This window comes from Lingula anatina, chromosome 4, assembly GCF_051362555.1.
Source record: "Lingula anatina isolate TDL-2025a chromosome 4, LinAna3.0, whole genome shotgun sequence".
NCBI lineage: Eukaryota > Metazoa > Brachiopoda > Lingulata > Lingulida > Lingulidae > Lingula > Lingula anatina.
This window is the reverse complement of record NC_141770.1, coordinates 10,051,465-10,338,579: the sequence shown is the minus strand read 5'-3', so window position 1 is coordinate 10,338,579 and position 287,115 is coordinate 10,051,465. Positions and strand designations below refer to the sequence as shown.

Genomic DNA, 287,115 nt, shown 5'->3' with positions numbered 1-287,115 from the left:
TGCTTATAGATTTTGTATATATTTTCTAAATAAAGTTGAAGTTTTGTGAGTAACAGTGCGTCTTTCTGACATTTTGTTTTGTATATGAAAAACTTAATGTGTATAGTCATGATTATATTGGATACATTACGTTCATTAATGTCAATTAAAATAAACTGTATATTACTGAAATTTAAATATATATTACAAGAAATTAACCATGCTTCTACTTGGCATAAGAAGTTTTGTACAATATTACAATCCCAAAGTATATGATATATAGTTTCTACCTCCTCGTGGCAAAAGGTTAGCTGCAACTTAACAGACATTTCTGTTTAAAGGACCTCTCATCAAGAAATATTTGTTTATTATGGAAATCCATATTTCTGTACTAATTTGTCTATTCTTACATTTAACAACAAAGGATGGCAGATTTACCTCATTTTACCCTGGTGAACAGAGCTATTATAGTAGAGCTTATTTTACTTCTAGTGTGATGTTTCCTTGGGCAAGTTAAGCTGCTGATCTTAGCACCTACTTAACATTACGAATATTGCTCCAACATGTCAACTCACCTCTCTATTGTACTGTTTTGCAAAGTTTTCTAAATCCTTTCCAAGTCTTGTATCCTTAGGGAAATCTGTAAGTTTCACGTCCTAAAGCAAAAATATCCCAACTTACTGGTAATGTCAGAGGCAACAGATATAAAAAAGCTAATTCAGACGATGAACAAGATTTTTTGGCACTGCCAAGACAAACATTTGCAAACTGCATAAAACTGAATTTTCATTTGATTTCAATCACACAAACATACTTTCTGACATAAACCACTTTCTTTAAAACTTCTAAGTCAGCTATTACAAGTTTTACTATCTAGCAAATTTTTTTTCTGGAAGCGTTTTTTTTCCTGATTTAGTTTATTTAAATTTAAAGAGAATTACTGCACCCAAATGAATAAATTGTCCCCTCTTGGTTCTCCTACCACACCAAACTTTCCATTTGCATCTTTCATATTTTTCAGATCTGAAAATAAAACATATAAAAGTCTGTGTTTGAGAATTATGAGGAAAAAAAACATTGCAATAAACATACATTTACTGCAGCTTTTAAGATATTCAAAAGTTGTTATCTTATCTATATCAAGTAAAACAAAAGCAGATATTGAGCTGGACATCTTAGGCTGTATTCCCAGAGCTTTTAGATCAATCTATCCCCGCGGGGAGTCTCACTTGATTACTGTCAGATAATCCGGCTTAAATGTCCGTCCAGCCTACTACAAGCTGTAAGGGGGTAATTCACTTTCGTGTCCGCTTGGCTGACAGCTATTTAGCGTGAACCCCCAGGGAGTTAGGTCGATCTAAAGTAGATCGATCTAATCTCTGGAAATGGGGTCTTAATGTTACTACAGCATTAAACTTTCCTACCTACCGTACTAGGATTTAGAATGTGTACATTTACCCCGTGGACCATTTGAAGATTACACTGCGATTAATGCGGTGGAAAATACAATAGAGAGAGTGTATAATGATAGGGTCGCTAAACGATTGTTGACGGCATATAGTAACTAGCCTAATCCCCTGGTCGCCTGGGTAGCCACGCCCCCTTAGAGTACTTATGTAAACAAACGGTCTCCCGTAGCGAACTATCCTTTTGTTCAACAGCTTCGCGCGTGCAGCTGATTATGTATGTAGTGACACTATAGCTACCGTAACTGCATATAAATTTGTGCTAGCTGTTATTTGATTCATTCTGCTGTGTCGGATGTTGTGGATCAGCCCACTGGTTCGTTGACTTATGTTTTTCTGAAGATTGGTGGTGCAGATTTTGAGTGCTTAATTATTTGCCCTCCTTCTAACAAGAGAAAGGGGAAGGGAGATAAAAAGAGAGAGTGTCAAATGAAACGGGTAATGAGTAATACATTACATTAAATAAAGGGACTCGTGGTGGAAGAAACGATAGACTGTTTTGCATCAAGATATGCCATTACAATCCGACATGGCCCATAACATGATCCATGACATGACTCATTGTTGTATGCCTTATTATATTTGTGCCGACTTATATTTAACTCTCGTTCATTTCGTGAAACAATTTCCTTGAATAAAGTTTTGCCTGTATAAATTAACTTTGTGACATGAAGTAATTAATAAAACGCGCCTGTTGAAAGGGGGCTTTTCGTAACTAATAAAGGTTCACTATTCGTCGCCGCTACCTTCAGGAAAGCGTACCCTCCGCGTGGATCACCGGCATTTTTGATTATATGACAAATTAGGGCAATTTACGTTTTAGCTAATAATTCTGAATTTACTAATATTTTGGACTAAATTCGATGTCAGATTCATAGCAATGACGGAGAGCCGCCAGAGTAACTGTTTAATTTTCTAAACTAATCAAACTAGAACGCGTGGCGATAAAATGTGTCGCTAGATCTTGTAAACACTCAGCGAAATGCACCTAGTGACTATATTCAATGTGCCGTCACTTAATTGTTTTCTCGATTTCATTAATTGACGATAGTAATTGCAGATAACAAGGAAGAGGAAATGCTGAAGACAAAACAACGTCGGGTCTTTGTGTGACTTTCTCCCTAAACACTTTTTATGTTGCTGTCAAAGAAAAAGGAGTCTAGATAGCGATTATTTAAACCACTGCTGCTGCTTTTGCAGGTAGACTTCCTCGTTTATCATTTAAATGCCCCCTCCCCCAGCAGACCCAACTTGATGCATGTACCGGTACGTCTTGGTAGCTATAGTACAGATCTTGGTTCAAGTAATGAAATTTGAGGCTATTTTTTCATTCAAGACAAAATAAAGTATCTATGGTGTGTGACAATAGGGACTTTACAAAGCTTAATTTGTCCTTAAATATATATTCCAGTAGCATAGGCGAGCGACGTAATTGTAACCTTAACTTGAGGTATCCTCGATGAAAGCGGAGTACAAAAATTAACTTTTTTAAATATCGATAACAACATGCTGTACAATGATATTGAGACTAAAGGGTTTAATGGACTTCTTTGCCTTAAAAGCAATTCATTTCAAAATTAAAAGAAACGGGGAGCGCGGGAAGACAGTTTACGTCAGGTGATTCGTTAAAGTCGAGGAGTGTTTCACTATCAAATGTGTAAATCATATATGTCATAAAACTCTATAAGAAAGTTTTTTGTTACGATCTGCAACATTTGTTCATTTATATAGCAGGGCGAAGTTAAAGCCAGAGGTAAATAGAACCTAATACCGTAATCCTCCTCGTCCATTTATTTAAATCGTATCAAAACGTTTGATACACAATGTTCATGAAATTCATAATTTTGGCGATTTATTAAAACCATATTGGTACATAAAAGATAAAGATTAGCATAAGTTAAGCAACAACCACTATGAAGAACAGCACCCTTTTTAAATGAGGCAAGACACCCTCTTCACACTGATTATAACCCTGAGAAAGACATTATGCAACTTAAGGCAAAGGAGTTATGCAAAGTTCTTTCAACTCGTGTGTGAATACAACACATTCTTTGTCACTTTTACAAGACAATGGAGGCGAGCAAGTAGAGTAATTACAATATACAATAAAAAGGACATTAGTATAGAAAGCTTACTTCGGGTCAGCCCTTTGCTTGTTCGAATGAAAGAGATAGATATCGCGCCGCGACTCCCTTTATTAAACCTTCGTGTGTTTGTGTAAAAGTGTGAAAGACAGGCAACGGTCTTTAGTCGCTGTTGATATTGTTCGCGATTAATATTGAAGTATAACTCCTTCGCCTGCATGTAAACGTGTTACTTTTCCTCATGTACTCTATATTTCTTTTAGGTGGTTAAGACAATGGGATGAGATCGATAAAAGTAAAGGTTAATCTAAACAATTAGGCCACACTTTTTTATTTTTATGGATGACATCCTCTGGGTACCCCAAAATCGGTGCGAGAGGGCGAAAAAAATAAAAACAGTCCAAAAAAAAAAATACTGCTTAAGTAAAGGAATGCTGTCAGTACACAGCTGGAAACGCAAATTTAACCACAGAAACACGTATCAAACTAACAATATGTCTTTATCCATGCTCTCAAAATATTAAAGCATTGTGAATACTTCGTAGAAATGTAAAAAAGTCATGAATAGATATACTTCATATTACCAAATCTATTTAAGGTTATTTCATGCATTCAGTTGGTATAGCACTCAATAAAACAAATATCAATCAAACAGTGTCTTTATTTGTATTCTCAGAATATTAAAGCATTTTGAACACTTCACAGAAATGTTTAAAAAATGATGCAAAGATATGCTTAATACTACCAAATCTATTAAAGGTCATTTCGGACGATGCCATTTTGTCTACTTCAACTGAACAAAGCAGCCTTACTGTCAGGTGGCCTGTCCGACCTTCAGCCTACCAAATACCTCGACGCCCTTGTCGACCCTTTTTTCGCTACAGAAAACCTGGTATTAATGTGCTGCTTTGTACAGAATGTCACAGAAATGTTTCAGCCGCCGCCAGCCTTTCGCACAATTGTAAAAAGGTGATATCTCCATGCCCAATATCAATGGCACACCAATCCAAAACGATGGCGCCCGTTCTCTTTATGACTTTTATTGTTGTGTAATTTGAAAGTAATCCTAGAGATGAATTTGATAGCAAAGTGGCCGCATTTCCACGTGGCGAAAATACGCATGCGCAGAAAGCTCATTTCCTTGCAAATTCAATAACGACGTTTGCGACAACCGACTTCGTTGGGGGCTGGGAGGGTTTTTTTTTTTTTTTTTTTTTTTTTGGAGAACGGGCGAAAATCCGTGCGCGCGCAGGATGTCATCCATAAAATTAAAAAAGTGTGGCCTTAGATGCAATTTTTGTGAAATGACTTATTAAGTGATGTGCATGAACCTAGCATGTTTAAATTCTTGAATTTCTAATTTGTTAAATCTTTCATACACGGCCTCATATATGTATTACTCTCAGGCCTTCGATATTATTGTGTTACACGGGACTCCTGGAAACCTGAAGCACATGTCTACGGAGTCTTGTTATCCTTCATGCAGTTTTATGGCTGGGATGAACACTGTGAAGTAGAAACAGGCTTTACTTAGCTTTACTTGATGCACGACAGTTTAAACAAAACCAGTCTGCAAGGCTTGCTTTGATTTGGCGTTAACCTTAGACTGGTTTTAAAAGAACAAATATAAATATGTTCGATGGATTAAATGCCGGCTACTATTAATGGATCAGATGCATACTTGATTGTTTTCCTCTGGTGTCGCACGTATGCATCCTTTCTTGAGTGATCTAAAACAAGTCGCTAGTACTGTACCATGTTTCTCACTGTAGCAAAATATGTTCGACATGGTGTTTCTGAACGGCAGCCGGAGACACAGTAATTATATAGGCATGCTTTAAGCTTGTTCGAGAGATAAAAACAGTCGGGTTTAACAATAGATAGCGAGCTATAGTAAGACCCCCTCCTCTTTAACTGATGATTTACACTTTTAATTGACCGTACTTTCGTATATTGTATGATCAAAGAGCCAGACTTCCCCCTGTTGCACGTTGTAGTTGGATTGTCATTGCGCCTATGTCAATGCACCTCATTTAATTTCAATATTATAATATAAGCATAATATAAGTAATATGTTATTTCCTTATTCCTCTTTCATTATCATTCATGTTTTATAAATACTTGAACGCTTGAATGCAGATATTTCAAATTAAAACGTAAGTACATAAATACATTATACATTTATAAATTAATGCAATAGGAATTTTTTGAGACAGATTGATGCTGACGCTCATGCATTTCAACCAAACAAACAATAATTAGTTCAATTTTTGACTGCGGAAATTTCATATAGGATGAAATAACTGATAACAAATTTAACTAGCAGTTTGTTAGCAACACTGAAAACCAGCTGCGCGTGCCAAACTAGTGAACGAAAGGACAGTTCGCTTCGCGTGGCACGCCTTAGCATGGGTTTAGCCTCTTCAAGCTATAATCCTATCGCCGCAACAAACAATAGGGACCTTCTGGCTGATGTATCCTGCTGTTAATTACACCTAGTTACAGCGGATTGTCACGCTCGCGCTGGGCCCCAGAAACCGGCGTCATGGGGTTCACTCGTATTAAGTATTGTGTTATTCCACCTAAGCTATTGTGTTTGTGCGTTCGAATTTTGAAGGGATTTATACGGCCCTCCATTGTTTGTCCGCCCCCTTCTATTCACAAGATAGGGATTAAAACATTTCGAACGTTGTTACACCGGTGTACAACGAAAACAAAATTATTCCGACCACTGTACATCCCTCAGTGACAGACGAGACTTAAAAATTCAAACACCTCTCTTTATCCAAAGATTTTAACCACTGAATATTAAAAATCTTAATTCACTCAATTAAACCAAAATTCTGACTTCAACCTAAGATCTAATAAACAGAAAGATTGGACACTCGGTGATTCTTCAAAGGGTAATCCGATTAACTGTGGAAAGACGTTCGTACGGCGGAAGTAGTCAGTCGCGTTGTGATCTTGCGCAGGTAGAGCTCTGTTGCATGTGGGCGATTTCAAGGTAGGTAAATTACCTCTTTTAGTCTTGTAGTTTCTCTGAGAATGTATGTGCAGAAGGGAAAACTAACAGGGTTCACTTGTGTGTAAAATATGCAATATTTTGGAGCAGATATTATCGTGAAAATTTGCCTTCAATCCGTTGTTGCATTCAAATTAGCAATATGGCGACAAACAAGCGAGTTTGAATGCTTTGTTACCTAAGGTCTAACACGGGGAGTTTAACTTTATGTACGTTGGTTTTTATATTACTGATGACTGAATAACACTGTCGTTTTATTGGTTGATAATTTAATTTATAGTAGCTTCGTTTTCTATGAAAATTTAAACAATACTTCGGGCAATAAAGCAAAATGGCGGTGCTGATCATAATCGCCGGGGTTAAAATGCACAGCCGAACACGAAAGTGGATCTATACAATGCGTTGCCAGTTTAACTGTGTCCATCTAAAAAAGTAGTGGAAGGTCGTAGGGTCAAACTTAGCTAAAATTTAGCTTTTTTTCTTAGGAATATTTAACGGTAAAAATGACAATAACACAAGATGGCGGCGACTTTTGTTATCGATGGGCTTCAAATGCACAGCCAAACACGAAATTAGATCTGTACTATGCATTGGCAGTTAAACTGTGTTCATCTAAAAAAGTAGTAGAAGGTCGTAGGGTCAAACTTAGCTAAACTTAAGCTTTTTTTCTTAGGAATATTTAACGGTAAAGATGACAATAAAACAAGATGGCGGCGACTTTTGTTATCGATGGGCTTCAAATGCACAGCCGAACACGAAATTAGATCTGTACTATGCATTGGCAGTTAACCTGTGTTCATCTAAAAAAGTAGTGGAAGGTCGTAGGGTCAAACTTAGCTCAAATTTAGTTTTTTTTCTTAGAAATATTTATCGGTAAAGATGACAATAAAACAAGATGGCGGGGACTACAACTGGTGATATTTTTATCCAGGATTTATACCTAAGTAATGAGGAGATTGCGTGAAAATGTGCCTCACATCCTTATTATTATTATTTTTTTTGTTTTGTTTTGTTTTCAGATGCCATTAAAATGGGTCAAGGCCCGCAGGAGAAAAAATAAAGAGCAAAATCTGGCAGCAAAATCAAAAGGTAAGCTTTCTGGTCTATAACTAGAACTTTTTAGTTTATGGAGTTGAAAGTAAAATGTCTTACATACATGGGCACTATCAATCTATCCCTTGTGTGTCATGCTCAGTAAGATATTTCCACTGTTCCGACAACATTATTACAAGTATCGGATTTCCACTGTACCAACAACATTATTACCAGTATCGGATACAAAAAGGCAGGTGCAATCACCACAGTGGATTGAGTGGAATTATACAAATGACAAATAATAAGAGACTAGCACATGTCAGAACCTTTTTAACAGTAAAATATTATTTTATTATTTTGGGTGAATGTCATAATGCAAGTGTTGCAGATGATTTAGATGCACCACTGTCAAGTTTGCAAAGTGATTGTAAACAATCAAAAAGACACACAGATGTATTAAATAAGCAAAATGGTAAGCTGCCCGAAATTAAATATTTAATTTTTGCTCGATAGTTTTACAAGTGCACGAAAAGCTAGGTCAGTGTTGTCCATACAGTGGACTTTAACATAACATGAGCAATTAACACGTCAGCATCTTTTTAACTGTGTGATAATATTTTTTTCAGATATATGTTGCAATGGAAGTGGTTCTGATGACGACGTATCTCTGTCAAGTAATTCGGTGCTACTCAAGAACCTGACAGGCACATTGATATTTCAGCAAATGGACCACCTTGAAACTAGCCATATGTTGTTCTTCATGAAAAACAAATATATCACTATAAATTGTCTCCCTTCTGTAAACTCTGAAGTTTAGTTTACTGTCAAGTCTAGGTTGGAATTAGTCAGTAGTGCTCTTAACAATAGATAAATATTATCATCACGAGCATAATTTTTATTGAATGAGATATTAATGTTGAAACAAGTCAAAATAGGGGGAAAATGCTATAATTCTTTGTCATGTGAAACTAGTACTCCTAAATAAATTACCTATCTGTTGTGATTGTGTAACAGTCAGTGGTATCTAAAGGTGTTAACATTTTTATTTGCATTTCAATATCTGTGCCTTATTAAATCAATAATAAAATGCTTATGAACAGAATATGACTTGTATTATGTTACTATATCAGCCAGAAATGAATGATCAGTTTTAAATGCTAAATCTGATGAAATATTGATAATTTTTAGCAATCATCTTTTATTTAGTCATTTTTAGTGAGATGGCAAACAAAATTGTTACACATATTATTCTTCCAATACATTCTGTGGAAGATGTTCAAAAGACATATGTTTCAAAACAGATTTTGCAGTTTAAATATATGTGCATGATTATGCAGTCGCAAGGAAACTATATTGCATGTGTTCTTTATAAATATGAAAAAACGAGTTTACTTTTATTTGATTGTCAGTATAAAGATATGTCTTACCTTTCACTATCATTATGAAGTAGGTACCCAAATTAGTGTTTGTGAAAGTGAAATTAAAAACTATTTTACTTAAAGGATTTTTTTTCAGTCCTTTTTGTTTCACTGATTTGCTACGAATATTCTGGTGAATTTGAATTGATTATGCTCTAAAAGAATGACCGCTAATAGTGACAATGTTTTACAAACATGCATAATAGATCAAGTTTCTGTTTTGGTGTAGCTTCACCATTCAGTTTCTCCCAGTGATTAGCATGACCTTATTGTCCAAAACGGCATCGAATATCACTATCTGTTACGTTGATGATCTCGTCACGTTTCCGGCTATATCTCCACGTTGAGTCAATTTCTATAAAATGGCAGCTGTTGTTACAGGTAGTGCGCTATTGGGTATTGCCTCCTCTGAATATAAAGTATTAAGACAACTACGAAATGTAAACAAACTGTACATCTTTAGAACTTTTTAATAAAAAAACTCCACGTGTGCCATTGCTTATCCAATATGGCGGATCTACTTGACGACGATGTGGCGTCTGCGAGAATGCACGAGAAATCACGCTATTCGCTAAACACGGGTTTGGTACAATGGGGATTAAAATTAAGCCCGGCTATCAAAACAACTTAAGGGGAACAATAGAGCAATGTTTACCCGTACGAACGTCTGGTCAAAGGGAAAATGCCGCTGTCCAATCTTTCTGTTTATTAGATCTTAGCTTCAACCAAACTTATCCTTCATCATTTTCGGATAAAAAGTAATTAAAACTTTAGATAAACTCGATAATTTCTTTCTTCTAATTTTGGCAGAAAGTATTACAGTAATTTCTATACCTATTCAACAGGGGAGAAGTTCTGAATTGTACATATACTGCATTTCTTAGGTCATAATTTCTTAAAACTGGAACACTGCTATTGCATGGTATTGGTTGCAAAAAATTCAAATGCAGGGTCCTCTCTAGTTCTATTCTATGTAGTCAAAGAAACACAGGTGTCATATAGAGATACAAGTTTGTGATTATTAACTGTTCATATTGGCAAAAAAAATGAATTTTCCTGGGGTAAACAGCAATTTTCCCATACTTAACAATGGTTAATGAATCCATTTCTACATTCAAAGTTAGTCCCTGATTTTTTCTCAAAAGTTTGTTTTTTTTTGTAATAATCTCTTAAGAGATAAGTACAGAGTATAGCCATCTATGGAGGTCACATGACCCAATGGCATGCACAGATTTAAGATTAATTGCTATAACGGCTGTTTTTTGTGGTAGAATAGAATATATTATATTATATAGAATATATTATATTTCTATTTATTGTGAAATATAGATCTCATACGAAGAGTTGTTATCCCTTTAAATTATGCACCTGAAAGTCTGGTAATTTTTGCCCATTGATAAGATACATGTACTGTATATCATTATCCCATACCTTTGACTAGCCTGTGTACTGCTACTGGATTTCCCTGGCCCATAAATTGTCTGTCTAATTCATCTTCTTCATCACTAAATCAAATAAAGATAGCATAAAGATCACTGGATAGAATTTAAATCACCAAATTTAAATGGAATATCTTAACATGAAAGTTGAGTATATAAAATGCACCTAATAAAGTGATAATGGTTTTGAAACTTTCATGGAGCAGTTATAAATTACTAGCAGTTGTAAACTTGTGATGGTTGTACTAAGTGAAGTACTGGCTCACAATGCATTTTGCATAATGTCGGGTATCGGCCCGATTTGATATTAACTCGACGCAATGGTAGCCGCCGCCGATCGATTACGATTGCAGTTCAATTCGTCCAAAGTTCGAGGTTTGAATATACGCAAGTAAACGCGTGAGAGAACGAACTCAAGTCCCGTGTAAAGTTTCTAACTATCAATAAATATTTAATTCTGATGTGTAACAAGTATTACAATCGTCGTGTCTCATTGAAGTCTAACATCAGTTCTCTCGAATAACGTTCCCCACCTGGCTTATATACAGGTATACAAGTAACATGGTTAAATCAAATTACCGGTCGCTCCTCGACCGTCTGAATAAAACTTAATTAAATTAGAGGTCACTTGGCCACCTCCACACCTTTCTAAGCAGTGACTGATCAAACTGGCTTCGATAAAACAATGACAATAAACTTCATGAACAAGATTCTGCCTACACTCTTACGGAAGTTCTAAAACTGCATTAAGACATTTAGGGGTCCCTGACACATTCCTCCTTTTCCGGGACCCCTAAATGTCTTAATGCAGTTTTAGAACTTCCGTAAGAGTGTATGCAGAATCTTGTTCATGAAGTTTATTGTCATTGTTTTATCGAAGCCAGTTTGATCAAACAATGACAATAAACTTCATGAACAAGATTCTGCCTACACTCTTACGGAAGTTCTAAAACTGCATTAAGACATTTAGGGGTCCCTGACAATAATCACAAGTCAAACTGCTCTATTTTCACATATGTCAACAATGTCAATTCGTTCAATCGGGTCCAATATTGGGAACAGTTAGAAGCCATTAAATGATCTCAGTGACAGCTAAAAGAGTATAACACTAGGCAAGGGCAGCTAGACTGGATTTTGAATGGATTTTTGAAACTATGTTCAACCCCTCAAACATATTCACTAACAAAGAAAAACAGATTGCAATGCAGACCTCAAATTACTTCACCCCCCCCCCCCAAAAAAAAAAAAATTAATTAATTAATTAATAAAATATACATCATGCACCTTAATGTGACTTTGTTTGCTGCACTTGCTTCTCCTTGACAGGCATCAATGTCATCATCTTCGTAATAATTGTCATCGATATCTTCTTCATACTCGTCTTCATCTTCCATATTATCATCATCTGCACCCCCAACCGACTGAAAAGAGGCAATAAATGATTTTTCACAATTTTAATAATACAAGACTGCACAAACCACTGCACCAGGAATAAAATTACACACGCTATTGATAATTTAAAAGTGCATATGGGACAAATTACATTTGAAATGCTTCCAGCCTCAAATTATGGCACATAACATCTCTACAAGGGAGATTAACACCTGAACAACACTGTTTAATAGTTATGAAATGTTTAGAAAACGGGAGTGATTTTTTGAGGCATCCGCATGTTTTCAAGCATGGTACTCCCAAAATTGTGCTGATTGAAATTATAGTGAACTTACTGGCTGCAGTTTCTTCTTTGTGTAATTCAAAACTTCCTCCACAGTATGCTGTTTGCATCCAGACAGATAATCTGTGACCTCTCCCAGCATTTGAATAGTATCTTCTTGATCACTCCATATAAACTGAAATTTAACAAAAAAATAACATTTCAAATTTATAGTTACATTTCAACTTTACAAGATATATTGCACCTCAATATGAACAAGTTCTACTTTCCCTGAGGCTGTCTTTTCTTGCAAACTGACTTCCATAAAAGAAAACTTCTGTTGAACTACTAGCACTCTAACTGTGCAAATATACATGTAGCTTTAGACACTATATAATATCATGGGAACCATATGGTTTCTTGTGCTCTTTGCAATATATAAAACATATACTGAATGTATATATAAAATATTTATAAAGATAAAGTTAAAATGAGGGTAAGTTAAAAATATGCCTTTAAAGAAATTGTATACGAGTTCAGGGTATATAATGCAAAAAGCATTTTTTGGATGTTATCTAGAGATTTAGATTGCTGCACAACAATTCTAGCATGCTATAGTTGGCAAACATACTCCTAAATAAAGTCTGGATGCTGCTTTTGGAAAGAGCTTTTTCTAGTCAGTTCGAAGACATACTTTTAAGACAGAAGAGAGATAAAAATAAGGGAGAACAACACAAAACTTGCACAAATAAAAGTAAGATTATAATAGAGAGGACAATATCATATCAACAGAGGTAAATGTGACGTTAAATATATGGAGACCTTGCAGTAAGACAACATCAAATGATATTACAGCTACACTGGCTTGTTCTGGTAAGGTAGCCCTGATAGTATTAGTAGTAAAAGGTGCACATGCATAAAATGGCCAAAAACCGAAGTTAAAAATCGTGTTTTGATGAATAATATACACAGCTAGTGGTGATGATTATTTAAGATACATAATTTTAGACATTGTTTGTATATCATCTCAACAACTATGGTAGCACTCCCCTTCGGTTTGTATTCCTCTTGAAGAGCTTTGGAATGTATCAATATAAATTTGTATTCAATCATTACCCATAGCCTTTATTACAGATATACAATGTTGCAGTGCCAGTTTTCATACATAAATCAAAATTTAACACAAATGTTATATTTCATACTTATAAAAAGATGGGCTTATTCATAACATTTTATGATAAAATAACAACCGACTGTTCTTGTTTTGAAAGGTGAGTTGGTCAGCTTCACCTTACCTAAAGCCTGTATCAGGGCAGACAGCTGACTACTAGCCAGACAGGTGTTAGCATGCTATTTCTAACTAGTATCTATCTTCTTATAGTTACATACATGATTGCCATGTTGGGTCCTGTTCCACCTTGAAATTAGATAGCTTTCTGTACAGTTTATATGCTGTATACATTTTCTGTAACTGGACTTGGCCACACAGAAAGCTGACCTAGCTGTCTGAAGGTCCCAGCTCTTAACCAGGAACCTCCTGACTGTGTGAAAGTACCTAATAAGTCAATCTTGCTTGTTTATATTCTTGGACAATATTGAAGGGGTGGATCTTATCCCCAAACCCACTGTGATACTAATTATGTTGGTGACATGAATTATTGTGATAAAAAGCTTTATTTTCTGTTCTAAAGTCTGTCTCTATGTAGTTGAGTACGTGTCATAAACAACCAGACATCTCTGAGTCTTCCATCTAGATAAAAAAAATACACTTTGTAGTGTAAAATTAACATTTACAGGATTCTAATCCCAAATCACATAGCAGAATTCTTTCAGCACATATCTGCTTCGTTTTGATTGAGCATTTTTTTATATAGAGGGTAGGTTTCTTGTCTGGTGCAGCATATAAGGGTGAATTTAACATGCAAATATTGAAAACGAAAGTACAACTACCTATGTCATGTGAAGCAATATTATACACCCGATAGCAAGTAACTAGTGACCAAAACTGGCACTGTAAGAATAATGGATGCTGCGTGGCTCTTTCAGGAGCCTACGTTGAACCAAATAAACTGAAGGAAGACTAAAATAAATACATTTTCTGCTTTATAAAAATGCTTACCCAATTTTTCTTTTCTCTTCCTGGGCACGTCAAGTAGAATGTTACAGATTTTACTTTAAAGTATAAACGTTCGTCTTTTTCGTCCGTCTGTGTGAGTTCATATCCATCGTTTAACCTTATCCAGGCTTCAGCGTCTTCTTTGAAACTATTAAAATCCATTGTGAGTCCTTTTTTGAAAATCAGACTGCTGGTCTTGCACACGAAGTGGACCTCCTGCGTTTTGGCTTCACTAACCTAATGGACGCATGCGCGAGGATTATTAGCCAATCGCGCATTCGCATCTTATGTCGTTGCGGTCTTATTCAAAAGGTGAAAGCATGAGATGTGGGTGTGCCTTATTTTGATATTTCTAAAATTTAACGGTGCGCCTGATTTGGTCTTGAATTGCATTTTCAGATCACAAACAATCTTACATGGTCTTAAACCACGAGTATGACCATTACTGGACTCACTTCCAATTTTAAAACTTAAAAGTTGTTATGCATTTGTCTCCCCTCACATGTTCTCCGATTGTGAGCAGGGCTAATCCTTGAAACTGGATGTTGTGAGCAGAGGTATCCTCCATTGTAAGGAGAGGTATCCCCCATCGTGAGAGGGGGAAATTGCTTGACCATTCAAGTTGATGTTATACAATTTTTGATCTTAAAAGCAGATTCAGTACTTTTAAAGACTATTGCTGTAATGGTTAAGACCGTGTAAGATCATTTGACATATTATCTAAAATTGCACTTTAAGATCAAATCAAGCGAACTAATGATGACATAGTGCGATCTTAATTGAAGTAGCGCGTGTCTACTAGTTGATATTGGCAGTTCTTTTAAGATCAAAGATGTCCAGTATGCAAGTGAGGTCGAATTTCTTGTCTTCGGCACTATGCTTAGTACATTTTACATAAAAGAAAAAGAAATGTAAGGATATAAAAAGTTCCCTTTTAATACATGCTATGTACCAGCAGACAGCCATTATATTCAGCTAAAATATTAAAATGTACAGGAAATATTGATTTCTGTATCAACCTCTTGAAATTCATGTTACATGTCTGTTAAGAGTGTGTTTAAGACATTAAATGAAGTAAATCACTAGTAAACATTAAACATATGAGTTAGAATTAAAAATTATTGAAACATACATGTACTGCTCACCCAATGAGAACAAACTCCCCTGAATGTTCTGTGATAATATAATTACAGTAAATGCATTATCATTTATGCTTTTGCAGGTAGCATGTTTTCAAAGGCATGTATGTCTGCACCTGTTTGCCTCTTGGTGGCCATTCTGGTGAGACTTGGCCTGATGTTGTATGGAGAGTGGCAGGATAGGACCATGCTAGTCAAGTATACAGATGTGGATTATTATGTTTTCACTGATGCTGCAAGGCACATTATTGAGGTAGAGGGGATGGGGTTGAGTTGAATAAGGTACACCTGTCATGTTCATGGCCAAAAAGAAAGTCCATATACTGTATATAAGAGTCTGTACATAAGGTTATAAACAATTTAACCAAAGTACCACAGTTGTACAAATGAGAGAATTACGCAGCAATAATGCCAATGTGGCATATGCCAATCTTAAATAGAATTTGGGATGTGAGAGGTAACCTGCATGCTTTTTTTAAAAAAAGTATGAATGTATAGGTACATTTAGTTTGTATGTATATGGTCATTGGATCACCCTGTTTTTTTTTTTTTTGTTTGTTTGTTTGTTTTTTTTTTAACGTATATGCATTGGTTTGGTTACTAAAGTGTTTGTTATTACTATTTCAGGGAAGATCTCCATATGATAGAGCTACCTACAGGTACACCCCCTTCCTTGCAATATTGCTGACACCCAATATATATTTGACAGTCTTTTTTGGAAAGCTCATCTTTATACTATGTGATGTACTCACAGGGTGGCTCCTATATAAAATACTGCAGGCTCAAGGAGTGGATGGCCAAAAAGCATTGTGGTATTCATTACTTTGGCTATTCAATCCTCTGCCTGTGACGGTATCAAGTCGGGGGAATGCAGAGTCCATTATGACAACATTGGTACTAAGCACAATATACACACTTATGAAGAAACAGTACGTGTTGTCTTCCATACTGTATGCTGTATCGGTGCATGTCAAGATATACCCCATTACCTATGCACTGCCCATCTATCTGTTGCTCAATAGAGATTATCTTCAAAAGAAAACTGCAGGAAAGGACCAAAGAAAGCGGACAGATTTTTATGAGCTCATTATTCCCAATGCAGCAAGGATCACATATTTTGTGATAGCGGGAAGTGTGTTTGTTGCTTTAACTGGAGTGTGTTACTTTTGGTAAGGGTTTGATGGTATGGTTTTCTTTTTACTTGCACATAATAACATTATTAAGTGTAAAGATTTTGTTGCGGTGAATGATTAAGAATTCTTGCCTCTACAGTTTTGTCCTTTTTGGGATTGAAATTGACTTGCAGGCTTTGTTCCATTAATGTTCACAAACACTTTAAAAATTAACTAACAGACGGGATAATTCATTAACTGTGATGGATTTGTGAAACTTGAAACTGGTTTTATTTATAAGAAAAAATGTTTTCCTTGCTTAATGATGAGCTTTTGATAGAACATGGTCTGTTTCATTTTTATCTGTGCAGGAATTTGAAATTTTCTTAAGGTTTACTATTGCTTACACTGAATGGATTGTATTTTGTAAGCTTTCAGCTGCAACTTCACTTTTCTTCACAACAACAAGACCCAGGCATACCCAGCTACCAGACTCGGCACCGAATGATCCTGAATTCACCAGTAGATCGGACCATACTACCCATTTTCAAGGTGTGCCTCAGTAAGTGCTTATAGAAGTATCAGACGCAACACCGCTCTTGCCTAGTACGTTACGTGATAGCAATGCTTCTGAGCGGGTTGGAAAGCAGTGCATCTCATCTCAAAATTTGTTCCAGATTATGATACAGTGAAATGCCTACTGATGCACACCTTGAAAACGAGTAGTGTGATCTGATCTAACTGTGAATTCGGGATCATTTGGTGCCGAGTCTGGTAGGTTGGTAGGCCTAAGACCAGACCAAAAGATTTGGAAGCTTAATAGTTCCTACATGTTTGATTTATGACAATAATTTATTTGATTTTTCACAGGTATGGAAACAAGTTTCTTTACGAGACCTACTTATACCACATTACAAGAAGAGACATCCGTCACAACTTCTCAGTGTATTTCTACATGCTGTACTTATTAGAAGGATCCAGCTACTCCTTCTATTTAGGACTGGGTGTGTTCTTGCCACAGATGTTGTTACTGCTACTGGTATCGTGGAAGATGTATCACAATCTGCCACTTTGCTGCTTTGTCCACACTTTTGTTTTTGTGACATTTAATAAGGTGGTAACTTCTCAGGTAAGTTAGGAGTATTGTTTGTGGTGAGTTGGTTTGTATGTGTATGAATATCAGTGGCGGATCCAGAGATATTTTCTGACAGTCTTCCATATTATCTTTGTTGCGCCATCCCCCATTTTTGACCATCTTCCGACAGAAAAAAATAGATACCCGTCAATGTAAACATGAAAATCTGACCGTCTTCTGGAAGACCCAGAAGACGGCCTAAATCCGCCCCTGAATATGTATGTGAATGCATGCATTCATGTTAGGTGCCTGTGCTTTAACAACAGTAAAGTTTGCAATATATTGTAATAGTCAGTGCTTTCTGCACACATCTTAGTACTTCTGTGTATTCATTGGGTTATCAGCCAATATTATATTGAGTCACCTGACAAGTTTTTCATATGAAAAGCAAATTTTGTTGAGACATCAGCTGTACTGAACTGAAGAGAAAAAGCGTCATTTTAAACATTTTAGCATCCATACAAGAGATATTGCATTATTGCATGTAAAATTTTGTGCTGTAAAATAGCAGTTCTGTTCCTTTATTTAGTACTTCTTGTGGTATGGCTCCTTGCTGCCTCTGGTAATACCCCATTTAACCATGAAGAAAACTACAGGTGCTGGACTGGTCATTGCTTGGTTTGCTGGACAGGTCAGTCTTAAATTGCGATAGATGTGACAGTAGCAGATTTGGTTATCACATGAGTTATTGGTCAAGTTAAAACATTTTAACTCCTAGCAAAATAGATAAATAAATAAATAAATAGACTGGCACAAGTCTTTTAAGTTACATTTCCACAAGTTGAAAAGCCCAAGTCTTAGATTCAAGTTGCTGTTTCACCATTAGTCAACAAAAAATGAAGTTTTTAGACATTTTAATAATAAGGTCAGACTTTTCAAACCATTAGTACCTGTTGTGAGATTTCTTCTGAACAAGAGTGCATTTGTGGTAGATAACAGACAATACTTTTGCAACTTTCATCCAGGGCCCCTTTTTTGGTCCGTCATCGTCATTGCATGTTATTGAATTCACAAGACAGCTAATGTGAAAGTAAATTTACATGTAAATCTGTTGTATTCCAGGCATTGTGGCTGACACCAGCCTATTATTTGGAGTTCCAGGGAGTGCCGACATTTCTTTACATCTGGCTTGCTGGCCTGGTATTCTTCACAGTCAACATAGTGATACTGCAGCAGATAATCTTGGCATATAAAAGGACTAATGATCAGCTTGAATATTACAAGCCAGATTGAAAGGCGCTCTCTTAGTATGAAGCAGTATATACAGTGGAAACGACCAAATAAGTGGATCCCACTGGAACCACTGTGGCCTCCCAGTGTCCAAAACGCTGCAGCCGTGTGAATGGAATACTCCACAACTACAGGTTGCTAGCATTTTAGGACCTGTGTTGAATGGCCCATATTGTGACACTTCAAATATAGCCGAGCTGAATAAATTACAAATTTTAAACATAAACAGGAGTAAAATTCTGTCCTTGCCAGGTGCAAACTAGATAACAACTATGGTGAAGACACAATCTTTTCAATGGGGAAAAAATTTAAATTATTCAGACTCAGATTTTCTTTATCATTAAAAATTATATCTCTGATAAGCAGTTGTGGTGCTTTTTATGTGTAAATTAGAACCATAGTGTAGCCTGCTTTTCAATTTTGTTGCAATCACTCAGTAGCCATGTTCTAATCTTGAGAATTATCACTAAAAAAAAAAAAAAAAAGTATCTATAAAATTAACAATTTTCCCCTTGAAAAGATCAAGTCATTACACTATTTAGGTTAAGACTTTATACAATATATTTCATGATTGTAAAGGACAACAGAATAACCATGAACTTCAACTTTCTTCGTTTTTTATTGTCAAAGAAAGCAGTAAAGACTCCACAAACATAACAAGACGGGGTTGATAATGGCATGAATTACAGTTAACACGAGAGGCAAACCATACAAAAAAAAACTATCATGGCATTATAGGTTATTGGAATTATTTGAAGATTTATCACAAAATTCAGTATATCTGTAAATACAGGGACATATGATGTACTTTTCTAAGGAGTGCTAACATGCAGAAAGTTCTTGAAGTAAACTGTGGAGCAGCACCTGTTTACACAGGAGTTAAATCATTTTAGGACTCATATTCATAATATATATTAATATATATAATAGTGAAAAAATAGCTACATGTTAAATAGTTTTAAGGTGACAATTTCTAAAATATTTAAATCCCGCGACCTGAAGAGGGTTCACACACATAGTACAGATTTACTGGTATGCTTTTTTTCTAACATACCAAATTAAACAAAATGCATTCAAGTGCACAAAATCGAAATCATGTGATGAAAGTAAAACTCTGGTGCTAAGAAGTTCAAAATAAAACTGAAAATTGGTCCTGTGCTTCATGTGCTCTGTTAATTAAGCCTCTACTCTGTAACGGAAGTATTAGCTGTTTTTATCTCCTTTGCCACAAAAGAAATATAAAAACAAATGTTGAATGCAATACATCTAAGAGACACAAATGTCCATGGTGGTAAAAAAATCTAAATATCTTTTAAAAAGACAACTAAAGGAAATTAACTGTTTTGAGACTTCTTTTCCAATAAGCAAATTTCACTCAAAACCCTCTACTGACAAATTGGCTTTGAAGCTCTTCATTTGCTGCCTAGAAACTAATTCATCTCATTCACATGAACTTGGACATGCATCTTTCAGGTTTTCTGCTTTTCTTTAAAATTTCATTCACAACAATAGAAATCTTTAACTACCCCTCTTCATGCCTCAACCATGTAAGGTAAAGCCATTAATCTTAAAATGTAAATCGATCACAAGATTTTATCTTGATATAAGAAAATTGGCCCTTATTATTATACATCTTGTATATCTATCATTATGTATCTTAACTCATCCACATCAACTCCAGCCAATAATGTTCCCATCATGATCAAACTGTCACCAAATCAACTGGTGAAGAAAAATAATATTAATAAATAAACCCCTCCACACTTGGCAAGACAAATATTTCCTGGCATATCTGTCTAAACTAAGTCACTATGACTACCCTATGTATTATCCCGCTTAAGATCCCTATGGAGCAATTTCACTTCTTTCTCCCCTTGGGTTGGTCCCAGTTGATGAAAAGCCAATTCTGCATCCGACGATTCTGGGCTTCCCGCAGCACTCGTCTGTGTCTTGATAAGCTGGTGGTCGGGATGCTCCCGTTTATGATCTTCGAGCATGTCTTTCTCGGCAAATTGTTTGCCGCAGGAAGTGCAGCTGAGCTGGAAGCCACCATGATGGCGTTTGACATGTATCTTCAATGTACTGTTCTGAGCTGTTGCATACTCACAATGAGTGCACTTGTATGGCTTCTCCCCTGGAAAAAAAATTAGTTTCGCCTTAGGCTAATATCTTCATCTATCTTTACAACTATGATTAAGAGTAGAGGTCTAAGGATGTAAAAAATAAAAAAAAGTCAGTTTTTTTTTTTTTTTTTTGCGTCTATATTCAATTAACAACACTGTTTCCTAAAAAAATTTAAAAGACAATGTAAACATTGACAATTTTGCCAAGCATACCAGTATGTATCCTGATGTGGACTTTCAAATGGCTGCGTTCCACTGTGGAGTAATCACACTGCTGGCATTTGAATGGCTTTTCACCTGAAAATATGGGCATTGCACAGTGGAGTTGAAAAATATCGCAAACACATCACTTTTGAGGAAAAAAACTTGGCTCATTTTAGTAAAGTAAATTTTATCCTAAGAAAATTTTTAATATCTATTTTCTTTAAAGCCATCAGCGATCTGGTTTAAAATTTTGACATATTATTTATGTTTAACAATGACAACCTATTCAAAAATTACATCTTAAAGTAAGCTCACCAAAGGAAAATACATCTAAATTTATTCACATACCATAATATTTAATAAACAAAAATATGAAACAAAACCATTTACTTTAAACAACACCATACATTATGAAACTAAAACTGTAAGTAAAACAATGAGCTTTATTTAAATTTATAAAAGCTACCTTGATGCTTGTACAAATGCTTCTTCAAATGTATCCTTTGGTTGAAAGAATTTCCACATTGGTCGCACTTGAATGGACGGGAGGTTGGGTAGCGCCTCTTCCTCTGTAGTGCTTTAGACAACAATGACCTAGACATCTGACTCGATGCCTCTCTGCTGCTTCTCTCCAAAGCTGCAGACGTCGCGCCCTCTTTTGAATCATCAACAAATTTGCTTTTGTCTGCATCCTGTGAGATATCCGATTGATAGCTATCACTGTAGGGGGCACTGCTGCTGAGTTCAATCTGAGGCTGAAATCCTGTAGTCGAGGAATGCTGAGATACAGATGTTTGCATTGGTTGAGATTCTCTTGATGAGAAATATGTGTCCCCCTGGTGGTGCATGCTAGAGTAGGAAACTGGAATTGAATAAGTCGTACCTGGCTCCATAATAAACGACCCTCTGTTACCATTAAACGGAATGAATTCTTGGGTTGCCTGGTCCCCAGCAGTGGTTGTGGTATGAGCTGTGTGAGATGTGCTCATGGCAGTGGTAGTGCCCTTTACTGGAATACTGAAGCTTGAGGTCACCTCACTGGGATCATCAAAACTATCAGGGGAAGCCTCCCCCTCCTCCTCTTCATTTTCATTGGAATGCTCAAAGTCAATATAAATAGTACTGGCAGTCTGTGAGGAGAAAGATCTCTGAGAGGTTTTCTTCCCTTTTCCTGTCGCATGCATGTGTTTTGTCTCCATGTGCCTTTTCCTCTTTTTTGGAACAACTGACGCACAGCACTTCTTTGGAGAAAAAACGGTATTAGCAGGGCCAAGATAGTCTCCATCATCAGTCTCAACAGGTTTTCTAGGTAGAAATCCCACTTTCCCAGTTGACTTTTTCACTGTTTTCTCTTTTTTATTACTAATTTGAACTTGTTTTCCAGAAGACAGTCCCTGGTCTGATAAGTCAGCCTGTGCTTCTTGTACTTCCTCGCCTAACCTTACTCTGACGTCTTGGATCCCCAGACTAAAAGGTCCTTGATCCAGGTATATTTTCATGCGATGATTGATCTGGGCATGTTGTAAAAGACTGACAGCAGCAGAGAACTGCTTTGGACATGACTGACATAGATATTTGGCCACTGTGATGTCCTGACCTGTGAAAAAGACAAGATCATAGTAATTAAGATAAAATGTGTAAAATGTAAATTCACTAAATAACCCCAGATGTTTGAGAGCTGCAATTTCAGAAAATATTGTCCCATACATAGCCTGTATATGCAACTAATACATAAAATATTGTTGAATTTTCACCAGTGCTCAAAGTATGTAGTAACTTCCACAATTAAACAATTTAACACTTTTATAATATGAATGAAAAGGCGTGTCTTTCACTGCTAGCTCAGTTAAAAAACAATTGTTTAAAGAGACATTGTTACTGTTGAGCAAAAATGTTCATTACCTTAGTAGCTGGATCATACATGATAATTATCAAACACAAGTCAAAATATTTTCATACCATTAGCTGACATTTATATGAGGGTCCTGGCCTCTATACTACCTTGTGGTCAGTAACAACATCTACTCAAGTCAGTCTAATGAAGGCCTACGTCCAGGGTTGGCCATAAGTTAACGGCATAAAAATGTGTTTGAAAATTATTTTATATGATTGTTATTGTTGTTTATTTAAAGAACATTTTTTTTTATCCATAACACATGTTGTTTTAACCCTTCATCACCCCCTCCCTGTGATTTACCCATATATGCAAGTTCCTGAGCTCACAATGATGAATCAATCATGTCATCAGGCCCTTCAACAAATTTCACATATAACAAAATAGTTCTTACCTTTGATTGTAGCTTGTTGGTCCGGGGTATCATCACAGTTATATTTCTTATGCTGCATAAACACCACAATTTCTGACAAAGGAAATTCAGACTGGCAGGAACCACAGGTTAGGTAATCTACATCTGGGACTGACATCATGAACCTAAAACAGAAACCATACCCCAATATATACATTTTTTTAATCTAAAGATGCATTCAGTAAACAAGTTTAGTGACAATAACTAACATGTCCACTTGCTTCAGATGTATTTTTAAAGAATGAAGAATACTCTGTTCCAAACACAGGTCAAGTTTAAAGTCATGAGGTCACTGCAGCCATACCACTTGTTCTTATAGTCCTGATTGGCAAGCTAAACTTTCATACTAAGGTTTTAAAATAGTCAATATGATTGACAACCAGATAAACATATACAAGTGTGAATATTCCTTTTTTAATCCATAGCCAAGGGTGGGAGCGGTATAAATTATAAATTAAAATAAGAAGGGGAAAATAAACATATAGATGTGTGAATTTTCCTTTTTTAATCTTTTTAAAATTTTTTTAAGCCATAGCCCCAATATAGCCAAGATTTAATGACTGTACCCCCGCAGGGACGACGCATGGGGAGGTGTGTAAGAGGTGGAGAGACTATTAAAAGATTAGGCGGTTTTCCTTTTATGTACGTCCGCCATATTTAGGTCTTGGCTTTGTAGATCCTTGGCTCTTCTCGATGTGAATGCGGCCTAATACATGCAGACAAGTGAATTCAAATCAAGACATACCTCCGAGGTCTTGGCAATCAAAACTATTTGTGAAACCAGTTTCAAACATTGTCTAGCTCTGATCTAACTCATTTGGAAATACAGTTACTTAATCATCTTAATACTAAGTTATTCTTTTTACCATAAAATGTCTTTTCTATATTTCATTTTATTATTTGTACTTCACATTCTTTCTGGTTCAGGTTGCCTATTTTGTTACTTTTGGTGCAAATTTTTGGTTTGATAGTTTGCAGTACGTCTTGGTAGTTATGGTATAATCACACAATAATAAGGAAAACCAGTTAGAAATATGAATGTCAATAACAAAGATTAAGTGAACTGCCACACTCGAGTCAATAGCCTTCCAATCTTCATAGTGTTACATAATGTCTGTGCCATATAGCTGTCCACTAGTGCCTCGCTCTCTAGCTACACAGTATCCGCTCTCACAGGATATCAATGGGCACCCAAACCCAAAACGAGGTCGTTATGTGGAGAATGAAATCGTCGTCTGCACACGACACACAACCAATTCAATCCGGTGTCAACAAACACATTTAATGCGGCAAAATATCTTCAAATCCACAAATTCAGCATACCTTTTAAAGATAAGGGAATGCCTTGGACACAGCTGTTTATGAACGATGCTGTTAAGTGAATCACACTTTCTTAGTATGCAAAATAACGCCGTTAAAAGCAGAGCTCCTCTGGCAGTGAAACATGTCCGAAGTCTCGTAATCAAGGAATCATGGGAAATGAATGGGGAGTTTGGGGGGGGGGGGGCGGGGGCGTGGGAAAGTTTATACATAAAGTGAATTGATAAGTAAAACGTTTCTGAGTCGATGGAAGCTAATGATCCAAAGATTTACAAATGTTTTGAGTAGGAATAATGGCATAATTTGTGTTTTTTTGAAAAAGAAATTAACCGACAAGATTTAGTTCGCGAGTATTCACGAGAGGTGAAGGTCAAACCTTAGAAGCCGGTGAGTTTTTGTTTTTATTTATTCAAAGTGTTTATGTACAGTTTATAGTAAATTGTTTTACTGGAATGATATTTACTATGACCAATGATAAAATTTTTTTGCCATGCAAGATATCCTCCCTAGAAACATATGTTTATAGGTAATTGGATGCTTGAGCATGGTCGAATCTGGTCGGATTGATTACCGTGGAATGACAACACATGGACAAAATAACCAGATATTTTCTCCATGGATATGCACCGGGTAAAGAACCGGGGCCTGCCCTGCAGTGCTATTACGAAAAATGCCGTGATTACCGTGGAATGACAACACATGGACAAAATAACCAGATATTTTCTCCATGGATATGCACCGGGTAAAGAACCGGGGCCTGCCCTGCAGTGCTATTACGAAAAATGCCGAAAAATGCTCTAAATCGACTAAGTATTTTAGGACCTCTGAAATCTGGGGTTCGCTATTCCAAAGTCTCATGGTTCGCTATTCAGAAGTGTTGTCTTACAAAGGTTAATTCACGGTCTAGTGATAAAATAGAAGCGCTTCATGAATTGCATTTGTTGCATAATTTGACGTGCTCGGTCTTTCTTTCTTTCTTTGCCCTAAAACGTATTGCAGAAGAACGAACTGTATTTCGAAATAGCAAACCTTCAGAATGATGGCAAACCGCCGGAATAATTAAGTAAGCGCATCCAAGGAATCATGCAACACTTAACAGCCAACATTATGCAACATTGTCCCAAGACACATTTGGTACACATGTTCAGTAGAATATGCACAAAATAGCATTCATGTCAACTCTCCCAGATAATCCGGGAATCTCCCAGATACAGAATGAGTCTCTAGGTCTCCTATACAGGACTGAGGTAACCAAATATCCAAGATTAAAACGAATTTGAAAATTTGCACCACTATCAGCTTCTTAATTTTCGCCTAATTGTTTCGAGGGGGGAGGGAAGGGTTGAGAGAGTGAGTGCTCTCTCTTTCCTCCAACCAATGAACACATCAGCATGTCCCCCCCCCCCCCCCTCCCTTCTCCCACTTGGCAAAATTTTAGAATCTCCAGATTTTGGATTTCCAGAGGTTGGCATCTCTAATATAGTAATGTCTCATCTATGTATTCAACTAAATAAATGCCAAATAAAGTGAAGCTGTTCAATTTTTTCTGTAGGAACACCAAAATCATTATTTGTAGTTCAAACTATGCTGCTCTACTGTAGAAAGTTTTGTCAAAATGTCTTGAATTGATACACTAGGTAATTGAAAGTAGATATTACTGTACTCTTAAGTTCCAAATAATTGTACTGTCTGAATAATTGTACCATGTGGAAAAATATTCAAAAATTAATAATTGTACTGCCCAAGTAATTTTTACATATCGAAAAATGTTTGAAAATTAATAATTGTACTGCATGGACAAATCTTTCAAACGGAGTAAGTGCAAGGAAAAGGTAGGAAATTCCATTGTGTATTGTGAAAAGAAAAAAAAACATTGCTTTGAAAAACATTTTTTTTTTAAATATTTACATTTTCTTCAACCCTGAACATAAGCAGTGATCTAAGCTGATCTAAGCAAAAGAAAGTGATTTTGTGAGATGGTCCTGTTCTGAAAATACTTCTGCACTAATCTTAATCTCAGAGGTGGCCAATTATAAACACTAACATATGCCATGTTTTAGTTTTCAACATTTGAATTTGAAACTATTGGTTTGAGTGAAACCAAAACTCAAGCTTAAAATACTGTCAATTGATCTATAAATGAAAATAGAATGTTGATGTCTACTCAAAACAATATATGAAAACAGGCCCTTTGTTGGGTTGTTGTATGGCATGTGCTTATCATTTTCCAGATGGACCACAATTCCCACTTCTTCAGGTTTTGTAAGATTTCTGTTTTGCAAATGACTGGTAAACTCAAAATGGTTCAGAACTAGTTCTTTATAATTCAGATCAGTGTACTAGTACTTTTGCAGGACAGTTCTCAGAAATTATTTGTGCTTCCAGTCTCTCCTCCATTCTGATAAAGTCATTCATTCATTCAATCATTCATTCATTCACCCACCCATTTACTCACCTATGATCCATCCATCCATTCTTCCATCTATCCAAATCATCTTATTCATATGTTATTTATTGTATTTATTTTGTTGCTCTGAAGGTTGCTGCATAGTTATCACAATTAGTGGCTTCAAGGAGAGGTTGGGGATATTGAAGTTCTAGTGTGCTCAATTTTTTGCAAAAAAAAAAAAAAAAAAAAAAAAAAGAAAGTTGAATGAATGAACATATAAAACAAGCGTAATTAGCAAGTATAAGTTGATGATGGATTTTGTACTGCAAAAGTGACTAATTAACAAGCCTTACATTTACATTAGCAGTCAGTCCCTAATGATCTATACCTTATGCAGTGAATTAAGATTAATAGTTTTGTATTAAATGTAAATTAATTTAGTCACTGAACACTAAAGGTTTAAAGAATGTATGTTAGGCAGGTAATAAAGAGTTTTTGGCAGACACCTACAGTATGCTTAAGGATTCAGTATACTTATTAAATTTTGTCTTTTTAGCACCGAAAGCAATCATTTTCTTATCCAGTGAGCATTCAGAGTGTTTAAATCGAGCTAGCTAGACAGGTGTTTTAAACTAAAAGTATGGGAAGAAAGATTTTAATTTACCTGTGTATTATGGGCCTGATTTTTTTTTCACCAGAAAGTTGATAATCATGGGTTGCATTTCCATTGAAGCTATGGCAGTTTAACTTACTATGTATTTCAGTAGACAACTGTGATTACTATTTTGCAATCTAAGGAACTGTGCATCTAAATGAAACTATGGCTTCGTTCACATGCAATGTCTATTTTCTAAATTCTATTTTCTATTCGCGCTATCTTATGGTCACGGTCTGTGCCCTGAATATCCCGCCGCGTAATTACTGGCAGCGCGAGCCAGTTACTTATAGTAACTTATAGTAACTGGCTCGCGCTGCCAGTAATTACGCCGCGGGATATTCAGGGCACAGCCTGTGATCATAAGACATACCGCGAATAGAAAATAGAATTTAGAAAATAGACATTGCATGTGAATGAAGCCTATAGTTCTACATAGATTGATCCAACTCTGCTGCGGGGGATTCTTGCTTAAGTCCAATCAGTAGAATCAGCTTAATCAACACACTATTGTTAATTACAGTCACACTCAGCTGTCACCTTGATTGGTTAGAAATGATTGTCGTAAAATTGCTACATTATTAAAAATATTTTATTGACTCTATGGGAGCCTATGGGGATTTAATGACAGTCGTTTTGAATACTTTAACTGATTTTGATCAGAGAGTTTTTTTTACTTTATGGTAGACCAGTATGGCACTCTAAGATCGTTTTATGTGGTTTTAAACTTTATGCCCATTTTTTAAATTATGTAGCAATTTTTACAACAAATGTTTCTAACCAATCAAGGTGACAGCCAAGAGTCATTACGGTCCCCTAGCTGCTTGAGTAGGCATGTCAGACAATGAGGCTGATTCCACTGATTGCACTTTAGCGAGAATCCTCTGCAAAAATGGCCCAACCCAGCTGGTAGAACGTGTGAATCTGAATGCAGTCCAAGATGACATTTTGTGAAAAGGTGAAAAGGCCCATTGTCTGCTTGGACAGTACTACTAGTATTTGCAAAGTTGGTCCGTCTCAACTTAAGTGGAAATGCGCCTCCAGTTGCCATGGCAAACTCAGGTGGTTACACAGATTTACAGCATCTGACTTAACGAATTATAAAACAAAAACCAACGGAAGCAGGATGATAAATAATGAGACCCTCTCAATCCACAGGTGCATGGGATGGTTTAATGATGCCAAATATTCAACAGCTTGTATTTAATGTTACATCAAAGGTACATTGATTTAAAGGAAAACAGGTGAGAAAATTTCAATGGAATACATAACAGGATCATTTATTATTGATATTAAGGCCCTTATGCAGGATTATTAGTTTAATGCTGAGGCAATGCATGTTAAGGGCCCTTGTTTAGCATACCAGTGCCCCTGATGTTATAAGCAGTATGGTGCACTGATTAAAGGAAAAATCAATAGTTGCAGCAGGTGATGGTTTGGGATTCTATTGAAAAAGAAACCACAAGTTCTTTTGGTAATTGGGGGTAGATTTTTCTTTTCTTTTTTTTTTCTCCTTGTTAACATTAATGAACATCAGAAATTGGACTTTGTAGAATGTGTGTTAACAAGGAATATGCTGTTGTTATAGTATTATTTTGCATCGGTACCTTTAAGCTATAAGAGAATAAAAGAAGAACTCTCTCTCTCAAAAAAAAACAAAAAAAAAACTCCTTTTCTAGTCTGTCTAAAATTTTAGTCTTTCTTGGCCCAAGATAAATCAGTAATAGTACACTAGTGAGAATGTTAAGCCTGTTTTATAATAAATAAATAAATAAATAAATAAATAAATAAATAAATAAATAAATAAATAAATGAATAAATAAAAATAGCTAATTAATGTTTTACTTTATTTGACTGGATTGCAGTAGCCATAGATTTATCATATATTAAAGTTGGCCATATTTTTCAGTCTTTATTTTAAGACCTACTTCAAAACTTCTGTCTATTAATTAATAATTTATTAATGTAGTGTTTGTGAAATTGGACTAAATGCAGTTCTGGGGCTACTAGTAACTAGTGTACCTGAGCTAGATTCATATGAAATCACAATGCTGAGGGAGAGAGGAGCAGTTAGAGGTTAGGCAGGTCTGGTGTTTTAGTAGCCATAATGACACATGCTGATGTATGAACGCAGTTTATGTTTTATTTTTCTTTGAGTAATTACTATTATTATTATTATTATTATTATTATTATTATTATTATTATTATTATTCTTGCAACTTTAAGTTGGATTGTACATGCACTATATAGACTAGTAAGAGTGTAAAGTTTCCACTAAAAACATAAAAGAATTAGATGATTAAAATGTCAAATCAGTCAATTTCTTCGAGTATTTCTTTAAGGTAGTTCAATGCAACTAAGTTTATACATATAAATTCTTTGAGTCCCCATTTTTGGGTTGAAAGTCTTTGCAGATCTGAGTTTTGGAATTTAAAACTTCAGAGTGTGCTTTAGGGCATGTGGTATATATATTCTTTCACTTTTGGCCATAAGAGGTTCATTTTATGTCCCTTTGTATATGTATATGTACTTTCAAGCATTTTAGAACATGGATCTTTGTATCTGCTTTGTAAAGAAAAAGAATTTTCCATTTGTATTTCAGATTATATGTCTATGAACCCTTTTAACTTAAAATAATTAATTGTCCTTGTCATGAATGTGAGTTTCCAGTGATTTTGCTGTTTTGATTTAGTTTTAAATTGTTAGGGTTATTCGTTTTAAAGATCCTTGTTCCTAATGTACAGTGGATGCTTTTGTCAATTTCGGAAATATGAAAATCATTTGTGATGAAATGATAAAGGATATCAGTACAAGGATTGATCTTTCTGAACCAAATGGGTCTTTAAAAATGTCTCCATTTTCTGCTAGTTTGGTCGTAAAGTGTAGCATTAGCTGTGGCATATTGTGCTTATTTTTCTTGCTCAGGTAAGTGACAAATGCACAATGTACAATCATAAATGTTGCTTCCATCTGCTTGCCTGTCTACAGTTTCATCTCTTGTTTTCTTCAAACAGTCTTTTTGTCTGCCATCCCTTGTGAAATTAATTTTAGTTCAAAACTGCGGTGTTGGTATCATGCCTATTCGAGTCTTTACACAAAAACATTAGACTGATGGGTTTTTACAAAGAGAAATATATTGTGTGGTTATTGATATATATTGTTATCGTTCTGATACAGATCTGTCTTGGCAGTTGGATAAACAGAACTTTCTGTACGTTATACATGCCTTGATTGTTCACTGAAATAATAGTTACTCCTTGGGGTCCTTTCACTTTCATTCTTAACACCTGTCTGGTAACTAATTGATATTTTGGTGTTTAATGTTCAAATCGATTCAGTCTCTGTTTTTGCTGTTAGAAATAGTTCAGTTATTGCTGATTATGAAAATGTTTCATTTATAAATCAAAATTATGAATCATAATCAAGGTGTCGTGCTATATTTTTAGACACATCTTTCTACTTCTTCCCCCCCCCCTCCCCCAACCTGATAGTCTGCCTAAGTTATATTGTTTTGCTTGCACTGTTTTTCAGAGATCAGCTTTTTTTAAATCCCAAAAATATCCCTCAGTCTGTTCAGTCTCAAAATCCTGATATGCTTCATTCTTACCAAGTAATGTGATCTTGCGGCATATTCAGAGTGCAGTTATCTTCTTGTGCTACCTGTTGGACCACTGTTGCATCCCCGCCCCCCCCCCCCCCGCCCCCCCCCCCCCCCCTTCTTGAGCTTCTGGGTAACAATAATTACTTTCCAACATCCAGAAGGCACTGAAACTCACGTTGTTCTAGCTAGACATATCTGGCGTCCTTTTTCACAAGAGAACCTTTAGCTAATAATTTAGACTAAACCTGTATTCAACCAAATCTAGCCTAATCAAGTTTAAGATAAACCCATAATAGTTCACTTAAAATAACTTCAATGCCTCTTTTGTTTTTAAATCCAGTGCAATATTTCATTTATTAAAATAATCAAACTACTAATTATCTATCTTGTGTTGAAATACAAGTAGACTATAATGTTTGCTCTAAAAGTTTAGATCAGTCTTTTGTGAAAATGGCTGCTGATCAAACCTTTGTTTGTTAATCTAAATCCTGTCTTAGACAACCTGTTAGATCAGCTCTGATTAGTTTTGTCATTATATCAGAAAATTATCTTTAGGGATGATATTATTGTTATAAATCCCTGGGCTGCTCTTGCAATTAAGACCTAAAACTCTTGAGACAGGTGAATTAAGGGGTGTTACTTGATGGGCCATGGGTCGAATTTCTTTTTATTAATTTATATATATTTTGAAAAATGCTGCTACTTACTGTCAGTTAGTTTACCTAATATCTCTATTGTGAAAAATGTCTTATTTCCCTTGCCAAGACTTATGTACAGTTTATTTATTTGTTTATTTTGTTAAAAAAGCCAGTAACTCTAATCATTTATTAGTTCTTCCTAAATTCATGTTAATTTCTATATTAGTATATATTTGTTATTGATGCATAACAAACACTGATGCACAACTTAAACTATAGGGTATGTACAGTACATGTCTGTCCTATTTTTAGACAAATTGATTTAATTTCAACAATTGGGTGAAATTTTGCACGCTCTAGTGGTTAGCCTGCACATGCCTCAGTGTAACTGAGTCGAGCAGGTGGTGGGCGCTCTCTCTCATTTCCATTTCATTTCAATATTTGATAAGGTTATGGTAATTTCTCTAAAAGTTTAGCGCTTAAGTTCGTATACCTTTGTTATTCCATTTAAAAAATTTTTTTACTCTTAGTTGCTTTCAAAATGAAAAGTATTACACACAACCATACTTTCCAGATCTTTTGAATGATGATTTTCAGATGGCACTATTAAGGATAGTTTTGGAGAAAGGATGATTTAAGTTTGTTCAAATTTTGTGAGCAGTTACCATACTTTCCCTTAAATAAATATTAGGTACTAGGTTAGTTGACCCACCTTATTTTCTGTCCTGGCCATTCCCAATTCTTCATACTACGAAAAGAGATGTTTGTAAAAAATTGAGGACTCTAGTGGGTAGATGTGGAAACTTCTTTTTATAAAGGAGATTTGCTTCACTTTTGCATTGTCTGTTTTGGTTTTTGGTTTGGTATTTTATAAAGTAGTTACTTTTCAAAAAGAAAACTACCATTTTATATTTAAGCAAAGAATAATTTTTTTTTTACTTTTTATCTTTTATTGAAATCAAATTGAAATGAGCATTTGGTTAAAAATTAAATGCTAAAAATGGAGCACACAATTAAAGCCAGTGGTCTCTTGGGGGAGGCAAACTCACTGCTAGAACAGCCACTTATTTCCCCATCAACAAAAGCTGCTGCCTGTCTTTTTGATTGACATATGTTGAAGTGGAAAGCCTTGGGTGACATCTGTATTTAGATTGCACCATCAAACACAGTTAAGCATTCTAAAGTTGTAACTGCTATTGTGAAGTACCCTAGGCAAGAGAACTTGGGGACATTAAAGATGAAGGGTTCCTGAGGGATCTTTAATCTATGGGATAACTCGCTGTTGACAGAAAACGTTGTTGAGGTTGCAACATTTTTTTTTATTGAAGGATTGCTAAAGCTGCCTAAAGATCAGAAGCTTTTTTTTTTTTTTGGAAAATTTAAATATGACAGACAGGAGGGTTTTTTTGATAGAAAAAAAAAAAGAATCCATCAGGCTTCTTTTAATTTTTGACATTGCTGATTGGTCATAGGAATCCTCTGTCAATTGATGGAAACTACATGTGCCAGGAAAGGGCCTTAGAAAACTGGATTCATGAAGAGTAATAAATAGTCGACTTTCTTTAACAAAACTCACTTCCCATAGTTGTTGGAAGAGAAAAGTGTAACTATGAGATTAAGAGGAGTGTAAGCAGGTAGAGCAGTTCTAAGAGTGGACTAAAGAAGTTATTTGCAGTGGCCTTCTTCAGTGAATTTGAAAGTGTAATGCATGTATCATTTTGGACTCTTTTTGAGAAAACAAAATGCACAATGTCGCTGTTTGGAACTATGAGAGACAAGGTGATTGTAGTCTCTTGAATGGGTGGCCTCCACAAAAGGTAATTTTTTTTTTACCATTTATGTCTACTTTAATTATTCATGAAGTTATTTAGTGTTAGTGTTAACTTTACTAGTAGTATTAGTGTTGGGTATTGATCATGTACTAGCCAAGGAATTTTTTAAGGCACACGCCGTGGTGAGTGTTAAATTTTTATTCATCACTTTCAGCTTAATCAACAAGGTATACCTGATCTTAAAGTTACATTTCATTAACCTGTTGAATTGAGTCTTTTTTTTTTTTTTTTAACAATTACTCCTGTAATGGAGATGGAGATTGATGCATTTCAAACATAATGGTAAAATTAAATTTAGAATTCGAAAAAAAAGTTAATAAACCATCATGGTTTTCTCAGCTGTTTTGGATAGGATATATATAAATACCATGGTGATTTAGGAGAAATTGTTGAAATTTCTAGGAACTTATTTATATATTTGATTGTTTATTATCATAATATTATTATTGGTATTGTTTTAATGTGAACATCATACATACATTTTCATATTCTATTTTGATTTTAAAAAAAAGCCTGTAAAAGCTTGATGGCACTTTCTTTATTCTTCTCCATAATAATAACTCATTTCTATCCTTAAATGTGATGTTCACATTGAAGCTTTTCTCACGTGATTAATTCTATATACATATATGCAGTTTGATATGAATTCTTTTTTCTAAGATTTATCAAGTTTTTTTTTTTTACCCATATGTACAGTTGAAGTATATCAAAAATTTAATTCACTTAGTGTTATGCAATTTTTGATGTGGGTTCTACGTGTCTCCTGGTAGCAGTAGTCTATATCTGCATGCACATGTGAGGCGTACCAGCTCAGACTCGACTGCGTCACTTGATAGTAAATCTAGCCTTTAATCGCTTGGATTTTTAGACCGAGAAGGTAGGGAAAACTGATGCCACCTGTTCTGTGTGTATGTACTATGAATATGTTTCTGTGTGTGTTTGTGCATGAATTTGTGGTGATCCAAAAAGGGTTTGTATATATATATATATATGTGTTACCACATACAGTGCAAACAAATCAACAGGTGGTTAATGTAAAAGGTCACAAAAGAAAAGGTGATGATGATTTCAGGTAACATTTTATTTTATAATTCAAAGACTACTACAGTTGACTATTTTGATAAAGATTTACATGGATTTCAGCTGCATTACAGCATTTTAGGCAACGACGCCAGTGATATATGTGAAGTTTGTATTTAAGATTCCATCTCAATATACATTTGCCAGTGCTAATAATGTTATTATCATTTTGTACGGATATTGTTGCAGACCTGCAAGCATTTATATATTGTAAAAATAAATGTTATTTTCTGTTTGTACCTCTGCTCACTAAGTATGATTCAATCAGACAGAACACAAAATAGATGTCTTACTATCTGTCTCTCTCTCTCTCTCTCTATATATATATATATGATTGTTCACAGACCCTTGGGAGAAAATAGCCAGATTACTAGTAATGAGTTTTGACCAGGTCAGAGTGAAAGGTCCCCAAAGGGCCATTATGTCGTCCAAGGGGTGATAATGACAAACTTAATTTGCAGGTAGTGTAGGTAGTGTACTAGAGTACTAGGCCTCTTGGGAGAGCTGATGTTTTACAGGAATTGTGCTGACTTATTGCTATTTGGAATGAAAATAAAACAAAATTTTCATGATAGTTCTTTTTTTCTTCATCTTTAAATTATTTAATATTCAAAGTAGCATCTGTCTGTCTTACAGAATATAGTTATCAGAAACTAATGCATTGGAAACAGTTGAGAAAATTTAAATAAATTAATGCAAAATGTAAGTCATTTGAGAACATGCACAATAAATACCTGTCTAGTATATCATATTTTTTGAGAGAGAGAGAAAGGGAGAGAGAGAGAGAGGTAGCTTTACTACATGATGTCTAAGTAGCTTTGTTACATAATGATGATTATCATAATGCACCGTGTTATGGAATAATATATAATGCAGTCTTAAATGTGCCCCCATATGTTTATCTTTGTTCAAATGGGATCTAATGTAGTAATATAAACCCAATTATGTGGAATTTGTCTTGGGATAACTGAGTAATTAGCATTACCAATACTTAGATTGCTATGTTGGATGGTGTATTTGATCTGGGTCTGTTATTGTACATGAAACATTAATAGTATTTAAACCCCTGTGCTATCTGATGTTGGTGTGTATATATATGTGAATTATGCAAGATGTGATGCAATACATAAAATAAAATTGTGGATGTGTGCCAAAAAAAGATTTGGATCATTTAGTAATCAAAATAGAGTTAACAAAAACTCAGTGCCAAATAATCTTACAGTGACACTATGTTTGACTAGTCTAAGTTTTTTAATTAATAGGCAAAACCATGTATATCCTTAGAGTAAACCCTCTACAATATGGTAGAAGGTAGAACCCTCCCCCCCCCCCCAATCACACACACACACACACACACCTCCAAAAAAAGTATCACTGAAATAACTCCTATTGCAATTTCTAGTCAACAAGAATTCCTAATAGGATTTGATATGGTGCTGACTAAATCAATCTTCTCATTGAAGTCAGCTGGCAATTTTGGTCCATAGTAATGACTGAATAATGGGAAGATTAGATGATTTGACTAATGCCAGAATGGGGACTGGAGAATTGGCAATTATTCTTTGTAATTTCAGTTGGTAATGGTACATTTTCCATTCACATGTTATCCAGACATGATTAGGGTAGGTTTGGGGTGCAATCGCGTGAGATTTACATTAGTCAGTTCTGAATCAATGTTGTCAAAGAACTATTATCTCAGTAAGTAGTTCTACCACTGGAAGAGAAAAAGAAGGGGAAAAAGTTAGGAACTTGAGCAACTGTGTTGCTTACATGAATTTATAATCTGAGTCTGTGGTCCTGAAGGGTTAGAGCCTTTTCATTGTGATGTGACATTCTCTGTGCTTTCCGTAAAGGAAGACTGTCTACCAGGACTAAATCTTAATTTTAATGAATTACAATAAGGTGAAGTGTTTTTGTACAAATGAGGTAGAGCATATTGCTTCTTACCATCAGTATGTAAATGTTTGTATTTAATTTTAAAAACAGATCAAGATAAAGCCAAACCATATTGCTTGGATGACAAATGAAAAAGAAAAAAGAGAAGAAAGAAATAATTTTATATGATTATTCCACAGCATGTACTTCAATCAAGTAATAAGTCAGAAATCAGCAGATTAAATGCTAGCAGTAGTGCTAAAGCGTACCAAAACTGATCCAGTCAAGAAGATATCATATTTATGACTGACATGAGTAGAGTAATGTGAACTTGTCACTGTTCTTTTCTCTACCGGACACTGTGTCAGTTATTATTCTGTGAAAACACCACCTGGGACTAGAGAGGGTTCTAAGGACAAGTTAATCTAGGGGAAAGAAAGATGGAACAATTTCTATTCGCATGATGTATGTTAATTATTAAATTGTTATATATTCACCACAGGGCCATCAGAGTAAGACTTTTGTTGAGAAGTTGCTTTAAGTTGAAGAGATTAAGTCCCTGGTATGGCATGGATGGGTTTTTAGAAAGATTGTGGTTTTAATTTGTGGCAGAACAGTATGAAGATTTTTCTTTCATTCACGTGTTTCCAAGAAAGAACATGATTATGGTAATTCCCCCCACAAAAGACTTAAATGAAGGTAATTTTGGTTCATTTTAAGATTTTTTTCTTATTGATAACCAGCTTTATGGGGAAGCATGTGGCTGTAGGTGTAATCATATATATATATATATATATATATATATATATATATATATATATATATATATATATATATGTTCTGTTCTTGTCTAAAATGCTGGTTGATTCATGGTGGCATGGGTGGGTTGGGAGGGGGTTCTTTAGCTCCTCTCTCCTTGAAAAAAAAAAGAAAAAGAAATTGTAAATTGAATTAGTGCAACTAAGGCACTATGCATTAACTTCTGTAGGACACATTCATTTTCTTTTTTTTAGTGAAATAGGGTTGAATTTGCCATTTTGTTTTGGAAATAGTTGGGGTGGGTGGGGGAGGCTCGAGGGTCTACTATGCTATTTGATGTGAAGTTTAGTTCCTCTAGTTCAATAGATCTGCTGCTTTTGCGACTGTCAAACTTTTTCAAAGACATTCTATGAACATTTGGGTTTTGGAGAATGTGCATGATGATGTAAAACGATGCTGGTATATTGAATAACATGAATGTGTACATAGATGTCTAGATGTAGATTTATTAGCACCTCAGTTAATATAAGTATGAAATTTTGGTTTAAAATATGACAAATTATTTGACAAGTATTACACAGTGGACTTGGATTTTGTGGGACAGACGTTGTCCATTTTAGTTTTTCCATGATGAGAATGCGTGGTCTGTAGTACGTTCTAAGGATTACCTTCTGCTACAGATATTTCTGTATCTCAACTCCCATGTTCAGGGGTGATTATTTTATAAATATAGATATTATCAATGATATTTTTTAATTGTTATTCTTTTATTATAAGGATGATTTGGAAGTTCTTCCCACATTGACATACCCGAGTCCTGCATTGGCAATAGACTGGTTCAAAGCCTTCGAGATAGTCAAAAATTACTTTGTGAATATGTGAATCATATATATTTTTTATTTGTTTTTTATTTACAGATGTACTATGTACCCAGCATAAATGAGGAAGAATTTGATGCGCTGCCAATTGACTATTCAGTCAACAGTGAGGCTTGTCTTGGAAATCAGTTGTCACAACCAGCACCATCTACGTCTCACCAGCTGCAATTGAACAGTTTTATTGGCAATTATGCAGACAACAACAAAGGCTTGACTTTTAACCAGACACAGCAGGTTTACTATCAACAAGACCATCACACAGATCACGCGTTTGAGACACCACCAAACGCAATCATAGCTGCAGAAGTCTCGGCAAATCACGATGATTACCAAAATGGTGGAATTGTAGAGGTGACGCCTCAGTTCCCACCCCAGACATTAGACATTCCTGATATCATCTTATCTAATAATTTTTCAGCATTTCAACCACAAGACCAGTATCAGACAGGTAGTATAGCCACCGGCTCTGAAACATACTGTGGCCATATTTCAGCATTTACGACAAGGTCTGTGAACCAATCAGCACAGGCTTTCCATTCAGACCACTCGTTTGGCGGTTATTTTAAAGTCCCCCATTTACCTGTAAGTGGAGGCGGACATTACCTTCACCCGCCAGGGCATTGTTATAATAGCTATTGTCACATGGAGGGGGGTGTGGTGTCACCAGCAGGATCAACGCATTCGTCCCCAAGTCGACCTGACACTAGTGAGGATAGCGATGACTGCCTGCCTTTGTCACAGGTTTGTATATTGTTTAGGAATAGTGTTGACACTGTTTTAGTGGAAATTTTTTAGGATCAGAACTACACCTTCTGGATGATGCTTAATTACTAAACGTGAACTACGTAGATATTCCACAATATGGCTTCTCTTTGCAGCATTACATTTCTCTTCATAAAATCTCATCAAAGCTTTGCAATTCTAACCGATAGATAAATTCTGAAATATGACTGGTATTTGGCATACAGTTTCTTCAATAATTTGCTTTTGAAATGGCTGAAGTTGGCTGGTTTCTTTAAAAAAGGCCTCTTCACTGATCTTGTAATACAAAAATTAAGTTTAAGAAAGCAATATAGATAAATTCTCTAATATGACTGGTATATGTTGTAGAGTGTTTTGTTAATTTTCTTTTTTTTCAATGGCTGTAGTTGGCTGGTCCCGGTCACCAGAGGGCATCACCTGTGCCAGCTACTGATCCAGGACTCCCAGTGAAGAAGAAAAGGGGAAGGACTCCCAAGAAGAAAAAGAAGAAGGATCCAAATGAACCCCAGAAGTAAGTCATATGGAGGATGTAAAATAATTAAGAAAGCAGAGCAGAAACATGGTTGTTAGAATTTTTTTGGACCGGTCTCACTTGAATATGGTGATCAAGATTCAAAAGACTGCCATTTGTTTGATTTTTACTGTGATATGATCTGTAGGTTATAAACCCTCGGTGGAGTATTCAATCCTAGCTCAGACCAGCGCATAGACATTTTGCTAGGTGCTGAAGATAATTCATTATGGATGAATAATTTCAAAAATTTTGATAATTTCCTCAATTTGTCATTTATTTAAAGACAGTTATCAGTGTTTGAAAGAAATTATTTTGTGACCCCAATGAAAGGGTTTATTTATTTATTTAATTATTTATTTACAAGTGTCTCAATTCTTTTGCAGGCCAGTATCAGCATACGCCCTCTTCTTCCGAGACACACAGGCAGCAATCAAGGGCCAGAACCCCAGTGCAACTTTTGGGGAAATTTCCAAAATTGTGGCTTCAATGTGGGACAACCTTGACCCAGATAGTAAAAATGTGAGTTTGGGGAGGATTTGCTTTCATCTGCAATTATTGTTATAATAACTATTTTACTGAACACATATGTGAGAGCACATATATACAATCATACACATGCATGTTGGCATGTGCATGCACACATACACACACATTATTAAGGCTGAAATCACATAACACTGTTCCTTTTTATTAAAAAAAAATAATAACTTGCCACAATAATTTAGACTTGCATAACTTCTTCAAGGAAAATCATCTGAGAAAGCTCAAAAAGGAGGCTGTCGGCACTGCATGACATCATATATGACTAGAAAAAGTGCAAGAATTCACAAGAGGTTGGGTTAACTAATTAGCTGTATAGGTGAAACACTATGCACTGGGAATGACATCTTAGAATGCAAAAAACAAGGTGCCACAGAACATACAGTGAATTAGTACTGTTGCGCAACAGGCTGTAATTTGACCTAAGTTAGGAAAAAAACAACCTGGAAAATATCCTTCGATACATGCAGTCAGCTTTTGTTCATGGCATGCTCAGCTGTCACCTTGATTGGTTAGAAAACAATTGTCCTTAGAGTGCTACATGATTTTAAAAAAGGGTGCCTTATCTTTAAAACCACACAAAACAATGTTAAAATGCCATACTAGTCTACCGTAAAGCAAAAAAAAAAAAACATCAAAATCGGTTAAAATATTCAAAACGAATGTCGCTAAATCCCCATAGGCTCCCTTAGAGTCAATAAAACAGGGAGAGCTTGTGAAACAAGGATACCCTCTACACACATTTAAAAATTTAAAAAATAGAGACAGTTGTCAAATTACAATTAAACTCACTCCACTTGCATTAAACTAACCCGTCGGCTACATCGTTTGTAAATCCCACTTCGACATCGGTAGAAATCCACGATAAATGCTTACGAAACCCTCGTCGTTTTGGAGTCTGACCCCACTCTCCTCCAAATCCTGATAAATTGGATTTGTGAAATTGTCATTATTATTTAACATGCAGTCACCAGACTTTGGGCCAGTTCCGGTGATTTCCATTACTTGTTACTAGGCAGAGGAGGTTGAATGCCAATATCCAGAAAAATGAGGTGACCTGGAGTTGGACATATATAGAGGGAAGTAGGGCTATCAGGCAACCCCTTTCCCATGGCCAACTAGGACTCTCTCTCTCTCTCTCTCTCTCTCTCTAAACAATTCCTTCCCAGACAATCTCCCCCTCCCCCACAAAAGTTTATAGAATAATAAGCATGAACTTTATTTTTTAGGAAATGATGATATGGTACAGTTGAGTAAAATCTTGTTTGTAGTGGTTCATGTTTATGCATTTTACATGTCAATGAATGATTTTGCCCCAGAACCGGGAACAGGTGGTGAGTGATAACATAAACTAAACTGGAAGTAAAAATGCCTGGGGAATTCTACACATGTCAGTGACCAATTATGAGTTGAACATGTTGAACTTAAAGAGATTAAAAAAAAAAAAACTCAAATCAAGCTTACATTTACCTTTAGGCTAGTCAGGATTGTTAAGGCAGAGAGTACAAGTCAGGTTATGCATTTGCATTACTTGCTTTTTGTTTCTACCCATGGTAGTTATTTCGGTACTATCAGCATATTCTCACCTGTATTTGATGCACTGGGCACATCTGTGTGGGGACACAAATAATACAGGCTTGCGTGTATGGAAAAAGTGCAATCACATTTTTTTTCCTTTGCTGCCTATTTTCCTATGATGTTACCGTAAAGAAAGTTGTAAAGTATTATAAATTTAGAAAAGGTTTTGGGTGTTTGCATGATGTTTTTCAGATGGGATTTGCCTTACAGCCTTTTTGCTGTGAGATGAACATGACTCTTTTTGTTACTTAAGTATGATTTTGTACTTAAAACTAAATGTCAGAGCAGTTGTCACATGATATTTTGCTAATGGAGCAAAGGAGGGATATTTTCACATGGTTTCAAATAATTATATATGTCATTTTTTTTTTCTTTTCAGGTGTATAAGCAGAGAACAGAGACAGCGAAAAAAGAATACCTGAAATTGCTTGCAGCCTACAGAGCCACTCAAGTATCACAGGTATAATTAGAGAAGAAATATATGCACACTTGGTCGATGAAAGGGGTGGGGCAACATGGGTGTTGCCTTTAACCACCCTTGCTTCCCTTTACAAACAAATTATGTAAGTCCGGCTTCCCTCTTTCTCAAAAGGAGGAAAAATGCCTCACATTGAGGCCCACATGTCATCTGACAAATATTTAAATAATTTTCTCATTATGTTCTCAGCTTGGCAAAGTTGTTCATACATGGCTGGGATATGAGACCTCTCATTTTTTCTTTTATTTTCTCTCAAAATTACTTTTATCTCACTCAGGAAGGAGCAGAGCTGCACACGCCCCCTGTCCCAAAGAAAAAGAAACCTTCCCCTCCACCACAGCAAAAGGAGGAAGCAGAAGAAGAGGCTGAAGGGGAGGAAAGCTTGGGTCAACAAAGTCCAGATGATGATGATGGTGCTGGTAAAGAAGGGGAACATGCAGTTACAGCAGAACAGAATTTTAAACAGCAACAACAACAACAACAGTCTCAGCAACAGCAACAACCAGCAACAGCTAAGGTATAAAGTGTTCTAATAGATGTTAAATATTGAAAGCCCATTTCATGTGTGGATTTTTCTTTATTTATTTATTGCCTAAAACATGTTTTAATTTTGGTTTTTTACCATGTTTAAAAGTAGGGACAGTTTTCGTCAAAACTTTGCCTAAAATCCAACTAAAGCTAAGCATTTGGTTTATAAAGGAAGCTTTAAACAAAATTTAATTTTACTTAAGTGGTTTTCATATAAAGCTAAGTTTAAGGCTGAGATAGCACTTTGAAATATACCCCAAGTTGTGGAAGTGGGAGTGATTGTATTCATACATGTGGATGAAATTGTGAAAAGGGAACATTGAGTGGTGGCAGGTCTTTTGCAGATTAAATTGTGCCTAAATAGGTGTTAAAGTAGGCGGTAAACCAAATTTAAGCCCTACTAAAAGCAGACTGAATCCAGAGGAAAAACAATAGACATGAGTTCAGTCATGAAACTGATCAAAATTTGCTCCACTTCAAACTACTCAATCAAATGACTAATACATTTGTTTCTATGCCATATTCATAAAATAATTGTTGGAGAAATACACATGATTTTTAAAAAACATCTCAGTGTCTTCATAACTGTGCAAAAGAGACCTTTTCTGTTCTTTCTGTGATTTTATAAGTTTAATGTATTTCTCTACTTTTAGATAGACTTTGCGGATAGCCTTTTGATTTCAAATTTGTTAAAGTGTTTTTAAAATCCATTTAGACTATGCTTTATTAAGAAACAGTTATACTTTTTAGCATAATCATGGTCTAAGTCTTCACATTTTACACAATTTTTTTTTAATAGGACAAAATGGCACATTTCTCAGGCTCCAGAGTACATATGAAATAACTTGAAATTTCAGGTTGTATTTCCTGGCAAAGATGGAAAACCTATTACACTCACCCTGACACCTTCCTCCCTCCTGGGTCACAAAAATTTAACCCGAGTTTTGCCAAAAGCAGAGATTTTAACCAATCAGCAAGAAAATGTTCCAGCAGAGGGTGTTGAGAGCGGAATGAAAGTGATCACAACGACAAGTGGGAAAATTACAAAGAAGATTATACAGGTACACACTAATTGTATTTTGGGGTAAAAATTATAAATTTGGTTGTTTGTCCAGTATATGGAATTATTGCTAAAATTGGAAAATAATTTCCATGTGTGGAAGCATTTCAAATTTTGCAATAAAAACCTCATCAGGTCAGTTACTGAATACATATCACCAACCACTCCCATGTTAAACAGAAAAATCTTTGTTTCAGATGTTTTGTTGTTTTCAGAGTAGCAAACAATTATTTAGCACTGAAAATCTAAAAAAAAAAATAGTTTTCAGGTAGTTTTTATTAATGGGTTTGTGTTTCTTTTGTTATTTTGTGGTTAGCTCCATGTCAATCCTGACCAGCTGAAGCAATTCCAGTCAATTGCTCCAAAGACAACTACCACAATTTCAGACCCTCAGCAAGTGCTGGCATCTAGTGGTCAAATGGAAAACCAGGTACAGGATATTTGTTTTCTTAGGAATGTGATGTCTTACAGACTTTTTTCAGATGTTCCGTGCTTATTACACAACCATTTCACTAATGGGACAGAGCATTTTATGTACCTTCTAGCTGTAATGTTTTTTGTACAGCCTCTGGCTGTTTGCCTTGCTGTACGTATGCCCCCATTGTGTATGTGGATTTTTTTGTGTCCAACTTTACATTTATATCCTTCATATACGCAGTGTTCTTTTTGTAGTACTTCTGTCATGCATGTATCTAAATGTTTTGTTATATATCTCTGTTTGTATATGTGGGCTTAAAATGTATTCTTTGCATTTGTAATGCACTTTGATGCATCTTAGACAAAAGCAGATTAGAGTGGTATATCTGCATTTCAGCAAAAGTAGTGTTTAGTAGACTCGTGAGAGATTTGGCATATTAATTTTCATCATTTCCTTTTATTTTCAAAATTAAAAAAGAAAATATTTAATTTTTTTCTTTTTTTTTCAGCAAGATAAATTTGTTTCATTGGGTGGTAACATTTTTTCAAAGTGGCATGAAGTCAACATGATAATTTTTTATTTGTGTGTATTTAATTCAACAAGGGTCAACAGAATCAATTAAAAACCTAATTGTCTTTTATTTTGTCCACCATAAATCAATAAAATGTCATTTGGTCATTTCAGATCCCTGCTCCAGAAGCCCCCAAAGAAGAGCCCTCTCCTTTGCCAGTGTGTTTACGAGATGGCTGCAATAACCCGAGTGTAGAAAACCCACAGTGGGACCAAGAATACTGCAGTAGTCAGTGTGTCGTTAGTCATTGCAGGTAAAATTAATAATGAAATATGTATGGCTATATTGTATACTTCAGATATAATGTATCAAGTGATCAGGTATAGATAGAGTGATAATAGGTATGCAGATTTATACACAAACTTATAATGAATTATACACGAAAATATAGATTGAAAAAAATCTACCTGTAATTTTATGTTTTGATACCGTTTGTTATTCTAGTTTGTAATTGTACCTGACCTTAAATGGTTTCAGAATGGCCCAACAGAAAATTTATTTTAAACTGGATATATTTGAAAATGATATATTTTTTGTTGTTGTTGTTCTTTTCAGGGATGTGTTCACAGCTTGGGTGGCTGCACGGCAAGCATCCTACAATCAAGCTTGATAGCAAAACTCTCACTGATGGCACAAGATTTTTCCAGTGGCATGAAGGCAATACTCTGAGAAAGCAAGGGAAAACCTGAATGATGCAAGCATTTAAATGGAGACAAGATATAATATAATATAATTGAAAATGATCCAAGAAATCTAAAAAAAATATTCAAGACACAGCCCGTTTTGACTGTCAAACTTTAGATTTGTTCTCAATGTTCAGTTTGACAATGTCATTGACCTTGGTCTAGTGTATAATGACAATTTTATAGTACTAAGAGCTGTTGTTCATTTTGATGGGTTCTCCTGAACAGTTTTGTTTAAAAGGAGAATTTTCAACCCAGGCCTCTTGCAAATATACACACTGAAATTTCATGCTTGATATTGCCCAGTGTGCTGAGAAACAGTGATCTAGCTAGTTGGAGTTCATTCTGACAATCAGGTGCTTGACATTTGTTAAGAACCTTACTGAGTGTCATTAACCTTAATGACATATGGTCCACAATACTAGGGCAGAATTGCTTTAGTGTCACTTGGCTGGAGGCCATCATTGTGGTGACAGTTCCCTCCAGAGTATGATATCATTGATGAAGAAGTCAGTCTTGTAATTGACTGTAAAGATAAAGGCTGTTTAAATATTGGGGCCCAAGATTATACAGATAAATGATGTCTATAGCATGTACTTCAGGGGCAGATTGAGGCCGTCTTCTGGGTCTTCTGGAAGACGGTCAGATTTTCAAGTTTACATTGAAGGGCATCTAATTTTTTTTGACGGAAGACAGTCTAAAATGGAGGATCCGATGGATCAATGAAGATAATTTGGAAGACTGTCAGAAAATATCTCTGGATTCACCCCTGTAGTTAATTAAAGGAGGTTGCTGACGAGTTCAAGCTACAACAAGAGCAGTTTGAGGTTGGTGGCTGTTGGGGTGGAAGGTAGGGGTTGAAATGACAGTAAGATCAGAGTTAGTGTCGCTGTTCATATATATATTATACAATATTTGGTGAAGATAAAAAATTTGAGCTGGTTACAATCTTATCTAAAATGAATTTAAAGTGCGGAACGGCTGGTTAAAACCTTGAGGTATCAATTTGAAAGCAGGTAATGAAAAGCAAAAAAGCTACAACTTTAACAGATCTGAAGGCATGAGTTTTGGGCTGAGCCAATCAATGTAATGAAATTTAAGATTCTAGCAGATGCAAGTAGTTGCACGAGGGTGTTTTAGTCTTACCTTATTCCCTCGATCTAATTGTGAAGACTGATCACCTTTACCTGATTAGGTCATTTAGTTGTGAGTGAACAGACGAAACAGGCAACAGATAAATTAAATATTTGTGGATCTATCATAAATTAAAAGGTGTTAACTGATCTTCAGTTGTTTTCCTGAAGGTGTCTTGTGAGATTGCAATATTGGAGTGTAATTAACTTCAAGTTAAGCTGTTGTTTCGAAGAAAAGCTACTACTGTAATTCTAATGCAGAGTGGTAAGGTGAAGTCAAAGTATTGTTTATTGTCATATAATCATGTTAATGCGACAGGTAGCTTTGTTGCCATCATTATTGATTATAATGATAACAGTATTTTGTCTTGTGATTATATCGTCTTGTATATTTTTATTTTGTGTTGTAGCGTTCTGAATGGGACTTGGTTATAGGTGAGACGTATTATCAAAGTAGAGGTCTTTTTCACAGAATGTAATATTTTTCTAATAATAACTGCACATTGTTGGTGCTCTTGCTGTAAAACAGATTTAATACTACATAACATGTTGCCTAAAAGCTTTCTTTTATGTACATCAGTCAGGTTGTGCAATAGACGGTAATAAAGAGAAATGTTCAAATGTGAAGCCAAGTTTCTGTTTAGATCTTTTCAACTATCAATGAAACAAATATGACGAAATATGTTATATATTCATTTATTCTCCATATCTGATGAATTATGGATAGCAATCAGGAATGATGGGATTTATTACTTCTTTAAAAATATGTAAAGGAAAAAAACTACAAACTTATTTCTAAAACTTATTTCTACAAGACGCATATAACAATCCACTATATCCAATATAATACATATAATATAATTTATTACCTCTGATGCTTAAGACTTTTCTTGGCTAAATGTCAGTCTTACCTTTAAGTTAACAAGCAAAACCAGACAAAATCAAACAAATTTGCATTCCCTACATGTTAGAGTAGAATTAGAGTAAACTTGTCCACACCCTATATATTCCACCCTCCCACCCACCCACCCACCCAGCAAAATCCTGGATCCCCCAGCAATTATATGACATTGTTCACCTTCAGGAGTCGCCAAAAGACAGTGACATTTTGCTACAACCTGTATCACAGAGCTTTTCAGTTCGTTAATCTCAGTGCATTCTCTTCATTTTTCTTTCCATTTTCTTGGTTTTCTTCTCATCAGGCTCTTCGGGTGCTTCTGCAAATATCCATGGACCTAATATGTTCACCCACAGCATGTATAGGGCACGTCCAGGGGCCTGAAAAGGACACGATACAGTCACCCGTAAATTCCAAGCATCTTACATTCATACCAACATATGTTCTTTTCAAGTTTGTAATCAACAATAACATATTATATATGTATATGATATGGCAAAGAACTTTACTTGAATAAAGAGAGTGATTAACACAATGTGTAATGTGCACAAACTGAGACCTTCAAGATGAAGAGACAGAAAAATATAGCAGCTTTAAGTTAACCTTCAATGAGTAAAATCAGATGCAAGTTTTGCCTTTTCAAACTTTCACAAATATCTCAGTTACCATTTTCAATTTGATCTACAAAAAGTTCAGTCCCTGAGACACTGAATGTGCCACAAGTTGATTTTGAGATGTCACTTACCAGTAACCATAGCAACCAAAAATAATTAGATATTAAAGACAGGCTCTGTGTAATAGCAGTGAGAAGTATAAGGTCTTTAATATGTCTGAAAAAAAAAAGAAACAGATTTTAAATTCAAATTACAACAGGGCATGATATACTGGCTGAGGTGCCAGCAATGTTACAAATTAAAAGTAAAGAAAATGCTCGAAAAAAATTTTTGTGTTCACATATTTCTTCTACCTAAAGCATATTTCATACCAAAACACAATGAAATTATTTATTAGGTGGATATGTAATAACTCTTACTCGCACAAATTTGCTTGAGTCTATTTTCTCAGACCTGCAAAGCTATGACTATGATGACATTGCTTCCTCCTCATTTATGCTAATTAAAAGTCTTTCACTCTTAGTTTACCTAATGGTTTACCTGAGCAACATGTACTCACTCTGCCATGCCTTGCTCCATGTTTAAATCTAAAGATGACTTCATCATACTGGACATAAACTGATAGCTGCCACCATACACTATTAATGTTAATATTGTTAACACCTGTGAAAGGTAAAAAAACAACTATAATAATTCTGTAAGCTGAAATATATAAATATATAATTATATATTAATATGAAGTGTATTACAATAAATCAAAACCTTGTATCACAAATAAAAACACATTTTCTCAAGGTTGCACAATATATAGTCTTAAATTCAAACATTAGATAAGTTTGTATTTTTTTGCTTCTATGGTCATATCAAAATTTTCCTTGATACATTAATCAACCAAAGCAATAGTACTTCAACACATCAAACCTCTTTAAGAATTTATCTTTCAAAGATTTTTCTCAACAAAGACACCATTTCTAAGAAAATACTCTCTTGCTTGAAACTTACCCAGTACATTGTTGTAAATGAGTCCCAGAACAATAAGAAGGTTAACAACATGTATACTGCCTGTAAAAAAGTTATTATAAATAGCATTTAAAATAAAGTTTGAAATAAAGTATGATATTAATTGGCACTTTTTCGATTCATTGCAATTATGGCAATTGTTTCTGTTTTAAGCTTTTAAACAATAAGACCAATATTGCTGAATTACATGCACCTTTCTTAAAAGCTGGTTATTACAATTAATGCTGAGAGAGAGAGAGAGTGATAGAGAGACATATATTTAGTGTGAGTGTATTAGTGTGTGACGGTGTATGTATTGGAAGAAACAAAAGATAGAAAAAGGGGAGAAAAGGTTATTTACTTACAGACACTCCTAATATAATATAGCCATAAAACTTGAGGGTTGCTTTATTCTCCTCATCAATTTGTTTTTGGCCCTTGGTGCCTTGCTTTCCTTTGGGCTGGAAAAATAAATGAATATAGGACTTGGCCATATGCTGCAACCAGATACACAAATTGAAATTATTCTTTGTCCAGAGGTAAGGGTTTGAGACATTGTTGCAACAAGAATAAGCATTTATTCTGAACATTGTGTTTAACTGTCGAGTACTGTTGTGCTGGACTGTGGACAACATTGTATCCCGTTCCCGAATAATTTGCAGGGTTTTTCCGGGCATGAACACGTAGGCTTTTCCAGTTCACAAATTTCTTTTCTTAGTTTTTTTCAAATAGAACAATTTTAGTGCTTATTTTCATTTACCTGCAGGTCTGCTTTAGTTTTAATCGAAAATGCAAATGTAAATCGTCTGCTGTTGTCTTGTTAGAGCCATCATTTTGGCAGAGAATTTGTACTGATACGCCCCTCTTTCTTCGATTATTTTATAAAACCTTTTTAACAGATAGAGGAGAACTACGTATGGTAAGTATGAGGTGGTCTTTATAAACTTACCGGCATGTTTGTGTTAGAAATTAAAGCCTGTGCGTAGCAGCTGCCACAGTACGACCACTTTCGCGTGTACACCAATGCAATCCCGCAGTAAATGGAGGCGCAAAAAGATTGCGTTTGTCGCAACAACCGCAATCACAACAATTTGCTAGACTACTCTGGGAGAAGAAATCAACATCAACATCACCTTTGGTTTTGTTTGGATCAACTCGTGAATTTGTAGTTCAGGCCCGTAGCCAGCAATTTCAAAAGGGGGGTTCTTTTTCTAAAAAAAAAATGGACCTTTTACCATGAAACCTTGGTGTATGTAGATAAAAATTTTACCCAGAAAGGGCCTTTTCCTGGCAAAAAGGGCAGTTCTTTTGACCCTCACCCCCACCCCACCCCTGTAGTTATCAGTTTGTCACATGTAGTGATTTGTGGACATAAACATACAACATGTTGTTTATCCCAGGAATGAACAGCTGTTATCCCTTAAATGTTTATTATTCACATGCAGGCAATTTGAAGTAAAAAAGAATTGTCTTTACAACACCAGTTTTTATCTTCCTTTTCTGTTGTTTTTCACGTTATGTTTATGTCCACAAATCACTATGTGACAAACTGATAACAATGATTCTTTTTAAAAGCATTGATCTCGATGAGATTATATCAACAAGTCTAAGCATTAAATGAAAAGCATATACATTTTACTAGTGTCATAATCTACATGAAAATTACGTTAAATACAACTAATCTACTAACAAAAGCAATGTTGCCACCTTAAAAATTCTTTTTGCAGAGGGAATAAACAATATAAATTGTTATTATATTATTGGCATAGAATTCTATGTTATAATTGGGGATTTGCCATGTGATAAAACTAAATATATTGACATCCTGGTGTCATTAAAACATAATATCAACCTCTATGATGCCTTCAAACATCTTCACCCCATTCTTACATAATGAAACAATCAGCCCCGTATGGCCTTTACCCCCTTCTTTCATTAAGATTGAACCAGTCGTAGACATGTTGTGAGTGTAAATTTATCGTTTTCTTGTTGCTTTCTGGGGGATAATGTCGGCATGCCATGTACAATACACGTGATATGTATAATATTGTATATGAAATCATCATACCAATAATTTCAACAAATTCATTTCCCAAAGTTACCAACAGACTTATTAAAACCAGGAAGAATTAAACCTCTGTTTAAAAATACTTTAGAAAAAAAAGCCTATGCACAACATTTTACATAAACATTACCTGACTGTGCTCATGTCTGCTAGATATATACATCAAGTTTAGTTGCCAAGATTTCAAAAACAAAGCTTATTGCCTTACCAATCAAAATGCAATGTAATCACTCAGTTAATTCAAACTATTAGATGGCTATATCCAAGAAAGTATTTTTTGATATTCATGAAAATATATCTGAAAATCTAAAGCCTAAGTGGGGGGAGGGAGAGGTTATGGCATAAAAAAAAAAACCTCAGTGAATTGGTCAAAATAATAATTATGAAAATATTAAATACTGGTATAAATGACATATCTAAAATCATTGAATAATTATCATACATTCAGTTCAAAAATTACACACTACATCAGTATATAATACTTCTCTTTGTACAATTGATACATGATATTAATGAATAACTAGCTATAAACTCACCCCCATGAGCTCATTACATACCACTACTATATTTATAAATAACACATATTCAAGCAAAACAGGGCAAGTGTAAAGCACAGTTTTAGCCCAATCTCTCTCTTTACATATATACTGTATATATAATGAGTATATAAACATGCAAATCAAATTACTCTTTAGCAATAACATCAAAGCAAATACATGCACATATCAATTTTACCAATGAAAAAACATTATTTTGTTCCCAATACCCGAAAAATATTATTCTGATGTTTCAGGAAGCAAATGTTCATGACAGAAAGTACTTTGATAAGTCACCAAAACTGACACATTTTGATAACCAAAATACAGAGATTAGGGACTTAGCTTGAAATGTGCGAGTGATACGTAGTCAAATTTGTTAACTGGATATTGTTATGGAGTGTGTTCACCAACATACTATCAAAATTTCATGGTAATAATGCAACACTCATTTGCAATTACAAGTGATTCAAAATCTAGTGAAAGAGCATCAATGGTTTAAAATACCCCAAGATAAAACAAATAACTGAACATGATGAACTACATATTTATGACAATGTCCACCAGAGAGTCAGATTTTGACCAATTTTTGTATAAAAACAAGTGTTAATAGAATTTCTTAAAGCAAAATATAAAATATGCAATGAGAATAATCAAATGTAATTTTCTGTAAAATTAATATTGTAAAAGTGTAATGTAAATCGCATATACCTTTTTTATTAAAAGAAAAGAACATTGTATAGTTTTGGCTTCACTATCTTCATCTAGAAAATTGCAGTCATCTATCTGCTCCACTAAACATGTCCAGATTCACCACCAGGGGGCAGGCAGTATGTATAACCATTGTTTGACCAGATCTCCTGTGGAGGGTGGGGCATCCCCTCAGACTGTGTGTTCAGGATGTTATGGACCCCAGGGGGAGGGATATATTGGGGAGGTGGGCTGGATTCTGTAATGGGCGGAGCATCCCCATCGATACCAGTCAGACTGACAGGCACTGTGGCATGGAGATGGGCAAGATTGACAGCTGTCTGCAGAGTTGCTTGCAACTGTTGGACTGAGCTGAGATGTGACGGCAAAGGGGGGGCAAGACTAACTGAAGGCATCTGCAAGGGCGGGGTCCGAGGATGACCACTGGCGTTGGCTTGACCAATGGTGGTGTAAGAACTGGACATGTTCTCATTTGTCATACTCTGCATATTGTGAATGTTTTCCGACACTGGGCACACTTGGTCATAATAAATGTTTGCATAGGCAACATGACTAGATGAAGTACTTTGCACCTCAGGGCTGTCTGTGCTTTCAAGGCCCTGTATATAAGGGTCTTTCTTGTGAACAAACAAGTGTCTGCGTAATATTGAGGTGTCACTAAAGCGCTTGTTACAAAAATGGCAAACGTATGGTTTTTCACCTGTGTGGATACGCTTGTGTCGCAACATGGCCTGTTTTTGAGTGAAACGTTTTCCGCACTCTGAACATGCATGCGGACGCACTGTGGAGTGAATAGTCATGTGCATTCGTAACGCACTCTCAGATTTCACCTTAGTTCCACACACTTCGCATGAGAACTTTAACTCCGTTGTCATGTGGACCATCTGTATGTGTTTTTTCTTTGACGACTTGTATGTGAAACTCTTGAAGCACTGGGGACAGTGGAAGCGTTTTTCACCCCTGTGTGTAAGCTTGTGTTCCTCCAACGAATGCTTATGGTGGTACGCACGCCCACACTCTTCACACTGATGTCTCTTCATGTTCAGATTTCGGTGGATTTTATCCTTGTGAAACGACAAAGCAGTTTTTGAAAAGAAGTCTTTGTCGCACTGGTCACAGGGAAACCGCTCAGGTATAAAATTAGGATCGTGTCTCTCCATATGCTTTTTCAAGCCAATTTCAGATCCGTATGACTTTCCGCAAGTTTCACACAGATGGACTTTCCCACTGTGTTTTCTCTGGACATGCTCTGTAAGATCATGTGCAACACCAAATGTTTGAGAGCAATGGGGGCAATAGATGCTTTTAGGGAGGTGTTTCCTCTTAACGTGAATGATCACATTTCTCTGATAGTCTGTTTTAAAATTACATGTTTTGCATTGAAAAGTTCCATTCTTGATGGTGTAATGCGACTTCATAAAATCATCCTCATCAATTCTTTTCTTTTGATCCATCTTTGAAATAACAGAGGAAGAACTTTTCCTAACTTTAAAGTCTTTATCTTTCTTGTCATCTTCTTCAATGTTAATTTCATCCTCATCATCTTCCTCATCCTCACTTTTTACAGCCCCTGCATGTATCCTCTCAAAATGGGTAGAAAGGGACTGGCTGGTCATGAATTTCTTATAGCAAACTGTGCAGGTAAATTTACTTTTCTTTCTGTCTGGCTTGCACCTGTGAACACGCAGGTACTCCTCTCTCTTGTACGCTTTTCCACATTTGTTACAAGGATAGAGAACAGCTGAGTGTTTTGGAAGATGTTTTTGGAGCATGAATTTATCAAATGCATTTTTACTACACAGGGGGCACTTCCACTTTTTGGTGACATGAACATCAATTAAATGAGCCACATACTGCCGGAGTTCTAGAGATTCATGCTCACATATGTTACATTTGAAGGTCTTTTCAAGAACAAGAGACTCATCATTTTGGGGTGGGTTGTTTGCTGTTTGGTCACTTTCTGGTGAGGTTTCAGTCTTTATAGTTACACCGTTTCCCTCATGAGAATCTCCTCTCATTCCATACTCCTCTACCACTTCTATTCTCTCCGTCTTTCTTGGACGACCCCTCTTTCTTCGTTGCAGCAATTTCTGTGGATGCACTGCTTTTCTGTGCTGTGCAGATCTGGGCACACTTTTCACAGAGGCAGGTTGGGTAGATGAATCTTCTCTCAAGGTTTTATTTACCTCAGGATCAGAAATCTTCTCCGCATCTGCACCCTCTTCATCCCTTGTATATTCATGGGCTGCTGAGCAGGAGGTATTCACTGTTTCACTGCTTTTGTTGTTCTCTTCATCTGCCTGACTACAGGAATCAGGCAAAAACTCATGGTCTGTATCTTCATCTACATTTAGATCTCCTTCTTCATCATCATCATCTCGATCTGATTTATAACGCCTATCATCTTCCTTAGCAGTTGAACCATTATTTGTTTCATTGCCATCTGAAAAGGGGTCACTGGTGTGCATCTCTTCCAGCTCTACACATTCGGTTTTCACCGTTTTCTGGTATGCATCTTCTAGTGAATCATGCAGCGTTTTAATTGCATCCCATGTGCCATGAACTGACCACGTCCATTCTTTTGCGTCCACATTAGGGTCACCCTTAGCTTTGGTGACCCTTTCACGTTGCAGTCCAAATTCGGACTCGGCTTTAGTGATCAACGCATCAGCATAGCTCACCTTTTTTAAAACAGATGGCTCCAGTTCTGCGGTCACTATCCTGTAGATGGTCATTTCTATAGTTCAAGTGCTTACGGTGCGTTAAAATTGCGCAGTGATGTGGTTTCATTCATTTTTCAGTACAACTTATTGTCAAAGAGCTTAAAAGCCTGGCACCGTTTTCAGTCTCCTTTTGGAAAGAGTAACATGTGCAAGATGAGCCATAGTCTACACTTACGTCACAACTGATGTATTGGAGGTTGCATGCTTTTAGGACATGGATTTAAATTACACAGAATTTTCCGTATTCATAATATATATGTAGCAAGTAATTACCATGACAAGAAGTTGTTTATATTTTTTGATGTATTACCAACAGACAAGACAAATTTACATTTTAATCAGCAATGGTCTTTGGTACAGCATATCCAGTTTAATCTAAGCTTTATATATTTACATTATGTACCTGTATTTAGCATCAACCAAAATTTCTTCTTAGAAGCTACTAGGTTCATTTGATTCACTTAAATCATGAACATTTTCAAAATTTTTTTTCAAATGCTGTTCAAATTTAATCAGCGTTCCCGTCACTGGTATGCAATGTTTTTCTTTTACATACACAAAAAGTGAGACACTAACAAATTATGAAAGCTATAGGAGGCAAATCACTGGTGCAAAATACTCCAAACCAACATGGATTTACTTTTCTTTATTCCTTCCTAAATGAAAAATGAACCAGATACTTTCAAACAGGTTTTCTAGAGTAATTTTACAATTTCATTCAGTTTTACTAATTTCAGTGCCATCTCTGCGAGTACCTATCACTTTCTTCTTATTAAATTTGTATTACAAACATAGTGGGCCTGGCACATTTAAGTTTTACTGTCCTAACCAATCACAATATCCCTTTAGAAAATAATCCAGGGCCTTTAACAAGATGCAATGACCACTTTACATAAAAGACAGAATACTTGAATTTTACGCTCAAGACTTCAATGTATGAATCAACTCTACTTGAAAATCTGAAAATAGTGGACTTACAGAAGTGAACCTGTAAATATAACAGATTTCTTCTCTTTTCCTTGTTTGGCATATTTTATTAGATGAGACTTTTCACATTTGCACAATTGTATGGTGAGTTCTAAAACAGATACAACTTATAATCAACAACTTTATATTCTGTGTGTACTGTCTCATCATATCACCTATTTGCAATTTTTATTCTTTTTCTCAAAGTTTTACAATCACTTAACTGGATTAAAGGTGGAGCACTTTTCACAAAGCTGGGAGATATGCCGCTGTCCTCCCTAAAAGTAACAAATTGTCCTTTTCCAGCCCACCATCATAACAGAAGAGCGATAATACAAGAGAAAAATTAAAAAAAAAATCCTTCTTGGATCCAATAACAGTCCATCAAGAAGCATATCATGCACTAGTTGCACATGAAATTGTGCTGCATCGATTTGAGTAATCACAAGCTAAGATACTCAATAGTTCGTCTTTCAGATTTATTACTCTGTAAGACCAATGTTTCTGTCTAAATTGAAGTTAAGAGGATAAAAATCATGTTGGAAGAAAGGGGGTTTGGGTGGTGGGTGGGTGGGGTAACAGAACAAAAATCTGAATTTGATATATTTCTTTAATATATGTATGTGTGTATGTATCAGTTCTTTCTCATTATGTGAGTGTCACAGTTTGAACATGCCCTTAAATTCTGTGAGTAAAAATCAACTTTGGACAACTTGAAGCTCACAGTTGTAAGCAAATCATTTGCTGTATATATTTAAAAAAAATTGACATCTTCATTACCAGTATCATAATTGTAATGAACGGCTCAATAATATGCCACGTGAAACACTAACATGTATTCAATGCATGTCAATGTCTGCAGATGTATATGCAAGTGTGCACATGCATGTATGTATATTTCCATATACATAGGCTCACACTAGCATAATTCTTTTCAGCATCATGATGCTTTACAGTCCTTATCAAACATTTGAGGCGAAGCATTGACAAAATTGTGACATATACCAACACAGTCTCCTTTTCTTTGGTTACGTCAAATCATTTTAGTCAATGACAAAAAAAAAAAAAAAAAAAAAAATTCTTAGCATAAGCCCCTAGGTATGTATAGGCTATGTGTTTCAGGACATCAATGGTGGGCTTTTCTTGTAATATCTTTAGAACGAGCTGCCCTCTGGGGGCTGAGAAAGTTTACGGTTTTCTTTAGAAGTCATTGCGTTGCGTATCTCTTGCAAAACTCCATTTATAGAATAAGGGGAACTGTTACTCCGAGACTGCATATGCAATAGCCTTAGATCCACCTGAAAAAAGAAAGAAAAAACAATGTGAAAAACATTTGATTTCAAATTATGGTGTTAATAACCTGATTTGAAATTTAGGAAGTCAAAAATTATTTTAAAAAAAATTTCTGGGAATCAAATACAACTCAGGGTAATAAATTATGTTAATCCATTTAGTTGGGGAAAATCCCTGTAATTTTTCATGATAGTCTTCTATGTTTAATCATTCTCTATATACAACTCGTCTTTGTCATTCAATATTTCATATTAACTTGCAAATTTTTTGTCCGCATGCTGTGAAAAAAAATACAATGATGGGAAGGAGCAGGTTACAACAGGTGCACATTCTCTCCCCCTTCCATCCTCCACTTCGTTTTTTTCATAGTACCCTGGTCTGTAGGGGATTGATCAAAGTAATAGTAGGTTTTAGGATCATAGTTTTTACACAGTACGCATTGTAAAAATACTGAAGTCACTATGCATCTTGACTTATAGGGGTTTAGTGCTGGATATCTAACATCAAAACTTTCTTTTTTTGCAAGTGTAGATCAATTGTAACGCATGGTACAGCAGAGTGATGACAACTCCCTGGTTTTCTTATTAACCCATGATGTCATCAAAATGCACATCAAAATGACTACAAATGACTAGAAATTATTGTTAGTCATTTTGAAGCCTCAGAAAGTGACTTTCTTCTTAAGATAAAGCCTTGCTCATAAAACACTCACCACTCCAGTCTGGTCATTGACCTCCTTCATTCGTATTTTTGTTACAAATTTGGCAGAAGGTGGCTCGATAGGGTAATTGACACCACATTCCAAAATCAAAGTGTACACTCTATTTTCAAAATTAGTCTGGAAGATAAATAAAATTATGTCAAATATATCGATGTAAATCTGACACTGTATACGTTAATAATACTTTTTTTACTGAGGAAGGCATTTTTTGATAACTTGTTTCTCAAACTCTGCTGGAGTTAAAAATAAAGTGCAAGAATTAGAAAAATTAGCAGTGCTGTTACATGCTGCTGTGATATTGATATAAGGAAGAAAATGTTGTTTGAAATGTTTTCTTTTATCATAGTGACAAAAAGTCATGATTTTGAAAAAACATTTTTTATTTTACCCCTTTCCGACCTCTTCTACTTATCTTATCAAATTTGCACAGTATTTCATAACTATGTGCAATTGTGCATACTGGAGAGATTTCTGTCAGAATTTTGTTTAAAGAACCCGCAAACGTACTACTACTAATGAAAGTTGAAAAATTCAGTGCTCAATTAATTATCAGATGATCAAAAACGTGCTTACTCCTGGGGGACCTATAATCAGACATGACCAGCAGTTCAACTGCATGTCATCTGCATGAAGCAGTCCCCAGCTTATGCTTCCATCACCACATCCTTTTTCCGCCTCTTCTAACTCACGTAGTAGCTGGAAATTTCTAGGAACTGGAAGACAAAAATGAATATTGTGAGTTATATTGTGCATTTGAGAACGAATGCAAGTTTTTTTTTTACCCCATTTAATTTTTTTCTTGAACGAAAACAATAAAATGAAGGTTATTTGCTTTTGAAGAGACTTAACTTTTTTCACTGAGCCTGAAATATCATTACAACAGTAGTCTACTCAAGAAAGATTCATTTTCCCAAATCTGTTTTAACTTATTTTAAATATGATAACTTCAGTGGTCTGTAAATCTGTTTATAAAGCAAAACTGCACATTGTAGCTTAAACATCATCATGTCACTTTAAGAAATGTATTGTATATGCTTTTTTTCCATATATTTTAGGTGTGCTAATAATTCTGAAACTCTAACTTTGGAAACTGTAAAGAAAACTTCAGTTTATTATATGAAATGATAAGCCCCTGTAAATCAGCAATTACAAGAAAGAAGAAGGCATCTGAATCGGAAAACACCGTTCTGCCAGAAGTAAAAATTACCTAGTTTCGAAAGAACTACTTCATTTGGTTAAACTTTAGCCTACTAGGAAAAGATGTGCTGTCATATCATTCATGATAAAATATATATTATAATCTATCATCAAATACACTCGTTATGAAGATCTAAATGGGCATTGTTTCGTATCTAAACAACTGTTAACTCATGTGGCATCGCTTCAGGTAAAAAAGGTAACCAAATATTTTGTTAAGAATAAAATCCTGTGACATTACCTTTGTACGAGTTGCTCGCCATGTTTGACTCGCTCTGACGACCAACCCAACTATGTTATTTTTTATTCAATTAAGTCTAAGGGAACTAAATGAAGAATATCAATTTTACCGTTAACCTTATGGAATTGTCTATAAAAAATATCAATTGAAACTAGTAGTTTTAATTATGCTCGCAAAAACGAGAAAACGGGTAGAGAAGGAAGTGACGTCAGTATAAACAAGATGGCGGGCACCTGCAAGTGAATTATCTTTGGTAAGTCTAAGAAACTTTTGTATGCATATTGAATGTGCTACTGTGAATGCATTAATGATTCAGTATGTATGTTTTTAGTTTTTACTCTCATATGTATGATAAAATACTGTGTCTTACGTGGAAGTACCTTACATTATGATGAGGTGCCAGTTGTCAGTGTTACTTTGAACAGTAAGCAAATTTTAAAAAAAATTACTTGTGGTTATTAGTAAGTAGTACTGTGCTGGTCATAAATGAAACATTTTGGGGCGCACTGTGACAGTTACTTACGGCATTATGTAGGTAATGGAAAAGAGGAGATGCAATCATTTTTTCATGAGGTAGACAACAGTTATTTAAACTTATTATACTACATTATTCCCCATTTTACTTGATTTGTGATAGCCTTAAATAAGCATTCTGAGTCATCTAGCATACTGTATGCATTCCTAACCCAATGCAATGACAATAGAAAGTATTTTTAATGATACATAGGTCCTCTGGACTGTATAGAACTTTTAAGGCTGCATCAACATTGGACATGCCAAACAACTAAATGGCACCCCCATGCAAGTGCAACCTTTCATTGTTTTATTAATCTAAATGAAGCTCAAGTTATGAATGTATACCCTTGTAGTTCATGAGCATATTTAGAACAGCGTACTAACAGATCCAGGGATCAAATGTGGTGACCCACTAAAAAGGTTGACGCTTCATTTGCAATTAAACACTGAGTACATTCCCCACTGGGATTACGCAACAAGCATTCCAGTGGGTTGGCCATATTTGATCCACAGATCTATTATTCCGCTGTTCTGAATGCGCTACATGTGATGATTTGAAAGGCTGTATGCCAAAGTTTATGCTTAAAGAAATACCATAAGCTTTATTGGTAATGATCCATGGTCTGTTACGCCATTCATAATATAAATAATATTAACACATTAATGCATGGACCCTCCAGCATCCCACAAATATAGATGGTGACAGCCAGGGGTAGAAGGAGTACAAAATATGAATCTGCAGTTTGGTCAATGATTTACAAGGAGTCTAGTATAGCCAAGTCCACAAAATATACCGTGAGCAGTGGTGGTGGGAGTGGGGGGGGGGGGGGGGGGGGGGAAGGAGTTGAGGGGGGGGGGGAAGGAGTTGAGGGAAGGATGTGTTGATGGATTAAATAACTTAAAAAATCAATATTAAAATCAATAAGATTAAATATTACCTAAAATATTCAATTAATTATTCTTCACTCTTTATGTTAATAACAATTAAATTTGGGGGGGGGGGGATTTTATGCATTTAATTTATAATACTAATTATAATTCCTCTTTTCATTATGTATGTACATGTAAACTGAAAGCCTGTTTTTTTTTCTATTCATTTTTATTAGTTTGACACATTTTAAACAACAAATTTTTTCGTAACATCAAAATCACACTGGTATATAACAGCACTGCCAGTTTTTAAGTCTTATTCTTATGCATTGGCATGGTAAATACACCATGGCATGTCTATAAGCCTTAACAGTGCTACCATTTTTATTCTGCAAACTGTAAATGTGTAAAATTTTACGGGTTGGCAATCGCCACCATTACATGTAGGATCAGGATTTTTTAAATATCCACTTAGTGTAGTTAAGTGTTAAATACAATGAAAGTTGCTGTTTCTTTCTTTTTTTTTAATTTCAAATCAAATCACTTAGATAGGGGACTGCATTGCCCATAAATTGTATTCAAAATTGCCATTGTAATCTGCACACATTAGAATGTAACCTTTATCTTGAATCATTCTTCTTCTTCTTCTAGATCTCTTTATTGAGATCTATTTTTTCTTTCTGCTCTTCAAATAAATGATGTTTTCTGCACAGAATACATTTTCTTTCAGATAAACTTTGCCCATTTATAGATTGTATATTAGCAGCATACTAGTCCCTATACAATTACAATATTAATAGATAACGGAAATTGATTATATAAGAAACCTAATCAGATTTTCAGTATCTGGGGTTTGCAATGTTGGTCATCCTGTTCATCAAATTGTCAATTATTTATAAGAAATTATGGATGGCACTTTTACATGGACTGCTCAGGCACTGAGTATACTGATTTTGTTCAATAGTGATAAGTGATGTTTGCTTTCTTAGGCTTTTATTACACAATCAGTTTTAGTTTGGATGATTTTGTATTGGTTTATAAAGAGTAATCGATCAAATTGACATTTTGATGAAATCCTTGGTTTTGTTATAGAATGATATAACTTTCTTTGTTACAGACACCAGATTCATCAGTTCTGCAATGCCATGACAAAGGATTGTACTTATTGTCAAGATTTTCACTTAGAAGAACCAGATACTGTTGCTGAGATGCTTCTACAGTTGTATATGTTCCAAACTAAAAAAAACCAGATTGAATCACAGTGACAGTACTGCTGAGAAAAAGCACAAGGGAAAGTTTCCAAGATGGAGGAGAAATCAGGAATGCTGTCAAAACTGAAGCAGGCATCGTCTGCTGAAGAAGAACTGAAGATTCTGCAGGCTGTCCAAGACAGGCTCCTTCCCAGTCTGACCGAGCCTCTCATCTCTGATCTAGATGCGGATGTATGTGAGAAACAATTTCTAGAATCGGGATTCCTCGAGGATGATACCCCATTTCCAGGTCACAGTCCAGAAATGTTATATTCCAAACAAAATGACTTGAATGATTTTACATACTACCTCTTGAATCGGAGGTATGGTTGGTCAGAACTGGAAGGGAAGCCTGGGAGCAAAGCCAGAGCGCGGCCTGCGAAGGCAAGTGTCATGGCAGGAGAAGTGAGGCACAAGGCATTACTGAATGACCTCTTGGATGACTTTATCAAATGGTGAGTACCAGTATGGACAATTTGTTTTCTGTAATGTTGTTATCAAAAATCTGATCAGTTGGAGACATTTATTTGTGTGTGTGTGTGTGTTGCATGTATGTGTGTGCATGTCTGTGTGTATGTTTATATTTTAGATAATTGGTTTAGAATTGGAGGCAAAATTTATTCACTTTTATCATAGCTCCTGTATCCTAAAATTATGTACTGAAATTAAAGCCACAGAAAGTAGGAGTTAAAAGGCATTCAAAATGCATGGATTGCTTCTTGTTGACTTTATCTGAGGACATTGAAAACTTTTAATACATAAAAATGACAGATAAAATTAAATGACCCTAATCAGTATCACAAAAATTACTTGCAATCATATTTATCGTCCCCTTTCAAATCATGGTAGTCAGCCATCTTGACATAGTTTGAAAAGAGCGGGGTCTATGGCATCATAGTCTCACTTTATCTGGAAGTGCAGTCAATAAAAATGAAAAACCTCAGCTTATGCCACTTATGCATGGGTTTTGATCTTTGCCTTTATCCAGAACTGTTACAGAGCTATGGCGAGTGTCAGGGAAGGGAGATTTAAGTTTGGTAAATGCAGGGAAAATGCCATTTACCACAAGATGATTCGTTAAGTATGAATTTTGGCGCCAAAATCCTCTTTTGTGTACCTTTAAGTTAAGGCCAATAATATTTGGCATATTTTGTCAGATCACAACTAAGTGGCCATCCAGTTGTAGAACTAAGGAAGCTTGGTCTGTTTTGGTACCTAGTTTACCTAGCTCCTGTGCAATGCAATAGATAGACCCTTCTTAGTTTTGTCCAGAAATCTGCACTGGTGGAAATTAAATGATGCAGTCAGATAAGGGGATGGGGTAGACCTTTGATGTTTTGTGGCTTGTCAAGTTTTTATCTTGATTGAAAGGAAAATGGCAAGTGAGTTGGTACCTTGTTGTTTACTCCCTATTGCCTTGTATTGATTTTTATTTCGTGTAGTTATTGCTCACGTGGATTTGACACTTTAATTAGCTTACAGATAACCCACATCTGTCACTCCGGGTGCATTTCAGTCGGCTTAGGATGGCTTAACTTACGATGAATTATCTCCGCAAACTGTGATTAATATGATTTCTTACTATAGAAATCTATAGAAATCCAGTCTTACTACATGCAGCATACTTCAATGATGCTGGCCGTGGAAAAGATTAAAAGAGAGATAAAATCCAGGCACCCCTTGGTCAGAAGTCTTAATCAGTGGTCAGTGTAGAAAGAGCATTTTTAAGCTAAGGCATTGTAACTGGATTGTGAATGAGGTTTTGGATTTATAATGGAAGGTCAAAATCTGGGTTTGTTTGTATTAATGTTTTTATGCTGTGTCACTGCTTCTTTGTGTGAAGTAAATGAAATATTTTAACCTTTAAGAAAATTCAGAATCTTTTATTGATCATCTGTTGTAAGAAACCATTCATTTTGATATACTTGTAGCTGGATTTATTCAGATTAAAGTTGCATTTGATTTATTTTTCATGTTGTAAGTCCATTTCTTTTTATGCTATTATACAGTCAACTAAAAATTAGCTTGTCACGTCTGAATGCAGGTAAATTTAACACCTTTACAGGCAGGGAGTTTTATATTATTATTTTTATTATATGCAAAAGAAAGAAAAAAAAGTAAAAAAGAGAAATTCAAAAACTCGGTCAATATAGCAGTAGGGTTGATATATGCCCTGCAGCGGTAGTTATTCCACATATTCTGGTAGCAATCCACACACATTTGGACTGGATTGTACACACAGAGTACTTTTGTCTGAAAATTTCAGTAGCAGAGCTGCTTTGTTATTTTATTGATTAACCCATGAGTAAATATATAGTGTAGGGTCATTTGATACCAGGGCCTCTATAGCAATTATCATGTGCTGTATAAAGATCCTTTTTTTTTTTTTTTTTTTTCAGAAAAATGGAAATTTTATTTTTCTAGGACATGAAAAAATCATTAATGCGTATGCATCTCATCAATTTCATCAAAGCAACATATCACATCTTATGAAAAAAAATGAATTTGTAGAAGTTGCTGGAGAAACTGAGGAAGTCCTCCCCCATCCACATTGACTTAATTTATTTTTTGCATTTTCTGTTTCCATCCCTGTTGATTCTTATGATTGTCTAGACTCTGAATCATAAGAAGAGGGGCCATTCCTATGACTGAGTCACCTTACACTCTAGTATCTAAATGTACAAGTTTTCTCTTGATCCTGCAAGGAAAAAAAGTTCTGTTTTTGTTGCAATTTTCTTATTCTGCCTCTTTTGCTTCAAACAATTCAGTCTACAATGAACAGTGACGTGTTGTATTGGTAATGCACATTGGCCTAATCTTATCGATTAAAATGTACTTGAGGTCGTCTTCGCCATCATCCTCCTATTGTATTTCGGAACAGTGCAGTAGATCTGATATGACAAACTGTGTACAACTAGAGCTGAGAAGGAGTCAAATATGAAACAGCAATTGTATTTATGCAGTGCAAACATCACTGTTACAGTACTGAATAGAAAATATTTAACCAACAGAACATTGTGAACTGCATTTTTATTCTACAATGCCGACAGTTTGTCAAAAAAAGGTTTTTCCTGTGAAGGATGTAATTGTTTGCGATTAATAATTGAAACCTGGATTGAAGCAAATTTAGTGCAAATTTAGTATGTACACTTCACTTACAAAAGACAAGGCGAAGGACCTCCCAACTTTGAAAAAAAAAAGAACTATGACCCAGAAGTACATGTATTGAACCACCAGTTTGGCTTGTCTCATCACATCGAAGAGATTTATGTATCATCTATTACTCATTGGAGTGCTGCAGGAAGTTTTGAGACAAAAAAGGTTTGCCCCTGCTTGTGAGGAAGGGGGGGGGGGTTAATGTTAGTGAAAAGTACGTGTAAGTAGGTAATATAGGGTATTATATAGGAAAGTCCTGTCTTTTTAATAGAAATATATACAACTTCTCAGTGTATATAAAATCATGTACCAATTCGTAATGCTAGTAAGTAACTGTTAATTGAACCTTTGTGTTAGTACTAAAAAGTTTGATTTATCAAATGACAGAATGGCTCCTGCATTAAATGTTTTGCATCACTGTATCGCCTTCACCACTGTTAACGTTGTCAGCCTGCCTCCAGGTGACTACAATAACAACTGACGCAACAACGTGGTTAACTGAGGTTATTACTAATTATATTCTCCCCAGGCTTTTAAAATTTGCTTTCCACCATCCATCCATTTCATCACCAGACTAACAAATTTTTGATTTGGCTTGTTAGTTTTCTGAGATCTGCTAGTGTGCATTCCCAGAGATTTAGATCGACCTAACTCCCTGAGGGTTCTTGCTAAATTGCAGTCAGCCGAGCGCGCACCATAGTTAATTACCCCCTTACAGCTTTTAGTAGGCGGGACTGATGCATAAGCCGGCTAAGCTGACAGTAGTCTAGTGAGACTCCCCACAGGGATAGATTGATCTAAAATCTATGGGAATGGGTTCTTAGTCAGGGTGACCAATCAGAATAGGGTGCCTAGTTAATAAAGGCACGGAGTTTGAGTGCTTCTTACTGTGTCAGGTGCAAATGTTGTCAAGTAATGCCAATTAGCAATTTCACAATTGCTATTGTCCAAGAGGAGGATGTATGAATTTTATTATGTGTATTGTTAACCAGTGCCCATGGCGACATGACTTTGTACAATATGAGCAGCTCTTATTCAAAATATCACGATGTATTCTCGTGTGACATTATACTATGCCACTTGATAATCTTTATTCTGTTGTTTATGAATATTTCATAAGATTCGATCAAACAGTTTAGAGTTGTTGGCTTTCATGGTTAGTCTTTCAGATATGTGATATGTTGCTTTGATGAAATAGATGAGATGTATATGCATTAATGATTTTTTTTTTGTAAATAATGTCATCATTATTGATTTCAGGTACATGTGCCAGAAGATGACAAAAGCTTTGCTTGAAAGTTTGATGTATAGTATACAACAAGGTAACTCTCTCTCTCTCTCTCTCTCTCTCTCTCTCTCTCTCTCTCTCTCTCTCTTCATGTGTTCTGTATACAAAGCACTTTCGTTTTCCACATTATAGATCTGCTTCTAAATCAAACATTTTCAGTATATATGATATGGTGTGATACATTTGTAGTCATGGTAATTGTATTCATAAGTATTTACCTAACATTTGTATTACAACTCATCATCTATTTTGGCAGCTAGATGACATGAATATGTTATGAAATAGTCATTAATATTCTTATCGATCCTTTTTTTTTCACAGCTACCAATAAGCCTGTAGTCCGTAACCAAACTATAATCCATGCCATGAATTGGATCAAGTTGAACCTTGATAACTTGGAAGAGGAACACTTCAATCTAGTCAAGGTAAAATAAACCTTTAGAATTATTATAATATCTAAGTCCATCAGCAGAAAAATGATTATAGGTTTGAAATGTTCTTTTGTCACATGTTTGATGACATCTTGTTCTGTCTGCAAAGATGTCACTTGGTTGACACTTGGATCCATTGTACACATTATATATATGTATGATGGGTCCAAGTTTGGCAACATGACTGACGTCTAGTGACATCAGACTGAAGTAAGATGTCAAACTGACATTGGAACATGTCTGTGAGTAATATAGAATATTAGTTTGGGACAAAAAAAAAGAAAAAAACATTTGAGACCTATCGTATTTAGCACTGTTGATATATTCTAAGCTGCAATAATTATTGTAAATCACAAATTTAACAAATCTCCCTTGTTTCATGCATTTTATCAATTCTAGATGTGTGATTTTAGTTTCTTACAAAAAAAGGTGAAAATATATGGTAATCTGATTTGAAGCACCTAGACCCTTGAATCTCGTTATTCACTTCCATGCTGACTTTCAGAGGTCATATCAACAGTTATCAGCTTCTGCCTGCTGTTTCCTGCTGTATCCTATGACAATGATAAGGAAAACAGGTGATGATTTATATTACAACTTCTAAGAAGACACAATTTATTTTATTTTTTTTTCTAGGACATCATCCTACTAGGATTAACAGATGTTTGGTCAGCTATCAGGAATGCCTGTGTGGCTCGACTGAGTGGGATCATAGAACATATCACTCTGGACCAGCTCCAGTCCTTCTTCAGCAATTTAGCCGCTATTTGTAAAGGAGAGGATTCCTCATGGCAAGCAAAAGAAGGGGCCGTTATGGGTTAGTAGACTGTGTGCGTGTGTGTGTGTGTGTGTGTGTACGTGCGTGCGTGCGTGCGTGTGTGTGATGGGTAAGTAGATTGTGTGTGTGTGTGCGTGCATGCGTGCGTGTGTGTGTGATGGGTAAGTAGATTGTGTGTGTGTGTGTGTGTATGTGTGTACGCACGTATGTGCATGCGAGCATGCATATTCAGCCAGACTATTGATCATATAACTCCAGTAATCTCCAGTCTGTATTTTAACCAACCCAAAGTATGTACAAGTCATAGAATACACTGTGGAAGATAATTTTATCTTTTATCTACTTATTTCAGGTATCAATATAGTCGTGAGACGGTTTCAGTGGATTGGGTTTGACATAGAGAACAGCTCTCCGCGTGACACAAAGAGTACTAGAACAGAGTATTATCTCAAGGTAAGAACAGAAACTGTTTGGTGCTAATTATACTGAAAAAAAAATGAAAAAATATTGCTGAATCAATATCTTTGCTTTGAAATATTTTTGTACTTAACTTTGGGCTCACTATGGCATGCTGAATTTCAGTCAAATGCCAAACATATTGTCATTTAGTTCTACAAGTCAAATATTTAAGTTTTTGCAGGGAATTTTCCTTTTATATTGTGCACAACATTGATTTGATTGATGTTATCAGCTATTTTGTTTGAGTAAGCCCTATTTTTTTGTTAATAATGAAATAGGCTTCTAAATGCAGTAGCTTGTATGTAAGAACTGGAAATATTCTATAAATTATTATTAGGATTCCCCGTAGGGGAATACTATTGTTTTTGGTAGTATTATAGTTATTATTATTATTCTTTCCGCGCGTTTTTTTTCGCAAAAAATCTGAAATAATTTACATAGGTAGCCTATGGTAAGAATATGCCAAAGACCCAGTTTCAGTGACCTTGACCTACTTTTCAAGGTCACAGGAGCTTTTAAAGGCAAAATTTGTAAAATTTGAAATTGCCATTAGGCCTAAAGTATAAGCCATATGACTAAGGGGCTTATGGCCAAAGATACTGAGCCAAATCCACAGATAATGACCTACTTTTATGCAAGTAGGTCAAGGTCAAGGTCGCTAATGGCCAAACGTGCACAAAAAAGGTTTGTTTCCGAGATCTCAAAAACCGGAAGTCCCAGAGCCCCGATCATAGTAGCAAATAATGCCCTATATATTTATCTAAGGTTAGCCGTACTTTGGTAGCGACTGTCTAATTAATTTTTTTAATATAGATTTTTAAATATTTATGACGTTGCAGAAATCTTGAGTTTGGCAATTTCTCCATGAAACACTGGTTTTTGGTCATGGCATGCTGTAGTAAACTACCCCAAACATATACCCAAAACCCCCAAATCAAATGTAAAATTTGACCTTGACCCTCATTTTCAAGGTCATTCGGCTATTTCATGGAGAAATATTGAAGTGGGCTAAAATTGATGTTTTGTTGCCCCCCCCCCCCAATTCGCACATGCTCTTTCAGAATATGGGGTCAAATTTAAGCCATGACCTTCACTTGACCTTGTAAGAGCCTTTCCACACCTATTTTGCAGGGGAATCCTCTGCCACTGGCTTCAGCCAGTTGCAGTCTAGTTATTATTATTATTATTATTATTATTATTATTATTATTATTATTATTTACAAATAGTTTGGAAAAGAGGAGATGTCAGAGATGCCAGTGTTTATCACGAGTCAGATGCACACAGTGATCTTCCCACTGCTGGCCCATCCACAGCTCAGTATCAGAGAGAATGCCACCAAAGCTTTCTCATCTTTCTTATCCAGATGTGAATTTAAGGTAATTTTCTTCTAAAATGGCACCACAGTACAGGGCAGTCAGGGTGCAAGTAGCTCCTGGCATATTTTTTCATAACATCTCCATTTCAAGCTGACTTGACAATGTTGAACAATATTGTCAGAAAGTTTGTTCTCTTCTTTAATAAGCATGATATGAGATGTTTGGCCAGAAAGTTCTTTCTTTTCATTTTTCCATAATACAACATTTGGTATATTGTGGGATGGCTTTTCTCTTAATTTATCACAATACAGTTTTAATTTAATTATTGTCTTTCTCTGTATGCAAAATTCAGAAATCTATCTTTTATGCTTGTTTGTTTTGCAGAACATTTGACAGCTTTGAAAAAAGTGTAAAGACTATTTCTGCATGATATCATAAATAAATCATTTTTATTTTAGGAAGCTTTGACGGCTTTTCGAGATCTGATCAAGCAACTGTGCCAGGGAATTAATCTCCCCAGTTATGAAACGGCAAACGGAAACTTGGTTAGAAGAGTTATTAATGATGGTTTTATTTCATTCAGTGTCATTCATTTCACTCATCAAGTTCAAAAGTTGACAGTAAAAATCAAAAGTATCGACAAAAGAGAAAAATACCATGCCTAATAAGTGGGTCTGTAATTGCAGAAAACAAATGTGACAGGTCACTTATACATTATTCTTAAAAGCTTGGCAGAAGTTGACTTAAACACCATAGTGATTAACTATCTTGTCCATTTCAGCCTCTTCCTCATGCAACAGTATTAGGTTCTGGGTTCAGATTCATGGACGCTTATGCTGCAGAAGGTTTGCTGGGCGTCTGTGTGTTCTTAGTGAAGGTAAGGCTGGTTTAGGAGAATAGAACTGCCAAAAATATGTGTCCGTCTCAAATGTCAGATCCTGAATTAGTTTAGAATATTACCTCATGAACAATATGACTATCCAACCATTAATGGTGCTATTTTATAAAATTACTTTTTCAGATAGTGTGCACTCTGCACAATTTTTTTTTTATCCCATTGGGTTTTACAGTTTAAAACGTTTGTTTCCTTGGTAAAATGTGGGGGAAATCGGAGAATAATGATGATTACCCCTGCCCTTTCTAACCTTTTCTGCTCCCATCTTTATAAAAAATTCAGAGAAACTCAAGTGTGAGGAAGATTTTTTCTCCCTTTCTCTAATATTCTCTGGGGGAAAATCAGGGGAGATTGGTAATCTTTTTTTTTTAACATTCTCTTGTCCCTTCCCTGTATATTGTATTTTATATTTTGTTTGTTTCTAGCACATCCCTCCTGGGTTCCTGCTCCCAAACTGGCCCCTGTATTTCTCTACATTCAGCCTGTACCTCATGCACCCTGCCTCCACAGTGAGACAGGCAACCAGCACAATATTCAAGTACCTCGGTGAGTAGAGTTGAGCCAAATGTGGCCATGAAAAATAGGGTGTTTGGTATGCAAAAGTCTTATCATGGCAACTTACAGGTCCATGTTATTTGTAGGAGGAGGGGGGGGGGGGGCAAGAATGGAAATCAAGGAGGAGTGAAAAGCATTTGCTGAATGCCTTGTCTGAAGGCAAAATAAAAAGAAAAAAAGAACCATGCACAATGTTATTGATAACACTTTACTTAAAAGAAAATAAGAAAAGCTTCTTATTATATGTATTTACTTCTATGCAGTTGCCAAAGATAGCAGTAATCCCACTCTTCTAAAGCTGGTATTACAAAACCTGAGCACTGACTGGAAAGTTAACATGGACCTCTTACTCCAGCCCTGCAACCTTCAGCATTTCTGCCACTTTAAACCTCTCAAAACACGAGGAGAAAGAAAGGACAGCGGAGGTAGCCCAAGGTAGGAGAAGTTGAAAAAATGTGCATTTTGATAAAAAAACAGAGAAAATAAAAATACAAACAAGCTGTTGCTAGAGTAAAGTTAATGAAGTTAGGAAGTATGCGGATGGTGTTATTTGCTAATATTGCTGCTACAAGAGATCCTTTCAGAATCTGAAGAATTTGGTGTCCATCTTTTTTATGGAAGCCATTTTGTATTATAACAGGTCCCATGACAGCCATCCTTCATTAGGTCCTTCAAGGACTAGATCCTACTCCTGGACGTGCCCCAGAGGGCGGAGAAAAAGCATCACAAAGTTAGACGAAACTGCAAGTAAGTCGTAACCACCTTGGATGAAATTAATAATCTATCCAGATTTCTCTATAATGATTGAATCATCAGCTCTTTTGTATAAATCAGAATTGACAAAAACCAAAGATTAAGTCAATATTAAACTAAGCCATAAAAGCCTTCTTCTTGCATATAATGTGTAAATTATGTGTGTTGTGCAAGCACTCATAAGATAGAGAAATATTATATTACATTTAATGCTTTAATGTTTAATAATTGTGGTCATTTTTGTTGCTGTCAAAAGTGGTCATTAGTATGTGGTCACTTTGTTATTTTATTATGCTGAATGGATACAAGGTATTAGGACCAGTGCCAGGAATTATATTTTTAAAGAAAAAATATTATTACAAGTGCTAGTAATAATTAATTCTTAAGAAAGAAACATTTTTATTTATTTATTTATTTATTTATTTATTTATTTATTTATTTATTTATTTATTTATTTTTTAGATTTAAAAAAATTACTCATTTGCTTCTATTTTTTTTTCTTTTTGAGAACAGTTAGTATGTATTTAGTGTGGTATCACACATGCTGAACAATGATAGTAGAACATAAAAGGTCTCAGCCAAAGAAGCGTTCAGAACTAGACTTACTAAAAACAGATATTTCCCTCCTATTGTGTTGTAGATCTTTTGCTTTTAAGTATTCTGGCGCCATTTTCAAAAACCTGTTTGCTTATGTGACTTCTCATCACAGGCTTCATGTACTAAATCTGTGTTTCAAATACCCAGGTGAATTCAGCAAAACACATTGTAATCATGAAGCCTAGATTACATTTGAAATGCGATGCCCATAAGGTGCACGTATACTGCCCGTATTATCATTTTCGTACAGCCTTTGAATGGAGGTAGACAGTGGCCGTGCGAAATCGCTCCTTACGACTTCAAAAATAAAAAAAAAAGAAAAAAATTTAATGCACAGTGCCCGTGTAAATATAATCTAGGCTTAAATGATAATTGGGGCCATTGTCACACAAAAAGAACTTAAGACCAAAATTTTAGCCTACTGTATTCCAGGGTACATTAGTAATAGTTGACTTACTATAAAATTAATTCAATATGGTGCCTGTTTTATAACAAGAAAGAAACGACTCAAATTTAAGACCAAGAGTTACAGCATGGTAGTCGACTTCTATGGATGTATTTCAAACATAATTACACAAAATTTTAAGTCTAGAAATTGAGACCAAATTTGGGTTTAAGTTCTTTCGTGAAATGTGTCCCAGTAGGGGTTGATGGCACTATGAAAGCAGTCAGGTGGCGTAAGTTAAAAAAAGAAACATTAATATTCAGCCATTTTTGTTCAACTTCTCTACACAGGCATTGCAGAGCACGTGGAGACCCATACTCCAAGTATAATGGATGGTAATATATGGCAATGTTATTATGCAATGTTCAATGTAGACTTTGTGTGCTACATGGCTCTTCTTATTAACATCACAGAATACACTACTTTTATGTACATTTATTGACCTTCAGATCAAATTTTGAAGGTCAACTTGAAGGTCATCCTTACTTTGGATCCAAATTTTGGAAGTCAGCAAAAGGTCAATTTTCCTTGAGATCGAATTTTGAGGTCAACAAAAAGGTCATCTTTCCTTGTTCATCTTCATAAAAACTTAAAGTATACAAGCTTTAAGCCACCTTCTTCCTAATCTGAAATCATATAGACTTAATTCTTAAATAAATATTTTGGAAAATAATCTGGAAACTAAATTTAAAAAAACAACTTATGTATGATCAGTCACAATGACTCTTCAGATTTAAGAATATATTGAAAATATAAGAACATTTGTGATATGCTAACAAGTTTTGATCAATGGGTGAAGGGAAACAGCTTTGGAGGATGAATTATAAAACTAAATGTTTCTTTTACTAACATATGTGGGATTTGCTTGTGATTTTGGTAATTGTTTATGGTGATGGGTGTTTGCCAAAGTTTTTTACTTGTAAATGTGCCTCAGCACTTTTATATAACATTTTCTTTCGGATGGCAAAATATCTGATTTGAGATGAATTCTCCTGCACAATTATTCTTTTACTGGTTACTGTGCAATGTTCATGCATAAACTTTTAGACAATTTTCTCAAAAGATTTTTAGGTAATGGCTGTCTAAAATGATGTTGGTGTTGTTTTATGTGTTGTAGTCTTGTCAGTGTAAATGGCAGTGGATTTTTTAAATAGAAGAGAATAAGTGTTGGTGCTAAACTTTCCATGAAATTTCATATGGATTGCACTTAAGATAATTTCCCTTTTTGCACAGCTAAATGTTAACTACATCAAATTCACTCATTCAAAACACTGTTGAAAATGCATTTATTTAATCTTCCATATTTTTTGTTTTGTTTTATTTTTCATCATCTCTCATCATCATAAGCCTCCATACATGATCTTATATTTTAATTCTTTTTCACAGTAATTGAAAATTGAATGTTTAAAATACAGCATAATTAGGTCATGTAATAAATGAACAATCATATACTTTAAGTATGATACACAGTTGTCTCTCACTAGCCGTTAATTATTGTTGTCCTAGATGCTAGTTGTTCTTATGATGTTGCTCTGTGTAGATTAGTGTTGGGATGCAGGCCCGTAGCCAGGGGGGTTCGGGGGGTTCGAAAGAACCGCCCCTTTTGCTGGGAAAAGGTCCACTCTGGGTAAAATTTGATCTAGGTACATGAAGTTTTCATGGGAAAAGGTCCACTTTTTTAGAAAAAGAACCCCCCTTTTGAGATTGCTGGCTACGGGCCTGGGATGGCATTTCTCTTGGGCAATTTATAGATCTGCAACTGTCGTATTAAGGTCATTATGAATCGATATTATAAATGTGTATTTTTAAGCATGGAATGTTTTTGCACAATGGTACCTTTTTGTGGAAAGCACTATTTTAACAGAGTGACATATGCATTTTTTTAAAAATTTTGTAGTATTTCATATACACTTTTTCTCTGTTCTATATATAATCACATTTGATAAAAAACACTCTGATTAAATTTCTCTCTCAAGTTCTATCAGCTGTGTTTTGCATGGGCTTGATATAAGATTACTGCCCAAATATGTGCAATGTTTTCAAACCAAATGGATGTTTTGACTTTGGAATGTTTCTGCCTAGCTTTTCAATTGCCTGCATTTAGAGTACCTTGGTTATATATATATGTGTGTGTATGAAATGGATATATAAAGTCAGCTAAATAGGTATAGAAAATCTACTAATTTGATGTTGAATTTGCTCTAGGTGTAAAGTAGATTTGAAAAGTTGATTTGAACAGAGTGTATGCTTGCTATTTTTTAAATGCAGATGCAAGTTCCTGGCAACAGCAGATTTATTTTGAGGACGTTAAGTTGTCACATAATTAAGTACATAAAAGTAACATTATTATATGGTTTAATTTTTGTCAATCACTTTCAGTGAATTCTATTCCTCTGTCATATATTGCAATTTTATTCACTTCTCTTTCATTTGGCCAATCATTTTCATTTGTCCACTTCAACTGAATATGGTTTACTTCAATTTTACCACCTCCATTTTCATCATTTTCACTTTCATTTTCACTACTTTCACTTTCATTTTCACCACTTTCGCTTTCAGGTGAAGCCACCCTTGCGGAGACATGGGAATGGAGGGAAGGCAGGCTGTTTGCATATGAACTCATCTTTAGGTTCCTCATTAAGAACCATTGGTTATACACCTTTGGTTTGGTATCACAGCAGTCGGTGCCCAGGCTACCACATGGACAGTCTATAGATGAAGGCAATGATCACAAGTAAGAGTGAACTTTTTTTAAGATTTGTGTAATTTTTTAATATTAATTATCTATTTATTCAATTATGTATTTCATTTTTTCTAAATTGATTTGAGCTTGGTTACATGAATATGATATTATTCATTTATTACTTTTTTAAAAATTGAGAATATTCAAATTGTACCTATATCTTTATTATACATAGCCAATAGTTTAAAGATTTTTTTTTATTTTCTTCCATATTTTAAGAGAATAGGTATTTAAAAATTAATTTCAATAGAAATTTTTCTTATGTCTATACAGTAGTTGGAAATTTTTTCATTTCAAATTATTAGATGAATTAAATTTCCACTTTCAGGTCTCCTCGAGACAGTAAACATGCTAAGCTCCAGCACAGCCAAAGTTATGGTGGTCAGGCTCTTAGGAACATGATGCCAAGGTCACCAGGAAGTCCAGATAGTGGGAGCTCGGGGGTGAGTATGGGTAGGAAGTGCCCTTTGTGACAGTGTGTTAGATGGGACAGTGTGTTGGTTGTGATGGGGGTGCCTCGATAGTCCGAAGGTTCATTGGTACAAAGGTTCATTGGTCTGAAAAATCCTAACATTTTCACCAGTTTTTAAAACAAGGGTGCGTTGGTCCAAAGGTTCTACAGTGAACATTCGGACCAATGAACCTTTGGACTATTGCAACAGTCCCAGGTGTGATAGTGCTAGTGTGACAGAATGGAGGATGAGACAGTGTATTAGGCATGACAATGTGCGTTGTGTGTCTGGTGATAATTTATACATAAAATGACATGTTACTTGCATCTTACCAGTTTGATAAACAAAGGGGCCATTTTATATTGCATTTACATAAATATAGAAAAAAATCTCACTGCACATACTGACAGTCTTGGGTACTTTTACTAATAAAAACTGATTTTCAGGTCCATTTCAAAATCAATATAAACCATAATTCAGAAAGGAAATTTTAATTTTTTTGTGTTAAAAACTAGCATAATAAGTCTTCTAAGATTGTTTCTAATTACTAGTACATGCAAATGCAGTTATATTTTGGATTGTCTGGTGATGAAATATATTTATAAGCTGGTGTTAAGTTATAAGTTATATATAGTCCTATATAGAACTTATTTCCCGACCCAGGACTCACTTTTACCATTCAACATAATTGCTAACCTCCACAATTTAATATAAACTTGAAAAAACAATAACCATCTTTGCATACTATATGCATAAGTTTTGAACATACTAAATCATTTCATAGCATGTTTTTGCCCTTGTTGAAGTGTGTTAACAACAAATATTAACATTCAGGGCCCAGTTTTATAAAGGACGTTTAGCACTAACCAGTGGATAAGCCTAACCAGTGGATAAATTCTCCTAACACCCATTAACTAAAAGATGGTTAAATTGTGTTTCATATACAGTCTTCTGACGGAAAACAACCAATTAGTTAACTGGCCAGTGTTTAACTGGATTAATTAATTATTTAAAGGTCAGTTAACTAACAGACTGTTAAGGTCTGGTTAGAGTTAAACACTGGTTAGTGCTAAATGTCCTTTATAAAACTGGGCCCAGACTGTTAACACTTGCACTCTTCACTGCAGACAAGTACAAAGCATGGTCACAGCTATGCAGGAACCACAATGGATAGTCTGTTGGTTCAGTTGCCTAGAAAGGGCAAAAAGGTAGGGGGCGCCACAGTACAGGTGCCTGTTATTCAAAAGGGTGCTTCTCCTTGGAGTATCAAGGATGAATATAGCGTGATTTCCTTAGTTTGATCTACAGTCCTTTGTGAAGTGTTTTTGTGCATTATCTGGTGTGAAAAAGTGTTTTTAATAGAAATTATTATAGTAACCAACTCTGTTAAATGAAACAGTCTGGCATTCTTTGCCATTTTGAAACAGTCTTTTACCAATTTTTGGTATAAATTAATTTTTGTTCCAAAGTGTTAAGGGGTGTCTTTAAGTTCATATTTATGTCTTACAGTGTAGTAGGTTTTTCCCTTGGTTGCTTATTGACCAAAAAATACCAAGTTCATCTGCATAATGGTCTAGTTTGATCAAAGCAAACCAGTGCATTAGCTAAGGCCTCTTTGATACTCATTTTATATTTAACAGTTGTAAAAACAAAGGTTAGCATTGCTCACTGTTCTGATCTTAACCTCATCTCTGGCCTTGGCCTTGTTTTAACCTTGTCCACAAATTTGAGCTTAAATCAGCTGTTCCTTTGTGCAAGTCTGTATTTGGCCTTGATGCCAGATGTGACCTGACTACCTCTGTTTCCTACCTCATTCCCAGCATTGAACTTTCCCATGCTTATTACCTTGACATTTCTTATAGTCTTTCTCATAGAACCTTGTCCATTAAAAAGCTGACTGGAGCCTTGTTTTTCACCAAAAGTTAAACCCCTTATAGCATAGTATGTCTGCTTGATTTCTTCATGATATCTCAATCTCAGTAATTGAAATAAGTTTTACTGGTTGCTTCAACTCATTTTGCCACTTTCAGGTGTGCTTGTTTCATTAACTAATTTACAGTGTTGAATTCTATATTCTGTTAACCTACAAAAAATCAAATTAATTGCAATTTAGAGTTTAATACTATAAATCAGGTAATTAAGTGAAATGTATATAATCATGACTTAACAAGTTTATGTAGAGAGTGTGAAAAAAAATCAATTTAACTATTTTTCAACAGTCAGCGATAAAATGCAGTACAAGCACTCTTCAGTTTCAAATTGATAAATTATGAAGCACATGCCATTTTTTTTACAGGAGTGCAATACAGTAGCCAATGAAGTGGATGTAGATATCCGTAGTGAAAGTCCTCTGTCCACATCTGGCTCCAGTGCAGGAAGACCACCAGCTCCAGTAAGTGTGTGTGTGTGTGTGTGTGTGCGTGCGTGCGTGCGTGCATACGTGCACACGCGCGTGTGTGTGTGTGCATGTGTGTGTGTGTGAGCGTGCATGGGTACACATGCATGAGTGTCTGTTTATTAAGTATATGATTCTTTAAGTGTATGTTGGTACTTGCAATTGTACTCATCAGTGTGTTTATGTAGGTAGGCATATCAGTGTTTATGTGGGTGTGTGGGCATGCGTGTGTATGTATGGCTGTATGTTTGCATACGTGTGTGTTTGTCCATTTCTCTGTGTATTGTCTTCAGAGCAGTTTGTCTTTTACATGTGTAAAAAGTTACATATATTGTAGTGTATATGGGGATTTAAACTAGACAAAGGACTCATTCCCAATTTAACTCGCTCTATGTAGATCGATCCAACAATCTGCAAAGTTGAATCGATCTACATAGAACAACAATTTTGTTGAAAATGAGCCTTAACTCTTAAATTACACATTAATAGATCTATAAACATACCCCATAACATCCTTCCCTAAAAATCCTCCATGTCAAATAACATAATAATGTTGATTCTACTTGCGCATGCACTCTTTTCCTTATCCTGTATCTGTCATTTCTCCCCTCCAGCCACTGCGTAGGGTTATGTGGGCGAAGGTAGCGTATGCACTCACTGTTTGATGAAGACAACAATTACAACTAGATGGTCTCAGTCGTACATGTCACTCTGCTTCATTGTCTTTTGAAATTATTTTTTGTTTTTGTGTTATTTACGATGTTGGCATACTGTTCTTATTTATAGTAAGGAAAGATATGAGGCTTAATATGTTTTGTCTTTCTTTGATAATAGTTATTATTTTTGTTATTTATTGTATTTTATTATTTAAATTGATAATATTTTCTTTTGCTATTTTTTGTTTTAATGCTTTTTATTTCACTTTTTTGGCTTCAAATTTTAAATTTCTATCAGCCTGGTTGTATTGTTTCTTAAAACACTTCTGTCATCTGTGCTTTCATCCCACAGAAATATTTGGTATCCTGCAAGCTGAGAATTCTCTCAGCCCTAAAGTTAAAGACCTTGGTGTTATAAATAGGGGCAATTTTCTAGAGGTGGACGTAAGTCTTGTGATTAATATTCTTCAGTAGATCCTTTTAGACCATAATCCATCCTATGTCGTATATAGCAAGGGCTGGTATGGTTTGCAATTGAGAGATAGAGATTTTTGTTTTCTTAAATGTTTTCAGTTTCTTTTCAAATAGTTAGTAGTCATGTCTTGAAATATGTTGCATCCTTAATAGAAAATACAAGTAATGCAAAGATTTCCCTTGCTGAATATACTAAAATATAAATTCAAGAAGTAAAAGAAGTGATGTTTGCTCCTCGCATTGCCCTTGGAGTTTGGAATTTGGTTGAGTAGTGGTTGGTCCATGTAAGTAGAAGAAATGTGTCAGAAGTGCCCAAACTTGAGAATATAACTTTAAGAGGAGAAATATGGGGATGAAGTATGTTCTCTGTATTGACACTGTTTAAATATTGGATTGTAGTATTTTATTATGATTATGGAAGCCAGAAAAGATATTTTACTGTAAGAATGTATCTGTGCAGAAACAGATAAAGCTGTGTCAGGTATGAATTATAGGGGGCCCAAAACTGTCCTTTTCATTTCACTGTAAAATGTTTTGCAGTTGTTTGATTGATGGTCATTGTCTTTGCAGCAACGTGGTCAAACAGTAGGCAACTTCTACGTCCCTCAAGTACAGACAGAGCCACCTGGTGGCCAGATTAGAGCCAGGTAAGAATTGCAACATTATAACTTTAACAATAGAGTCCGACCGATATGTTATAGAGACAAAGAGTGATCCCAGTATCGTTGTTATGTCTGAATTTCCCTGATGATTTTAATATGAAAACTAATGGGTTGATAGCTCAGCTTTAAATATAAGTTGAGGTACCATGCTCTAATATATTGTTTGCATACTCAGTGTTAGAAATTAAGGCTGGACCGTCTGCCCGTGGCTGACAACTTTTAGAACAGGCTGAGAAGTTTTCCCACCGGGCAGACATTCAGTCCAGCTACTTTTCAAGATGGCTGGACTTTCGGTCCAGCAACTTATTTTCCTAAGAGGCAAACACTGTGCATACTTCTTCTGTACTATCAATTACTAGTAATACATCACATGTTTTCTCTTTACGCTCATATCTCACATTTTGTGTTTTCTTTCAATAGGTCAGGCAGCATAGAGCATCACTTGACGTGCCCATCATTACGAAGCCTGGTGCACCAGTACTCGTATTACGTTAAACCAAATGTCCCATTCCGTCCCCCGGGAACGCTGTCAGGACCACAGGCCTCGTCGCTTCTCACACACACACGGGTTATTGACAAGAGGGTTAGAAGACTGTCACTCTTAAATGGCATTTGATTTTGATTTTTAATTCATTTTCTGGCATTTTACAGATGTATGCATCTTGAAAATTTAATCATTTTGAAGTTTCTGTATTTGTATTATAAAAATGAAAGACCAACTTATCGGATAAAGTTTTAGAATGAATAATCAATATTCAGTAATTACTCTGTTTTTTTATGGGGAAGTTGTGAATTTTACGGATATTGAATTTTTTATGTCAAAAATTCTTAAAACTAGAATAATACTATTTTAATGTTTGAAAAAAAAATTAAAACAGGCATACAGTAAAAGCATCACAAATGCTTTATAGAAATATATATGTATAGATTATTTTCCCCATTGAAAAAATCCAATCATTGATGTAGTTATTTGAGTTTGTCACTTAGTTTTGACCTCATATTGATTGGGGATGCAATATATTAATCATTGGCTTTTATATGATCCTATAGTTTGATTGTTGATTTTTCTCATTCCTTTACTGTATCTCCCATAATTCAATAATTCCAGGCCAAGAAGGAGGCACCTAGAAGGCCCAGTAAAGAAGAAGTTGGTCTGATTCCAAATAAAGACCAGAATATGCAGAGGTCATCCCTGTGTCCCTCTCCCCTAAGGTAAGACCATTGACCTCTATGTGTCAGTGTGTCGACGTAATTTATTTTACAAATATGAAGAGATGGCTTATGTCATTTATGCTCACTCCCAACTCTAATTTTTTGATAATTTTTAGTACTTCTTAGTTGTGTGATTTTTTTATTATTACTTTAAATTAATTTTTTTTATATTGCGCCAAAAATTTGTTATTTGCATATATAAGTTAGACCTGTGACAGGCAATTTGGTGGGGGCTGTGTCCTATAATTTTCTACTGATCTACTGACCCTAAGCAGAAATAAAGTGGTCAGTAACCAACCAGATTTACAAGATTTTACTTTCCTTGATTCAATTTTGACTAACACATGACTCGGGGTCCAGAAGTTAGCATCACATACTCCATTACTCATATTTTACATATGTTTATATTCACACCAGCACTGCCACTGACCAGGGCTTTCCAGATGACCGGGAGCCAGCTTGGCTGTCCAACCTAGAACTGAAGCCATTGTCCACTCTGTTGAAGAACATGCTGTATCAGACTGTGGAATGTCTGGCTGACACACGCTGGGAGCTCAGGAGGATGGGACAGCAGGTATGGGTGGGATTGGAGGGGGCGGGAGGAGGGGGGTTGGGGGGGGGGGGGTAAGGACCAGGAAGGGGATGGGGTTAGAAAGAAGGGGTTGGGTAAAAAGGGTAGTTGATTTATGCAGGGTGGATCCAGAGATATTTTCTGACAGTCTTCCAAATTATCTTTGTTGATCCATCCTCTGTTTTTGTCCCTCTTTCGACAGAAAAAAAAAATAGATACCCGTCAATGTAAACTTGGAAATCTGACCATCTTCCTGAAAACCCAGAAGCCTAAATCCGCCCCTGGGTATGGTTGGGATTGGAGGGGGCTGGGGGGGGGGGTAGGGACCAGGAAGGGGATATGGCTAGAAAAAAGGGGTTGGGTAAAAAGGGAAGTTAATTTAAAGCTGGCTGCTATATATATTTTGGGAACCAGGAAGGGAATTGTTTTAGATAAAAGGGGTTGGGTGAAAAGGGTAGTTAAGTTAGAGCTGGCTGCTGCATATTTTTCCACTTGTCAAGTCTGGCATATGGCAAGGTAAAAGTCCTGGTATTGATAAAAGATAGACTAAAACATACTTGGTGAGTTGAAATGTCCACCAGAGCATAATCTGCACCCTGTAAACTACTACCCATAAGTCATCATTGCACATGGCAGATTATTTCAGGGATTACAATTAACTTTTATTTTCATATAAGTAGGATTGATCCAATTTGCATTGAAAAAGGCAATAATTCAGGGATCTCTTCTCACCTTTTTTTCAGGTGCTCCCTTGTGTAGTCGAGGTGATAAGGTGGTATGACATGGCAATACTGGAGGAGTTATGGAACGAACATCTCACCCCCAACACCACTCTACTCTGCTATGGTGCCTGCATTGCTTTTAAATATTCCCTGTCTCATGCTGCCAAACTGGCCCCTATGTTATCTGATCCACCAGTCACATGGCAGGTTTGTATGCAATTTGAGGGCATGCTGTTTCATTGTATTAATGCTTCATACAAAATATCAGATCAATAAGAAATTGCATAGAAAAAGCAGTCAGACTTTATTTTTTTTAATTAATCAAATTTTTTTAATTTTTTGGATTTTTTAAAAGATCATTACACTCTCTCACTCTCATTCACATAATTTTTTTGGGCACAATAATTATTCTTGATAGAGAAGATTAAATTATCTGTATATTCTATCTTTGGATTTGTTTAACAATAGACTTAATAGATTAAAATTAGCAAATTAACTTTTCGATGTTTCATTTTTTAGGATTCAGAAACCTGCAAACGAACAGTTCATGCCATCACCACCTCCGTCACTGCTCATCTGGCGCTACGTGTCACATGTGCCAACAGTCTTCTCCATCGCCACTGTTTTGATAGGCTGTCCCTAGTTGCCATGGAGATACTGATGTTGGTGCACACACACTTTACTTTACCAGCTGATCAGGTGTGGACTTTGAATAATGTTATAATACTTACTAATAATAATAGTTATAAAAATGTTGATAGTAATAAGGATATTTAGACTTAAGTGTTATAACAGTGAAGAAGATTATGATAATATTTATTTATTGCACCCTAAATCAGTTAGAATGCACAATGTTAAGTTTGTTTGTGCTTTTTATTAACCAGATATCCTTAATGTGTTGATTAAGTCTCAGTCTCATTCTTATTGTGCTTATGAGCGAAAAATACAGTACACTTATGTAAAATATAAATAAAACAATACATACCAAAATTTAAGAATGATGGAGTTATAAATAAAAGTTGTCTAGCATTTGTGATCAGAAGAAATACTGAAAACCATCGTTTCAGAAATCTAGAGAGGTTCGCACCATAGTGAACTTCTGCCAGCAGATGTTCCTTCACGCCCACTCTGACAGCAAGCTGGGGACAGATCTGGCCAAGGTGGTTCAACCTGTCACCTTTGTCACCCCACTGGACGGGTTCCTCAGGTACAAGAATAAAGAATTAGAATAAGAACTTATTTTTTTTATGAATTGCTTTAAGCCATGACTTACATTATATGGTCAAGTTATACTGTCACTTAGATGACAAGGTATATATATATATATATATATATATATATATATATATATATATATATATATATATATATATATATATATATATATATATATATAAGGGTAAGTAGTATAACAACAGATAATATGACAACTTTTGGATGGATTCCCAACTTAGATAAAGAATTTTATTGATTTTAACCATGATAACATACATGGTGTGATGAAGCTATAGACATAGAAGACTGTATGACGATTTCTTAAGGGGAACCTAGTTTTATTACAAATAAAATATATAAAGTGAGGCATTACAGAATAGACAGTGTACAACAGAAGGGAAAAATGTATAAATTATACATGCTAAATTAATTTACTTTCTGTTTATCAAAATTCCCATTTAATCTTAAATAGTTTCATCATTTTACATTAGAATCTTGGATACTTATTCAATATCTAAACATTATATTTTTTTCTTCAGTTTCTCCCCAAGAGAAGAGAAGGTCCAGCACTGTGCTAAGCAGGTGGAGAAGCATGTGCTGTCTGAGCTGCAGCAGGTGTTGGTGCCCTTCCTCAAGGTCACCAAGGTCACAGATGTCCTGAGCTTACTTCCTGTCACAGTGTTCTATATAGGAGAATATGTTGATGACGAGAAGGTGGCTAATACAGTTTTGCAATGGTAAGTGTTTACCCTGGTTATCAGGCTATAAATTGTTACTGCACAAGAGAATATGTTGATGATGAGAAGGTGGCTAATACAGTTTTGCAATGGTAAGTGTTTACCCTGGTTATCAGGCTATAAATTGTTACTACACAAGAGAATATGTTGATGATGAGAAGGTGGCTAATATAGTTTTGTAATGGTAATTACTAGTAAGTGAGCAAATGTTACCCTGTTGATCACAGTGTTAATTATAACCTATTCCACCAAATGGCATATTTTGTGATTGAGTAACTTAGGCAAGTGAAATATACACTGAACATTATCACTTTAAATTTATAATTATGTTAAAATAACGTTTCTCTAAACAAGACTTGTTATGCTTTTTCTTAAGTGTTCAGACAAAAATCTTACTGAAATGTTTTATTTATTTTTTATTGATTGTTTCATTATTGATAAAATTTTAGTAAGATCTCACATTTTTGTATGTTTGGCATACAATGCTTGAGGACAAAGTCTGCCAGGACTCAGTACACCTAAATTAAACAAGTTGCTTTCAAGTATTTTTATTTACAAAGTCATTTTTATCATTTAGTGTCCAAATCATGACTACAAACCTGATAGAGCAGGTCAGACAAGAAGGACTGAACGAGGACAGGGCAGTGGAGGTGAACAGATATACAGGATGGGCTCTGCAGGAGATTGCCAACTTGGTGTCATCAAGGGTGAGTCCTCATTCGTTTTCCAGCCTCAGTTTGAGCAAGAGGTTAGCAATGTGATTATGATTAAAATGAGTCTTGTTCTGTACGATTTAAGATTAACATTAAGCTGGTGTTTGTTGTTTCCTTGGAGTAAAATGTACATTTTGACTGGACTTTTAATATGTCACCCATAAAGGTATCTTTTATCTTCAATTTTTATTTTTGCAAAATATTTTTATAACTTATAATATATACTTCGTATGTAACTTTAAAAATCTTATTCATATGCATTGATGATAAAGGTAATAAATGTATAACCACCCAACTTCTTATTCTAAACTAAAAAAAAATCCTCAATGTTAAAATAAACTGTTTAAGTTATAACTCAAGCACTAAATGTCTTTCAGAGTACGGAGCTCCACATCTTGCGCCACTTGTTGGAGTTACATACCAGTTTGAATAAGTTTGCCTCTGGTCCTCAACATCTCAAGTCCTTGTTCCAGGCTGTTTGCTCCCGCATATCCATGGTGAGGCCATAATAGTCTTTCTACCTTTTTTCTTTCTTTCTTTCTTTCTTTCTTTTTTCTAAATTTCTTTCTTACTTTCTTTTAGATTTTTATATTTTATTTAGTCAATTTGATGATTATTTCATGCAGAATTATATTAAAACTGTCTCAGACCTTTTAAAAAAATTCTAAAATTTGGTTGCCTACAACATTATTCATTGAGAGTTGTCCCAGATCACCCTGGGTTTCATAGGTAGTTTTAAAAGCAGAGACATGATGATCATGATGGCAGTGAGTTTCCTGTAACCTCTGGAACTTGGGGCATCCTAGATAGAACAGACACGTGATGAGTAACCCTCTGTTTTTATTCCCAGGTTGACACAACAAAGCCAAATTTTCCTGCCCATGAGAATCTCGTCATCTTATCCAATGATATAGCCTCTCCTGTTCCCTTCACTGACAAAGTGGAAGATGACACAGACTCTGAGGAAGAGGAAACCAAGCTCTTGGGTGAGTTCACAGTAGGAATTCTAGAATGGTAGTTGGTCTAAACTTTTAGACTGGGTTCCCATAAACCTATTGTGCAAGTAGGATTGATCTAACTCAGAGGGAATTCTTGCTAAATTGCATTCAATTTAAGGAGCTTAAATGTCTGTCACACCCACTGAAGCTGCTAGGGGGGTGATTAACTTTCATGCACTCTTTAACTGAATGCAACTTAAAGAGAATCCCCTTGGAGATAGATCGATCCTGCTAGCATGATGGGGTTATGGGAATGGTCCCTTAGAATATAATTTTAGTCTGCATTGACCCAAGGTCTGGCAGTGCAGACACTCAATCAGGTAGTTGCAATATATCTGTGCATTAAGAAATTTGTGATACTGGATTGGAAAGCAATCTTTTTTTTTATTTCACAGGGATTTATTTTTTCATTAAAATGAAGTTCAGTAATGGGCCAAATCAAATTAATTCTTACATTTTTATTATGTTTTTGGTAAATAAAATTTCCCTTGTTTCACTTGAAGCTGAGACAGTGTCGGACACCATGTTGCAAGAATCCCTCATTCTCAATGGCAGCAACAACAGCGGAGGTCAACTATCTGGCCGGCAGAGCGCCATGAGTGGGTGCAGTGTGCCCTCTGGTGGCCGTCAGAGTGCCATGAGTGCAATAAGTGGCGGCTCAGTAGAGGGCGGCAGTTGTCGTCTGATGTCACAGATGTCAAATCCTTCAGATGCTGGGTCTGACTGGGACAGCTGGAGTGAAGATGAAGAGGTAGATTTGGCTTGGGATTTATGTTAAGATAATTATCCTGGCCCTGGTTTCACAAAAAAAACTTAAGTCAGGTTCCTGGCTAAGAACTTAATTACCAAGGTTACATGATCACATGGGCACATCTTATCCTATCAGAAGCAATGTAACAGCACTCTCATGGAAATCCTAGTCAACTAAGCCAGGGAACTGACTGAAGTTTTTTTTTTTTTTTTTTTTTTTTTTGTGAAACCAGGACCTGAATTGAGGTTCAGACCTGTTGTGTGTTGTCTGTATTCTCAAATCTCCTTATCTGCATGGCATCACAGATTTCTGAGATTTTACCTCAGTTTTGATGGGGACTCGGGTAACCACAGCCCCTCAGCCAATTAAATTTTTAGATCCATAATAATTGCTAGGGATGTTTTTAAGTCCAGTTCCATGTCTGTTATACTACATATTTAAAACACAGAAGTTAGCATGCATGGAATATGAAGCTTGTGGGTAAATGAAAAACTTGAAAAAAAAAATTTATTTATTCGCTGTCTTATTTCACTTCAGGTGAATGTATGAATTAGTTCCAGCTTCATGAAAGGTTTATGTGACTTTGGCACCTGCTGTGAAAAAAATATAATTTTAACTGTAGTCAGATATTGGGGAAGGTATTGTAATTGTTGAATGGCTATTGGAAACCGATGGATATTTTCAATATTATATATATATATTTCATTGAGATTTAAATTTGTTTTTCAGGATCAGCCTGTTTTGTATAGTTTGTTCTCCGAGTTCCTGGACAATCTACATAAGCAGTACAGTAAACTGCCTATTGAGGGTGAGCTCCTCTCTCTCTCTCTCTCTCTCTCTCTCTCTCTCTATATATATATATATATATATATATATATATATATTAGATTTTAAAATATACAAATGCTTTCTTTGATATGTTATTTTTTTTACTTTTTATGTATTTTTTATTTAAAATGCAAATCATTTTATACAAAATGCAATCTTGATTTTTTTCAGAGGACAAAACATCTACATTTGCTGCTGAATTGAGAAAAGTTTCAGAGAAGGACAGGAAGCTTCTTAAAGGCATCATGGGTAAAAGCTGAGGCATGCTGGGAGATTGCCCAGTGGTTTACATCCCACTTCTTGTGGATAGGAAGACAATAATTCTTTCAGCTGTGCCAAATCCAATGCCGATGACAATACTTGTATATGTTAGTGACATTCGCAGTCTTAACAGCAGGGGTCAATTTCATTAAAAGAATTTTAAACAGAATGTTGGTCTTTACTTAATTTTTTTTTTTTAATTTTGGTCTATTTGTATGCAATACATTGCTGAAACTGGTCTAAAATTGCAGTCCTTTTTCGTTATAAAACAGTCCCAGTGGGAGAACTTTAATTGGACTACTGCTAGCCAATGTAAGATCATATAGACTAAAATTTTGTTTTTTTCGGTCTACGGTTGTTTTGTGAAAAGGACTCCAACAGCTGTTAATATACAGCTGAAGATGTTCATTGATAGTAAGAGGACTTGGCTATTGCTAGAAAAGGCATGTCAAGCAAAAGGATGCCAACTTAAGTAAATTGAGAGAGATTATGTGGACATGTCATTTAAACTTTGAAATTTTCCCAGATTTTGGGCATCATGCATTTTGTCTTTTGATAAGCTATAATAGTTATATACATATAATGATGTGTAAGTTATTCATTTAATTTTTTTTAATAAATTTAAATGATAATGTTATATTTCAATCATGTTTATGGTGTGGTATTCATCAGCACCAAAAAATATGTATCCTCTCCATTCATAATTAATTTTTTTATATATTAAATTGTTAGACTTGACCATCTGTGAATCTCTTTAGACTCAGGGATGAGTTACAGGTAGTAAAAGTAGCAGACTGTTGAAAAAGAAGCTGTCAGGCTTTGTACCGTCCCAACAAGCTTCATGTCATACCTCAGAGAGACCAAATGTCTCAGTCATATAGGGAAAGGGCTGGTTTCACTTCAGACTGAAAGTTGGTCTGAACTCTGAGATCAATATCAGGCCCGTAGCCAGGGGGGGTTCGGGGGGTTCGAAAGAACCGCCCCTTTTGCTGGGAAAAGGTCCACTCTGGGTAAAATTTGATCTAGGTACATGAAGTTTTTATGGGAAAAGGTCCACTTTTTCAGAAAAAGAACCCCCCTTTTGAAATTGCTGGCTACGGGCCTGAATATGGTGATTAATGTGCAGTGGTTCTTTAAAATAGAATAGACATCAGTCCAATATGTTCACCATTCTCACCTTGTGATAAAACTGGGTAATTTTCATTTTAATTTGACAACTGCTGATTAATCTTGGGATGTAGTAGATTGAAATTTGGTCTAAAATCTTATTTTTGTGACATGGGCCCGCCATGTTGTGTTTGTTGTGATTGGTTTTAACTTGGTTTTAATATCATATAAGGATGGAACTAAAGCCATCTTAAAATTTATGCTGTTTGCTTTAGTTTGTATGTCACAAAAAGCCTTCAGTTCTTGGATTGAACTTAGACTGCTAAAATCAAATACATGTAGCTCCCTACGTGAAGTTTTTACAATGTAGGTTTAAGAGCTTTAAAGAATGATTGACCCAAAATAAATTTGCTTGACATTCTTAAGTGTGATATTGAAAGATCTTCATCAAGACAAACACTGTTCAGTTAGCTTATTTAAGAGACTGAAAATAGAGGTAAGCAGCCTCAAAAGTTTCTTTCTGCAGCTTAGTCTGTTAAGGCTAAGTAAGCTAAAATATTAGCCCCAAGACTTACTAATTATTTTTGTGAAACAAGCCCTTTTGTTCAAAATGGATGTGTTATGTTCTCCAAACTAGATTTGGTCATTTCTTTCACATCCAGCTAGGACCATTCCTAATATACTGAGCTATGACATTCTGGCATTTGATTGGCTTGCATGTATGCCTTTTTTTTTTCAAATTACATTTGTATTTTATAAAAATTGTACTATGTTACATGTAGCAGACATTCCTGTCTTAGAGCTTCAGTTCATAAATTGTTGGAATCTTTATTTTTAAGATAAAATGTAGTCTGAATATTAGTTAGGTTGTATTTTTATTTATTATAGTCTTTATTAAATTTTTTTATTGCACTTGTACATTTGTTCACTAAGTTTCAGATTTTTTAGAATTATTTTGAAAACAAAATATTGTATATCAATGATAAATTATGTATAAGAAAAAAGAAAACTGGAGGTTGTATCTGTAAATAAATGAATCTGAAAGGGTAAATTTGCATTTGTTCTGTTATAATTGTATTGTGAATGAGTAATGATTTTATTGAAGACTTAGAATTGGACATTTCAATACACAAAACAAGTTTGCAGTTCAAAGTTAAATTAGATGAGCATGGTTTGGTGTTCTCACCCCACTAAGTGAAAAATATTTGAAGTCTGAAAACCTTAATTAAATTTCATTATCATCCCCACTAATGCATTCTACTGAATGCTTGTATAACTTGATGGAATTTGCTTGTATAACTTGATGGCACATTAAATGCACTGCACTAATATAAAAAGGTTAATACATTCAACTGTAAATGAGTATAACTACTATATTTTACAGTAAATTACATTTGTGTCAGCTCTGATTATCAGTGTGGAATGTGGGTATGTTATGTGGTCCGAAAACTGATCCGCGTTTACGTGTACAAAATAGTTTGGGTCAAGATAAAAATGCCAAAACCCTGACCTCTAAAGATAATGACCTATGGCAAGCGCAAAACAAAAAAAAATAAAATATTTACAACGTCATCATTGTAAATACATCAAAGTTTAAGCATATTTTTACACTTATGTCCTTTGTTGGATGAAGCGACAGCAGGCTCTCACACGTGCACATTTTTTTTAACATTTTGGCAAGCGTCCAAGAAAGCTGAAGGGGCTCGTCACGTTGAACGATATTTCAACCAATCAGAACACAGAATTTGTACCCCTCCTCCCTTCATGACCTTGAACAACGGCGAAGACTTCTCAAACCCAAGGCTAACGTTGACTGTAGAAGGTTCGGAGCATTCTTAAAGTAATAAGTGAAGATTACATCTGATCATTCTGAAGTTTATTCCTAAAGGTGAGTAACTTGTGTAAGGTATTTAATTTGGAGTACTAAGTTAGTATCTTTAAGCTTAAGTGGTTGTCAAGACGAATTTAGGGACTGAAAATTCCGCGCCCCACGTGGCGGAATGTTTACTTTGTGAACTGCTTTGTGTGTTTGATTTTTTTAATTGTATTTTAACCTTGACGAACAAAACGGGTTAAAAGGGATTTCTTTTCATTAGTAGTTGAGTGTTGTTGCACATTCTGTTTATGATTTTTTATTTTCATAAGTATATAAGATGCTAATTTATTATAATGAATATTACTCAGAATTGATAAGGTCATTATATACATGCATATACTTAATTTTAGTATGTACTATAAGGTCATTCATTGATCCAGTTACCACAGCAGAATTTTTTTTTTAAGAACGGACTGAAATAGAACGAAGTCAAGTCGCAATATTGCTGTAACTGACCACCGCGTCATTCTGCTTGAAATGCGTTAATTTGGCAAAAACCCAAACATTTGTGAACAGAGGCAGAATTACAAATACCAATACAATACCCCAGCGTTCCCTTGACATTGACAGTAGAGTAAGCCCATATGAGTGATCACTTTCTGAAAAAAAATTATAAACCAGTCCAAGATTGTAGGGTGAATTCACATTTTCAGTAATTTTGGAATACTAATAAATGGCGTTTTTCCTAAAAAGGACAATGGGCAGAATTTCGTCATTGTTGACATTTTTCCAGTCCGCTGAACAATTATGCAATCTTTATTTATAGACACTTGCCAAATGTTGGCCTCTTGCCAAGAACTGAAAGATCATTATCAGTTGCTACCTTGGGTTCAAATTTTTGAACAAAGAATGCCTAAATTTCCTGCATTCAGCAGTCCATTTCTCCTATCTTTATGGATATCTAGTTCATTAAGGAATGGCATGTGTTGATCTTAATCTAAATTCTTATGAGGCAAGTAATATCTTTGCATGTATAACGTCCACTCTGTGAATGACCAGGGGACCTTCTGTATGCAGCCCACTGCAGTTAGTTATCAGATGTTGACCCCCCGTGTTGTGACCACTCCCTTCCATTTAGCTTGGTCATTTGTAAGTTACTTCAGGGCAGTGATGAGATCAGATAGGTAAATATATGGGGTGGATCACGTTAAAGTGACGCTAATTGAAAAAAAGTACAAAAAAGGTATTTTCCTGTATTAACTGAATTCTTTATAGTTCCCCTTAAAAAAAGATCTCTGGAAGACGTACCATAGCCATTGTTTTACATGTGATGCCCCACAGAAGGACCTTGCCTGATTACGTAACTTTCAGGTAACAATTTTTTTCGAAAAAAAATTCTGTGATTCTCCTCAAAAAGTTCTATATGGTTGGAATTGACCCCTTTTACCCCCCCCCCCAAAAAAAAAAAAAAAAAAAAAAAAAAAGAGAGATTAAAAAAAAAAACACTGAAAAGTCTTATAAAACTTGTGGTTTAAATCATATTTGATACATGCATGTACAGGTTACTATTCAGGTGTTACATAACTGCAGGTTACTTTTCAGGTATTGTAAGTCCAACGTTTTACCAGGTCTCGTTTCCCATTCTTAACATGTGATTTGAATAAGAAAACTTGTGTTTGCATAGCCCTTGTCCTTTAGCTGGTGTTTTAGACATCTGAGCTCCTGGGTCACTGGGATCAGAGTGGGGACTGGAAGCCAGGCACTTTTATTGATTTTGGAACTTCTTTGATAGATTTTGGGTACGGTGACTGTTCTGTAATTTCGAATTTCAAGTCTTTATTCCTGAAAAATTGCCTGTACTTAATGATTTTCCAAGATCTATCATATCAAGTGTACGAGTTAGTTTAACTAACAGAGAAATTATAAGTTGGTGTAACAAAATAAACTGGTTTTTCAACTATATGTGCAATAAGAACTGTTTTGGAAAACATTGGATATTTAATGAAGGTGTTCAAATTTACAGAGTAATTATCATACGTGGCCACTTTACTGGCACAAGTGCGCTTGTGAACTTTTGCATCACGTGCATAGTACAGGTCATATGTACTTTACAAGTAACCAACTTGATAAACCACTAGTTTAAACTTTTGAACTTTTCCATCACGGGTATAGTACAGGCCATATGTACAAGTTATAGCAACTTCTTATATAATATAGTGAGGGCCTGGGAAACTAAATTTAGTTTCAATAATTTGAATGTCTTTATTTTAATTTCTGTCATAAATTTGATATTGGTGTGGCATAAAACCTGATTTGATAAACCACTAGCTTAAACTTTTGAAGTTGTTTATTATTTATGATACTGCATTTATTAGGTAATTAAGCAAGCACATCACTGAAACATTGATGTCTTTAGATTGCAAATTAAGACATCTCCCTAACTTGATGAATGACAATGTTTTTACACAGTGCAGACACTTTGGAAACGTCCCCATGCTTTTATCCCAACTATTTCTATTTTATGGTAAAGGTGTAGATATGTGGTTCAAAATTCTCCTTAAGGATTGTCTAAAAAAGTTTGTCTCATTCGCCATTTAAGCAGGCCTTAAAATAGAAAAAAAAAGCTTTTTTAACAGCTTGTTTATTTATATCTGCCTGAAGCGAAAAAATTTTATGAGAACAGTAGGTTCAGAGATTAAGCTTTTATATGATCATGTAAATGAACTGCTTATAAAACAACAGAGCTGTATCTGTAGGCCCTATCTTAATGCTGTACCTGTACATCACTGACGTATGCCACATCTGATATGCGAGACTCCAGTGTTAGACCTTGGCATAAAAGTACTGCCATGCCAGCTTTTTTTTTTAAATTTTATTCTTATTATTTTTTTAGTATATGCACTTGAGTTACTATTGCAGTATTAGATATATATCAGACCCATCATGTATTCCAGTTACTGTCATCTGCTGCACTTCAGGAACTTTTTATTCTTGCATTTTATAAGTAAGAATTTAAGGCTTCTAACAGAGAAGAACAAGTAATTTTATTTATTTATTTATATATTTATTTATTTATTTATTTATTTATGCATTTTTGTATTGCATCAGCCAAGGTATGATACTTTGTAAAATCATACAGAATTTTATTTATTTATAAACTATTTTCAATTATCAAGACATAGTAGTGATAGTACCAGGATACGGGGTCAGCATGACTTTTACAAAGTATCATACCTTGGCTGATGCAATACAAAAATGCATTTTGGCATCTTTGGGGGCCATTTATTCCTTCATTCATTCATTTATTCATTCATTCAGTACAACAGGAGGGGGGCTTTGTGGTGTTCTTATCAAAATAATCCAAGTGTTGGTTTGAATAATTTTAAAAAGTCTTTGAAGAGCATTATATATCAGAGTGGCAAAGAGAAAGTCATAACAATACATATTTATGGCTTTGTTTGCTTGTGCCTTGGGCCATTGTTCAGTATAAGGAAGAGTGAGGGCCAGTGCATACTTTATGTTGCTATTATCAACATGCATATTCATGATAGGCTATTGTGTGTGGGGAAGTGCCATTGCATCAGCACGTTGTGTGCCTGCCTCCTTATATAAAGCTGTCCTTTGGCTGGATTCTTAGTCTGTCTAGTTTTGAAGTGCCAGAACGCTATGTTAGACTACAGCTCCGAGTTTTTTACCTTAATGTGGCGGGAAAGCGTTATACCTTGGTGGCTGAGATCATTAGAACCGAATAGGGATCCATCGTTACAACCCTGGGGTGGCAATAGGTGGATTTGATAGTGGCATAAGAGAGTTCAAAAAGAGAAAGCCTTTCACTGAACCTTTTTTCAGTGTATGTGGAGAGTTGCCCATATACTGTTGTGAAGTAAGTGTTAGCAGTAGGAAATATTATTTTTGAATTCATGATAACAGAAAATTTATTGGGAAATTTTAATGTGATAGATTTGTATTACATACGGGGGGGGGGGGGGGGGGGGGGGAGGGGGGGGCTTCAATTGGGGGGTCTTGAATGGAGGAACTTCAGTTGGATTTCTTTTGTTATTTTTATTCTTTGAATTGATGTGCACTAGTTGTTTTAATTATTTATTTATTTTTTGAAAGTTTTGTAAAGGGACAATCTTATTCATATGAATTATAATCACGCCAGTGCATTTTTTTTTCCAGTAAGGAGAACAACCTGTACATCGAGACAAGTGAAGTCCAGCTTGCCTTGTCAAGAAAAAAGCCAGCCAAGTTTCTCAAAGAAGAAACATCAGCAAAGTTGAGATCTGTAAAGAAATCTGCAGGCAAGGTGTCCCAGAAAGAAAAGACCCAGTCAGTCAGTGGGGAAAAAAACTGTCAAATTCTGTCCAAGAGCCACCCTTGTCCATCCGCCAAGATGACCGATTGGCCTGTTTACACGATGGACGAAGTGTCTGACCACTGCGAATATTCTTCCTGCTGGATAGTTGTCCATAACTATGTCTATGATGTCACAACATTTGTATTTGAGGTAAGATTTTGGAGAATACGTTTGAATATTTTTTAAAAAGTATTATCATTTTTAGATGGTCACACATATTATTTGTTCATTGGTACAGGTGGTAAACAAACACTAATAAGATTAATAAAAGTTCTTCAAAGGCTTTAAATATTTGATCACATATTAATGATTATGTTATACAATTAAAAAGACTACTTGGTAATTTCTAAATAGATGCACGATTACACAAGTATGTTATACAAAACTTAAATTATTCACATATAGAAGATTTATTAAGTGGTTAAATATAACAAATATTGAAATATTGTTCCAAATTATGTTCATAGTGATTCAGAATTTATTGCTTTTGAACAACCAAATGTCTTGAAGTGCATTTCAGTTTTAAAACTCCTACTCGCGACTAAAAATTGTGAAAGCTAAATGTTATAAGAGCTGCATGCAGTTATACATTGTTCAGTGCAGCCTTGATCATTCAAGTGCATAATGTTGACGCTATGACGTCTTTTTTGGCGGGAAGTGGAGTGCAGTCACACAGTTCAGTGATGCAGTCATAACTTCCGTTAGACATGTCAGCCACCTAGACACATTAAAATTCCATTACATGGCAATGTAAAGGTCATAGCAGTTGTCATTTTTAGCAGATAATGTACTCAATAATAGCCTTCACATTACTCTGTAGAACTCTGTTGGCACTCATCCATTTTAAGTAGAGTGGCTCTAATAAAACCAGTTTCAGCTTTTAAGTTTGTTTTTTTGTTTTTTTGTTTTTTTTTTTTTTTCATAAGAGATATGGAGTAGTTTAGGTAAATCTATAATTGGGGCAGGTATAAAACTAATCTTGTTGAAAAATTTTTCAGAAAATAATGAAATTGAGACAATGAATTATAAAATGAATTTATTGGAAAAAAATTGCATAGGTACATGTAACTAATACAAGTAAAAAAAAGCCTATCTGAGAAAAATCTCACTCAATTAGTATTATAGGATGATACCTTTAAATCCAACTCCACCATTAAGGGAAAGACAATAACTTTATGTGCATTAAATTTGTCTTGCAAATTAGCACCTGTTGTTTAACCCAAACAATAAGCCATTTGTGTAGCTTATATAATATGATACTATGGGTCTATTCCCACAACTTTAGATCGATCTATCACCGCGGGGAGTCTCACCAGACTACCGTCAGATAATCCCCCTTAAGTGTCCGTCCCCGCCCACTACAAGCCGTAAGGGGCAATTAACTTTCGTGTCCGCCTGGCTGACAGCTATTCAGCGCGAACCCCCAGGGAGTTAGGTCGATCCAAAGTAGGTCGATCTAATCTATGGAAATGGGGTGTATTTGGTAACTATTTGGAGCCCCAAATTACCAATGTATGCCAGTAGCATACAAATGATATTTTATGTATTCTCCTCCCTCATTAGTATATAAGGGAGCATTCCCATAAACCATTGTACTAGCTGGATTATCTAACTCTGCGGGGATTCTCGCTTAATTGCATTTAGCGTACGCAACTTAAATGTATGGCATACATATATAAAAGATAACTGTAAATTATGCTGTTAACTCTACTAATTAAACAGGAGAGAAAGAAAAGAGAAGTTTTGTCTGATTTTTAAGTAAAAGGACATGTAATTGCAGCTGGCTATATTTTAAAATCCTGAGTGTTGCATGTGTCACAACATTCCCAAATGATCATATTAATGTTCTACTAAAAGTACAGGTATTTAACATTCTTTAAGTTGGACATTTGCCAAAAGATAACACGATCTCTGCTTCGTCAAATGGCTTTGCATGTCACAGATAATGATAATGAGTTGATGTTAGCTTGCAAGCAATCAGATACAAATGTCACTCAAATTCCACACATGTTTGTACACATGGGAGATGGTTGAATTAATTTGGCAGCTTGCCAACTTGTCAGATTCCTCTGTGTATTAAGTGTGACCAATTGTTGTGGGGTCAGAGATCTAAGATTTATGGTTACTCACCTGGACCTAAATAAGTGAAAAAGGGTAGTTGAAGTTTTAAAAAATTATTATTATTATTATTATTATTATTATTATAAGAAAAGAATTATGGCAGGTTAACACAATATGTAGAGAAAAAGTTCTGAGGTGCATGCGTACTCAGTTACATTTAAAACAATTTTTTAAAAATGGACATAGAAATAAAAAAAAAAATAAATGGAAACTAAAAGACCACCTTTAATATATATGGAATATAAGGGAATAAGATATGCTATTTTACTCTTTGGAACAATAAAGTATCAAATGAAGGTGATTTAAACCTAATACACTGGATTTTTTTTATTACCAGCACCCTGGTGGTGAAGACATCATCCTTGAACATGGAGGAAGAGATTGCACATACGCCTTCGAGGAAAAAGGCCATTCCCGCCACGCCACCATGATGTTGGAGAAATACTGCATTGGAATGTTGGTTGAGGTAAGTTTTATTTATTTATTTATTGTCTTTTTTGGTTGTTATTATTATTATATATATTTTTAATTTTTCTAACCAACAAGAACAAAGCTTTAGATACTCCTCTTGTTATCCCATAAGACAGGCAAAAATTATTTTATCTGGAATGATTATTTTGCAAAGTTGATTAATATCATTTCCGTCACTTAACTGACTGTGTGGTCAATACTGGGCCCCATTTGGTCACCTCCATTTTATTTTTTCTAATTGGTGATTTTTAAGATGAATCTGTAAAAATCTGATCCGTTTTCTTTCAGAATGAGCGCATTATGCCACACTTAGGAACAAGATTTTCACAGACACTTGTTACACAGCAAAGTTAGTTGACATATTTTCCTCTATCCTGATACAACTCCTACATCGCCAAGGCAGCGTCTGTGAATATTTTTGTAATTATTTTTATCAATGAGTGATGGCAATCCTAATAAGTCCTGATTGTGTCTTCCATTGGCAGCATTTTAAAATTATTTAGTTCATTAAGTGAAATGCCGATGTGGCATGTTCACAAATTTGTATATATATTATGTTTTTATTATTATTATTGTTTTCACAGCTTGTGCAAAGGTAAACGGTTGTTTGGTGGCCAAGGTCTGTGTTTAATTTTAGTCATTTTTTACCTCTGCTTTGCATTTGTTCATTGGTTGAGCAGTCAGAGTTACAATTTTTAACATTTGGGAAAACACGTGAGGTCCCAGAATTAGGATGCATGTGGAAATTGACATTAATCTATTTTAATAAGTGCTTGTTTTTATCGATGGTTACCAATAGAATAAGGATTTCATTTTGTGGAAAATTATTTGATCATTCTTCTTTTATCATATTGCTTTTGCTTGCATGAATAACACAAATTGAGATTTAATTTATGGTGGCAAAAGTCAATTCATTTTACTGATAATTACAGAAATGGTTCATGCATTCTCAAAATATCTGACTTGGTTTGTAAAAATATATAATTATTGAGAAATTTGCAAAATAATGTTATTTTTGTAATGCATGGTTTTTTTATTGATTATTTTAATGACTTGCATTTCTAAATGTAAAAACAAAAATTGCAAGTCACTGCAAGTGCTGTTAACTTGAATTGTCGATGTTGTTTTTACTCTTAAAAAGCATCAATACTGTTTTAAGTCATAACTGCTCTTATTTTAAGTGGTGTTTTATTTGGTGCAAAATAACGCAATTTTACAGTAGTTACATCTGGGAAAAGAAGAGTTGGAAAAATACTTCTTACTGTTATCCATAAATATGACTAATTGTATCATCACTGAGCTTTGCTTGGAAATTGGTGACAACGAAGATGTAAACGAAATTGGTGAAAACTAAGTGGGACTTTTTTCAAAACGTATTGTACCGTTCTCAGGGGCATTGTCATCATTGAAATGGATTTTGTTCACATTAATGTATAGGCCCATTGATGTTATGAGCCATTGATTTTTCATGCGCAGAACGCAACTTTTAATTGTGCTTTACATATGTGATGTGTATAGTTAGAATTATTACATTTTACATTATAATGCCAGTTCTGTACAGCAAGGTAATTTATTATTTTATAACTTATTGTGATTTAGCTTACATCAGTAAAGCCTTCACGCACTGGGAACGTTGGAGGGGGAGGTAGCTGGATTATCTTACGAGAAAAATTTTGATTGTGTAAAACTCGTCACTAATACAAGACTGATGACTGTGTAAGGAATCTAGATGTTTGCCATTTGTAACAGCATATCTATGGTTATCATTACCCGTAAATGGGTTCAATGCCCTGTGACCAGCGCTTCCTTACATATTATATATATAATTTAGCATTAGCAATGCAATATTATAATGAAGATTGTTTGTTAGTTAAATTATACATGTACATTCCATTGCGAATAAAGTATTTATTTGATTCACAGATGATGACTTCACGTGCGTGACTTAAGCTACCAACACTCATTAACGGGTTATGCAGAGCCTATGAAATCTTTTTCTTTTTGTATCAAAAATTTTAATCTATTTATTTAACAGGCCCTGAAGGCACATTTGCTGAAAGTTTGGGTGTATTTATACGCATTTTAACTTGATCTATACAGATGCATTTTAACTCACCTTATTAAACTAAAGTGAAGATCATCACCACGGTGATTTTGGTAAATCTTCAACATTCCATGTTGAACTTGGATTGTTTTGAACGTCTTAAAATGAATGGTTTTTGTAAAGTTCTGTGATAGGTCCAACGTTCATTTATAACCAGTAAATGCCAGTATTTCTGATACCAGAATGAAGGCTTTCAATCCAAGCTCCTTGCACATTGATAAGAGAGTAAATTTGATTTAAATATTTATTATTATTAAATATATCAAAATTGACGCTTCGCTGGTAGCAACTTTTTTTCACTCAATATTCATGTCCCGCCTTGAACAAATTGGGAGGTTAGGGAATAAACTGAAGAAAAAGATATGCGGTTTGTTTGTTGCTTGTCTGCAGTTTTGATGAAGTTTATATGAAAGGTTCGTTTTATATGCAGTTCAAAATATTTCTAAACGGGAAAATAATACCCCCTTGTTGAATGTTTTAACGCTTATGACATAGATATTTAATAAAAATGCGCATAATTCATTAAATTTCATTTAAATTTCCAAAATAATGCAGATGGCTGTTGGAAAAACAATTGGCACATATACCCTAGGCCACATATACTGACTAAAAATTGTTGTTTTCCTATAAACTTGCACCAAAGCCGAAGCGCATCACCGACCTCTAATTATAATCATTTATTCTAAAGTTGCGGTTTGCACATCGAAGGAATTGACGCGTTTTGTGATAGCAAACCAATGTCTTGTTAAAGCTTGTCCCGGTAGATGGCGCGCGTTCTCCTGGTACATCGCCTAACGGTCGTCTGGTGCAGGTTAGATGATATACGCGGTAAGTGTCACAAAAAAGTGTACAAAAAAAGACGGCTCAGCAAAGTCGGGGGGTAAGTAAATTCAGGATCTGTGCTTTATTTCATGGGTAAATTTGTAGTACTCCGTGTACATATTATGATAAGTGGATCCAAGTAAACTGTGTATAATAGAGAAGAAATGCCAGAAGGCCTACTTCTACTGGTACTTTCGGTTTGGGAGTTCAACCCCCTTTATTTTAAAGAAGAACAATTTGCCTATAAAAGAATGCTTCAGAGCAAGATGCAGCGAATTTAAAAGCACTGACTGCTACTGTCCTCTATACGATTATAACTCCAGGCCCGTAGCCAGGGGAGTTCGGGGAGTTCGAAGGAACCCCCCTTTTTGCCGGGAAAAGGTCCTCTCTAGGTAAACTTTAATCAAGGTACACAATGTTGTTGTTGTAAAAGGTCCACTTTTTTGGAAAAAGAACCCCCCTTTTGAAATTTCTGGCTACGGGCCTGAACTGCCACTTTATCCCCAGCCCCACCCAACCTTCATGGGACAAATAAAACATACAGTTTCTCTGGGATATATTCACTGCTGCAACGAGACTTCACAACGTTGCACTCATCATCAGCTGTGCCAGTCCATTCTGCACTTGATTCTCCATGCACCTCTTTAACATTTGCATCACATGTTATGGAAACAATAAGCGTGGAATTTGGTCATGTCAACCAATAATATCAGCATAATCCGTAAGCCTGGCTCACTGAAATCGGCAGCCTGCATTTCAGCGCAGGCCCTTATGCAGAGAGAGAGAGAGAGAGAGAGAGAGAGAGAGAGAGAGAGAGACCCAGATAGCATGCATACGTTGGGCCAACGTTGGCCCAACGTTGCCTTGGTTGACCATGCAACGTTGGCCCAACGTTGGGTTTCCATCTAAGTGCTCACTTTGGCCAACGGTTGGCTGAACGTCTTTTTAATGCCAACGCATTGCCAACGTATTCCCAACCAAACTGCGTTGGCCCTACATTGGGCCAACTAATAACCAACATTGGTCCAACAATTACCCAACCTGTAACCAACAGTGCATTTACGTTGGTCCTACTAATAACCAACATCAGTCCAACGATTACCCAACCAAACTGCGTTGGCCCTACATTAGGCCAACTAATAACCAACATTGGTCCAACAATTACCCAACCTGTAACCAACAGTGCAATTACGTTGGTTCTACTAATAACCAACATCAGTCCAACAATTACCCAACCTCAAACCAACAATGTATCCGCGTTGGCCCAATGGTAGGCCAACTGGTCACCAAGTTATCTGCAATTTGCACAAATTATGACCCAACCTAAAACCAGGGGCACAGTGATTTACAGTAACCCAACATTGAGCTAAAGGCAAAATCTTTTTTTTTTTTTTGAATCACATAGGTAGTAGGGCACTGTAATTACACATCTGATGCACAGGCAGATCAATGTCCTGATGAAATATCTTGAGCATCTGAAATCTGCAAACTGCAAGATATGGCTGAAAAATTGGCAAGGTTTCTAAGGGATGAATCCTTCAGAGGACTTGATCTGCCTGTGATCATTTACACTACACCTGGAAAATTGTCAATTAATAATTGTAGTTGAAACAAAAAGATTAGTGATATATTTTGAACTGTTTAATTAATTCATAACATTACATAAAACAAATACATTACACCAACTAAATAATGATATGTGAATTGAAATATAATACAAAAAGACAACAAAGAAAATTTTTATAAGATATTATAATATTAAATTTAAACATTAATAAGTGTGTCTTATATCAATTGTTACATGATTCACATCAAAAAAATTTTAACAGTCCTATGACTTTTCACCTTATTCCTGGAGTCAAGGCATTTTTCTACTAGTAAAGTCTTTTTTTGCCCCATTTCAATTTTTAAAAACATTTTCATTAAATTAAATTTTAAACCTGAAACCCTTGTTAATGTCAGGTAAGATGCTTTTCATAGGAACTTTCATAAGTTATATGTCAAGTCTATAAAATCACAGTCTCTTCCGTCAGGCAAAATCTCAGACATTGTCTCTTTAAAAATCAAATCAGTGGTCATATGAGTTAAATCTTGTGTTTTTTCTCTCTTTCCTGTCCTGCACCTGCATGATCTTTGGCAAAGCACGATTAGTTAGGTGTATCTTCAACATCTTTTTCTGAACAGTCACAGAAGAGTGTGCTGCACCTACAAATTTAAATATTAAAAACACTTGAAATATAATGCTAGAATTGGTATGGTACATAACATGACTGTACCTCTTCCCCCATATTTCATATACAAACTAGTACTAGTAGGTGTGTATTATATGATAATCTCCCCACCTTTTCTAAGTTAGGCAAAAGCCAATGTCTTAACTTTAAAAGTGTGTGTCTTGTGTGCAGTAATTTATAGTGATTTATTTAAATTAGTTCTTACGTGTACACTTGACCATGAATTCAGTTTTTAGACAACTGTAATGTACCACTAAATTCCACATCATTTAATCATTCCAACAACTCTATCACAGAATTTACTGGCCAGGATTCATACAGACACATAAGAACAATTGGCTTCCAAGGACTTTTAAGGCTCTAAATCAAATCATTTTCAATGATTTTAACTAATGAGGGCAAGTTATACATTAATACAGTTATATTAAAGTGTACATACCAAAGGAAAAATGACTCATTTCATTTAAACTTTGTCTTTGTAACACATTGATGATGAAAAGTTGAAAATAAAAGTACAAGTAATGATGTATTAAAAGATATTACCCCCATCTGTGAATTATTGTCTGTATTCATCTCAATAAACTACAAAGTTTTAAATAATATTTTTACAAAGACAAAATGCTGAAATGCAAACCTTTTTCAAGCCTAATAGCATTTTCAAGTACTTTTCAAAGTTACATTTAAACTAGAGCCATTAAACTAGTTACATTTAAACTAGTCCAAAGTGCTGGACTAAATTTGAACACTTTTCAAGGCTGTATGGATCCTGGTGCATCAGTAAATAATGGGAAAATACACAATTAAAAATTCACTTACCAGTACATGCTCACTTCTTATCCTGTCTCTTTATCTCTTCATTTTCTAATTTCCAAAAAGATGTCTTCTTTCTATATCCAGAAACCAATGCTTTCAGCCGTAATTCTTGCCTCTTCCTTAGAACATTTCTGACCTTCTGGCTTAGATTTTTGAATTGGCTCAACGGTCAGCGCGCTTAAGACTGTGCTATGTATAGTTGTTTGACCTGTTTGAGCAGGCAGTAGGCAAACTGTTTATATCAAACTGACAGTTAAGATAAACACCTGGCTTGTAATGAATCTGGTCCAGTGAAAGTTACCAGTGTACTTTAATCAAAAGTCAATTGATGCTAACTATAAAGTTTAAAATTTATATATTGAGCAATTGTACATTATAATAAGATTTCAATCATTTGTCTGATTTCAATAACAATAATAATAATAGCAATAATAATAAATATGTTTCACAGCATTATTTAAAAATATAAATCTGTTCACTCAGTAATTTTTTTATAGGTGAAGTCTATGTACTATATACTATATCCATTCAGAAAAAAAGACAAAATGAAAAATATATATATATGAGAGTATATAGCTTGGAAGACAAATAAAAGTAGAACACTGTTTTTTAGCCCAAGGAATTTGACAAACTCTTAATAAAAAAAAAATTTAATCCTAAAAACTATATGTTACTGATCAATAGATAAGCACATGTGATTCTCAGTTGTGAACAGAAACATTTTTATTATAACAGAAACATTATTCATTTCTATTGAGTTGTTAATTGGATACGTTGGCCCAACGTTAGGCCAACGTATGCAACAAATATGCACACGTTGGCCCAACGTTGGGCCAACGTGAGCATATTGCAGTTATGTTGTGCATATTATGATGTGGTTGGGCCAACGTTGGGCCAACGTATTACTACCAACGCCAACTATGTGCCAACAAACCAACGATTCCCCTACGTTGGCCCAACGTATGCTTGCTATCTGGGGAGAGAGAGAGAGAGGGGGGGGGAGGTTGGGAGGCGACTGTTTTAGGTAAAAATGGCATGCTTCGGGAGGCTTGTTCTTGAAAAAAGTATTTATGGTGTGTGTCGAGCCGATGATACGCTGCCATGCTATTTGTATACACGTTTACACAGTGTATAAAATACTGTACTTCACCTATTTATATTTGACAAACGCACACACACACACACACTCACACACACACACACACACACACACACACATGCGCGCGCGTGCTTGCAACTTCACACATACTAAATATCTTCTTTCATACAAGTATTAAAATATAACGTTTAAATTTTAATCCTCTCCCTTCTCCGGTTCCATTTGCATGTCTTTGAAACATTAAGTTCTTAATCGGGCACTTAACTTACACATAAGAAAAGAACGAAAGTCGGTTTACATATACTAACTTAAAACTAAGATCTAATATACCAAAGATTGGACACTCGGCAATTCTTCAAAGGGTAATCCGATTAACTGTGGAAAGACGTTCGTACGGCGGAAGTAGTCAGTCGCGTTGTGATCGTGCGCAGGTAGAGCTCTGTTGCATGTGGGCGATTTCAAGGTAGGTAAATTACCTCTTTTAGTCTTGTAGTTTCTCTGAGAATGTATGTGCAGAAGGGAAAACTAACAGGGTTCACTTGTGTGTAAAATATGCAATATTTTGGAGCAGATATTATCGTGAAAATTTGCCTTCAATCCGTTGTTGCATTCAAATTAGCAATATGGCGACAGACAAGCGAGTTTGAATGCTTTGTTACCTAAGGTCTAACACGGGGAGTTTAACTTTATGTACGTTGGTTTTTATATTACTGATGACTGAATAACACTGTCGTTTTATTGGTTGATAATTTAATTTATAGTAGCTTAGTTTTCTATGAAAATTTAAACAATACTTCGGGCAATAAAGCAAAATGGCGGTGCTGATCATAATCGCCGGGGTTAAAATGCACAGCCGAACACGAAAGTGGATCTATACAATGCGTTGGCAGTTTAACTGTGTCCATCTAAAAAAGTAGTGGAAGGTCGTAGGGTCAAACTTAGCTAAAATTTAGCTTTTTTTCTTAGGAATATTTAACGGTAAAAATGACAATAACACAAGATGGCGGCGACTTTTGTTATCGATGGGCTTCAAATGCACAGCCGAACACGAAATTAGATCTGTACTATGCATTGGCAGTTAAACTGTGTTCATCTAAAAAAGTAGTAGAAGGTCGTAGGGTCAAACTTAGCTAAACTTAAGCTTTTTTTCTTAGGAATATTTAACGGTAAAAATGACAATAAAACAAGATGGCGGCGACTTTTGTTATCGATGGGCTTCAAATGTACAACCGAACACGAAATTAGATCTGTACTATGCATTGGCAGTTAACCTGTGTTCATCTAAAAAAGTAGTGGAAGGTCGTAGGGTCAAACTTAGCTCAAATTTAGTTTTTTTTCTTAGAAATATTTATCGGTAAAGATGACAATAAAACAAGATGGCGGGGACTACAACTGGTGATATTTTTATCCAGGATTTATACCTAAGTAATGAGAAGATTGCGTGAAAATGTGCCTCACATCCTTATTTTTATTTTTTGTTTTCAGATGCCATTAAAATGGATCAAGGCCCGCAGGAGAAAAAATAAAGAGCAAAATCTGGCAGCAAAATCAAAAGGTAAGCTTTCTGGTCTATAACTAGAACTTTTTAGTTTATGGAGTTGAAAGTAAAATGTCTTACATACATGGGCACTATCAATCTGTCCCTTGTGTGTCATGCTCAGTAAGATATTTCCACTGTACCGACAACATTATTACCAGTATCGGATATAAAAAGGCAGGTGCAATCACCACAGTGGATTGAGTGGAATTATACAAATGACAAATAATAAGAGACTAGCACATGTCAGAACCTTTTTGACAGTAAAATATTATTTTATTATTTCGGGTGAATGTCATAATGCAAGTGTTGCAGATGATTTAGATGCACCACTGTCAAGTTTGCAAAGTGATTGTAAACAATCAAAAAGACACACAGATGTATTAAATAAGCAAAATGGTAAGCTGCCGGAAATTAAATATTTAATTTTTGCTCGATAGTTTTACAAGTGCAGGAAAAGCTAGGTCAGTGTTGTCCGTACAGTGGACTTTAACATAACATGAGCAATTAACACGTCAGCATCTTTTTAACTGTGTGATAATATTTTTTTTCAGATATATGTTGCAATGGAAGTGATTCTGATGACGACGTACCTCTGTCAAGTTAACTCGGTGCTACTCAAGAACCTGACAGGCACATTGATATTTCAGCAAATGAACCACCATGAAACTAGCCATATGTTGTTCTTCATGAAAAACAAATATATCACTATAAATTGTCTCCCTTCTGTAAACTCTGAAGTCAAGTCTAGGTTGGAATTAGTCAGTAGTGCTCTTAACAATAGATAAATATTATCATCACGTGCATAATTTTTATTGAATGAGATATTAATGTTGAAACAAGTCAAAATAGGGGGAAAATGCTATAATTCTTAGTCATGTGAAACTAGTACTCCTAAATAAATTACCTATCTGTTGTGATTGTGTAACAGTCAGTGGTATCTAAAGGTGTTAACATTTTTATTTGCATTTCAATATCTGTGCCTTATTAAATCTATAATAAAATGCTTATGAACAGAATATGACTTGTATTATGTTACTTTATCAGCCGGAAATGAATGATCAGTTTTAAATGCTAAATCTGATGAAATATTGATAATTTTTAGCAATCATCTTTTATTTAGTACTTTTTAGTGAGATGGAAAACAAAACTGTTACACATATTATTCTTCCAATACATTCTGTGGAAGATGTTCAAAAGGCATATGTTTCAAAACAGATTTTGCAGAGTTTAAAAATATGTGCATGATTATGAAGTCGCAAGGAAACTATATTGCATGTGTTCTAAAAATATGAAAAAACGAGTTTACTTTTATTTGATTGTCAGTATAAAGATATGTCTTACCTTTCACTATCATTATGAAGTAGGTACCCAAATTAGTGTTTGTGAAAGTGAAATTAAAAACTACTTTTTCTTAAAGGATTTTTTTTCAGTCCTTTTTGTTTCACCGATTTGCAACGAATATTCTGGTGAATTTGAATTGATTATGCTCTAAAAGAATGACCGCTAATAGTGACGAAGTTTTACAAACAGGCATAATAGATCAAGTTTCTGTTTTGGTGTAGCTTCACCATTCAGTTTCTCCCAGTGATTAGCATGACCTTATTGTCCAAAACGGCATCGAATATCACTATCTGTTACGTTGATGATCTCGTCACGTTTCCGGCTATATCTCCAAGTTGAGTCAATTTCTATAAAATGGCAGCTGTTGTTACAGGTAGTGCGCTATTGGGTATTGCCTCCTCTGAATATAAAGTATTAAGACAACTACGAAATGTAAACAAACTGTACATCTTTAGAACTTTTTAATAAAAAAACTCCACGTGTGCCATTGCTTATCCAATATGGCGGATCTACTTGACGACGATGTGGCGTCCGCGAGAATGCACGAGAAATCACGCTATTCGCTAAACACGGGTTAGGTACAATGGGGATTAAAATTAAGCCCGGCTATCAAAACAACTTAAGGGGAACAATAGAGCAATGTTTACCCGTACGAACGTCTGGTCAAAGGGAAAATGCCGCTGTCCAATCTTTCTGTTTATTAGATCTTAGCTTAAAATCAAAACTAATTTTTAGGAACCGGTTCCTGACGTGGTTCTGCCGATTGTGCCAGGTGAACCAAGTAAGAAACACAATCTGGATGTGACGTGGTCAGATCCCCCTAGATCAAACCACAAACTTGTTGTTTATTTGCATGTCTGTCGTGTTGAAACCAGCATTACTAGTAATTCATTCGTACATTTGTACTGTTTCAGGAGGCGATATGATAGCGGTTTCTTACCATAGGAAGCCTATCTAATCCCTCTATCGTCCCACCCAGCGCTATTAGATTGGCTCATTGCTATGAAAATCGCAATCGCTTTGTGTACTGAGATAATGAAAATTAAGTTGAACCGCCACAACTTAAATGGAAATGCAGCCTTTGTGTGACATTTCGTGCAGAGGCGGGGAACTTGTAGGACTTTTTTAAAGGCAAAGATGATAAAAATAAAGCAGTCATAATCATATTACGGCGGGATTCTTTAGAAGGGAACCGCAGAATGTGCCATAGATACAAGACCAGAATTTGGGCTTAGTAAAGTATGAAGTCTGTCGTAAAAAATTATTGTGCAAATGTTTCTGTGAAGATTTTTTTAAAACAACAGAACATGTACGTGCAACATTTGAGGAAAGTCAAATAAAAAATAACACGACAAATATTTATCATCCTTTTTACTGAATTTTTCCTCTACTGCTACCTATATTACTCTCTCTCTCTCTCTCTCTCTCTCTCTCTCTCTCTCTCTTTTCATATTGGTGGGGTTACATGTGTCTTGCATTTCCTTTTTTAGTTCCATTTAAACTGACACTTTCATGACACTATTCTCTGGCCAAAGAAATAATGGGGAATGCAACGTAATATAAACTTTCAAGTCAAACTAAAAATGGATCATTTTACCAGCTCTTGGGAAATACTAAGAGGCGTTATTACCCATCAAAATTTCCGCACAGAGTTTGACTTGCCACTGCACACGTCGGCAGCACGTGTCACGTGCGGCACACCACCTCTACCCACCTACTGCGCAAAACTAAAAAGAAAAAGCACATTGTTCCACTTCCTTGGCAGAAAACCATAAATTGTCATCCATGAAGCTAGATATATGGAAGGATTTTGAAAAAACTGTCATGTGTTTTAAACCTGTGAATGTTTGAAATCAACTTCGAACATAGCGTAGGCCTACCCTGAGATTCAGACTCGGGTTGTTTCACACAATTGCACAAAGACGGGGGACGAGAACCGACCTGACAGCTTTGAACCTCAGGGCGCGAACACGTAGAAAAGCGATGGGATCTCCCTGAGTCTCTGAACCTCAGGGTACTTTTCGCATTAAGTCGCTCTCGGTTTTCAAACTATTGACCTGAATTCACTGACATATTGTAGTGGATTACGACGCGTGTTGGACTGCATGTGGTTCTGTTACATTACATTTGGATAAAAGCGTGGGTCCTTTTTTGTGACGTTTGGGTATTGTTACCAAGGCGACGGGAGGCAGTGGACAAAACATAAGGTGAGATGCACGTGGGGTCGTCTGCAATGTCCCCAGCCCAGCCAAGCCCATCCCCTTCCCGCTGTTTCTCAGATGAATAAATGAAAAGAACGTGCTGCGTGTGTATGTGTGTGTGAGAGAGTGAGTGTGTTTGTGTTTGCGCGCGTGCATGTGTCGGATGTGTGTGTGTGTAAGGGATTGATGGACGGATGGATGGATGGATGGAGGGACGGAGGGACGGATGGCTGAAGGGAGGGAGGGGGAGAAAGAGAGAGTAAAGAGGGAGAGAACTCAAAACGCACACCATTTCAGATTTCAGTTTTTATCTATTCATGCAGTCTGGGAGTTTTTAATCTAGTAGTGTTTATTCCTCTGATTCCTAGGGCCTGATATTAACCAGTCTAAAGCCAACAGGAACTGACATATCTTGGTATCTCTCAAGGGAGGACAAAAAATAAATGGACAAAAACTAACAGATATAGGTTGAGAGCATCGTGCTGTGATGACCTTAACTTGCAGTATATTGATCCAGGCATTGTGGCCATACGCCAAACTATGTTATCCTGGGCTATTCATGTCGCACAGCCTGATTACCAGTAATGTAATACAATTTAAGCGCGGAAGCCTCGTGAATTAGTCGAAGACCACACTTGTGAAAACAGTAAACATGACAGCAACATAAAAAAGGGTACATTTTTTTCTTTTTTTCAGTATTTTGGTGTGATTTTTTTCAGGCCCGTAGCCAGTAGGGGTTCGGGGGGTTCGAAAGGATCGCCCTTTTTGTCAGGAAAAGGTCCATTCTGAATTTTCATAATAAAAGGTCTACTTTTTCGGAAAAAAACTTGAAAATTGCTGGCTACGAGACTGTTATTTTCAGCTTCTTCTTTACACTCCGTTACAAGTATTCTGATGTACAGTATATGTAGGACCTACACGGTCTCGGGGGAGCGGAGTTTTCCTAAAAAAAAAAAAAAAAAAAAAAAAAAAAGGAGTGATTCTTTTGACCACAAAAAAGGCAAGTATATATAACGGTTTGTGGGTCGCAAGGCGATGCTCGTGGCTACTAATTTCACGTAAGAGTTCTTAATTCGTGGCCCGAGTGGTTAATTCGTGCATTTGTGCTCCCAAATCTGAAGCTCGAGTTCGCAAACGCCTAATCCGTGTTTATAAGGCCTGAAATAGGCATATATGCTACAAAGCAACGTGCTTTTCTTCATTATTCCCTGCATTATTACAATAAATCTGTGTCATGTGCAATGCAAACGAGCTCCCTCCCTTTCCTGTAAAATACCCTATAGATATCCAATATCTGAGACATGTAGGCCTACACCATGTATGTCTTTCTGCAGTATATCTCTGGCTCATAATCATATACCTACCACAAGGCGTTACAACACGAAGAGAAACAAAACGGCAAATGTTTCAGACATTTTCAGGTCTACGTTCCCTCCAGAAGAGAATTATACAGCCAGAAACTCGGGTGGCAAAAGGAAGGTAGTTTTTCTACACCCTGGGTTTCAACGTGTATAACCTGGTATCTATTCATTATCATCATTTGCTGCATTTGCTGTGTGAATTCAACGTAGTCTAGTTTCAGCCAACGTACAGTGTACAGGCCCGTAGCCAGCAATTTCAAAAGGGGGGTTCTTTTTCTGAAAAAGTGGACCTTTTCCCATAAAAACTTCATGTACCTAGATCAAATTTTACCCAGAGTGGACCTTTTCCCAGCAAAAGGGGAGGTTCTTTCGAACCCCCCGAACCCCCCCTGGCTACGGGCCTGGTGTATTACTATTATGTGACAGTTACGCGCATTAAGAAGCTGTTCTAGCCCCATTCACGCCATTCACATGCACTAAACAGACGGTATAATTTATCATCGGTAGGCCTATATCTATTCAGTGCTTCCATAATATGGTTAACTTCTGATTAATTCAGGACTGGTTAAATGTGTATAGGCTACCCTGAGTTTCATGCCTTTTGGGAGATTAAAAAATGTGAAACTTGTCTGTTTGGACTTGTGTAGGCCCCCTATAGGGTCTATGGCTGGATTCAGAACATATGGTCCACGGACTAACTGATCCACGGACTAAATAAGGCCGATCCACTTAAAAGCAATCATTTTCAGGGAATTCAGTCAGTTTATATTCGTTGCCTAACTGCCAGGGCCTTGAACGTGTATGTGTAGCCTACGTGTGACGTAGATCTATAAAGGTAGTTTTGTGACTACGTCACGGTTTTTGACAATTCTCGTGAGTCCTGTTACTTCTCGCGGATCAACTGTGTAGCCTACACGTAAGTGAACAAAGAGATTTTTAACTGCTTTTTTAGCGTAAAATATAGTTGGTTTTGTTCAACGTTTTATACTCTTAGCAAGATTAATCTATTTTTGTGGGGCTACGCCTCCGTACGTGCTTTTACCTTACACGGTGAAATGCTGTCTGAAACGCACTTTTTCTGCTCATCGACACGACACCATTTTTTTTTCTGGAATCTTCTCTCGATTCCTGGAATTTGCAATGTGATGACCGTGACTTCGCAATAATATTGCCAGCAAACTGAATGTACTAAATCAAGTATTATGTTTTTTAAGTTCATTTCAATGTTATCTGTTTGAAATCTACATGTAGGCCTACATGCTCGTACGTTTTTCATTTCCTTCGTCTGTCTGTCTGTCTGTCTGTCTCTGTTCATTGATGTGTTTGTGTATGCTAGTCTGTCCTTGTGACTCTCTTTTTAGCCGGGCAAGAGAACCCCAGCATTTAAATTATCTGAATATCATACAGCAATAGCGATTGAAGTAGGCCTACAATGCCCTTCGCTGCTAGTTAATCAGAGGACAAATGAAAATTACCACTACATGTCATGTGTCACTGCAAACCCCTCTCCCTTATTTCAGTCGTCTTGTCTCTATATGTAACTTATGTAAGTTATGATATAGCCTCCTTTGTGTTTTGAATTTAGCATATAGTTCCATAACCAGCTCGTGTTCTACAAAGTCTGAGGCTCTTAATAATACTTCGGTATATAATGCATTACACAACTCTTCCATATCATGGGTGTTTGCTAGTATTCGGATTCAATCTACAGTATGTACACTTACATGCAACGGGTGCAGAATTCCCCACATTGTTAGAGTTATCTGAATGACATGATCTATGTAAGTCTCATTCTAGGGCGTAGTTAACTGTCTTAACTCTCTTCCGTCAACTGTAACGAATAGATTGAGGGATGTCACTAAAAGATGTCATCGCGGACGACACTATTCACTATTCACTATTCGTCCCTGCACTGGTCGTTTGACATTTGACACAAAACGGGAGTAGAGAATGGAGCCCGGTATCATGGTTGTCACTGTTCCCGAGCAGACGGTATCCTCTCCCAGAGGCCATCTTCAATATCTCCGCTCTGTTCCTGGGATTATTCGGACAACAGAACTGGTAAGGTTGTTCAGTACCCTGAGTTTCAAAGAAAACTTGAAAATGTAGGCCCTACATTCACTGTAAGCATGCCTTTTGAGATACGCGAGGACCTCAGGGTGATATTCAGTGGCTTTTCTCCTCTATTGTTGAATAAATATTCAAGAAAAAATTAAATCACCAGAAACCTATTCCTGGGAAGGGGGGGGAGATGCTCTCCTCCTTTGGTCTGTTTACATGATTTAAAGCTGTGAAGTTACAGGGGGTGTATAATCTCTGATTATTGGAGACGCCTATGTACCGCACCCTCTACCAGGGTGCAGATTGATTTTTCACAGATATTCACAGATATGCCTCTATAAAATATGAGTCAGCAAATATGAGTCAGCAAATATGTCCAAAATTATAACTGCGGCTCTGGTAGAGGGTACATGTATATGTACCGTACGCAGGAATCAAAGCCCGGGTAGGGAACCAACCTAGAATAATCAACACCCCTTACTTTCTCATTTCAGATAATTATCTGTCCACTGATGAAAATCAAATGTAAACTGTTACCGTAGTCACAGTGGAACGTGGCAGTAGCAGCCTAAGGTGGGGCACTTCAAATTTCACACCCCCCTTACTTTTCATTTTAGGTTTTATCTGTCCTGCTTTTGATATGTACACTGGTGGTGGTACACGGAGTAGCGTTCCAGGTGGGGTACTTCAGGAGTATGGTGTATGTGGAGTTCGTAACTGTGATGTCCATAATTCTCATCGCTGTATTGTGCATCATTAATGTGACTCGCCTAAAGGCTAAGATTGCTATATGGCCAGCACTGGTAGGTTTATATTTTTTTCCAAAATCTTTGATTAAAATGAGTCTATTCAACATATTTGTTTGTAGGCCTACCATTTTAATAGTACATGTATACAATGGACGATTGACTTTTTAAGCAAAAAAAAAAAAAAAAAAAAAAAAAAAAAAATGCGGGAAACTTTAGCAATTTTCCTACTGCCACCAAGCTATTCCCTATCCCATTTTTGAGCCCTTGCGATACCAGCGATGTTCACCGGTCTCCATCGGTATAAGAATTAAGACCCTAAATTTGTCACCAGCTTTGGACAGGGTACACTATTTAAAGGGAATGGTTTAAATTACCGGGGATTTTTTTTATTACATAAAGACGTAACTCTCATCGTTAGCCTCACAATAACAAGTGATCGTAAGCTTGATTAACATTTGTCTGTTCAATATATTTGTTTTTTTGTCTGCCTCCGGTTTTTAATAGCGCGTGCAGACAAAATAACTTGCTTTGGAAAGACGGGTTTTAACAAAATTTTCCGATTTTGGGCTGCCATATATATATATACTCTCTTCTATACTGCCACTAAAGATAGTGTATTTGTCTCAGAACTGTGTCAGTCGTTTTTAAAAAAAGGCAGTCGGCATTTTGATAGAAATCGTTGAATGGTTTGTCTTCGGAAATTCAAGCCATATACAATATATTAAATTCATTAATAGTAGCAAACGTAGCCTTATGTTAGCAAATAGAGATGACAAAGATTATCATTGGTCTCTATACATTTCTTATGCCATTTGCACTGAATATTTCAGAGAAATGATTTGCTCTTTCTGTCAATTTCAGGAGTTTATCATCTGTGGCATTCTCTTCTTAAGCTGGCTCGTCGCGTTCCTGATCGCTTGTGTGGAGGCGGCCAAGTACCCATTTCCCCGGCCTGGCTGGAACTATGCCGCAAGAATTGCTACAGCGGTAGGAAAAAAAGTCAAATAATGATTTTGACGATAACTTATGAAACAACTTACTTTCTGAAACAAGAATCTTCTAAATATTAATTTGAAAAAGTCATATTCAAGTTATATCTTTTATTAAAATGAAGTGGTGTTTTACTTCAGTTGTTTATTTCTAAATGTGGTGTGTAAGCAAGAAGGCGGGTCTGCATTTGTGAGTGCAAGTTTTTCCTTTTTTTGTTGTTTTTTTCCTATTAATTCCGAAAAAAAAAAGTGACAAAGTCTTTCAGCTTTGTGACTGTACAACAGTCTCACGTCTTTTCCAGATATTTACATCATTCATCACCACCATTTTGATTGTTGACGTCGTCTTCTTGTTTATGGCGTGCAGGGGACGTCCTGTCTTCCAAGCAGCGGTGTAGAAGGATTTTTACTTAAGTGGTTCACATAATACAAAAAAGAATAGATGAAATGAATGAGAATACCAGTTAACGGGACTCCGATAAGGCGCAATCAAGAGAGATGCCCATAGTTATGCCGTTCACAGACAGGCACCGACATTCTTGGACAAAATCTGCCTTTTTGATCATGGATAAAGTGAAGGTGTGGACTTTTCTCGACAAAAGAGGAAATGCAGAAATCCTTATATTTTAACGCGCCAATCTCCCCCGTGGTATTTTATCAGTCCATGGTGTTATTTTTCCTGCAAAATGAAAGCATAGAGTTTTGTCTTGAAAAAAGGGCTGGGAGAGCTTTCGCATCTTGTATATATCAAGTACCTCGAAGCTACATTGTATGAGCCAAGGAAAAGGAAAGTTGCCGAAAATATTTTGAGAGGGTCCAAGGGTAAGTAGACGTCCATGACTGCGCGGATATTACAAGTTTAATTATCTCTGTCCCAAGGAATGACTGGGACAGTACTGACTTCAGTGTTTTGAAATCGCTCAAGGATAAAACACCACCCATTACGGTGCTGAAATCGGGATGAGAGATCTCAACTCGAAAAAAAAAAGCCAAAGGAAAATAAATAACTGAATAAATAAATAAATAAATAAATAAATAAATACATCAAATAGTTAATTAATTAATTAATTAATTAATTAAAAGCGATCACAAGTAAGTTTATCACGATTTAAATAAATGACAGTCTTCTCCTTTGGGGAACTGGACCTGAAGGTGTATTTACGTTGCAGCTACTTACAAGCACTAACTTAGTAGGCCTACCGTACTTTCTCTGCAGACCGTTTGCTTAAGATTGCAAACATCCCCATTGTGTGGTACAGCCAGGACGTAATGGAAGCACAAGCACATCCTCAGTGCGATGGGTGGAGCTATATTTTCATTACATTGGCTTCGCATGAAACAGTGTATTCCTCATACCATGTATTGACTGGAAACAGTCGTCCAGACACGGTTGTTTCCGCATCTCCATCCGTAAATCTGCGGAATCTGCCGACATGTTCCGAACATGACTCGGGACTTCAAAAAGTCTTAGAGCCACGATCTCCTATCAGAGTGTGGTGGCTGAGAAACCAGATTAACAACTAACACAATCGCACGTTGTCTTGAGTTTTGAAGCGCTTGCCAAAGCCTTACCATTTGACAAAATTGTTGTTAATTAAATGCCTAATCACATGTTGCTATGTAAATACATCAGAATGCATATATTTCCATGTCATTGTTATAACAAGTGTTAAACACCTTTTACCATAAATTTTATTGTATTTTAAAGTATTTGCTACTTATTGATGTAACAAAATGAACAAAATTGAAGGCATAAAGAAGAATATCAAGACACTCTTGATTCTGTGAGAAAGTGGGAGGGGTATAGCAAGAGGATTAGAAAGTAAGTAAGCATGTAGAGCCTCATAACTACATAACTTTTCTCAATAACTTTTTAAGTTATTTGACACGTTGTCAATAAAACGTCATGACATCACTGATATTGGTACAAGACATATTTAACTCCTGGATCTTTCTATAGATAATGTAATCTGACTTGGGTCTACTTTATTTCTCATTTCAAACGTCTATTGTTGTATTTCTTTTATTAGATTACCAGCATTTTTTCACTTGTTCAGTGTTAAAGGTTCATTCGTCTTGTTGTTTAGAGATAAAGGTGGCATTCCTAGTCAAAGTTTGGGCGGTTTAAATTCACACGTCCCATCTATGTAGAATTTTACACATTTTTACTATGGAGTTTCTTTCCAGCGACAGTAGACTTATTTCAAGTTCATTTCCGCTGGGCATGAATGAAAAAATAAAGTAAAACTTCCTACTGTTAGAAATCGTTCTCGAACAGTCTACTTTTATAGTAAAAGAAATCAGTTTTTCGAGAACAGACGTCACCACTGCACTGGGATAGGGTATTTTTGCCCGTTTAATTAACGGATCTTATGGAGAAGTAAAAATCAAACAATTGCAGATGGTCATCATTACGTATTCCAGTAGTTTGTAACTCTAGTACTTTACGCATATACTTTCACATACGCTGTCCATCTCTTTTGTTCTCTGGCCCTCTATATTGTATCACTGGCAAAAACACTTGTATATTGAGCTATAGATATGCGTTTTAACAGTGTTGACAACCCTACATGTATGTGACTATAAATAAAATCGTATCTATACTGTTCACATTCATCAAAAGCCATTTGCACGCCGAGCATCATCTATTTAAATTCGGAAACTTGTGGAAAGGGGGGCGGCAAATGTCCTTACTCTTCAGTTTCGTGTACTACACGTAGCACCCGCCATTACGTCTTTATGACAAGTTTTTAGTTAAGATTGTATCTATCACTGGTTGAGACCAAAACTCAGTGCGGCTAAAAACAAAGCTAATAATGTCATTGGTCCATAACATAACGAGTTCTGACGACCGCTAGCGGTATAGAAAGGTCCGCGGCAATTATCTACCGGCATAGGACCACAGTTCTCTCTCGCTTTCCTAAGAAAGCCACTTTTCAATATCAGTCCTTGGTAGGCTTCTGGGGTAGCGCATTCCCCATCAACTGACATTCTCGGATGTCCTCTCGAGATCTCGCGATACAAATGACACGTGCAGTGAATGGGATTCCCGCGCAAGTCCACCTGCTGAAAAATCACGGAATCGATCCAGCTTGTGTCGCTCAGGTTGTTCGTGTCAAGTTCTATCGAGAGCGATCCCCGGTATGTCTTCATGTCATCGAATGCATCTGGGGCCACGTGGTTGATGTCCATCCACAGTAGGGTCAGACGCTCGACATCCAGCCCTGCAATGGTCTCCCTGGTCAAGTGTGTCCACCCGTTTTTGGACGCGTCAATCCATTTCAATTTTTTCAGCGTTTTAAGCGACTCAAGCGGAAGTGAGTTGGTGTAGCCTATAAGGGATCGCATTATGATTGTCTCCAATCTGTCTTCGAGTCCAAGAAACATGTCAGTAGTGAAGTTAAGAGGGTTTCCGCTGATTTCCAAAGTCTTGAGGTTAACTAATGCAGAAAAGGCGTTTGGTGGAAACTCCGTTATATCGTTAAATGTGATATCAAGTTCGGTGAGTGCTTTCAGAGGAGAGAAAGCCCGGTGCGGTAAAACCGAGAGGTAAGAACTGTAAAACGAGAGTAGCTTAAGGCTGTCTCCAATACCAATAAAAGCATCTGGGTGTATCGCGTCTGGTTCATAAAGATCCAAGCGGCTCAGTGTAAGTTCCTCCAAACTATCCAGTGTTTCAAATGCCCTTGCTGGTATAGACTTGATATCGTTGGCATCAATATCGAAATCTTTGAGCTTTTTTAGGCCACGTAAAGCCTCGACAGGGACATCAGTCAAACTGTTCCCATATAAATTGATTTTCTCGAGGTTTGTAGAGCCGTTAAAGGCGTCTGGGTGCACGGATGTCAGATAAGACCGACTTAAAATAAGCTTCTTCAAGTTTGGCAAGTTGAGAAAAGCGTTGGCAGGGAGCATCTTATTGGCGTATTTGTAACTTCCCTGTATGTCGAGTTCTGTCACCTTAGGCACTACCGTTAAAAATTCCCAAGGTAGCGTAGACAAGTCGAAACTGTTATCTTGTAAATCGAGAAAGTTTAAAGACTCGCGAAATGGACGAAAGGCGTTAACGTGGATACGCTCTAGTATGTTGTACGAAAAGTCCAACCCTTTTACTTTGCCGTCAAATGCACTGAAGGCAGTTTCCGAAATGTTCTTAATTCTGTTATTCGAAAGGATTATTTTGTCGATTGGTTTCCCTGTGTATCTTGTAAAAACTGGAACTGACGTGAGATTTCTTTTGTCACAGTCGATGACGTAGATTGGGTTTCCGGTCACGAGGTCGGTGTCATCCTTGCACGTGCATGGCAGCGACGCGGGACAATTGTCGTCTGCTGATGATAATCCAATACATACAGCCACCATCATCGACACACTCAAAGTCAGCATATTGGAGAACATCGTTTTCAGGTTGATAGGACTGATGAAGTCTAAGAAATCAAAGATAAAAAATATGTTGATTAAACAAAACTGTAAAAACACCGCCTTCCTCACAAAATACATTTTATAGGCCTACTTTACAAAACATTGTAATTAGACATTTCTCTCTCTTCTCTTTATACCATTACTATTTAATTCAAATTAATCCTTTTAACTTCGTAATTCAAATACAATTGTTTTGTATTTTATTCTATAAAACGTTTCTTATGGATTTTCTACAAAACATTTTTATGGATTGCAGACTCTTAATTAGTGCATTTTTCTTCTTAGAATCTATTATTATTATTATTAATATTATTATTATTATTAAAGTCAATGTCATTACAAAGACCCCTGTGATATCAGAAGATATTGGCCACGGTAAAATTGTTTTTCTACTGTCTAGCTCAAAATTCTAAATTATTCTAAAATATTGCCAAAAGTAATCTGATTCTTATGAAAATAAAATCAATCCATCCTGGGTCTATTATCTGTCTACAAAGAAATTGAAACAAAAATCTCTTGTGGCCTCCATCGCTGGACGAAAAGACGACCACAAACTCACAAACGAGCAGAGCAACAGACCTGTCAAATTGTTTGACAAGTAGTAAGGCCTAATGATAATAATTCAATTATTTATATAAATGTAATATACTTTTAAGTTAAAACATGAACTTAGGTTACTTTGATAACAAGGGTGGGGAGATATAATTTTTTAACTTTTTTTTTTAATCATTCCCCCTTTTTTTGTGATACCATATGACACGAAAAAGACACCTTTCCCTACATAAGCAGGAGAATCAGTGTGGTAAAGAACTCAAAAAGTCTCTTACCCAATTAGAGAGAGAGAGAGAGAGCGAAGGAGGGAAGTACTGACTCACGCAATTTATGTCAATACAAACCAAGTGTTTACCAGACAGATACCAGAAAGCGTATACATGAGATATTGCATGTATACTTAACACTATCTCCTATTACCCGCGAAATCGATCAATATATAACATGTAGGCCTATAGTTTTGTTCTTGTGTGGCTTTTTCCTACTTTGAGGTATTCTTTTTCTTACCAAAGAATTTAATGTAGATACGTCTAACAATCTAAGTGAGTTTTAACTGTACAAAATCAAATACTGACATACTCATTCAGAATGCCAAATACAAAGTAAGTTGCAATGTTCTTTTCACATTCCCTCTCTCTCAGTTGCTCATTTAAATACAATAAATATTGTTTTAATGAGAGTCAATGTAGTAGTTTAAGTATTAATTTAAAACACGTTAAAATCAAACACATTTAAAAACATATCGCAGCTTACCATAGGCGCAAACTCAACTACGATTTAAGCTCTAGAAGGAATCAAGTTGCACGTTAGTGCGAAATGGAAATAATTGAAGTGGTTCCTCAGTCTTGATATGCGAATAATACAATAAGTTGTTAAATTTACCCAAACACACGCGGCGAACATTTACGCCACGATAGCTTGGGGTTTTCAAAGTCCGACTGTTTCTTAAATTTCTTACTGCTTCAGCTAAGAAAATTGACCATTGTAGGAAATTAAAATTGATTTGAAAAATAACTTACCATGAAAAATGCAAAGCTTCCAAAATAATGTCACCGACTTCCAAATCAGTTTTAAAATGCAACCTCGCGCACCACTTTATTTGTACAAAAACGACAGAACCTCAAACCGCATATTTCTTGAATTACTTGTATTCTTCACGAAGTGCTTGTGCTATTTGTCCTATACAGTAAGAAAACCGCGAGGCACGTGCTGCACGCTAAACAAGAAAGGTATCAAAAGACCAATATGCTGATGGAAAGTTAAAGGCACGCAATGTGCCTTATAGGTCTTTATATACTGCAGAAAAAAGATGCAAGTTAAAGAAAAATTTCCCTGAACGCTAAGCTATACCTCATCTTAATGATCTACAAAAGGCTACAAAAGGGAAATATTCTTTATTAAAACAAATTTACTACATGGATAAATTGTAGCCTACAGACTTAGAAATGGCCTCATAGTTTCATTGGTCAGAAGGGGAGCAAGGGGTACCTCCGTAAGTAAGGAAGGGTGGCGGGAGGCACATGCACGAAGGTAAAAAGACCCAGTAGCCATTTATTGATGTGATATTGAGTCTTTAGAAGATAGCAGTGTCCGACTGAGTGCTATATAACAATTTTCATTTCAGTAATACTAGTATGAAGATTTGTTCAAATCACAAGTATCTTCAGTGAGTTTGTTATTCATGGTAAGGATCATGTAGCTTTTTAGACGTGACCTAGACTGCTTTTAGTCACGCCGATCATTCGAGCATTTACCGCCTGTCACTAGCTGTCAACTGCTTAAAAACACAGGTCAGATAAGTCTTTCATTATGTACTTATTCTTCATTAAAACTTTTCAAAAAACCTACCTGGATAAATGAATTTACGTGAGTAAAGTTCTTACGTTCTACAGGTGGCTTCGAGCACTAGAGCCTGTCACTGATTTTCATCATTTCTCAAACCAACTCTCCTGCCATCAGTCCATTGGAAAGTGATAGCGACAATTAGCCTAGTTAAAGAATTTGTACTTTATCTGAACAACATTTCTGGATAACCTAGTTTTAATGTGTTCCGTCCGCCTTATAGTGTTGAAAACCACTTACTTGGGTCGCACCCAGCGCCGTTTCAACTAAAATTGTTTAAAAAAAATCGCAATATGTTAGCTGTTCCAAGTATGTTCCAACAATGTCGTTTGTGTCTAACATTTCAAGCCACGCCTTTGCGTTCTTTGAGATTGTTTCAAGTGCGCCAATCACGTTTGGTATCACTGACATTTTCGACACTTAATTATTATTATTATTATTATTTTTCCCACAGGATGAATGGATTTTAGACCACTGCCTTACTCAACTTAGCCCAAAAGAATCGAAGTAGGTCTACAGCACAACCCAACCTCGGAACTCCTCTTTTATCTACATGTACATCTACAGTCTAAATGGCGACCAAAGAAAGCAGGCGGACTTCTATGTTTCTTTCAGTCGTTTTTCTAATGTTGTTAGTCAGTATTTCCTCCGTTATTGGTAAAACGTTTCACAGCCCATATTCCATACATTTTTACAGATCTCTATAGAGCACGTTGCCGTCCACTAGCTTGACTGAGTGAAAGCTGACATCACGTGCAAAGGGTCAACAGACTTGTCATACCCACGTGTCCGCAGAGAAAGAAGTAGCTCAATCAGGTATTACTGGGAACTAACCCCTAAAATCAACATTATTCAGTAACTCGCACTAGAGGTGAGTTTTCAGTGACCGCTTAAACTCAGGGTGATGTTAAATAAAGTGTCTGGCTTTGTTTGCTTGACCCCTGGTCATAATCAGTTTGTGTTCATCTCTGGTCAGTAATAATAGCCTACCACTGCCGAGAGAAGAAAAAAAAACATAAATATGGACTGAAAACAATGCGCTGTCCGTCAATACTGTTTTTAAAAACCCTACAGGCATGAATCGTAATATTAACCGAGGATTACATTAACCATCAGGCCATGAAACAACTGCAAATAAATTAAATGTTTAACAAATAAAGGGATATACGCCTGTTAAAAACTGTAGAAAACTATTCATGTAGCAGCCTGCGAGGTCAGTAAACATGGTCAGTGTACATTAGGGACTAAGTTTTAAGAGTACATTTAAAAATGAACAAACTTTGTGATTAATACTACATATAGTTTTTTGACAGTGTACCGAGAACAGCTATTTATGCATAGGCTAGTGACTACTCTCAGCGCTATGGAATTAAAGATCTACAACCTTTCATGAGTAAAAAACCCACTTAATCAGCCTTACCTTGTTATCACCGTGCTGTGCCAGTGACCGCTGCTGGACACTGCATTCGGACACCACGGCGTACCTCTGCTTTATCGTGTGGTGTAGAATGACCTGCGATGTCTGCGGGTGTGTTCAGACTGGTTATATTTGGACCGGATCTCTCCCGATTTAGAGCCGATGCAATGGATTTATTCTGTGTGCTTAGGTTGTGCGGTCCGATGGGAGGTGGGGGGGGGGGGGGGGGCGGGGGCGGGGGAGGTAGCCACCGCTTTTCCTACCACGTCAATTACAAGCGCAGTAAAACAGGGAGATAATGGGAAATCCAGCCACCTTCATATAAGAAATTTTGAAAAACTTTCCTTTCTATGCGCCTGATGTCTTCACCGTTGATTGCTGTCTAAACCGATGAGTCAACGCTGGTGGATAGCAGTATAGTTGATACAATTTTGTTGATTGCAGTCATTGAGGCTCATTTCTTGACCTTTCTTTGAATATCATCTTTTCACTGTAGAGTACCGGTACGCGTAAGTGCATAACAGTTTTAAAGGCTCTTTGAAGTTATAACTGCTTCAACCCGGAACCGAAATTTTTCAAAATTCAGAGCAGTGTGAACATTTCCCGCGCACACAAACCCCCGTCGAGTTGACCCCGCTGTGGCCCATAACGGGGACTCTCCAATAACACACGTTACGATTGCCGGGTCTTCAACTATTACGAAACGCCGAAAATTTAAATTTAAAAAGTGTCAAAAGTTACTGGCCCTGAACCACGTGGAGAGAAGTGGACAAAAGACTGCCCAAGATAAGGTATCAAATGAAGGTCATCAATAAATCTTGAAAAACTAACACGCGCGTGCTTTACGGGTGGTTTTACAAGTACATTGGAGCGGATACAACAAAACAGGTCGCCCTTTGGGCCTTCAACAAAGTTCACTGTATGGTAAATCGCTCACATTTTCTGGTTGTGTGATTAGGCGATATACTTTGTCTCATTCTCTGGAGATCCTGCGATTGTCTTTTGTGCGTGCTTAGCAGGAAGGGTCGCCAAAGTTCACGGCTTTCAAAACATTGCTTGCTGCAAATTGTGGTGTAATACATATTTATAATGGTCCAGGGGGTGCCTTCGTAATCTGTACGATGTTGGCTATGTTCCATTGCTTTTTAGTAAAGCTTGATTGTGAAATCAGTAGAGTTAAATACATTAACTCAAAATCAATACGGCGCTTTGTGTACTAATGCAAATGGTGCGTCTTTAACGAGAGAGAGAGAGAGAGAGAGAGAGATTAGGCAACCTCGCACAGGTAAAATGATAAATGATTGGTTTTCCAAAAAGCGATTTGGCATTTACAATATAAAAGGTATTATATGGTATTGCATGTCAACTTTCGCCAGCTTATCTATCTTACCTTTAGAATCAAACAACGATACACGCACAGTTTTCTGTTTTCCTTCGAAATGTATATCTCCTTTGTTTGGAATTGTATTACACTTCTTTTGCGAAATTTGCTCACAATTATCCTCTCTCTCTCTCTCTCTCTCACACACACACACAGAGAGTGTAACTCTAAGTCTTTTTACCTCAATTATTTAATATCCATTTAATTTCTACATCAATAATTTAATGTCCTTTTAATTTCTACATCAATATTAACAATTTAGTCTCGGCCAGTACAGAGCTAACGAACCCCCATGACACTGCATAAACTGCATTAACGAATGTGGAGGACTCCGTTGCCACCTTAACTGAAAGCACATTTAAAAATAAGAAAGTTTAATAAAATGATTGTAATTTTTAATCGATGTTCTCGTCGCGTTTTGAAAATGTGCACCAGACAGTAGTGCGACGCTGCCACCAATTTTCGTTTATTTGTAAAATTTTAAAAGAAAAAATCTTTAAAGGCTACTTTTCCAAGTAAAACAGTAAAAAACCTTGCAAAATATTCAGCAACATCCAGCTATGTGAACAGAATCTTACAGAAGCCGAACTGATCGTACCGCTTCGGCAATTTTCGGCTCTTTGCATGAACCTGTCGTTTATCTCCACACCCTTGAACTCCAAGGGCGATTTGCAGTGGCCAAGAATGAGCGCCTTCTTTGTTATTTTCGACAGTTCTGACAGTTGTGCGTGTAAACTACAGTCACAGTGGAGAGGGTTCTCTCTCAGGTCAACCCTTTCAAAAATCACTGGATCCACCCAAGTTGTTTCATTTATGAGATTTCCGTTTAGATCCAACACCACGTTGCCTTGGTGGGTTGTGAAGGTTGTGAATGCGTCCGGCGCAACAGATGCAATCTGCATTCCTGCTAATCTGACTTCTCTCACATCCAGTCCCTGTAATGTAATGTTGTCAATCTCCGTGAACGCATTGAAGGAAGCATCAATCTTTTCAAGTTTTGTCAAGTTCTTGAGAGAATCCATTGGCATCTTTGTAAGTTCTAATTTTGAAATATCCAAATATTTCAAACAACTCTCTAGCCCTATGAATTGCCCAGTTGTTATTCCCAATCGATTTCCTCCTAATCGCAACTCGCGAAGATTCTTAAGGGGCATGAACAACCCGGGCTCTAACCACTCGATGTTGTTTTCTGATAAATCAAGGAGTTGTAATTCACCGAGAGGCGAAAGTACACTAGGCGGTAAATACGAGATGTGACAGTGCCGGACGAAAAATCGCTTTAGAGTCTGATTCACGCCTGCAAAGCAACCGACTGAAAACGCATTGACATGCTGTAACCAGTTATTGCTCAAATCCAGCTCCTCGAGGCTGACCAAGTTCTGAAACGCGTCTCTGGAAATTCCCAACAGAAAGTTGTCCGCCAGTGACAGCGCTTTGAGGTTGTTTAAAATTCCTAATGCTTCTTCTGGCACGTACCTGAACGTGTTTGCCGCTAAGTTTAAGTGCTTTAATTGCCCGAGCCCGGAAAATGCTCTTGAGTCAAGTGATTGAATTGAGCATCCTGATATATCAAGTTTTTCCAGAAAATTGAGCCCTTGGAAGGCATTGGCCTGTATACGCGGAGAACCAGTTATGGTTTGGAAATTCCCCTTCAGTATCAGTTGCCTTAAACTCGAGAGTTTGCTGAGAAATGGCCAAGGCAAGGTCTCAAGGTCGAAACGGTTCCTCGACAGGTCTAATGACGTTAGGTTCTCCCGGACGTAACGAAACACCGAGCCAGCCAAATTGGTCTCAAAGAGCTGGTTGTTGCTAAAGTTGAGAGCTAACAGCGGAGTTTTGCGGAACGGGTAAAAATCCTCCTCGTCCAGAAATCTGAGTTTGTTCCCCCCTAGGAGTATAGCCCTCACGGGTAGATATTTGGATTGGTTCGTAAACAATGGAAATTTTGTTAACCCTTGTGATGCACAGTCAAATATCGTTGTCTTCGTATCCCTGTTAATAGGACACTCACAGGGGGCAGGTGCCAGGCAGTCTTGACCACTGGCTATCGTGTAGGTCAACAGATACGCCAAACTGGACATAAATGGCCATAGGCTTTGTGACACGGTCATTTTTCGCCGAATCATTTCTGAACTGGGATGGCTTCTGAAACAATCTGAAATAGTGAAAAAAAATCAAGTCATTTTATCTGTTTTTGACAGGTCCCGTTTCAGTTATTTCAAGCATGATTACGTCAAACAAATGGGCTAACGCACAAAATCCACGTCTGAACCGCAGGGTGCGGCAAATTGCCGACGAAAATCCCATCTGCCCGTTAAAATCGAACACGCGGTAGCAAATGTGTGATGTTTTGAAGTTGCGCAACCCATTTCAGTTAGCATCTGTCGTAGGTACACAAGGTGATGATATAAAAGATTCATCACATGGTTCAGGATTCAACCGAGCGCTTGATTTACAGCGGATTTACTTGTTTGCAGTTAATTCCAATTTCAATCACAGACGACAAGAATTGAGTTCTTCTTTTTTTTTTTAAATATTTTGACGTCTGTCAATACATATGTTGGATTTTTATTACATTTACACATGAACTCACACTCAACGTGCAGTGTGATTTAGTGACACAGTGGCCTATGATTTTAGATATTTGTTTTTTAGTCAGAAGATAATAAAAGAATAATTACATCTTAAAGAAATTAATTGTTTTGAACAAAATTGCACTGACTATAATTAAGAAAGGCTATCAATCAGTTGCGGCTATCTAACCACTGGCTGAAGAGATTTCTTTAGTGGGTTGCGATAGCTCTATACTAAAAGCTAGCGTAGTGATGACCATTCCATACGAAAATTCTCGCTGAACATACCTTCCAATTCAACTGACTTCATATTTTCCAGTTTCTTCATATCTTGTGCGTACTCACACCCGATCAAAATTCTGTGCGAATAACAATCTCAATGTGTGACTTTTGTATCAGCGCTTTTTTTATCGTTTTAATTTTTTTTCAAAAAAAATTATGAATAAGCTGGATTTTTTTCAACACAGACACGGCAATTAATCTGATTCTTCTCTGTCTTAATTTCAGCCAACAGAGCCTAAAATATATTTCAAATATTGGACGTCACGTAGCCTGTTTGAATTACAACCCTTGTTATTGAAGAATACATGCATATATACACTTCAAGTCATCCGTAAACTAGGATTACAGGTAAACCTTACTTTGAGGTCTAGTTGTCTTAAAAGATCAAAAACATCTACGTGTCAAAGAGGAATTCTGCTCCAGCTTCTTTGAAATTTATTCATTCGGAAAATACCACTTAAATCAGCCCAGCGTCGGGGTTTAAATCAAGGGGTTGATTTTCCCCGGTTAATGAAGAGGGTAATTCTTCATTAAAGGTGCACATGCGGAAATAAACCATTAATATGGCAAGTAGTGGCTTTGGTAGCTCTGTAAGTAGCCGCATTGAGATGATACTTTACCGGGACAAGATACTTTGTTTCTGATTAAAAATCTAGTTTCTAAATCACCTGTGTACTCCGAGTTATAGCCTAATGTTGGTTTAAGTTGGTCGGTTTCCTCTTTATCACACATTGGAAACTGCCTCCACTATATTGCATTCAGTATGCTTATTGTAGTTTATTTTATAATTCTGACCCTTAACTAATAAATCTATCAGTCAGGTCTATAGGCTTAGCTATGTCCCATATTTCAAAATGCCAAAGTTTAGAATTTTAAAACTCTCAATAGAATATTAAATTAGGTAACCATTCACTAAAGTATTCTCTCAATCCTTCACAGGTTAAGGTGGCGCTGTGAGTGTGAGTCTTTTCTGAAGTGCTAATGGCCAAGCGCGGTTTACCTGTCCCGCTGCATGAAAATTCAACTCAAACCCAACCAGAATAGTTACTCGTCTGAAATCTGGAAAAAGTGGAAATAAACTAAAAGATATATCTAAACACTGACTGTGCGCTCATCGGCCGACTTGCATAAGATTTATCAATAAACGCCGTTTGTGAGAGTTGTGAATTATCAAGATTGTAGCAGCCACTCCATCTAAAACTGTGTATTCTCAAATGGGATGCCGTAGATATAATCAAGAATGGCAATACCTGCTTGATATTATGAATGAGTTTATAACCATACCGTATATACCTTGAAATGTGTAAGATTTTGAATCCCCCCTAGACCGATCATATTTTAGATTCCCCCTCCTCACATAACTGAAAGCGGAAGACTTCTGAGAATGCAGCAACTACGTGTACCCTCTGTCCTGTGATAAAATAAGAATATAAAATAAGAACATAAAAAAATCGATATTCAGGTTGTTAAATTTATAGTTTCATGATTGAGCCAAATTTTGCTTGACCCCGAGACATTTCATGAGAGATTTTTTTCTCCCGCAAGTTGCATCACAATAATAAATTCAATCCAGAGCCCAGAACAAACACGTTCGTTATTCTATATTTTTATCCCAGGTTACCAAACATTTGAATTGAATTGAATTGAAAAGTTTGTTGCATATATTTTTTGTGAATTATGTTAGAAAAAAATGCTCAAATCAACTTTGAGATATTTAGCAAAGACCCATTACCGGCAATTTAAAGGCCCAGACAGTGTGTAGTAGTTGACCGTGTAACAGAAATAAATAAATAAATAAATAATGAACGAATAAATGAATACCTAAAACAAAAAAGAAGAAAAACATCTATTCATTATGTTATATTTTGGCTGAGTTATAGATATACAGCATCAGAAAAGTTACTATAAACAGAGATAGACGTTTGCCTACTCGAAAAATAGAAGGATGCAGACTCTTGACTGTTCACGAAATAGAAATATATAAATGGCCAGTATAACGATCAACCGTTTGTTTTTACTCCTGCATAACAACCATCGCCAAGGTTTAGTCTACCTTCTTCAAAGACTTCTCGCTCGCAACCCCTTGTTTATTGTGCTAAGCGAGTGCGCCACGGGGTCGAGATTATTTATGAACTTCCGAGATTATTTCCCCGCCCGAATTGTGTCTAATCAATATAGCACGTGTTTCTGGGCAGTTATGGGGCAGCTTCAAAAATATCATCAAGGTACTGGATAGTTGTTCCTTCAGGGCAAGGCTGTGTCTTTAATCCTTAATGCTTTTAGTGTAAATGTTTGATTGAAATGTGTATGATAGATCCGTTGCTTGAAGATTATTTGTGCTTTTAAGTCCCCTCCCCTCTCATATAAAAGTACTGAAACAAAATTTGTTTGGAAAAAAATTAATGGCAAAACCCTAGGCTATGTCCAATAAATCTCATTTTGTTTTCAAAATAAAGTTCTTCGTCTCTTATGTCACATTTTTTTACTTCTCTAAATATTCAATTATAATGATGGAAGACTGAATTTTAATTCAATAAATAAGATGCTATGCTTTAAGTCAGTTTTAAGTCCCAATCAGTAATGTGTATTTTGTTACTAAAACCTTTCTTTTTAGTCAGGTCTAATCATCGGATATTTTCCAGCCTTCGTTTTTTCCTGAGCTTTTCTTCTTCTTCAAACCATCCTTAAAGCCAGACAATTTACATACGTGCATGCGCTTCCCTTTATAGTAAATCATCTTTGACGAGGGCACTTCGCCGGGTGGAACAAAAACCTACAAATTAGACCTGTCAACCCGAGGGCCCCGAAGCAATGACGCACCATGGGTGTTTCACGCCGCACTGAGCGTATTTCCCTTCACGGTTTAGAGACGGTATTTACAAACGCCACGTTCACTTACAGGCGATGCTGACAGGGGTAGGGTTGCTCTCTCATTGGAAAGTACATCCGTGTTAAAAACGCGTATTTACCGCGAGTGCCAAACGAATAGCTCCTCGAGTCGAATAGTAATTGACGTAGATACGCGCGTATAAATTTTACTCTAGAAATTATTCTTTTGGTTCGTGCGTAGGACTATATCCCGAACAGACATTCCCATAACATACCCCCATGTCCATTTCTTAGAGCTTGTCGCGCGCATCACTGGCTTTTCATGGTTAGGGTTTATATTTGACTGGAGTAGGAGGCAAAATTACGAGTAACTACTCCATAATACTCGTCTTTTACTCCGCATTTTCACAGCATAGGCCTAACATTGTGAGATACTGTCGATAGAAAAATTAAAAAAAAAAAAAAAATTAACATGTCTCCTGCTCTGACACTACACTTCAGACTATTGTCAGCATATCTAGTAATTTAGGTGGTGCAATTGAAGGCGAGGGGGGGGGGGAGAGCGGGGGAGAAAATTGAAGGTAGGATTAAGAATCCTTTTAAATGAATACTTGAGGACAAATCCAAACACACTCACCACTGCGAGAACATTCTTGGGTGCAATTACGTTGGAAATGCTGTTCAGAACTAATTGAATGTTAATATAGTATTATATATATTTGACCGTGTCGTTTTTTTTTCTTCAAAGCGTGGCATTTTAATGGAGAAATCATGCTGCGGTGTAAATGAAATTACAAAAACAAAAGTTACAATACACTGTACAATGTAAGATATAATGTTATCTGAGCCAGAATGACATTAAATACCATCTTATAACTAAAGTGAATCTGAAAAGGCGCTGACAACGTTACGGGCTGCGTAGAAACAAATAGGCCTACATCTTCAACATATTCAAACGAAAACTCTCTTGTACTTAGCAAAAACTTCGATAAAAAAAGAATCAAAAAGGCTCGTTACTTACTTTTTGTGGAGGCAATGATGAAAAATGATAAAAAGGGTTACCTTAATTAGGATCTCCGAACATCTGTTGCTGTCGTCATATCTTTCTCACTCGCTGGTTTTCACCTCAGGCAAACGTTTTACGATGGCGAACTGAGAAATCAAAGAAGATTGTCGAGAGACTGTAGAAAATCGACCGCTCGGTTCTATAAATGCGTAGAAAATGATATCTCAAACAGAAGGATGGTTCGAATGGTTACGGATACCTCGGTAACGAGTGAACTAATCCGAAGCAGATTTCCCCCCAAGTTAACCTTTTCACATCCTTACAGCCTAAATTTGACGTGAATCCGACGGAAAAGCATCCGCTCCCTCTCTGTCATTCACTCCCACTATCTATCTCTCTTTTCTTGTTGTGTGTGTGTCTTTCTCTCTTCTCCGTTTTCTGCCCAAATGGCGGGTTTGTGTCTCGTTCAGTGTAACCCGTGGAGCAAGAGGGCCGGCCGACCCCTCGCAGTTTTCCTGCCCGGTGACTGACTGACGTGTAGTTCCTGGCAAAATAACAACGAAAGGTGTTGATTCCCAATCAGAATTATCGACACGCTTTTCCGAAGCCCCTTTTACAACGCGCACTCCCCTCATGGGGCATTATCAATATTTCCCCTTTGGAATTTCACCTGCTATCCAGAAATTGCAATAAAATCATTAACTGTTCCTTTTCGATTTCACCACTTTCGAAGATCCAAAGAAACGTTCATCTTTGTCGAAGAACCTGGTGCTAAAAGAAGCTGTATTGATAATAGCGTTATGAAAACAAAAAATGACTTATTGGTAAATGTAACTGCGAGGCCCTGACTGTGGATAATTGCATGTTAACATAGATGTTATGACCCCATGTGAGAATAACATCAAAATGTTGCTTTTCTTGTTAAGAGATTCGTACGCACGCAAGGTTATCGTAATTTGTGATCTCTCTCTCTGAAAAGATCACGTCAAACGAAGCAAGGAAAGATTTCAGAAGCGGTTATAGGTAGTGTTAATTAACTGAAAAGTGTAGTTTTACTCTTGCGGGAAATAGCGAAACTGGCAATAATATTTTTTTCCGGTAAAGTAAAACAAGTCTCAGGAGAAAAGGTTTTCGATGCATCTGTAAATGAACTAAATAGGAGGGCTGGTCTTGAAATTATTTTACTGTTACTTTTATGATAACGACTGGAGAATTTTAGTGTCATGAAACGCCTTTAAGAAATAACTGTATGAATGATACTATGGTGTTTTGTGCACATATTTGCCAAATATAGCACTTAGTAAAATTTGGCGACTTTACTCAACAAATGAATGAATAAAATATATAGATAAATGCCAAGGCAGACGATTAAGTTTTTTTCTCATGCTAAGTAAAACGCTGCAGGAAATTGGTGGACGGTCGACTGCACGCGTTTGGCTTATAACAATGTCGAATTTGTCACTCCGAAACGCGGCTCTGTTTCTAATAAAAATTCACCGCTTAATTGGTTTGAAGTACATTGTTTTCAAAAATGCCTTTCCAGCCGATGGAAAAGAACGTGGATTAAATTTCAACAACAAGACTTAGCCAAAATTGTTCAATTCGTCGGAAGTTGCTCTGTTTTCTGTATTGCTTTGCCCAGAAAAAAATTCACTGCTAATCGGGTTGTTTTCCCATGAAAGCGTGAAATTTTTCATTGTAAATATGAGAATGTTGCAGGAATTGTTGAACACGGCGTCTCGTCAGCATATGCATCTTCAACAACGTTCAAAATCAATGCTAAATACCCCTTCGCCTATCTTCACGGTGCATTCATTAATTCCTCTAAATCCAATTAAGATTAATCTTTATACCCCCCCCCCCCCCCAATGTAAATTAATTTAAATTAAAGCAAGACAGAATAACTCCTTCACGCCATGACAGCTTTGATACAAGTATTCTCCCCCGGGTATGCTCCCTTTGACGATTCCATTGAAGGCCAATAACCTCCACCCTGTGTTTCAGAGAATTATCAGCATGCTTCAGCCGTTTAATCATGGCAGGGACGGATCCAGAGATATTTTCTGACAGCCTTCCAAATTTTCTTTGTAGATCCATCCTCCAATTTTGACCGTCTTCCGACACAAAACATAGATACCCGTCAATGTAAACTTGACAATCTTCCGGAAGACCCAGAAGACGGCCTCAATGCGCCCCTGCATGGTCAGAGTCTTGCTCACACCTACTTGGATATATTATGTCCAAGCACCTGGTATATATTTATATAGAGGGAGGCGAGTTTTCAGTGCCCCCTGAAGCTCAGGGTGTGAATCTCTGAAACTAAGGCAGAACATTTGTAATAACACTCGGGATCTAGTTAGACAAAATCTCTATAGCATTATTACATGATCACTAGGAAATCACAAGGTATTTCAAGAAACAAGTGCTTAGATTAGATATTACCTCTGTTGTGAGGGCAGCATCCAATTATTAAATGATTTTAAGTCACAAAGTTACGATGAATTACATGAAATGTTTGAAAAATTACTTTGGTTTTGCCCCCCACCCCTAAGTTTCAGACCCTCGGTGACTCTTCTTATCCAGCACGTAAATGCCCCCCCCCCCTCCCCGCCACAGATTACCACCCTGTGTTTCATAAAACTGACTTCTGCCCATAATACACTCTTCTACACTATTTAAGTATAAGGAAATCGTGTTATTTAAGAGCTATTATATTTAGGAGTACCCGAAATTACATCATGGCATGCCAGAGTCGTGGTTCAGAATATCGTAAGGAGTCAAACACTTACAGTGATGCAAAAACAGTCTGAACGTTGTATTTGATATTTTAGAATAAAATTTTCACTGACAACACGCGCAAGCCACCAAAACCGATATAATACCCATGCCATTTGTTAAGACAGGTACAAAAAAGGTTAATTACGTGACATGAATCTCCAGACTTTTTGCGGAGACTGGCTGTTCAGAATGATGTTACTTAATCACTTACGTTTTGAATTGCAAATTCATGACGTTAATTGATTCCACCACATGCATACGTATTATCTCTGCTTTGTCACGTCTTACAATTTCCCTTTCCGTTTCATTAATGTGTAACAGTGACGGAGCTGCTAGCATATATCGCTAACTCTTTTCTTCGATCCATTAAAATTTCGGTGCATTGTACTAGTACATGTATATGCTCTCTAGTGCACCTTTATCATGTTGTAACCCCCCCCCCCCCCAACACATAGTGCACACGCCCGCCCCCGAAAAACTCAGGTAAGCACTCTAATTTTTAACTTGTCAAACGTAGATCATGATACATGTACGAAACGATGTTTCTTTTCGCATATCTATCCCCAGACTTCCCAATAACCATATAATCCTATCGGACCTTCCTTCTATATTTATAGTATATTTATTATACCAGTAGTATATAGGCGATAAGGCGAGCTGCGGGCAACCAGACCCCTTCCAAATAGCATTACCGATCAAGGTAAATCTAATTACATCGCTATGCCTGATGTATCGAGACAGATTTAATTAAGGTGGGATGGTAAGTGGAATAGACGTAACATCTGACCCTTCACTCATATCAAGGCTAGCTGTACCCTCTTCGATTATAGGTATACCTATAAGTATAATATGAATAGGGACGATCTTTTTAACCAGCGTAGTTTGGTTTTGGGTCGAGTAATAATTTTAAAAACTGGAATTCTTACCTCTTTTAACAGAGAATATTTGTATTTTATTAAATGAGATATTCTTTTTTTTTCTCTAGAAGTACCATTGAGATTGCTATCAGTGACATTTTGTATGATGATTATGGTGATGACGATGATGCGTGTGTGCGTGTGCGTTTTACCTCACACACATGCAACATGTACACGCACACACAATGACACGTACCCACAAACACGATATACAATGTTCCTCTCCTTGCGTCTTCTTCATCATCATCATCTTCTTGGTCTTCTTCTTCTCTCTCTCTCTCTCTCTTTCTCACACACACACACATCAGTCCGGCACATCATCATCGTCGTCAACATCATCATCATCTTCATCATCATCATACAAAATGCTACTGATAGCCCTTTTTTTGCATACGACTGCTTGCGTGCAGTGATATGTTCACTTCGATACATATGCCAGGGTGCAAATTACCATCTGATATATTTTACCTGATTACCTCACAGAAGAGAAGCAATCAGAAAAGAAATTTAGCACTTTGTTGCACAGCGGGACCGTAGCTAGGTAAACTTGTTACTGCTTTACTTGTTTTTCGAGTAATTCACGAGGGAAAAGGGAAGAAATCTCGGCATGAGGGCAGTTTACTGAAATAACAATTACTGAAGAGGTGGAATTTTCAAAGCAAATGCCATTTAAAAGAGTAATCGGTTTGCGGGTAATTTTTCGGTTTTCTTTTCACGAGCCTTTTGAAGGAGAGAGAGAGAGAGAGAGAGAGAGAGAGAGAGAGAGAACGGAGAAAAAGACGCAGCCAACAAGAGCAACACGGAGTTAGAGCGCCTCACAAGTTGTTTAAACATCCCGTTGTCGTTAACAGCTAGGAATTGTGTATGTAACCCAGTTCAACAGAACATTACCAAAGATTAGCAATTGTTATCTGTGGAATACAAGTCTATCAAAGTCCGACTTCAACACAAATAGAAACCTCTTTGAAGGCGTATGTGTTTTCAAAGTCTATCAAAAGGTTGGCTGCGGGACAAATATGTTATTATTGCTTGCAGATCATGGTTACGCTCGTGTTACAAGGGCGGCCGGAAAGAATTAAGCCGAGTTTCACAAATGACCACCCTGAGTTCCAAAGGTCAATGTAAAATTAAACTTGCCTCTTTTATCAACATTGATAGAAAAAGCAGAGGCATGCTTAGAATAGAGGGGAGTTTACAATAACTTTGGCACTCAGGGTGCAGATGACCGATGTTGAAATGTATTGGATAAAGAAAATAGTGTCTTAATGTGATGTGGCGTCCTATGTTTAATTTTTTATTTACCCTACTACAAAAATTTATATTTATTTGGAATTATTGAAAGTAATTGATTGAAAATGATAAAAAGCTTATTTTTATCTGGCAGCTTGTCAGCTAATGTTAGCCTGGAACTGGGACCTATTCCACGAAGTGAATATATTAAGACCAAAAGTTTTTTTTTTTTTAATGTATATAATGCACACTTCGTTAGTTGGGAAAAACTAACCCTTAGAGTCCCACGATATCAAAAGATGAATTTTGTTTCACTCGAAAGCACAACACTACTTTCCAGTGACAAGGTTATTTCATAATATGCACTCCCACACTAACTAGTATAAACCAGGGATGATACCAGTCCTCACTGAAAAAGTAGGAAAATCGCCCGGGGGTCCAGGATACACGATTCACAAGAATGACATATATGACCCTGAAAAAGTCGGAATTCCGACAAAAGTCGGAAAAGTCTTATCAGTGATAAACAAATAAAATACTGAATTATCAACAAAGCACGACCATTTTCAACAATAACATATATTTCTTAGTCAAAATAATGTGTTCGTGTATATAAAGAGATCATATATTTGTTGGGTAAATATACCCCTTGGATTTTTTTTTCTAAATGCTAAATGACTACAACACAGCTGTTTTTTTGTGTGATAACAACAGCGTACCTTATATCCTGCTCCTTTAAAAATATCTTAATTTTTTTATACATAATTCTTTTGGCCGTATACTGAATATCAAACATGACTTAGACAATGAGATAAAAGTTTGGAAGTGCGTCGGACGGGAATGGCGACAGCAACAGGTGATCAGAATACTGTATTAGTATATACAGATACTAAAATACAGTCATAATACTGAAACCAAAAAACACCATATTGATACATACACATGTATAATTGATAACCATACCACCACTAAAATGTTCAGTTTTCCATTATCCGAATAAAAGTTTTTAACTCTTTTGTTAAACTTAACGAACGTATATCCTCTTTGGCAGTGACATGTAACAGCAAAACAACCTCTGCTTTCATTTTCACAGTAGACTCTTCATAGTCCGTAGTCAACAATTTTGTAAAGCCTAGCATAGTTTTTCTTGCTACTTTGGCCCCTTTTGAGCATTTTTTCTTCTTGCTATAATAATTTATGTGCATGACTCTCCGTTCATATCTGCTATTCCAAGTTGATATATGTCTTGAGCAAATGGGGTAATGGAAGATTCATCAGATCACCGCTGTCATGAGACCTCAGATTTTTCAGAATGACGCGCCTAGATAGTTCCAGGAGGCTTGGGGGTTTATTACAAGCCTCAATCAGCCAAGCCATATCCTCCATAACCGAATCCTCGGACTCGTCTTCGGTAGAAATTGGCTGTTGTCGTAACCACTCTCGAGCTGGAAACAGGTCACACCCAGCTGCAACCAGTAGCTTTGCGATTTCAAAATGGCCTGTCTCCAAGGCAACAGCCACTGGGGAGAATTTGTCAAGATCGCAGTTATTTTCAATCAGCAACCTGGTGATTTCTTTATGGTTCTCCTCTGTTGCCAAAAGCAATGGTGTCTTTCCAGTGTTGTGATTTTGTAAGTCAGGATCTGCACCTGCTTCAAGAAGTAACCGCACACTCTCTGCATCATTGTGGTTTATTGCTAGAAGCAGAGGTGTCACAGAGTAAAACCCTTCTATTCCGTCATTGACGTTACATCCTGCCTCTATCAAAGCTTTGATATTGTCATGGCGCCCGCAGCGAATAGCAAGAGCCAGAGGGGTTGAACGCAGCTGGCCGTCATATGCATTGATGTTAGCACCGCTATCTTTAAGCATTTTTATCACCTCGGAACGATTTTTGTTACACGCTGCATGGTGTAGTGGCGTATACCCACCATGGTCTATAGCATTCACATCTGCTCCTCTTTCAATTAAAAGTTTTACAATACTGAGGTAGTTATTTCGTACAGCCTCATGCAAAGGCGGAAACTCGTACCCATTCACCTCGCAGTTGGCATTGAGCAGCAAACTGGCAATCTCTGTGTAACCATAGGTGGCAGCAATAACAATAGGAGCTTTGTTCAGTGTAGTGTCCATGGTGTCCGGGCAGGCTTTTCTTGCAAGTAGTTCCCTCACCATCTTCAAAGAAAATAAAATCTGTTAAAGAGACATTAGCGCCTTTTTTTATATACAAGAGGAGGGGGGAAGGGATAAGCCAACCCCTAGCATTGGAATTTTCATCTCTCTTTGGATCTCTACATATTAAAGTTCTTGTTAACTGCAAATGAAAGCAATAAATAAATGCCTTCATGCATTAATTCCACCAACATTTAAATCCCCATTTCACAGTTATTGTACAGACACTTTTGGTATATACAGCAGCTGTTTCTTTCTTATTATAAAACAGTATAAAACAGGAGCCATAATTCATTTCATTGGATTAGTACTTAATTCTACAGTCAACGTAAAATAAAATTTTGGGCTAAACATTGATACAAACTTTCCATTAGAAGTTCTTTTGTGAAACAAGGCCCCATTAATAAAGACATACCTCTGTGTTCCCATAAAAAGTTGCCCAAGCCAGTGCGGTTTGCATATTCTTGCTGGGTTTATCAATATCACATCCAGCATCGAGCAGAACTCGGACAGTGTCCAAGTGTCCACCCCTTGCAGCCAAGGTCAGGGCTGTGTCCCCCGAGACTGTGGCATCTATATCCATTCCATGCTGGAGGAGAAGTTTAACACAATCAGACCATCCTCCTGAAATATCAGTTATAACAAATGAGTTCAGTGAACACAGATATATGATTTTAAATCAGAAACAACCAAAATCTTATAGATACACAGTAATCTCTCAAAATAATCTGTAACAAAAATTAACGACACTGTACTTATACCAGATATTTTATTTATTTCATTATTTTAATTTCTGCCCCATGTATTTTGGTAAGTACATGTGTATATTCTATTTACCTCTTGCAGCACAAACCACTACCTCATCTGGTACTTCCATTGAGCTGTCAAGATGGGTTTTTAACCCTTCTAAATCCTTTCTCAATGCTGCATCCAGCAGACCACTGTAAAGATAATAATTAATGTAGAACTGATTAAATAAATGACAGAACTTTTATTCAGGCTTGTTAAAGCCAATCCAAATTTCACTCTCAGGAAATCACAGAGACTATTCTGACACTTGCTCCACTTAGAACTCTACTAAACTTGTTTAAAACTGTCAAATCCCAAAAGATTGATATTAGATATACCTTCACAGAATGCTTTATAACTCCTATGTAAATTTGAACTGAATTTATTTCTGGGTGTTGACATAAAATAACAAGGGTGGCACATGAAAGTCCTAATACTTTGGTATTTCCAGTGATTTAATGTAGAAAGAAAATACAACTGATGAGTTGACTAGAACAAGACTTACAATAGTTTTGTATGACTCATTAGCAAGGGTTTTATCTGCACCTTCATTCCTTGCATCAGTGTGTGTGTGTGAGAGAGAGAGAGAGAGAGAGAGAGAGAGAGAGAGATTACAAACAAAATTAATAATATCAGTTTATTTGCTTACACAATATTTTTCTTAAACCAACCAATAGTATTAAGTTGTGTTGAAATATGTGTTCCTGTTTAAAATTTATTGTAGTAAAAACAGACAGCATGTGTGGTATTTTGAAAAATAAAATACTCCTGATGAATGTTTGCTGCCATGGTTGGCAACAGTACGTAAGGAACTTTTTTGTCATTATTCAAATGACACTCGAGTGTGTTATTACTTTTTATTTTTTTAAGTTCTTTGATGTTACCTCAATCTGCTGTCCCTTTCCAGCTCCATATTGTGTCTTTTAGCACTGGCTTTTACATGATAACACCCAACTAACAAGGCACAGAGACACAGATCCTCCAGCTGTTGCAATGCTTGTTTTTCTTTATGACCGTTAGATGGCGGTATATGGCAAGATAAGGCACAGGTAAATGAGTAGTTTAATTGGGTGATTTTTGTATTTAAATGCATCATAAATAGCATATATAACTTATGATCTACCAGTCACACCAGTTAACGTAATTTTGTAATGTGGAACAAATGATAACAAGAAAAAGTCAGGTATTCTAAAACGTTTTCCATGCTAACTTTGCGCCACCTATCAAATACTGTGTCCACTCAACATGTGTTCTTGAAGTGAAGGAGGTAAGAAATATAAAAATGATAGCTCTTTTTCAAGAAATCTATACCCCGGTGAAGTTGATTCCTGGTTCCTTATTCCTTATTCGGTTACTTATTCAAATGTGAAGTTGGTTACTTATTCCCGGTTCCTTATTCGGTTACTTATTCAACTTTTTTATGTTTTTTTATGATTTTGATGCTAGAATACCTGTTTCATCATACTAGCACCCCCTCTTCATCTAGATGACACCCTAAAATTGTTAAATATACCAATAAAAACACAAAATATAACCCATTCCTTATTCAAAAGTCCTGTTACTTATTCGGTTACTTATTCCTTATTCGGTTACTTATTCCTTATTCGGTTACTTATTCAACTTTTTTATGTTTTTTTATGATTTTGATGCTAAAATACCTGTTTCATCATACTAGCACCCCCTCTTCATCTAGATGACACCCTAAAATTGTTAAATATACCACTAAAAACACAAAATATAACCCATTCCTTATTCAAAAGTCCTGTTACTTATTCGGTTACTTATTCCTTATTCGGTTACTTATTCAACTTTTTTATGTTGTTTTATGATTTTGATGCTAGAATACCTGTTTCATCATACTAGCACCCCCTCTTCATCTAGATGACACCCTAAAATTGTTAAATGTACCACTAAAAACACAAAATATAACCCATTCCTTATTCAAAAGTCCTGTTACTTATTCGGTTACTTATTCCTTATTCGGTTACTTATTCCTTATTCGGTTACTTATTCAACTTTTTTATGTTGTTTTATGATTTTGATGCTAGAATACCTGTTTCATCATACTAGCACCCCCTCTTCATCTAGATGACACCCTAAAATTGTTAAATATACCAATAAAAACACAAAATATAACCCATTACTTATTCAAAAGTCCTGTTACTTTATTTTACTATTCTCGAGACAGAGAATTAATCATGAAACGTCATCCATTGCTAGGCTACTTTGTTCTTTTTGACAGATCATCGCCAGCTGTGTTTGTTTACATCTGGGGTCAAGGTCAGTCAGTAAAATTTTACAATCAGGTATTGAATTGTCCGAATGCGGTGTGCCATATTATTGACCTCATACCGCTTGAGAGATATCATGATTAAAATGTTATTTGTGCAATGCCGTTAAGATGGCATGCACGGGGAAGATTAGAGCCGAGAAAATCTACACCGTGCATATTTTCAATGTACGGGCGCCCTTTTGATTTCGCCCATAGGCGGCCGCCATTTAGGCTACTCTTAGGCCTATTCGGTTACTTATTCAAAGCTAAATCTTGGCGCCAAATCAAAACTTAAGCGAAAATGCCAGCGCTCTCAAAATGGCTGCATTGGCCCTCTCTATACAGTGTAGATTACGATTTATAAAAAGTTGGAATCAAATCGGCCAAATATAAAACCCGTGTCCTCAGCCGTGTTCAATGTAGGTGACGTGACAGATAGGCCTCAAAAGGTACGGAGTTCGGTTTTTTCGAACCAGGCGCGTGTATTAGGTCCAGGTGAGTTGATTTGGATGGAAAAATCTGAAATTCTTTCAAAAACGGACTTTCTGGAGGCCTGGTTAGGCCTAGGCCTACTTATTCGGGACTTTTGCTTTTTAAGCGGGAATGGAAGGTCCGATTTTACCAGACAAGTGTCACATCATTTTCAAGATGGAGCCCCATCCGCCAGTAGAGAAAATTTCACTCTCATTGCATTTAGCCGAGCGCTACATCTCTGTTACTTATTCGATTCCTTATTCAAAGCTAAATTTTGGCGCCAAAATCGTGTCTCTCCCCTGACATAGAGGCCTATAGTCTGTTTGACGAAAACTTGCCGGGTTGTTTTTTGGGCACCAACTGCTCTCATCCTCAACAGATTTTAATAAACAAATACTTTCTGAATCTTGAGATTACATCGTATTAGCAGTATAAGAACTGAGAGTCTAGGATATTTCAAAGTCTAAAGATGACAGGAAGGGAAAATTGCAATACTTGATATCAAACTTATGCCCATATTTTCTGCTCAACATGCACTCTCCCATTCAAACTCCAATAAAAGTTGAATTTTGAACTTATGAATACATTCATATAGAGTGTTGCGCTTCTAAAGACAGCAAGGTTTCGTCAAACAGACTATAGCCTAGTTAATTTAATCATCAACAGGTTTATACTACCTCTCCTTTCATAGTCACCTGCCATCAATTTCCGTTTTAATCAATAATTAAAACCGGTTTTATGTCTTCCCTTGATTAAATACTGTTTATTTATCAATTTTACTATTGTAACATAGCCTTATTTGCAGTTTATACACTTAATTTCTCACACCCTTCTAATTCATCTACTGCTTGTATATTCTTGTCTCTTCAAAATACTGTTAATCAACCTGAAGTTGAATTACAAAGAATTTCCTAAATTCATCTCCTTTTGTCTTTTGGATTTTATTGTGGGTTTATAGTTAGTCATGTGGGTGGGTAATCCCCTTTCAAAGCGAGGTTTGGGCTCTGGCGTCATAGTAAAAATGGGCATCATTGGATTTATATAGTTAGTCTTTAAGTGCTTTTTTGATCTCATATTTTATGGATTTAAATGGGAATCATGTCATAGTGTACCAATCAGCAGGCAGCAAGTCCACGGATGATCATTGTCACAATGACGTCAGAGCCTAAGCTCCTTGGAAAAAAGTAACCGAATAAGGAATAAGTAACCGAATAAGTAACAGGACTTTTGAATAAGGAATGGGTTATATTTTGTGTTTTTATTGGTATATTTAACAATTTAGGGTGTCATCTAGATGAAGAGGGGGTGCTAGTATGATGAAACAGGTATTTTAGCATCAAAATCATAAAAAAACATAAAAAAGTTGAATAAGTAACCGAATAAGGAATAAGTAACCGAATAAGGAATAAGTAACCGAATAAGTAACAGGACTTTTGAATAAGGAATGGGTTATATTTTGTGTTTTTATTGGTATATTTAACAATTTTAGGGCGTCATCTAGATGAAGAGGGGGTGCTAGTATGATGAAACAGGTATTCTAGCATCAAAATCATAAAAAAACATAAAAAAGTTGAATAAGTAACCGAATAAGGAACCGGGAATAAGTAACCAACTTCACATTTGAATAAGTAACCGAATAAGGAATAAGGAACCAGGAATCAACTTCACAGGGGTGAAATCTATATATTTTAAGCTGTTGCAGTTGATAATTTGTCACTCATGACGTATTCTGCCCCCATTGAAGTAAGAAAAGATCCGCGTGTAATTAAAAAATGAATTAAAAAATAATTTGTTGTTGGTGGACATTTGTATATTTACTGTACTTATATGGGGCCGATTTGTATGTTGCATTGTTGGCCGATGCCATAGTACTACACCTGTACATAGCGGTGTCCCTGAATTGCGCAATATAGCGCATTCCCCCATCGCACTTTGAAGCATATAATTAACAGATAAAGTCATTTTGTATCAGTTCACGAATTGGGCACCAGAGTTTTTATCCAGTGTTGGTGTTATGAGGTAGTGATATCAGAAAAAAAAAAAAATATAAAAAAAAATTGGGATATAAACCCAAGTTACATCTTCTGAAAGGTCTTTTTATCCAGAATTTTGTACTTTTGTATCTTTGATATTACCTCTAAAATTAAAGGTAATGTCATAGCTTTTTTTTTTCTTTTTCTTAGATTCTTTATTTTATTAGTTTATTATTAAGCAAAAACTGCCGTTCCACATGCCAACATGTGACATGTATTTTTATTGTTATTGTTAAATAGATTATTATTGTTGTTATTTCAGGATAATGAAACCCTCTTTCACATTTTTAATATCTGGCCTTTTTCTGGCTTACGTTGGACATTCCATCTGGACAATTTATGGGATCTTTTTTCCTACACCATGCCCACCAAAAAGTAACTGCATCAAGTCATACCTTGCTCAAAAGCCACAGTTAGAGGTAATGTAATATTTATATGAATTTCAGGTTGAACACTCACTGAGAAATTTTTTATGGTTAGTGCTTTTTATAGGTCAAATGTGAGCTATGTTTTTTTTAATTATTATTTTTTTTTACATTTGTTAATAACTGCTGTTTCATGCCCAATTTGACGAGTGGTTGAAAGCTCCTCGTGTCACTTAAACACATCTGCTAAAGAATCTTGATACATGTACATGTGTATATTTGTGGTAGAAATAAATGCCAAAGATGAATTTTATAATGCTTCAAAAGGGTAAGGTTACACAGACTATCAAAATAATGATCACTATTTCTCTTCTTTATTTAACTGTGTTCTCATCAGTAATGGAGGAAAGCCGTAGGAAAAAGAGAAAAATATTTTAAAAATTGCTGGTTATTAGCATCAGTTTTAATACTTTGAAATTAGTAATAAATTTGTCATAATATTTGATACAATTATAAATTTCCCACCTTCTTTTGTAGTTAAGGATTTATACATCATTGAAAGAAACTCTTACCTCAGAGAAGAATGCCAAGTTGTTATGGAAGTTGGACGACTTTGATCCAAGTGAGAATATTGAAAAGTTAGTATTATCATGTATGTTTAGAGTAATAAAGATGGTAATTCATAAATAAAGTTTTAAAGATATGTTAAATGTATTTTTTTAAAAGTTGTTTTTATACTTATCTGCAAAATACATAATTATATATCATGTGCTCCCCATTGGCAAGTACTAGAAAATTCAGTGAATAGTCTTTCATCTAACGTATTGCAGTACAGCAGCACAATGATCATAAAATGTTACATTTAAAAAAACTTCCAATGTGACTTTTGCTGTAAAAATTGCTGTAAAAAGTAGACAGAAATGCCAAATCATTTCGTGTGTGTGTGTTATATGTTTGCCTACCTGTTTGCACAAATCTCATTAAAGTTGATGGCGTAACTTCATTATTGCATGATATTGGCTCAGAAGCCAGTAAATTTGGCCCAAGTTGCTAAAAATCTCTTTAATATTAGACCTTATTCTTCAGAACTTTCAATGTCACTCTCCCTGCGAAGACCAGGAATAATGGCACACTATACGTCCATGCCCTAGTGTGCCGCAGGGGTCAGTCCCCCTTTGGACCCTGGACAGTGCTGGCGTCCAGCAGGTTGACCACTTATGCTGTGCCAAAGGCAGAAACTTTTAATCTAATGGGCAGTGCAGAAGAGGTAGTAATCTTTCAATTATAATTGATGGTATTACATTAGAATTGCTTAATATTGGTTTGGCCACATGGTCTGATATGTGAAAGTGTTAGTCTTTCGTGTGCCTTCATTTTGTCCGTTTTGTGCATTATTGACATATCTTAAGGTTACAAAGCACAAATAAATAATATGGAAATGCTTTTATTACAATATTTTCAAAATATTTTCTTTGAAAAACAACATTCAAATGAAGGGAAAAATTGAATGTGAAAGATTGTTGAAGCTAAAGGTGGCAGACATAAAGGAAGTGTTTTTTTTTTTCTCTCCAAGACTAGAATGGAAAAAATTTAGATAAATATGACTGTGCAACTTTTATGTTTGAAGATTTTGAAGTTTAGATGTGACTGATATTTATTGTTTACAGAAATTTCTCTAAAATCATATTTATTGTAATTGTTATATCTATCTGTATCTGACTCAGGCACTGCCTAATACAAGGATAGTTGGCAAAACTCAGACCCACTGGAGGAAAAAACTAACAGTTAATGTCATGAATGATGACATAGCATTTGATAGGATGGGCATCCCAGGAGAGATTTACAAAATACTCAGGTAGGACATGTTTGAATGTACACACACTTGCACCCGCATGCACGCACGCATGCACGGATGTGTAGGTCTTATTTTGCTTGCATGGACATGAATGCACATGCATGATCAGTCAGAATCACACTATTTGGACACATTTTGAATACACAAGGTTCTAGGTATTTGTCTTACATAGAACTGGTTTGTTAAATTCGATACTATGGACTAGTGATTTATAATATAAATATAATATATTTATTTATATACAGTTTTTTTAAATTAGTTATAACACACAGCAGTATTTCCATTTTCCTATAAATTCTATTTTAATATATTTTTTTCACCTCTTTTTGTACATTAAAAAAGTAAGGGAAAAATACATTAAAAAAGTAAGGGAAATGAAAATGAATTAACACCTTGTTAACTCTCTTGAACTTAATTTGAGAAGGGTACTTGGGGTAGAGGATTTGATGTCGTTTATTCAAACCTTTTCTTGTTTTTCAGGGTTTCCCCAAATGGTGACTATCTTCCTCTTTTATACATTGACCAATTGGGATTTAGGATCAAAGATATTTTGGTAATATAAATGTGAAAATTAAGAAAAGAATTTGCTGTAATGAGTATTTTTAGCTAGCTTTTCTTTAAAAAGAAATGTTGAATATTTCCTATCTAAAACTTGATTTTGTTAATGAGATATCACAGTTTGCATAGGTAAGATAAATTTTTCAAACAAGGACAATTATTGCCCTGACATAACTTGGTTTTTCCATCACAATTGAATTTTGATAATGATAATAAGATTTCCTTTTTAGAAAGGCCTTGGCCTAGAAATACAGATGTTTTAATGAAGATTCATTTAATAATACATACATTACTCTTGTGTACATTTAGAAGTCTGTTTTAATATTTTAAGTACTAGTGGAATAAGTGCATAGGTTTGACAGAAGCTTAGATAATTTGTTTTAAATAATAAAGATACTGTAAAAATTGAATCGCTTTGTAGCATATTTATGACAAAAATGTATGACATTTTTCTCCAGGTGGTGAATGCAAGTTCCAAGGAGATGCCTCTCACCATCAACTACTTTCCTATCTCAGTTGGAAAACTCAGAATGTGGCTCCACCTGGAGGAATCAATGAATAGTCTGCATGCTTTAGGTATAGAACATGAATATAATTTTTTTTTTTTTTTGGAGGGGGGGGGGGGGCTGAAACTGCACATTGTAAAGAGAATTTTCTAAATTAAGGAACTAAGTTTGGCTATATATTCCGATTGTACCGTTGCTCTCAGTTTTGAAAAGAAATGAAATTGAGTAAAATATCACAGACAAAAACACATGGTTAAGCCACTAAAATCATCCATGTCTTTAATATTCAAATTTTGGTGGGAGTTTTGTAAACGAGGTATTTTTTACTTCTATATTTTTCATTCAATTGATATTTAAAAAAAAATAATCTGCAAATAATAATGACAAAAGCTGTAACAAATGTTCTTAATAAAATGATTTTGCCCATGGATTTTAATCATAACAAGAAAGGTTCATCAACCAAAGTGTTCACCATGGGTAAAATAAATTACTAACTTGCCATATTAAAGGGTCAATAATTGGGGTCAATAATTGATGTTGTTTAATCCCTTTTATAGGATTTTCAGAGAAGGATACAGATGAAGTAAAGGGTATATTTGCAGACACTAACTTCTATTTTTTAGCACTCACCTTTATTGTGGCAGCATTCCATGTGAGTAGATCCTCCTTTTTTTTTTTGAGAAAAAAATAAAAGATTAAAAATAAAAGAGAAATGTTTGATAAAATATGTTTATTGCAACTCGTATTAGTTGGATTATTCAAGGTGAAGTTTATTTTTTTAAAATCAGACTCTCAGTTGACAAATTTCAACCACCTCACCTTTTTTGGTATTTGTTATTCTTTCACAATTTGTCATTTTTAGCTACTCCCAAGAAACCTTTATAGGATTAATCAACTTTGTTTGGATTTCTGGGTGTACTTACCCTAGTTGATATGACCTTCATTCCCCTTCCAGTTACTGTTTGATTTTCTTGCCTTCAAAAATGACATCAGTTACTGGAGAAACAGGGACACAATGGTAGGGCTGTCGGGGCGTGCAGGTAAGCACTTTTTATGAAGAGGTTTACAAAATAATTTTTTAGTGTTAATATGGCCCGTTTCTTAACTTAACAAAATACCATATTTGGGTAATTCTTGATTGTAGACTGGAGGCTGGTTTTAACTTTAACAGAAAAGTTTTTAGCCTACTGCAATTCCAGGTAATAATAACATACATTTTAGTTTAACTTGAAAGTTTCTTTCACCTTTTCTCTCGTTGATTTTTAGTCCTGTGGCGAAGTATAAGCACATTCATCATATTTCTGTATCTAATGGATGAAGAAACAAGTTTACTGGTTTTAATTCCTGCAGGCATTGGTACAATAATAGAGGTACGAAAAAAAAAAAACACTCACTGAATTATTTATCTTCTAAATAAAATTATTAGATAATGTTAGAATGTATATTAAATGCATTGTTAAGATATGAATTTAAAACTTTTTAAAGTTTGTTTTCAAAAGACATCTTTAAATTCTGATTTCCAGTATAAGGCAATATGACTAAAGAAAAAAAAATGCTTGAATGATAACTTTTCTCTTTTTCATTATTTAAAAGTAAAAAATGACATTTTTACCAATTACAAGATATTTCATTATATCCCAGATATTCATGTTTGTCTATTCAGCTGTTTGTTCAATCACTCAAGAAAATGTTATTTACATATTTGTTTATTTATTGTAGATGTGGAAAGTTACTAAGGCATTTAAAGTACAGATTTTATGGAACCGGTGGAAACCAACTTTCCAGGTGAGTTGGACAAGCATAAGGGTCACAGTATAAACTGTGATTTCAAAGTTTCTAGATTTGAGCCATGTTCAGATTGAGGATCGAGATGGAGACTGGTGATTTTCATGTGTAATGGTAAAACTTGGACACTAAGCACCTAACTACAGGTTTTTGATGTAAATTTCTCATTGGTTTTGGAAGGTACTACACCACTGTAATAAAGGCAAAATTGCTGAAATTTCATGGATTTCTTTCACTTTTTGCTGTAAGAAAAGTCTTACTTGCACAGCGTGCCTTTCATTCACTTACAATACTTTTTATATCTAAGTATCCAGGGGAGGGATATGTTTGGAGTTGAATATATTTATCATGATAGATTATCCACATCCAGTATATATAGTATTGTATAAACTCCACTGCTTTCATATGTTACAGCTTGGAGCCACCTCAGAAAAAGAAAAAGAAACAGCAGCTTTTGATTCTGAGGTATAGTATGCATGGTTACATGTGAATTTTGGTGCCATACAGATATACATATACTGCATATCTATTTTTGTTTGAAATCCAACTACATTTTCTAGATAGTATGTTCTAAAACATGATTTTCAGATGTAGCTTTTTATATTAAAGGTATTAAAGGACCTTTTGCCTGGATATTGCATTTGCATATGTAATTATATTTAATTAAACCAAGTGAAAAACTTTTTGACCTGTAAACTGTTGTTGCCAGTTTACTATTTTTTCTTATGATTCACATTTTCAACACAAATAAGGGCTATCATGCTGTGATCCTAGATTCAAAATTCCAGTAATGTATTTCTCATTGCCCTTTTTATATGCTCACATCTTTGACATTGTCCAATATTTATACTTAATTTCTTGTTATTAACCATTATCCAATCCATCCGTGATTGTGCAGACCAGCTCATTTCTAGGGCAATAATCTCTCATCCCCCTCTTCCGTCCTCTTCCCAAACCTTTGTTTATCAAAGTAATTAGTACCACCAGCGTGTACGCTGGCGGTACTCATGGTTTTAGTCCCGACCCGTCTCGTACAGCTCCGCCGGCTCCGCCGGCTCCTGCGGCTCCGCCGGCTCCTGCGGCTCCGCAGGATGACGTGGGATACGAGTCACCGTTACCGCTTCTCCTCCTAGACCGCAAGGACCTGTGTCCCCATCTCTTGGATTTAGGTCACATATAATCTCAACTTGAACCCCCAGGTTTTTTTGTCTCAGTTGGTGCATTGACCTGGGCATGACGCTCTTTGAAATGCACCCTTGTCAAAAATTTTGAAAATTCAATGCTAAATATCTCCCAGACCGATGGAATTATGGGAAAAATTACTACAGATGGCTGACCAAAAGTCATATGTGAGGATTTCAAATATGCCCTTGGATTTGACCTTTGACCTTTATTTCAACGTCAAACAGGCCAAAATTTTCTAAAAATGGGAATTTTTTGCTAGAAAATTTTTATTTCAGCCGATATTTAGAAACGAAACATATCTTACCTATAATATTATGAGCAGGTGTTACCCTTAGGGTCATCTTTCATTTTCGTGAGTTTGGGGTCAATCGGTGCATTTTCATGGTAGTAGCGGCCATTAGATGCCGAAACTGAAAATTCTCTCTAATTCTGGAACCGTTAATGCTAGAGACCTCTTGTTTTTTGCATTTTGTAGAACTTGTCAAGGGCAACACTGGGGGTGGTGTCCATTTTTTTTGTTTTTGATACGGCTTAGGCATTGCACTATATCAAAAAGTTCAACATCCAAAATTCAGTGGTGAAAATAAAATGTGAATTACTCAAAAATTAGCAGAGATAAGCCCTTAGTTACTATTGAACTTGAATAGGAAGTCATATACTGATAATCTAACTGTGACCTTGAAATTGACCTTTGACCTACTTTTCACCATGAACTGAACTTTGCAAAAATTATCTCCCTTATATCTCGAAAACTCGCAGAGATATACCCATAGTTACTATTGAACCTGAACAGGAAGTCATATACTGGCAATCTAACTGTGACCTTGAAATTGACCTTTGAGCTACTTTTTATGATGAACTGTACTTTGCATGTTTTCTGGCCTCTTTATCTCCAAAATTAGCAAGGAGATACCCATAGTTACTATTTAACTTGAATAGGAAATCATAGACCATGAACTGACCTTTGCATATTTTCTTGCCCCTCATATCTTCAAAACTAGCAGAGATATGCTCAGTGTTGCCCTTAGGTTTTCTCTTTTGTCAGCATATATGCAACACTGATAACACATTTCAAGGAAAACCAATAGGCCTATTGTCTAGAAAATCACAGGAGTGATCAATGTTAGGAAAATACAGGCCAATTGGAAAATCCGCTTGATTGGACCATTTTTATGTTATGTTTTTTCTTCTTTTTTTTTTTTTTGCATATTTTGAAAATTCTTGTTTATTGCATAGAGCTTGTCAAGGACAAGACTGGTTGTGGTGTCCCTTTTTTTGGGGGGGGGGGGTGGTGGTTCCATTCGAATGCGCTTACTCCAGCTGGTGGTACAATATCCGGAGGCGGTATCGCCTCTCTGATCCTCTAGTTAAGTATTGTTTTATTTCCAGGCCATGAAATATTTATCTTATCTCTTATACCCATTGTGTATTGGTGGGGCAGGGTACTCCCTGATATATGTTCCACACAAAAGGTGAGCTTTCATATATATATAAATACTCAACAGAGTCAAACAACGTGAATTAATAACCCCCCATCCCCCGAACAATTAAAAATGCGTTGCTTGTAATTCTTTAAATGGTTATTCAGAAGTTTGAAAAGTTAGTAAAAGGGTTCACTATGTTTCCATGCTTTCTAGTTTACTGAATTAAATTATTTTTTTAATCATTAAATTGTCCACGTAATTGCTTTTTTAATTGTGAATGGTTATTTTAGTGTCATAAGAATTAGTCTTGCAATTTAGAAGCAATATGAGACTTATCTGTGCATTTTTTAGAAATTCAAACAAGATGAGCAGCGAATAATGTATAGAAAATACAGATCACACTTAGATTCTTTAAAATGAATCTGGCTTTTGGTCTTTTTGTTTGAAACAGTGTAAGGTGAAGGTGATGTTGGGTATAAATGTTAAAGTATGTAAAACAAGCTAGAAATACATGTTAGTGAAATATTTATTATTGATAACTTTCCTCTGTGTGCCATTGGCAACTTGAGACTTATTATAATTTTATTCGTTCAATTTCAGTTGGTACTCATGGTGCATCCAAAGTTTGGTTAATGGTAAGTGTTCAAGATGAAGAGATGTGGATAAAATTTCTTTGATTTACCCTTTTATGGGGCTGTGTCTGAATTTTGTGTTGTATTTTTTAAAGTGCTGTTTAACTTTATGCATTAAATTTGAATATCAGTGGCTGATATTGAATTACTGCCTCTTTAATTGTGTGCATTTTTGGCATTGTGGAACATAATAAATTGAATTTTTTTTTGTCTTTAGGTGTATATGCCTTTGGGTTTTTATTCATGCTGCCTCAACTTTTTGTAAACTATAAGGTAAGACTAAAATGAAGAGTAAAGTTCTGAGTGCTGCACAGTATATTAGGTAAAATGTTGCTCAATGGCTATTTATTTGAATTTGTATTAAAATTGTATGTAGGGAAATTATTGGTTTTGACAGCAAATGTTCGTATCTGTGCTAACAACAATTTTCAGATAAAATCTGTGAAAATAGTTTATTTGTTTGCAAATAGAAGGAAAAAGTTATTTTATTTGACTGGATGTTTTCATGATTGTGTTTTACAGTTAAAATCTGTAGCCCATTTACCCTGGCGTGCTTTTATGTATAAGGTAAGGAAACAAGATTTATGGTAATTTTTGCTGTAAATCTTAATAAACTTTTTCGTCTTTGTCCAAATATCCTCCAGAATATTTTGCTAGTAATTTTTTGGAAGACATTTAAAAAAAATCAAAAAGCATTTAGGACTCCTGTCAGTAGGTATCTTTTTAATTTGTTAGTAATGGCAAAGGATGAATTGTGAATGAATTAAAATAAATTTTTGGAATTACTGAGAAATTTGAAGTTTGTGGGTTTTTATCAGTTGGACTCGTGAAAATTGCAAAGAATAAAAGATAACACATATTTTGACCCTTGGTTAGAGAAAATTTATCATGGAATTTTCAAGTATCCAAGTGTGCAAGAATGTTTGAGTGAAATTGTATATAAAATAAAACCAACAAAGAAAATGAAACTTTAAACCTGAGCCCAGAGGCTGATAAATATCACAGTAAATATGTTGTAATTATGTAGTTGTTTAAACAGATTTTATAAAATGCTACATATTTTAACCTGTATTTTTTGTAGGCTTTTAATACCTTCATAGATGACATATTTGCCTTCATCATTACCATGCCTACTGCACACAGACTAGCCTGTTTTAGAGATGACCTGGTCTTCGTTGTTTATTTATACCAAAGATGGTGAGTTAAAAAGAAAGGCAATGCTTTTGCCTATTTATTTATCATCTCTTAAATCAGTTTGCTTCTTTCGGCTTATTATGAGAACTATTATTAGAGTGGGTAGTGAAATAAATCTAGTTTTCTTAATTCAGTTGTTTTGCAATTAATAAATCATTTAGTTACATATTTCTATGAAAAATTGTTTGTATCAGTAGCTCTGTCATAGATTTGGGCCATTGACACAAAGACCTTCAGTCTGAAAATTGGTATAAACCTTTAGTCCACAATTTGGTCTATATTTCAGTTTAAGATAAATTGGTAAAAACCTTAAGTCCTCAATTTGGTCTATATTTTACTTAACTGAACTGTATGTATTGGTTTAAAATATTAGCCATGTCTTTTGTTATGAAAGCATGTGCAATATTTCATTCAGTTGGACTACTACTGAGTAATCCTGGGCCAAAGGGGGCTAAAATTTTGTCATGAAATTTAGACCAGTTTCCTTCGTAAAACAGGCCCCTGGCCCCAGACAGTGACAGCTAAATGAAGTACTCAGTGGTTTTATTGTGTGGGAAATTGGGTGTCAGTTATCCATTTAACTTTGTCTGAAAAAAAAATGTCTAGAAAATGTATGTTTTTCATGTCCTTAAATTTTGAATTTTCCTATTTAAGGCTGTATCCTGTAGACAAGACCAGGGTGAATGAATACGGACAGTCTTTTGAGGAAGATGAGAAAAAAACTAAATAGTTGTAGAAAAATGAAGAGCAATAATTCTTGTGAATGCATATTGCCTTAAGGTTGTGTTCACAGCAATATAATATATAGAAGAGTTACAGCTGGTTGATAAAGGCACATAATGAACCATTAACATTTATAAAGCAAATAAAAATCATTTCCTTGAATTCATCAGTTCTCTCAATCATCAAGATATACCATATCCAAAAGACATACGACAAAATTATCAGAACTGTTGTTTACTCTTCATTTTTTAGTTTTTGAGTCACTATGGTCATGAAAATGGAGACAAACAAATTTCTTCTGCTGACAGTTTTTGTTATTATATAAATGAAGATCTTGTGCACAGTGTTGTACATGTACGCCTTTAAGTAATTTTCACACGGGAACATTTGATCTCATAGTTCTGTCATCAGTCTCTCCTATTCTGTACTCTTTCTACCTTTAGATGTCTTTACATTCTTACATCAAACCTCTGCTTTACCCCTTTACTGTATTAATAACTACTTCATAGGTTCAAACTTTCCATGAAATAAACTGCTGTTTCATTGTGGGTGAGGGATACTTCATCAATTTGCCTGACTTTTGCAAGTTATCTAGAGGGCTGTGTCACAAAAAGTATGTTTTTGGGCTTGACTTAGGTTGCTAAAATGATATCGCTAACTACAGTAGTCAATTGTTTTTTTTTGGTCTAATCACCTTTTTTGAATGATTACCTGTTATAAAACCTGTCATAATTGCCACACCTAAATGGTTTCATGAGAGTAATATGTATTATTCAGAATTTTACGGTTTGGGATTATTTCAGGAAAACCAAGTCACTGACTTAATTGGTATCAATATTTATTGTCATTGCTGTGCTTCTAGGTGATATAATAAACAGAGGTACAGTCATTTTTGTTTTGTTATTTCTGTATATTATTATTAATTTTACTAGCCTAGTTGTTAGTATGACTGAAATCTATGACTTATATAAATGATAAGCTGTAATCAAAATGCTGAAATGATTATGAAATTGAGAATTTTTTTATGTCCTTTCTGAAACTAAACCCCCTTTAATTATACTTGATCAGTATATAACTACACCAGTATATAAACGGGAACAAAATGGTAAAAGAAATTAAATTTGAAAAACTGACCAGCATGCAATAATAACTAATATTAGGCCTACAGGTATAAACATGTATGTGCTGTCACATAAATTATGGCCAGACAAAATTGATCGGTTGATTAACAAGTGTGACCAACATTAATTTTATGGAAATAAAAAAAAATTGTTTTTTCAATGAATTTTTTTTTTCAAATGATGAAATGCATTAGGTACTGATTTTGGTAAGTTGACAAAAATTCACAATTTACCCTGGGAAAAACCTTAATACTGTTGTATTTATGCTCTTAAATTGCACACACTGTCGATTTGACATTTATTCCCCCAAAATTTTTTCTAAGCTATTTTCAAACATATTTTTGAAACCAAAAAAATTGTCCTGTTTATAGAGAGTCGCCACCTGTTAAAATACTCAACAATTTCATCTGGCCTAACATGACTTCATGAAGAAAGAATTCAAAAGCACATTCACAATATTATTTTTATGTGACAGGGGCAAACAGGTAGTAAGTTAATGTTGGAATGGCAGCAGAATTTATCCTAGTGTGTCTGTCACACAGTGCGGAATATACAAATCTACACCAAGCCTCCTTTTTTGGCCTCGCCTAATATAGGGAACTAATATATCTGTTGTGGCGAAGAGACCACTGAAGTATTCAACATTTTATGTGTGGATACAAAATTTTTGCAAAAGAGTAAAAACTAAATCTTGTCTTTAACTTTCACTATCCTCATGGTAAACTGATGAAATGAAATTGTCCAACCTTGGGAAGTGAGCAAGATCATTATTAAACTTGCATTAACTTTTTTATCTCAAATCTCTTTGTATAAAATGAATGTTATGAATTCTTAAACATACATGTAACCGAGTTGCAAACATACAAAATTATGTTTTGAAACCGATTCCATAAGATACAAGATTTTTATAATATGACATGTCAAAACGCACAGAATTCTAGGTCATATTTCTTGAATGTCATCTCTACAAAGAGCAGTTAAATTACAACATACTGGATGGATCATTAAGAACAGTATATTGTTTCTTGATGGAAAAATCAATATTCATCGTCTTAATTGTTAAAGGGATAACAACTCTTCGTATGAATTCCATATTTCACAATATATACATATAAACAACTCAAAGAAGTATGATAAATTCTATTTTACCATCAAAACTGTGGTTAATGCAATTATTTTGTAATTCTGTGCTTGTCATCAAACCACGTGACCATCACTGATGGCTATCTATCCTCTGTAATACTATCTTAAGAAGGAAAAAATAGGAACTTTGAATTCTGGAATGGATTCCTTAACCATTGGTTAGTAAGGGAAAATTGTTGTTTCCCGCTGGAAAGTCCTTTTTTGTTATCCCTTTAAAACACAAGCGGCAGTAAATTTTTTGGAATGAAAGTTTTCTGAGGGACCCATTAATTTTCATTGCGCGGTCGTTTTGGACCGATTTCATGAGGGGAAGATCCCTCTAAATTTCCAGGGCGTTTCAAACCACTTTTTTTGCTGAATGGCTTTTGTCCTACTGATTGAGGAAACAGTCGAATATTGTCCAGTTGAATCTCCCTATTAGTCTCCCTTCCAATGTCAACTTTTACTTGACCAAATGAGTCACCTTTCACCTGACCATACACATACACCTGTTCAGGTCCAGATTCCATCTCTCCATCATCTTCAACATTCTCGGCTGACTCCGACGGCCCACTATCTTCAATGTTCTGGTCGGCCTCTGACTGCCCACTATCTCCAATGGAAGCAGAGACAATAGCCACATATTCGTGACCTTCAAGTTCTCTGTTAACTGGAACCAATGCCTTGGCAACATTTCCTGGAACTTGGGTTCCTAGAGCTGGGAGGGTTTTTAATCTGCCCTGCTGCTGGTGATGCTCAGCACTGTCATGAAGTTCCCGGACATCAAGACTGTCCAACTCCTTATGAATGTCTTCTTCTTTACATTTCAAGATGGGAACCACATACAGAATGGAACTGTTCAGATGGATATCAGGTAAAAGTCTATTGATGACATCTGCTACTGTGAAGTAAACCTTATCATCTGTCCTTGCCTCTCTGATATAAATTATTGTAGATGAGGAAGAAGTGGCTGTGTTCATTTGGACAAAACAGCTTTGGGATTTCAGACTTCCTTCTAATTCCTCTGCTTTGTATTTGAGGCATGTCTGTATTTCACCCTTTCCAATGACCTTCACCTTGCCAAGAATGATAGGAATGTTGTGAATGGACTTCTCATCATTATCCTGGGTGATATGCCCAACCATGTACCACTGATGACGTGCTATCCTTTCAATGGCCTTTGCAAACATTATTGAGGAGATCCTTTGCTGTATTTCCTGTGCCAAAAGTTGTTCTGGCCCACCACAACTTTGAACCAATTGCTCCTCGACAACACTAGTAAGATGTTTGGGCTGCAGTATTTTTGGTAATTTGTTTAGCAGATCTTCAAAATTATGGCTCCGAATTCCACATTCATTCAGGTCAATCAAAAATTCTTCATGCTGGCATAAGGTGTGGGTTCTGTCTGTGAGCCTTGGGGAGTTGATATACACCAGCCTTTGGCTCGGTAGCAGCAAACTTGACTTACTTGGCAAATAGAGGCTATGCAATGAATTCACTTGATAAGGATAAATGGCCATGGTGTTAAATAATTCCCTGACAGCTTTATATGCTTTCTGCATGAAGTTTGGATTCATGGTCATGTCTATGCCCTTATACAGTTCATGAAGGTCATCCAAGACAGCTGCATACTGTCCAACAGAGGGGTTCTTTGTGCAGCCAAGACAGGAAAATAGTGTGAAGAATTCTCCAAATTCTGAAGGGGCTTTGTACAAATGTGATGGCACTGCCTTGTCTTCATACATATTCAGCACAACCCTATTCGGCTTGGCAAATCGTTTATGGTCATCCACCAAGATAACTGACTTGTTTCCTAGAGCCCTATTGGTGTCATCATTTTGTAACCCATTCTCCTTCAAATACATGTAGATCAATTTCATCACTTTTGAAACAACACTACGTTCATGGGAAGGTATCATTCTACTGCTAGGACCCTTCTGGCCCGCATGGAACTTATCAGACAGTGCAGAGATGTGACACAGAACCGTAGACAAGGTAGGTTTCTGCAGTATGCCTAGTTCTGTTGCCAATGCATGAGAATTGTAACCTTTGCAATTAACACTGTAGTTCCATGGATTAGCCCAACCAGGAAGGAGATTAGCACTTGTCCATACTAAGGCCTCATGTTCACATGGTACTGAAGATCTCAATGGGATAAAACTGTTGCCATATTGCTTCATCAGGTTAACATAACATGGACTGGCAGGCTGTGCACATACAAATGGTATATCTCGGACAGAACATAGGATTGATTTAAAATCCTCAGCTGGCCACCTTTCTTTGTTTGACATCAAATTCCTCACTAACATCCTGGACTTGTCAGCATTTTTGGTCCTGGCCACGTCTTGCACATATGCTACAAACATCTCCTTGCTTACAGAACTCACCATGCCAATCATTCTAAGAAAAGGAATCCACTGCCAGGTGACAAATGGTGAGACACAACTTGGTGGAAAATTGCACTGCATAGATTGAAATATCTCATTGGAGGGATCGTAGAAATGACTTGCAGTTTGTTGGCGCTGTTCCCTACTATCAAATAAAAATGGTAATTCTGTCAAATCTTCTAACAAAGCATCCTTCATTTCCTTCTTTTCGCCAGTTGCATTATTGTCTGAAAGGTATGATTGGTATAAAAATTTCAAATGATGTGCTTGGCCTGTTTTGGAGAGATACTCAAAATGCTTGAATATGAATTCACAATACACCTCAACAACTGTGAGTTTCTTGAAGTTCAGAAAATCATAGAGTGGTTCCAAGTCTTCATCATGCTGCAAGAAAATAAGCCCTTTTGAAGCCTGCCAAGCCTCCATTTCAATGGGAGGGATGCCACGAGGTAGTGTGTACACATGGTTCCTTCCTATCTTCAAAAGTTTGCCATGCACAGTTATGAAAACTGGTAACTCAAGAAGTTTTTCCTTACAGCCCCCAATATTCTTTAATGCTGAGACACGTTTGGAGAAGAATTTGAGAATCTGTGTTGAGCTGTCCAATTTTGGAGGTTGTGACTCTTGTAATTTCTCACAAAGTACTTTTAAAACTGTGTCGGCCTTGAACACACTCCCTGTGATAGTTTGCAGAACAGCACAAGCACCTGGCATGAGAACTGCCACATTTAGGGATTTTAATATCTGCATCATTTCCTGTTCATCATTCTTCATATTCCTACTTCTGTTTTTCACGAAATTCATCACAGCATATGCCTTATTGATACAAACTACAATCTCTCTGGTACCAACTTTAGCTGGAATCAGAGCACAGTCATTAAGAGGTGCTAAATGTGGCAGTCCTGTACACTCTTCACTTAGGAATGTCCAAACCTCAGCAACCCAGTGGCCATTTGGAAAATCTCTGTTTATGGGACAGGCAAATTTATCATCAGGGAAAAGACATCCATACCTGCCCCCTGTGGCCCTTTGCTGTGCCAACAGCTTTGCAAAATCTGAGACAGTGAAATGATGAAGTTGGTCACAATGTTTCAATTCTATTCTTTTCTCCTCAAAGAACTCCCTCAAGTCACTGTGAATGAAAGAAGAACAACACTCTGGGAGAAGATGATCATGCTTGGTAAAGAAACACCTTTTCGAGGTGAACAGCCTTAGAAGACCATCTTTGGTCACAAGGAGAGGAAGACCATTTAACTGTTGAGAAAATTGGTCACACTGATAAAGGTATTCCAGTAAGGTACACAACTGCCCTGTGTCTTCAAAGATGGTATCTTTCAGTGGCATGGGTAGTTCACCTCCTACTGAACAGGCTGGGGAGGTACCAAAAGTTTTGAAGAATTCTAAGACACACTCTGGTGAAACACAAGGGATGCTGAAGCCCACATCTGAAAAACTTTTCTTCAGTCTGCTGTCTTTAATATGAACAAGGTTGAACCCTGATCTTAAAAGAATTTTTTCAACAACATCAGGTGCCTTTACTTCTCTCTCATTTTTCCACCAGTAACCAAAAGTTTCAGCTTTCTCCCTCTGGGTCACATATAATGTATTGAAAAATGCTCTTTCCCCATTCATGATTCCACTTGGGGGAAACCAAAGAACCTGAAACTGGTTTTCCTGTCTGTTTGTATGCTCTTTTTTTATCCTACGACAGGGTTTGAGAACAGGCAGAAGAGGCACTTGCTGGTCCACAACAGCTTTGAAAAAACTGATGGATAAAGGTTTCCACATGGATCCTTTGGAAAGATCAACTGGGAAGAGTGTACTGTATGTAGACAGACAGCTGGATTGTGGCAAATATGCATTTCTCATGTGTTTCAGAAGCTCTACATAGCATGGAGTCAAAACATGCTCCTGTAAATATTTGTTCCATCTACCTGAAGCCTTGTCATCATTTGAGATTGTCCTCCGATCTTCATATCCCAGCTCAAAATGGCCATTAAGCATCACTTTGAGTTCAGTTTCAACAGGCAATGGCAAAAGACAGGCAGCAACATAACTGTAGTTATGCTGCCGTAGATAGTCAGTGTGTTTCTTGCTACTTTCAGTCTTGTACCCAGAAAAAGTAGAATATGTTTGTCCCTCTGTATCTTTTGGAAACCTTCTGTCTATCTCACCCTTCAATTGAGCTTTAACTTTCCAATGTACCTTTGTATCTTTCAATGCAGCAACAGCTCCAAGGGGTAGAAGGTCAAACTTTTTGTTAACATCTCCAGGTGGTTCATCTAAATCTTCCATCTGCCATCCATGTAAGGTACTGCTCTCCTTGTCATGTCTCCCCTGCCCTGAGGAGTCTAAGCTGCCTCCTAATTGCTGTACAACTGACCACGCAGAATCTACCAGGGGTTGGCCATCCAACAAAGTCTGTATTGTTAGATCGTAAGTGACCCTGTGGAGAGGCACGTCCAGAGCACCGTATTCTCTGTTTTTCAAATGGTTTGCCACTGTTTGGACATTTTCCTGAAATGAGTCATAGTCACTGAAGAAATTTCGAGTAACTTCGCTTGTGGATGAAAATGTATTCTTAAGTGTTCCTGTACTGCTGTGTATCTCAGATACATGTATTTTTCTGATATGCTTCAGAAAGAGAAGCATCTGTGGCATTTGAGCTTTGAATGTCTCCAGCAGATCCTTAACTTTTCTTATATCTAATGACTTCCAGGCAGGCAAGTCTTGGTCTGTACATGAAGCATCTTGTGGGGGATTTCTCAAGGGTAATCGGAATAGAGTTTTTCCTTGTAGGTCAAACTGCTCTTCCAACAAACAGCTTTTGACATCTGGGTAATCCTCAGCTAGTTCCTTCAGGTTAAAAAGCTGTCCTGGGGAGCCTGTTGTTGCTCCTGGAACATACTTCCGCAGAGGATCAAACACACAACATATATCCTCATATTTACCCTGGCGGTCCTGCAAGACTTCAAAAGAAGACCCACGGGTAACAATCCATGGTGTGTCAGTAATGTTGTAAACTGAGTTGAAACCAATCCCAAACTGCCCTGTCTTGTAGGGGTTTCTGGACTTGTTCTCCATTTCACAGTGGTCACTCCCTAAAGTGGCAATTGCTGTCAAATCTGAATCAGTAAATGGGGCATTGTTGAATATGCAAAGTGCTGGTCCTTGCATCTTTCCCCAGTTTTTTCCAGGCACGCATTCTGATTTGTGTGTGCGTTGATCAAGCACAAAATGCACCTCAGTTGCTCTAGCATCATCAGCATTTTGCAGAACCTCTTTAAACAGATCCTCTGGGCTGTAACCTTTAAGGATTCTTGTGATGCTTGTTTCTAACTGCACTTGCTGTCCAAAAGGGATACTGCTCGAGTACTCACTCAGTATTCCTTCATGTGGTTGCTTAATTCCTAAATATTCATAGCCATGTATCCTAATATCAGGGTGTAGAAATAAAACTTTTCTCTGAGGCAAATGGGGACTCCACATTGTCAGTTGATTTGCCTTTCGGAATTTTCCATGGATATCTGGTAAAACTATATCCCCTAATATCTGTAAGTCTTTTGACTCTTCTTTGAGTTGTTCAACAAGCATATTGGCAGCAGCCTCTGCTTTTTTAATGACTGAAGTAGTGTTTTCTTCACCAGTGACTTTTGTTTCTGACAATTTTCTTAGAGCAACGATGTAGTCAACAGCATCAAAATGACGACGGACTCCAAGACATTTGAAAAGCTGTTCAAACTGGGTTTTATATTGGTTTGGTAGTGCAAACAGATAAGGTTCACAAGAGTTCTTCAAAGAAAACACTACATCTCTGGGTTGGACAAAGTGATCATCTACCAACACAACTGGGAGTCCTTTGAAAGCACTACTGATGTCTTGCTGTTTTTGTTCTTGTTTGCACAGTTCTTGCAAGTATGAATAAACATTCCACATCAACCTCTGTGCACCTGACAACTTGTCGGGGTGTATTCCCTTCAACCAATAATTGATTGCAGCCATCATCTGCACTCGGATAGTTTCAATACCATGGTTTGTCACACAACCTATAAACTGGAAGGTCTCTTGAGGAATATGGCCACGTGTACATGCACTGCTTGTGATAAGTGTTTCATCAACTATGGGCATTGCTGATCCAACCAGATCAATATCCTTCAATAGTCCCATTTTCTGTGGAGCCTCATACAATATATCTTGGGTTGATTTTTTTTCTTTGAGGTCAAACAATGGCAAAGGATATTCTGAGGAAGTTTGCAAAATTGGCAAAAAAGGTACAGACTTCAATTCTTGAACTTCGCATTTTTCCCTATCATCAACATCAATATTCCCTGTTCTCTTCAATCCAATAAATTTTAAAATATTCAATATACGTGCAATCCTGGTGGTTCTCTCTGAAATCGACAGAGTTCGTTTGGCACAATGACATACTTCAGCCCAAGTGATGTCTTCCACTTTGTACCGCATTCCCAACTTTTGTAAATGGTAGGTCTGTTCTTTGTATTGTTGAAAAGGAAACACTTCATCCTCTTCAGTGTACAGTATGCTTTGTGAGCCCTCTTGGCAGACCAATTTCCCAGGTAATTCAAGCACATTTCCTGATGGCATGACAGGAATGCACTTTTGGGTTCTTACAAGGCTTGCCATTTCCTCATCATTGGTTACAGATGGCAGGACATCCTTGAGCATCAAAGTATCTCTCCATTCTGCAAAAGCTTGCATCTCCGCTATGTTAGCAAAGAAAACTTCCTTGTAGAACCGATGTCTGCTGTATTCATTGCTGAAATCTAGACCATGTGATCTAAACTCTTCAACAATTTTCATTGGTAACTGAACTGCAATTTTGTTTCCAGGCTGTTTCTTCACCCACCAACTGAGTATATTGTAGGCAACTTGCCCTATGCCAACCTTGTCTTGAAATGATGGATCCAGATATACTATTTCATGGAAATTTCCCCAACAATGACCATCTGTAAGAAGTTTTGGTCCATTGAGTTCCATCAGCTTCCTGTGAAAAGTCTGTACAAAATGAATGCAAAAATATTTTGGGATTTTTTCAACTTCCACTGGCCAAAGGATATGGAAATCCCTACCAATGCTGCAATTTTCCTTGCACTTTTCCAAAAAGAAGATATAGGCTTTAGGCAAAGTTTCACGAAGTAATGCTTCATTCCATTCTGCCATTACATTCTGCCTGTCATCTGCTGATCTCTGCACCAAGTGGTTTCTACAGGATGTTGTGAGGAATGTGCCACTGACATGCACTGGAAGGTTTGTAGAAATAGGCAACGGGAGCTGACAGAACAGTGCACCTTTATTAAGATCCAATGGCAGGGGTTCTAGCTTATTTCCATGTGACTGCACTGGTAAAGCTATTGATGCAACAGGCAGTGTGCCTTGGATTTTTCCTTCAACTGCCAGGTTGAAGGCCTCCCCTGTGCTCATATAGGATGTTAAAAAGTACTCTCTGGTTTCATCCTTTGGAACCATCTTAAGAAGCTTTCCACCAGGGGGCAGAGTTCTGCATGTAATGTGAAAATGGCACGTGCATTTGAGTTCTGTGTGGTCTTTTTTCTGTACAGCATTACTTGCAGCGTGCAATATTCTAGTTGCCTGGATCAATTGCCGTTTCTCTTTATCCAGCTTTTTTGCTGGCTTCGGGAGTGTTGTCTTATAATTGACAACTGGTTTTATACACCTCTTCGGTATGTGTTTCTCAATAATAAAGATCTCAACAGCATCACTTGGATCTTTTGCGTTTGTGGGAAGATACCACAAAGAGAACTTGACCACATTCTGAATGAAGAGCAAAAGTGATTCTGATCTTTCTATAGTCAACCTAAAAAGATCTAACACATTCTTTTTTATGTATGGTTTTCCTGGTTTAAGTTCTGTTTTTTGTGACTGCTTCTTTGTTCTCAGTGGAAGTCGAAACAGAGTTCCATTGAATCTGTTGTTTATCTGGCAGTGAAAGATGTTCTCAAATGGAGCAAGTTGATCTGCTATCATCTCTCTATTGCGTGTCTTATCCAAGTCAATTTTCACACCTGGCTTGCTTTTGTCCTTAATGGCTCTACCCAAATGATGTGCATTTGGGTCAAAGATGACAAAATTATTCTGACTGATGAAACTGGGGGTGTCTGTAATGTTATAAACAATATTGAACCCTTTTCCGAATCTACCAATGGTTGCTGCATCTTCTTTCTTCATTCCACCACCAACTTTAATAATACGCTTAAAATCAACAGGCTCAAATACAGCATCATTGTAGACCCACAGTGCCTGTCCCTGACATTCTGCCATCCCCTCATCAATGAGACTTTTGCGGTAATTTTTGTTTTGTCGTGCATCATACAAAAATCGAACCTCTGTAGCTCCAGCATCATCAGCATTCTGAATCATCTCCTTTATAAAAGCAAAACCATCTTGGTAGCCCTCTAGAATATTGCTGATAATGCTGCACAATGACTGGCCCTGACCAAACTCCTCAAATGGCAGATCCTCTGGCTTCAACAGATATCTCAATAAGGGAGGTACCCTCAAGTTATATGCTGTTGCAATTGGAATATCTCTGTGCAAAACATGGACATTTTCTTTTTTTAACTGAATTGTTACATCTTTGTCCATATGCTCTGCATCAAGGAAGACACATTTATTGCTAAACTCAAATCTAAGTTGTCCTCTAGATCTGAGTGGCATTGGGACACATACTTCATCAGGATTAATGTCCCCATCTTTTGCAAATTTTGAAAGTTGGTTCAGAATTTCAACTGAAAGTTTGAGGTCTGAACTTTTACTGTTGGACAAGATGCCAAGTGGAAATTGCTGGAAACCATCATATTTTTGTTTCATCTGCATGAGAACATCAAGGTATGGCTCAAAAGATGTTAAACTTTTGAATTTTAAGTGATCTTTTGCAAAGAAATCTGGTACTGTGTACATATACGGCCTGAGGTCTAAAGCAGAGTCTGAACAAAGCACCTGATCTTGAGAAGCAAACCCATTGCCATGCCAAATCCACTGGCTGAGAGCCTGCTTATCAACCTCTGCTAAGGCAGCTTCTGCATGCTGTTCCAAAAAGTTGTAAATCTCCTTTACCATCAATTCAAACAATGTTTTTTCTTTTTCATTGTAATTCTGCTGAAGAACAGCGAGCTGCTGAACTACAGACCTGACATCTGGTAGGGAGTCCATATTGAAATGTTTAACAATTGAGGCTTCAGCTTCTTCTTCCCCTGGTATTCCTTCCCAAAGTGGCTGCACAGAACCTATCAAGTATGTTGATACCTTGTTCATCTTCTTTAGAGAGCTTGGCTTTTGGAACAAACAAGTATCCCTCCACCAAGGTAGCCTTCTAGGATATGGTATATTTTGGGGTGGCTCACAACACATGGGCAACCAGTGAAGGTCCAACAAAAGGCCTTTGAGATGGCACCTATGGTTAGGAATAGATGAGGGAAACTGTTGAAGCAGTTCTGGTCGCTTCCCAAGGAAAGAGGCAATGGCCTGGGACTTTCTTTTCAACACTTCACAACTAGTTGGGTCTGCTGTTGTAGCTGCCCTGGTCTCAACATCTTTGACAGCCGTCAAAATATCATCTGCTGTCACATCATCTTCATTTTTCATGCCAACTTTTACCAGTTGTGGAATGATGGTGCCCTCAGTAAAAGGATTAAGTGGAAAGACATCCTGATCTTTGAATAACTCTTGGAGAGTTCTACTTTGTGGGTTGCAAGTTTTACTAGGCAGAGCAAAACCATTTTTGATTGGAATGCAATGGAGATGTTGAACCTGCTCCGCTATTTCCTTTTCATTGATTAGCTCATAATGCTGTAGCATGAACAATGAAATATCTTTCATGTACCTTTCTGCAAAAACACCACCCTTTTTGAGCTCTGGTAGGATATGTGTGGAGAATATGGACACTTGTGTGTGGATGACACACTGGCCAAGGACCTTCACAAGATGTTCACACTCAGGCAAAGTAACATCTATAATGGCCCAAGGTAACGACACCTGGGGAAGATATTTCAATTTCACTGCATCCTTAGCATCATCCAGTGCCAGCAGTTTTTCGTCCATCTTTGCTTTTTCATCAAATTCAGCTGAGTTACACTGAGAACCAATTTCAATTATTGGGAAGATTTCAAACTTCCTCATTACATCCTTGTGGCATCCTATGTCACCAGATTGTGATATGAATTTTCTGAAGGCTTTTCTAACAGAAGCATCAAGTTTGTTGAAGGCAGTTATAACTTCATTTCCTTTGTATTGGTACTGCCTTGACAAGGACTGTAATACACCATCTGGGGAGGGGAGAGCTACCCGATTATCAAATATTGCTTGGTGGTTTCCAGCCTTATCAAGCACTGAAACTGCAAGAAACACATCAAGGGTTTGCAGAAGCTTCTTTATATTTAGACATATGCTTTTACCTTGGTACTGTACAAGCTGAATGCTAATTGAAGATGATCTTGCTGGCAGATGTAACTGAACATCCCTTCCATCATTAAGATGAACTGGAAGAATTGGCAAACCTTCAAACCTCTGCAAATCTTGGAAATTCTGGCACAGGTAGCCCCACACTTTATCAAGCCAGGCTCTGTTTTGTGGATCTAGGCCTGTGTTGTTTTTCAACTTTTTTGCTTGGACTGCTTCAGGTAAAAGTTGACTGAACCCCTCTTCATCAAGCATACACAGTTGGGTTTCACTCCTGCCTAAATTTAATATAAAACAAACCTATATTTAAACTAGGATCCAGAAACACTACAGTAATGTCTCATGAATTATGAACAGCTCTAATAAACCTCAAATGACCTTAAAATCAGTTGTATGGAGTATTTTGGGTGCATGAAGTTCAACCAGTAAACCAATTTGCAAGAGAGTGAATTTCTTACATCTTAAAAATCATCAGGCTGTTTTCAGGCTCATTAAAATTAAACAGTTGGCATTGTCCCCCTTTACCTGAGTACTCTGTGTGAGGCTCAAGATGCAAGATAACAACTGATACAGTTAGCTCAAGACACAAAACAGCATGGTCATCATTATTACAGGGGTAATTAAGATAGCGGGAGAATCACTTGGGAGCTGCACATTTCTGGAGTTTCTGAGAACCTCCTTTTACATGAACAACAACTAAAACAATTATTCCTTATTTTTATAATCAATTTCTTCTCTATAATTTATTCACGGCACATTATCCAATACTAAGGTTGAGACCCACCAAACAACAAGATGAGTGTCATGGCAAGTGCTAACTGATTTACGAACAGTAAATTGTGAAAGACTGCTGTTGCACAATTTTCAAATGTAGCTGAAGTAATTTTGTATGCAAGGGATAACAAGCTATGTAAATCACTCTTTTCAAGTTTGCAACATAATGGTGAATGATTTGCTTATCAAACATGAAGCACAAGTAGATTTTCTTACACTCCTGCAGACATGCTGAAAACTGAGGGCAATGCAGGCCAATTGGCCTAATAGATCTGAATATTGCAGGCCCGGACAAGATATTGCCGGCCCAAATGTTTTTCTGATTAAATTGTATATTTACCCTATTTTGCGTAAAAACTGTGCACTTTTAACTTCTGCTTTATACACTTTAAAAGGACAGTTGAGTAGCAGTTAGGTGATTAAAAATAAAAAAAACTGCATCTTTGAATAGATCTTTTATTGAAGAGACATTTTACTGCTCAGATAACATCTGGGTAATATATGACTTAAAGGTAAACTAAGGGCCAAAAAGGCATCAAAACTCTCAGAAAACAAATTTTCCATAGGTAAACTGCAATTTTCCTAGACTAACCTTAAACCAGGCCTTACCCGAGCTAAATCATCCGTCTAAACTACCCAAGAGCACTTTTCCAAGTTTTGAGTTTCTTACAGCAGTTTTAGACAAAATGTCAAATTATCCCAACCTACACATGACTTTAACTTGCATTATATAGAGCTTGACAGTAAATTGTATTACTCTGAAGTATCGAATAAAAGTACTGATGGAATAAAAGTACTGGGTGGAAAAAATCTTAATATTTAACTAGAGGATCAGAGAGGCATTACCGCCTCCGAATATTGTACCACCAGCTGGAGTAAGCGCATTCGTATAGACCCCCACATACACAAAATAAGGGACACAGCCACCAGTCTAGTGCTTGACAAGCTGTAAAAATGCAATCAACAAGAATTTTCAAAATATGCAAAAAAAATATATAACTAAAAATGGTACAATCAAAGTTTAGTTCATCGCAAGGTAGGTCAAAGGTCAATTTCAAGGTCACAGTAAATTGCCAGTATATGACTTCCTATTCAACTTTAATAGTAACTATGGACCTATCTCTGCCAGGTTTGGAGGTAAAAGAGAAAGAAATCAGCAGAGTTCAGTTCATGATAATAAGTAGGTCAAAGGTCAATTTCAAGGTCACATTTAGATTGCCAGTATGACTTCCCATTCAAGTTCAATAGTAACTATGGACCTATCTCTGCCAGTGTTGGAGATAAAAGGGAAGCAAAATTTGCAAAGTTCAATTCATGGTGAAAAGTAGGTCAAAGGTCAATTTCAAGGTCACATTTAGATTGCCAGTATATGACTTCCTATTCAAGTTCAATAGTAACTATGGACCTATCTCTGCCAGTTTTGGAGATAAAAGGGAAGCAAAATTTGCAAAGTTAAGTTCATGGTGAAAAGTAGGTCAAAGGTCAATTTCAAGGTCACATTTAGATTGCCAGTATATGACTTCCTATTCAACTTCAATAGTAACTATGGACCTATCTCTGCCAGTTTTGGAGATATAAGGGACTAAATGTTATAATTTTGGAGTTACCATAATGTGCCATAAATTTCCTACAGAAAAAATTAATTTAAATTAAGAAAAGGTCATTTTGGTCAAAATTCTTGAAAAGGGAGGTGCTCTGAAGTTCCAGAAGTTCAAATTTGATGAAATAATGTCATTTTTGACCACAAGTTGTCTGCTTTGCCAAGCCTTATGTTTTATTTTTCTGGAGTTCAAAATTGATTATCCATTACCGTACTGTACATTTTGCTTTCACCACCAATATGTACTTTTTGATACAGCGTAACTCGAAAACCGTATGGAATACAAAAAACGGAGACCACCTCAAGTGTTGGGCTTTACATGCTCTACAAAATGTAAAAAAGAATGGGTCTCTAGCATTAACAGTTCCCGAATTAGAGACAGTTTTCAGTTTCGGTATCTTATGGCCGCTACTCCTGTGAAAATGCACCGATTGACCCCAAATTCACGGAGATGAAAGATGACCTGAAGGGTAACACTTTCCAATAATATTATTGGTTAAGTCTGTGTGGTGTCTGAATAACAGGGCAAATAATTTTTTTTTCATAAAAAAAATCATTTTTTTGAAAATTTTGGCCCATTTGACCTTGAAAAAAAGGTCAAAGGTCAAATCCAAGGGCATACTTGAAATCTACACATATGACTTTTGGAAAGCCGTCTGTAGAAAATTTTCCCATAATTCCTTCCGTAGGGTAGATAATTAGCATTTAATTTTGCCATTTTTAGACAAGGGTGCATTGCAATGAGTGCCACACCTAGACCCGAATACCGACAAAGCCCGAATTTTACGTGGAACGAGTTGAGATTATAGGTGACCTAAATCCAAGAGATGAGTACGGGGGCCCTTACCGTCTAGGAGGAGAAGCGGTAACGGTAGCCGTCCGGCAGAGCCGGCGGAACGATCCGGACAGGACTAAAACCATGTGTACCACCAGCGCTTACGCTGGTGGTACAATAAACTGAATTGCTTGCAAGGTCAGCTAACACTAGGATGAATAAGTTGCTGTAAATGTGATGGAGTTAACAGTTCTTGGTAACCTGTTATAGATAGGTTGAGATGACTGTGACTTTGTTATATATATATATATATATATAAGAAGATAACTACAACAATACATATATATATATGTATTTATACATATATAAGAAACGAACTATATATATATTAATCTAAATCTTGGAAATTCTAACTTAAAGGCCATACATTTATACCCTACATATATTTAGCCATCAAACATGTCCTACTGCTAAACACATCCAGGCTAATGTCCCGCTGGGTGGGGTTGATATAACATTGTTTTCTGACGTTGATACAACGTTGTTATCTGAGGTTGACACAACTTTCAAATCCAACGTTTATTCAATGTCTACTCAACGTTATGGTTCAACGTTGTTTCAACGTTAAAACAACATAATTTGCCCGCTGGGAGGATATCTAATTTATTAAAAAAAAAAAATTGCCATACATTCTGAATAATGTATCAAAATGTCATTTTTGTCACCGCCTAATGTCATGATGAAAATAATATTAATACATTTGTGTGAACAGCATCCACGGATACGAGATCAATTTCATAATCGTCAGGGTCCGAAGACACACCAAAGCCGCCTCCGATAGCTATACGCTGTTAGGTGACGTTATTCAAAGTAAATTTATTCTCAGATATAAGGTTTGTTTTGCATACCGAGTACCTGTAAACTCCTAAGGGTTTATCTTACATATAAGTGTAATTTAACATTGTTTAAATCATAAATCCGCATGAAATAATTGACGTTTGAAAACAGACAAAACTTCTTTGCTGCACTTGAAATGACCTCGTTAGCTATAAATAAGATCCTATCACCTTGCGACATGACATCATTCAAGCGATATACATGAGTAGTTGTCACTGTTGAGGGGAAAGCACGTTTATTTATAGAAACTGAAATCAGACAACGCATGTATCGCAGTGTTCAGAGAGCGACTTCTGCTTGACCTACTTTTCAGTGCTGTTTGTCGAACAGTAGGTAACGAGTTAAGATCTCGAATTTTCTTCTCATTATACTTCAATTTAAGAAAATAAAAAGTGTGACTTGTATAATTTCCCACCGGTACGATAGGTAGTTAATAAACATACTGGGTGGAAGATTTTTGAAAAATTTATAACCGTACTAGGTGAGTCAGAAATTATTGCCGGCCAAATTGGGCCGAAATACACTAAAATTTTAAGAATATTGTCAGCCCGACTGCCTAATTCAGCATGTCTGCTCCTGTTATCTTAATGAATGGTGATGATGATGTTGTTTCAAGTCCTAAGCTAGCTATACCAATTGTTTTATTGCACCTTGGGCTGCACACAGAGTATTCAGGGAAAGGAACGCTAGGGCAACATTGCTGACTTTTAGATCTTTATGTTTAGATCGTTATGTGGCCTGATGGCCAATTTTTAAGGTATACGAAATTCACGAAAATCAAGATCGTGCAAAATTACTTACTGGTCAAAATTCATGGTCCATAAAAAACTCCAGACAGCTGATTTTAAGATCGTTCAAAATTTAGGAGCTGTTTAAAAGTCATGGCACATAACCATTTCTCCTTGAAATGTGTTTTCGGAATTTCACATAGTATAATATATGCTTAAAAACACCCAAAACAGCCAAACTTCAAGGAAAATGGCCCAATCAAGCTAATTTTCAAACTTGACCTGTATTTTAGTTACAGTAGTGACACTCCGGTAAGTGTGAAAACAATAGGCTTGTCAGATTTCTTTCAAATGTGTTATCTATATTGAATATAGTGTACTGTTTATTCATACATTGTAAAAAAAAAAATAAATAAAATTAAAAAAATTAAAAATAATTTAAAAAAGCATTACTTTTGAAAAAAGGTCCGATCAAGCTGATTTTTAAAGTTAACCTATATTTCTTTTTAATATTCACTTCTGTAAGTTTGAACAAAAAAGGTCAAATCATGGTCTATCTGAAAGGGCACGGCAACAGCAGCAACAACCCCAGACACATCTGTTTCGATACATAAAAAGCAGGCCATTACTGAGGGTCGTAAGTGCAGCTTTTACAAACTGGAACTTATTGAGGATGTGAAAGTGGTATTTTGTTTGTTATTTCCAGTAAAACCCTCTCAATATATACATACTAACATATTTATATACATTTACAGTAAACTCACTTAGCTGTAGGTCTTGTGCCCCCTTAGAATAAGGAGTATTTAAAAGCACACACAGGGAAGGTGCCTGCAGCTGGCCTTTGTTTCCCAGGGTTGTTACTAGTCATGTGAAAAACAATTTTGTCCTATCAGCTCTAAGTAACTAGGCCACGTGAAAAACATCCGGTAGCGTGGCCAATGGTCATTCAGCTTAACTTTGTAGGCCCTATTAATTTTTCACTCCTGGGGCAGTCTTTGTTTAGCGCCGCCAGCTGAAACGTGCATAATTTTTAGCGTTAGCACACCGACCTTGCTGTTTAAGCCTATTCTGCTTTGCTCTCATTAAATACTCGTTTTACTACATCTACTACGGCGGCACCATGGGCGAGGAGTTCCAGGCTTGGAGAAACGAGTTCGAACTCAGCGATCAGACAATGACCATTCTGAGCGAAGCAGGATTCACTTCAACGAGATCCTGCAAGATGCTGACGGACACGTTGATCCACAAAACTTTCGGCAAGACGCTACCGCTAGGGCAGCTGCTGCTATTGCAGGAAGCAGTTTCATCACTAAACACAGATGTGAGTACGAAACCAACTGCAGCAAGGCCTGTCGCCGACGCTGCAGTGGACCCTCCTTGCGAGACGGACGGAGCCAGGGCAGGCAGCAGCAGAGGACCGGAAGCGCAGCCGCCATCTTCCTCGGAGACAGGATGTGACGTCACAAACATGGCGGCGCCCACTGCAATCGAGGGAGAATTAGACTACGCGAAATTATGTCAACTTTTGGGAACCAAGACGACCGAGGGAGTTCTTAAGGAATCAACACCTCCTCAAGGTAAGAGCACCTTTGACCCATTTGATTCCCTGGGTGCTTCTAACCCCGCAAAACGCCATTATGACGTCCGGGACTTTATTATGTTTAAACAGCAGTACAACACTAGCAAAAACGACAGCGCGACCGTGAGGATTGGCGACTTCAATGTTTCCCTCAGCGACAGACGTCCCCCCTTAGAGAGCATAACGCCCATGCAGTACACCGAGGCCAGCATGAAGATCCTCACAGAATTGATAGTGAAAGAGGGCATAGACTTGGCAACTGTAGCGAGTTACGTTAACTACATCACCAAGATCACTTGCATGGCACAAGCATTCGAATGGCAGTCGGTGCTACGTTATGATATGGAATACAGGAAAGCCCAGGCTACACAGGGGTTTCAGTGGGGCACTGACAGTGTTTTTCTAATGCAATTGCTGTTGAAATCAGTAAAAGCCGACCAACCAACTCGCCCCCAAAGACAACAAAGGCAAAGTAAATCGGACCCCTCTACAGGCCGCCCAGTTTGCCTCAAGTTTAATGGACGGCTGGGCTGCAATATCAGGAACTGTAAATTTTCCCACATCTGCAGCACCTGTCTTACATCTGGGCATGGAGACTTTACTCATAAGCAATCACAACAGCAGCCAGGCTTACAGCAGCATAAGGACTACTGACAGATGCCCGGGGATTCCCCCACAGTATCCCCACTAACCAATAACATAAAGACATGGAAAGAACTTATGAGAGGGGATTATGATTATGACTTCGTAATAGGGGGCATAGAGACGGGTTTTAAAATTGTAGACGATATAAAGGCGGATAACATAGCACCAGCAAAAACCAAAAACAGCAAATCAGCGCTGCACCCAGACTTTAAGTCCAAAGTTGAGGAACAACTCCTTTCTGAACTACAAGAGGGACATTTGCTTAAGCCACACATTTCTCCAAGAGTTATTAGTGCGTTATCAGCCGTACCTAAGCCAGACGGAGGAGTGCGCGTAATCCATGATTACAGTCGGCCAACAGGAAATGCGGTAAATGACTATGCTTCAAAGCTACCTTTCCAGTGTGAGAAACTAGAAAATGCGCTATCTCTTATCAAGCCTGGCTATTTCCTCTCAAAAATTGATCTCCATTCTTCATATCGCTCAGTGCCACTCCACCCTTCGCAGTACTGCCTCACAGGCCTTCAGTGGCATTTTCAAGGGTCACCGGCAGAACAAGTGTTAGCAGACACTAGACTCCTGTTCGGAGCCAGGAAATCACCTATGATTTTCCATCGCATCACCCAGGCTGTGAAAAGGATAATGGAAAAGCGGGGACACAAACTGGTGGTGTATCTGGATGACTTTTTAGTGGTGGGTAAGACTCGTGAAGAGTGTTTTACTACGTATAATGAGCTCATCGCCCTTCTCCGGCAGCTGGGCTTCAGAATTAATTGGAAAAAGGCTGTTGACCCTACTACCAAACTGACCTTTCTGGGTACAGTGATTGATACAACGCAAGGTACACTTTCACTTGAGAAGGGAAAAGTGGAGGAACTTTGCCAGATATTAAGTTCTTTCAGTCTCCGTACACGTGCTACCAGAAGGCAGCTGGAATCATTGGCGGGCAGACTGTCGTGGGCAGCCAATGTGATTCCATGGGGTAAGACCCACCTACGTCAAATTTTTAATAAGATTAGAGAACTTAAGCAACCATCGCACAAATGCCGAGTGAAGGACATTCACAATGAAATACACTGGTGGCTTGTGTGGTTACGAATGGGAAACAATACGCGTCTGATATGGGACATGCGCGAGCAAGTACATGTTTACACAGACTCTAGTAGCACCGCAGGGGGAGCTTTCCACTACGGGGATTGGTTCTATACCAACTGGCTTTCAGACAGCCCAGTTCTGAGCGTTCAGCATATTAACGTCCAGGAACTCGCAGCTGTAGTCCTGGCAGCGCATAGATGGGGAGTGACATGGAAGAACAAGCGTGTTGTTATTCATACAGATAGCAAAGTGGCTATGGACATCATAAACAAAGGGGCCTCGCCCAACGTCATGTGTAATAATCTTTTAAAAGAGCTATCAAGCCTGGCTCTCATTGGAACTTTGCGTTGGAAGCGTCTCATATAACGGGGACGGACAATGTCCTTGCTGATACAATCTCGCGTTTACATGAGCCAGGAAAAGCCTGCCAATTAACTGACCTGATAAATCTGTGGTACTCATGCCTAAATATATTACCACCCGCATACCACCTTAATTACCACATGACTGCTCATTCACTTATGTTTCTGTATTCACAGGGAATACTGCCACGAAGCTATGTAGAGAACTAGACCAAGAAGTTGCCTTTTGGAAGTCTCAGCTATTCGCTACATCCACAAAAGTGACTTACAGAACACACCTTAATTCATACATTAACTTCTGCAATGCCATTAACTGTGCACCACTCCCGGTGTCAAGTAAGAACGTGTGCCGCTATGCTGCCTTTCTGGCACGCTCTTGTGCTGTCTCGACAGTCCGTCAATACCTAAACATCATCAGGATACTGCACATGGAGTTTGGCCTAGGCAATCCCCTTACATCATGGGAGCTTAAGACCATCCTAGGGGGAATAAGACGACACAAGGGAGATCAAGGGAACCAAAAACTGCCGCTACTTCCAGAGCACCTTTATAAACTCCATGGCACATTCAACCTCAGCAACTTGCAGGACCTACAACAATGGGCCGCTTGCCTTTGTGCTTTCTTTGGACTTCTTCGAGTAAGCAATGTGACAGTGATACAATCTATTAATATTGAGTTTGTCTGTTCTACTTATTTATAGTGTTCTAGATTCTGGGAAATAAAGGTCAATTTGCCCGACTCTGTGTGTGTTTTTAAAGCCGATGTTAAGTAGGTCAATAGAGGGCATTCAGACATTTTGTCCATGAGATCAAATATTTACTTTATCCCTACAACTCACCTTGTTTGACTGATTGTATCAATTTTTCTTTGATGATTTCATCACTGGAATGCAGGAACCTTTTTTCAAGTCCAGCAAATAGTTGTATCATGTCATTTGCAGCTATGTATACAGGCTGAGATCCTTGTTTTGAAGAGAATGTTGTAAATGTGCCATCAGCCAAAGGCAAAAGTTTCAAACCATGGAGTTTAACAACTGGCAGATTATCAAGTAGATACCTCAGCAGTTCAAACTTCTGATTGGGTGGGAACTTGCAATAACCATCGTGACTGGCCAGACAATCTTTCACAAGCTTGTGGTTGACATCTTTAGAGACGAAATTCAATCGGTCTTTTTCAGGGTGAAAGTCCTGGATAGCATCAAGCACACATGGTGGAAGTTTGAGAGGACAGTGCCCTGTTAACAGCATGATTTCATATACTGCCTCACACAGGGCTGAATTGTCTAGAAAATTAACAATTAAAGCATCATCAAGAGAGATCCACTTGCCACCATAGGCCTTAGTGTAAAACATGTTACACTGAAAGAGATGTGCATAGACTTTAGGCATTATCTTCTTCCACTTTTCATCCACCTTTTCCTCATCTGGGAAGCAGCTAATAACCTGCTCAGGAGAGATAGGGATACCTTGATCCTTTGTAGCTTGAAAAAGAAGCTCCTTATATGCACAGGGAAGGACGTCCACCAGCAAGTGATGGTTCCAAGCCTTGGACTTGTCCTGTGTGTGCTTGTCATCTGTGGTGGGCCACTGTAAGTCACTTCTCTCTGGGGTGAGTTCAAAGAAGCCATTCACATGAACTGGGAGACCTGTGCCTCGACTATCAGCCAGAGGTAATGGAAGTGAGCAAAACACATGGCCAGATGTCTTCTTCTCAACACTTGGAGCATTTCTGTGTGGCAATGCACAATGACTTATTGCTTGACTGTGAAATCTTCCTACTGGATCTGGGCAATTTGGTGAATCTTCTCTAGCAGTTAAATTCTCATCATTGGTCTTATGATCAGAATCTGAAACTAGCACCCCCTCTTGGGGATTGTTCAACATCAAAGGCATTGCAATACCTACCAATGGGATGTTCTTCACACAGTCTGGTTTTTTCACAAATTCCTGAGACTTTATGGTACCACTACAAAAAGAGGTGACCAAATAGGTCTGTTCATTTTTCTGTTTATTCTGATGGTTTTCAGCCTTCAGAATTATGGGATATGTCTCTCTCAAGGGAATTAGTTCTTTATTGCTATCTCGTAAGCTTTTCAAATAATCTGGTAACTTGCTATTGAACTGTTGCCTCTTATTCTTGACATCTTCAATGTTACTTATTTCTACAGCAAATAGCAACTTGGTTTCCTTATGATCTCGTCTGTACATCTCAATCCTTTCAACAGACCTAAGGAAAAGTAACACCAGGAGCGCCTCCTCTTGGAAGGCTTCAAATAGTTCTTTGATACTGTCCCCATCATACACATTGCTGCTTATGGGTTGAGCATGACGATGTTGAACATGACCAGCATTACGAAGAGGGAAACGGAACAAGGTACCATTATAGGAGTTCCCTTGAAATGTTTCAGCAGAACAATCAAATACACCAAGAAATGGTTTGTACTGTTGGTGAAAGCCTGCTATATCTTTAAGACGCCATTTTTCAGCTGCCTTTGGTTGGAAATATTCTCTGTAGGGATCAATCATAGCAATGTACTGTTTGCTTAGTACACAGGGAAGATCTGAAAGAAATATAATTTTATTTGTTTATGAACTTCTGCCTGTTTGTAAAACTGATGGACAAGGGATTTTTTCAAAGAATTGGGGAACTATTTTCAAAAAATTGGAGATTACTAACTGACCAAGGCACCATTTTTCGTTGGTGTTACCAATGTTGAAATCATTCTGCTTTACCTGTTACAATACATTATATACATGTGAATGTAACTGCATATATCAGTTCTTACTGGCAAAGTGAACTTTTGTTCTAAAGCACCAGAAATCTTGGGTCATTCTGAGGAAGGATTTTTTATATACAAAATACAGCAGTGCAGTGCAGTGCTCTTATCTTTGTATTGCTGTCATTTTTATATACCAACTAGAGGATCAGAGAGGCGATACCGCCTCCGAATATTGTACCACCAGCTGGAGCAAGCGCATTCGTATAGACCCCCACATACACAAAATAAGGGGTGCAGCCACCAGTCTTGTGCTTGACAAGCTGTAAAAATGCAATCAACAAGAATTTTCAAAATATGCAAAAAATATATATAACTAAAAATGGTGCAATCAAAGTTAAGTTCATTGTAAGGTAGGTCAAAGGTCAATTTCAAGGTCACAGTAAATTGCCAGTATATGACTTCCTATCCAACTTCAATAGTAACTATGGACCTATCTCTGCCAGTTTTGGAGATAAAAGGGAAGCAAAATTTGCAAAGTTCAGTTCATGGTGAAAAGTAGGTCAAAGGTCAATTTCAAGGTCACAGTAAGATTGCCAGTATATGACTTCCTATTCAACTTCAATAGTAACTATGGACCTATCTCTGCCAGTTTTGGAGATAAAAGGGAAGCAAAATTTGCAAAGTTCAGTTCATGGTGAAAAGTAGGTCAAAGGTCAATTTCAAGGTCACATTTAGATTGCCAGTATATGACTTCCTATTCAACTTCAATAGTAACTATGGACCTATCTCTGCCAGTTTTGGAGATAAAAGGGAAGCAAAATTTGCAAAGTTCAGTTCATGGTGAAAAGAAGGTCAAAGGTCAATTTCAAGGTCACAGTAAAATTGCCAGTATATGACTTCCTATGCAAGTTCAATAGTAACTATGGACCTATCTCTGCCAGTTTTGGAGATAAAAGGGAAGCAAATTTTGCAAAGTTCAGTTCAAGGTGAAAAGTAGGTCAAAGGTCAATTTCAAGGTCACAGTAAAATTGCCAGTATATGACTTCCTATTCAAGTTCAATAGTAACTATGGACCTATCTCTGCCAGTTTTGGAGATAAAAGGGAAGCAAAATTTGCAAAGTTCAGTTCATGGTGATAAGTAGGTCAAAGGTCAATTTCAAGGTCACAGTAAAATTGCCAGTATATGACTTCCTATGCAAGTTCAATAGTAACTATGGACCTATCTCTGCCAGTTTTGGAGATAAAAGGGAAGCAAATTTTGCAAAGTTCAGTTCAAGGTGAAAAGTAGGTCAAAGGTCAATTTCAAGGTCACAGTAAAATTGCCAGTATATGACTTCCTATTCAAGTTCAATAGTAACTATGGACCTATCTCTGCCAGTTTTGGAGATAAAAGGGAAGCAAAATTTGCAAAGTTCAGTTCATGGTGATAAGTAGGTCAAAGGTCAATTTCAAGGTCACAGTAAGATTGCCAGTATATGACTTCCTATTCAACTTCAATAGTAACTATGGACCTATCTCTGCCAGTTTTGGAGATAAAAGGGAAGCAAAATTTGCAAAGTTCAGTTCATGGTGAAAAGTAGGTCAAAGGTCAATGTCAAGGTCACAGTAAGATTGCCAGTATATGACTTCCTATTCAACTTCAATAGTAACTATGGACCTATCTCTGCCAGTTTTGGAGATATAAGGGACTAAATGTTATAATTTTGGAGTTACCATAATGTGCCATAAATTTCCTACAGAAAAAATTAATTAAAATAAAGAAAAGGTCATTTTGGTCAAAGTTCTTGAAATGGGAGGTTCTCTGAAGTTGCAGAAGTTTAAATTTGATAAAATAATGTCATTTTTGACCACAAGTTGTCTGCTTTGCCAAGCATTATGTTTTATTTTTCCGGAGTTCAAAATTTATCATCCATTACCGTACTGCACATTTTTACGGAAGCCGACTGGTGCCATATGTTGAAAAAAAAAATTATCTCGAAATTTCGAGATAGCATTTTTTTTGTTCAAATTTCAAAATACTATCTCGAAATTTCGAGATAAATTTTTTTGCTCAAATATCAAAATGCTATCTCGAAATTTCGAGATAATTTTTTTTCTGTTCAAATTTCAAAATGCTATCTCGAAATTTCGAGATAAAAATTTTTTTTGTTCAAATTTCAAAATAGTATCTCGAAATTTCGAGATAATTTTTTTTTCTACATATGGCACCAGTCGGCTTCCGTACATTTTCCTTTCACCACCAATATGTACTTTCTGATACAGCGTAACTCGAAAACCGTATGGAATACAAAAAAACTGAGACCACCTCCAGTGTTGGGCTTTACATGCTCTACAAAATGCAAAAAAGAATGGGTCTCTAGCATTAACGGTTCCCGAATTAGAGACAGTTTTCAGTTTCGGTATCTTATGGCCGCTACTCCTGTGAAAATGCACCGATTGACCCCAAATTCACGGAGATGAAAGATGACCTGAAGGGTAACACTTTCCAATAATATTATTGGTTAAGTCTGTGTGGCGTCTGAATAACAGGGCAAAAAATTTTTTTTTCGTAAAAAATTTCATTTTTTTGAAAATTTTGACCCATTTGACCTTGAAGTAAAGGTCAAAGGTCAAATCCGAGGGTATATTTGAAATCTACACATATGACTTTTGGAAAGCCGTCTATAGAAATTTTTCCCGTAACTCCTTCTGTAGGGTAGATAATTAGCATTTAATTTTGCCATTTTTAGACAAGGGTGCATTGCAATGAGTGCCACACCCAGACCCCAATACCGACAAAGCCCAAATTTTACGTAGACCGAGTTGAGATTATAGGTGACCTAAATCCATGAGATGGGTACGGGGGCCCTTACCGTCTAGGAGGAGAAGCGGTAACGGTAACATGGCGGCGGAGCCGGCGGAACGGACCGGACGGGACCGAAACCATGTGTACCGCCAGCGCTAACGCTGGTGGTAAATTTTTTTGTTCAAATTTCAAAATAGTATCTCGAAATTTCGAGATAATTTTTTTTTTCTACATATGGCACCAGTGGGCTTCCGTACATTTTCCTTTCACCACCAATATGTACTTTTTGATACAGCGTAACTCGAAAACCGTATGGAATACAAAAAAACCGAGACCACCTCCAGTGTTGGGCTTTACATGCTCTACAAAATGCAAAAAAGAATGGGTCTCTAGCATTAACGGTTCCCGAATTAGAGACAGTTTTCAGTTTCGGTATCTTATGGCCGCTACTCCTGTGAAAATGCACCGATTGACCCCAAATTCACGGAGATGAAAGATGACCTGAAGGGTAACACTTTCCAATAATATTATTGGTTAAGTCTGTGTGGTGTCTGAATAACAGGGCAAAAAATTTTTTTTTCGTAAAAAATTTCATTTTTTTGAAAATTTTGGCCCATTTGACCTTGAAGTAAAGGTCAAAGGTCAAATCCGAGGGTATATTTGAAATCTACACATATGACTTTTGGAAAGCCGTCTGTAGAAATTTTTCCCGTAACTCCTTCCGTAGGGTAGATAATTAGCATTTAATTTTGCCATTTTTGGACAAGGGTGCATTGCAATGAGTGCCACACCCAGACCCCAATACCGACAAAGCCCAAATTTTACGTGGAACGAGTTGAGATTATAGGTGACCTAAATCCATGAGATGGGTATGGGGGGCCTTACCGTCTAGGAGGAGAAGCGGTAACGGTAGCCGTCCGGCGGAGCCGGCGGAACGATCCGGACGAGACCGAAACCATGTGTACCGCCAGCGCTAACGCTGGTGGTACAATTAAAAATCTGAGTTTGCATCAAATTAATTTCTCAATTACTGTGCAGTAGCCGTTAAAATAGAGTAACTATTACTTTAAAACAGAATTTTTTTTTTTTTTACAAAAAAATGTGCCTTTTATTTTTTTCATTCATACTGATCTCTGTGATCTTAGAGATGGTTACTTCAGGTTCAGGTTCTGAAACCATGCCCTTATAAGTTCATCTCAAAATGCCTATTGCTTTAGGAATGTTTGAAACATGATTTGGGGACAATTCACAAAATTGCTGTTCTTACTTTTATATTGATTGTTTTTTATTGTTAAAAAAGAAGAGCTCTACCATTAATTTTGTAATATATACATTTTACATTTCTGTACAAATTTTAAACTAGTTTCCAGTAATAGAACCGTTACCTGTAATATGAAAAACAGACTTGAAACCCAGGCCAAACCTCCCCACTTTCAAAGCATCCTCCTCTTTTATACTGTCATCTATCATACAGATGCCTTTCCAGTCTTCTTTGGTGAAAACTGCATCATTGTATGCAAATAACGAGGGGCCCTGAAATGATAATTTACTAGGATCAAATAGACAAAGAATTTGTAAGAATAATAATACTGTTCTGTCTGTCTGACTCTTCCACTCTCTTTCTCTCACACAAACACACCCTCTCTTTCTCTCTATATATACCTACATGTAGCTACCGGGTATGTATACATGTTCATGCATGTATCTACACTATACATGTATATACTGGGATCAAGCTACCACTCAACAATAATTTGAGTTTGGTAAAATAAAAACTAAAAAATAAGCAAAACACTTTCACCATATTTGGCAAAAGCATATCTGGTATAAAAATGTATCTCTCAGATGGTTGGAAAATGCAGCTCTGAAATGCTAGGCAGATTTTTTTTACTGCTGATCAATAGTATTGAACTACAACTCCTTTGTCCATATTAAAGAATATTAATTGAAACCCACACAAAAGCTTTATCTAAATTTATATTTTCATAGGAATTTATCAATAAAAGGCAATTTACCTGTGAATTTTGACTTAATTCTGGTAATCACTATATGTCAGATCTACAGTGTACAGAATTATTTTCTTTATTCTGCTGTGCCTATGTCCCAGAACCCAGTATATACCATGGTAATTCCTCCATTTTTTCAACGGGTAAAAATTTCATCAAACTTTCAGATACATAATTATATAATCACAAAATTTACGTGTCGATCTATGCAGCATTTTTGGTGCTTTTACTGCATAGAATGGAAGTATAGAGTAGCCTGCTTTTATTTTCTTTTTTGCTACAACTCAATACAAATATTCTAATATTAAGAAATTATGACTTAAGATAATTAAGTATCTGTAAAATTCACTATTTCCCTCCATTGAAAAGATTGAGTAATTACAGTGTACCATATACAGTGTATATAATTGCCACATGATCAATGAGCTACACATTATAAAAACACAAAGTACATGCATCATAAACTTCATAAAATACTTATTAACATACTTTGATGTTTCTTCAATCTCCACGACATAATTGTTACTCTAAACTATATGATATTCTGCTAAGATATTGTCTTACTCGTCACCAAAAAGAAATTTGTCCCTTTAATGTGCCATTTTGAATCTGGTTAAAGTGCCATTTTGTTCCTGTGTGATCTCACAAGTTATCAGATTACTCTGTGGATTTACAAGGGTGACAGGCTAAAGTCTGTAGCTAAATTTGTCAATCCCACTCGTTAACACACACCGGACAATAAACCTCCAGGCAATTCACTTCCAGGCCTACCCAACTATAAGACTTGGCACTGGATGATCGTGAATTCACACTACCCATTTCCAAGGTGTATGTCAGTCAGTACACCGCTCTTGCCTAGCAGTGATCATTTTACCTCTGCGTCCCGCGTCCCTGACGCACAATTTTTACTGTAGACGCAGTTTTATAGCATATGCGTCCCCATGGACGCAAAGATTTTAAATTGTGTGAGATTCGTAAATAACCTGTCCATATGCATCGCTGATCTGCATAAAATACTAGTCATTAAACTAGGTTAATCATGTTCATTTTCCCGTTGTTGTATTGAATGTTACAATAGCAATGGCAAAACTGTTCGTCTGCTTTGCACACTCCACTCTACTTGACCTATTTTCGACTAAAATAGATTTTGCGCAGCGTGTTCGTCTGCTCAGCGACCATCCCTCCGAAAAAGCAATTATTATGAGACAGTAGCCAACAGACAATATTGAATATATTTAAGGTGAGACAGAGTCAAGCGGAGTTCGAGAAAATTTCTGAGACAGTAATCGCTGTGACTGCCGTTGAGGCTGAGAGTGAGAGTGACGCAGATGAATGTTTGACGGAGGCCAAAATGGAGTCAAAAAGGAAAATCCGTTCCTTCAAACAACACTGGACAAAGCCCTAGGCTTAGGTTAAGGTATCAAAAAAAAAAAAAAAAAAAAAAGAGAGGATGGGACTGATTTCATGTATTGTGATGCATGTACATTGGCAAATAAACGTAATTGGATGGTGAAAAATGCTCAGAACAGAAATTATCAAAACTCTACCCTTGTGAGACACGCAGCCTTGTCAGATCACAAATTAGCCATAAATAAAGAAACTTGAAAAAATAAAAGTAACAAATTGTTAGTTTTGTGTTAACCTTTATTGTTCAAAATGACAGGGACCCATCACAATCGGCAGGGACCCATTGTTCAATATCATGTGCATCCTGTTGGACTCATAATCTTTAAAGGTAAAATGATCACTGGCCTAGTATGCGTTGTGATAGCAATGATTTTGAGCAGGGTTGGAAAGTAATGCATCTTATCTCAAATCTGTTCTGGGGTACGATTCTGTGAAATGCATACTGACGCACACCTTGAAAATGGGTAGTGTGATCTGATCTACCGGTGAATTCAGGATCATTCAGTGCCAAGTCTGGTAGTTGGATAGGCCTGACTTCCTACAGTGTACTTCTATGATATAATACAGATTATAACATAAAATTTCCCTCCCTTGCACTGAAATATGTTTCATTTTAATTAATTTAATGGGAAATTGCTCAAAGGTAGCAATGTTCAGAATTCAAGTATGAAATATACTTTTTGGTTGAGTATAAAATAATATTACTTCCTCCAACCCACTCTTCAGGGAAATTTAGCTTTCCGTCATGAAATTAATCCATGTTTAACCCACCTTAACTCTAAAGTCATACCTGAAATTCCTTGAGACCAGGATGGCTAAATCCCCCAGTGTCATCACCATCCACCAGATGGCAGCAGTCATCATACAAAAACTTCACCACTGTGGCCCCAGCATCCTCAGCATTCTGAATTATTTCCTAAAAGGATTAAAAAACTGGATTAGCATGCATTAAAATCAAATATCAAAGCATTTAATAATAATGTGTTGACCTGCATCCCCCCCAAGCCAGAAGACACCTTTTGGGAAATTTTATAAAGGACACTTATATACTCATTCTAACATCCCCACTCCAGCAAAAAAAAAAAAAAAAAAAAAAAAAGAAAGAAACAAAAAAACTACTCACAAGACCAGTATATGTATGTAGTATGCATGCACGGTATTGGTCTATAATGCCTTACCTCAGAGAAATAAATAATTTCAAAGAGAAATAAAAATGAAAATATAATATCAACCAAATGCAGAGGCAATGCCCGAAACATGAGATCATAAAATGATGCCTTGCTGATGGAGATCCCATAAATAGACACAGTGATCAGAATATAATTTATATACATGCACCTAAGGGCATGTGTCTATAAAGTGCAAGCATAACTGTCATTGTGTAAATTAGTTCAGTTCACTGCCCAGTGGTCCTGGTTCAATGGGCCAGTAAGTCCTCAGCCCATGGTGCCCTAGACCAGAAGGCTGAAAGGTTTTTAGCAAAATCTTTGCAATTTTTACCCCCTTTTGTTGTGGCATTCCAGGGTATGAAATTCGTATAAATTTGAAGCCGGACAGCAGGGCTGGCAACTTTGAAAAGTAGCCAGCCCTGACCAAAAGTAGCCAGTCCTGATTTTAAAAAAATCACCTGATTTAACCAATTGCAGGCAAGAACGATATTGAAACAAGGACTCTTTGTCTCAAAGTGGATTTATTCAAGTAGATTCTTTGCTGTCAGCATCTGAAACGTTAAGATCTGAACCCAAATCAGAAGTCTGATTTACTGCATGTGACTGTCATAATCAGAGTCTAGTTGCATAACCCACTTGTTACAAATGACGTTTTTACTATCAGTCTCATCGCAAATTAACCAGGAAAATTCAGTTTTCCATGATGGCACAACTGATCTTTTCCTTTTGCAGGGCTAGACACTAACTTTAATGAGCACCTGTCCTTTGGACAGTTGGATAAATTTGACGTGTCCTATTTTGAATCCAATCTGTCCAACAAAGCCAAATTTTTTTCCATTCATACCTCTCGGTGAACTTTGTAAACATAAATATGTGTAATATATACATGTAATATATTTATTACCAAGATATTCAGTCAAATGAGCCTGGAAAATGCAGTGGATTTTTTTTTTTTTTAGATAAAGTCGTTTTTTTATACTTGTGAACTCCTGAATATTAAATCTTGCATAGAAGTCTGATTTAACATGGTTTTGATCAGGGCTTTTCCCAGGGTTTGGGGTACAGGGTCCACTTATTGTAAATCTGAAATTTGATAACATTTTATTAAAATATTCAAAATGTATTATATTTGAATAAATGTCATTAAAAATTAAAGAATATTCATTGTATAATAGTTTACTTATATAAATATCACTAATATTAAAGTTTTTAAATTGATATTAATATTAACAAGTTGCTTTCTTTAGGGGTAACATGTGTTTGATTTTTTTAAATATATGAATTAAATAAAATCAGTCAAAATTTCCCCTTCTTTTCATTTAAATTCTCATATTTTTATTAATTTTCTTCCTTACATCAATATCACAATTTTGACAGCATTGCTAATTTATCAAATTCCAGCACTAAATTTTGAACTGTCAATAACACAGGTGGTGCTAGAGTCATTAAATAAAACATCTAACAAAATTTCAGGTTATGCAAATAAACAACATTTCAACAAGATCTTCAGTCCCAACTTTCCAACTTCAAATGATTGTGAGGGGATAGTGTGCAACACATTTGATTGACAGGCAGTATGTTGCCTTGACAACAAACTAAATACATCCAGTTCATCCAGTCCAATCTGGCTGTTGTACCCGTACTTGTGTAGTTTCTATTTTAAGAACGGTCTTAATTACTAGAGCACGTAGATTTTAAAACAAATGAAAATTCGGTAGTCAGCCTGTTATGTGAATAAATTTTGTCTTGTGAAGTTCTGGAAGGTGTTCACCTTCAATATTTGGCAGTAAGTTTGCTTAGACTTCGTTTTGGGACCACATGTGTTTTGTACCAATGTAGGTCACTCTTTTTAATGCCATCCAGGAGATGAGAAGACGTTAGTAAGCAACAAAAATTTCTTTTTCCAAGATTTTTGTTCTTAAGTTCTGATAAAACATAACAGCCCACCCTGCAAATTCACTTTTCCGAACTTAATATTTACCTGTGGAGCCCTGCTTTGGTGTCATCATACACTTTATTTGACTGCAGTCTGATAACTTTTCTTACATGCTGGGGCATCACATTCATTATTAGCACCAAAATACTTATAGAGAGTAGACTGCGACAGGGGTAATCCTGACTGCGGAATCCACGTGCGTCGTTACTTAATTTTTTTATGAGAAAGACATCTTACAATTACAGATTACAGAAGAATCAAAACTTAAACTGCGTAATTAGATGAGATAGTGTTGTTCTGAACTTGAATGACCACACATCGTTCATTATTTGTCTCGTAAACAAGCATATAAATGCCAGGTTTGATACTTTGTATCAGACGTTTCATAACACGGTGAAGGGTCTTTTCGCAAAGCATGACAGGGAAAAAAGGTGTCACAAGCACGTATGACCTACTTTCGGTTTTCATTCATTTGGTTCGAGTGTCGATTTCTTGAAGGGTGAGCTTCATTGTTTTCGTTTTATTTCAACCTAATCTGCTTAATATGAACGTGCATATTGACATAAAATTATTTTAGAGGCCAGAAAATGGCCAGACAGACGGACTGACTTTTGGAAAGAGATCACCCGAGTGATAACTGAGCCGTCCCGGGCTGCCGGACGGTCCTCATTTCGTACCCTGGGCATACATGTAAAATTCTGATGCATTAAATGCCTAACAGCACTGTGTAAGCTCACCTTAAGAATTTGTCCATTATCTGGATATCTGCGTAGGATATTTTGAAATTGCTTGATCAAAGAGGGCAGAATGACATCAAAATCATCATCGGACTCCACTTCATCAGCCATCTTTTCAATTCAAGGTCCACCTGTTAAGACAGAATGGTGATTTAGGATAAAATATATCTAAGGGACCATTCCGACAGATATTTGGATCTATCTATCTCCCTGGGGAGTCTCATTAAATTGCTATCAAACTGACAGGCTTAAATGTCTGTCATGCCTAGTAAAACTGTTAGGGGGTAATTATCTTTACCCCTAGCTGACTTGGTAGGTGTGACAGACATTTAAGACCCCATTTCCAGAGATTAGATCGATCTACTTTAGATCGACCTAACTCCCTGGGGGTTTACGCTAAATAGCTGTCAGCCGGGCGGACACGAAAGTTAATCACCCCCTTACAGCTTGTAGTAGGCGGGACGGACATTTAAGCCGGATTATCTGACAGAAATCTAGTGAGACTCCCCGCGGGGATAGATCGATCTAAAAGCTCTAGGAATACAGCCTAAGCCTCTTGAGCTGATAGCAATTTACTGTGAACCCCCAGAGAGTTAGGTTGATCCAGATGGATCGATCTTAGTATAGGAACCCAGTCCAAGGTCACATGCAGAAGAAGTTGATCTGCAGCCTAGCAGATCCGCAGTTTAAATTTGGCCAAAACGCTTGAAAGCTTACCACATAACCCTCTAACAGGCAATGAATAGGGATTTCACAGGAAGCTTTCAAGTGGGTTGGTTATATTTGATCCCCAAATCTGTTAGTTGTGAATGCAACCTGAGGTTGCTACATTAACATATATGAGCCACTGTCAAAAAGTCCTTGGACTATTTACTTATTAATTTTTTGCAAAGCATTTTCCTTTCCTGGTCTCCTTTAAGTCTTGAATTACCTTTTATAACATAAGAATGTTACCTGAAAATGTATACCCCACAAAAATGTCCTTTGGTACTCCTACAGGACTCTTATATACACTATAAGAATCACATAGGACTCCAGTCTGTGCCAAAAACATTTTAGACTACTAGCCCTTCGGGCTAGCAGACTCTCAAACTTTACTAGCCCGAACCAAAAAACACTAGCCCATATTAAATAATTCATTTAAAAAGTTTAAAGACAGTCTCAGCGCGTTAAACCCTTAAAATAGCACGAAAATGAATTTTCCTAGAAATCTCACCAATTTCCCCATAATGACCAAGGTATATCCTATCCAAAATCGTTCAGAAAATGAAGCTACCTAATACCGTTTTTAAGTTCCATTAAATAATAAAAGACGACTCATCTTAAATACTCAGCTACCACCTCACAGTGCGGCTTCAGAACGCGCAATTTCTCGCTAAGTCTCACGGTTTACTATGAATGAAGTACTACGGCTGAGACCCGGATGTTACTATTTGGCGCCAAAACAGCAAACATGGCTCAGACGCGCGTCAAGTTTGAAGAGGAGAGCGACCAGAGGGGACGAAAGAAAATAGCCACTCCAGTTCGAAAGATACGAAAGAAAATTAGAGACAGACGAAGAAGCACTCAGACTGTGTATGTTGGGAGGGAGGTGGGGCGGTGGAGGACACTTAAAGCTGAGTTAGGACTCACATACGAGGCAATGGCGAAACTACTCCTCGACACGTGAGTATGCGCTTCACAGGTCTCAAGTGTGTCTGATTATCATATTATCCTGTTCACAATAAATGACAATATTTGTGCTCACACAAAGTTGGTTACGTGTATAAGAGCGTTTTGGGCTTTACGTTTTCTGTTTTTGATCGGTACATGTACCGAAAAGATGGACAGGCGGCACTTACATGTCTGACAAGTTTCGCTGTGTAGTCGTGACGTCTATCTCATTCTGACTGAAGCCTGCTGTGATTGGTCGTAAGCGTGGGAAATTCGAGGTCGTGACCTTGAGCCGGAAGTACTTCTGGCTGTGCTCCGAAATCATGATAAATAGTTTTCGTTTTCTAATTCTTTATTCTAGTTGTCTTAACAGGACTTTTGTGACCCAGACTTATTAATATAATAATAAACAATCTCACAAAACACAAATCTGATCAAAGTTTTACATAGAACCTGCTTCTATACATTAATCTAACCCACTGAGACTGTCTTTAAGCAGATGTTGTAAAGAGTTGTGGTACCATACTGTACTTTCTTATAAACCTTATTATAGAAGTAGAGCAAGTGAATAACAAAGTCAATCAGGTTAATTTCCAGTTGATGGGGTGGTAAAATTAATTAAAAGTATATTTAATTCTTTTAAAATTGAAAAAAATTTTTTTTTTAATTTGTAATACTGAATATAGTTACCCTTACTTTTCATATTTTTATAATACCTTTTTTCCATTTTTTTATATGCAAGCAGCAATCAAAATCTTTTTTTAGATTCCTATTCTTTTTATTGACAATGGCTCTTTTCTGACAATTTATTTCCAATTACATCGGTATATAATGCCACTTCTAATTAAAAATACATAGGTGCTGTATGGGTAATTAAACAAACGTCTTACAAGTTTTTGGTTAGAATACTTTTGGTTATATATTTGTAAAAACAACTTTTCAAGGACTTTACCAGGACAAAGTGTGGAGGGGTAGCCAAGGCATAAACCGAACTATCCCACATTGTCAAGAATAGTTCATAGGGTATTTATGTAACTGCCAGGGTGTTATTGTTTTTAAAAGACAATAAGCAACGGAAAATGTATTTACTCATGGATATTAAAATTATAAATAAATATATAAACAAAAAAGGAAATACCCCTCAGTCTGCTAAGTGGTCCTAACCCAAATGTTCTATGAGATAACGCATACATTACACTTGCTTCGGAGACAGTGTTGTTTTGACGGGTACGTATGGATAAAATTTAGTCCCAAAATATTACACGTCCCTATACTCCCGTTCCCGATAGATACATAAAGGGAAAACTGAAAAAACGTCTTTTTAGATTTAAATACCGATAGATCCAATTTTTTACCACCGTCCTATAAATTTGCGTTCCTATAGATACGACGTCCTCATAAACCCTTTAAATCCGCATACCTATAGATCCACGTATTTTTAGATCCAAATACCGATAGATCCATTACAGGTACACTATTGCTCAAAATGGTTGGTATACTACTCAGTACATAAAATACACTGTTTAAAACGAGAGTACACATATTAATCCTTTCAGCAATTTATTATTCTATTATAAATCGTTTTTACGCAATACTCGGGTAATTTACATTAGGCCTACTAATGCATTATCTGACAGAAATTTATGATTTCACTAGATGTTTTGTTATTTTCATGTTACATTCATTTAGTTTTGATTACGAAGACTTCTGACAAGAACCTAAGATTATATATTTTTTCATAGCGATTAATCCAAGAAAACACACACACACACACACCGCCCCCGTCAATTAAGAACTCGGCAAAAATTGATGAAATAATGTTAAGAGTTTTGCAAGTAAACCCTTCTTATTTTATACTGTGTATGATTTATTTGGGCATTTCATGAATGATTCTGCCTGATACTAGTAACTGTCTTGTATCACCCTGAGCTTCAGAGATAACTTGACACTAACCTCTTCACAATAGCCTATCTTCATCGTGTCAAGTTACCTCTGACCACATTCGATTGCCCCCACCGCCCGCCAATCAAATTTAAAGCCCGCACTCAATGACTCATTGAACGATCTAGCCAATGAACGCGAACGAGTCAAAGCGCGCTTTGTTCAAATTCGGACCAATCAGAGATAAGGCTCAATATCAGGGACTTGCCGTAACCTGTGGGCAGCACGCAAAATACATCATCCCTCAGTAGACAATGATGCAGGGCCTCAAACTGCTCTGGTTTCAATTCCGATATACTCATATTTTGCAAAGAATCAAGAGATAACTTAACACATTATTTTACGTAGTCACTCGTAGAAGACGCCATGCTTTCTTTGTGTACGGTTATGCACTCGGCACTACTCGGATGTCTCCACACTCGACAATAACTTTGTTGTTAGTATGGAGCTTGCGGAATCAGCCGAGGATTACCGATTGACGGTCAACCAATCAGCGTTTTCACCAAACTTTGGTGAAAAATTTTGAAACTAGGATTCGATTGGCTTATATAAACTAGGTCAAACTATTTTCGTCAGAGGTAACTTGACACGATGAAGATAGGCTATTGTGAAGAGGTTAGTGTCAAGTTATCTCTGAAGCTCAGGGTGTCTTGTATAGGCCTACTTGATAGAAACCATTACTGTATGGTTGACAAACATACCCAAAGTTTGCAGGCAAAAATCGGCTGTATATATATATATATATATATATATATATATATATATATATATAGAAGTTACTTACATCTTGGACATAATAATGAATTTGTGTCGTTTTTATGTCCAAGTAGTTTACATTGATGAAGTTACGTGCGTACATTGCGGAATGGAGTAAATGATAGTAAACGATAGTAAAGACGTGTAGACGCGAACGTACATGTAGGCCTATGTCTTGTTTGAACACCTAATAAATATATAAATAAATAAATATCAGGTTGTAATTAAGTCATCTCACTGAGTGGGTCGATCAGTACTCGCATCCAGACTATCTCTAGAAAGCCTCATACCTGTATCTCAAGTTTATATCGGCATTTTAGCCGATTAATTACGATGTCAGATAGATGGATCTAGCGGTACCTGGATCTAAAGATACGTGGGTTTATAGGAAACTGTTGGTGGATCTATCGGAACGTAAATTTAACGAGACGTAAATCTATTGAGACGTGTATGTATAGAGACGTATCTATCGGGACGAATATTTTATTGGGACGTTTATCTATATGGCGGACCCCGTTTTGACAAATAACCTGTTGTTAGCACCAAGGAATTCCGGTCTGATCCAGTTTCTTGATTGACAGCAATTTGTAGTCATGACAACAAACTGGTCAAATAAAAAGATGCCGACACACTGAGCAGACAGACTGCTGCTGTAAATAACTACAGTGAAGTTATTTATAGCAACTAATCAATATTCAGTAGTTAGAGCTAGCTGTGAGTTTTTTTTCAACTGAGAGGCATATCATACTATCTAGAAACGTCAAATTAGAGGCAGGGACAAAGAAGACTGGCGACTTATATTTTTGAAATCTTACTGAGTGTTAAAATAGGTTCAAAATTACAACTAGCCCGTTCGGGCTAGTGCTTTATAAAATTTCAACTTTTTTACTAGCCCGGTGTCACTTTAGGTAGGCAATTGCCTCGGGCTAGTGCTTAACATCGCAGACTGGAACTCTGTCTAAATATAATCAATTTTATCTGTATAAACAGTCAGGCTCTTATTTAACCAACATTTCAGTTAATACATGTACATGTAGTGGAAACTATTAGTTAAATATAAATTAATAATGTACATTTTTATGTTGCATATTTTTACTCCTCGTACAGTCTGGGGTAGTGCTAACACTCGCCAATTTAGCCAAATGCTAAAACTAACTTAAATTGGCTAAAGAAAAAGGGCTTGATTTGACTTGTTTTAGTCAAATTATAACCATTAACAAAAGAGTGATGATTTGGCTAAGCAGAAAAAATTGACAGGGTACCCCATTTATCCAATGTTAGGAGGTCAAATTCTTCCAGGAACCCTTTAGAAGATACATTATGCATATATTTATGAACCAAAATTCATTCACTTTACCTGCCAAGTATTCACATAGCGGCACATGATACTACAGTATGCTTGAAAAAATCCAATCAAAGTTAATATTGTATGTTAATTAGTATGCCCAGCTCTTTAACTTATTGTCTGACAAATTTCAAGTTTCTGACAATTAATGTTATTACTCGGTAGTAAGTAGGGCAATATTTGATTCATTTAAAAACATGGTGTCTTTAAAAAAATGGCAAACATGGAAACTTAAATAGTTTTAATTTAATCTAAACTACTGTAGATCACACTAAAATCTAATAAGTTTATTTTTACTCAAATATGCAGCTATCTGTGTCATAAATTCCAATTTCCAAGTCCCTAGCTTAATTAGAAAAAAAATGTGTTGACCCACAGTTACTTCATGCAAAAACTCAAACTAAGAGGGCATGAAAGTGCATACCTTTATTTCTTCCATTGAACACAACTGCGAATGGCAAAACACGGCTCATTGTTCTTCTATAAAAGTTGTTTTCATAGCTGCACAATGACCACCTCTAAAGTTTACAGCCGTCGCAAAGCAACGGTGAAGCAATACCGCCATGTTGGATATTTTCTTTAAAAATATGTTTACTGCATGTGTACGTTTTAAGTTTCCCTTCATTTCCAACTAAACCACCTCAACTAACTACAACTACATATTCAGTCGGATTTGGTACACTTGTCTACAAATTACACAAATTTATAGTTGTGTGTAACCTTAATGCATTAAAACCTTTCATTGCCAATATCATACTAGTACACATTGATTAGAAAAAAAATATTGTTTTTGTTGACTGCATATAAGTACCCCGTAAGGATCGTTGCCATAGACGCCAATTAAACCATGTTCATACTTAAACAAAAATATGCTCACAGATTAGTAAAAATACTCACCAGAAAATGTTACCAAACACCTTTACTCAAGAGTACATGCTCACTTCAACATCGACACATAAAAATACTAGCGGAAAAATCAATCTGCTTTCACTTTGAAAGCGAGTTTATCAAGATAACACCAACTCGATAGCTGTCACTTTCGCGCAATGCCCTCCATGTACCCCCGGCATACAAAACAGCAAAACTGTAAACAAAGGTGAGATAATTCTTACACTGTCTCGGCCACATGAGATTGGATGGGTGTTGTGAAGACTACATGTACAGGTAACTGCACATCTTGACGTGCTGGCCAATCATTTGAGTGGTCACATGACCCACAAGTGGTTCAAGGTCACGCACTCGTTATCAAAGTGAAAGCAAAAGATGCAAGATGTGGAATTTCCAGATATACCACAGTCACACGGGAAATATATTTACCTAGTTGTTGCAGTGTTGAGTACTTCGGAGTAAAGACATTTGGACACTGATGTGATGAGTGTTAAATGCTTTGTTAGAGGATTTTGTAGCCTATAGTGGAGTCCACACGATTTTTCCTGCTTTCAAGAACTACCGGTAGAGACTTGAAATTTGGTACATAGAATCTGAGATAGCCACATATGTGAGTATGAATATATCGAATATACCGTTTAAAATTTTATTCAAGTTTAAATAACACCATGTCTGTCATATTTTTTAAATGCCACTTTCAAAAATGAGTCAGAAGTTGCCCACTCCCCCCTAATGATCTGCACGGAAGCCATCCCAGCCATATGCTATATCAGAAATTTTTTCAAACTGATCAGAAAAATATAATACTTATATCTTATGAAAGGGAATGCAAATGACAGATGAATTCTTTTGGAATTTTTAAAATATTCCTACAAGCAACAAAGATATCGAAGTTTTTTAAATGCAAAATTTCACCAAAGGTGTCCAAACTTTTCAGCTAAAAGTCTGTGACCACTGACCAGTGGTGATCACTCAGCTGTAGCTGCAGCTCAAATTGCTTGTGACCAATTAGGGCTCTATGTTAATCTAATGACCCGGTGTGGTGTGTACCGCTCGAAGCGTGAACAATCCGTTCTGCTCATGCGCACAAAGCGCAGGCAAATCTGAGAGACTTCTGGCGTGTACAGTCCGTCTCTATAGAGTCATGAATACATTCTTAGCCTTTAATAAACATGCCCTGTTGAGAACATACTGCAAATTCAAACATAATATTTAGAAGTATTCATATCTTATAGATGTTCACCTCTACTGCGATTTCCCTCAGGTGGCCATATCAACACACTAGCCTAGTAAAATCAATACTGAAATGGTAGCCAGCAGCTATATAACTACGGCCCGTCCATGGAAGGTTCATCCATGCATCGAACTGTAATTTGAGGCTGATTCTCTATCAAAATTATCAATTAACACATGGATTTTATCCTCATCATAGTAAATGTATAATGTGGTAGGAAATGAACTAGCCGAATATAACAGTACAGGTGAGTGACAACGGATCATTCACGGAACGGCTCATACACGCGTCTGCTGGGTGTACAATCAGTCAGGACGGATGGTTCACGCAGAACGGACCGTACACGTGACACCGGAAACAAACCCAAAATTGGCGACTGCACAAGCATATGGCTGGGATGGCTTCCGTGCAGATCATGTACTATAAATATTGCATATCAAATAAATTATACTTCGCATGGTTTAATTTTCATGATTTTTTGCCATAATATTGCAAATTTCATGAAACTTACTCGGCATGAATTACAAAAACTGCCATGCAGTACTTATCTGAAATTTTAAACATTTTGTCGAGGCAAAACTTTAAAACATCCTCATATCAAATTTCTCTAAGACTGCAACACAGGAAAATCACGTGACCGGAATTTACTCTTTGATTTACATCTTATTTAGTAAATGGCTTGTATTAGTTTATTTACATGGCGCTAAAAGAGTGATTTAAAAAAAGGGATGTCATAGGCAAGCTGTTAGCAGGCCGGTCTCGGTTTTGCTCATCACTGCCCCTGGATAGTTACTACTGTGGCGCCCCTCGTAGAATACTGGTAGAAACTATTAATTTAACACACTAAAATTAAAAAAAGGAGCTAGGAATGAGCATCCAATTTAAAATTTGATTCTAGGATTTTCCCAAGCAGAGTTGTTTGTTTATTAAATAGACTAAGTTATAGAAGTTTGGGGAACAGCTACACGTGTAAGAGTGCATTCCCATAGATTAAGATCGATCCATCTAGATCGACCTAACTCCCTGGGGGTTCACGTTAAATTGATGTCAGCCGAGCCCACTCAATAGTTAATTACCCCCTTACAGCTTTAAGCAGGCAGGACATATGCTTAAGCCAGCTAAGCTGATAGTAATCTAGTGATACTCCCCACAGGGATAGATCATTCTAAAATCTGTGGGAATGGGGTCTAAGTGTGTGCAAACGTTTATGGGTTGATACAAGCTAAGTAACTTTTAAAGTGTATGCAGTACATCTCTACTTTTTATCACTGGCCCCAAGAAGGGGGGGGGGGGGGGGTAGCAAAAAACTTCCCAAAAAATTTTCCCCAAATTCCTCAAAAAATCTGACATGCTGATTAAAAACCTAAATCCTTGTTCTTCTATGTGGCTTATCATTTGAGCTCAGAAATAGTAAAATACCAAAAGTAAAAACCACAAGTAACAGTTTTTAACAACTTAACTGGTTACTTTTTATAACCTGTTTTATGAATGGATTGGGTTACATGAACACAGTGCATGATTAGTTATCAGCGTTATCAACAGACAATTGTTTGGTGATTCATTGCAGCATGGGGTGTTATCTACAGAAGCCGTGTGGTTTCATGTTAAAAAAAATTATGATCTTGAAATTTCAACGTAGCTATCTTGAAATTTCACGATAAGATTTTTTTATCCAAATTTCAAAATACTATCTCGAAATTTCGAGATAGCTAATAATAATGATAATAATATTTATTTCTTAAAACCGCACTACACTAGCGTCTCAGTGCTGTTTACAGGTAAAATTATCAGGATTACAACTAATTATACATATAATAAAAGCTTAGGTAAAAAACAATTAAAATAATTAAAGCTGGTTAAAATAGTAATGGTCTGAACAATAAAACTTTTTTCCTGATAAAATGAGAAAATATTAATTAAAATACTTAAATAATTAAATAAGAATGTTTTAAAATCTTTTTTAAAAACCTCAACACTGTCAATAGTCTGAATGTGTGAGGGTAATTGATTCCAAAAAATTGGTGCTGAAATTGAAAATGCCCTGTGGCCGTAGGTTTTGGTGGTTTTTTTATTATCATTTCTGATAAAACAAGGAGTGGAGGTGGATCTGGTAGACCTGGTGAGACTGGGTGTACTTGGATGTAGCATCAAGTTAAAATATGAGGGGCATTCATCTCTGGTGAATTTAAAAACAAACAACAGTAATTTAAAAACAATTCTCTGTCAAACAGGAAGCCAATGTAGTTCGAATAAAATGGGTGAAATGTTTGATCTGAGAGGGATTTTGGTCAGTAGTCGTGCTGCAGCATTTTGGACAGATTGCAATTTTTCAATTTGATAGGGAGGAAGACCATACAGTAGACTGTGTCCGTAGTCAAGATGTGAAGCTTTATTTTTAGACTTGAGAAGCATTAGCTCAGTGAAGGATTTTAAAAAAGCTTTAAAAACATACCTTTTTCACAAATTTTATTAAAGAACATTTTATAACTCGGAAATATTAACTGGTCATCATTATCTTAACTCAGACTATTAAGTCATAATTTTATTAATTCAATTCATCTTACTGTGTTTTAAGTTTTTAGTTTGTAAAGTCTACAGAACATATTTTATGGATTTTAGACTTTAAATAAATATATTATTATATTATATTATTATTATTAAGTTATAAAGGCATGGACAAGCCTCTCCATTTGACTTTTATCAAGGATGTGGGATAGTTTGGAAATTTTTTTAAGACCATAGAAAGCAGCTTTGCATTTTTTACTGATGTCGGCAGCCATATCACACCTATTATCAAAAATTACTCCAAGGTTTTTAACCTCATGTTTTACCGTAACTGTACTGTTTCCAATTTCTAATAGTTCTAGTTTTTCCGCAGCCTTAGAAAAAACGAGAAGTAAAGTGAACTACTTCTGTTTTTCCATCATTGAAAAAAGTGAATTGGCATTAAGCCATTGGCTCAACTGAATAATACATTTCTGGATAGATGGTATTACATCTGATGGCCTGACGCAAACAATATAAATTTGTGAGTCATCTGCATAGAGCATAAGGTTAAAACTGTACTTAGAGACAATGTCCTCAATTGCTGACGTGTAGAGAGTGAACAGGATGGGGCCGAGTACAGAGCCTAGTGGTACACCACAAGTTAGTGGTGTTGACGGTGATTTGTGAGTGCCTATTGAGACTGATTGTTTACGCTCAGTCAGGTACCATTTGAATCATGCCAATGCAATACCATCTATACCAAAACGATTTTTTAATGAGATATACTACCTCGAAATTTCAAGATAAAATTTTTTTTGTCCAAATTTCAAAATACTACCTCAAAATTTTGAGATAATAATTTTTTTAACATGACACCAGTCGGCTTCCGTGGTTACCAGGTATCTCCTGTGTAAGCAGACTGTGATACCCTATACTGACTGTGGCATCTCTGATACCTTATAATTATCTCTGTTACGGCGTAACTACATAGTTACTTTTGGTAACAAACAGGTAAAATATAGATAGCCGTATGGAGTGTTTTTACTGAGCTCAAATGTATTTTGTCTTGCCGAACTTCGGTTATTTTTAGAAAAAAATTCAGTTTAAAAGTTTGTCCTTAAAATTTTTCACTTTTTCATATTCACTTTCACTTTTTCACTTTCTTAGATCATCAAAAGAGTACCCTTAGGCTCTATTCCCATAGGTTTTAGATCGATCTATCCCCGCGGGGAGTCTCACTAGATTACTTTCAGATAATCCGACTTAAATGTCTGTCCTGCCTACTACAAGCTGTAAGGAGGTAATTAACTTTCGTGTCCGCCCGGCTGACAGCTATTTAGCGTGAACCCCCAGGGAGTTAGGTCGATCTAAAGTAGGTCGATGTAATCTATGGAAATGGGAACTCGGGGGGGGGGGGGGGGGGGGGGTTCAAAAGAACCGCCCTTTTTGCTGGAAAAAGGTCCACTCTGGATAAAACTTGATCTAGGTACATGAAGGTTTTATGGTTAAAGGTCCACTTTTTCAGAAAACGACCTCCCCCCATTTGAAATTGCTGGCTACGGGCCTGTCTCTCTTATATCATTCCTAATTAAATACATACATTGTGTTGGAGTTAAGTTTTTTTATATCGTTTAATATTGTGAGTTCATCTCTTATTAGCATATATTATCTTAGTATCTCCATATGTATACTAAGATCCCATTCCCAGAGATTAGATCGATCCAAACTAGATCAACCTAACTCCCTGGGGGTTCACGGTAAATAACTGTCAGCCGAGCGGGCACGAAAGTTAATTACCCCCTTACAGCTTGTAGTAGGCAGGACCGACATTTTAGCTGGATTATCTGACAGTAATCTAGTGAGACTCCCCACGGGGATAGATCGATCTAAAATTTATGGGAATATGCCCTAAGGCTACAGTTTGACCAGTACATACTGGTGCATAAGTTACAGCACATTATTCTATATGTGGAACAATTAATTGGTTTGAAGTATATTGATTATCTTTGAGTTTGAGTCTACTTCCAAAATTCTATTGAAAAATAAGATTCATTAAAATATGTTGGTTTTCTTATATATATGCACAACCGGTGTGTGACTTCATATTTAAACTTGTGTGACTCGGTTATCTATTTTGTTATAAAAAGAAAACTGTTTTAATTTCATCCAAAAAACAGTTTTGAGTGATTATTATCTTGACCTATCTAAATTATTACATCAGAATATCCACGCACAACCTGTAGTATCCAGTGGAGCTAGGATTTAGAAGGGGGGGGGGGGGGGGCGGGGCAGGGGGGAAGGGGTAGTTTCTCATCCGCAGACTCCCACCCCCCACCCTTCAAATAATCCTGGATATCCAAAACCTTCTGTTAGCATGAGAAATCCAAAGGATTTACTGTGTAAATTTTCACAGAAATCTACATGTATATAACTGAACTTTAATCCCCCCACTTATGGTATAAATAATACTGTCAAGAAGTGTTTAGATAACAGTTAACTGATATACATATGTATGCATTCTAAACATATATTCAGGTCAGGCGGCCACACCTTATAGACTACCAAAAGGAAGTAACAGCTCTTCTGAATCACATGCCGAGATAGGCTTGTCTGTCTGGTGCATTAGTCGAGACAGGGCAAAACAATAGTAGGAAGGGACTGAGATCTGCCATTTGAGAGCCATGTTTTATGGGGGTTCACAAAATCAAGCAACTAATGCTGCCTAGGGGTGTTGGTATGTGACAAAGTGACAAGACACTCATGAATATTTAGCAGGTTATGTAATTTCCGGTAACTACGGAAGTCACGCGGTGAATTTGACCTTGTACCGGTATTATATGTGTAGTATTCATTCACTGTGTGTGCAGAGATGAAGAGGCACGTGTGTGGTGTGAGGTTGTGTGCTCTAGGCTTTGTCCGAAGTTGTCTGTCAGGGTTAGTATTTACTTATAATGTATCATTTTCAGAGTTATTCATTATAAAAGATAACATTATATAAGAGAATACAAGCGCTATCTTGTTGTGACAGCGTAAGTACTAGTAGTTGTCTTATGATACCGATATTTGTCTCGCGTTCAGTTTCAGTATGTATTTAGCTTTGTGAAATAGGCCTTATTAAAATATACTCTTTGTACTTTTTCAGGGGCCTTATATACATTGTATGCTGTCTTCTTACATATGCCTTCTTTTTATATACTTTATTAGGCCGTTAAATGACTTTATATGCCACAATTGAACTGAATAAATTTTTGGAAAACTAATCAACTTTGTTGCCATGCTATAAAAATATAAAAATATAAAAACACTCTGTTACAGGTATTTGATATTTATAGACAAGTGTGCATGGCTGCCTGTATTAGCCTACAGTATGTATACAGATGTAATGTACGTAGGGGTCACATTTTATATACTCAAATGAATTAAAGATACATACAAAGTCAATTTTTTGTCACAAAAACCAAACAAATGCCAGCATACAGTTTCAAGTAGTATAACTAAGAGAATTACCAAAAGGCATTGTTTAATTTTACCCGAAAATGATGTTTGAACAGATTTCTTTGCTGGCATTCTTAGCTGTATGTCAATGGGGCAGGAAAGTAGGTCACGGAAGTAGGTTAAATTTACAACCATAAATTTAAAGAAAGGAGCAGTCTAAAGGTCTTTTATGGCTGATCAAGTGATCTATTCAGTTTATCCCTTGGCATGTCAAATTTATTTGAGTCATATAAGAATCTAGTAGAAGTGGTTTACATGTGTTACTGGAAACCCATGCTCGGTTCGTATGTACCTTTAAGCTAAAATGCCGATTTTAAATTTTACATACATACTGGTAGCTACACATCTGTGAGTATGAATAAACCTTTTCAAATTTTTTATCTTTCTTACTTAGATCAAAAGTAATTCAAGGTTAAGTGACACCATGTCTTTCATCTATGAAATGCAGGTTTGTCAAATATAAATTGATACTTGTGCACATGCATTTTCCTAAGACTACGCAGCAGAGCTTTGACCTCCAAATTTTGTCTGAATTGAGGACAACAGACTGCAGTGAATGACTCAATCTTTTCAAATGGGAAATAATTGTACCACCAGCGTTAGCGCTGGCGGTACACATGGTTTCGGTCCCGTCCGGATCGTTCCGCCGGCTCCGCCGGACGGCTACCGTTACCGCTTCTCCTCCTAGACGGTAAGGGCCCCCGTACCCATCTCATGGATTTAGGTCACCTATAATCTCAACTCGTTCCACGTAAAATTTGGGCTTTGTCGGTATTGGGGTCTGGGTGTGGCACTCATTACAATGCACCCTTGTCTAAAAATGGCAAAATTAAATGCTAATTATCTACCCTACGGAAGGAGTTATGGGAAAAATTTCTATAGACGGCTTTCCAAAAGTCATATGTGTAGATTTCAACTATACCCTTGGATTTGACCTTTGACCTTTACTTCAAGGTCAAATGGGCCAAAATTTTCAAAAAAATGAAATTTTTTACGAAAAAAATTTTTTTTGCCCTGTTATTCAGACACTACACAGACTTAACCAATAATATTATTGGAAAGTGTTACCCTTCAGGTCATCTTTCATCTCCATGAATTTGGGGTCAATCGGTGCATTTTCACGGGAGTAGCGGCCATAAGATACCGAAACTGAAAACTGTCTCTAATTCGGGAACCGTTAATGCTAGAGACCCATTCTTTTTTGCATTTTGTAGAGCATGTAAAGCCCAACACTGGAGGTGGTCTCGGTTTTTTTGTATTCCATACGGTTTTTGAGTTACGCTGTATCAAAAAGTACATATTGGTGGTAAAAGCAAAATGTGCAGTACGGTAATGGATAATAAATTTTGAACTCTGGAAAAATAAAACATAAGGCTTGGAAAAGCAGACAACTTGTGTTCAAAAATGACATTATTTCATCAAATTTGAACTTCTGAAACTTCAGAGCACCTCCCATTTCAAGAATTTTGACCAAAATGACATTTTCTTTATTTTAATTAATTTTTTCTGTACGAAATTTAAGGCACATTATGGTAACTCCAAAATTATAACATTTAGTCCCTTATATCTCCAAAACTGGCAGAGATAGGTCCATAGTTACTATTGAAGTTGAATAGGAAGTCATATACTGGCTATCTCTCTGTGACCTTAAAATTGACCTTTGACCTACTTTTCACCATGAACTGAACTTTGCAAATTTTGCTTCCCTTTTATCTCCAAAACTGGCAGAGATAGGTCCATAGTTACTATTGAACTTGAATAGGAAGTCATATACTGGCAATCTAAATGTGATCTTAAAATTGACGTTTGACCTACTTTTCACCATGAACTGAACTTTGCAAATTTTGCTTCCCTTTTATCTCCAAAACTGGCAGAGATAGGTCCGTAGTTACTATTGAACTTGAATAGAAAGTCATATACTGGCAATCTAAATGTGACCTTGAAATTGACCTTTGACCTACTTTTCACCATGAATTGAACTTTGCAAATTTTGCTTTCCTTTTATCTCCAAAACTGGCAGAGATAGGTCCGTAGTTACTATTGCACTTGAATAGGAAGTCATATACTGGCAATCTATATGTGACCTTAAAATTGACCTTTGACCTACTTTTCACCATGAATTGAACTTTGCAAATTTTGCTTTCCTTTTATCTCCAAAACTGGCAGAGATAGGTCCATAGTTACTATTGAACTTGAATAGGAAGTCATATACTGGCAATCTATATGTGATCTTAAAATTGACCTTTGACCTACTTTTCACCATGAACTGAACTTTGCAAATTTTGCTTCCCTTTTATCTCCAAAACTGGCAGAGATAGGTCCATAGTTACTATTGAACTTGAATAGAAAGTCATATACTGGCAATCTAAATGTGACCTTGAAATTGACCTTTGACCTACTTTTCACCATGAATTGAACTTTGCAAATTTTGCTTCCCTTTTATCTCCAAAACTGGCAGAGATAGGTCCGTAGTTACTATTGAACCCGTATAGGAAGTCATATACTGGCAATCTATATGTGACCTTAATATTGACCTTTGACCTACTTTTCACCATGAATTGAACTTTGCAAATTTTGCTTTCCTTTTATCTCCAAAACTGGCAGAGATAGGTCCATAGTTACTATTGAAGTTGAATAGGAAGTCATATACTGGCTATCTTTCTGTGACCTTAAAATTGACCTTTGACCTACTTTTCACCATGAACTGAACTTTGCAAATTTTGCTTTCCTTTTATCTCCAAAACTGGCAGAGATAGGTCCATAGTTACTATTGAACTTGAATAGAAAGTCATATACTGGCAATCTAAATGTGACCTTGAAATTGACCTTTGACTTACTTTTCACCATGAATTGAACTTTGCAAATTTTGCTTTCCTTTTATCTCCAAAACTGGCAGAGATAGGTCCGTAGTTACTATTGAACTTGAATAGGAAGTCATATACTGGCAATCTAAATGTGACCTTGAAATTGACCTTTGACCTACTTTTCACCATGAATTGAACTTTGCAAATTTTGCTTTCCTTTTATCTCCAAAACTGGCAGAGATAGGTCCGTAGTTACTATTGCACTTGAATAGGAAGTCATATACTGGCAATCTATATGTGACCTTAAAATTGACCTTTGACCTACTTTTCACCATGAATTGAACTTTGCAAATTTTGCTTTCCTTTTATCTCCAAAACTGGCAGAGATAGGTCCATAGTTACTATTGAACTTGAATAGGAAGTCATATACTGGCAATCTATATGTGATCTTAAAATTGACCTTTGACCTACTTTTCACCATGAACTGAACTTTGCAAATTTTGCTTCCCTTTTATCTCCAAAACTGGCAGAGATAGGTCCATAGTTACTATTGAACTTGAATAGAAAGTCATATACTGGCAATCTAAATGTGACCTTGAAATTGACCTTTGACCTACTTTTCACCATGAATTGAACTTTGCAAATTTTGCTTCCCTTTTATCTCCAAAACTGGCAGAGATAGGTCCGTAGTTACTATTGAACCCGTATAGGAAGTCATATACTGGCAATCTATATGTGACCTTAATATTGACCTTTGACCTACTTTTCACCATGAATTGAACTTTGCAAATTTTGCTTTCCTTTTATCTCCAAAACTGGCAGAGATAGGTCCATAGTTACTATTGAAGTTGAATAGGAAGTCATATACTGGCTATCTTTCTGTGACCTTAAAATTGACCTTTGACCTACTTTTCACCATGAACTGAACTTTGCAAATTTTGCTTTCCTTTTATCTCCAAAACTGGCAGAGATAGGTCCATAGTTACTATTGAACTTGAATAGAAAGTCATATACTGGCAATCTAAATGTGACCTTGAAATTGACCTTTGACTTACTTTTCACCATGAATTGAACTTTGCAAATTTTGCTTTCCTTTTATCTCCAAAACTGGCAGAGATAGGTCCGTAGTTACTATTGAACTTGAATAGGAAGTCATATACTGGCAATCTAAATGTGACCTTAAAATTGACCTTTGACCTACTTTTCACCATGAACTGAACTTTGCAAATTTTGCTTTCCTTTTGTCTCCAAAACTGGCAGAGATAGGTCCATAGTTACTCTTGAACTTGAATAGGAAGTCATATACTGGCAATTTACTGTGACCTTGAAATTGACCCTTGACCTATCTTACATCTTACGAAGAACTTAAATTTGATTGTACCATATATATTTTTTGCAAAAGTTTAAAAATTCTTGTTGATTGCATTTTTACAGCTTGTCAAGCACAAAACTGGTGGCTGTGTCCCTTATTTTGTGTATGTGGGGGTCTATACGAATGCGCTTGCTACAGCTGGTGGTACAATATTCGGAGGCGGTATCGCCTCTCTGATCCTCTAGTTATCAACCGTCAGTTATCATTAAATATATATTTTTGAGTAGCATTTGTAGTGCTTTTAGTGTGTAGAATATAGACTCAATAGGAATGTTTCAATTAAAATAATATATACAGTGTGTATATATATATATATATATGACTAAAGTAGGAGTATCTGAGAAATGCAGTTTACCCTGTTGAAATGGTTGAGTAATCAATTTTTTCTGTACATGTAGTTCATGATATGAGATGTATGATATGAGAAGTTTTAGGACGTGACAATGTGAAAGTGCAAAGTACACTTAGCACACCCATCTTTCCAAGAAATTAGATACTAGTAGAGCAGTTTTCCTATCCTTTTATGGATACTTATATTCATATACAGGATGTACATACTGTACTCCTCATTGAATGCATTTACAACCAAGTATTCACAACTATTTGGAAGGTAGGGAATAACTTTTGCATCATGCGTGATTGGCCTTATTTTTCGGATGATGCGTTATTTGAGCCCAATTTTCTACGTGAAACGTGATTCAGGAACTTCTTTGTTTTGCGTTATTGGCATAAATTCATCAACGTGATTCGCGATTTACTCTTCCAAATCTACGTGATTAATGAAAACATTTAATTAGTTTTATAGGAATTTGTTCTAAAAATGTCCCAAACTTTGCATCATGATTATAAGGCGATCTCACTGGAGATAAATTTAACAACTCATTAAACAAGGAAGGTAGAAAAGTGGAAATGTGAGTACTCTAAAGTATCAAATAAGCATAACAGTACGTTAATTAATTTTTCAAATTTCTTTCTGCCGGTGTGCTCCATTTCCACCTAGTACGCTTATAAATTTTTCAAACATCTTCCACTCGGTATGTTTATTAAATACTTATATACAAGTCAAGTTTTTTATTTTCTTAAATTGAAGTATAATGAGAAAAAAATACCGATGCACCAATCGAGATCTCAACTCAGCTACTGTTCGACATACAGCACTGGAAAGTAGGTCAAGTTAAAGTCGCTCTCTGAACACAACTGTACATGCGTCGTCTGATTTCAGTTCCTATAAAAAGACGTGCTTTCCCTTCAACAGTGACAACTATCCATGTATATCGATCGAATGATGTCATGTCACAAGGTGATAGGATCATATTTATAGCTAACGAGATCCTTTCAAGTGTAGCAAAGAAGTTTTGTCTGTTTTCAAACGTCAATTATTTCATGCTGATTTGTGATTTAAACAATGTTTAATCACACTTCTATGTAAGATAAACCCTTAGGAGTTTACAGGTATGCAAAATGAACCTTATATCTGAGAATAAATTTACTTTGAATAATGTCTCCTAACAGTGTAACAGTGTAGAGGTGGCTTAGGTGCGATATATCTGGGTCTTTGAACCTTGATTATGAAATTAAACCCATATAATAATAATAATAATAATAATAATAATAATAATAATAATATTTATTTCTTAAAACCACACTACACTACCGTCTCAGTGCTGTTTACAGATAAAATTATTATGATTACAACTAATTATATAGATAATAAAAGCTAAGGTGAAAAACAATTAAAATAATTAAAGCTGGTTAAAATAGTAATGGTCTGAACAATAAAACTTTTTTTCTGATAAAATGAGAAAATATTAATTAAAATACTGTTCAAATAAGAATGTTTTTAAGTGATTTTTAAAAACCTCAACACTATCAATAGTCCGAATGTGTGAGGGCAGTTGATTCCATAAAATGGGAGCTGAAATTGAAAATGCCCTGTGGCCGTAGGTTTCGGTTGTTTTTTTATTATCATTTCTGATAAAACAAAGAGTAGAGGTGGATCTGGTAGACCTGGTGAGACTGGGTGTACTTGGATGTAGCATCGAGTTAAAACATGAGGGGTATTCACCTCTGGTGAATTTAAAAACAAACAACAGTAATTTAAAAACAATTCTCTGTCGTACAGGAAGCCAATGTAGTTCGAATAAAATGGGTGAAATGTTTGATCTGAGAGAGGTTTTTGTCAGTAGTCGTGCTGCAGCATTTTGGACAGATTGCAATTTTTCAATTTGGTAGGTAGGAAGACCATACAGTAGACTGTTTCCGTAGTCAAGATGTGAAGTTATAAAGGCATGAACAAGCCTCTCCATTTGACTTTTATCAAGGATGTGGGATAGTTTGGAAATTTTTTTAAGACCATAGAAAGCTGCTTTGCATTTTTTACTGATGTCAGCAGCCATACCGCACCTATTATCAAAAATTACTCCAAGGTTTTTAACCTCATCTTTTACCGAAACTGTACTGTTTCCAATTTCTAATAGTTCTAGTTTTTCCGCATCCTTAGAAAAACGAGAAGTAAAGTGAACTACTTCTGTTTTGCCATCATTGAAAACAAGTGAATTGGCATTAAGCCATTGACTCAACTGAATAACACATTTCTGGATAGGTGGTATTACATCTGATGGCCTGTCGCAAACAATATAAATTTGTGAGTCATCTGCATAGAGCATTAGGTTAAAACCGTACTTAGAGACAATGTCCTCAATTGGTGACATGTAAAGAGTGAACAGGATGGGCCCGAGTACAGAGCCTTGTGGTACACCACAAGTTAGTGGTGTTGACGGTGATTTGTGAGTGCCTATTGAGACTGATTGTTCACGCTCAGTCAGGTATGATTTGAACCATGCCAATGCAATACCATCTATACCGAAACGATTTTTCAGTCTGTTGAACAAAATTTCGTGGTTTATTGTGTCAAAGGCTGCAGACAAATCAAGTAATAATAAGACCACTTGTTTCTGATCATTAAGTGCCAGAAGAATATCATTGTGCACCTTGAGCAGTGCCGTTTCAGTGCTATGATGTGCTCTTTATGCCGATTGAACCGTAGATGCTGTTCACTCGAATGTATATTTTCATCATAAGGGGGTGACAAAAATGACATTTTGATATATTATTCAGGACGTATGGCAAATATTTTTTTTTTAAATAAATTAGATATCCTGTTTTCAAGATAAATAAATGATAATACTGAGTAAATTTTTAATGATAAATAGCTTTTTTCTTTCTCTTCTTCTTCTTTATTTATTTATTTATTTATTTATTTTATTTATTTTTTTTTTTTTTTGGGGGGGGTGCTCAGACTAGGGGGCGGTTCGAGGTTTTTTCCGGGCAGTTCTTTTATTCCATCCAGTACTTTTATTAAATTTCGAGATTTTTTCCACCCAGTACTTTTATTCCATCAGTACTTATTAATTCGCTACTTCAGAGTACTTTGCTAGTTTCTGGTTCAATTTGTAAATCATTGCCTAGGTCTCTGTCACGGGAATCCTGACCAATGAGAATGGCTGAATATCTCTAAGCAGACGATTCCTGTCATTCAACACACAAAATAAATCATTCTGGTATTAATTCTTTGCATTTCTGCAAGAACAGCAATCTTGATGAATGTCGGTAGCTTTCAATTCCTTGTGATTGGTGATTGACCTGAATATATCTGTTTTAATTCTTTGTAATTGGTGATTAATGGGAGGTATTCCATACCCTCTATTTGGGGCCTTGTAAACCTAAGTATGTACGAGAATGTTACTACTAGTACATGTATCATTACGACATCACTCATGTATCACTCATCATATTGGACTAGTGTATTATTTAAGATTGAAATACATGTATAAATGCATATAAAAGAGAGTGTTCATAGTTAGAATACCCCAGTATGATCGCTTTGTGGGCACTGTGTAAAACATTGGGCTCTTTGTTCTCTGTGCTTGCACCCTGATATTTATCAGCAACGACAAGCTCGGTTTTTGGTTAAGTGTTTGGCAAACTGTGGTTAACCTCATTTCTGGAGAGATAACTAATTAGTGATTAATCAATTTCTGTACCCATTGATCCCCTTGTTTCCCTGTCGCTCTCTTTCTCTCTAATCTTTAACCACACTTAGTTGATTGAAGATTGAACCTAGAATTTATAGCACCAATTTTGTGTATTTGTTGTGATAAATCTTTCTTTTAATTTGTAACTTATTATTAGCTGGACCTTGGACTGAGAAAATGGCTGACGAGGTGGAGTCTGATGATGAGTTTGATGTCATTGTGCCCTCTTTGATCAAGCAATTTCAAAATATCCTACGCAGATATCCCGATAATGGACAAATTCTAAAGGTGAGCTATTGACTGATAGGAGTATATATTTCTACAAGTTCAACACAGTAATATTTATGAAAAAAATGAATACTACAGTCCATGCCAGAAAATTTTTGATCTGTATTACCTGTAGTACAAGTACTTTAAAACACCAGGGTCTAACGATTTATCAGCAGCCCCCCCCCCCCCCCCCATAAAAAAATAAAAAATAAAAAAGGTCACCTTTAACTGAACAAATTGACAAAATGTTCCTAATATGTGTATATATGCAAGCTTCATATGGTGTTGCCACTAATGACCCATGGGAATCTAGGAAGGTCAAACCTTGGTCCACTTTTTATTTAAGGAAATAATTCAGAATGCTGAGGATGCTGGGGCCACAGTGGTGAAGTTTCTGTATGATGACTGCTGCCATCTGGTGGATGGTGATGACACTGGGGGATTTAGCCATCCTGGTCTCAAGGAATTTCAGGTATAAAGATGGAGTGTTTTTTTAATCATATTTTTATTCTACAATTGTAACTTATCTTCGTAATGTGAAAGTTGAGTGCATGCCCAGACTATATACAAAAGGCCAAAAAAATCTGTCAGTCATTCGTTCTGACCGGCTTGAAAATTCTGTCAGACCGAAACAAAATCTGTCAGACCGAAGTAAAATAACAGAAATACGACAAATTATTTATGTTTATAGGTGTATTTTTTATCATTTTTATATATTGTGAAAAAATAAGATAAAAAAGGGAAAAAAATTAGACAAAAAATTATTTGCATAACAAGTTCTTTTTTATCTAATGAAAAAGGCGTTGTAAAATGACTAAAAATAATACAAGTATGAAGAATGTGTAGCCAGTATTATCAAACATATGTCCATAAAAACTCTGTTAATCTGATAACCATTTCACCCGTTGTTTTTGGCAATAACATGCATTGTGAAACAACAAAGTAAGGCGGTCTCTTTCATCAAATTGAAGGTTTGGTAGGGACTGTTCAGCCTGAGTCTAAATTCCTTCTTCATTGTATTTCTTTTTGATAAAAAGAAACTCAAACTGTGAGCCTTCATCAAGTTCACGTGTACTTTCTCCAATTGTGGTCACGAACGGTAGGCCTACACATACATACGTGTTCCATAATTTTCAGAATCCGTAATAAGGCTGTAAGATTTATGTTGCTGTTGATCATAATGATACGGTAATATGCCAAACAATTTGACCAAGATTAATTAATTAATTTCATGGAAATGTCGTTTTGGTCAAATTGATTAAAATATGGCAATGGAAACCTTTGGTATCGTCGGATTGTTAGTGGCATCTGCCAAAACGTCCATCTTACCGGAAGTATTGCATTTTACCAGAAGTGTTAGGCAAGATAAGCTGCAATTTTCACCTAACACGCATTTTAAGCACGTTTTATACTCCATTTGATATCTTATTTTGCTGTGTACAATATGTACAATCTTTAGTTGAGATTCAAATAGATGACATAATTTCTATCTATTTATTTCAATCACCTACGATCATTTTCATGACGCACTTCATGTCAAGTCGGACAAGTTTTTCCCCGGAGACAGGTGTTGTAAACAATGCCCGGTCACTGAAACCGGTAGCTTTAGTTGCCTCAAACCAGTTATGTCCTATTTGAATTTTAATATGTCAACTAAAATCAACTGAATTGAGATATTTTTTACCAGTCTGAGATCAGGCGTAGAGACGTAGATCGATGTACGTATTTCCGAAGAAAATTAAATCGCCCTTATCAAAGAATACCAACTGGTACTCGAACTGAATTCAGTTTAACTTTAAATTACTTTTAAGTATTTTATTTAAAAATCATGTCATATTAAAACATATTGAGAAAAGGCAATCTATGGAGCCTACCTGTGCCGATATACATACAGGGTATCTTGTTGGCACTCTTCCGATTTTCTTACATACTTAGACTCACTGTGCACAATGCACAGTGCATATTAATAACCCCACTGAAACAACCCCAATTAAAATAAGCATTTAATAGCCATAATTTTCAAAAAACAGAAGCTTTTATAATTTTACATTAGAATTGAGCAAGCGTAGAAATGAGAGACTGGTCTTATCTAGTCTACTCCAGCATACCTAGCGCAAACCACATGTTAATGAAGACAACCCCATTGTGGTGGAGGGGGTCACGGAATGGAGTTCTTCGCAGATTACGCTAAATAATATCAAAGTTCCGTGCATCTAGGGGAAATAAAAAGTGACTCACAGGTAATGCAAATACCAGTGGGACTATGTGTGAAGCTCCGCTTGTCATCGTCAAATAAGTCACTGTATTTTCTTACAAGGAGATAAGGAAGACGCCATTTTTATTATTGATAAATCAGTTATCCATGTAGGTGAATAGCTAAACGGTCAGATTTTGACATCGCATGGTATTTGGCACCAAGAAGTCTAGGTGGCCGATCCCACTGATCTTTTGATTTTTTGTAGGAGATATAGGATCTTGCGGTATTGACTTCAAGAACGTTTCCCCATCTGCATATATATTTTAATCCAACTTGAAAATACTTCTTATTTTTCCCAAACTTTTTTATTGCTAGCAAACGCTATATATGGTCTATATAAAGGTGTTTACGACATATCTTACCCACTGTCGATATTTGCTTCCATCCAGGACAGACCTTTTTTTAACTCTTCAAAATGCTCCCCCCCCCCCCCCCCCCCAAGTTACGGGCGTGACAAATCAGTCAGCGAGGGAAAGTCTGCTTAATGACCACAAATTATATGTCTATAAGCACTATTATTGTTATCGGGGACAAAGGAAAGGACAGGTTTGTCTTGCTTTCAGATTAGATCTTCAATTAAAAGTTTCTTCCTCATTGACAAGAGCTATTGAAAGGACAACAATTAACAAAGGGCCGAGGCATGTAGCATCTATTTCAATGGCTTAAAAATTTACCGAGCCTTGCCGACGATGTGGTCGAACAATCAGAACAAGAAAAAAATTCTGTCGCATGATTTTAACGTTTGGACTAAATGTTTGAGCCCAGAAAAATTAATTTTATAATATAATTTTTCTGGTCAGATTGATTGGACCGGTCGAAATGCTTGGCAAATTGCCGCATTTTCCTCTCCTACAGATTATACTTCTGCAAAGGCCTACATTCTTTCCAATTTTAGTAAACTTCCGATCAATCCGTTTCTGATACTGAAGAAATAGAGCATGCACACATGTGTTGCGGCCATTTTGTCGTGTAAGGGTATCACGAAAACGAGACTGTCAATTATGTCATCCAGGAATCCCCCAACCTCAGCCAGTCATAAAATAGTATTTGAGAGTGAAACTGAGGTTAATAAATTATGTATAATTAGCTGGGAACTCCCCGGGATTTTCATCCCGTCTCTCTTTTGAATGAAGTAAAATATATCGCCCAGAAAAGAAACAACAACGTATTCCTTATATTATCACAATCCCAGTCAGTTTGAAAACTTGCCGGACATAAGGTCCGACGATACAGGATTTTTTATCGGACCAAGAAGAAATTTGCCAGGCATGTCCGACGGTCTGATGCCTTTCGTAGAGTCTGCATGCCACATGACTAAATTACCAGAATATGAATGACGGGGCTAGAATAAACTTGCCATGATTGCCATGATTCTGGTAGCCAAAAGCAGGGCATATGTTTTAACTTGTTTTGAAGCATGTTTTGGTAAATGCAAAAACTCAAGTGTCACATCTTCAAGCAACCAATCTAAGAGAACACATTGATTTAAATATATGGTATAGGGCTCTTCCCATATTTGGGATTTCGGGCCATCCAAAATTACAATTTGTAATTTCCTCCAAAATTTCAGGGAGTCCCAACTTTTCCAAATGGCATGAGAAGAGGTGGGGGAGGGGGTTAAAAATGATCAATTAAATTAAAAGAATATAAAAAGTAAATATAAAAAGTAAAGCAAAAATAAAGGAACTTTGGAGAAAGAAACTAGGCCCATTGTATTGATTTCTGACTTCACATTGATACTTAATTTCAACATTTCTTGATGACTCCAACAAGTCCCCTCACTTTCAACACTTCAACACAACACAGTAATAAACCATGGTTGCCAGACATTTTCTGCCTCTTTATTTTGGTGTTTGCATTATAAATTAAGTACATGTGTGTGGCATATAAATCTGGCTATTAATTATGGCTATTAATTCTTACTTTTTTGTCTGTTTGTACTTTAAGAATTGTGTCATTTCAGGGCCCCTCATTATTTGCATACAATAATGCAACTTTCACCAAAGAAGACTGGAAAGGCATACGTATGATAGATGACAGTATAAAGGAGGAGGATGCTTTGAAAGTGGGGAGGTTTGGCCTGGGTTTCAAGTCTGTTTTTCATATTACAGGTAATGGTTCTGTTACTAAAAAAATACTTACTCTTTCAAAGTCCAGTTGTTATATGTTTTGAATTTCAATCAAATTCTTATTCCTTAACAATGATACTAGTATTGAAAACCTTATCAATTTGGCTTTGTTAGGGGTTGCTGTGTGTTAAAACTAGATGCTAGGGGAATGTGAACCATCCAATATGAAATATGACACTGCTTTTATAACAAGAAAAAAATGGTTCCTTTTTATGTACAGACACATCGTATATACATATATGACTGGGTTCCCACAGATTTAGATTGATCGATCTGGATCGACCTAACTCCCTAGGGGTTCACGCTAAATTGCTGTCAGCTTTCAGGAGCAGCACACAAAAGTTAATTACCCCCTTACAGCTTTTAGTAGGCGGGACAGACATTTAAGGTAGCAATTAACAGAGGTAGCTATCTTCTAAACCGGCCAAGATATACCAATATGTTACATATCAATAAAAAGCTTATTTCAACAACTTTTCATTTCATATCCTTATTTTATTATGTAATTGTTACGTCATGAGATATTATGCTTAATAGGTGTGCTCAACATGATCTTTACACCTTAAAAACTAGAAGTCCACTACAAATGGACATGTGTACACAGCTTGGCTCGTGAGCCCTCACTGGGATCAACAAGCATGCGCCTGAATTAAGCGATGTGAGTTAAATTAGCAGAGATATCAAAATAAACCTGTTTTCCAGTTCAACGCAACTCCCTAGTCTAACTAAAGCCCACGTAAGTTGAAAACAGAGCTGATGTTATGAAATCCCAGACACACATTTTCAGACAAACCTTAGATCTAACGAATGAATGCCAGCTTTCATCGGTGGAGAGTTCTAATTAATTTTGACACTGGTCTAAATCGTTCTCTTGAAGCCATAAACTGAAGCAGAGAAATCAGCCTTTAAGTGGTCCCCGGAGATTCCAACATTATATAATCCGTGAGCTGCATTGGCAAGCCGAGAAATTTAGTTATTTATACTGGTTCAGCCCTCTACTCACTCCCTATGTAACTGTCACTATTTCTTTCATCCATTTTTCATATTATTATTGAACATTTTCAACCGGAGGCCTCCTCCATGCATTGACAGCAGCCACCATGTTAGTCGTGACGTCAGTCTTCTTCACCACGTGACACCTAGGGGGAGTGCCTTTGCCCATATACGTCTCATCTATATGTCTGCTTTTTAGAGCTTTAGTAGATTGCCAGAATTGAGTTCACGGATAAATTCAAAATGAAAAGAATTGTTTGGCAAGTGAAAGCGGGACGTTACTCACAGAATGTGAAAGGCTTAGCAGCAATCTAGTATGGGAAATATACAGCTGCACAGTGGAGCTGCCAATCAAACACATATATGGACAAGTGTGACCTACTTTAAAACTCAGACACGCTACCACAGGGGTAAATCAGCAATTAGGCTAAAATTACAGGTTTATTTGTAAACTTCCATTATTTTAAGATAGGCTGATATGTAGTTGATATTTCATCTTTCTAATACTGACAAATTCAGAAAAACACCCACATTTTGGCCATTTACTGTTAATTGCTACCTTAAGCTGGTTAAGCTGACAGCAATCTAGTGAGACTTCCCAGGGGGATAGACTGATCTAAATATCTGTGGGAATGCATGGTCTCTTTGATTAAAACTAACTCAAAATTTCAAGGATCTCAAGATCATTAGAACACAGGTACACAAAGTACTTACCCAATAAGAACAAAAAGGATAAGAACAATTATACTGTTTCCCCTACAGGTAAATTAACATCAGAATGATTTAATATTGCATTAAGGTCGTTCTCTTAATTAATTATGTTTGCCTTTTTTTGCAATCTGTGCAGATTTCAGGCATGTAATTTTTTTTTTACAAAAACAAGATTTTACCCTCCTATTAAAGCTTTGTAATGCATATCTGCTGTATGTAGTGTTTTGTAAAGAACATTTCAGGTTTTACAACATAAAAACCCACCTGAGAATTGTTTACAAATGCTTAAGATGGGTGGGGGTGAATTCTTGACTTAGAGATGAAAAAGGACAGTCTCAAAATGTGTGCCCTTCATTTTGATCGGACTCCCTAGACAGATATGGTGTTTTTGAATAAGTGAGCCTGCCTCCAATTGCAAAGAAAATGATTATGATCTTTAACTATAAGTTTAACAGACAGAAGTTCACAAAGAAAAAATACATATTTCTTTCAGATCTCCCCTGTGTGATAAGTGGCCAGTACATGGCTATGATTGATCCCTACAGAGAATATTTCAAACCAAAGGCAGCTGAAAGGTGGGGTCTTACAGATATAGCGGCATTTCACCAACAGTACAAACCATTTCTTGGTGTATTTGACTGTTCTGCTGAAACATTTCAAGGGAACCCCTATAATGGTACCTTGTTCCGTTTCCCTCTTCGTAATGCTGGTCATGTTCAACATCGTCATGCTCAACCCATATCCAGCAATGTGTATGACAGGGACAGTATCGAAGAACTATTTAAAGCCTTCCAAGAGGAGGCACTCCTGGTGTTACTTTTCCTTAGGTCTGTTGAAAAGATTGAGATGTACAGACGAGATCATGAGGAAACCAGGTTGCTATTTGCTGTAGAAATAAGTAACATCGAAGATGTCAGGAATAAGAGGCAACAATTCAACAGCAAGTTACCAGAACATTTGAAAAGATTACGAGTCAGCAATAAAGAATTGAATTCTTTGAGAGAGACCTATCCCATAATCCTGAAGGCTGAAAACCATCAGAATAAACTGAAAGATGAACAGACCTATTTAGTCACCACTTTTTGTAGTGGTACCAAGAAGTCTCAGGAATTTGTGAAAAAACCAGACTGTGTGAAGAACATCCCATTGGTGGGTATTGCAATGCCTTTGACTTTGAACAATCCCCAAGAGGGGGCACTAGTGTCAGATTCTGATCAAAAGACCAATGATGAGAATTTAACTGCTAGAGAAGATTCACCAAATTGCCTGGATCCAGTAAGAATATTCCACAGTCAAGCAACAAGTCATTGCACATTGCCACACAAAAATGCTTCAAGTGTTGAGAAGAAAACATTTGGCCATGTGTTTTGTTCACTTCCATTACCTCTGGCTGATAGTCGAGGCACAGGTCTCCCAGTTCATGTGAATGGCTTCTTTGAACTCACCCCAGAGAGAAGTGACTTACAGTGGCCCAACACAGATGACAAGCACACACAGGACAAGTGCAAGGCTTGGAACCAGCACTTGCTGGTGGACGTTCTTCCCTGTGCATATCAGGAGCTTCTTTTTCAAGCTACAATGAATCAGGGTATCCCTATCTCTCCTGAGCAGGTTATCAGCTGCTTCCCAGATGAGGAAAAGTTGGATGAAAAGTGGAAGAAGATAATGCCTAGAGTGTATGTACAGCTCTTTCAGTGTAACATGTTTTACACCAAGGCCTATGATGGCAAGTGGACATCTCTTGATGATGCTGTAATTGTTGATTTCCCAGACAATCCATCCCTGTGTGAGGCAGTTTATGAAATCATGCTGTTAACAGGGCACTGTCCTCTCAAACTTCCATCATTTGTGCTTGATGCAATCCAGAACTTTTGTCCTAAAAAAGACAGATTGAATTTTGTCTCGAAAGATGTCAACCACCAGCTTGTGAAAGATTCTTTGGCCAGTCACGATGGTTATTGCAAGTTCCCCAACACTCAGAAGTTTGAACTGCTGAGGTATCTACTTGATAATCTGCCAGTTGTTAAACTCCAAGGTTTGAAACTTTTGCCTTTGGCTGATGGCACATTTACAACATTCTCAAAACATAGATCTCAGCCTGTATACATCGCTGCAAATGACATGACACAACTATTTGCTGGACTTGAAAAAAGATTCCTGCATGCCAGTGATGAAGTTGTGAAGGAAAAATTGACAAGATCAGCCGAATCAAGTAAGTTGTAGAGGCACATGAAGGGTAAATGTTTGTGATTCAATTTCATGCAAAAGCATCTACACTTCATTTCACAAATGCACATTGTGTATGATATGTAGTTTTACATCTCTTTTGTCTATCACTATAAAGTTGACATGTACATTACAAACAAGCTTGGTTGTTTAATGTACCACCAGTGTGTATTATTTTGTCAGTAGAGATGGTGTGTTTTCCGATGCTCATTTTATGTTTAGTGCATATACCACTTATCATAAGAAAGAAGTACCACTAGTGCCATTCTCAAAAACTACAAATTATAGCATGTGCCCGAATTTCTTATATTTTAATCTCATCACTATTCTGCCAGATTTCTGGATGATGCCATCAGTATGTTTTAATGTGTTCTGCATATTTAATTCAATATGATGCATCCTTCACAAAACCTTTCAGAATAATATGATAAATATCTTACTAAATGAAGGAAATATAGGATTGTACATTTACTGAAAAAATTCAAATTTCGTTCTCATGTGGACATTCCAAGTCTGAATTTGTATTTGACTTTTGGCTTATTCTTTAGAGGTCAGATTGGTGTCTGTACATGAACACTTTTTGCCTTATTGAACTAAGGTTGCATTGTAACCTTATTCAACCTTATTACTTAAATGGCAATTTAGAATAACTTTAAACTGGGATGGCCGCTATTTGCCATATTAGATGTATAAGCATTTGTATCAGATGACATTTTATATAATTACTATTATACACAAAAATAGATGAGGTGCTGTCAACATCCTTTTTTCCAATAATTGGCTCAGTGGTTGCTTGCTATTATTTATAAACTTCATGCATCTTTACATTGATGTTTCCTAAATACTGCTACATTTAGTCAATAAGTTCATTTTCATGAATGAGACCCATTGTAAGTGTAAATCAAAATCTCTTTACAAATAGTTTTAGACATCTTTGTTTGATTTAGTTTTGACATGCCAATTGCATCCAGTGATATATACCCATAAGAGTTTTGTATTTCTGATCCTCAAATTTGTCTTTACAACAATTTTAGGCAGGGGTGAAACTCAACTGTGTATGCTTGATGAAGAGGGGTTCAGCCAACTCTTACCTGACGCAGTCCAAGCAAAAAAGTTGAAAAACAACACAGACCTAGATCCACAGAACAGAGCCTGGCTTGATAAAGTGTGGGGCTACCTGTGCCAGAATTTCCGAGATTTGCAGAGGTTTGAAGGTTTGCCAATTCTTCCAGTTCATCTTAATGATGGAAGGTATGTTCAGTTACATCTGCCTGCAAGATCATCTTCTATTAGCATTCAGCTTGTACAGCACCAAGGTAAAAGCATATCTCAAGATATAGCAAAGCTTCTGCAAACCCTTGGTGTGCCTCTTGCAACTTCAGTACTTGACAAGGCTGGAAACCACCAAGCAATATTTGATCATCGGGTAGCACTCCCCTCACCAGATGGTGTATTACAGTCCTTGTCAAGGCAGTACCAATACAAAGGAAATAAAGTTATAACTGCCTTCAACAAACTTGATGCTTCTGTTAGAAAAGTCTTCAGAACATTCATATCACAGTCTGGTGACATAGAACGGCACAAGAATATAGTGAGAAAGCTTGAAATCTTCCAAAGAATTGGTCCTCAGTGTAGCTCAGCTGAATTTGATGAAAAAGCAAAGATGGACGAAAAACTGCTGGCACTGGATGATGCCAAGGACGCAGTGAAATTGAAATATCTTCCCCAGGTGTCGTTACCTTGGACCATTATAGATGTTACTTTGCCCGAGTGTGAACATCTTGTGAAGGTCCTTGGCCAGTGTGTCATCCACACGCAAGTGTCCATATTTTCCACACATATCCTACCAGAGCTCAAAAAGGGTGGTGTTTTTGCAGAAAGATACATGAAAGATATTTCATTGTTCATGCTACAACATAGTGAGCTAATCAATGAAAAGGAAATAGTGGAACAGGTTCAACGTCTCCATTGCATTCCAACCAGAAATGGTTTTGCTCTGCCTAGTAAAACTTGCAACCCACAAAGTAGAATTCTCCAAGAGTTATTTAAAGATCAGGATGCCTTTCCAGTTGATCCTTTTACTAGGGGCACCATCATTCCACAACTGGTTAAAGTTGGCATGAAAAATGAAGATGATTTGACAGCAGATGATGTTTTGACAGCTGTCAAAGATGTTGATACCAGAGCAGCTACAGCAGCAGACCCAACTACTTGTGAAGTGTTGAAAAGAAAGTCCCAGGCCATTGCCTCTTTCCTTGGGAAGCGACCAAGACTGCTTCAACAGTTTCCCTTATCCATTCCTAACAATGTCTGTCATCTCAAAGGTCTTTTGTTGGACCTACACTGGTTGCCCATGTGTTGTGAGCCACCCAAAAATATACCATATCCAATAAGCCTACCATGGTGGAACGATACTAAGATATTTCAAAAGCCAACCACTCTAAAGAAGATGAATGACGTATCAACGTACTTGATAGGTTCTGTGCAGCCACTTTGGGAAGGAATACCAGGAGACAAAGAAGCTGAAGCCTCAATTGTTGAACATTTCAATATGGATTCTCCGCCAGATGTCAGGTCTGTAGTTCAGCAGCTTGCTATACTTCAGAAGAATTACAACGAAGAAGAAAAGACATTGTTTGAATTGATTGTAAACAAGATTTACCACTTTTTGGAACAGCATGCAGAAGCTGCCATAGCAGAGGTTGGTAGGCAGGCTCTCAGCCAGTGGATTTGGCATGGCAATGGGTTTGCTTCTCAAGATCAGGTGCTTTGTTCAGACTCTGTTCTAGACCTCAGGCCGTATATGTACACAGTGCCAGATTTCTTTGCAAAAGATCATTTGCCTTTCAAAAGTTTGACTTCTTTTGAGCCGTACCTTGATGTACTCATCCAGATGAAAGAGAAATATGATGGTTCCCAACAACTTCCACTTGGCATCTTGGCCAACAGTGAAAGTTCGGACCTCAAACTCTCAGTAGAAATTCTGAACCAACTTTCAAAATTAGCAAAAGATGGAGGCACCGTCCCTGATGACATACCAATGCCGCTGCGCTCTTCAGGACAACTTAAATTTGGGGTTAGCAGTAAATGTGTCTTTCTTGATGCAGAGCATCTTGGCAAAGATATAAGCCTGGAGTTAGAAAAAGAAAATGTCCATGTTTTGCACAGAGATATTCCAATTGCAACAGCAGATGACTTGGGGGTACCTCCCCTATTGAGACATCTGTTGAAGCCAGAGGATCTGCCTTTTGAGGAGTTTGGTCAGGGCCAGTCATTGTGCAGCATTATCAGCAATATTCTAGATGGCTACCAAGATGGTTTTGCTTTCATAAAGGAGATGATACAGAATGCTGATGATGCTGGAGCTACAGAGGTTCGATTTTTGTTTGATGCACGGGAGAACAAAGATTACCGTAAAAGTCTCATTGATAAGGGGATGGCTGAATGCCAGGGACAGGCACTTTGGGTCTACAATGATGCGGTATTTAAGCCTGTTGATTTTGAACGTATTATTAAAGTTGGTGGTGGAATGAAGAAAGAAGATGCAGCAACCATTGGTAGGTTTGGAAAAGGGTTCAATATTGTTTACAACATTACAGACACCCCCAGTTTCATCAGTCAGAATAATTTTGTCATCTTTGACCCAAATGCACATCATTTGGGTAGAGCCATTAAGGACAAAAGCAAGCCAGGTGTGAAAATTGACTTGGATAAGACTCACAATAGAGGGATGATAGCAGATCAACTTGCTCCATTTGAGAACATCTTTCAATGTCGGATGAACAACAGATTCAATGGAACTCTGTTTCGACTTCCACTGAGAACAAACCAGCAGTCACAAAAGACAGAACTTAAACCAGGAAAACCATACACAAAAGAGGATGTGTTAGATCTTTTTAGGTTGACTATAGACAGATCAGAATCACTTTTGCTCTTCATTCAGAATGTGGTCAAGTTCTCTTTGTGGTATCTTCCCGTAAACTCAAAAGATCCAAGTGATGCTGTTGAGATCTTTATTATTGAGAAAGATATACCGAAGAGGTGTATACAACCAGTTGTCAATTATAAGACGACACTTCCAAAGCCAGCAAAAAAGCTAGATAAAGAAAAACAGCAATTGATCCAGGCAACTAGAATATTGCACGCTGCAAGTAATGCTGTACAGAGAAAAGAAGACCACACAGAACTCAAATGCATGTGTCATTTTAGCATTACATGCAGTACTCGGCCCTATGGTGGAGAGCTTCTTCAGATGGTTGCAAAAGATAAAACCAGGGAATACTTTTTAACATCGTATATGAGCACTGGGGAGGCTTTCAGCCTGGCAGTCAAAGGAAAAAATGAAGGCACACTGCCTGTTGCATCAATAGCTTTACCAGTGCAGTCACGTGGAAATAAGCTAAAACCCCTGCCATTGAATCCTACTGAAGGTGTACTCTTCTGTCAGCTCCCATTGCCTATTTCCACAAGCCTTCCAGTGCATGTGAGTGGCACATTTCTTACAACATCCAGTCGAAACCATTTGGTGCAGAGATCAGCAGATGACAGACAGAATGTAATGGCAGAGTGGAATGAAGCATTACTTCGTGAAACTTTGCCTAAAGCCTACATCTTCTTTTTGGAAAAATGCAAAGAATATTGCAACATTGGTGGGGACTTCTTTATCCTTTGGCCAATGGCTGTTAAACAACTCCCAGAAGATTTTCTGCAGTCTTTTCACAGGAAGTTGATGACACTTAATGAGCCCAAACTTCTGACAGATGGTCAGTGTTGGAGAAATTTCCATGAAGTAGTATATCTGGAACCATCATTCCAAGACAAGGTTGGCATAGGGGAGGTTGCCTACAACATATTCAGGTGGTGGGTGAAGACACAGCCCGGAAACAAAATTGCAGTTCATTTACCAATGAAAATAGTTGAACAGTTCAAATCATGTGAAATGAATTTCAACAATGAATACAGCAGGCAGCGATTCTACAAAGAAGTTTTCTTTGCCAACATAGCTGAGATGCAAGCTTTTGCAAAATGGAGAGATACTTTGATGCTAAATGATGTCTTGCCATCTGTAACCAATGATGAGGAAATGGCAAGCTTTGTAAGAACCCAAAAGTGCATTCCTGTCATGCCATCTGGAAATGTGCTTGAAACGCCTGGGAAATTGGTAAGCGAAAGAGGAATGCAAAGTATCTTGTTCACTGAAGAAGATGGAGTGTTTCCTTTACAAGAATACAGAGAACAGTCCTATTTTTTACAAAAGTTGGGAATGCGGTGCACAGTGGGTGATATCACATGGGCTGAAGTATCTCAGTGTGCAAAACAAACTCTGTCCATTTCAGACAGAAGCATCAGGGTTAGGCGTATACTGAACATTTTAATGTTTATTGGATTCAAGAGAATGGAGGGAAGGGGTGTTGATGATGTACATGTGGAAAAGTGTGAACTTGAAGAGTTGAAGTCCATACCCTTCTTGCCAGTTTTGCAAACTTTTCCAGAATACCCTTTGCCGTTGTTTGACCACAAAGAAAAGAAAGATATATTGTATGATGCCCCACAGAATATGGGGCTTTTGAAGGTCATTGATCTGGTTGGATCAGCCATGCCCATAGTTGATGAAACACTTTTCACAAGAGGTGCATCTACACTGAATCATATTCCTCTAGAGACATTCCAGTTTATAGGTTGTGTGACAAACCCTGGAATTGAAACAATTCAAGTGCAGATGCAAGCTGCAATCAGTTATGGGTTGAAGGATATATTGCCAAACCAATTGTCCAATGTACAGAGGTTAATGCGCCATATTTATTCATACTTGCAAGAACTGTGCAAACAAGAACAGAAACAGCAAGACATCAGTAGAGCTCTCAAAGGACTCCCTGTTGTGTTGGTAGATGATCACTTTGTCCGACCCAAAGATGTAGTGTTTTCTTTGAAGAAATCTTGTGAACCATATCTGTATGCACTACCAAAGGAATATATTAGCCAGTTTGGACAGCTTTTCACTTGTCTAGGGGTTCGTCACCATTTTGATGTTGCTGACTATATTGCTGCTCTGAAAAAGATGTCAGACGTGACAGTCAGTGATGAAGAAAAACCTAATCCACTCATTGAAAAAGCAGAGAAAGTTGCCAAGATGCTCATTGAACAACTCAAAGAAGAAAAGTCAAAAGACTTAGAGATGTTGGGCGATATAGTTTTACCAGATATCCATGGAATCTTCCAAAGGGCAAATGAACTGACAGTGTGGAATCCCAATTTACCTCAGAGAAAAGTGCTCTTTTTGCACTGTGATGTTAGGTTGAAGGATTATGAATGTTTAGGAATTAAGCAGCCTCATGAAGGAGTTCTGAGTAAGTACTCAAGCAGTATCCCTTTTGGACAGCAAGTGCAACTAGAAACGAGTATCACAAGAATCCTTAAAGGTTACAGCCCAGAGGATATGTTTAAAGAGGTTCTACAAAATGCTGATGATGCTGGAGCAACCGAGGTGCACTTTGTGCTTGATCAGCGCACTCACAACTCAAAATATGTGCCTGGAGAAAGCTGGAAACAGATGCAAGGACCGGCACTTTGCATTTTCAACAATGCCCCATTTACTGATTCAGACTTAACAGCAATTGCCACTTTAGGGAGTGATCAGAGTGAAATGGAGAACAAGTCCAGAAACCCCTACAAGACAGGGCAATTTGGGATTGGTTTTAACTCCGTTTACCACATTACTGACACACCATGGATTGTTACGCGTGGGTCTTCTTTTGAGGTTTTGCAGGACCGCCAGGGTAAATATGAGGATATATGTTGTGTGTTTGATCCTCTGCGGAAGTATGTTCCAGGAGCAACAGTAGGCTCCCCAGGACAGCTGTTTAACTTAAAGGAACTAGCTGAGGATTACCCAGATGTCAAAAGCTGTTTGTTGGAAGAACAGTTTGACCTACAAGGAAAAACTCTATTCCGATTACCCTTGAGAAATCCCCCACAAGTTGATTCATGTACAGACCAAGACTTGCCATGTACAGACCAAGACTTGCCTGCCTGGAAGTCACTAGATATAAGAAAAGTGAAGGATCTGCTGGAGACATTCAAAGCTGAAATGCCACAGATGCTTCTATTTCTGAAGCATATCAAACAAATACATGTATCAGAGATAGACAGCAGTACGAGAACACTTAAGAATAAATTTTCATCCACAAGTGAAGTTGCTCAAAGTTTTTTCAGCGACTATGACTCATTTCAGGAAAAGGTCCAAACAGTGGCAAACCATTTGAAAAACAGGAAATATGGTGCTTTGGAAATACCCTCTAGTCAGGTCACTTATGAACTTACAATACAGACTCTACTAGATGCCCAACCCCTGGTAGATTCAGTGTGGTCAGTTGTACAGCAATTAGGGGGCAGCACAGACTATGCAGGACATGTGAGGCTTGACAACAATAGTAGCAACTTGGATGCAGGATATATGGAAGATGACACAACTGGAAATGGTGCTGTGGTTAACCCAAATAGTGTGATCCAAAAATCAGAAGATGATGGGCAGATCACCACCTCAGTTTTAATTGAAAAAAAGTCTGACCTTCTTCCCCTTGGAGCTGTTGCTGCATTGAAAGATACAAAGGAGCATTGGAAAGGTAAAGCTGCATTGACAGAAGAAATAGACAGAAGGTTTCCAAAATATACAGAGAGACAAACATATTCCTCTTTTTCTGGGCACAAGACTGAAAGTAGCAAGAAACACACTGACTATCTACGGCAGCATAACTACAGTTATGTTGCTGCCTGTCTTTTGCCATTGCCTATAAAAACTGGGCTCAGTGTGATGCTTAATGGCCATTTTGAGCTGGGATATGAGGATCGCAGAACAATCCCAAATGATGATAAATCTTCAGGTAGATGGAATCTTTTTTTACAAGAAAATGTTTTGGCACCATGCTTTGTGAAACTTGTGAAACACATGAGAAGCGCATATTTCCCACAATCCAGCATTTCTAAAAGCCCATGGTATTCCATAGACAGATGCCTGTCTACATACAGTAGATTATTTCCAATTGATCTTTTCAAAATATCATTGTGGAAGCCCATGTCCATCAGTTTTTTCAAAGCTGTTGTGGCCCAGCAAGTGCCTCTTCTGCCTGTCCTCAAACCCTGCCCCAGGATGAAAAAAGAGCACACAGACAGACAGGAAAACCTGTTTCAGGTTCTTTGGTTTCCCCCAAGTGGAATCATGAATGGAGAGAGTGCATTCTTTAATACATTACATGAAGTTGGCAGAAATGAAACTCAAACCAGTAATGCTGGTGTTGACCTGTTGAGGAGGAAGGAAGAATTGAAGATGCCTCAAATTGTGGAACAAATCCTTCTAAGATCAGGCTTTAACCTGATGCATATAAAAGATGGCAGACTGAAGAAATGTTTTTCTGATGTGGGCTCTGACATTCCTTGTGTTTCACCAGAGAGTGTCTTGGAATTCTTCAAAACTTTTGGAACCTCCCCAGCCTGTTCAGTAGGAGGTGAACTACCCATGCCACTGAAAGATACCATCTTTGTAGACACAGCGAAATTGTGTACCTTACTGAAGTACCTTTATCAATGTGACCAATTTCCTCAAAAGCTAAATGGTCTTCCTCTCCTTGTGACCAAAGATGGTTTTCTGAGGCAGTTCACTTCGGAAGGCAAGTGTTTTTTTACCAAACATGATCATCTTCTCCCAGAGTGTTGTTCTTCTTTTATTCACAGGGACTTAAAGAAGTTCTTTGAGGAGAAAAGAATAGAATTGAAACATTGTGACCAACTTCATCATTTTGCTGTCTCAGATTTTGCAGAGCTGTTGGCACAGCAAAAAGCCGCAGGGGGCAGGTATGAATGTCTTTTCCCTGATGACACATTTGCCTGTCCCATAAACGGAGATTTTCCAAATGAGCAATGGGTTGCTGAGGTTTGGACATTCCTAAGTGAGGAGTGTACAGGACTACCACATTTAGCACCTCTTAATGACTGTGCTCTGATTCCAGCTAAAATCTGTACTAGAGAGGTTTTAGTTTGTATCAATAGGGCATATGTTGTAATGAATTTTAGGGCAAACATATATAGGAACATGAACAATGATGAATGGGGAATGGTGCAGATATTACAGTCTCTAAATGTGGCAGTTCTCATGCCAAGTACTTGTGCTGTTCTGCAGAATATCACAGGGAGTGTGTTCAAGGCTGACACAGTTTTAAAAGTACTTTGTGAGAAATTACAAGAGTCACAACCTCCAGAATACAGCTCAACACAGATTCTCAAGTTTTTCTCCTATCGCGTCTCAGCATTAAAGAATGTTGTGGGCTGTAAGGAAAAACTTCTTGAGTTACCAGTTTTCAGAACTGTGCATGGCAAAATTTTGAAGATAGGAATGAACCGTGTGTACACACTACCTCGTGGCATCCCTCCCATTGACATGGAAGCTTGGAAGACTTCAAAAGGGCTTATTTTCTTGCAACATGATGAAGACTTGGAGCCACTCTATGATTTTCTGAACTTCAAGAAACTCACAGTTGTTGAGGTGTATTGCGAATTCATATTCAAGCATTTTGAGTATCTCTCCCAAACAGGCCAAGCACATCATTTGAAATTTTTATACCAATCATACCTTTCAGACAATAATGCAACTGGTGAAAAGAAGGAAATGAGGGATGCTTTGTTAGAAGATTTGAAAGAATTACCATTTTTATTTGACAGTAGGGAACAGCGCCAACAAACTGCAAGTCATTTCTATGATCCCTCCAATGAGATATTTCAATCTATGCAGTGCAATTTTCCACCAAGTTGTGTCCCACCATTTAACACCTGGCAGTGGATTCCTTTTCTTAGAATGATTGGCATGGTGAGTTCTGTAAGCAAGGAGATGTTTGTAACATATGTGCAAGAGGTGGCCAGGACAAAAAATGCTGACCAGTCCAAGGTGTTAGTGAGGAATTTGATGTCAAACCAACAAGAGTGGTCAGCAAAGGATTTAAAATCCATCCTGTTTTCTGTCCGAGATATACCATTTGTATGTGCACAGCCTGCCAGTCCATGTTATGTTAACCTGATGAAGCAATATGGCCACAGTTTTTTCCCCTTGAGATCTTCTGTACCATGTGAACATGAGGCCTTAGTATGGACAAGTGCTAATCTTCTCCCTGATTGGGCTAATCCATGGAAATACAGTGTAAATTGCAAAGGTTTGGATTCTCATGCATTGGCAACAGAACTAGGCATACTGCAGAAACCTACCTTGTCTATGGTTCTGTGTCACATCTCTGCATTGTCTGATAAGTTCCATACCAGCCAGAAAGGTCCCAGCAGTAGAATGATACCTTCCTGTGAACGTGCTGTTGTTTCAGAAGTGATGAAATTTATCTACATGTATTTGAAGGAGAATGGGTTACAAAATGATGACACCAAAAAGGCTTTAGGAACCAAGTCAGTTATCTTGGTGGATGATCATAAACGATTTGCCAAGCCGAAGAGGGTAGTGCTGAATATGTATGAAGACAAGGCAGTGCCCCCACATTTGTACAAAGCACCTTCAGAATTTGGAGAATTCTTCAGTCTATTTACCTATCTTGGCTGCACAGAGAGCCCCTCTGTTGGACAGTATGCAGCTGTCTTGGTTGATCTTTATAAGCAGCACAAAGACAAGGATGTCACAAAGAATCCAAATATCCTGCGAAGTGTATACAGAGCCGTCAACGGACTGTTTAAAGCAATGCTTATTTTCCCAGAACAAGTGAATTCATTGCGTTGCCTCTACTTACCAAGCAAGAAAGGTTTGCTGTTATCCAGCCAAAAGCTGGTGTACATCAACTCCCCGAGGCTCACAGACAGAATCCAGACCTTGTACCAATATGAAGAATTTCTGGTCGACCTGAATGAATGTGGAGTTCGGACCCACAATTTTGAGGATTTGCTGAATAGTTTACCCCAATCTTTGCAGCCTAAACGTCTTACAGATGTTGTAGAGGAGCATTTAGTGGAGAATGGCGATACCCAAAACAGCTCAGAACAGCTACTGGCACAGCATATACAGCAAAGGATCTCTTCCACAATTTTTGCAAAGGCCATTGAAAGGATAGCACGTCATCAGTGGTACATGGTTGGGCATATTGCTCAGGATTCTGATGAAAAATCCATTACCAATATTCCTATTGTTCTTCACCGGGTGAAGGTCATTGGAATGGATGAAATACAGACATGCCTCAAATACAAAGCAGTGGAATTAGAAGGAAGTCAGAAATCCCAAAGCTGTTTTGCCCAAATGAACACAGCCACTTCCTCATCTACCATAATTTATATCAGAGAGGGACAGGAAAGCTGTGGGGGTAGCACAGATGATAGCGTGTACTTCACCGTAGCAGATGTCATCAATAGACTTCTACCTGATATCTCTCTGAGCAGTTCCATTCTGTATGTGGTTCCCATATTGAAATGCAAAGAAGAAGACATTCATAAGGAGTTGGACAGACTTGATGTCCGGGAGCTTCATGACAGTGCTGATCATCACCTGCAGCAGGGCATGTTAAGAACCCTTCCCGTTTTAGGAACCGCAGTTCCAGTAGATGTTGCCAATACATTGGTTCCAGTTGACAGAGAGCTAGAAGTGGACGAATATGTAACTATTGTCTCTGCTTCCCTTGGAGATGGTGGGCAGGGTGCTGAAAATGATTTGAAGTTGGAGTTGAGCCAGGTTGCTAAAGATGATGGGGAATTGGAGTCAAACTTGGAAGTTGGACCTGAACAGTTGTTTGTATATGGTCAGGTGAAATGCGACTTTCCTAGTGATGTAGAGGTGACCATTGGACTGCATACTACTAGAGTGGTTCGACGAGACTGCGTTCTATTGTTTCTTTAGTAATGTCTTGTTAATGGCCAAATCATAACAGAAAATATGACCAGAACGTGTCTTGGCTTTTTCAACCAATGTCTCTTGATTCATGATAATACATTGTTTCTGTGGCCCCACACCCAGTAATGTTTTAAAGGGGAAAAGTGTCCCTTGTGAAGTTCAGTAATGACCTCTGACCTCCTTAGGAAAGGTCCTCTTTGTACAGATGGTTGATTTTGAGGACAACAAATGAACTTGTTTTATGAGTGGGCTTATATTAGAATTGGAATGAGGTGTAAAAGAGCCACAGGGGCAGGTCCAGGATTATTTGAAGGGGGGTGTCCTTTTTTTTAGGAATGACAGATCGCGAATGCAAAGTCAACCCTTCTTCCCCCTCCCCCCACCCCCCCACCCCACCCTGGCATGGGGTTCAGGGCCTGCTGAAGGGGCCCTAAAATTTGAGTATTTTAGAGGACAACAGTGCCGTATGGTACGATTTAGAACTATGATTCAGCTAGGCAAAATTCTAATTTAAAGAGGGGACCATTGGTGTGATTTCTTTCAGAAATTGAAGGAGGTTGGGGGGTCAGGACCCCCTGACACCCTTCTTAAATCTGCCACTGACTTAGTTGTTTATAGGATGATATTACAAGCAGTAAATAGTAGTAATTTAAATTACAGGGTTACCTGCAATTTTCCCATGTAATTTTAGGAACAGTGTGTTTTTCTATAGGAGCTTGGTATATTTACTTGTAAGGGAATTTGATATTTAGTTCATTAGGCCACATATGGCTCATTATATTTAGATCCATGTAGTTTATAAAATTTGTATAGTTAGGTGTAGTTTTGCTCAAGTATAATGCCAAATGCTTATTTGATGACAAATGATGAGACATAAGGCTTTTAGGAAAAATGATATAATCGGAGTTAATTATATTCCAGAGGTTCCTGTAATTTTTAACATTTAGGCTATAGACTGTACAGTTGAACCCTTCATTGTGCTTGGATGTATGTATTATAAAATAAAGCATTATATATCTGAAACATATAGTAAGTAATATTAGTTGTATTTAGAAACACAGAAAAAGAAACACAAGAAAAAGTGGGGCCTTTGAAAAATTAATGTTACCCCCCTTAAATCTGCCACTGACCCAGTTGTTTATAGGATTATATCACAAGCAGTGAGTAGTAATAATTTAAATTTCAGGGTTACCTGCAATTTTTCCTTTATAATTTAGGAACAGTGTGTTTTTCTATAGGAGCTTGGTATATTTACTTGTAAGGGAATTTGATATTTAGTTCATTAGGCCACATACATGTATGGCACATTATGTAGATCCATGTAGTTTATTAAATTTGTATACATAGGATGTAGTTTTGCTCAAGTATAATACCAATTTGATGACATATGATAAAACATAAGGCTTTAGGAAAAAATGACAAAATCTGAAATACCTATGTTCCAGAGGTTCCTGTAATTTTTAACATTTAGGCTATAGACTGTACAGTTGAACCCTTGATTGTGCTTGGATGTATGTATTATAAAATAAAGCATTATATATCTGAAACATATAGTAAGTAATATTAGTTGTATTTAGAAGTATACTATTATGCACAACACGTACTCAGTAGTATGTTTTAAAATAGTGAAGGTGTATGTTTTACCTGAGGATAGATTTAGAGAAGAAAGATGCCAGTGTTAACTGTACATATGTCATATGTCATACATGTATACTAAACACTGGGTTATTCCAGATGATAACTCTTTGATAAAGGGTCTACTGTCTAATGAATGGATCTTTTTACTTGTAGGTAAAATACCATCAATAATTTTAACAATAGTATTAATAATTTTAACAATAGGATGATCTAATTTTCTTATCAATTATTGTTTATAATTCTTAAAAACGTGGATTTTACCTTAAAGTTAGTTGGCTTTGTGTTTAGGCATAAATATGTAAAAAAACAAGAAAAAGTGCGGCCTTTGAAAAATTGAGGTTATCCCCCTAAATCTGCCACTGACCCAGTTGTTTATAGGATGATATCACAAGCAGTGAGATGTAATAATTTAAATTTCAGGGTTACCTGCAATTTTTCCTTTATAATTTTAGGGACACTTTTTTTTTTTTTTTTTTTTTTTTTTTTAGAAGAGCTTGGTATATTTACTTGTAAGGGAATTTGATATTTAGTTCATTAGGCCACATATGGCTCATTATTTAGATTAATGTAGTTTATAAAATTTGTATACATAGGATGTAGTTTTGCTCAAGTATAATACCAAATGCTTATTTGATGACATATGATAAAACATAAGGCTTTAGGAAAAAATGACAAAATCTGAATTACTTATGTTCCAGAGGTTCCTGTAATTTTTAACATTTAGGCTATAGACTGTACAGTTGAACCCTTGATTGAGCTTAATTGAATGTATTATAAAATGGATTTTGCCTTTTAAAGTTAGTTGACTTTGTGTTTAGGAATAAACATGTAAAAAAAAGAAAAAATGAAACAGAAATAGTGTTATTTTCCATAAAAAGATCAAGGTTGTTGAAGTATTAAATTTTTCCATGGAATGGTTTTTGTTAAGTGGATATGTTGATAAGTCAGGGGCTGCTGAAAATTGGCCTTTTAGCAAAATAGCAAGAGGTATGTGGTCACTTTCTGTAAACATGCCATATAGGCATACAGACCTAGTGTAATGTCAGGAAGGTGTTATGCTACTCATTTATAAGTGATGGTGTTATGTTGTTTTTTTATTATTGTTTTCCATCTCAGTTCCTTTAAACATCATTTTAAGCATATAATATGAAATATTTTATATTTAAATGCTTAACAGGAACAAATAATGTAAATGTATGACAGATTTGACAGATGTTTATATTACACACACACACACACACACACACACACACACACACACACCATTCTAATTCTTCAAACTATTTTAATGTCACAGTATTATTTTCTATAAATAGATCAAGGTTGGTTAAGTATTAATTTTTTTCTGTGAATTGTTTTTTGTTAAGTGGATAGGTTGATGAGGTTCAGGAACTGTTGTAAATTGGCAATTTGGCATTATAGCGTGTGGTCTCCTCTTGTGTGTTACATATTGTTGTTGATTCTTTTTATTATAATTTTATTTATTTTATTACCACCACCAAGGATATTATGTTTTAATTCTGTTTGTCCGCTGGCAACATTATGGAAAAACTCTTTGATGGATTTTGATTAAATTTAAAGAAATAGGTAAGAAGGGAACAAGTAACTAGATTTTAGTGGTGATCCATAAATTAGTAAATAATTAATTAGTCAATCAATCACGTCTGTTAGCAACATTATGCAAAAGGTTAAAGAGAGGTTTTGATAAAATTTTAAGGATAGTTCAGAAATAGGCTAGATAAGAGTGGATATAACAATAAATAGATTAAAACTATACATAATTATCAGCGCTGAATTAATTGATCAACTTATTAGTTATTGGTAAATAATTATTAATAATAATGAGAATTGAGTTGCCTTAGAGGAAGTCTACACTCTTTAGTGTTATTTAATATATTAAATATATTTATTTATTTATTATTATTATTATTTTATTTTATTTATTTATTTATTTATTTATTTATTTATTTATTTATTTATTTTTTATTTTATTTATTTTTTTTTTTTTTGTGGATTGACTTGAGTCATTATATCTACAAACACCAGTGTGTTTACGTATGGTAGAAGAGTATAATACAAATTAATATTACATACTGGTATACCAGAGGTATGTAAGATGATAATGTAAAGTGAGTTAGATAACCTAGCTTCCATGAAAACCTTCCATGCCAGTGCAAAAATAATGATCGTTAATTTTAATTATATAACATGTTCATGATAATGAGATATTTGTGATCAAGAAACTTTAAAAAGATAGTTAAAGTTATTTACTGTGCTATCATTAAACCATAATTATGCAGATAAGTCATTATTCAATCAGAGGATCCTTAAACTGTCTTTTAATTAAAATTGATTTATAAATTTGTCTTTATTTGACTGACTTCATGTCATAAAGTACTAAAAATTATACAGTAAAATTTGAGGTACATGTATGCTTTCATTGATTTATTTCATTCTAATGTGAATAAATCTTTCAATCAAGCTTATTTTCACTGTTATCTTTTATTTAGCACACATATTTTAATGTACAGTCAGTGACTGCTCATATAGTCATCACCTGTGTCTGTTGTCGTAAGCGTGGTCATTATGCACTTTCAGTGATAACATATGATAAGTAGAAAAACCATAGGACTATATTGATTTCAAACTTACAGGAGTGATCACTTTTACTATAGCAACATTCTCGGTAAAAAAAAAAACAGCCTGATTGGGTCATTTCTTTTTTTTTTTTTTTCTTGAAGTTATGCAGTTCTTTCTTCTTTTTTTGGTCCTTTTTCTTTCACTGCGTGGCTTCTTCAAGGTGTAACTTTGAACTTCATGGACCGACTTCCTTTTGCTAGTCACATTTTTGCATATCCATGTCACCTGCAGTACAAAATTAAAAATTGGTGGTGATTATGCTGTAAAGCATAATGTTATTTTGCACCAAAAATGGAGAAATTGAAAGTATTTTAGCCACTGTCACTATAGAGACCACTAAAGGAAAACCATGTTACTTACTTGTGAAATAAACACCACAAAAGGTAATTAATGAAATACAGCTTAAGTTGGGAAACCTGCCTAACTGAATTCTTTTCTTTGGAGTAATGCAGTCTTTTGAGAAAATTTCATTTTTCACATATTGATATTTTCAATGAATTAAATCTCATGGCCTTGAAATCCTGTGCAAGTTACATCTTTGAATATCCATGTTACCTGTAGAAAATAATTAGAAATTGGTGGCGATTATGTTTAGCATTACCATTACCAGTGCTCTGTATTTACTAATCATTGTGGAAACGTTTTTGGCCAAAACGAAGAGTTATTATGACTTTAATTATGTTTAGCATTACCATTACCAGTGCGCTATATGTAACAAATCATTGTGGCTAGTTCAGGCTGGTAGAGTTGAATGTAACGTGTTTCATTCACGAGAAGTGTCACTACGTCCCACAAATATAACCTTTGATTTCCTGCATACCTGTCACTTGAAATCGAATAATAATAATACTCCAATATGTACAAGTATAGTGGATTCCATTCGAATGATTGTGTTAGAGACACCGAGCTATGGCAAAACTGAAAAAAAAAACAACGTGCCTTGAAGGCTGGCACGCCTGACTTGGGGCACATTCCCAAAGAAACTATCGTTTTACATGAATCAATCCAACTCCGTGGGGACTTTCGCTGAATGCAATCAGCCAAAAAGATGAACATGCCTCCTCAGGTTTCCAAGGTACTCGTATAATCACCAGCTATTTCTTTATTCTGCTCCACGCCATATTTTTAAATAAGATTTCAGCCGGGCAATCATCTTTGTCAGTCATTTTCCCAGAAACTCTGTATACCCACTTATCTTTTTTATGACTTGCATTGTGTGGATTATTATAAGTCTTTAACCATAAACAATCAGCCAGATTGTTGTTGGTGTCTAAAATTTGGCACATATAGGCCTACTATGCAGTTGTGCCTCTGTTGCCACGTCCAAGAGAGCCCTCTGTGATACAGGCCCAGTGTCACGAAACTGAGGGTCCGTGTGACAGAAAGTCCGCCCTCCATATAGTTATAATGGTTAGGGTCACTCTGACCTGTGTAAGTGGGTCAAAATCTAGGGCGAGGTTCACCTGCATCAAATAATGGGAAGCGGACTCTCTGTCATGGTACACGACACCGGGTTTCTTTTCATTTGTACACAGGTAAGAGCTGTCCTAGTTGTTGATGCACTTGCGTCAAGCTAACCCTCTATGAAGCTAGCCCTATATGAATGTAATGGAGGACGGACTCTCTGTTATACGGGCCTTCAGCTGGTCATGTACCAGTATTGTAGGGCATGCGAAGATCAAAGACCCCGTGATTGATGCCCTCCGCCTCAGGTTCGTTATCTTATTCCTGGCGCGTGACTTATTGAATACGGAAACAATGCCCCCTCTCCCCCGAGCGTATAGCGTTTAATTAATTTGGCATTACGGCAACGCACCACAGATTTGTTTTTCAATTACTTGAATCACATCGATCGCCCACTGAAAAGAGGCCTACGTAATCTGTTGGGTTCTGGCGCAAAGGAAAATATACGTTTTTAACAGCTTTGGTTCGTTTCCATCGAATAACGTATCTCAGAAAAAAAAACAAGTTGGCATGCCAATTTTGTCTTTACTGATTTTATCTTACCATGCAGCGGAGGTATAAAGTGATCAACAGAATTAACACTAATTCACTAAGAGGTATAGGTGATTACCTCCTGTTCGTATATCGACACAGTATGTCTAATTCATCTGTCCTGCTATTCTGACTTACTCTAATAACTCGGCACAGGCCCGTAGCCAGCAATTTCAAAAGGGGGGTTCTTTTTCTGAAAAAGTGGACCTTTTTCCATAAAAACTTCATGAACCTAGATCAAATTTTACCCAGAGTGGACCTTTTCGAACCCCCCTGGCTACGGGCCTGCGGCATGTGTACTTTGTACATCCAGTGAAAAATTTAGATGCAACAGACGACAGGGATTGAATAAAGATATACTGGGGGGGGGAGAGAAAGATGATGTCTTTTTAGCTGCTTAATTACAAGACGATTTATTTGTGCCATCAACTGGTTGGTTTATTTGACTTGGATGTTTGCTGGGGTGGTGCGATTGGTTGATATCATTGTTATGGTTACTTCAGTCGTGCAATTGGTTGGTTATGTTGGTTGCTTGGTTGGTTGGTTACTTGTGTTGCGCGGCTGGTTGGTAGTGTACGGGTTACTTCAAGTTACTCTGTACGTTAGTAAGCTGGTCACAGACAGCTAGAGGGACAGAAGAAAATAAACGGAAACGATTTGAAAAATTCCAATATTCTATTTCAAAAACTTAAATTTGCGTGTCCTATTTGGTTGTCTGACAAAGATTGTGCTAAATTTTGACATACTGATTTACTTACACGTAGATTTATTTATTCTTTTGTTTTAATGATGAATTATAATAATAAGATTATTATTATTATTATTATTATTATTATTACTGCCTAGGTCAAAAGCTTTCCCGCCTTTATCGCGTCCGATTCCATTTTATGTCTGATTAACTTTGGACGGATATTAGCAATTTAACGACATTTAATAAGATAAACCACATACGCAGTTACGGATCATTCGAAGTTTATGCAGTCATTTAAGGTATAATGGTTTATATAAATCGAGCCTGTATTTCAATAATGTCTGAATTTCTGATTTGGATAGGGGACAGAACAATGCAGTCGTATCATCTGTGGAGGTCCGAAGAAATACTTCAGACTGATATAATGTAAAAGGTAGGGTTTATGCGTGTGATTATAGACCTTTGGGTGCCGAATAATGAAAATGTTGAAAACGGAAATGGCTAGGCTCTTCAGGGGATTAAAACAAATTCAATTTGTCTTTCTTAATATTAACAAATCCCCGTTAATTAATATATACATGGAACCCTCTAAAACAAATTATGCTATAAAACGCTTTTACATAATACTGGCTGTTACAAAAATATCATAATATATAGTGTTCGTGGACTTGATGTGTCTTTGGATAAAGTGTGGCCGTTTCTCGTGACGTCATATTGACGGTTTGTGGATGAAAGTGCTATTTTCGGTTTCTTGATTTTCTCTATTGCAAGGGCTCGCATTGGAATAAAAATTAAAGGTGAAACGGGGATGTGCCTGAGTATTAGAAATGGGTTCGACTGATTTATTTACAAAGCTTAGAACTAATCACTAAGAACGTTAAATTACACCAATTTTCACTGAATGTTTGTAAACAAGACAGTCTAAAATCGGTTTAAAAGATCACATCGAAAAGTCTGTCGTGCTCGTTTGTTCTTTTTACGTTTACTTTTGTCGGTAATTACACCAATTCTCCGGCGGTTACGGAGTTACCCCCCCCCCCCCCCCCCCTCCAACTGATTGATACCTTCACACCCAATTAGTGTATTAGCTGCTTCCAGGCACTTCAATAGGTAAAAAATCACATCTGAAGTCAATGCCATCTGTTCCTGTTATCGATACTTTGATAAACATAGTCGCTTAGTTTAAGCCAGTGAAAGGTGGACTGTAACATCAGCTAAATGAGGGAAAATCTTGGATTTTTTTTTTTTTTTTTTTTTTTTTTTTTTTTTTTTTTTTTTTTGTATCATTCTGAACCTAAATGCGAACCACCCTATATTTCAAGGTATGAAAAATGAAGTATTCACGGCAGCATGCGTTATATACATACAATGCGACCTGTCTGCCCCTTACTTGACAGGCCATAGGGCAACTGAGGAATTTGTTGCTGACGGAGTGTTTGACTTACTAGTAATCAAGCACCCCGCAGAAAAGAATCATTACGAGAATGACCGCGCCATCTTTAATGCCGTGGAATAGATAAGCCGAATGTGCATTACATGTGTTTCTCGGTCATTTATAATCTCACAAATGATATCAAATAAGTGGGTTTGCAAAAGTGACAATTTAATAGCACAACACGCGTTACGCCTTTATGTAACAAAATACCCTGTATAAATTTTCCTAAAATTTCCAACCATTCCCCTAAATACCAAGCTATACACTATCCAAACCCGTCGAGAAAATAACGATCTATAATCCTGGTTTTGGAGTCTTCATTTAGTGCTGCACCAAGAATTCATCTCCATTACGAGCGTGATGAGAATTGCCTTTGAGAGATCGAGAGTGTTTGTCGCTGATTGAAAGAGACGAGTCCACAAAGGCCCAGCGGTCTTTTTTTAATCCTGTTAAACGCTATGGATATCATCCTCACGGGGTGATATTGTCGCACGCTTCATAAATCGAGAAAGACAGAAGGGTAATGGCCCTGAAATCATGTTAAACTAAAACTCGTGTAAAACGATGTGACGCCTACCTGCTTGGGTCTAGGGAAATCTCCAACTTCTATGCTTTTTCATACTAACTACATGTTTACGTGTAAAATGAATATAAGAAAAGCAAATAAGTTTTTATTTGGCGTTTTTAAATATACTGGAGTGCTATAGTGAAAAAAAACGAAAATAGCCACTTCTGTGGGCGTTTTCATATTACCCAGCAATTGTCGTGCTGTAGTTTTGTATATTCATAAAAATACGTTAACGAAAATGCTAGAGTATGTTTAATGAGACAAGTGTCCAAGGATGAGGGCTACAAAATACGATTTTACATAGACAACCATGTATGTCACCTCTAAAAGTCTAACAAACCCGTTGGCATAGATGCACAAGCATGTGCTTTTGAATGCAAATTTTTGATAGGGGGAGAAATTTTCTTTTACAGATGTGACCAAAACAATCAGTATTGAATAAGACTGGATAGGCTTTGACAGGATATTTATAGAGAAAAAAAAACAGTGGTAGACAAGCGCCTACTGTGAAGCAGTAAGAGGTAACTTTGAAATACACTTCAAGGCCATTAAGTCCAGAAGGTGACAAAAAAGTAAATACTTCTTGCAGAAATATAGCTATATAATGCTTGCAAAAATGTGTGCACTTAGTTCATCCAGCGTAAACTGTTAGGACAGCTCGTACGGCAGCTTTAGACATCTGTAAGATAAGATCATATGGACCGGTCCTACGACTTCTTATTTGACGCCACCGCGGTTATCGTATACTGATATGTCATTGGTTAATTAAGGACCACGGTAAGTCGTTTCAACTCCTGGAATATTACGTCTTCAGCATCAAACGGCGCTTAGAACTATTTTAACAACAACAAATAAAAAACGTTTTAGTTTTAACTTTATGAAACAAGGGTCAATGTAGTGGTATGTATTTTAAAATAGCCCTCAACGTCAACGCCGCGCACAGATACGTGTAAATGATGGACAGACGTTGGAAAGGAAAGAAAATTATTGTAAATTTTGTAGCACTGAAAGGAAAACCGGTTAACCGATTTAATTAACTTATTTTGAGTTCTTTATTTACAGCTTTTCTAGGATAGAGCATATGTAGGATAGTTGAGGGAGCAGGATCTATGGCTGCCTTCGATCAGGTCAAGAAATGAGAAATAAAAAGCCCTTTATTTTAACTTCAGAGCATAATAATGAACTGAAATATGAGCTCCAAAGGCAAGTGATATACTGAAACAGGACAAAAACAAAACAATAAAGGTTAAACGAGTGTCATCAAACGTTTTAACCTGATTTGGGTTCTTACAGTAAGTGCTCTCACTAAGCCGTACGGATATTATCAAAGGCGAATCCTATAACATTTTGATGGTTCTACGGAAATTAAGAGGGTATTTTAACGGAGATAACTCAAAGTACCTTGAAAAGATCAATGAAGGGACATTTCTGTCTTGTTTCACTTAATTTTCTCTTTCACATCTGTTTCACCGAAAAGTTCATATTCTCGATACGAGATGATACAGAAAATTATATCATTATATTGGAAATAAGATTTTAAGTGTTTTAATTGCACGTTACTGGTGTGATTTAAATCGTGTCTTAATTGTGTGTGTGTGTGTGTGTGCGCGCGCGCGCACGCGCGTGCGTCACTGGGTACGTTGACGTCTATTCGAAATGTGTGCGTGGGGAGGGGGGGGGGGGGCGCAAAGTTATCGATTAATATCAGGGTTGGTGATATGTAATAAGATCTTACAGAAGCAGTACGCGGGCTTTCCATCGGCTTCATCTCAAATAGCGAAATTGCTTTGCTGCCTACTTTTGTGTATCAGATTGTTTTTACGGCTTCGTAACGAAATCATACAACTCCGAAACTAAGATCATAAAATTTGCCACAATGAGTACAGTGTACTGGTGTGAAGAATTTGATTTGGAACAGTGTTATCGCATTCAAATTAATATCTGCACACTAGTGGAAACCGGGTACCATTATTTCAAATATTATTTTCCAAATAGTATTCCCAAACTAATGACAATTGGGCAGTTGACGCTTATTTTTTTCACTCTTTTCCTAAATGTGACATAATATTATGTATTCCAACAAATTAGGTATTTGTAGACCTATGGTCATAAACTTGCATGACACGAATTCTTAATAAGAGATATATTCAATATATTTTCTTTTCTTTATTTAACAGCTCTTAAGCTTATCCCTGCATATTGACAGGCATTCCTTCGATAACCATTAACTCCACCACCCAGCAGTGCGTAACATTCACGCCGGTTAGCACGTGGCGCTCTTTCTGTATTCTCCATTGTATTTTAATCAACACCAGAGATATAACACTGGGCCATGGGCTATTAAGGAATGAGATGGCATTAAATCGACCCAGTGGATCGTTTTGGCTGTATATAATAGGGTAGATGAAGAAGACATCGAGGTTAAATTCGCGTTTGGATTTAATTTGTTTGGCGATGGTACTCGGACCAGAGCAACATACTTGTAGTGCTTTTAGCGAGTGTGGCATGAGACTGCCTGATGTTTGATTTGTTGTAATTAAAGACAGATATCAACTTTCTGAATTGACAACAGAAAGGAATATCGAAATATACTTTTAATTGAACAGAAGTAGCGAAATTAATGGTTTAGGATACAAGACAGCGATATAATGTGGGAATGATATTAAAAAAATAGAAGAATAGAACAGGGAATTGTATCGGTTATTCCGATGTAATTCCCTGAATAGAACGGGAGCATAGTCAGGCTTGCGGCTCTGTGTGCAAAATGACTCGTTATATATAGATAATAATAATAATAATAATAATAATAATAATAATAATAGTCGTAATTACCGAGAACCGAACATTAACGGACAAACAATGATATTGCGCGCCCACATCTATGATGATCGACTACCGCACAAAACCTGTCTGACACTGCACATTTCTCGAATGACAGATATCAATGTAGCAGAACTTTGACGGCATGGGCTTGCCTGAGAGTATATCAAAGATCTTACGTTATTTTCCTATTTCAAAGAGTTAGTTTATTACAGCAACTACGAGTGAAATTCCCACTGGGGCTATTACTGCATGTAGGTCCTGAACGTCATTTCGCATCAGCTTAATGTTATCTTTCAAATGACAGTTATTACATGTAAGTTCGAACAGGAACCACCTTGCACGAGTCCTAGGTTACATGTACATGGCAGCAGTGACGCGTACGAGGAACTTTAACATACGCATGAGGCGCTGAAGTTCTAATGTTATGCGTACATTGGCATTCACGTCATGTAGTCCATGCGTAGTTGGAAATTGATCATTGACATTCCGAGATGATGTGTACTGCCAGAATGTTCTCTACGGTAAACGACAGGGATAGGCCGGGTTTATGACGACGATTCTTCTGGGAAAATGTTATTTTTTGGCATTTCTTTTCCTAAGAGAACAAAGCAGAACTTGAGAAGATGAAGCAACCGAGATTTCCCTTGTGATGCAAGAGCTTCCGACGACATATAAAAATACGTGTCTCTCTAGTGAAGCTTTAGGTAACATACTAGTATTTGGTGAAAACACTTTATTCAAGGATCTTAGGAATTGGAATCGACAGACAGACTCAGGAACGTAATTGTTATTAAGGCGATGGTCAACAAAAATACACTAGAAGATATAGCTGTAATTACTGAGATTCCAGTGAACATTCGAAGACCAGACAAAACAAGAAGCGATTCAAAACTACCTACTGGACTAACGCCAAATAATTTCCCACGCATCATTTCTAAGTAAACTTCTTTGGGCACTCCGAGGATTTTTTCACTGATGTATCTATAATTCAGTGGGCATTAACACCTCATTCCTACTATTCCCAACACAGAATTTAAGGTGCGCATTTTTGGCTTACAGCTGCATAAAAAGAATCTCTGAATGCCTTTTCTATTCCTATGGGCGTCTTCAACAGCTACCATAAAGAAGACGTTACATGAAGTAGCCATAAAGAAGTTTGAAATGAAAAAGTGAAACAACGAAGACTTTGCATTCCAGCAGGAACAAACCATGTCATTTTTTTCGAAACTAGTGTATCTGGAAAGAACTGGAAATCATGTATTAAAGTCATCTTCATCCGCCGCTGAGCTATACCGGATGTATTTTTGACGACTCTGTAGTTCAGTTCAAGCTTGAGAAGCACGCGACTCTCAGTCTCAAAATATGAGCATCGTTCTGTGGATGATCAAAACTTTAGTCATTTCCGTCATGTTATTGCGCCATGTTAATTCAGTACGTTTACCAACCCAAGCACCGACTGCGATACGAAGAGAATGTAAAGTGCCTTGTGCTTAGAGAGCCAATGTGTTTGTATGTTCTGTGACTATTGGATTGACTGGAGCGGATTGTACAGGTACAAATGATCCCAGAACTTTTCCAACATCGTGTTAGAGTGCTTTCAAACAGTTACTCGCATATCTTTTGTTCCATGCTTTTTAAAGACGCAGCACACAACGAACTCCACTGTTAAGAAGAATTGGACGATTTGAGCTGTTTGGGCACTGTGTTAGAAAAGAGCCAGATTGAAAGGCAACGTTAAGTAGGAATCGTGAACTGTATTCTCAGGCTGGCATACGCCTGAAAATAACATTTCAGGGGAAACAACTCAATCTCAGTTAAAGGAGTTATAGGCTTGAATAAGTATCAGTACAGAAAATCAATTAACATTCCAGGAAGCGTAGAGAAACTTCACCGGTGTAATAAAAGACACGCGATAAACCATGAATAACTCAACATTTAGCGAAGACTGTGGGGAATTTGACACCCCAGTCACAAGGATAGTGCTTACGACCATAGTGGCATCCATCTGTTTCGTTGGAATTCTAGGGAACAGTCTTGTTATTTATGTGGTATGGAGTCATCACCATATAAACCCTCTATTCTTGAACTTAGCGATAGCAGATTTATTATTCAACCTTTTTTGCCTACCTATTACGGCAGCCCATTACGCCCTAGGGAACGACGTACACTTGGGGCAGTTTGTGTGCAAGACGTACATGTACGCCACGTATGTCACAATGGGCGTCAGTATCTATTCTCTTGTTGCTATATGCGCTGTGCGGTACGCATGTATTGCGTACCCACTGTACGTACACTCGGCACTTGGGCGGAAGACGGCGTACATAGCAAGTGGTCTCACGTGGGTGGCCATGTTGATTCTTAACTCGCCAATCCCCGTCATTATGCTAGAGGACGCCGGGCGTCGGTGCACTTCAAGGGACAAGACGAACACCGTTTATTACATTTACGCCTTCGTTATCGTTGGAGCAGACTTTGCACTGCCTTTGAGCGTCATAGCCGTGCTTTCGGTGCTCATTATCTATCGACTCCGCTCAATGCGCGATGTGCAGAGACGCATGTCCCAATATCAGGTGACTTGCGCGTCCCCAAGCATGCATCACGCTTCCAAAAGTGCCACAAAGCGTGTGATGGCTCTGGTTCTTCTGGTCGTTGCCGTCTTTCTTATCTGCTGGACCCCAGGCATGGTTTTGTTCTTATGGAACATCATAACAGTATTGGGACCGGACAGTAGTGTCGTATCTGGGAAAACTTCCTGTCATCAAAGGGGTGTTATGTACATAGTACAAGACATTGCAGCCATTATGGCTTTTAGCAGTTCAAGCCTGAACCCACTGGTTTACAATTTCGGTTCAGAGGAGTTTCGGAAAGCTTTCGTTCAGGCATTAACGCCGAGACACATGTTGAGAAACAGACGTCGGAGTTCTGCGTCTGCCTCTGGGATCGGTATGATAAGGAGGTGTGAATTTAGTGCTCGTAGGACGAGATCCAACAGAAGATCAGAAGTTTGAAACGTTTCGATAGTCCACCCCATCTCTCTCTCCCCCTCACCTTCTCCTTTCTCTCTGTCTCTTTCTCTCTCTCTTTCTCTCTCTCTCTCTCTCTCTCTCTCTCTCACACACACACACACACACACACACACACACGTGCACGCTCGCACGCACGCACTATACAGAAAAGGTTAAATTGACGAAAAAAAAACAAAAGATTTACAGGTGGATTTTTAGTTGGTATACTTTAAATAAACATTCACAGGATATCACAGGTACATTGTAGTTGTTTTGCATCGCCATAACCTAATGAAAGAGACATTCAAATGATATTTTCATATTTTGACAGCAAGGTCTACGTTTTGCGGGGAATTAAAAATCACGCCAATTGACATCGGCCATATTGGGAAAGTCAACTCATCCCTTGAAAAAACATGGTCTGTTTCGGTCAAAATTGGACCTTACTATTTGTAGAACCATTGACAAAATTCGTAATTTTTCCAGGGTAGAAACGAATAATAGAATTATCTAATTAAGTCTTTTAATTTTTAATGTCATTCTTGTGACAGTAAAGTTGTGAAGTCTCAGCTCCGATGTGCTTGAAGTATTTACAGAAGAGCTAGTCTATATTATACTGTATATTATTCTGTCAAGGTTTAACAGGTGGTTAGAAAAGTTATAGGGAAAATGCTAACCTCAGCACATCCCACAGGATAGCTGAATTTGACATGCACGTATATTGAAAACGCAAATTGGATAAGGTCAAGTGCTTATATATCCCTAAAATTGTATTACTTAGTCATGGGGAAGGTCTGTGTGGGCCATCCTTAGTGTCAGTTTACACAGAACACCAACCCTCATATTCAATAAGCATTCCGCTTCCGTTTCAGGGAAAATCTGATCTTCAGGGTGATCCGATTACTGAGCGATATCACCCAGATGTTGTTGTCATTTTTCACTGAAAGATTTCATTCCTCTTTTGCTCGTTTTGCCGTGACTTGTTGAATATAAACGTCTAATGCTACACGTTAGCACGGAGTGGTAGTTTGGCGAAAGGTAGATCATCTGCGTTTGAAAATATCACAAAGACTCATTTTTTGTCTACATATTTTACACACAGACTTATTTTCCAAATTCGGACATTAAAATCTATAAAATCCTTTAAAATAGCTGACTTCGATATTTCCGCCTGAAATGCACATGATGACCTGGGCGATCTATACGACTGGTTACTCATTAAGAACTAAATCATATTTAAGTAATAAGAGATGGTATAAAACATCAGATCCAAGTACAGGGAGGGGTCGTACAATGATATCTGAGTAGGAAACTATGTCCTATTTTTTTCTCGGAAAATTCGATTTGGTGGGAAATTCCCGGAGATGATATCTTAAATTGTTTCGATTTGAGATTGCATTTGATTCTGTAATATAGAGGCAGTTGCTGATCGGGAGAGGGGGTAATTGTATTATCCTGGTGCTCTACATATTGTGCTAAATTCTCCTCTTCTGGCTTTTCTATTTTTTAAAAATCTCTTTGCCCTCCACTCCACTCCACCCTACACTTTAGCAAAAATTATTTCAGCTGATTTATCGTTTTGTTGGAGACTTCATAAGTTCTTTAATATAGATTGTGAGGTGTTTTCACATCTGAGGTTTCAGTGACGGACAAAATTGCCTTGCATCGTAATAGTTATTAGCTAAGCTCATCCATTTACAAAAGATAATAGAGTCTCTTTTGTCTTTTTTTCTCTCTGTTGGCATGGAACCTAGATCCCAGGTGTACCGACTGTGGGCCCTGGATGGAATGCTGAAATTTCTGATCATGTTCACATTGCATGGCTCTGGAAATGAAATGCATTTTATATTCTCTAGTTAATTCTCTAGTGCACGTGCGTTCAGTGCTCTCCTCATATACAAATGGAGTAGGCTTGGTCGATTACGTGCAATGACTCCAAAGTTTCATATCATTGCACAGATGATTTTTTCAATATTTTTATCTAAACAGTTTGGTAATGTTTCACCCGTTCCTGTCCCTCGCCAAATAATTAAAGACATGATTGACTTCGATTTCAGACCGACTTATTCCATTATAGAAGAAAAATGTCGGGGAAATATCGGGAAAATTACGTATTCTCTGGAGTAAAATGTGTCTAAACATAACACAGCCGTTGAAGTCAGTTACACTCCGAGTCAGACATATTTTCCGCGATGTTCACCGTTTTGGCCCCACTCGCAAACAATTTCATGGAGACGCTAATTTTTTCACCTTGCGGTTGACAGAATTAACCCCTATTATATGTAATTACATGTAATCGATGGTGGCAGAGTTGCTAGCAATATTCGCTGCAATACTTTGAAGTATAAAAAAAACATATATGTAAGAGCATGGTTACAATTTTTCAAGCATGAAAGAGGCGGAGAGGCCATTACAGGATTAAGCGGTCTTCCTTTCATGTAAGTCCGCCATATTGAGGCCATGGACCAGCTAGCACTCGGCTTTTCTCATTCTGAATGGCCCCATACAGAAGGATAAATTACAATAAGCTTCTATCTCAACGCGTATGCTTTTTAGACCGTTTCTAGACCAAGTTTAAATTGACACAAACGTTTTCCTCGTTGGAATCGGACTAAGCGAGATGCATTGCAGGATAATGTTGGTCTTATCTTGTTCCACAGAGCGCTGTGGAAGAAACGCTACCATTTTGTGACAAATAGTAATAGCTGCTTCCATATCTATCAAAATTGCTGAAAGGCTTGGCATTTTAAAATCGAGAAGCCCGGTAATAGGACATGAAAAGAAAAGTACAATAAGTTAATATGGCTGTACAAGAACGCAATGGCAGAAGTCAAATAAATTTGTCAATCTGGGAGTGGAACAGCCTCAAGCCATTTCAGAAACTCTTTCATTAGCAAAAGACAATGCAATATCTGCACTGGGAAATGCTATCCTCTCTTCTAGCATGATATGCATCAGTCAATTTCGGTGATGTAAATACCTTTAGACTTTTCAGTGACATTAGCTAAAGGCACTTTAATTAATGCGCTGGGACTCACTCTCCTTAACAGTCAAATGGATTTTTCAACTTAACAGATGAAGAAGATTAAGACATATCGGGCTCTCTGTTTCTACAGTAGTTAACATCAACTGCAGGAACGTAGGCGAATTGCACGCGTGACGTGGGTCAAAAAAGAACGATTTTCTATATTAAACAATTGGCCTTTAAAGATATATTTATTTATATACTGCTTGTTGTGCCTAATGCACTTTAACCTGTTTAATTGAAACAAAATATAGGTAAGTGAGAATAGCTGCTTGGAACGATTACAGATAAAAAAGAATTTTTGTCAAGCTTGCCAAAATGAAAAAAAAAGGTTTGGAAAATGCGCTCGTGTACAGTGATTTGAATGATTGGTGCATGCGCAAAAGACAGTGGTCTTGAACTAAAGAATATCAGATTGCAATAAATAAACTCCTAGAACAATGAAAAAGCGGCTATATTTCTTAATTGCATACACAGTTACTCTGCATTTTGCATAAAACAGAGCGGCGAAAATCTCTATAGCACGAAAAGATATGACCGTTTTGTCTGTTTATATGTACAAGAACTCTTGAGAGAACAGCATCCCAGTTTTGATCAGCAAACGACGTTCCCCAAATCCCCGCGATTCTTTTTGTCACTGTACACAGAGTAGAAAGAGAGAACTAAGTCGTCATTTCAAAATGAATACGTAAAACTGGGCCCAAGGTAAGAGTTTTAATTTTTCTTTTGGGGAAATTTTGTCTTGAAAACGTCTCTTTTTTCCAAGTTTTATAGTTGCAAGCAGTACATTGGTCATTACACTGTTTATATTGCATCCTCGAATTCTCCACAAATTCAGTTCAATGAATTGTGGTAGAACTGAAGCATTCTTTGTGAAGAGAAAACCTAAAAACATCTCGATTTTTTTTCTCAGGGCAATCTATACCAATGCAACGTCTTTAACTGATGGCCTGATTTAAGAGATTTGCAGGAAGTGTTTGGTTCAGCTATGCAGACCATTTACATTATAAAGCTAGAACCCATAAGCAATACATGAACAATTGCGCCTTATTCGTATCTGTATTAAATATTATGTAATGAAAATTATTATTTATTATAATTATTATCATTTAAACGACAAAAAGATAACCCGAGATAAGCATAAAATAATTGGACATCTTGGCTGCAGTGCGCTGAAATCAATAAGATATTACATGAGTATTGATGATGAATTACCCATGGACACGAGACACGAACGATCACTAATAAGACGCTTTGAAATCAATTAACGACGCCTTTAAGCAGTTCGTATGTCCTGGATATAATTGATGACGCTGCATAGGCTGGGTCTAAAGCATGTTGTAAAGCAATCAGTGTCTTACTGTGGATTGATGATTATTCCCAAATAAAAATCAGCCACGCGCACAGCGTGGAGCATTTTCGTGGTGTCTGCTTTTACATGCGCAATTAATCGGAACAGCGGTCGTTCAGTTAAGGAAGCTACAATGTATAACAGTATACGTGCTCAATCTCGGCTTCAATTAGTTAATATTAGTATTTGTTGAAAACAAGTGGCATTTGACAATCCCCTGAAGATTTGTCCATATACCACGCACTGCAGAGTATTCAGAAAGAATCGTTTAAGTCTGTGCAGACCATATATTGAATAGGAAGAGGCAGACAAACCGTCCGTTATTTAATGATGTTTTTAATAGCTGATTATAATGGCTGCATTATAGTCCCACGCACAGGATGTTGGCTAGCGATGCGTTCAAAATGATTGAGAGCCTTATTAAATTAATACGACCCGTTCTTTTCAGATAACAAGGCAATGAACTAACTAACGCTCTGATGTGATGATTTCTCAGTGTTGGTACCAGAGGGGATTGGGGGCGGGCATGCATCGAGCAGGAAACATCAAGAAATAAATAATTAAAGAAAATATATAAATAAATAAATAAATAAATAAACCAACAACTGTAGTGAAATAATATAAAATGAGATATTACGAATAATCAGTAGCAAAGTAACCCTGTGTTTCAGAGCCTTTTTAAACTAGATCTAACACAGGTTCACCGTAGCACCGCGCTATGTTGATGTAGCCGAGTTCTGAATATGCCTTGGAACTCAGGGTAATTAGAGATAATCTTAATTGCATCACCAAACCATTGATACGAAACAATTTATCACAAATATATTATTTAAGCTCGATTTTGTTTTATCTAATTACACAGATGGTCGGACTTTATTTATCACCCGTCACTCATTTCACTTTATTCATTTATTTTGCCAAGTCTTTTTTTTTTTTTTTTTTTTGTATGCGGATCAAGTAATACTGTATGCCGGTACGTACACTGTATATACTGAATAAGAACTGATCAGCAAAAGGCAGGTAGGATGGAGATTTTGGAGCGCACCTGCTGGTTTAGGAATATATATGCATATAGAGATGTTCATTTTAATTCATTTTGACTTTGGGATATATATATATATATATATATATATATATATATATATATATATATATATATATATATATATATATATATATATATATATATATTTCTTCATAAATGTATGAGTATGAGTACCTTGAGCAAAAATGTTCATTAGCTTGGTTGTTGGATATACATGACATTCTCAAACACAAGCCTCATTTTTTTTCATACGGTTAGCTTACGGCCTGATGAAGGCCTTCGACCAGGTTCATACCGTTGCCGTAAGCTAACGGTATGAAAAAAAAATTGAGGCTTGTGTTTGAGAATTTCATGTATATGAGAACTTTGTTTGCAAAATGAACGTGTCTTCTGTTCTCTACTTGCACCCCCTCCCCTCCCACCACTCGTAATTGTCATTTTGTCTACGCCCCCCCCCCTCTCCAATTTTTCAGTCCAGGACAGTTGAAAAAAAAGATTGGCTCAGCTCTTCGTGATTTTCTCAACCTTGTTGATCTACTCCGTTCCATTTTGAGATTTTGAGGAATGATTTTGCAACTGGAGAAGAGATTACACTAGCCGAACACTTGATTGATGTATTTTAGAAAAGAAAATTAACCCAACAGATTCAGTGAAGTTATAAATACCGGGTAACACCGCTATTGCAACAAAACCAGATCTCTTACACTAGACAGCTGGTAGTTTGGATTTTCTTCTTCCTAAATGTTCTTCATCTTCTTTTCTAATTTGAGTGGTTTTCTGACCTTATGGCAATGCTCATTGGGCATTCGTGCCGGGCGCTCTTGGAGTGATTTCTGTTCCTCATTTATTCTTTGAAAAGTAAAATCCCAACTGACTCGAGTACATGTGATCGAGAAAAAGTAAGTCTTCTTTCTCTTTGTCAGCAAAATAAATGAGCTCAAAATATATCCAACAGAAAAGGACATATAAAAAGAATCAGAAAGGAATGCTACAAATTTTAAGATTTTTCTGATATCACAGAAATCTAAAATGAAAAAAATTGAACTAGTTGCAATAACGAAAAGTTACTTATATTGATTTGCAAGGCGAGAGTCGCATTACACACACTCTCTCTCATTTTGCGTAACCCAACGAGAATTAATGAGAAAGTATTGTATTTAGTTTACAAAATTGAACATTTTAGTTCTGGGTAGTAGATTCAAAAACAGTTTGGTTATTTTTGGCATTTATCGCAATGAACATTTAGTACAATTAAGTATATATTGGGTAAATTTTATTGTCATTCCTTTCTTTTTGTGATTGAGTCAAATTTGTCCAGTCAACCGTTTCTTCAGAGACCTTTCCGGGTGTTACTTGGAGTATCAAAGTCACACACCTCAAACACAGTTGTAGCATCCACGTGCTTTATGTCAGGACAGTTGGCTATATATCGGTTTTATTATATCATGCTGTGATATCGGGTTTATTTGTTTACTTTTTTATTCAGTTGCCTGAAACACTACATGTATATTAAAACAGGTTTTGATCGTTCTTACGATTAGTTTTTTTCTTCATGCGCAAAATATCTATACTGGTACACCAGGGGTCTGGCCTGTTTCACATGAAATAGTTTAGTCCGACAATCGAGCTTTACCTTTGGAGCGCATTCAGAACAGCGGACTAACAGATCCACGGATCAAATATGGCGACCCACTAAAAAGCGATTAGACACTGTATAGATTCCTCGCGGGGATTACGCAAGAGCCATTCAAGTGGGTGGGTCATATTTCTGTTAATCTGCTGTTCTGAATGCGCTCTTAGGCCCCTTTCAGAAAAGGGGACTTACTAGTCCGAGGGTCAACTATGGCCGACCCACTTGAATACTTCCCCACGGGATTTCTATTCAGTGTCTAATAGCGGATTAGCCGGCAAGCTTTGTAGTGGGTCGCCATATTTGGCCCTCGGACTAGTTAGTCCCCTATTCTGAATGGGTCCTTAGACCCTCATTGTAGTCTGCTTTGACCCAAGATGGACCAGTAGTCGGTCATGATCAATTGAACTATATTGCCTTATAACAAGAAAGACTGGGCTTGTACTTCAGACCTCTCTTTGCCCCTGTATAAATGGACCACTGTAGATTTTTCATGAACTAAATGTACCAGCATTTTGGGTCTAAAAGTTCTGACAGAATTTTGGACTTAAGTTCTTTTGTGAAGCGGACCCCAGCAATTAAGTCTTATGTAAAAATCCTGGCGTGGGCCTTACTTGATCGAAAACTCATTTCCGTGGCGCGCTATGGATGAACTTGCCCCAAAAGGCACTTAATGACCCTTAATAGCATATAATTCGAACGGCGCGTTCATTCTCGAATGCTGTCCCATCTGACTAGAACATAACAACTCCTTATTAATGGAACTGACAAATCGCCAATTTAAGTTTCAATTATCAGACCGTTTCATCGTCTATTTATCTAACCTTTCGGTTGTTCACGAGCACGCTACGTGCCGTATAGGAATGGGACGCGGCTTTTTGATGGACTCATATTGACGGTTGTTTTGACCGGCAACGAAAATGAGAACCAACAGCAGCTTTTAAATTTCGAGTATAATTATGCCGATTTTAAATCGTTACATGGCGAAGTATGACTCCAGTACCACTTGACCAAAACTAAGTCTTTGTAAGACGTTGTCTGCTGCATTAACATGTACAGTTGACGTACAATGTAAAAACTTTTTAACTTGGCCTTGGTATGTGCTCTTCCTTGCCCTTTGATAGGGTATAAAGTGTTCGATCTATCTATTTGTTCTGAAAAGCGGTTCTCAGTGGCAGATTTTCTGAAGACCTTCTGACGACGATAAGTTACGTGTAAATGGCACTTTTCATGTTTTTTTTTTAAATAATCTGATACACAACTGTGTTAACCACAAGCGGATCACAAAAGAGGTGCAGCCCACAAAATTACTCTGAACTTATAAATTCAATATTAATTTATAGTGCTGCACTTAAATAATGTAGCCGTGTAGTTCTTATAAATCAATTAATTCATTAAATTAACCCATACGTATTTAATTGGACTACCGCTGTTTTATCTTGGTTAAAAAAGCATTTTGGTCTGGGAGTGTAGACAAGTAAGAGGGCTAAAGGACTTTTGTGAAACGTTTTCCTGGTCTTTTTTCCCTATGAAAATATCGCTTCATTTGAGTGAATGAGAGCAAGCAAAATTCATCTGCTAGCAAAATATTTTATCGCAATTAATGATAACAAAATGATTTGTGACTAAAGCTTGGATATTACTGGCGTTTTCTAGTTGGCTTACTACAAATGTTGATAAGTGGGAAGAAGGCTATTTCCGAAAGGTGGCAAACTCGTTTGAAGAGGGAGAGATTATTGGAACAGTCACTCAAGAAGTAGATCAAAGCTCTCGTAATAACCACCACTTGTGGTTGTCGATGCGGATAAGATAATTTATAACACCGACATTTTTTTCCACTCTTCTCGTGTTTAATGCGTTCTTAATTCTAACTATATCAATTTGGCTTTGATAGATCCTTGAAAACAGATTTGATGTAATAAGAGATTTTATGCCGTTTTCCTTTTGAGAAACATTTTGTTTTACTCTTCTCTCAAAATGGTACGCATCCAAAAATCGATGTTACAATGTGCTTATCTGCTTTCGGTTTTATTTCAGGTGGCTGTTTCTTTGCAACCGGGCTGTTCATTGTAAAGGCCTTGGCGCCAGTTTTGTGTGTGTGTGTGAGTGTGTGTGTGTGTGTGTGTGTGGGGGGGGGGGGGGGGGGGAGGGGGACCTGTGCCTCCAGATGTCCAGTTGAGGAATGAAAGATGTTATATGGTGTCTTTTAAATGAGTAATTAGAGGTCATATATATATATATATACAATTGAGCTACATATATGTTGGTGCAGATTCATGTTGAATACTTCATTCCAAACTACACCGTTGCTAAATTAATGGAATATTTCAGAAATTATAGTAGTGATTATCATTTTAAAGTCCACTTTGATAATAGTCACTGAATTATTCCATTTTTTTTTTTTAAATGAGTGAAAACATTTAAAGATGCTCTTGGTATTTTTCTAGTAGATGAAGTGTTTTTGCTGTAGTTTTGGTATATACCCTATGCTGATGACAAACGGCTATGCTTGAATTGTTTAAATTTTTTACAAAAACACCTAGCGTTCCGACATGTTGTACATGGATATTTGTTGGTGTCGGGTCAATGGTCGTTGTTTTGTTTGTGCCATTGTTGTGAATCTACATGATTCATTCTGTTATAAAGTTAAATGGTTACGATTTCAGTAATTGCAAATTAACAGGATCAAAGTAAGTTCAATTGAACAAAAGCTTTAAAGTTATTAAATGCAAGCATAATGCTCCATATTATCCATCCACAGTACCATGTCAGGCGTAATTGGTACTGGCCAAGTTTATACAGACAACTATGCCAATATAGATGATATAATTCACCTGCTGATCATGCTTGTCCACATTATATATTTCATTTGAAAAATAAGTAATTTGATAAATGACATGCATTGAAGCCTAGTAGTAGATTAGATGTATAAGATATGAATTTAGTACTCAATATTTTCCATATAGTAATCATTTTGTTGAATCAAAAAATGCGAAAAAATATATTGTCTTAGAAGGAAAAGTGACTAAATGTCAACGTCAAGGTCAAATGAGGTTCTGGTTGATTGGCTGATTTCACGATCAAAACGTAATTTTCCATCTCACTGATAGCGTTTGCAAGTTGAACCTGGAGTGAAATTACCAAACATGCTGTGATAGTTATTATGTTTTTACATATTATTTTATCAGGTGTCAACTAATGCTTTAGGAAAATAAGATTTCCTAATAAGCAAATATCGAATATTTAGTTTAACATTTTTTGTCTGATTATCTGTTTTGTCGCCTGCCCAGCTTCCAAATGTTGTTTTGATTTGCGTGTGCACGTGCCAGTACAAGCGCTCAAATATTATGAGCAAGTTCAGTTGCATGGATAACCTTGACTGTTATTTGATAGCATATTGTTTACTGATCACTGGAACAGATTTGAATTACTATTGTTCTTCTAAGAAACCCTTATTTTGTTCTCTGGGCCATTTTTCATCTAGTTGTAGTTAAAGAGCAAAATCATCCCGCAACTTGATTTATACACGTGCGATATCTTAAAGCCAAAATTTAAAGAATAGAATATAATCGACCTGTTTTTTTAGAACACAATAGAAAACAAATGAGATTTAATTTCCCAAGAGAAATCGAGAAACGCCATCAATACGCTAATACACTACTGTTGTTTTCCAGGGAAACCATTAGGAAGCCTATGTTCTTATTCTTTCCGCGTCCAGCCGGAGAGTTGCAAAGGCAGACATCCAAATTAGCACAGACGAGAGTATATTTTTACCATACAGTTATACTATTACGCATGTAATAAGAACCTATGAAGCTGTTTGCTTTAGTTAGTGAAAAGAATTAGAAGAGGGGATTTTGAATCTTCTTCGTCAGTACCTGGAAGTTAGGATGTGTTGAAGTGATCACGTGATGGCCCCTAAGTGGCTATTTTTAACCCGATCCAGCCGCAAACAGCGAGCAGAATTAATTAAGAGCTGAGAAGAAATATATATATATATATTCACTGTTGGATGTTTCCGCTTGCTGACAGGACCTGGGAACGAACTACTTCAGGTTAACTGTATCGTGGCTTGTAAAGAAGAGCAGGGGAAAAGCAAGATGTTTTTTCCAGTTTTTTTATCAGTGCGGACTTTCTGAACTACGCTGTATGGTGATTGCAAGGGCGATATATTTCACCACTTGGCTTTACGGCGGTCGACTTTGAACGATTGGAATTTGCACATGAGTAGTAATCATAGCGATAATCAATAATTTTAGCATCATATCATTGATTGCTTCAAAATGCAGTCTTAAACTAATTTCATCGTGGCGAGGGTGGGATTATATTCATACCCAGGACGAAGACAATTTCATCATATTCAATCAGAAGTGTGGGACCTACTGTTTTAATTCAATTGGCCTCCATAGAGACATATCCACTTTGACTGTACTATCGAATTACTGTGGAAAATTAATTATGGCATTCTGTGTCAGCAATAACCATCAGGAATAATTCGAAGTGATTCCAATCAACTGTGCCCCAAATCCCTATGAGTGCTGCGATCCGTTGAATTATGATGTCAACTTCGACTTACCACGCCCTGTGATAGAGGTTTTCTGTCCGGTTGCATTGAAAAATCAACGTTTTTTGTCAGAAGGATCATTTCCTTAACTCCGTAGGCCAACTAAAGAAAATGCTCAATCGTAGAAAAATTTGGTTTCAGCAACAATGCCCTTGGAAGTGTTGGAGATAGAGGTAACCTGTCGTAAACCGGCGTGCAATGTACGGATCATTTGTAATGATATTAGTTCTTGTCGGCTAATTGAGGAAGACGTCAGTAAAATTGACCGCGCATTGAGTTAGACCTACACAACGTTCGATAAGCAAGTTGTCTTGGAAAAGTGATTAAAACAAATCTTGTTATAAACTGTTATTTCGCCGAAAAGAAAAGTTTGATTATATATATATCGTCTGTAAAAAATCAATTTCATTTTATTTCATATAAATTGACTGCTTGTCTCGAGGACATTTTCTGACAATCAAACTGCTCCTCGCTGCGACAAACACACGGTGGATTTTGTCACGGTGCTTTCTATCTAATTTCACTAAAATACACAAACTTGGATTCACAGACAGTGTTTGGAGATATAAACATGAACGCTTTACAACAAGAAGTATATAATGCATCATGTGGATCGTACTTTACGAAGGACATAAATTTCACAAACGGCTTCAATTTTACAGGCGATTCCAGTTCTGCTGATGCGATGAATGTCACATGCCACTGGCAAGTAGATTACGAAATCGTAAAAGTTGTACTTCCGTTTATAATAGGTGTGTTTTGCTTTGTCGGAATCACGGGAAACTCTATGGTAATTTACGTCGTCTATAAAAACAGACGCATGAACATTTTGTTCCTCAATTTGGCAATTGCAGATTTATTATTCAATGTATTATGCCTGCCGATCAACGCTCTCTTCATCGCTACCGATAGAAAAATTCGCATCAGTCCTTTTCTTTGCAAGACAACGTACTATTCATTTTACGTATCCATGGGTGTGAGTATTTATTCATTGGTCTCTATCTGCCTACTTCGATTTGCTGGGCTGAAGTACCCTTTTGTTCTGCGGAAGATTCTTCACCGTAGTACCGCCATAAAGGCCAGTTGTGTCACGTGGGCTGTCATGCTCGTGCTGAATGCGCCCTTGTTGTTTATAATGCACGAGACTGAAGAACGTGTGTGTGGAATACAAGCAGACGCTTCACTCTATTACATCTACGTGACCGTGATCTTTGGCATTGATTTCACGCTCCCTGTCATAATCATCGCCGTTCTGTCAATTCTTATAATCATCCAAGCTCGCCAAGTCAGAGATGAGCAGGAAAATTTGGCACATGTGCCGTGTCAGCACGTGGAGAGTACTCATAATTCCCCGCGAAGAGCGCTGAAGAGGCTGATGGTGCTGGTGACTATATTGTTTGCAGTTTTTCTTATATGCTGGGCGCCATCTATGATATTGTTCATGTATAACGTCATCATACATGCGACGGATGATGGCCATCAGCACTTTGCGTGTAGCCAAGAAATCCGAGCTGTGGCACAGCTGTTTTTCACCGTTCTTACTTTTGCCAACTCTTGCTTAAATCCCATTCTTTATAACTTTGTTTCGAAGGAGTTCAGGGGAGCTTTTAGTCGAGAGTTTTTGCCGATGTGTCCTTGTATGGACAGCCCCCGTGATGCCAGCTTTACCATCTCTGCAAAGAGAAGGGTTATTAGCACGTCGCCATTGTGAAAAACGTTATTGATTTAGAAAATACTACGATGGTTGCCTACGATATTGTTAGAATTTAGAATAACCAAATACTACACAGTAATTTCACTACCACTGAATGCTTTTTTGTGTGAAAAAATACAGTCCTTAGCTAAATTATGTCTAAATATACTGACAGTCAATGAAAACGCATCAGAAAACTTTCTTGTACTTTTTTTTACAGAGAATCGATTCCAACCATATAAACGAGTACAAATGCACTTGTTTGATCATAAGAGAGTCACCTTGTTTGACTGAATAATTGGTCATATTTCACACGAAAACTGTTTTTCTTAATGTTCCAAAGGAACATAAAATATTATTTGATAAATAAATGATGCGTTTTCATTGCCTGTCAGTATACATGTAATACGCACCAACCATATCCCACACTAATTAAGGGAAATATACCCCACACCCCTTCCTTAAATGTGAACTCTTAAACAATCTGAAATAATCAAATGTTTTGACACGTTCAAATAAAACCCGGTTTTATGGGTTATTTTAATAAAATATTTTTTTTAAAAATCATTTTGGATGGGTTTCAAAGGAAAGATGCACTAGTTCAGCTCAGATATTTAAAGTCTTTTCACAGCAAGTGTTATATCTGAGCTGAATGGTTAAAAAGATAACCATTGGTGCCCTGGGTTATCATAAATACCGAGGGGGGACTTAATAACGCTCGACAAAAAAAAAGACCTTTAGTCTGTGGTGGAGGCAATGAGCCACGAAACCGTAGTTTTTGCTAACCATGTTTTGAATAGTACATTATACAAGCTCCCTTAGCAAAATGAAAAGGTTGCCGCAATATTGCAACAATATTGCAGTAATATTGCTGCATACTAAAAGATTGCAGCAAGGAGTTTGAAGGAGTTTGCAAGAAAAATGTTCTTGCTGCTAATTTGCAGCCATATTGCAGCAAAATTGCTGCTATTTTGCAAGAAGGAATTGCAGTTTTCAGCAACATTGCAGCACATTTGCTGCAAATATGCAGCAGGCCTGATATTTTGCTAAGGGAGGTGAAATTATACTGATAAGGTTGCCGCAGCAGCTACATAATATACTAAATTGCTGCATATAAGCTACCTTCTACCAGGGTGACAGATATTATAGGGAAAATACCCAAAAGCCAGAGATAGTAAAATGACAGTTTATTTATCTAAAGACATATCTGTGAATATTTTGTGAAAAATCAATATGTGGTCCTTGTAGAGGGTACACATAGGCTATCATCAGTTCATTGTGCTAGAGTGTATCATAACCTTTAGATAATTTTTCTTGCTCTCTGAAAAATGAATACACCATACCTAATGTTACTCATAAATCATAATGTTTCATGCACGGGATAATGTTGTTTTCTGTTAAGTGTTTGGAATAATTCTGTGGAATAAATGTACGCGTGAACGTGATGTCTCTGTCTTAACTTAAATTTCATGTGTTTTTGCCTAATGCACAACGAACCGTCTTTTGATCTAGGTCTAACATTTTCCAAACAAAAGTGCCCTAGTTCTTTAAAGTACAGACCCTTCTCACCTCTGTAGATGCCATATACTGTTATTTAAGTTAAAATGTAAAAACAACAGCTGAAGCGGTATAAGCTACATGTATGACACTACAGACATTTTGAATATTGTGTGTAGAGAAATTAGGAGCAAGTGGAATTAAGAGCAAGTGAAATTTAATGATCCTTGTCAATTTTTTATGTTCATACCCGTATATGGGACTACGGCAAAGCCTTTATCTTTTTTTTTCAATCTGCCGCACAAGTTCATATAGTGTGCTGCGTGGGTTTGAAAACGTCATGATGTAGCTCACCACCATTTAATTGCTTTCCAACAAAACGTATCAGAAGGGCTTATTATTTTATATAACATTATTATCACTTACTAAAACCATTAGTAGGCATTACCGTTGTGATACCCGTGCATTAATAACAGGAAATACAGCCATGCATTATTTATGCCTCCGTATTTCGTATTTCGTATTCTTCGAGACAAAACGTATTAGGTACTAGCAAAGTATTTATTAAGTTCGTTTTAAAGTTTTTGTCTCATTGAAATAATTTATGTGCCGGATTTAGTTTCAATCGTGTGGGGTGGAAGGCAGGAAGGCATGAGTGGGCGATTGCAAAATTCTTCGAAAAAAAATATTTTGATGTCTGAATGCTTCAGGATAATACTCCCCCCCCCCCCCCCCCCCCCCCGTGGTACACGTACCAGGGTGTTCCAGGAGCACAGAGTAAAAGTGGCACTCGTATATTGGTAGGTTTCTCTGCAACTTCAGCAAGAAACCTCAAAACTTCACAAACGATAACGTCTTGACTATACCTTTAGCCTCCCACCTGTCAGCTGTCTTAATTCTTCATTCTTTAATTACAGCGTTTTCTGCAGAGCTGTTTGGTATGACAGAAATGATGATTTTCCTGCTTTTAAATTCCACTCTCTGATGGCAGGTTGCCGCTCCTGAAAATCCGCTCTGCGTACCCTGAGTTCCAGGGATGTCTGGAAATTTTACTCTGCTCCGTTTTCAGCGTGCTTCTGTCGCTTCAAGATTCCAGTGACCTCTGAAACGCAGGGTGCAACTGCACGGCACGAAAGCTAACAGGGTTGTGGAGTAAGATGTAATCTAAATAGGGGAATGAGGATTGTAAGAATTATTTAAAAAATGGCAACTGGAATAAGAATAAGACAAAGGGAACATACGAAGAGGACGTCTGCAAATAATAGGAATGTGTTTATAAGAAAGATTGAAATAGGGAAACAATGAGTAAAAGAAAACAAAAAGGAACTGACATGTCTTGTCTGTCTTAACGACCATTTTTCATATTTTTTTGTGTAAAATGGACATATTTCAATGTACACCAGGTTAATAAAAACATCCGAAAATTCAGATTCAAATAACATTAAAGAACACGCGCGCTCTCCCGCGCGCAGAGAGAGAGAGAGAGAGAGAGAGAGTATAATATTCATCAGAGATATTCCACTGGAATAAATAGTATCAAACAGGTTCTGTTTGGGTAGGGAAAGTCACCTCGCACCTGCGGCACTTAGTAAGCCGTGTGTTCAGCATGTCATGCAAAGCACGAACTAACATACTCGGGCTTAATAAGAAGAGATGAAAGAGAAAAGTTCAACTGGCAGCTGAATTCGGAATGGAATGCTGACAGTTCATACATATTTATATATACATATGCGTAAATACAATGGCCGAGCCATCATCAACAGCTGGCATGTACCCTTCCCCCGCCCCCACTCCCAAATTGTTTAATAAATATATAGTTTATTGAAGTCGTAGTGATTTACAAGTTGCAGATATACACAGAAATTAGTGAGTATATTTCTTTTTAGAATAATGCACAATTTTAGATCAATTAAGCACAGGTTATTTACTGCTGGTTAAATAAAACAAAATAAAGAGCTGCCAAAAGTTTTTTTTTTTTTTTTTAAAGCTAGTCCTTGTCTTACAACAATGATTTAGCAGACTATTGCACCTAACGAGCTTTATCTTTCAAGTGTGTTAGTTGCGAAACCTGACAAATTGACAATCATTTCTTTTTCCTTGATCTTTCGTCCATCCCGTAAAGGAAAAAAGTATAAAAAGTGTAGCCCTACAGCTGAAGAAATGCAGAAACATTGTTTGCACAGGCGTGCATTTAAGTAGCTTGGCGAAAATATAATGGACGTAAATTTCTTTCTCTCTCCCTCTCTCTCTCTCTCTCTCTCTGAGAATTAAAAATCTTCGACTGTTTAAAGACTTAAACGCTTTCTCCTAACTCAGTTATATATACTTTTTGGCATTCATTCACTCATTCATTCATTCATTCATTCATATTTTAATATATTTCTCCTCAAATGCAGCATGTACCTCAGTAGTGTTCGGTGATTGATCTTGCTTGAACGTTCTTTTAAAGTGATAATAGCTCTTCGTTTCGGCCAAAAAATGAATTTTCCTGGAGTAAACAACAATTTTCCCATACTTACCAATGGTTTGTGAATCCATTTTTACATTCAAAGTTAGTCTCTGTTTTTTTTTTTTTTAAAGTTTGGTTTTTTTGTTAAAATCTCTTAAGAGATTTTAACAGAGTACAGCCATCAATGGAGGTCACGTGGTCTAAATACAAGCTCAGATATCAGAATAATAGCTATAACAGCCGTTTTTGTGGGAAAACAGAATATATTATATTTTTATGAGTCACTCACAATGTTTTTATTGTGAAATACAGATTTCATACGAAGAGTTATTATCCCTTTAAGCAACAATGCAGTTTAAATTAGAATATCCATCAGATAAATTTACATTTGAAGGTAACAAATGGTTTCACAGAGAAAAAGGATCGATTGAATGAAAATTTCATTATTTATTGATTGGCTATTCAAAAAGGTTTAAGCTTTATATTAACCTTATGATAAAACATCGTAAAAGTGTACTTTATAGTTTGTACTTTATGTCGAGACTAAAAAATATCCTCGAAACCTATCTTGGACAGTAGTAAAAAATTTAAGAAAAATGAGACGTCGAAATAATTTGCTGGCATTCATTTTCCTAACGTGACATTACTGAACCAGTAGCTTAATCATAAAACACAAATGGGGTGTGTGATAATTTTAACAGACGAAGATTACCGACACACCTGTAATTTGGTTTAGTTGATATTCGTTATACTCCGTAATGCAGTCTCAGTTTAAGATGGATAGGTTTTAATTTGATTGTTTGTTATTTAGCATACACCCCTCGACTTATAAAATGTAATAACATTATTTTTATAGTTATTTTTGGATGAGTGAGAGGAACAAACTTTGCCCTTGTCGTTTGTGGACGCTCGTTCTTCCGAAAAACAAGCATAAGGAGCCTGGTTTGCGCCTCTCCAGGTCTCCCGGCCTCTCATTACCCTCTACCAGGGCGACAGATTGATTTTCCACAGATATGCCTCTAGATAAATAGACGGTCCACGAACTGATAGATAAATAGACGGTCCTTTTGGTCTGTTGACAACAATCTGTCGCCCTGGTAGAGGGTAGCCTCTCAACAGTCTGCCTAAAATCAGCCAATCGCGTCCCTCAAAACCTTCCAAGATTCTTCCAAGATCTGCTCACTAGCCAATCACGAGGCGTTGAGACTTCCGAGATTCTTCCAAGATTTGACGAATCACAGGCGCGGGAAAATAGGTCATCATGCGTTAGTGATGAAAAAGGCGTCAAAGATGGCGGAGTGTTTCTTTGTTTAAACAACTATTTTGACACTTGCTGCTTGGATAGGGAGGTAAGTGGATTTTTTATATACATACCACGGGGCTGTAATCAAAACAAAAGGATTGCAGGGACCGATACAATGACTGCCACGTGCGGAAGATGGGCAGGAAATCAGCCAACTACTCAGCATGCTATCGTGTATATCGGGCTCGTGGACAGTGATTAATTTAGTAGGCCTACATATTAATCGGTGCAAAAAAATGTGGTTTGGTGTAAGAAGCCCGTCACGATCGATGCACTTTTTATTTGTGAAAACGTATGGTTAATTATTAGGGATTCCCTTGATTTATTTTAGGGGAGACCGGGGCTAGTTAGACCCCGGGGTATATGTAAGTTGGCCCCCCATAAATTTATGAAAAAATAACTACGAGGTAAAAAAAAAATGGCCACATGCTCTTGTAAAGTGACCGTAGCCTACAATGCTAAGGAAGTGTCGGACGTTAAAAAGTTAAACTTTAGCTGTGAGTTGAAATAAACGATTTTTGCACCTAAAAGTAAATTTGTTTAAGAGATTTAAAAATCTATTTTCATAGATTTCAAAAATCACATCTCAAAAATCAATATAATAAATCGAAAGTGTTTACAAATGTATTTCGAGGCGTTTACATGGGATACTTACTTGATTTTCGTATAAGGCGCCAACTTGCCCCGACCCAGGGGCCAACCTGTTTTATGGAGATCTGTAGGACATGTTATTTGTGTGGTTTACAGGGGTTGAAATTTGGCAAAATGCGAGGACCGGGAGTCGAACCCGGATCGACTGCTTGGAAGGCAACCATGCTAACCGTTACACCATCCACGCACGTTGACACATATTTCCTCATGCCCAACTCCCACATAAGTGGTTGTCGTATTTATTTCTTCGTTTCAATAAGAATCGTCTTGTAAGACACTTTGAGTTCATTTAGACCCTTAAATTATGCATTTCATCTGCGTGCACACAGAATTCAAAGGAAAAAAATAATGAAAAGTTAAGTCTGGATTATTCATTGGACCATCTTTTTTCGTAAAAATTTACAAAACGGTTTTCACATTGTTTTATATAGTCAAATAAAACATTTACCTCAGCTATCAATCTTCAAACCATGGATGCCGCGTATAAGAAATAAAAGGTGACTTACATCAAATGGATGTCTTTGAGGCAGTGCATAATGATATAGGAGATATTTTTGCATTTACTTGAAGTTAAAGGCAATATAAACTTTTTAAAAAGACAAAAAACAAAGGCTGCTTCGTGGATATTCATTCAGATCAGCTTATTTGCAAGGCTCTTCCATGAATTCACTTAAATGCTTACTATGTAAAATCCCATTAATCTGTTTCGAATTATTATATCTAGTCGTCTAATTGTTTAAGTAAGCCGTCAAGGCGTCTGTATCCATGAATTAGGACTAAGATAGATTTTGATCAAACTGTTCTGAACGGGACCTCAGTCGAGCGTGAGCGGATTTTCCAACCGACTCGACTTGTCCGTGGCGCCCGGATAGCTCAGTCGGTAGAGCATCACACTTTTACGGATGACTAAGTTATCTGAGGGTCCAGGGTTCGAGTCCCTGTTCGGGCGATTCTCACCTTTTTTCCTTTTGTTAAATTGGTCAATAATACCACAGGTGTAACGTGACAGAGATTCCCCCAAGATAGAGAGTCCCTTTCCCATTCATTTGTACAGGTATACGAGATTTTGAACCATTTTGGCAAGCCCTGACCATTATAACTACATGATGGGCGGACTTCCAGTTTCTTTAAACCGGTGAAACAGGAATGGAAGTCCGCTAGGAACCGTAGTCCGCTTCCTATTACTTTGTACAGGTGCCATTCGTCCCATATTCTAACCCCAATACCCCAAATAACCCTTATCTGTACTAATCATATGGCACCCCGGACTTCCATTCCTAGGACTATCATTCCTGTCTCTCCGGCATCGAACGCATTGAGGAAAAATTAAAGGAACTCTTCACGTGTTAGAAAATTATCCTCTGTCATATATTTGTCCTGATAAGCTTATTTTATTTGCTTATTTAAAGAGTAAAGACGACAAAACAACTAAAATAATATTTATCTGAAGCGTATCTAGTGTCGTTATCATCTTTTCAGCCTTGTCTGGTAGCAACGTCAGCTCTGTATTTTTACACGAAACAGGGTTGCGGCAGCAAAACACCGTGCCATCTTGTGTTATGAAGTGAAAACTATATGATCAGGGCCATAAGTTAATTTTTTAATTCGTGGATGCATAAAGAAAAATAAAGGGATAACAACTCTTCGTAAGAGAACTATATTTCACAATAAATTCATTGTAAACGACCCATAGAAATATAATATATTCTATTTAACCACAAAAATGGCAGTTACAGTAATTATACTGGAAATTGTGCTTATCATTGGACCACGTGACCTCCATAGATGGTTATATTATAATATCTTTACCCGAGGAAAATTGATTTTTTGGCCAAAACGAACAGTTGTTATCCCTTTAATGGGGCATTCAGAAGATATTGAAGAGTTCTGGACTGGACCCCGGATCGACTGCTTTAGAGACAGTCAAGCTAACCGTTACACCAGCCTTGTCGTATACATGTATGTTTTTTAATGTAATATATTTAACAAAGAATAACATTATGCATCTATTAAACACTGGAATACTTATTTTTGTTAAAGAATGTTAAAGATTCTAGTCACCGAATATTCAGCCCTATTTTATGGAGATGTTATTTGTGTGGTTTATAGGGGTTGAAATTTGGCAAAATGCGAGGACCGGGAGACGAACCATGCTAACCGTTACACCATCCACGCACGTTTGGTTACGGCAGAGACTTAGGCCAAAATCCCAGATGAGTGGTTGCCGTATTTTATTTTTAATCGTTTCAGTGATAATCGTTCTTTAAGACATTTTGAAAACACTTACAAAAAGTTATTTATTTCAACCGCCGTACACAGAATGCAAAAGAAATAAAATGTAAATGAAGTTCAGTCTGATAAATAAAAAGAAACCATCCTTTTTCGTAAAAGTTCATTTTGCAACAAATGCATGTCTTCAAGGCAGTGCATATTGCATGAGACGTAACTTGTGTGGTTTAAGCACGGGTTGAAATTTGGCAAAATGCGAGGACCGGGAGTCGAACCCGGATCGACTGCTTGGAAGGCAACCATGCTAACCGTTACACCATCCACGCACGTTGACACATATTTCCTCATGCCCAACTCCCACATGAGTGGTTGTCGTATTTATTTCTTCGTTTCAATAAGAATCGTCTTGTAAGACACTTTGAATGCATTTACACCCTTAAATTAGTCATTTCACCCGCGTGCACACAGAATTCAAAGGATAAAATAATGAAAAGTTAAGTCTGGATTATTCATAGGACAATTCTTTTTTGAAAAAAAAAAATTACAAAACGGTTTCATTTTGTTTGAGTCAAAGAAAACATAAATCTCAGCTAACAATCTCCAAACCATGGATCTCGCGTTTACGAACTAAAAGTTGACTTTGACACAAATGGATGTCTTTGAGGCAGTGCATAATGATGTAGGAGATATTTTTACATTAACTTGAAGTTAAAGGCGATGTAATAAACTTTTTCAAAAAGACAAAAAACAAAAGAAAAAAAAACATAGGCTGCTTCACTGATATCCAATCAATTTTAAGCGACATTCATTCACATCTGCTCATTTGCAAGACTCTTGCATGATTTCACTTAAATACTTATCATGGAAAGTCCCATTAATCTGTTTCGTTTTTTTATATCTAGTCGTCTAATTTTTAAAGTAAGCCATCAAATCGTTTGTATCCAGGAATAAGGGCTAAGTCGATTCTTAATCAAACCGTTCTGAACGCGACCCCAGTCGAGAGTGAGCGGATTTTTCAACCGACCCTTATTGTCCGTGGCGCCCGGATAGCTCAGTCGGTAGAGCATCAGACTTTTAGGGATAACTAAGTTATCTGAGGGTCCAGGGTTCGAGTCCCTGTTTGGGCGATTTATCATTTTTCTTTTTGTTATATCAATCAGTAATTCCATCGGTATCGACAGAAGATTAAAGGTACTCTTTGCAGGTTAGAAAAACTCCCCACTCGCATATACTTTCCGTGAAAAGCATCTTACATTTTATAATTTAGACCACGATTAAAACGATGAAAGCCCTTACATAAATTGTTACCTGGAGCGTATCTATTGTCGTCATCTTCTTTCTAGCCTTGTCTGGTAATCATGACAGTTCGCAGCGTCTGTGTTTTTCACGAAATAAGGTTGCGGTAGCAAGACGCCGCGTCATCTTATACAGGCATAAAGTGAAAACTACATGTAGTCTATGGTCAGGGTCATAAATTAAAATTTTGGGTTGACGGATGCGAAATAAAAATTGATAAGGAGCTCAGAAGATACAGAAGAGTCCAAAATAAACGTTCAAAATGTGAAATATTAAAATCATTATAATACCGTGTAAATTATGAAGATAGATTGCTACCCCCATTACGTCACTATTCTGTTCATCGTCCCCCCAGGGCACTGTAGTCATTTTTAAAATTGTCAAGATTCGCTATTGCAGTGTCTGTTTTAGGGGATGGAGCTGAATCGATTTCTTGTTCAAACCATTTTGGATCCAACCCCGAATCGACTGCTTAACAGGCAGTTATGCTAACCGTGCCATTTTAAAATTTTTTAGATGTTTTTAGGTTAATGAGAAATTCGATTATGTTTTGTAATCTTCTGTTCATTCTGGAATTTGTTTTTGTCACAGAATGTGAAAGATTAAAAATATAGAGTCACCGATTTTTTATAATTTGGTTCCTAATGATACGAAATATGTTGGGTTTGAACACGGGTTGAATTTTGGCAAAATGCGAGGACCGGGAGTCGAACCCGGATCGACTGCTTGGAAGGCAACCATGCTAACCGTTACACCATCCACGCCTGATATAATTAATGGGACTTAAGCCAATGTCCCACTTTCAACTGGTTGCCATATCTTATTTATTTCAAAGATAATCATCTTTTCAGATTTTTTATAGACCATTATTAAATTTTGTCATTTTCATGTGCGTGTACATAGCATTCAAAAGAAAGATAAAGAAAAGTTAAGTATGATTAATAAATGGGACCATTATTTTTCGTAAAATTTTACAAAATTGGCTTCATATTGTTTGAGTTGAAGAAAACTTACATCCCAGAAAACCACTCTCCCAATCATAGTATAAAATACCAAAATGACAAAATATTACTTGATTTTGCAATAAATGCATATCTTTAAGGCAGTGCATATTGATATAAGAGATAGTTTGGCCATTGCTTGCAATTAAAGCCAATGAAATAAACATTGAGAAAGATTAAAAAAATTAGATCGCTTCGCAGATATTCGAAACGCAATCTATATTAAGTCGACATTCATTTCGGCTCATTTGCAAGAATTCACTTCAGTACTAAATATGTAAAATCCCATCAATCTGTATCGACCGTATTTTATCTCAACAAGTGCCTTAAACACAAACGAACAGTCTGATATAAGGCAGTAATACTACAACCTTTCGACAACACGACGTAGTATAAAGGAAGTCAATTCTCTTGACAAAAGTAGATAGAAAAAAATATCAAAAATATGAAAAGAGATAAAACTCCAAGGAATGTTAATTGAGGATAACGTCGCCTAAAATATGACATTCTATACTAGCACTAGTGTCATATTATGTAATGTAAACACTTAGGTAATAGCAGACGTATGGGACTATTATTGTAAGGCAGAGGTTTGAGATACATAGTTGCAATGTTGTAGCTGTTGATGGTGGCGGTGTTGTCACTATGTTGTATACGCCGTCTTCCCCTTTGTAGTCTACTCCGCCAGCTAAAACGAGATAAAATATAAGGTTAATTGCAATTGCTTAGAGATGTATCAGATGTATAATAAATATATACATGTATATGTCAATCTATTAAATTTGAATAAGTAATGTTTTGCTCAATTCATTAAGTCATATTAAAGTATGTAGGCGTGTCTGCGTGTACGCGTGTACGTGCGCGAGGAAGAGAGATATAGAAATATAATTGAAAGGTAGTTTGGGTTGAATATTCTGGAATCGTACCTGGACAAATGTTACACATATTAGGGCAATACTCTGCGACATTTGCAAAGTTCCTGCAATCTGTCTTGGTAAACGGCCCGCCGGTTGTGGCGCATGCGTAAGTATTATCTCTGCTCTGGCTACAGTTAACTAAGACATAAAATGAATTTTTAAAAATCAACTTTGGCATTACTATAACAAAACTAAATCTTAGATGTCTCTTAAAAGACATAGACTGTACTGTTTAAATACAAGTATGTATATTTCTGAAAATGCTACGTTATATCTCTGAGAAGTTTTCTTTAAGTAAAAATGGCAATGTTCCAGTTTTCTACTTTGATCTAAAAATTTGAAAATCTTTTTTAAAAAAATTTTACAACTAAAAAACATTTACTGCGCACCTTTCAGTTTTGTTAATCGAAATTCATACTCACGGTCGCAGAGGTCGCCAAAGAATCCCATGGCTGTACTGGGACACGAACATTTACATGTGCTGAGGTCCAACGTCCCTCCGTTATGACATACTTTTCCCAAGCAATCTAAATGTTGAAAGAAATTGTCATTATTTCATGTAAACAGGGAACTTTATCGCAGGCGATACAATTCCCTGATGTAAATTAAGATGATTGATTGATTGCGACCCCCGTAATGCCACCCTTCTGTTCCAACGTGATGTAGTTATTTAATAAAATAAGAAAATATTAGATACCCGTCAATGTAAATTTTAAAATCTGACCGTCTTCCGGAAGACCCAGAAGACGGCCTAAATCCGCCCCTGTATTAAATTGTTAAACTATAAGCTATCAAAGCTCTGTATCCATGAATGAGGGATGAAATGCATTTGTTGAGACCGTTCTGAATGCGACCCTAGTCGAGCGTGAGCGGATTTTTCAACCGACCCCAACCGTCAGCGGCGCCCGGATAGCTCAGTCGGTAGAGCATCAGACTTTTAGGGATAACCAAGTTATCTGAGGGTCCAGGGTTCGAGTCCCTGTTCGGGCGATCTTTACCTTTTTCCTTTTGTTATATTAGTTAGTAATTCTATCGGCATCGAGGGGAAAATTAAAGGCACTCTTTACGGGTCAGAAAAATATCACACTGTCATATACTTGCCCTGAAAAGCTTCTTTGTTTGGGCGATTCACACCTTTTTATCTATTTTGTTAAATCGGCCAGCTTCGTTACACAGGTTAGTTCAGGTGACATGCGTCCCATAGTCTAACCCCAATACCCCAACTAACCCTAACCTGTACTAATCATATGGGAGCCCAGACTTCCATTCCAAGGACTACCATTCCTGTCACACCGCATCGAACGCAATGAGGTTACTTAAGTCAAGGTATGTGTCACTTTGACTCATACGTTAAAAATGTCAAGAACCACCCATATTTTTTGTTTTCGAATGCGTATTGAAAAAAATTGATAAAGAACTCAAAAGGGCACGGGACGGTAATGACTAGACTCAAAGGGCAAAAATGATCAGACTATATTTTATAATTTTATAATCACAGAAAATCCTATACAGCGTTTAAGGTGCTTTTACTGCATACAACAGAACTGTTGTCTGCTTTTTAATACAGTGGAATGAATTTAAGAAAGTATGACTTTAAAAATAATCTCCGTAAAATTCGCAAATTTCCCCTTTGAAAAGAACGAGTAATTACCGTATATGCAAAAGTTTGAAAATATTATAATCTTGTGTGAATTTGGACAGTAAATATACCGGTTTCGAACACGCTGAGGGAAACTTTTCGAGCTTAGAATTACCTTTTTTCTCGTATTAGTAAAGTATTGGTAATTTGATAAATACGTAATCGACAATTGGACATCTCCATTTCTGTGTTCTTAAAAGATTGATATGAAAGGCTATAATAATAAACGTGTGAATTATAAGAAATGAGTCAGAAAGATTCAAGACAGAAAAAAAAAAACTCACCACACAGCCCGTTTTGACAGTTATCTGGACACGCTTCACACCTGTTGTTTCCCTCTCTATACGGTTTGTACCTGGCGTTGGGGTCAGAGGGCGTTCCTATATTTCCTCTGGAAATATAAAAGTCAGAAATTAATACGTGATTTCACAGTTCTTTCCACATTTGTAGCTGTTACACAATTGACCGAAGGTGCTTTTAAACTGGTAATGTAGAAGTAAGAAATAAAAACGTGCTTTCATATCGCGCTCCTTCTAAAGGTCCCTCTAGCTGTTACATAATCGGTTGAATATTTTTAAACAGATTCTGTAGCTGCTAAAACAGCTAGAAGGCTTATGGAAATGAATGCTTTCACAGTCATACACTTGAAATGATGACTTATGTCATTTATTATTTATACATATTGCACAGAACAAACTGAATTTCATCCCTTTTTTATATTCATACACTTGATCAATTTATTATTGTCATAGAAACTAATCTCCAATATTTCTTATTTCCATTGTAAGTAACTAATATTGGCATTAGAAATAGTTTGGCTTATATATAATATGAAGGAAGTGGAAATATGCTATTTCCCGACAATTTCTTGTGATAATTTGGTGGTAATCTCATCCCTTTCCTGGCAGCTAACGTTTTATTAATGGGTGCAAATGATCGTCATTTGTAGGAACTAACACATCGATATAATTGTGATAAAAATGGCTTAAATCAATACGTCGTCAATCTTTTTGCCAGATTTAGGTTCGACAAAGTTGACGCATGAAAATATGTGATTTTGAGAGAAAAAAAAGCCTGTTTCTGGATTGACTGTAATGCCATTGAGGTGTAACAATCGGGAAACCCCGCAATAAGCCAAAGATATAGTACGGGTATCTACATAAAAGTTAGGGGCACTCGATCCTCTTACCATACAATATATGGTATGTTTACGTGTGAAATAAAAACTATTGCGAGGACCGGGAGTCTAACACTAGCTGTCCACTCCTATTTCAATCATTTAACTGTCCCCGCTTAATAGCCTATGATATTCTTCTGTTCTAACCTAATTGAATTTTGTTTTTGTCTCATTTCAATACAGAAGCACATCACTATTTGACTGCATAGCCTTCTTATTATTTGGTCTTCATTTATTAATCTATTGAGTCATTATTTTGGGAAGGTGTTGAAAAATTTTATTTCCGGTGTTTGAACAGGTTAAATTTTGGCAAAATGCGAGGACCGGGAGTCGAACCCGGATCGACTGCTTGGAAGGCAACCATGCTAACCGTTACACCATCCACGCCTGACGCCATCAAGTGTTCATACAGGTTTAATTGGTAATAATATTTTTGCTTATTTGTCTACTGTTCCTAACTAAATGAAATTGTTTATAGTCAATTATTGCTGAATGTTTTTGATTTGAATACACTGCTCATCGCTTATTAAACCATGGAGTAATTATATTTAAGGAAGGGGCGCACAAAATGAATTCTTCTGCCCTCTACCAGGGTGGCAGATATAGGCAAATTCTCTAAAAGCCAGAGAATCAAATGACTGTCTATTTTAAGACATATCTGTGAATATCTTGTCAAAAATCAATCTGTCGCCGTAGCAGAGGGTAAAATTCTATTGTGCTTTACTACTAGGACCGGGAGTCAAAACCAGATTAACTGATGGGAAGACAGCCATGCTAACCGTTACACGGCAATAATACAGCGATCTTTAGGTCAAAATCTCATATGAAATACTCATTCCAAACGGTACGAATGTCGTGAACCGTTCTTTCAAATCAATGACAGATAGGATAAAGAATGTAATTTACTACATGTACTTCGTGTACAGATCTTCACTTCTGCGTGCAACAAACATCAAATCGATAGCTTTTGCACATTTCCTTGATTGGATGCGACAGTGCAATGTTTCAAGTGAAACCTTGAATAGGAGCTTTCGTCTTCTTGATCGTTATTTTCTTTCCTGTATCTCAAGCATATCACTTTTAATTTTGGCGTGTTATCAAAATTGTAAAAAAGAGGAAAAATATAAGTTAAAAGATAAGAAAAACTTTAACTATGTACCAACGTTAACTATGTACCAATTTTCATAGAAGCAAAGCTTTACTTACACTTGGGCATAATCACAAACAAACGTCCTTGTAACGCCGCACATTGCAAAACCGCATCCGATCTTTGCCGACGTCGCCCATGCCATCTGAAACAAATACGGTGAACATGTATTAAAATAGGTGTAGTGTTTGATGGTTTAGCAAATAATTTTCAATTATCCCTATTTTAAGCAGGACATATGACCATATGGTTTGACAAACATATAGCAAAACGTCCAGCGGGTGTCATATGAAATCAAAAGCACAAAATACTCTAGAGTTTAAGTCAAATTAGACATATTATATGAACATCAGTATTACTGAGAAATCAGAAAGGCAACTTCCATACGAGCCAAAAATAGTTTTTACCCAACAGCAACACGTATTTTTAATGAACATATCGATTTCATTTTATTTTATTGAATCTTATCTAGAGATCATATTAATTTTCATTTTATTCTTTTACTGTATAAACATGACAATAAATAAATAATTTTTTAATGAGTATAATCCATTTTGGATGGTTATACCTGAGTGTAATGACCGATGGCCTTTCCATTAATAGAACCAAATCCGTATTTGAAGTCCTTCAACTCGCCCCACCACGCTTTTAGCACCCCACTCCAAGACGTGTAACCCCACGCCACGTTCTGGCCCAGGCGGTTGAATCTACCTGGAAAACATGGGAAACATAATTATGGCATTTTGGTACCCTCTACCAGGGCCGCAATTATTATTATTATGTGGACATTTTTGCCGAGTACAGAAAATAACCGTGAATTTAACCAGAGACATATTTGTGAATATTTAGTGAAAATTCAATCTGTGGCCCTGTTAGAGGGTAGTATTTTCAAATTGGTACTCTCTGCCAGGGACACAGATTTACTTTTTTCACTAGACATTTACAGGTATGTCTCTGGCTTATTTATGACACGATTCTCTGCTCTAGCGCTGATGAAAAATGCACATAATCAATATGGTAGAGTGCAGTATTTTGAAAACTGGAAATTTATATAACCTATATTCCTCTCTCCCCCTATCCCCCCTCCTCTACCACAAAATATTGAATGATTTTATCTCTTTAGACAGAAAGTTTAGTGAACTATAAAGCAATACACCTAGGCCCGATAAAAATATCTCGAAGTTAATCCCCAAGTTCGGTTTCCAGGCGTTATTACGGTTTAGTTCCTACCTGGAATGCTCCTTAGAACGCCGTCCTCATGTGGGTTACTGTATGTGGGGCATGTGTCGGCCCACCTCTGTGCTAGCAACGCCACCTCATCATCCCAGTACTAGATGATAAAACAATAGGTGATATATATATATATATTAGTGCTCGTTAACTTAACGTTGTGCTTGTTAATATGAGGTGGGGTTCGTTAATATTGGTGTTTGCGCTCGGGAATCTGAGGCTCGTGCTAGGAAACGCCTAATCCTAGGCCTGCAGATGTTTAATCCACCTACGTCAGAGTGATACTTCAGGATTCAGAATCTATATCATGCATGTTAATTTGGGTCTTAGTCATTATAATACGTACTTATACCAAAAATATTTATATACCACTTTTAAATTTCACTGCTCAGACTAAACGTACCATTTTTTGCATGTTTGCTGCGAGGTATCGAGTTTTGCTGCGAAACTCGTTGTGTAGGTTCACTATCTCTCTCTTTTCTGAATAGGACACACCTGTAAGTGAAGACAATAAATCATAATCAAAATCAATAATGTGATAAAAAAAGTAAAAAGTATGGATTTTCCAATAATTATATGTCTTCTTGTCCCTAGTTTCATATGCAAAGCGTGCCAAATTTTCAGTGCATTCTACATGCAGGCAAAATATCTGCCTACTGTATTTTGAAATACAGTAAATATTAAAATACCGCAAATATCGCACATGTGCCTTAAAGAGCTCGGGGTAATAAGTTTGTCCCCAAGAGTATATTTTATACTATAATATTTCTGAATGTCACTTGCTGACATAAGTGGAAGTAAAATTGGATGGAGTAAAACAACAGAAACCGTGAACCTCAAAAGAAAAATAGTATAGGGTGAAAATAGGAACGTATATAGGTGGTTGCAGGATTTCGGCGATTATAAACGTTCTCCTTACAATCCCACCATTCCCTAAAACCCCTTACACTGGACGGCGTTCTTTCTGCGTCCTTTGTGGGACCATGAAACTGGCATCGCTGTGGTCGTAGAAAGAAAGAACAAGCAGCACTTTGGTTGCAAAATGAATGCCCATTGATCGGTCAGTTGTCGGCATGTAAAGTATTATTTTTTTACTTTCAAACGGTGCCGTACTACGGGACGCAGAGAGGACGCCGTCCAGTGTAAAATGGGCTAAATTATTCATCTGTTTGTGATACTATTAAGCGTAAACTGCGGCTTTGCGTAATGTTTGAAAAGAAATCAAGACCTACCTGAAATCGCCAGGTGGACGTCCTGAGAGGGTTCCAAGCAAGCCGTGTGTCCGGGAAAGACCTTGAATTTGTCGTGGCATGTCTAAAATGGTTAAAATGTTTTGATTTTGTTTTTAAATTAAAATGTTAGCACACACACACACACACACACACACACACACACACAGAGAGAGAGAGAGAGAGAGAGAGAGAGAGAGAGAGATAGGAGTAGGAGAAACACATTATGATTTCTCACTTTATTGAAATTTTATATGAATATCGTTAAATGTGAAATTACATTACAAGAATAACATAGGACTCTGCATGTGACATATACTTACAGGAAATTATGTACAGATAAAACTCGAAAAAATCAATATCTAAAAAAAACACCCTATGAACAGTTGTTAAGCAAAACTCATAGCAGATAGATAATCAAATAAACTACTGACTCGTATATGATGAATGTAGACGAAACGCACGGCTGCCTGACTTTCTTCAGTCTACACCTCTCATCTGTTGCCCCTATACTTTATCTATTTTTCTTGCTTATTCAAATACTTCCTCGTTAAATAAAAATTAGACCTAGATCACCTTTTAGCGGAAACAGGCCTGAGTGCAATTTAAAAGGGGGTCTTTTCAACAACAAATCCTTCACAGGTAGGCGTCTTTAACAGGTAGGCTTATATATGATGACCCCGCCTTTTATTGCGAGACGCGAGTTCATGCATTCAAGTGAAGCCCTCCAGTGCAATACGACGAGAAATAAGGCAATAAAAGACTTCAAGGAGAAATTTTTCAACGGCGATTTTTAAATATATTGGGGCTATTACCCTTTATAGTGTCTTTGTATATCGGATAAGGACCATATATACATATATCTAGACCCAGAACAACTTGTACAAGAGTCAGGCATCGTAAATTATAAAATTATATTGAGAATAACACGACGCTTAGCCTCACCTGACTTTCTGCTTTGACTGATGTGACAAGGATTGTCCATAGAACGCTATAGCCCAGTGACCGGTGGCTTTGCCCCGTCATCTTCGTATACAGGGTGTATAGTATCACACACTCTATGGCTGGGGCAAAGTACTGGTGCTTGATTGATTAGACTCGGTCGTCGAAGGGGTGCTGATTTTTGTAGTGGTTACTCTGAAAATACTGGATTGTTAATGAATATAGAGTTATACACCTGGGAATTTTAAGGTCCGTTGAGAGACAGACTTAATCCTTAAATAGGTTCACATGAAAAAAAAAAAAACTCTTAGCTGTGACTGAGTCATCCCTTATCTATGATAAAGTTCAACTCATGACTACCAATCATACCACTCTATGCTCATATTCTTTAAATATTTTGTTTACGTTTAATCAGTGTAATGACCCAGTTCATCAGCGATTTAAAATACAAGAAAGAAAGATTGTCAGTAATAGAAATACAGTATATCATGGCCGTTATAACTAAGGCTATTCATTTTCAATGCATATTATAATAAACACGAAAACATTCAAAATTTAAAGAACTCCAAGTGATAATCAAACGCAGAAAATATTTCGACAGATAAATCCCAACACGTTTCCCATACAATACATGATAACAACAGCATTAAATCCCCCTTGTGAGATCTTTATTTACAGAATTACATTAAATTACTCGTCTCAGAAAAATTATTTATCCAGAAATGCCACTCAAGGTTTGTATAGTACAATGTATGGTTAGCTTAACTGAGAAATCCCCAGTCTGACAAATCCTACAAATAGGTTTCCAAATACCAGGCTGAGCGATACAATCACATACAGAACAACGGATCGATAACCAACGACTGACAACAATATATGGGGATATGCCAGATGTTCACTTGAGCGCCCTTGGTGGGTAGTACCTTCAATGCAGCAATAACATTAACGGGATGTACTATTGTGCGGCGCATCGCACTAAGTCCGTTTAGAATAATACATCGACATATCTTGCATGTCACTAAACTGGGGTTTAGTCATGTTTAGTGGGCCTACATTTGTTGGGAAAATCGATGGGGTTTAATTGACCTTTGCCCCCCTATGGGAAAATCTCATGTTAGTAATTTGTCTTAATGTGCTTCGACAATTTTACAATATATGATGCAATGCGTGCAAGGTATCTATGCTATATATTCTATTGTTATTATCAGTCTCGAATGAGGTGTTACATTGTATGTTTATATGGCCTCGATACCTGTGTCTCATAAACAGACTTCCAGCGTCACCAAGTATCCTGACCGTTAGCGAATATTCGTAGCTTTCCCATTCATCTTCAGTACCCTTTTCCTTCTTCGTTATCACAAGGAAAGAGATATCCACTTTCTTAGTCACCGCGCACCACTAGTTGCAATACATTATTGGAGTCTTTAAACCCGCATCCGTACACTTTCTTTCCTCCATCACAGGTAATGTGTAGAAACAGAGTGAGCATGCTGTGTTTATGAAAGCATTACAATCAAAATTCCTGGTTTCAGTTTTACTGCTGGTTGGCAGAGAACCCGTAAACACAGTGAAGAGAAACGACCATCTCCCGAATGTTAAATTTTGATACAAAGCTTGTCTGGATTCGTGGCGTGCCCCACCCCCATGCACCCCCCTCCCTCTAGCATACTAGAGGATATCACTGAGTTAATACTGGATATAGAGTACATTTTTTTACAATATATCATGCTGTTTTGTCCCATATCACACTTGTAAACGATTACTTGTACCTCATCGGCAATACACGGGAGACGCTATCTTTACCGTTCTGGTGGCTTACGGAAATGAAAGTAGCTGGCGTTTATAAATGGTGTCTATCGTTTTATGTGTTAGTACACGTACTTAGTGACTATCTCTCTAATTCGTACCCGCTTACCTGTCTACCTGTGTGTGTTGTGACACTCCAATGTCTGCTGCTACAATATTTTGAATTCCACAAAGTTGACTGATCAGTCTATGGCCGGCAGATATATATATATGAATCATCCGTCATGTTTAGAAAGTTGAAATTCCCCCATCTGATATCACGACATTGAAGGTCCTATATTTGTGTGCGGTTTTTACCTGGAAGCAACCGACCTGCCTCTTGTCTCGTCGTTTGTGACTAAGACTGCGTGCCACACGCGCCCTGTGTCACACGTTAATGTCACGGTGCTTAATGCCGTGTGTCCGTGAAACATCTGACCACACACTCGCGCGTTTCTGTCTCTTTTATGGCTGTCACTACTTAACTATCAGCCTGGGACGCGACCTCCGTCGTTGGCTACTTTATTAATCAACGCGAGACGCTAGATAAGATGCGTGTTAAACGTCTGAGAGACACAGGTCACAAGGCCTGCAAGGCGATCTCCGGTATTATATTATATCGGAGGTTTATTACAAGGTGTAAAAACAAGCGTCTTTTGACTGCACGTTCACTGTTCTGTTTGACAGGTAGCTGTAATGTGGTGGCTCCTTAAAGTACAGAAACAGATAGTCGCTGTCGTTTTAAATGTGTGGCACGCTGCTGTTTGTTGTACAATGTATGTAGGTCGACGCTTTCTGCTGGTAGCCTACGACACTCTTCACCGGCCAACTAGTGTCACCGAAGAAGAGAATATACTCCAGAGTCCTTCACTGGATCAACGCCCCTCACTTTGAACTTTGGTGACTATAAATAAGCCTACCTGAGCGTATTTGAAATGGAATGACGATTTAGGTCAAGTAAAGAATATAAAGCGAACAAATGTATTGTGCACGCTCTGACAGACATTAAGGCCTTTGTGGCGTAGGTGGCTGTTAACTTAACGTATTTTGTCAAAGCGCATATAGCGGAATTAAAGGCAGACTACTGGTTAAAAAGGCAGGCCCATAGCCAGGGGGTGGGGGTTCGGGGGGTTCGAAAGAACCGCCCCTTTTAGTGGGAAAAGGTCCACTCTGGGTAAAATTTGATCTAGGTTCATGAAGTTTTTATGGGAAAAGGTCCACTTTTTCAGAAAAAGACCCCCCCCCCCCCTTTTGTAATTGCCGGCTACAGGCCTGAAAAGGTATAACGCTATAAAGGTATAACGTTCCTTTTCTTTCTGAATAATCTAAATATATAAGGTCTTTTAGCGAGGCGCAGATATTAAGACTTTGGAAGCACAGGGCTTCCTTGATTAGATTTAATATAGCAGAGGTGAAAAACTACTTTTATGGGCTCACTTTGAGCTCACAAAACCATTTCAGACGATGTTCTATAACTGTTCACGGTACGTGTATTTGTAAATTGCAGCACTCTGCGAAGCAACTGCAAAACATACAGAATTGTCACCGCTTTTTGTTTAACATATTATTCAAAAATATAATCAAAAAATTGATGGGGAGGGGGAGGGGCTGAATTAAAAGTTGCGTCTTTTTGCGTCACGGGCCTGTAGGCCCTACACTGTAGGCCCCCCTACACAATAGGCGAATGTGTATGTGCCTCTACCGGTTGAATTATTAAAAGGACCTGCTGCTAATGAGATAAGAAATCCACATTGTACCCTGCAGATATATTGGTATATGGCAGTTTACACGGCCTTTTCTGTCTCATAATTTCTCTTAGCTGCGGCATACATGTAGGCCTACTTGTGAAAACCTTAGGGGGTTACACCCCAGTTTGCTGTAAGCCTGTTGTTAAAATATCCTAGATTAAAGAAAGCAAAGATGATGTAAGTGAAGAGTGTATAAGAGATATTCATATTACTTAGGGGGAAATGACACTATCATCAACAGTACTTAAAACAAAATAACACTTAGCCCGAGAATAGGAAAAATCGACGTGAAAATACCTATTTATAGTAAAGTGTAGTACGTCATACAGCTTTCCAGGTCACATGACCATGTCACATGATTCTCTGACCCGTAAACAAAATGGCAGGTAACAGGTTACCAGTTGAGGTAAGTTTCACAGGTCCGAAAACGCATTTTAAGCCGTTGTCATCTTCGCGATTGTAGTTTATTCTGGAGAAGGTGTATCCATGTGTTAATAAGACCACAAAAATAAACTTCAGGAAGTATGAGAAGATGTGGTGCGTTGAAAATGTGATGTCTCGAACTGTCAAAATATTTCTATCCCGAGTCACAAGACGCTTACACAACTGTGATGCACGTTGCAATGTGCCAGTTTGGTCGCAATTTTGACGCATTGATTATAAAAACACTGAATTATACTTACATTAATGTTAAAAGTTTAGATGAACCGGTAGCATACTGCCGCTGGGATGTCCAGTATATATTTATTTTAAAAATACACTGGTAAATACGTTTTTTTTAAATATTAAAAAATATCTTTATTATTTTTGACAGGTTATCACCCATATCATGAGGTTCCTAAGTGTCTCAGACCGTAAAGAAGCCTGCTTAGTGAACAAGATCTGGTATGAGGCCTACTCGGACCCTGTAATACAGAGAGATATTGTAGTGACATTCCACTCCCATAGCACATACTGTAAGGAACCTTTGTCGGGTCTGCGGAGACGCCAGACCCCAAATTTAGTCCTCAACGAGATAGATGACTCTAATAAATCCAAGGACATGATCCTGATGTCATGTCAGTATCTTAGTGAGAACTTGCAGAGCTTGTCACTGAAAGGCTGTGAGGTGAGTGTTGGGACTTTCATGACTTTCATCAACCAGTGCTGCACCCTGGTGAGCTTAGATCTCAGTTGCTGCAATAACTTGTTCATGACAGGCACCCTGCTCCAGAATGCGGAAGAAAGGGAGAAACTGCAGAAAGTTTTAGAAAATGTGCGATATTTGAACTTGAGCGGGATACGCTTCCTCTCTGATGTTACCTTCAACAGAATGGTGGAGGTGTGCTGCAACATCGAGTCCCTCTCTCTGGCATCTTCGCGCATCACATTCAACTCAGACCCTTACAAGAGAAACACCGCACATGGCCCCAGTGCATCCTTGCTCACTTTTGAAAACATTATGAAATTCATCGAGGACAACAGCAATAAGATCAATGCTCTAGACTTCAGCCGCACCTCCATCAATGACGAGGCACTCCTAACAGTGGCCAGCACAAAGGGTCTTAAACTTCAGAGACTTGTCCTCCACACTTGCAGAGAGCTGGGATCCGAAGGAGTTGTGGATCTCTGTAAGACACAAAAAGACTTGGAACACTTGGACTTAGCTGAGTGCTTTGAAGTGGGAAACCAGGGGGCTGGTGCCGTCATGAGGAACCTATCGCTGTTAAAATTCCTCAGGCTTGAGAAGTGCAGGTATGTCACTGACGTGGCCGTGAAAGGGTTACACCAGTTACATAACCTCGTCCACCTCGACCTTTCTGCTTGCCATCAGGTCACCTCCAAGGGGTTAATCCGAGGGATCTGTGAGAAACCCCCCACCCTGCTCGCCCACCTCAACCTGAACTGCTGCAGTTACGTCAATGACAGTTTTGTGTTGGAGGCGTGCAGGGCTCTCCCTCAGCTCGTCCACCTGGATCTGGGCTCCTGTTTCCCCGTTAGTGATGTGGGCGTGAATGGGATAGCTAAGCACCTTCCCGCCCTTCGTTTTCTGAGACTAGCCTGGTGTAAGAAGATGACTGATTACGGATTAACGGGTCTCATCGAGGAGGTGCCCCCAGAGCACCATGAACACGACAACGAGGGCCAGTGCAAGTGCACCAGGAAGGCGAACGTTTCAAATATCTTCAACCCACCCAAGGACCCACACACACTGGAAAACGGCCTCCTCAAGCTTTCGGTTGAGCGCACTGCTGATAAATTGAGATCTGGAACTGTTACTCCTCTTTCTAACCTAAAGGCTCTTCGATCCCTGGACATTAGCAACTGCCCTCAGGTGACAGACGCAGGGTTGGTGACTGCCATTAAATTCCAAGAGTTGAAGTCTCTGAATCTTAGCTTCTGTCCCGATCTCACTGACGCCACGCTGAAGTCCGTTGCCAAACACAACCCGAGCCTGGAGTCCGTCTGTCTCAGTCGATGCAACCAGATAACTGATGCAGGCATCATGGGAATTGGTGCACGCCTACAGCGTCTCTCCTCCCTGGAGATTTCCGGCTGCGATAAATTAACAGATATTAGTCTTCAGGCCCTGGGAAAGAATTGTCATCGCCTCAAGATGCTGGACGTGTCCTACTGTAGTGGCATGACAGTTTATGGTGTGAGCCAGTTGGAAGCCAGGCTCAAGACTTTGGTCTCTGTGAAGAAAGCATGTGTAGGTGCTGTAGGAGATACTACAAGGCTGTTTTTACGCCATTGAAATAGTTCATCGTGAATTTTAAAGTAAGATTGAGGTAATTCTATTTCTTTTAACCAATTCACACTATTTTCACTGAATTGATGATGAATTGGAGGAATTGGTTCACTAAATTTCATATTGAATTTCTTAAGCCAAATTATATTATCTTATTATAAGCATTTGAGAAATGAACAAAATGGTAGTTGGATCAGAAAAATTTTTGGTTTGTGTTTGATAATTTTTATTTATCATTTGGGAAATGTTTGTTATGCCAGTAACAGTTTGAACCTTATAATTGTATGTGTTCACTGTTGGCTACTCAGGAAGACATGGTTTGACATGAAAAAGGGGTGTGTGTGTGGGGGGGGGGGGGGGGGGTGATTGTGAGAAAAAATGTATTACTAGTATTTTTGTTTTCTGAAACATGGGTTATATCCCGGTAGGGTGGAGGTATTATGTTTAACTAATAATGATGTTGATGTTTGTCACCTTGACTAAAGACGTTTGCTCGAAAAAGACTCTGGACCTTTTGAGAGATTCGCTTACCCCCACCCTTCATCTTTTCCACATCCTAACATCTAAGAGTAATATTCAAGAGTGTATTTCATAATACTAGTATGCGTATATTTGTGTTAAATTTTGTTTTGTGTTCTATATTATAGTATAAAAGGTATAATAAATAACTGTGCACATTTATGTATATGTTTAATGAAAATTGGTCATTCCCATTGCTGTGATACTAACTTAAAATTGAAATGTAAATCTAAAGTCGGTATGACTTTAGGTATTATCTTGTACATGTACAGTGCGCATGTGTATACATGGTAAGGTGGATTCAGACATAGATGGACTGAACCAGTATAGGTCTGAATGACGTCAACATGGTGCTTGCTATAGACTTCCCAGGGAGCACTGACCTTGGTGAATAATGGAAGGACTCAGTCAGGTTGAATTCTTGTGTTACTGTCCTTGTCTGAGGACACCACAGTTAGGGGCCACATTGTTTGACTGGGTCTATAAACTAATGTTATGTTGTTTAAATTTGATACTTATAGTATCAATACATGTTAAGTGAAGAAATTGCTAGCCAAAGAAAGTTTTTGTATATAGTACAAAATGTAGATATATACAATGATGACTTGATATTTTCAATGGGCAAAAATTATCAAACTTTCAGATATATCAGTTTAAAATCATAAAAATTCTATTTTGCATAGCATTTGTGGTGCTTTTAATGCATAGAATAGAACTATAGGGTAGTCTGATTTTCAATTTTGTTGCAACCACTCGATAGGAATGCTCTTATTTTAAGAAATATGCCTTTAAGAAATACAGTATCTATAAAATTCAGTTTCCCTCCTTTTGAAAAGATCGAGTCATTACTACACATTAGGATGTTAAGGAGTATAAGATTAAATCAATGCAAAAAAGCTGTAAACCTAAAATATTAAGTGTATAGTACAGGTGTATATATTTATTTATTGTATTGTATTTTTAAAGCACTCGTTGCCATTTTGTGTTGTTTTCCATAGAATGTTATAATTGTAGATCAGTACATGTTTGTTTGCGAAGGAGCAAAGATGAAACTGTTTGTAATTTTCTGAAGTATGTTTTATTTCGTTTCTTGTTGTTTGGGACAGAACAGAGCCTTCAAGGCTTCTGATACTGAGATCTGCAAGTGAATGTGATTGCACTGAACTGTGATATTTCATGGCTGCCATAATAACTACAATAATAATAATAATAATAATAATAATAGTGCCTTATGCCTGCCTTTTACTATAGTACTGATATTATTAGTGCATCGTACTAATTTATCTGATTACTGTAGAATAAAGATTAACTTGGGCTAAACTATCTGACATACTCATACAGTAGTATAATGTAGCAAGAAGTGTATTACTGCCCCAAGGAGAATCCTCATACATGTACATGAGCCAAGCGCACAATGAACATTTAATTTATTAAACTTGGATCCAGGATTGAATGGCTTTGGTAAAATGAATGTAATGATCGTACTTAATAAAGTGTCTGTACAATGTACATGTAGCCGTCACCTGTGTCTGTCTTCACTGTTGCCATCATCCTCGTCGCCATGCACTTTCATTGATAGCACAATAAGTGGAAAAATGTTTCACCTTTTGTCTTCAAACTTAGGGAACTGATGAATATTCACGAAATGCAGGTCAAGCTTGAAAATCAGCATGATCGGGCCATTTTTTCAAAAGTTATTATTATTTTTTTGTCTTTTTTCAGCATATATGCAATACTGTTAACATATTTCAAGCAAAACCAATAGGCCTATTGTTTTGAAACTCACAGGAATGATCAATCCTACTGAAATACAGATTGAGTTTGAAAGTCAGCTTGATCTGCCCATTTTTTTTTTTTTTTTTTTTTTGGCATATTGTATCCACTGTTATACAGATCACATGAAAACCGTGTCATATTTTGCTTTTAATTATGCAGGACTGATTCTTAGGACTAGTATACAGATCAAGTTCAAAAATTATTTTGA

General features: G+C 36.8%; 19 protein-coding genes, 4 long non-coding RNA genes and 7 other non-coding genes across 53 annotated transcripts in view; 15 read left to right on the top strand and 15 right to left on the bottom strand.

Annotated features, from left to right (window-relative positions):
- Positions 1–14,383, bottom strand: part of LOC106181933 (ubiquitin-conjugating enzyme E2 25) — a 20,828-nt gene extending 6,445 nt beyond the window's left edge. For both annotated transcript variants that reach the window (XM_087011802.1, XM_087011803.1), the window contains exons 1-6: positions 14,217–14,383; positions 12,171–12,293; positions 11,728–11,864; positions 10,436–10,509; positions 926–1,002; positions 555–635 (exon numbers count right to left, since the gene is read on the bottom strand). In XM_087011802.1, coding sequence (XP_086867928.1) covers positions 555–635; positions 926–1,002; positions 10,436–10,509; positions 11,728–11,864; positions 12,171–12,293; positions 14,217–14,375 — 651 coding nt within the window. In that variant the 5' untranslated portion in view covers positions 14,376–14,383. The remainder of the gene's footprint in view (positions 1–554; positions 636–925; positions 1,003–10,435; positions 10,510–11,727; positions 11,865–12,170; positions 12,294–14,216) is intronic.
- Positions 6,379–8,262, top strand: LOC147762266 (uncharacterized). Its single transcript, XR_015334042.1, has 3 exons — positions 6,379–6,533; positions 7,571–7,640; positions 8,213–8,262. It is a non-coding gene; the product is annotated as an uncharacterized LOC147762266 (long non-coding RNA).
- A 14-nt stretch (positions 14,384–14,397) lies between the features above and the next one.
- On the top strand, positions 14,398–19,981 carry LOC106160505 (GPI alpha-1,4-mannosyltransferase I, catalytic subunit). Of its 6 annotated transcripts, none has more exons than XM_013537158.2 (6): positions 14,398–14,525; positions 15,436–15,605; positions 15,980–16,521; positions 17,335–17,593; positions 18,129–18,230; positions 18,662–19,981. In XM_013537158.2, exons 1-6 carry the CDS (start codon positions 14,501–14,503, stop codon positions 18,830–18,832), a joined length of 1,269 nt encoding a protein of 422 aa, XP_013392612.2. In that variant the 5' UTR covers positions 14,398–14,500; the 3' UTR covers positions 18,833–19,981. The 6 variants fall into 6 exon arrangements, with proteins under 6 accessions (XP_013392612.2, XP_086867925.1, XP_086867927.1 ...); XM_087011799.1 differs by having other exon boundaries at positions 14,518–14,540; XM_087011801.1 differs by lacking the exon at positions 14,398–14,525 and adding an exon at positions 14,552–14,782.
- A 142-nt stretch (positions 19,982–20,123) lies between these two features.
- LOC106181942 (uncharacterized) lies at positions 20,124–24,938 on the bottom strand. Its single transcript, XM_013566514.2, has 5 exons — positions 24,786–24,938; positions 23,445–23,587; positions 21,623–22,753; positions 21,166–21,249; positions 20,124–20,963 (listed from the first exon to the last, which is right to left on the bottom strand). Exons 2-5 carry the CDS (start codon positions 23,581–23,583, stop codon positions 20,650–20,652), a joined length of 1,668 nt encoding a protein of 555 aa, XP_013421968.2. The 5' UTR covers positions 23,584–23,587; positions 24,786–24,938; the 3' UTR covers positions 20,124–20,649.
- Positions 24,939–24,986: 48 nt separating this feature from the next.
- Positions 24,987–47,382, top strand: LOC106160444 (TOX high mobility group box family member 4). Of its 7 annotated transcripts, none has more exons than XM_087011797.1 (10): positions 24,987–25,169; positions 38,530–39,231; positions 39,639–39,763; positions 40,150–40,285; positions 42,264–42,344; positions 42,640–42,879; positions 43,748–43,951; positions 44,267–44,380; positions 45,053–45,192; positions 45,495–47,382. In XM_087011797.1, exons 2-10 carry the CDS (start codon positions 38,530–38,532, stop codon positions 45,547–45,549), a joined length of 1,797 nt encoding a protein of 598 aa, XP_086867923.1. In that variant the 5' UTR covers positions 24,987–25,169; the 3' UTR covers positions 45,550–47,382. The 7 variants fall into 7 exon arrangements, with proteins under 7 accessions (XP_086867923.1, XP_086867921.1, XP_086867924.1 ...); XM_087011795.1 differs by lacking the exon at positions 24,987–25,169 and adding an exon at positions 25,495–25,524; XM_013537068.2 differs by lacking the exon at positions 24,987–25,169 and adding an exon at positions 33,650–33,883.
- Positions 47,383–47,435: 53 nt separating this feature from the next.
- On the bottom strand, positions 47,436–50,456 carry LOC106160555 (transmembrane protein 208). Of its 2 annotated transcripts, XM_013537198.2 has the most exons (6): positions 50,216–50,422; positions 49,632–49,727; positions 49,270–49,329; positions 48,827–48,930; positions 48,399–48,483; positions 47,436–48,033 (listed from the first exon to the last, which is right to left on the bottom strand). In XM_013537198.2, exons 1-6 carry the CDS (start codon positions 50,219–50,221, stop codon positions 47,905–47,907), a joined length of 480 nt encoding a protein of 159 aa, XP_013392652.1. In that variant the 5' UTR covers positions 50,222–50,422; the 3' UTR covers positions 47,436–47,904. The 2 variants fall into 2 exon arrangements, with proteins under 2 accessions (XP_013392652.1, XP_086867930.1); XM_087011804.1 differs by lacking the exon at positions 49,270–49,329 and having other exon boundaries at positions 50,216–50,456.
- A 428-nt stretch (positions 50,457–50,884) lies between these two features.
- On the bottom strand, positions 50,885–55,447 carry LOC106160494 (uncharacterized). The gene has a single exon (XM_013537115.2). The coding sequence runs from the start codon at positions 55,311–55,313 to the stop codon at positions 52,662–52,664; it is 2,652 nt and encodes an 883-aa protein (XP_013392569.2). The 5' UTR covers positions 55,314–55,447; the 3' UTR covers positions 50,885–52,661.
- Positions 55,448–55,932: 485 nt separating this feature from the next.
- On the bottom strand, positions 55,933–59,902 carry LOC106160564 (ubiquitin-conjugating enzyme E2 variant 2). The gene is made up of 4 exons (XM_013537208.2): positions 59,720–59,902; positions 58,855–58,994; positions 58,273–58,398; positions 55,933–57,565 (listed from the first exon to the last, which is right to left on the bottom strand). Exons 1-4 carry the CDS (start codon positions 59,739–59,741, stop codon positions 57,422–57,424), a joined length of 432 nt encoding a protein of 143 aa, XP_013392662.1. The 5' UTR covers positions 59,742–59,902; the 3' UTR covers positions 55,933–57,421.
- Positions 59,860–90,577, top strand: LOC106160455 (uncharacterized). Of its 3 annotated transcripts, XM_087011790.1 has the most exons (31): positions 59,860–59,972; positions 62,223–62,810; positions 66,772–66,833; positions 67,121–67,224; positions 67,867–68,047; positions 68,361–68,461; positions 69,695–69,844; positions 70,243–70,329; positions 70,566–70,661; positions 71,105–71,225; positions 71,498–71,669; positions 71,875–71,981; positions 73,320–73,364; positions 75,589–75,763; positions 76,101–76,215; positions 77,352–77,432; positions 78,521–78,616; positions 80,320–80,396; positions 80,832–80,994; positions 81,520–81,623; positions 82,041–82,197; positions 82,938–83,123; positions 83,436–83,615; positions 83,984–84,123; positions 84,671–84,868; positions 85,446–85,575; positions 85,959–86,078; positions 86,432–86,567; positions 87,083–87,330; positions 88,060–88,138; positions 88,330–90,577. In XM_087011790.1, the coding sequence occupies exons 2-31, from the start codon at positions 62,410–62,412 to the stop codon at positions 88,416–88,418; spliced, it is 4,101 nt and encodes a 1,366-aa protein (XP_086867916.1). In that variant the 5' UTR covers positions 59,860–59,972; positions 62,223–62,409; the 3' UTR covers positions 88,419–90,577. The 3 variants fall into 3 exon arrangements, with proteins under 3 accessions (XP_086867916.1, XP_086867917.1, XP_086867918.1); XM_087011791.1 differs by lacking the exon at positions 73,320–73,364; XM_087011792.1 differs by lacking the exon at positions 77,352–77,432.
- A 666-nt stretch (positions 90,578–91,243) lies between these two features.
- On the top strand, positions 91,244–100,216 carry LOC106174205 (uncharacterized). 2 transcript variants are annotated; one of them, XM_087011416.1, is made up of 4 exons: positions 91,244–91,414; positions 95,529–95,852; positions 98,161–98,289; positions 98,583–100,216. In XM_087011416.1, the coding sequence occupies exons 2-4, from the start codon at positions 95,739–95,741 to the stop codon at positions 98,646–98,648; spliced, it is 309 nt and encodes a 102-aa protein (XP_086867542.1). In that variant the 5' UTR covers positions 91,244–91,414; positions 95,529–95,738; the 3' UTR covers positions 98,649–100,216. The 2 variants fall into 2 exon arrangements, with proteins under 2 accessions (XP_086867542.1, XP_086867541.1); XM_087011415.1 differs by having other exon boundaries at positions 91,259–91,414; positions 95,525–95,852.
- Positions 100,217–102,846: 2,630 nt separating this feature from the next.
- On the bottom strand, positions 102,847–105,245 carry LOC147762265 (uncharacterized). The gene is made up of 2 exons (XR_015333984.1): positions 104,268–105,245; positions 102,847–103,425 (listed from the first exon to the last, which is right to left on the bottom strand). It is a non-coding gene; the product is annotated as an uncharacterized LOC147762265 (long non-coding RNA).
- Positions 105,246–105,671: 426 nt separating this feature from the next.
- Positions 105,672–107,919, top strand: LOC147762264 (uncharacterized). The gene is made up of 3 exons (XR_015333983.1): positions 105,672–105,826; positions 106,849–106,918; positions 107,455–107,919. It is a non-coding gene; the product is annotated as an uncharacterized LOC147762264 (long non-coding RNA).
- Positions 107,920–110,321: 2,402 nt separating this feature from the next.
- On the top strand, positions 110,322–117,546 carry LOC106174260 (uncharacterized). Of its 2 annotated transcripts, none has more exons than XM_013555731.2 (5): positions 110,322–110,451; positions 113,651–113,867; positions 114,485–114,670; positions 115,478–115,603; positions 115,908–117,546. In XM_013555731.2, exons 2-5 carry the CDS (start codon positions 113,757–113,759, stop codon positions 116,001–116,003), a joined length of 519 nt encoding a protein of 172 aa, XP_013411185.2. In that variant the 5' UTR covers positions 110,322–110,451; positions 113,651–113,756; the 3' UTR covers positions 116,004–117,546. The 2 variants fall into 2 exon arrangements, with proteins under 2 accessions (XP_013411185.2, XP_086867514.1); XM_087011388.1 differs by lacking the exon at positions 110,322–110,451 and adding an exon at positions 112,275–112,309 and having other exon boundaries at positions 113,604–113,867.
- On the bottom strand, positions 117,280–132,903 carry LOC106174206 (uncharacterized). The gene is made up of 4 exons (XM_087010766.1): positions 131,966–132,903; positions 125,727–127,374; positions 120,607–120,635; positions 117,280–120,032 (listed from the first exon to the last, which is right to left on the bottom strand). The coding sequence occupies exons 2-4, from the start codon at positions 127,343–127,345 to the stop codon at positions 118,375–118,377; spliced, it is 3,306 nt and encodes a 1,101-aa protein (XP_086866892.1). The 5' UTR covers positions 127,346–127,374; positions 131,966–132,903; the 3' UTR covers positions 117,280–118,374.
- Positions 132,904–137,397: 4,494 nt separating this feature from the next.
- LOC106174197 (uncharacterized) lies at positions 137,398–140,830 on the bottom strand. Its single transcript, XM_013555631.2, has 4 exons — positions 140,680–140,830; positions 139,844–139,947; positions 139,422–139,630; positions 137,398–139,009 (listed from the first exon to the last, which is right to left on the bottom strand). The coding sequence occupies exons 1-4, from the start codon at positions 140,706–140,708 to the stop codon at positions 138,059–138,061; spliced, it is 1,293 nt and encodes a 430-aa protein (XP_013411085.2). The 5' UTR covers positions 140,709–140,830; the 3' UTR covers positions 137,398–138,058.
- Positions 140,831–140,919: 89 nt separating this feature from the next.
- On the top strand, positions 140,920–155,690 carry LOC106174239 (lipid scramblase CLPTM1L). 3 transcript variants are annotated; one of them, XM_087011552.1, is made up of 19 exons: positions 141,076–141,105; positions 144,226–144,284; positions 144,837–144,993; positions 145,477–145,577; positions 146,026–146,206; positions 146,664–146,794; positions 147,275–147,347; positions 147,811–147,928; positions 148,416–148,510; positions 148,814–148,898; positions 149,125–149,228; positions 149,578–149,643; positions 150,058–150,108; positions 152,218–152,300; positions 152,853–152,887; positions 153,102–153,157; positions 153,407–153,451; positions 153,966–154,081; positions 154,733–155,690. In XM_087011552.1, exons 3-19 carry the CDS (start codon positions 144,841–144,843, stop codon positions 154,806–154,808), a joined length of 1,569 nt encoding a protein of 522 aa, XP_086867678.1. In that variant the 5' UTR covers positions 141,076–141,105; positions 144,226–144,284; positions 144,837–144,840; the 3' UTR covers positions 154,809–155,690. The 3 variants fall into 3 exon arrangements, with proteins under 3 accessions (XP_013411143.2, XP_086867678.1, XP_013411146.2); XM_013555689.2 differs by lacking the exons at positions 141,076–141,105; positions 144,226–144,284 and adding an exon at positions 140,920–141,062; XM_013555692.2 differs by lacking the exon at positions 141,076–141,105 and having other exon boundaries at positions 144,216–144,284.
- On the bottom strand, positions 155,473–195,975 carry LOC106174237 (sacsin). Its single transcript, XM_013555687.2, has 6 exons — positions 195,676–195,975; positions 189,084–189,214; positions 186,032–186,157; positions 183,214–183,361; positions 177,162–178,883; positions 155,473–168,145 (listed from the first exon to the last, which is right to left on the bottom strand). The coding sequence occupies exons 2-6, from the start codon at positions 189,192–189,194 to the stop codon at positions 157,332–157,334; spliced, it is 12,921 nt and encodes a 4,306-aa protein (XP_013411141.2). The 5' UTR covers positions 189,195–189,214; positions 195,676–195,975; the 3' UTR covers positions 155,473–157,331.
- A 21-nt stretch (positions 195,976–195,996) lies between these two features.
- On the top strand, positions 195,997–236,750 carry LOC106179137 (sacsin-like). Of its 2 annotated transcripts, none has more exons than XM_087011549.1 (6): positions 195,997–196,276; positions 211,250–211,380; positions 211,709–211,834; positions 215,583–215,730; positions 217,946–219,664; positions 220,713–236,750. In XM_087011549.1, exons 2-6 carry the CDS (start codon positions 211,270–211,272, stop codon positions 231,542–231,544), a joined length of 12,936 nt encoding a protein of 4,311 aa, XP_086867675.1. In that variant the 5' UTR covers positions 195,997–196,276; positions 211,250–211,269; the 3' UTR covers positions 231,545–236,750. The 2 variants fall into 2 exon arrangements, with proteins under 2 accessions (XP_086867675.1, XP_086867676.1); XM_087011550.1 differs by lacking the exon at positions 195,997–196,276 and adding an exon at positions 201,957–202,321.
- LOC147762263 (uncharacterized) lies at positions 235,607–237,136 on the bottom strand. The gene is made up of 2 exons (XR_015333997.1): positions 236,515–237,136; positions 235,607–236,041 (listed from the first exon to the last, which is right to left on the bottom strand). It is a non-coding gene; the product is annotated as an uncharacterized LOC147762263 (long non-coding RNA).
- Positions 237,137–237,205: 69 nt separating this feature from the next.
- Positions 237,206–260,284, top strand: LOC106179142 (allatostatin-A receptor-like). Of its 2 annotated transcripts, XM_087011554.1 has the most exons (3): positions 237,220–237,351; positions 238,865–238,935; positions 257,059–260,284. In XM_087011554.1, the coding sequence occupies exon 3, from the start codon at positions 258,520–258,522 to the stop codon at positions 259,657–259,659; it is 1,140 nt and encodes a 379-aa protein (XP_086867680.1). In that variant the 5' UTR covers positions 237,220–237,351; positions 238,865–238,935; positions 257,059–258,519; the 3' UTR covers positions 259,660–260,284. The 2 variants fall into 2 exon arrangements, with proteins under 2 accessions (XP_013418130.2, XP_086867680.1); XM_013562676.2 differs by lacking the exon at positions 238,865–238,935 and having other exon boundaries at positions 237,206–237,351.
- LOC106179136 (allatostatin-A receptor-like) lies at positions 245,248–246,336 on the top strand. Its single transcript, XM_013562671.2, has one exon. It carries the CDS (start codon positions 245,248–245,250, stop codon positions 246,334–246,336), a length of 1,089 nt encoding a protein of 362 aa, XP_013418125.1.
- A 5,372-nt stretch (positions 260,285–265,656) lies between the features above and the next one.
- Positions 265,657–265,728, bottom strand: Trnag-ucc (transfer RNA glycine (anticodon UCC)). The gene has a single exon. It is a non-coding gene; the product is annotated as a tRNA-Gly (tRNA).
- A 675-nt stretch (positions 265,729–266,403) lies between these two features.
- On the top strand, positions 266,404–266,490 carry Trnak-uuu (transfer RNA lysine (anticodon UUU)). Its single transcript is given in 2 exon segments — positions 266,404–266,440; positions 266,455–266,490. It is a non-coding gene; the product is annotated as a tRNA-Lys (tRNA).
- Positions 266,491–268,024: 1,534 nt separating this feature from the next.
- On the bottom strand, positions 268,025–268,096 carry Trnag-ucc (transfer RNA glycine (anticodon UCC)). Its single transcript has one exon. It is a non-coding gene; the product is annotated as a tRNA-Gly (tRNA).
- Positions 268,097–268,810: 714 nt separating this feature from the next.
- On the top strand, positions 268,811–268,897 carry Trnak-uuu (transfer RNA lysine (anticodon UUU)). Its single transcript is given in 2 exon segments — positions 268,811–268,847; positions 268,862–268,897. It is a non-coding gene; the product is annotated as a tRNA-Lys (tRNA).
- An 861-nt stretch (positions 268,898–269,758) lies between these two features.
- On the bottom strand, positions 269,759–269,830 carry Trnag-ucc (transfer RNA glycine (anticodon UCC)). Its single transcript has one exon. It is a non-coding gene; the product is annotated as a tRNA-Gly (tRNA).
- Positions 269,831–269,873: 43 nt separating this feature from the next.
- Positions 269,874–281,131, bottom strand: LOC106179149 (cysteine-rich venom protein Mr30). 3 transcript variants are annotated; one of them, XM_013562683.2, is made up of 11 exons: positions 280,264–281,131; positions 278,352–278,552; positions 277,410–277,491; positions 276,581–276,672; positions 276,178–276,277; positions 275,516–275,658; positions 275,007–275,092; positions 272,908–273,014; positions 271,407–271,511; positions 270,994–271,122; positions 269,874–270,755 (listed from the first exon to the last, which is right to left on the bottom strand). In XM_013562683.2, exons 2-11 carry the CDS (start codon positions 278,430–278,432, stop codon positions 270,598–270,600), a joined length of 1,083 nt encoding a protein of 360 aa, XP_013418137.1. In that variant the 5' UTR covers positions 278,433–278,552; positions 280,264–281,131; the 3' UTR covers positions 269,874–270,597. The 3 variants fall into 3 exon arrangements, with proteins under 3 accessions (XP_013418137.1, XP_013418138.1, XP_086867681.1); XM_013562684.2 differs by having other exon boundaries at positions 278,352–278,543; positions 280,272–281,131; XM_087011555.1 differs by having other exon boundaries at positions 278,352–278,543; positions 280,264–281,130.
- Trnak-uuu (transfer RNA lysine (anticodon UUU)) lies at positions 271,888–271,974 on the top strand. Its single transcript is given in 2 exon segments — positions 271,888–271,924; positions 271,939–271,974. It is a non-coding gene; the product is annotated as a tRNA-Lys (tRNA).
- On the bottom strand, positions 274,116–274,187 carry Trnag-ucc (transfer RNA glycine (anticodon UCC)). The gene has a single exon. It is a non-coding gene; the product is annotated as a tRNA-Gly (tRNA).
- An 809-nt stretch (positions 281,132–281,940) lies between the features above and the next one.
- LOC106180699 (uncharacterized) lies at positions 281,941–286,629 on the top strand. Its single transcript, XM_087011551.1, has 2 exons — positions 281,941–282,287; positions 282,696–286,629. Exons 1-2 carry the CDS (start codon positions 282,261–282,263, stop codon positions 284,616–284,618), a joined length of 1,950 nt encoding a protein of 649 aa, XP_086867677.1. The 5' UTR covers positions 281,941–282,260; the 3' UTR covers positions 284,619–286,629.
- The last annotated feature ends 486 nt before the right edge of the window (positions 286,630–287,115 follow it).

Bases quoted from the DNA above. Each gene is read 5' to 3' on its own strand.
- LOC106160505 (XM_013537158.2), top strand. From the start codon at position 14,501: ATGTCGTTGCGGTCTTATTCAAAAG. The intron at 16,522-17,334 runs GTAAGGGTTTGA...GATTTTTCACAG, and splicing joins ACTGGAGTGTGTTACTTTTG to GTATGGAAACAAGTTTCTTT. The intron at 17,594-18,128 runs GTAAGTTAGGAG...TCCTTTATTTAG, and splicing joins ATAAGGTGGTAACTTCTCAG to TACTTCTTGTGGTATGGCTC.
- LOC106181942 (XM_013566514.2), bottom strand. From the start codon at position 23,583: ATGATGTCAGTCCCAGATGTAGATTACCTAACCTGTGGTTCCTGCCAG. The intron at 21,250-21,622 runs GTAGCTTTTATA...CCATATTTTCAG, and splicing joins GCATTTGTACAAGCATCAAG to GTGAAAAGCCATTCAAATGC. The intron at 20,964-21,165 runs GTATGCTTGGCA...TTTTTTTTCCAG, and splicing joins CCACATCAGGATACATACTG to GGGAGAAGCCATACAAGTGC.
- LOC106160444 (XM_013537068.2), top strand. From the start codon at position 33,809: ATGCACAATGTCGCTGTTTGGAACTATGAGAGACAAGGTGATTGTAGT. The intron at 42,345-42,639 runs GTATAATTAGAG...TATCTCACTCAG, and splicing joins GAGCCACTCAAGTATCACAG to GAAGGAGCAGAGCTGCACAC. The intron at 44,381-45,052 runs GTACAGGATATT...TGGTCATTTCAG, and splicing joins GTGGTCAAATGGAAAACCAG to ATCCCTGCTCCAGAAGCCCC.
- LOC106160555 (XM_013537198.2), bottom strand. The intron at 49,330-49,631 runs GTAAGTAAATAA...ACTTTTTTACAG, and splicing joins ATATTATATTAGGAGTGTCT to GCAGTATACATGTTGTTAAC. The intron at 48,931-49,269 runs GTAAGTTTCAAG...TACCTTTCACAG, and splicing joins CATTTACAACAATGTACTGG to GTGTTAACAATATTAACATT.
- LOC106160494 (XM_013537115.2), bottom strand. From the start codon at position 55,313: ATGACCATCTACAGGATAGTGACCGCAGAACTGGAGCCATCTGTTTTA.
- LOC106160564 (XM_013537208.2), bottom strand. From the start codon at position 59,741: ATGGCGAGCAACTCGTACAAAG. The intron at 58,995-59,719 runs GTAATGTCACAG...TTTGTCTTCCAG, and splicing joins GGCGAGCAACTCGTACAAAG to TTCCTAGAAATTTCCAGCTA. The intron at 57,566-58,272 runs GTGAGTGTTTTA...TTCTTTTTTCAG, and splicing joins TCAATGACCAGACTGGAGTG to GTGGATCTAAGGCTATTGCA.
- LOC106160455 (XM_087011790.1), top strand. From the start codon at position 62,410: ATGGAGGAGAAATCAGGAATGCTGTCAAAACTGAAGCAGGCATCGTCT. The intron at 73,365-75,588 runs GTAATATATGGC...TTTCGCTTTCAG, and splicing joins TACTCCAAGTATAATGGATG to GTGAAGCCACCCTTGCGGAG. The intron at 80,397-80,831 runs GTAAGAATTGCA...TTCTTTCAATAG, and splicing joins GGTGGCCAGATTAGAGCCAG to GTCAGGCAGCATAGAGCATC.
- LOC106174205 (XM_087011416.1), top strand. From the start codon at position 95,739: ATGACCGATTGGCCTGTTTACACGATGGACGAAGTGTCTGACCACTGC. The intron at 95,853-98,160 runs GTAAGATTTTGG...TTTTATTACCAG, and splicing joins TCACAACATTTGTATTTGAG to CACCCTGGTGGTGAAGACAT. The intron at 98,290-98,582 runs GTAAGTTTTATT...GTTTTCTTTCAG, and splicing joins GCATTGGAATGTTGGTTGAG to AATGAGCGCATTATGCCACA.
- LOC106174260 (XM_013555731.2), top strand. From the start codon at position 113,757: ATGGAGCCCGGTATCATGGTTGTCACTGTTCCCGAGCAGACGGTATCC. The intron at 113,868-114,484 runs GTAAGGTTGTTC...TTTTCATTTTAG, and splicing joins TTATTCGGACAACAGAACTG to GTTTTATCTGTCCTGCTTTT. The intron at 114,671-115,477 runs GTAGGTTTATAT...TGTCAATTTCAG, and splicing joins TTGCTATATGGCCAGCACTG to GAGTTTATCATCTGTGGCAT.
- LOC106174206 (XM_087010766.1), bottom strand. From the start codon at position 127,345: ATGATTCGGCGAAAAATGACCGTGTCACAAAGCCTATGGCCATTTATG. The intron at 120,636-125,726 runs GTAGCCTTTAAA...TATTATCATTAG, and splicing joins TTACTGTTTTACTTGGAAAA to GCCTTACTACTTGTCAAACA. The intron at 120,033-120,606 runs GTCTGTTGCTCT...TTGATTTCTTAG, and splicing joins CTTGTCAAACAATTTGACAG to ACTTCATCAGTCCTATCAAC.
- LOC106174197 (XM_013555631.2), bottom strand. From the start codon at position 140,708: ATGGAGCTGGAAAGGGACAGCAGATTGAG. The intron at 139,948-140,679 runs GTAACATCAAAG...TTATCTTTACAG, and splicing joins GAAAGGGACAGCAGATTGAG to TGGTCTGCTGGATGCAGCAT. The intron at 139,010-139,421 runs GTATGTCTTTAT...TTTTCTTTGAAG, and splicing joins CTTTTTATGGGAACACAGAG to ATGGTGAGGGAACTACTTGC.
- LOC106174239 (XM_013555689.2), top strand. From the start codon at position 144,841: ATGAAACCCTCTTTCACATTTTTAATATCTGGCCTTTTTCTGGCTTAC. The intron at 149,644-150,057 runs GTGAGTTGGACA...CATATGTTACAG, and splicing joins GGTGGAAACCAACTTTCCAG to CTTGGAGCCACCTCAGAAAA. The intron at 153,158-153,406 runs GTAAGACTAAAA...TGTGTTTTACAG, and splicing joins AACTTTTTGTAAACTATAAG to TTAAAATCTGTAGCCCATTT.
- LOC106174237 (XM_013555687.2), bottom strand. From the start codon at position 189,194: ATGGCTGATGAAGTGGAGTCCGATGATGATTTTGATGTCATTCTGCCC. The intron at 186,158-189,083 runs GTGAGCTTACAC...TAATCCTTTTAG, and splicing joins ATAATGGACAAATTCTTAAG to GAAATAATTCAGAATGCTGA. The intron at 183,362-186,031 runs GTATGACTTTAG...TTATCATTTCAG, and splicing joins CTGGTCTCAAGGAATTTCAG to GGCCCCTCGTTATTTGCATA.
- LOC106179137 (XM_087011549.1), top strand. From the start codon at position 211,270: ATGGCTGACGAGGTGGAGTCTGATGATGAGTTTGATGTCATTGTGCCC. The intron at 211,381-211,708 runs GTGAGCTATTGA...TTTTTATTTAAG, and splicing joins ATAATGGACAAATTCTAAAG to GAAATAATTCAGAATGCTGA. The intron at 219,665-220,712 runs GTAAGTTGTAGA...CAACAATTTTAG, and splicing joins GACAAGATCAGCCGAATCAA to GCAGGGGTGAAACTCAACTG.
- LOC106179136 (XM_013562671.2), top strand. From the start codon at position 245,248: ATGAATAACTCAACATTTAGCGAAGACTGTGGGGAATTTGACACCCCA.
- LOC106179142 (XM_013562676.2), top strand. From the start codon at position 258,520: ATGAACGCTTTACAACAAGAAGTATATAATGCATCATGTGGATCGTAC.
- LOC106179149 (XM_013562683.2), bottom strand. From the start codon at position 278,432: ATGACGGGGCAAAGCCACCGGTCACTGGGCTATAGCGTTCTATGGACA. The intron at 275,659-276,177 runs GTAGGAACTAAA...CATGTTTTCCAG, and splicing joins CGTTCTAAGGAGCATTCCAG to GTAGATTCAACCGCCTGGGC. The intron at 270,756-270,993 runs GTACGATTCCAG...ATCTCGTTTTAG, and splicing joins TATGTGTAACATTTGTCCAG to CTGGCGGAGTAGACTACAAA.
- LOC106180699 (XM_087011551.1), top strand. From the start codon at position 282,261: ATGGCAGGTAACAGGTTACCAGTTGAG. The intron at 282,288-282,695 runs GTAAGTTTCACA...TATTTTTGACAG, and splicing joins GTAACAGGTTACCAGTTGAG to GTTATCACCCATATCATGAG.